Source organism: Copidosoma floridanum, unplaced genomic scaffold, assembly GCF_036245765.1.
Source record: "Copidosoma floridanum isolate Cflo_tuat_1 unplaced genomic scaffold, Cflo_Japanese_pri ptg000006l, whole genome shotgun sequence".
In the NCBI taxonomy this organism is placed as follows: domain Eukaryota; kingdom Metazoa; phylum Arthropoda; class Insecta; order Hymenoptera; family Encyrtidae; genus Copidosoma; species Copidosoma floridanum.
In genome coordinates, this window is record NW_028321883.1 from 24,929,267 (window position 1) to 25,149,296 (window position 220,030).

General features: G+C 43.2%; 14 protein-coding genes across 19 annotated transcripts in view; 6 read left to right on the forward strand and 8 right to left on the reverse strand.

The window, feature by feature from the left end:
- Nucleotides 1–4,460, forward strand: part of LOC106640832 (beta-1,4-glucuronyltransferase 1) — a 9,245-nt gene extending 4,785 nt beyond the window's left edge. The window contains exons 2-4 of the mRNA XM_014354993.2: nt 2,142–3,163; nt 3,234–3,414; nt 4,025–4,460. Coding sequence (XP_014210479.2) covers nt 2,142–3,163; nt 3,234–3,414; nt 4,025–4,231 — 1,410 coding nt within the window. The 3' untranslated portion in view covers nt 4,232–4,460. The remainder of the gene's footprint in view (nt 1–2,141; nt 3,164–3,233; nt 3,415–4,024) is intronic.
- A 17,411-nt stretch (nt 4,461–21,871) lies between these two features.
- LOC106640834 (trypsin-7-like) lies at nt 21,872–24,291 on the forward strand. Its single transcript, XM_089598828.1, has 6 exons — nt 21,872–21,890; nt 23,273–23,358; nt 23,428–23,516; nt 23,592–23,733; nt 23,815–24,069; nt 24,145–24,291. The coding sequence occupies exons 1-6, from the start codon at nt 21,872–21,874 to the stop codon at nt 24,289–24,291; spliced, it is 738 nt and encodes a 245-aa protein (XP_089454954.1).
- A 3,247-nt stretch (nt 24,292–27,538) lies between these two features.
- Nucleotides 27,539–29,402, reverse strand: LOC106640835 (trypsin-4-like). The gene is made up of 6 exons (XM_014354996.2): nt 29,343–29,402; nt 28,587–28,675; nt 28,369–28,513; nt 28,171–28,293; nt 27,926–28,099; nt 27,539–27,685 (listed from the first exon to the last, which is right to left on the reverse strand). The coding sequence occupies exons 1-6, from the start codon at nt 29,400–29,402 to the stop codon at nt 27,539–27,541; spliced, it is 738 nt and encodes a 245-aa protein (XP_014210482.2).
- A 15,782-nt stretch (nt 29,403–45,184) lies between these two features.
- On the forward strand, nt 45,185–87,532 carry LOC106640866 (protein O-mannosyl-transferase TMTC1). Its single transcript, XM_014355044.2, has 15 exons — nt 45,185–45,901; nt 63,189–63,366; nt 70,043–70,116; nt 71,151–71,282; nt 71,374–71,446; nt 72,889–72,992; nt 79,153–79,342; nt 79,488–79,609; nt 80,637–80,801; nt 80,884–80,997; nt 84,703–84,846; nt 85,695–85,894; nt 86,052–86,187; nt 86,313–86,442; nt 86,539–87,532. Exons 1-15 carry the CDS (start codon nt 45,474–45,476, stop codon nt 86,725–86,727), a joined length of 2,379 nt encoding a protein of 792 aa, XP_014210530.2. The 5' UTR covers nt 45,185–45,473; the 3' UTR covers nt 86,728–87,532.
- A 15,734-nt stretch (nt 87,533–103,266) lies between these two features.
- On the reverse strand, nt 103,267–105,827 carry LOC106640837 (heparan-alpha-glucosaminide N-acetyltransferase). Its single transcript, XM_014354997.2, has 11 exons — nt 105,705–105,827; nt 105,472–105,605; nt 105,265–105,383; nt 104,996–105,197; nt 104,642–104,846; nt 104,398–104,565; nt 104,212–104,324; nt 103,963–104,132; nt 103,718–103,892; nt 103,508–103,620; nt 103,267–103,448 (listed from the first exon to the last, which is right to left on the reverse strand). Exons 1-11 carry the CDS (start codon nt 105,825–105,827, stop codon nt 103,267–103,269), a joined length of 1,704 nt encoding a protein of 567 aa, XP_014210483.2.
- A 5,367-nt stretch (nt 105,828–111,194) lies between these two features.
- LOC106640839 (Arylalkylamine N-acetyltransferase-like 3) lies at nt 111,195–112,120 on the forward strand. The gene is made up of 3 exons (XM_014354999.2): nt 111,195–111,290; nt 111,350–111,861; nt 111,937–112,120. The coding sequence occupies exons 1-3, from the start codon at nt 111,195–111,197 to the stop codon at nt 112,118–112,120; spliced, it is 792 nt and encodes a 263-aa protein (XP_014210485.2).
- An 829-nt stretch (nt 112,121–112,949) lies between these two features.
- On the reverse strand, nt 112,950–113,931 carry LOC106640840 (uncharacterized). The gene is made up of 4 exons (XM_014355001.2): nt 113,725–113,931; nt 113,572–113,670; nt 113,165–113,501; nt 112,950–113,056 (listed from the first exon to the last, which is right to left on the reverse strand). The coding sequence occupies exons 1-4, from the start codon at nt 113,929–113,931 to the stop codon at nt 112,950–112,952; spliced, it is 750 nt and encodes a 249-aa protein (XP_014210487.2).
- A 971-nt stretch (nt 113,932–114,902) lies between these two features.
- On the reverse strand, nt 114,903–115,776 carry LOC106640841 (uncharacterized). The gene is made up of 3 exons (XM_014355002.2): nt 115,513–115,776; nt 115,292–115,441; nt 114,903–115,196 (listed from the first exon to the last, which is right to left on the reverse strand). The coding sequence occupies exons 1-3, from the start codon at nt 115,774–115,776 to the stop codon at nt 114,903–114,905; spliced, it is 708 nt and encodes a 235-aa protein (XP_014210488.1).
- A 9,373-nt stretch (nt 115,777–125,149) lies between these two features.
- On the reverse strand, nt 125,150–127,917 carry LOC106640850 (mitochondrial translation elongation factor Tu 1). The gene is made up of 6 exons (XM_014355013.2): nt 127,792–127,917; nt 127,511–127,563; nt 127,226–127,391; nt 126,861–127,168; nt 126,124–126,785; nt 125,150–126,038 (listed from the first exon to the last, which is right to left on the reverse strand). The coding sequence occupies exons 1-6, from the start codon at nt 127,826–127,828 to the stop codon at nt 125,831–125,833; spliced, it is 1,434 nt and encodes a 477-aa protein (XP_014210499.2). The 5' UTR covers nt 127,829–127,917; the 3' UTR covers nt 125,150–125,830.
- mRpL52 (mitochondrial ribosomal protein L52) lies at nt 127,889–128,844 on the forward strand. 2 transcript variants are annotated; one of them, XM_089598556.1, is made up of 3 exons: nt 127,889–127,939; nt 128,148–128,236; nt 128,312–128,844. In XM_089598556.1, the coding sequence occupies exon 3, from the start codon at nt 128,317–128,319 to the stop codon at nt 128,716–128,718; it is 402 nt and encodes a 133-aa protein (XP_089454682.1). In that variant the 5' UTR covers nt 127,889–127,939; nt 128,148–128,236; nt 128,312–128,316; the 3' UTR covers nt 128,719–128,844. The 2 variants fall into 2 exon arrangements, with proteins under 2 accessions (XP_089454682.1, XP_014210505.2); XM_014355019.2 differs by lacking the exon at nt 127,889–127,939 and adding an exon at nt 127,953–128,063.
- A 391-nt stretch (nt 128,845–129,235) lies between these two features.
- LOC106640851 (alpha-tubulin N-acetyltransferase) lies at nt 129,236–134,318 on the forward strand. Of its 2 annotated transcripts, none has more exons than XM_089598344.1 (9): nt 129,236–129,568; nt 129,842–130,045; nt 130,186–130,335; nt 130,430–130,601; nt 130,742–130,883; nt 131,366–131,486; nt 131,749–131,821; nt 132,160–132,209; nt 133,456–134,318. In XM_089598344.1, the coding sequence occupies exons 2-9, from the start codon at nt 129,942–129,944 to the stop codon at nt 133,814–133,816; spliced, it is 1,173 nt and encodes a 390-aa protein (XP_089454470.1). In that variant the 5' UTR covers nt 129,236–129,568; nt 129,842–129,941; the 3' UTR covers nt 133,817–134,318. The 2 variants fall into 2 exon arrangements, with proteins under 2 accessions (XP_089454470.1, XP_089454471.1); XM_089598345.1 differs by having other exon boundaries at nt 129,236–129,544.
- Nucleotides 134,319–134,684: 366 nt separating this feature from the next.
- Arl8 (ADP-ribosylation factor-like protein 8) lies at nt 134,685–137,359 on the reverse strand. Its single transcript, XM_014355003.3, has 3 exons — nt 136,972–137,359; nt 135,936–136,252; nt 134,685–135,856 (listed from the first exon to the last, which is right to left on the reverse strand). The coding sequence occupies exons 1-3, from the start codon at nt 137,092–137,094 to the stop codon at nt 135,736–135,738; spliced, it is 561 nt and encodes a 186-aa protein (XP_014210489.2). The 5' UTR covers nt 137,095–137,359; the 3' UTR covers nt 134,685–135,735.
- A 779-nt stretch (nt 137,360–138,138) lies between these two features.
- On the reverse strand, nt 138,139–174,889 carry LOC106640849 (very long chain fatty acid elongase AAEL008004). 4 transcript variants are annotated; one of them, XM_014355010.3, is made up of 8 exons: nt 174,557–174,889; nt 150,939–151,105; nt 147,969–148,159; nt 146,259–146,342; nt 143,336–143,392; nt 142,943–143,048; nt 141,884–142,186; nt 138,139–141,108 (listed from the first exon to the last, which is right to left on the reverse strand). In XM_014355010.3, the coding sequence occupies exons 2-8, from the start codon at nt 150,994–150,996 to the stop codon at nt 140,864–140,866; spliced, it is 1,044 nt and encodes a 347-aa protein (XP_014210496.1). In that variant the 5' UTR covers nt 150,997–151,105; nt 174,557–174,889; the 3' UTR covers nt 138,139–140,863. The 4 variants fall into 4 exon arrangements, with proteins under 4 accessions (XP_014210496.1, XP_089454643.1, XP_014210495.1 ...); XM_089598517.1 differs by lacking the exon at nt 174,557–174,889 and adding an exon at nt 163,704–164,050 and having other exon boundaries at nt 138,139–141,087; XM_014355009.3 differs by lacking the exon at nt 174,557–174,889 and adding an exon at nt 163,704–164,050.
- A 5,435-nt stretch (nt 174,890–180,324) lies between these two features.
- On the reverse strand, nt 180,325–215,770 carry LOC106640882 (very long chain fatty acid elongase 7). The gene is made up of 6 exons (XM_014355064.3): nt 214,802–215,770; nt 200,069–200,143; nt 195,257–195,447; nt 184,722–184,859; nt 184,203–184,445; nt 180,325–184,120 (listed from the first exon to the last, which is right to left on the reverse strand). The coding sequence occupies exons 2-6, from the start codon at nt 200,127–200,129 to the stop codon at nt 183,701–183,703; spliced, it is 1,053 nt and encodes a 350-aa protein (XP_014210550.2). The 5' UTR covers nt 200,130–200,143; nt 214,802–215,770; the 3' UTR covers nt 180,325–183,700.
- Nucleotides 215,771–220,030: the final 4,260 nt, after the last annotated feature.

Genomic DNA, 220,030 nt, shown 5'->3' on the forward strand with positions numbered 1-220,030 from the left:
TATACATTATTTATTCATTTATTTATTTTTCTTTCTAAATAAAGTAAATTCTTCACGTTGAAATAACTTTTTCATTCGTCACTTTTCACAGTGCAATATTGAAAAAAATTTGCATGCAGCCCATTTTGTATATTAAAATTCATCGTAAAGTTTTTCATGAATCAAACGTACAATTACATTTTCAAACAAATTGACTTTCTTTTTAAAAAAATTGTAATATTCCCCACGATCATTGTTTTTATAAATAGTATTTGTATATTTGTTTTTACAGGGCATAAAATACTAAGCAATAAAATTGAAAAAGCACCCGTGCCCCAAGTCACAGATAGGTATATTAATATACCTTTGTGCTCTGCACGCGATCGATATTGTTAAAATACACGCCGACATTTTCACCCGCTGATGTCTATTTGGGTGATACTCCGCGAATAGTATAGCTAATTAAATCTCCCCAGATTATACTCATCCCCCATTTCAATATGTAACACACGTGTGCGACGTATCGACAACGCAATCCTATTCTCGTCTTCCAGCAACAAAAACTTGCCAGCGTCTCTGACACCCATCCATTACGTCTCCCCACATTTAGACCCATCAGCCGGTGTAACGTAACTAAATTTAATGTCGCTATGCACGTGGACGGGTTACAATGCATTGCAAGGAGCCACGAGCAAGTCACGCACGGCCGCGATGCTCAGACAAATTGTCGGAAGCACGTGTGATCGATCCGAGCCGAGTCAGCGGTTGCACGCGGAGGGCACCCTCTTGTGCCTCCTCCGTAATACATTATAACGCGGATGATCCATCTTGTCTCTCGTGTCATCTTTGTCTGCTATTGCACGGGTACGGCAAAATAAAAAAAAAGCTCTCCCGGAGCTTTCAGCTCGATGCTTTCGTTCGATCGGCCAAATGACGTTACAAGTCGCATCGAGAGCCTCTTATTGTCATTATTATTTATCGTGCTCGAGCGACTCGGTGCAAAGTTGGAGATACCCGTCATACGTATCCACTTGTGTACGCCAGCGTCTGCAAATACACAAAGTATAACGCGAAAAAAAAAAAAAAAAGCTGGATCCATCCATGCACGGAGGGGGTGTATCGTATGCGCACGTGTATAAAAGGTTGTCGATCGGACTTGGGCGCATATCGCGCATCAGCGAGCAAGCGACGTATTTCAAAGAGATTTGTTTAATGGAATATGAGAGAGCCGCGCAGTGGGGGACAAAAAAACGAGCCGAGCACCTACACCCCACCTATACATATATATACATATATATATGTATATACACACTTTTCTCTTTTGGAGCCGTTGTTGCTGCTGCTTTTGCAACGCGCATCCGATATCCATTTTCTATAAAAGTCGGTCAAGGCTTTTCATTCTTTCTTTCTTTTTTTTACTTCCATCTCTGCCTCTTGAAAACAGAGGGAAAACAGAAAGCTCGCATTTTATCGGATTCGTTGATGTGCCGCCTCAAACGAGATACAGCCTCCGTCTCTGCCCCCCTTTCCTCTCTTCCACGAAGCGGGTATACACACACACATATATATATATATATATATATATATATATATATATATATATATATATATGTACACACGCAAGATATGAGCGCCGCGTACAAACGCTGCCGGGGCTCTATTGTTCGCCTGATGAGTCTCCAGGCCGGAGAGGACCTATATATATATGTATACGTGTACACATCGGCTTATTGTCGCCTCAATTAAGCTCTCGCGGTGGCTAAGCCCCCGAGGTTTATGCTCCTTCTTTCCCGCGGTTGATTATACAGGGTTGCTTTTCGAGTAACAAGATGACGAGTGAAAACAAGCAAAGCCTTGCCAAGCACATCGTTGACACAAGCAAGATATGATTGAATAAAATCACTATTGCATTTACCATCACCTATAACCATCACCTATAATCATAAATTATACGCTCCAGAACACGGTAAAAATGTATATTACAGCGTCATAAATGTGTGAACGAGTCGTGTAAATACTTTTTTTTCACCGCAAGGGGTGTTTCTACTCTGCGGTAGGTTTTATTGCCCCGTACTCGCGTGCAATGGTCGATGCACGAGAAACTGCGCACCAGGAGAGAGTCAGGCGAGGGGTGTAAAACATAAAAGGCGCATGTGTTTCAGTTGGGTTGCCGACCCTGGAACCTCAGCCTCGTCAGCGTGATCGTCCTCGGGCTGACGAACATGCTGCTGACCTTCCTGCTCCTCCAATCGGAGAGCTGCGGCCGCTACCGGTTCCTCGTGGCCTCGGCTCCCGAGGACCGCACCCCAGCTGCCATCGGCCGCCCCGTCGCCAAACAGCCATGCCCCGAGGACACCACGAACACGGACGCCACCGGCCAAGAGGGGGAGGAGGACGAGGGGGACACCTACGGGGGAGAGCAGCTGCTGCAAAAGCTCGACGTGCGGCTCGGGCGGTGGGACTCGCGTCGATTGCTCCAAGCGTTCGACGCGGCCCTCGTGGGCACCCAATTCGCCGAGCTGTCGTCGAGGGCGCGCGTCTGCCTGGCCACCCAGAGCTCCCTCGAGAAGCTCGGCTCCCTCGTCCAGGTCGTCCACCAATGGACCGGGCCCCTGAGCGTCGCCCTCTACGCCGCCGGGGACGAGGAGTTTGACCTCCTCCAGCGTTACCTCGCCTACCTGCGCCGATGCTACGAGCCCATCCGCCAACGCGTCAACTTCTCGCTCGCCGTGCCCCGTGGACGGCCCCTTCTTTTGCGCGGCAGTGGGGAACAACGTCAGGGGCCCCAGGACAGCCTCGATTGCCGGAGGCCCGAGGGCACGCTCGCCGAGCTCGTGCGCCGATTGTCGGCCGAGCAGTTGAGCTGGCGCTCGCGCAACCCCTACCCCCAGAACCACATGCGCAACTTGGCGCGCAAGAACTGCCAGAGCGAGTACGTGTTCCTGACGGACGTCGACATTGTGCCGAGCACCAACCTCAGCCGGCAACTCGAGGACTTTTTGGCCCAGCCGGAGCAGTCGCGGTGCGAGAGGTGCGCCTACGTCGTGCCTACCTACGAGCTGGACGCGCGCGTTCGCTTCCCCCAGAACAAGACGGAGCTCGCCAGGTTGGCGCGCAAAGGACTCGCCAGGCCATTTCACCAAAAGGTCTTCATCCACAACCAGTTTGCCACCAATTTCACCAGGTAAGCAATGTGTACACGTGGTGTTGCGCAACAGGCGAATAATTCGTTGGTTGGGCCACGGGGTCTGTAGGTGGATGCTCGATGTCGGTCCGGGCCATGCGAGCCACGAGAACGTGCGCACCGGGAGGGCGTACGTCAGCCACGAGGTGACCAACTTTGAGTTCCTCTACGAGCCGTTTTACGTGGCGAGGGACGTGGCGCCGCCGCACGACGAGCGATTCATGGGCTACGGGTACACGAGAAACACCCAGGTACGAATGATGGCTATGTACCTAATTTTACCAAATGGATAAAAAAAACAAAAAACAAAAAAAAAAAAAACATATAGGGTTGGAGTGTTGAACGGAACACACGTGTATGTAGCCGTACAAAGCGCTAATGGGGACAATTGGACGAGCGAAAATAGACTCGAGGCGTGAAACGAGGGGAAGCATTTACCACGGGGATGGAGGAACGTGTGAATTCGGGGAAACAATGCATAATAATGAGAAGGAGCGCGTACACGGGGAGGGGGGTAATTCTTGCGCGCTGAGAGTATACGACCAACCGAGGGGAGCGCGCATAACGCCCGTGGAACAGCAGCAGAACCGGCATTCTCAAAAGGTATATCTAGGTGTATATATATACGGGCGCGCACCGGAATAGTCATACACAATGGCCCCGCATTCCCCGTTGCTCCGGGCATATCTCAATTTGCGCGCGGCGTTTCGCCAACGAGGCGGCATGTGTGCAATATACGTATATATATGCCATATTGTACGTATAATATACGGATGCTTGTATGAATTAAGCTGCCTCGCAGCGATGTGGTGCATTGTAAGAAGAGACAAGGTGAGTTGAAAGATGTGTAAATGTTTTCAGGTTTACGAGATGTACGTCGCGGGTTACAAGTTCAAGGTGCTCTCGCCGACTTTCACGGTCCACTGGGGCCTGCAGACCCGGAAGAGCCGGCCGGCGTGGCGCGAGCGCCAAAACAGCCTCAACCGCAAGCACTTCGAGGTGTTCAAGAAGGAGGTGTTTGCTCGGTACACCCGCGACCCCCTCAAGATGCTCAAAAGCCACAACTGACCTCGGGTCCCGCGTTTCATAATATTTCCTCGGTTCGCCGACTCGGTCGACGCGTCGCTCGTCTGTTTGCGGATACGCGCGTCGCTCAAAAAACTCGCCCAGTTCGCTCGGGCGCTGCTGATCGAGTACACCCACCATCGGAACTACGGGGCCTCGTTGCCTATAGTCGTTCTTTTTTGCGCCGCTACGGTGCGGCTCATTCTCACGTGATACGCGGCAGATGTACATATATATATTTAATACATAACGACATAAATCGTGCACGTGTAGTGTGGACAGAGTATGGACCTAATTAAATATATATTGTAGGTGCAGGGGTGGAAAGTGCGAGGCCAACGTTAATTATTTGACAATCAGACTATGTGCACGAGGGGAGGATACGGTACAAGTTCTACATACGCGTAGAAACGTATACAAAAATGTTACGTGACTGGCTTTGTAAGCTCACTGTTTTTTTTTTTTTTTTATAATGCTGGAATTGACGTAATTTTTTACAGGTCGTTTACGGTATATGGACACGGTGAGCAAAGTTTCTTCTTTTCTGACATTGTTTAGTCGAGCTTGTAGATTGATGAAAAAAAAAAAACAGTGGATTTTGATTTAGGTGTATAGGTGCCAATCAAGTGTAGTCGTGGAGTGATTTTCTGTAAGTATTTGTACATATTGCGTGGGGCTATACAACGCGTGAAAAGTGTGGTAGGAAAATTAACACGTAACCGAAGTAATCACAAAACTGACTGATGTAATAAAAACTTTGGTCGTTGTGTACACGAATTTTTGTACATTCGACCCATATTTACAGCAGCGGGTGAAATTAAATTAATATACTCGAAAAAATTTGCACGAGGCGTTCATTTCACGATGTAATTATTCATGAATTACTTTAATTGGACGCAGAATGGATATTCATCTCCATAATGTATAATAACCTATGCATTAATTGTAAGAATTTCGTGGACGCGTACGTGATGGCAGAGCGTAGGTACAACGCTCGGGGTAAAGTTAATCATATAGGAGAGAGAGAGATGGGGAGGCATAACGTATATATAAAAAAAAAAAAAAAAAATTGTACAATTCGTGAGACAAATAAAGATAAGATTTGTATAAAGTTGTACATTCAAATATTTTTTCCCACCCATACTTAATATTAAAACACAAAGCAGGCGGTTGTCAAAGCTACGCAACCCACAACGGAACCAGGAGCTGCGCGCACAATAAGTGGACAGGCCGCAGGTGGCGCGCAATTTATATTGCCGGGAGCTAGTTGTCCCTACATGTATATATGTAGGTACGTAAAAGCTATTCCTCCACAGGCAGCAGCTAATAGCACCGGTACCTCCACGTATGTATATGGTACCAGAGGACATGGGCCGTGGTGTGGTACAAGCCACCAGTTTCGACGCGGTTTAATTTCCTCCTGCGTTGCAGCAGATGCGCGGGCCCACGTACAATAGGCTCCTCGTCTCCTTCCGTCCAAACTAAAGCGAGAAGAATAAAGAGAAGAGAAATAGACGGATGGACGGGCAAAGGTGAGGCTGAACGATTGTCCGGCGAAGCAGTGTAGACTATATTTACTGGCAATTGGGTAAGCACGTATACATACTTATACAACGTGACGCGTCATGAAACGTAACGTGCGTGCAACTAACGGAGCTTGCAAGCTCTCCTCCCACTACCCACTCATGTATACATATATTATACAGAGGTACCCTATACACGCGACGCGCCGTCCGACTGAATTATTACATTCCGTTGAGCTCTGTGACTATCTCCCTCTGCCATCTTTTACCTGTCCCCCTCTTTTCTTTCTCCTCCGCTCCGATGTTTCCGAGCTTCGTTAACGCCTCTTCCTCTATTTTGCACGGAATACTCCCACCCCCTTTTTTTCCCTTTTCCTTATCCCTCGGCCGATCCAACGTTCCGTGCTTTTCTCCCACCCTCCATCCACCTCTTTTCCACTGGCCTATATTTTATTTTTTTCTCCTACCTGTCCATCCAACCCCGAAACGTACAAAAATAACAAAATCCCAGCTCTCGCGCCGATATATTCTCGTTTCCAACTCTTCCCGATTCCACGACCCCTCTCCTCCTTGTTATCATATTTTCGCTCGTTCTACCCCCGTATGATCATCCTTTTTTTTTTCCATCCATGTACCTGTACCCAGCTCCAAACGTAAAAATGTGGCATTCAATTGCAACCATATATAGCTTGCAGAAGCGAATCTCATAGGCAACGTCACGAAATTTCCTCCCTATGTACCCGCCACGTGCAGTTAACTTTCTCCTCCCCGATGTACCTGCAACGCGTGGGAGGAAATACTTTTTTTTCCGCGCATATACATATATATATATGTATATATACGTATAGCAATAAAACTTGTCCCGCACGGGACGCTTGTATACGGATATAGAATACGTATGGGGGAGGAAAGCTTCGCTCCTTGTTGTATATTTGCATGGAACGCGTATAGCTGAGAAGTTGCCCCGCTCGAGGATATGGTTCTCGCGTCGAGCAACTTTTGCCTCCGTGACAGAGCCTATGTACGCTGCATAATGCATACACATATAACATAATGTTGTGCGTGTACGAGCTTGCACATGTATATTCATCCATATTATACGGTATATATTATTATTTTCGGTTTTTGCCCTATGTCACGTGATCCTACGGTAAAATTGAGCATAAGCTACATTGTACCCGCTTCGGGTCGTATTAGCCTTTCGTCTCAAATATTTGCTCGGTACTTTCTCGCCGTCGTCTGTGCTGCGTGTGTGTTACACCGGGTACAACTACGTGCGGGTAATCAGAGAACGTGTGTGTACATATACGTAAAGTGCCGGGCAACTTGATTTTTCCGCGACTCGGCGAACTGTAATTACGTGAGAAAAAGCGGGCGGTGTATGTAAAGGGGGTGCAATGACGCGGGACGCGCTCGCGTCAGCTGAATGTTTAACGAGGAGAGCTTTTGCCTCGAATCGCGGTCCGTCGCGTGCATTTTTCACATTCATCGGACATTAGCTACGTATATACACACCCGTGGAGCCAAGCGATTCGGACTATAACGAGAGAGCCCCGTGCATTATGTATATACTCCGCACACCTGTATATTTATATACACGAGCCGTATTGTATACGGAAGTGAAGAGTAAATATACATGTATGTACCGAGCTACCGCTCCGAGGGGTATATATACAGTGGTATTACGGTAGTTGTACGAGGGTGCGTTTATAACGGCAAAGGTGGTGCATGGTGTAGGTACAGCAGGAGAGCAGCTAACTCGATGGATTATGCGGCTAATTTCTAAAGTGCTCGAGAGCGAGGGATGCGCGAGAACGTGCCACGGATTCCGCCTACCCCGTAAACCCCCGTACAACCTTTCCCGTGGCGACCCTAATTTATGCGACCCTCCCATCACCACCCCTTTCGTGCCCCTTCTGTATGCCGCGTCGCTGATGTGCCTTATTACTGATTTTCGCGATGAATTCGCTAATGCCCTTGCACATATATCCACGAAGCGTGACATTTGTTCATTTAACCGAGCGCGCCCAAGAATTTCCAATCGATAGCATGCCTACCTACCTATACCCTCCATCTCCCCAATAAACCCGGCTTTCGTTTCATCATCAATGCAGCCCTTATTGATGTACTTGACACCGCTTGCTCCCTTAAAAAATCCATCATCGCCCCACGTTTATACGCGTGCATGTTGACTCTAATATTAATTCATACGTATTATATATACATGTACCCCCCTCCCCCTGTAATATCCTTCGTAAACGATTCCCGGTGCAAATCGATATCCCGCGTCCTTTTAACCATCTCGTTATCGGCTGGAGTCCGATATTGGCACATTATAACCATAGCAGTGTAGGGGGTGAAAAAACCAATGCCAGCAGAGCTTCCCGCGCAGCAAATAAAAGGCGCGCCAAGCGGAGTGGAAAAACACCGGTGCAAATATTATACGTATATAATATATCGGGGCACCTTGCCAAGAGACAATACATATATATATATACACACGCGCTGGGGGGTGCGGGTAACTTTTGTTGCTCACTCGTACAAGCTGCTCCCACAATATGCCAGTACGAGGTACGTGTGCAGCCTCCCCTTTTAACTTTGTGCCCCCCTCCCCCACCGTCCAACGATAACTTTTCTTTCAGCACTCCCCGGCTCCTTAAATAACACGTGCGCATTTGCGAATCCAACGCTCATGTACAAAAGTTGCACCCACGCGATAAAACCATCGCCGCGTGAATATATGTAAAACACCACCAAGTGGCCCCCCTGGATGCTGTAACCGCCAATTTCACGTACAACCCACGAATATATTGTAATTATAACGCGAGGTAGCGTGAGGGGGGAAAGGGGGTCACGGTTAATTTCGAAAAGCTCCCTCTCGTCTCCGTAATTTTATTACGTCGTATGTTGACATTGTCATATTACGCAGTATACATCGGCGTTTGCGGCGATAAATATCGTGAAAAACATTAATTTCAGTTATAAAGTGCGTATAACGTGAAATTAACGGGGCCGCGTGGCAAAGATCGGCTGGCAGGTGTTTGGCAAATATTTATACGAACAGGTACATGAACACATGAAGTACGGTGTACTTGAACGGCAGAGCTTATATTATATTGTATGAAATACACGAGTGTATATTACATACATTCCGTTGTGCCGTCGAGTGGTACCTCGAAAAAGGACCGAAAGGAGTGCGGCGTACACGCGGGAAACGGGTAATTATCATTACAGCGTGTCAGAAACCATTGGCACACGAAAGATATAGCGTTCAAAATGTAATTAGAGTTCCAAGGCAGGAGGAGCAGAGGGGAGAGGGGGCTGTATCAAAACGACACGATCAAAGTTGGAAAAAAACCACTCTTACTTTCTGACAAGCTCCAACAGAACACCAGGGTCAAGTGTTAAAGGGACAAGAGGGAGCGAGAGAGAAAGAGTGTTTACAGGGGTAAGCGAGGCGGCACAAAATAAAGGAAGGATGGGATTTATGGTCGAGATTTATGACCCGTGATGTCGAGCGCGGCCACCGTATATACGTATAAATATATATATAATCGTGGGGGAGAGTGCGTATGCGCGTAGAATTAAATGGGCCCGAAAGAGGCAGGCGCGCGGAAACGTAAGATAGCTGATGCTGTAATATTATTGCGCGGTTGGACGGGAGTTTTCAAAAATCACGAAGCCAAGGTGCACGTAGATACCAGAAATGGTGGGGGGAGAGGAAAAAGCTTCGAAGGGGGAGGAATTGTCCCTGGAATGTCCCGCTCGAGCACGCGCGAGCCTACGCGAATTCCAAAGCGACGTATACGGGGGCAGGGTCTCCTTGCCGGGTTGGAGTCCCGACAAGCCCTGGCTACCGTCAGACTTTTCGAATAAACTTTTAATACCAAATTCCTCGCGTCGCCGGTCTACGAGAGCGCACGAACGAAGCTGCTCCCTCGGCGCGCCCACGATTTAGGTCTGCCGGCTCACTTTCTTCTTCTTTCACCTCTGGAATTCCAATGGCTCCGCAGCGAATTAAACGGCTATGCGAAATTAACTAGCCCCCGGGTGTTGAGCCGCCACTCCGCCGTACACACGCCATTACTTATACCCTAGCGCCGGGGCACAATGTACGAGGAGATAAGGGGGTAAATCGTAACCGAGTGTCGCGCTTAATCGAGGGAGGACACCACACCCCGCGCTCTTTGGCGGGAAGCAAAGGCCATCGGTCGTAGTACGGCGAGCCGATAAGGCCGGATCGGAAAAATTGGCAATTTCGAGAGTGTAGCGCGAGTTATGTATTGCCGGGGTCCCCAGAGGGGTCAAGAGCCGGCCTTATCGAATTTCCGGTAACCCCCCCCCCTTCCCCCTTCGTTTGGCTTGTTTGCTCGTTCCATCCGTGCGTGTTGTCTATATAATATATAACCGCGGCGCACTCCTCGGTGTTATTCAACTTTCGTAGTTCGGATAAACAATTATCGCGCTGCCCCTCCTGTATACACCCCCTGGTGCATCGGGGCTGCTGATGCCGGAGGTATAACTGCCCGGCAAAACACAAAAACAACAAATAGTAAGCGCACTCGGGGGAAATAGGTCGCGCGTGTGTGTGTGTGTGTTGACGCGTCACGGCAAGTTAAAAATTGACCGACCCCCACCGTACCTTGTACGTGTATAGTAACCATTTGCTAACTCATCCGCTCGTCTACAAGTGCAACGAACAACCTTTCGGTAAATATCGCAGGTATAGTTATACGTTCCGGGGCTGCGCACTGGCTTACGGTAACGAAACCGTACTGGCTATAATCCATCGGAATTGCAGCGCATTTGGGAATTCGTTAGGGGAGAGGGTTGCACTCGGGAGGGAAATCCATCCATCACGAATTCACCGAGAGAGAAACTCGTCGAGGAAATTACTTACCTTTGTGTACTTTATACGTACGTACATATATATATATATGTATGTATGCATCTACCTGCAGAATCCCTTCTCTTTTATTCAGAGTTCACTTGTTTACGCCTCCTTATTTACGAAGCCCCCCGAATCCACGACTCGTTCCCTGCTCTATCTGCATACACGAGGGCTCCTTATTGTTTTTGTACTCTCTGCAGCTACAAATAAATACGCGCGTGTAACATCCTTGCGAGAGTTACACAGAGAGCGTATATAAATACTCATTCGTTTGCTCGCACGGGGAGAGATAACACGCGCAAGAAGGGGTGTATGACAACGTAATGGAAAAGGGGGTAGGGGGTTGCGAGTGAGCTGCATTTTAGAGGGTCATCGGTACTTGGACGTGGGAAGGAAAAGGGAAAAAGTCGGCTGATTGATGATGAAAAAAAAAAAAAAAAAAAAAAGAAAAAAAAAAAAGAAAAAAAAGAAAGAAGAAGAATTTTTCGGAAGAAACAATGAACAAGTGGCTCGAGGAGCAACAGCTTGGAGCTTTACGAGGAGCTGCGGGAAAGAAAGCCGGGCAGGAAAGGAAAAGGAGGAAAGTATGAGAACACGAAAGAAGATGAATGAAGGCTAGTCGAGCTGGCGTGCGAATGAAGTGGCTCGGCTATATATATATATACGCTTGCCTTTACACTCGTTTCCGCACGTGTGTGCTATACATGTATACCTGGACCTTAAGATCAGGAGTACCGAGAGTAGGTATTACCTACCCTAAAGCTCTCCTCCTCCTTCTCCTGCACGTATGTGCCTTGGCTCCCCCCCGGAGAGGACTCGACTCTCAAATGCCAGGAGAGTTTGTCTCGAGCTGTATACGTGCACGCGTACGTGTGTACACAGTCGTGGCGCGATTAAACCAAGCCGCATCCAAGTCTGGTGGGTACAGTCGTGGCCGCCAAATGACCCTGGCAAACTGTACTAGCTCGCCCTCGATGATTCCGCGCTGCGTGTACACGCGCGACCTCTCACCCCAGCGATTTTCCGTGCTTACGTAATGTATCTTTGATTTGCGGGGCCATGATGAAAATTCATTTTTTTTTTTTTCATTTTTCATTTTTCCTCTCCCAAGGATTTTATTTGCATTAAATGACGAGGCTGTATTTCGTTTGGAAGAGATTGATTGGAAAATATAATCGATCGAGCGGAAATTGGCTCTGCAGGGGCTAGTTTTAATATCGGCCAGAGAGATGGATATTTTCGCATAGGACCAAAATAACAAAATTAATGAGGAAGCTCAAGCGATTGGACGTTGAGAGGAGGGAGGGGGGAAGGGAAATCGATGAGGCCCTTCGTAATTACATCTTTGTATTAATTTTGCATTGTTTATTACTGCGACGGCGAAACATATAGTACATTGTGATACTGTTGACGTTCAATAAACATTTTGACATGGAAATGAATGAAAAAAAAAACAAAAAAAAAACAAGAAATTATTTTGCTAAAAAAGTAATTACCAGCTCTTGCCGTTGTAGGCAAAATATCCACCCACCGAACAATTAACGTTATTTGTATGTGCGTGTCGTAGCCGTAGGTACGAGTCGAATCAACGAGGCGTGAGCGAGAGGGACGATTCCGGCTTGAAAAATTAATTAATCCGATTAAGCCGCGCGAACGAATCGGCAAACAAAACGAACATACTCGACGCGAAATTAAATAAGGAAGTGACCATTGCACTTGGAGAGGGGGCAGGGGGGAGGGGTGTCGCAGACGATAGGTATATATATAGGCATCAGGTCACACGCTCGAGTGACCGATGTTGCAGCAGCTGCTGACGCGCGCACGACTGCGCTTTTATAAATTTATGTGTTTGTCGAGCCCTCCTATCCCTTTCCCACACGCCCTACACGTATTACCGGTACACCCAGGGACCTAATTTGCATTTTAATTGGTCGTTAGCGCACGTATAAATATTGCAGCGAAAACTCTCGTTGTCGCGCGCTCTCACTCTCATTCGTCAGCTGGATGCATGATTTCCCGTTGAACAACGCGCGCAACTCGAGAGGGGTGGAGGAAAAAAAAAAAAAAAAGTCACAGGGCGAGGATAATAAAATTGATGCAAAGGGCACACAGCACTTTAGGATGAAAATTATTAAATAAAACCACGTCACGTAAAACTGAGTTAACAATTATTTTTGTCTTAATTTTTATTAATTTTGACGCGAGTGGGAAAACAAAACATGTTAAAAACTGGCAAAATAACGCTTATTTGATTAAGCAACTTTATTGCAGTATATATTTATAAAAAAACAAAAGAAAAAAAAAAAAACGGTATCCAAAACGCAGGCGGTTTCGTCTCGTGCTCCCTAGCGTCGAAAAATATGACGAAACGAAATAAAATTGTAGATCCGAGGGAAGGAAGCGAGCGATATTTTCACGTCGAGTTTATTTTATTTTCCGCGAGTTATGCACACGTGCGGGCAAAAGAGCTGCAGGGCGTTGAGAGAGAGAGAGCTGGTGGCGAGGGGGATGAGAAAAACGAGCCCAGGGCTTTCGCGTCGCAGAGGAGGGCCGCTGCTTTGTCTCTACTAAATCAAAATTGGCCTTCCGCCCCCCCCCCTCTCCCAGCCCCCTTGAAAATGGGGAGTATCAGTCACGCCGGTGTAATATATAGTGCATAATGTGTAAGCCCGTCGGGTTTTCCGTACCGGAGAGAGGGACAGGATGCCGATCATTTGTCACGGCAAATGAAAAGTACGTGAGGAGAGGGAAATTTTACTAATGGACGGCGAATTCAAAGTCATCGCGGCCCCGTCATCTTTTGCCAAGCTGTACATGTAGGCTCTCGTATATTTTTTCCCGGGGTTGCCGGGACAGAGAGAGAGAGAGGGAGAAAATAGGTGCAGGAGCTGTACATAGCGCACACCAAGAGGCTGAATCTTCATGAAAGTTCAGTGACTGGCGGCCGACGACTCTTAGTAATCTTAACTAATGTCACTATCATTCACGAGGGCGCCTCCCCCCTCCCAAGTTTTCCTCTCGTTGGATGCAACTCCTTGCGCTTTTTACACGTTCTTTTTTCTCTCTCTTCGTTGGCCGGCTAGCGCGAGAATGGAGTTGCAAATTGGAAATTTGTTACCAGCTCCTCTTTCGTGTAAGGAGTGGCGACAATGCCAGCAGCGGCGGCCCCGACGCACCTTAATAATGCTTTTAAATTTTCATTAGCTACCGAGAAATGTCTGTCTTCTTGGCAAGAAAGCCAGAGCTCCGGAGATGAGGTGGTCGCAAGGAAGCAGAGTGGGATGGGGGTGGAAAGGAATGGAAAAAGCTCACCATACACATATATACGTGTACATGCATATACACACACAAGCGTATATATACACCTACTCGCGCAAGGGAGCCGAGTCTACTCATCGCGACCTTTTAATCTCGTTTCGCGACATCAATTCAACATTATAGCTTTCTCCCTCTGTATTTTTCTCCCGTTCCCGGCCGAGAGCTCATAATATTAATTTCTTATCTCAGCTTTGCGGAACGCGCTATTCACGCAACAACTTTTCATCATCCGAAATGGCCCCGACAACATACAAAAAGATTGAAACTTTTCGTGGATCTGTTTTTGTTTTTCTTCCTTTCTATTAATCCCAACCCCCAACCACCCCCCGTGTTATGGGAGAGGGACCCTATTAATCTTCCAGTGTTACTTCTCTCTTTGAATTTTTATAACAAAGTTTACCGATGCCTCGGCAAAGTTCTTTTTTCCTCTCGGTATAATGTCAATTTACCCGAGTGTGCACAAACAATGGGCGTTTATGTACCCCTCCCCGAAAAAACTTTTATCCGGCATAAAAAAAATGAACAACGCAAAAAGCCCCCCCCCCCCTGTTTATTCTGATAAAAGTTTCACGAGGATGGAACAATATGATTTAAAGCAAGGAAGGGAGGGAGGGAGGTAGGGAAAAAAATGATATGGTTAGCGAGAAAGTACAAGTTATTCCGTGTATTATACGCAAGTAAAGTAACGTGGGGAGAGGGGCAAATGATAACACGCTAAATAATATCGCATTTCTCGCGCGAAAGTGTACACGATGATACGCAAAGAGAGGGGTAGGTGGGTGGTGGGGAGAAATAAGACAGGCTACGGCAGAGGGGTATTCGTACGTGTGGGCGTGCAATATAATGTAATAACGTAAGCAGAAACCCGCGTGAGGGTACAGTGAACTCGGAGCTGGCGGTGCAGCTTATTAAGGGAAACTTCCGTGCTGGCACACATAAACGCTCAAGCAGCCAACCACGCGCACACATATACATACACATACAATACAAACAAGGGGGGGGGGGAGGGAGACACATAATTGCACACACAGCCTCTGTAATAGCCTCTCGCGCGCTCGAACCCCACAGCTATACCTGTACACTTACACGGCGGTGGGTGGGTGGATCGTCGTCGCGCAATAGGCATATCCCTGCAACGCGCACGAGAGCACCTGCTGCCGATGTGGTTCCGAGCCGCGCACCAAGTACCTACTCATATCCCCGGGTCAAATCACTTCTCTCCTCGGTTGTTACGATGCGTTTCCACACGCCCTCCTCCTCCAGCTTCAACTAATGAACTCCTACTCCCATCCCCCTCCCTCTTTGGCTTTTCTCGCCTGCTCGGGCGTGCTCTTTTATCCACCCGAGGACGCTAACCACTTTCAGGTAGACGCTTGGGTTCTCGTAGGCGCACCCGTAACTCCACGACGTCAGACCTGCACCAGAACAATGTTACCTTGGATGACTGAAAAAAAAAAAAAAAAAAAAAAAAAAAGAGAAAAATCGGCCTTACCGATCAGATTGTTCTTGTAGACGGCCGGCGAGCCCGAGTCCCCGACGCAAGGCCCAAAGCCCGGGGTGAAGGTGCAAAACATGCGCTCCGTCACCGCATTCGAGCCGTAGATGGATTGGCACTCGGCGCGCGGGATCATCTCGACGCTGCTCGCGAGCAGCTTGTCCGACATTGGGCCCAGCAGCTGAAACGCCGAGGATTTATCTATACGGACGATTTTTTCGATACAACGATGAGTAATACCTTGGACGCTCCCCAGCCGGCGATCGTTAAATTCGTGCGTGGCACGTTGCAGCTCTTTGGCAGATTTATCGGTCCGGTGGTCTGGTCGAACGTGATTTTCGTCCTCAGCTGAAGTTGTATGGTGCAGGTTTAGTACGAGGTGATGATACATTTATACAAAAAAGGGAACCAAAATGGAGATGAAAAGCGACCTTTAACAGAGCGACGTCGTAGTCGCGAGTGAGCTCGTCGAAATTCGGGTGAACGAGGACTTGTTCCACCTTGTGGATCGCTCCGTTCTTGTAGTACTCGGATGATCCGACTCTCACGTGGAAATGGTCGACCGAACGACTGAAATAGCTCATATATATATATAAATATATATATTTTTTTTTGCGTGGATGAGTTTATCGGTGGGAAAATTGAATTGAGACTCACGCTTGAGAGCACTGGGCCGAAGTGATGACCCATCGGTCGCTGATGATGCTACCGCAGCAAAAGTGATCGTAATCGTGTCCGAAGAACGTACCGTTGTACTGCAGGGATACCTTTTGAGATTTTATTTTTTTATTTTTTTCTTTTGTTAAAATGTTTTACACTTTTAGACTGTGATGCTCTTTTCTCTTTGATAAACAGAATTGAAAAAAAAAGAAAAGCAACAACAAAGGGAACAGCATCGCTGTCCTCGTTAAAGTGAACATGTACACAAGCGTGTACAAACAGAAAGAGGGGGAGGGGAGCTCGTTAATTTCTTTTGTTTGTGTTGAAAAAAAAAAAATAAAAAAAATTTTGTTTCACAACTCACCATGTAAGGGAACTCCTTGATGTCCACGGGCTCTCCGTTGATGATTTTCCACGTGGACTTTGAGTCGAGCGACGCATCCCCGATTCCGGAACAGCGGCAAATCGTCCACCCACGCGCGAACAACCAAACCAATATCGGCAGCAACATGATGAGTTACCGAGTGCTCTTGTGTGCATGTTTGTCCGAAGAAAAGTTGTTTATATAGGCGAGAGGGGAAAAACCCTTCCAATGCGAAGCGACGCGTTTCACAATGGATTTTCACTGTGAATCATTCGTGCGGTAGTAAACACACGTGTTTTTATTTTTCTCTTCCTGCGCGGTCGCGTCTTATCGATCATGTTATTGTTATTTATGGACTTTTTCTTCTTACAGGTGACGCTGTTTCCTATCACAGTGCGCACTTTCAACAAAAAGCTTCAAATACGAGTTACTCCACCGCAGTCCTCGTTAAAACAAACAAAAAAAAAAAAAAAAAAAAAAAAAAGTGTTAAATATTTTCTGGATACCATAGCTGGTTGTTACCATCGTCTTCAATACAACGTCCATTCGTTTTCGCAGATCTTGCACGGTAAAATAGTTTGCATGAAGTATATAGTCGTAAGGAGGAGGAGGAGGAGGAGGACACTGCAGATAGACGTCTCTGCATTAATGTTTTTATAAACATAACTATAAATATGCAAATGGTGGTGTCCGGTGGTGTCGCTGGCATAAATTATGCATTGAAATATGCCAAGCGCCATAAAACGCATCGATAATGGAGAGATAGAGTACATATAGCGTACAGTGGAGGCGGGAAGCGAGAAGAAACCGAGTGGGAGAGGCATTCGCACTTCTGGCGAGTGGAGCTGCGCTGCTTCTGGCTGGCTCGTGCTTTTTACAAATATTCCGAGAGCCCAGCTATATATACGTATCAACCGGAGGGTGGAGACGAGCCGGGGGGTTGTATATATATTTATATACGTACTAGGGGGGGTGGGTAGGGGGGCAACGGCCCATTAGCATATAAATCCGATGGTCAACTAGGGCGCCACTGCTAAAATAATCATTTGCATAATCAGCGAGGGGCTACGTCCGCGGCGCTGGGACGAACTTTCATGCATTTTTCAGACGATGCCGTTGTATTAATACGTAATCCGGCAAAGCGATCCCACCCACCCGCGCACCTCCTTCTTCCTCTCTCGCGTCAACACGTGAATCCTCGTCAGGGACGATCGTCCCCTCCTCCGATAGAGTATATATACACTTGTACGAGTGGTACGCGAGACGACTGAAAATTCACGCGCGTATAGATTCGGAGGTGATGTCGATGAACCCGATAAGATAACAATCACCGCGGCCGCCGAGCGATGATTTTGTAAAGTTGCGCAGTTTTTCCCCTCCTCCTTGTTTATATCCAACGCCAGCCAGCGATAAGGGTCACATTGTATTATGCGGGAGGGCGGAGGATGAGCGGGGGAAACGGCGTCATGAAATTTCATTCGGTGGAGGCAGCCCGTGCGCTCTAAGCATCGATCAAACGTGTCAGTCGGCCTCTCGTCGTCGGCGTTGCTCAACTTTAGGGAACTCGATCGAGTAATTGGAAAATTATGCTAATTGACGGGCTGCAGCGGAGCACACCCCCCGCGCCGCGAGACAAGCTATATACAGGTGTGTACATATATTATACGACGTGTATGCTTATCGAGGAAAGAGAGCAGCTATATGTATGAATGTGTGGTGGTACGAGTTTACAACGAGTTCATCACCGCTAATCGCTCGCCGTCTTCGTCATCGATGCGCACAATATACATTATACTATATATATACGCGCGTGTATCGGACGGGCCGTTTCGCAATTGAATGCGCAACGTTTTACCTCTGGCATAAATTATATATTATACACTCGTCATTCTCGATAACTCGTGTACGTCTATCATGCTTTTGTACAATAAAATAACCATTTGGGTAAGAATCGATCGTATGTACTAGTGCACTTTTTGCCCCGTAGGCACGGATTTATAAAAATTCGAGTATATAGTTACAGAGTTACAAGAGAAAGGCCGCCGTCAAATATACCTTGCACGTATAGGTACATACAAATTGCAGGTGCAAAGAGTAGGTACACGTAATAGCGATACAGCGCTCGAGTAAGTATCGAGGACAGCACGTTATAGTAAAGCAGAGAGAATTGCCGTTTATAACTATACACGGAAATAAATAGCAGCACATTATAATAATGCGGGTAATAATATAATATACAAATGATAACAGCAACGATATAATTTATTAAAGCCCGTGGCAGCTGCCAGCCAACTGTGCCATAGTCTTTACATGTAAGTATATATATATGGGCACGCCACTGTGCTCTCGGTACTTATATAGCATTACACCGGAGAAGAGCCGAAACGATGGTAATTACAAAGTTTGCAGGGGGTAGGGGGAAGACTGTGCATGCTGTTGCATTCAGGTAGCCTAAGACCCATACTCGTGCTTTGCCGCATACACCTGATGTTGGGGCGCATCAGGAATACATGAAACGGCCAAAGTGTGGCATAGAGCCGGTGCACGTATACCGCGTCCTAATACGAATATATATTTTTTTATATTATAGTGCTCTACGTCCGGCTCCTTTGATAAGGGCACTACTATGGGCACTTAGCACTTGGGAGAGGGACAAGGAAAGGGATGGGAGGGGGGTAGGGGGAAATTAGGCAATTATGCTGCAAGAAGGTCGCCTAAACCCTCCTCGAGGAGCATTGCGTGGTGAAAAAGCACATGTGAAAAATCACAGAGGTACTTGCCCGTATATGTCGCACTGGCCGGGAATCGAACCACGGTCTCCCGCGTGCCAATCCACGATCTAGCCGACATGAGCCACCGCGCGCTCCCATACATATATGTACACCTGTGTGTGTGTGTGTATGTGTGTCTACTATTAACGCGAACGAGGGCTGCAACTCCTCAAACGGAGATTACAACGAATCTCTCTCTATGAGGCAATTGCCAGCCTCTCTCTCTCGGATAATCTCGGCATCCTCCTCCTCCTCTCATCCAGTCCGGGTTAATATGCGCCTAATCTGTCGGCTGGTAGGCGGTGGTAGCTCCAACAGATTGCCGATCCCTCGCATCCTCGATTAATAATCCACGTCGCCAGTTTATTAATTCTCGCGTGCAGTTACGCTGAAGCCGGGGTCTTCCATCAACCCTTACATGTATGTACCTTGTATACGCGCAATCTGATCCTTTCTCCATCTACGTAAATTGTTATGTACCATTGACGTGCAAGACGAATCGATGGAAAATTAAAAAACAGCTTGACGATTTGATGTGACCGGCAAGGGGGTGCAATTTGAGACAAACATAATTATAGGTCAGCCGATCTATCGAAACAAGGTGCGCTCGGGGTAGATCATATGATTAAAAGCTCCCTCTCACTCGGTTCGTTTATCTACACGGGGACTTTCGAACGGTGTATCGATCGTTTGGTTTATTTATTATTCGCTCCAACCGTATACAATACACAATACATAAAGTATGTCACCAGTTCGTCCGCACGAACAGCTCGGATTCATTAATTTCAAATTACCACTTGTGTGCGTGTACCTGTACGCGCTTCAAACGGCTATTATCTACCCGCGCGTGAATAATTTCTCGGAATCATATGTGGATCGTAAATTGCACTGGTAGATTCGTGAAAGAAAAAACGGATGAAGAATACAAAGTCAATTGTTTATTCTGCAATAACCTAGTACTCCATCTGCAGCGTTTGGAATTTTTTTTTTTTTTTTTTTTTTTCGCCCGAGATACTGATGTGCACTTATATCCTAGCTGTGTCACGGGGTATTTAATTCTGTTCTCCTAACGTCCGGTTGACACGGAAAAACATTTAATCAAATGAAAACGCTAGTTAATTATTCCTGGATCCGGTGACCCGGAATAGCGGTGGAGGGTCGATGCGACTAAAAAAAAAAAAAAAAAAAAGAAATGTTGTCGGATATAGTTTGTCGGGTCGATAACTGTATACGTGTCGGTGTACACAATAAACGGAGGCGTAAACGAAAAGTATATCGAAAAGTTATAGGTGTAAGTACGTACATCAATAGAAGGCAAACTACAAAACAATGTTAGGAAGAGTACACGCATATGTGCGTATACACTCATGGATATCGAGCGTACATTTTATGTATTATATGTACAAAGCGTGCACATTTTTATAAATAGACTTTCTTGGAGACTTGCCGTCCGTGTACAAGGGGCCAATTGCTATACACCACGATTGCTCCATACATGTACCACATATAGTATTGTATCTATCCATTGTACAGAGCAGGTGCTGCAAGCTCTACCGATTTAGCGACGAATAATGTAGTAGCTTTGATTTCGATTAATGCGATAGCTCCCGTGGTTTATGAATTTTATAAGTTTATAATCAGAAGGGAGCAAAAGTGATTAGGTTAATTTAATCCAAAGTGCTCGTGCACACCTTTTTTCCGGAAGTCCTTACAAATACAATTTTATGTAATTTTTGTCAATGCATTTTTTGCAAAGCTTTTCAGATTTTTATTTTTTTATTTATTTATTTATTTTTGTTTTTATTAATTTTTTTTTTTTTTAGAAAAAATGTAAATAAATACAAGTATGTTCTATGAATTTTTTGTGAAAATTGATAAATACCTCGTTATTTTTATAAAAACTGCTATTTTTCCGAAATTCAACGTTAAAGTAATTAAAATGTTTGGTAAAAATTTAATTTCGACGTATTAATTATTTTGTGATGTATACGTAAACTAAAAAAAGGAAAGCGTTTTTATTAACAATGTAAAATGCATCGTGGACCAATTTTAACCATTTAATAGACAAAATAAGCATTTTTAGACGTCACGTGGAACATGACAATTCGTAGCAATTAAAAAATATTTTTTTCAATTAGAAAAAATTTTATTTTTACGAGCTGTACATCAGATAATTTGCGTAACGCTTCGTTATCGACCGGAATTTCGAGGCAAAAAAAAAAAAAGTTATAAAACATTTATGTGCACGGCTCGGATTACCCCGCGCTGCAGTTTATGGCTCGGTTCTTCATTAACGCGCATCAAAAAGTATTCACAAGCGCGTATGAAAAAACAAAAAAGGGTATATACAATAAAATACTTGCAGGTGTATATCATTCATATATATAAATACATCGATTCTCCATTTCCATTAGTAATTCACCCTCCTTTTGTCTTTCCGATCGTCCTTCTTCATTAAAGGCTCGTTAATCCACGTATCCGTATACATACCAACTTTGCATGTAGGTATATTATTTTATCCATCCAGGCTTACTTTTTCCCGCGATATTCCAGTTCAACGGCAGATCGATCATACAAAAACCCAATGGAGCGCAGGTATGTAATATAATAAAGTCAATGACATGGGGGTGCACGAGAGATGTAAGTCCACCGCCGGTGGAAATATATATTCGTGCACGGCATGCACGCCCGTGCCATCTTTCATCTCACGGACGCGTGCATGCATGCATCCTCCTCCCCCCCCCGTGTATAAGGGGGTAATTTGGACTCACAGCTCCGAGGGTAATCGATAGTGACGGGGACTATCAGGAATGTCGGCTAATAGTTGGCCTACCCTCACCCCCTCTTTCTCTCCCTTTCGTTCTCGCGTATAGACGGGGCTCTATACACGCGTGGTACACGTGTGCATGTACTACAGCCGGCTTAACACCCCCGCGCGACACTACACTGGAATGGGCGGCCGAGATAACGATGAATTATCTCCGGCCTTGAGTATAGGAGACACCTTTGTCGGGGAAGACCCCTCGCTCGACGCCCCGTTGTGTGTCCGACGCTATTCGGTATATCCGTGGCGTGCGGGTGCATCCCTTCCCTCGTCCGTTGTCTGCGCTTTCGCACAATACATACGCGTACAAAATCATTGCACGCGGGAATCAAAGACCTGAGAATTTCATTGATGGAAAGTATAACTCTGTCCTAAAAAAAGAAAAAGAAAAAAAGCTCGTGTTTTTCATGATGTTAAATTTTCCGTCGATTCTTGCTTATATACTTATAGATGCCTCATTCCGGTGCCGTTTATTTTCCAACGAGCACACTTTCCCCGCATCAATAACGCGTACTCCGATCAATAATTTATTTCCCTCTCCTTCCTGGTTGGCTGAATAAAACAGCAATAATGGACTTTTTTCTATCCCGAGTCAAACGTAACACTCACAGCTCGGACGCAAAACAATCGGTCCCTCAAAACTATAATGCAGCAGCAGTGCCATTCGTCTCAGGCGATAAACGACGATTTAACGACCGGCGTTTCGTCATAGCAGCCGCGCTGCGCCCGCTATTACCGTAATCATCATTATTTTCACGACAATGGCAGTAGTAGAGCTGGTGTATACATGTATACGTATACACTATGAATGGATGAAAAAAAAAAAAAAACTGTCCCAATTTAGCGGGTGCAAACTGCCAAGGTGTATAGCGTATACCTGTATCCGAGGGAAGAGGCAAAAGACAATTGTTCCCCGACAAACAGTCTCCAGTTGGTCCCCCGCGGAAGTGCCGAGATGAATCGTCCCCGTGCCACCGTTTTAATCGGTTTGTTCTTGCTCGCGTCGCACTGCGCCTGCACCAAACGACTTTCGAATTACGGTACGTGTGGGGGTTTTTGCGCCACGCAAAGTACAACTTGGCCCCGACTTTTGGGACGAAGAAACGCGTCCCGGGAGAAAAGAAAGGGGGGAGGGGAGGGAAAACAAACAATCAAAAATCAACACGCTCATCATCATCATCATGATCTTTTGTGATAGGGATAAGAGCGAGCAGCAGCCAACTCGACGACGACGGCAGGGTCGTGGGAGGCTACCGGACGACGATTTACGAGCATCCTTACCAGGTGATTGTGCACAAAGCAATCGTTGCTTCGGAGGACAAACAAATTTAGTTCGTTGGCGCTCTTTTACAGGTCTCGGTGCGGTACGGGGGCAGGCACAGGTGCGGCGGGGCCATCATAGCCGAAGAGTGGCTCGTCACCGCGGCCCACTGCGTCAGATCGTGAGTACAAATACGTATAAACAATATATTGCCATATGCCACAGTAGAGCATAGTAGTAAGGACACTTGCACCAGCGTGCCGGAGGATCGGCTGAGCATAAGGGCGGGCTCGACGACGCTGCGAGGCCGCGAGGGCCAGGCGCGCGGGGTCAAAGAGGTCATCGTCCACGAGGACTACTCGCAAGTTTTTTCGGACTACGACATAGCCCTCGTGCGCGTGAGTAATTTCACGTGAACCATCGTCGGTCTTGTCGTGCAGCTTAACGATCAACCCATGTGTATATACATATGGTTGCAGTTGTCGAGTGCGCTGAAGTTCGGAAGCAAAGTGGGCCCGATCGAGTTGAGCGACGACGATGGGGGCAGGGGTGCGGCCCTGGTAGTCGGTTGGGGCGTCTCGGGCGGCGAGGGCAAGATCAGCAACGTCCTACGGGAAGCCAAGGTGCCCCTGATCAGCAACACCGAGTGCTCGAGCCTCTACAGGGGCAGGCTCATCACCGAGCGGATGCTCTGCGCCGGCTACGTCGGCGAGGGTGGACGGGACGCCTGCCAGGTCGACACCTACACCGTCTCTCTCTTTCTCTGACAAGTGTATGTGACTACGATACTCGTGTGATTTTTGTTTCAGGGGGACAGTGGTGGTCCGCTCGTCCAGGGCGGTACTCTCATCGGTATCGTGTCGTGGGGTATTGGGTGCGCTGGACCCTACCAGCCCGGGGTCTACACGAGGGTAGCTGCCTTCCGGTCCTGGATCGGTGACATCGCGGGCGTCTGATCGACAGCTGCATACACCAATTGTAACGATAACAGTTACGTTCAATAAACAATTATTCCATTTACCGATTTTTGCTTGGATCAACCGTTGCTTCACGCTAATGATAATAAAACGTGTGCAATCGAATGTCACCCGTGGCTTCTATGTTGTTATCTATAAAAGGGCACAAGGGTATATACGTTTGGCCCGCACACACGAGAACAGAGATAGAGCCAGGGGGGGGGAGGGGCATTAACAATAAGCCAAACGGAATGGCGCTAAACTTGTACAGCCGGATGGCTGGCGCCGCTCTTTCGGAGAGCCGAAAGCCATATCGGAGGTACGGCAAGTAGGTGTACATATACCTATGCCAGTGTGTACACGTGTATGGAGGATACAGGGTATATGGAGAGCGGCCGAGCGCGTGCATGCACTGTAATTGGCATTACAGCCATCGGGCACCCCACCCACCGATTGATCGCGTGTACCCCCTGCAGCATCTATACGGAGAAGAGCCATCCGGAATGTTGGGCTAATAGTTCGCCACCTTGTGTATAAGGCGGACAAACACTCTGTTCGCTCGTTCATCCCCCCCTCACCCGCGTATATATATATATACCCTCTCTCTCGTTCTCTGTGGGTATAGAGGTAGTCATACGTGGCTCTAACAATGAGTTATGCCCTGCATGTAGAGCCTCTCGGAATAAGGGGGATCCGGCCAGATTCGCTCGGATCTACTACTCCCTTATCCTCCCTCTGTGGTGCTCGTCCCTCTTACATTCCGGCCCATTCATCATACAGCCTTCCTCCCTTTTTCTCTTCCATTCAAGTGATTTCCCGAGCTCCGAATGCGGGGGCTTCTTGTTGCTTTAATTCCGATATTTGTTTGCATACGCTCTCCTTGTGGACCGTCGTGTTTTTGGTTATCTCGTTCGATTGAAATGACGAAACTCGATCCCTCGACACGTGTATATGGTGAAACTCAAACTCGTATCTTTTGCATTTATTATATTCCCCGATTGTAAAAAAAAAAAAAAAAAAAACGGGAAGTTTCTCAATAAAAATAACGAGTCGTGCCAAACGCCGCGTCGTATTTATTGATATAAAAGGCCCAAAATGGTATTTAAAGCCCACGGTGTTATATGTATCCAGTGGATTCAACTTTAAAGAGGCTTTTCCTCCCGCGCGTACATGTATATCTGATCCGAAAAGGCTCTCTGTTCGCGCTACACCCTCCGATTTTGATCCATTTTAGGCGGTTTAGCCGTATTTGGCTTCCGGCAGTTTGCAGAAAAAAAACCCCTTGGCTTTTAAAACCGAATCGAGAAAGGAGGGAATGAAAAAAAAAAAAAAAAAAAAAAAGAACGCGTGGAAGATCGGGCAATAAAGCCCACTCGTTCGGAAGGATTTTAGTGCGTATGAGGGGAGGGAAAAGAAAAAAAAAAAAAAAAAAAAAGACACAGAGCGCACGGAAAGAGGGCTAGAAAAATACGAGCTATATAGAGCAGAGGTTGCGGTATAAATACACACAACCCGTACGCGTAGCTCACGAAAAGTAAACAAACAAACAACGCAACGTATCGTCCGCCGCTGCGGCTGTATAACTATGCGTGTACCACTTCCCCTGCCACGCGCGGATGGAAATAAATAAAATTGCGGCTGATAATAGCCGCGATTTAACGAGCTTGATGGCCTCAATTCGCGTGCTTCCAGCTATATTTTGAGCATATGCACTTTTCCCGTACAAATATAGGTTTGGGACCATATTGTAACAACCACGTTTACGTAAAGTCCAAATGTTTTTTCCACACGTACCCTCGACCGTCCCATTACCCGTATCCGTCCGTAGTGACAATAATATGAACAAGAACCCGACGACACGAGCTCTGCGATGTTCATCTTTTTGCGTGCCCCGCGCTTAATCGAATTATTATGTCATGTCACGAGCAGAGACTGCTATACCAGGGAGCGTCCTGGGGCAGTTTGGTGGTGTACATATATATATACGTGTATCTGTATAACGGGGTACGTATGGACAAAAAAAAAAAAAAATTCGCGAGCAAGCAGTGAGTGCAAAAAATCGATGGCTCATACAGCTATACATGTACGTGTGTATATGTACCTGCTGGAGCTACTTATATGTATATATACATAACTACGTGCAACATCCATCGCGAGCGGAAACGCGCGTCCATCTCCGGGGGTGGGGCACGTACGCAGCCGCGCAATTTCTCTGGCAGGACCTCGGCAACGTGTATATACACACTCGTTATATAACTGTACACGCGCGCAGAGGGTGGCTCGGTCGCGGCCACAATCTCCGTGAAATTGGAAAATTTCGGACTCTCTCTCTCTCTCTTATTTTTCTTTCCGCCCCTCCCTTTTTTTTTTTACTTTCCGTGCGTTGTTGAGGTCTACCAACTGCGGAAAATAATATTTCCGGCCGAGTTTTCCTCTCCTTTTATATCTCTCCGCTCGGTGAGCCGAGCTTCCCCCTTTTGACGTACATCTGTACCCCGAAAGACACGTACCGGAAGCCGAGCGCGCCCAGTCTTTTTCTGCCCCCGTTATGAGGTACACGTATCTACTGTAATATCGCCACCCCGTGCTGTATTGCAAGCTCTCGCGGTGTGCGACGTCGAGGCGGACACATGCACCGACGAGGCCAATTATTCGCAATCGGAAACAGCCAGCCGAGTTGCCGCTCCCGATAAATCGAACGGCTCGTCCTTGTACATATATATATATACTCCATCAGGGGTATACACGTACACCACGGTATCGTCGATCTCGTCCGTTTGAAAGGCATTTAGCCGCCGGGGGAGGTCCGCATGTATCATATTTATAATATATACACCAACAGGTGCACGACTCGCACCTCTCCCGGCGACTTTCGTGCTAATTTATGCATAAAGCGCGCTGGGGCTGCGCCACTCAAATAAATAGCCAAATTAATGCTTCGAGTCCCCTTGCTCGCCCACCCTCTACCTATATATATATATATATAATGAAAATCAAGCTAGAGACGAATAATTACACACTCGATCGCTGCACGTGTAAATATGTATAGTTATGTAATTAAACCATGTACCGTCAATATAATTTCATCACACCCAGTTTGATCGCGTTTCCACCATCGAGTTTACACAATATACACACAGGATTATTGATCCTTTGACCCTCCCCCCAACGGGCAAAATTAACTTTTCACTTTGGTTTGACTGGTTTTCGTGATTTATTCTTACAAACATTGAAAATCAGTTGAAGCTCAACGTATGGTGTCCAGTATCCAGGGCAGGTAAGCGCTGATCCTCGCGTAAACGGCCGGCCGGCCCTTTGCCGGGTCGCATCCTTCCGTGGACGCGAGTATCCCGAGCAGGACATCGTCCCTTGCCAGCGGGGCTCCAAGGTCACCCTGAAAGAGATAATATACATATATTATACACCTGCAGTGTTACCAGCTCCATCATCATTACAGGCTTGTATCATTAGCCAAACGATCCGGCTCGTTTGGCCCGGTGAAAAATGAAAGAGCCCAAAGCGAGCAGCGATTCCCCGGAGAAATTAAAATTTCAAGGGGCCGCGAGCAGAAAGTTCGAGGTGCAGTAGCTATACGTATATATACACGCGTGTGTGAGTGTGTGATGCAACTCACCTGGCACGTTATTTCCGTGGGTCCGGGGCGCGCGTAGCCGGCACAGAGCATCTTTCCCGGCTCCACTGTGCCGGTGGGCAACGAGTTGACGCACACGCGTTGATTTACGAGGGGCGCCACCGTCGCGCTCAACCGTGATTCGAACCTCCTACCTCCCACCTCTTCTCCGATGTGCTATGGAATAAATAACACACGTTTCGTTACTCGGGTATAATATACCTATACGTATGACGCTGATTCCCCACCTCTGATGCTTGTCTCCTCCAACCACTGACGACCAGCAAACTGCCGTCCTTGAGATGGTAGTCCTCCGAGCTTGGCAGGAATATCGGGAGCACGTTGTCCCATCCTTGCGCCACTTCTCCCGTCTGTAATAACAATTGTCCACTGTGTATATAGTACACCCCGAAGCGAAGGATAAAAGTTGGAGTTTTTTGGTTTACCTTGAGGAGAGCGACGTTGTTGGTGGTCGAGTGGGTGGCGTCAAAGCCCGGGTGGGACACGATCTCGGCGATCGGGAAGAGTCGACCCGTCCGGCTGTCGAGATCGGGGCTTCCCAGCAGAACGGTGAGATTTGCCGCGCTGGTGCTGCAATGTTGGGCACATTTGTAAAATATTGAGTGGAACAACGTCAACAAAGGACTTTGGGTACTGTACGTACTTGCGAACGCAGGAGGCTGCGGTTATTATCCAGGACTGGTGGACGAGGGCGCCGCTGCAGGCGTGCCGGCCAGATCGCCGCACCGACGCCTGTGCACGTGGAACAACAGCCACACAAACACTCAGAGTTAGCTAAACTCGATTTCCCTCGAAATTAAATTCAACGGGAAATAACGATCCGATCGTGTCTCTGGCTCTGTTTTTTTTTTTTTTTTTTTTCAACTCTGCAGTACGAATCCCCCGTTGTATAGGTACCATTGTTGCTTGCGCGTATATATACACAGGCATTGCTCTCTCGCTGTGTTATTTTTTCTTTCTTTCTCCGGCTATATCGTAAACCTTACCAAAGTCAATATCCCCTTTCCCCCCCCCCTCCCTACCCAACCTGCGTGTTCGAGCGCTTTTTGGAAACCTTATGAAAACGATCAACTGTACAATCGTGCCATTCATGTCCATTGAGTTGTGGGTATACATGAGGAAATTCACATAAAATATCCCATTTTTGTCCCCCGTTTTAATAAAAAAAAAAAACATTTTTTGAGGCATATTTTATACATGTGCGTGTGTGATATCCATACGTATAATTTTAACACATAAATCGTTGTATATTTATAAAATGTACATAATGAGCCCTGTTTCAAGAGCGTGCCTCAACAAAATTTTTTTTTATCAAATTGGGAGACAAAAAACGGGATATTTAATCACGGGTACACTTTTCGCGAGGTATTAATGTTTTGTGAAATAAAATTGTACTCACGTGGTAGGTGAAATCGGTGATATTGACGTAGACGCTCGATGCCAGTGGCACTGTGTGCATGGGGGAGGAAAGAAAGAAACGCCGAACTGATTCTTTGTGTTTGAAAAGTGCGATGAGAACAGAGGAAAACTTACGTTCGCAGCAGAGAACGGAGAGCAGAGCGGACACGACGAGGAGGAGCATTTTTATTGTCCTTCGAAGCGAGACTTTAACTTTGCCCTCTCGACACCAGTGTATACCCGGGAGTTGCGCTCAACCGACTAAAGTATTTCACGCCCGTCCAAGCGACCAGTTGGATGATAAGGAATCGAGAGAACGTAGGTGTACACGTAAAGCGCCGATAAAAAGGTAAAAGGTCCCTTTTTCCCGGAAGCGCGTCTCTTTTCCGTCGCTTTATCACTCTTACCGATGTTTGTTCCGTTACGCTCTCCAACTCATCGATAAAGATTTTTCCTCTACTTCAGTTGTTCTCGCAGTGATGGGAGCACTTCAAAGTTACCGTACATTGGACAATGAAAAGCGTCTTTGAAGAAAAAAAAAAAAAAAAAAAGTAAAATCTTTGTTACTTTAAGTTGCGTGGGACGGATGCAAGAGCGCCGATCAATCTTGAATCGTGAAATGTCCCCCCCTCTCAGTGAGACTCGATCAAAATTTCATAGACACGGAAAGCGCAGGGGACCCTATAAATATATATATATATATATACGTGCAGCCGTAATTTCCAAGATACGAGCTCGTAAACGGTTCACCGACTTGTGACTACTCTGCGCAACCAAAGCGAGAGCGTGTCCTTTCGTCACGGCAAACTTTTTTTTTTTTTTTTTTTCGTCAATCTCGCACATATTTCGCACCGATGTAACGGCTGAAAAGAGCCCGAAGCAAAAAGAAAAAAAATTAACGTTACTTCACGCTAACGTGATACGTTGTAAAAGCGCAATCGGTGTCCCTGGCCCAATTGAGCAAGGGAATATTGAAAGAACAAAACGGCACCACGTAACTTTGCACCATTGGTATACATATCCAACGACAATAAAATGTGCTAATCGACGTATAGCCGTTTCATATACTTGTGCAATTCGTGCCTTTTGACATATAAATGGGGAATACCGTCGATGCCGGTCCGACTCGATAAGTTTCCCGCGCGACGACTCCTCCTCCTTTTCGGGGTGGATGGACGAAGAGGAAACCGGGGGATAATATTGATTGTTTAATTAAAATACTTGCTGAATAATGAATCGAGGGACGGGGTGTAAGCTTGGGACGGAGGTTGTTTTTTTTTTTTATTTTTTTTTATATGTTTAATGAACTTTGGGGGAAAGTTTGAGCGGCACGGCACGCCGTGAAGGCGTGTCCTATGCGACAAAGAATGGCAAGGACCGAGAGAGAGAGAGCCGGAGGAATACTTTTACGAGCTTAGCCGATGCGAGAGAGCCCCAGGAATGTTTGATCGATGAGATTTTTTTCTTTTTCCATCCTCGAGCGACCTGTACCCCGGGATTAATTTCACTTTTGTCAACGAAATCCTCGTACATGTATAATTTGTCTTTGGTTTTTGGCAAAGTAAACATTGACGCGCAACTCGAGGGAAGGATATATACAATACCCGTACCCCCGAACGACGACAGCTGTCCGTCCGAAGATTAACATATAAATCAAATCTTCGCCACTGCTCCACGTATATACTATATACACATACTCTTGGCAAGCTCGCGCGTGGTTATAATATATACACGTGTGTGTTTCCAACGCACCTACTCTCCCTGTCACCGGATTCTCCGTCTACCTGTTTATTCGTCTGTCTTGTTCACGCGTCTCGCTGTAGGTATACATGTGCTCTGATTTCCATGACGTCTCATCCAGCTGTGAAATACCGCGTTTCGCGTTTAGTAGACGTTCGTTCGCGGGTATAACGGGACGTCACTCGCTTTTCCCTGCAGATTTGGATCATTGGACGCGCCCACGTATACTTGTATGGATCTTTTTTTTTTTTTTTTTTTTTTTTTTCGTTACCATCACTTTACCAGGGAATCGTGTCGTGAGTTATACCTATGGCATACTTATATATACGTACAAAGAGACGGAAAACGGAGCTATTAGTTAATTTTGCACGACGTCATAAAAGAAAACGACTCTCCCGAAAGTACAGCGATAAAGGGACTGACGGGAAGGGGGTGGTTAGCGTTTACGAAAATTACGAGAGAACGTAGCCAACGAAATTTAAAAATTCGGGCGATATAGCGCGTTAACCGTTTCCAGGAAATCGGACGGTTTAATTTTCCGCGCTCATCCTCCGGCTATTCAATTTTCGGAAATTCAATGCCCTTGTAAAGCAAACACACGTACATACTCACCCAGTGGTCGAGAGCATACGGAGGGGGGGGGGGTGCTCCATAATTTAAATCCCATTTCCGAGTGTTCGTCGCTGACGTAAGTATTATCACCCGCTCTCCTCCTCCCACTCGCCACCTCTCACCCTTTTCTCCGGCTCTTTAATTTTTTCACACGCGCGCACTTGTACGTGTGTGTTTATCCCTTTGTATTTCGTTATCTTTGAGGAAGGGGATGAAATCCCAGACGACGCGACCTGCCTATTTATTATAATCGAGAACAAACGCGCGTCATAAAAAGGAGAATTAAAAGAAGAAGATAATTCAGTGGTCGCTGTGTGGGGTGCGGCATGTCGCGGTCCCCTTTGACAGTCAAAATGGAAGTAATGCCTTTTCACGAGACACCGCACGGTCCCCGAGGCCAACCAAAGTGAAGGGGAGGGGGGGATAATTGAATTTTAAATAATACTTAATTCCACCGAAACTACACAAGACACGTCAGAGATTAAAGGAGCCAGAGACTCGGTAAACCATTTATCCGAATAGGAGGGGGGGGGAGGTGAAAAGGGCTCCTGGGTACGGGAGGGAGGGAGAAAAATGCGGTATAAGCTCTCGAGGAGCAGCCGGCAGATAAAAGCAGCTCTCGCAGATGGCAGCTACTTTGCCGGGTTCCGCCGGTGGCAAGCAAATAATACAAGGGTTGCGCCAAAGCGCCGCGTATAAATACATATATATATATACGTGTATAGAGGGGTGTACCTACTTATATAAGAAGTTCCGCAAGCTTAGCGAGTTGTCGCAGACGCGGCGGGGTACGGAGGAAAAGGACGGAAGGAAGAGAAAAAGAGCGAAAGGGGCAAGGGGGGGTGGCATTATAATACTGGCGCTTAACGGAACAATGGCTCTCGGCAAATGGGGTGGTGGGTTGCGGTTGGCGCCTGGCTGGGTTATTATTAATTGTAATTAAAATTCATTAACTCTGGGGCGCTTTCTGCAGTTTCGCACGCGCACACATGCACCCATTGCACTTGAGTATAAATATACGCGCACGTGTGGCCACCCCCCCCCCCCCAAGGGGCGGCATTGTGCTTCTGTAACGGCGTTACGCTCGTTATTCTCGTTTATAACTTGCCACAAGTGCAACAGCAGCAGCGCGTAAGCTCCGGTGACACGCCAAGGAGTTTGCGCTTTGCATTTTAGTGGGTATATATAACGTGCGCGTCCGCTTGTCATCGGGAAATGCTAAACGATTGGCCCAATCATCGTCGGTGTACGATGTCCGGGAGAATGTAGATTTCCGAGTGGACGAGAGGGTAGTCCAGATGTTGGGTACGGAGAGGAGGAATATTAGACGGTCCGGGACACCAGTGGTACATATATACATACATATATATATATATATATATATATATATATATATATATATATATATACACTCGTATGTATTTAAGCATCACATGGACCTCTATGTACCCGTACACACACACGGCATATCGTATAATGCCCCGGGGCGCGCCGGATCGCGGTACACGCCCGCTGAGCCATAAAGCAAAATGCATAATTGAGCCGCTGAGTGATTACGAAGCCCCACACCGAGGGAGGAGGAACTCCCTGAATAATTTAAATTCCGCTTCGAGATCTAGCAAGAGCCGGCAATGTGGCTCCGCGCGATGCTCCGAGCGCCAGTAGGATAGGTATATATATATATATATGTGTGTATGCCGGCTCTGTCTTGTACCTCCACCCCCCCCCATCCCCCTCGCCCAAACCTCATCTGGGAGACCTCCGGACTACCGCTGGCCCTCCTCTTATCTCCCGTGCTCGTGTACCCACTCGACTCTCTCTCATCCGAGTGCCGGAGGCAGCTTTCCAGCTAGCCGCTCTTCTCTCTCTTTCTCCTGATACGCTCTCTTATATATATATATATATATATACACGCACACGCATATGTTTGGCTAAATCACATTTCCCCAGGTCCTTGTTCGCGTATAACTCTTATACACATTTATAAATATATAGATATATACTATTCATATTATATATACGCCTTTGTCTCGTTTTATTAACGTGGATCTGTTAATGGGTATACCTTGTACGATGAGAGGCAAAAGAAATTAAGTGGCCCCTGCTTTGGACTTTTATTGTGCTCTTAATTATTTTTCAATCCTCCACCAGCTAGAAAAGTATATGTAGGGTTTGAAAGAATGCACGAGTCGCAAAATCCACGTGATGATTGTCAACGATCGTTACCGATTTTTTTTTTTTTTTTTTCTTTTTCCTTGATCAGTGGGATACATTGTACAATAGGTTTTCCAACAACAATTTATACGCCTTGGGGGGGGGACAGCATCATGAATTTGCCATTGACTCGGTGTTCTGGTCGGCGACAGTTGTATACGTGTGATACACCCGTTGTCTAGCATATATATATATTTATACGCAAAGGGACGCCCGAGTGCACCGCTGTTAAGTCCCGCTGAATGTTTGATCGCGGTAAAAATATCGCGGGGAGAGCCCGGCACACATAGTATACGAGAGAACCTCCCGGGGTGTCGACCCGGTACGTATACGTGTACACATATACACGGCTACGTCCTCTCCCGTGAACGATGGAATGATTAAACAATGCGCCTCGTCGTGGTCTTTCACAGGATTCGAGTCTGGCAAAAAAAGGGGCTCGGGCAGCGTGGCTTTGCCGGAGGGGGGGGGGGTGAAAGCAAAAAAAACAAAAAACAAAAGAGGGGAAAACAAAGGGAAAAAAAGCCCGTGTCTCGTGAAGCTCTTCCATATACACACAGCCTCGGAGCGTCGCTGGTCACTTTTGCTGCAGCGGTCTCTTTGAGAACTCGGGGGAAACAAATAAATTCGTTTGACCCTGTCTGCCCACCCGCCACTCTCCCACCACCGTCTGGCGTCTCTATATGTATACACACACACACACCTATTATATCTCTTTCTCTCGAGTTTGCTCTGATTTTTCTTTCTTTTTTTTTTTTTTTTTTTTTTCTGCCAAGTGTATATACACCCGACCGCGAGTGAAATTTTTCCACGAGAAATAAAGCCCGCGCAATTGGATCACGCAATTAATTTACCGCCGCTGTTTTCCCTGACAGAGACACGGGCGCCTTTGTACGTATGTATAAATATTTTCACGCGCCAACTAATACATGTACATACACATATGCATGTATATATATTCGTGTGTTGCGCATGTACGCAATATCACGGCGAAAGTCATAAAAAAGGAGAAAAACAGAGACGAGCCGAGCGCGCGGATGTACTTCCAAGTAGAAATAACACGCGGCTCACGGCACTTCCGGCCAAAGGGTATATAGTATAACAAACCCATATCCACGGGTCGTACACACCGACGAAGCCAACGAGAAACACACATCACGTATACATATATGTATATATGGAGCGTATTAGTCGCTTGAAAATACAGCGTTTCCCGAGATGTATATGTATACCACCAAGTCGTGTATGTATACGTGGGGTGCCTGAATAAACCATGAGCGCGTTCCGGACGCAGCGCGGAAACGACGCCGATGACGGAATCGAAGATGCAGTCCCTTTGATTCAGCCCCTGTGGCTTCCCTCGTGTACGAGGGTTATTGGGGGGAAAGAGAGTCGGCAACCGTCAGTTACATAATACACGGCGTACGTACACACGATTAATGGCACCGCGTCGCTTGACGGCTGTGCACAGGATCTACCTGGTGTGCAAGCACTGCCCTATACACATATTATTATAACGTATACCAATCGTAAAGAAATCAAGAGCAAACGGGCGGTCGAGAGTGTGCCGCTTCGAGCCACGGGGAGGACGGTATTAACGATGAGCAGCGTTGGGCGCGAATGTTCGCGCTACGCTCGCCCGAGAGACTATTATACACGAGAGGGTGGGAGGGTGGCCAGCCGACGACGACGAGAGCTTCAACTCCCAGAGAAGTGATATTAAACATCCGTCAGACCGGAAGGGGATGCCGGAACTACCCCACCCTGTGTGCTGGTTGGTAGGTGGGGGGGAGGAGCCGGTGAATGAAGTTACGAGTGCTTTTCAGGATATTACGTTTGAGTTTGCCGGGTAATATGTATACGGTCGGGGGAAAGGCTTAGCCGGCCGAGTGCCCGTTGGCCTCCTTCCGGACACGTTGCGCGCGTGCAAGCTTCAAATTCGCGACCCCCCCCCCCTTCCCCCCGTGAGTGAAGTTGCTCTCGAGGTGCGTATATATATACATACGCCGTACGTCCCGTGTAAACGCCGTAATCCCCACTACTACTATGGTATTATTGTAGCTCCAGCTGAGCAAATAATAATAAACGCCCTTCTCTTATACGAGGCGTGGAGCTTTTCGCGACGTACGCGTTGTGTATATGTATATACGGTCTGTTGAGCTTTTGCGCAACGAGCGAGTCCCCCGTTGTAGTTGTCGGGTCAAATCAAAGCGGAAGAATGTGGAAACAAAAGCAGATACGTATATCGCTCTGCATGTAGGATCCAAAGCCCGAGTGCGCCGACATTGATTTTTCGCGCGTTCAGCCTCGCAGCGACGCCCCGGGCGCCGTGTCTTCATAAATTACGCATTAAGTTTCTCGATCCTCGGCTGCACACTGCCTATATCCTGTATCACGTATATATATATACATGTGTATGCGCGTCCTATATACCGGAGCTCCGTGTGCCACGAAGTGAACAACCAGTAGGGGGTGCGGGCTCGTAATTTGAAAAGTTTGCGCGTATACGCGACGTGCGTCGCATTATTTATTCAACGCGCGCTTGTCTGTACGTGTACCTACCTACGGCGCGTTTGTGGTGTGCGTGGGGCGTACAGGTATCTGCTGCCGTGACACTATAAAACACGCGTACGATCAGTATGTATACATGAATCGTGTTTTACATATCTATATATATAAGGTACAAGGTGTACATACGGATTGCCGTTGCCCCGCGACAACTGTTCCCCGGTTGTTCACTACTAGCAAGGATTTACTCTGCACGCTATTCTCACCCAATGGCGATCATTGCCCAAACGATTTCTCCGGTGCGTCTCCTCTCGACTGTTACTATATACATTATCATCATCAGTGGTGTTAACTTGTATTTCAAAAATTTAAAAAAGTGCGGCTCGCAAAAAAAAACCGTATAGCACCGATTTCAATTAGCTCGGGGCGTGTTTTAGATTGCACCCTCCGCCCTTGAACCGGCAGCTGCAGCTCGATTTTAAACCTTCGCGCCCTTTGTCCGCGAATTTACTTTGCACTCGCACGCGTGACTAACCGAAAACGGGACGTATCCGCGATAATCGTCTCGAAACAAAAAACAGAGCTCGGCTAACTACGGGGATCCCTGCAGCCGTGATGGCCTACCAACCAAGCTGCGCGCGGCAAAGTTTTTCCTTGCTCCTAATTGAGGCCCGTCAGAATAGATGGAGAGCACGAGGGGGGGGGGGGAAAGAACCAATGAAGGCGAACTGGTGCCTGATTAATTTACTTAATAAAGTTCTGAGAGTGTAGTAGAACACAGAGAGAGAGAGAGAGAAGCCGAGAAAATGGTGCGAGAGGTGGGGAGGGGGGGGATTACGAGCGAGATAAATGTCCCACCGCAGCAGTATAGAAGGGATTGGGAAAAATGAAAAGAAGGTGGGTGGGGAGGCTCGATAATTCATATCGATCGATTCCAGGGAGGCAGCTATTTCTTCGGATTTTCCGGTTTCCCTCCCGCCCCCCCTCCCCTACTACTGCTGTTATATATGCCGAGCTTGCAACGACGACACCGCGGAAGCTACTCTTTGCCCCCCCCCCCCAGCCGGATTCCGCGGCATCAGTGGCCCCTTTAATTATCGTCGATTTCAGCTTAACGATAATTGAAGCGAGCGCGCGACCGATATCGCCCCCCTCGTCAATAATACACAGTCCACAACGACACTGCACCCCCTGATCTTATATATAACCGTTATACTTTTATCCGTCGAATATTTTAAAGAGCATCGCATAGGGCGCGCGATATTATACGGAGCGTAAGTTGCAAAATGGGATGGGAAAAACGCTGTCGTTGCAGCGATCGGTTTTCCACTTAAATACTTATGGGTGGGCCAATTAAGCTGTTCAACTGTTGGGTGAAATTAGCTTGCCCGTCAGCCGAAAGGTGGGTATAATATGCACTTTTTCCATGAAATAAAGACCCGGTTGGCGATTTGCAATTTAATAATGAAATACCGCCACACGAGCGCGTGGCTCCGAGAACTCCTTTTTTCGTTGTAATTTATCTCCCGAATTTTCTTGGCTCTTGACAAAAATGAAACACTGCAACAGCGGCTCCGCGGAAATAGGTATACCCCTTCGTCGGATTTACGGTTATTATTATCCGACCTCTTGGAGCAAAAGGGGGAGATGATTTCCAAGTGCATTCGTTTCTATTAACCGATAGATTTTTTTTTTACTTTTTTCTTAGGGGGTTAAAACACACCCCCGAAAAAACACAGAAAAAAAAAAAAAAAAAAAAAAGGATTTTCAAGCTCCAAGACAGCGCGATACTATTACAGATGAAATATAAAAAGACCGAGTGACAAATCGTCGTAGCCGCGTACCGTACGAGAGACAATTTCGAAGAAGAAAGATCTAATAGCCGGGATGAGGGAAGAGAGAGAGAGAGAGAGAAATATGCACTCGACGAGTTGTCGTGGCGGGTACAAATGTCGGGCTCGAGTTTGATTCGCGGAGCCGCACGCACGTACGTGTGCCGGGTTATAAAGGAACGACTGTTTCTCGTTTGGCTATAAGTATATATTATATGCATGTGACGCTTTCGCGGATTAATCACCCTATACGCTGCACCCAGATACAAATTATCGGGCAAAGCGTGTTATACGTGCTCGGATAGACGTGCAAGCTCGCGTATATAGTATAATGTATATCTTACGTAGTAAAAATGACAGGTGCACGGGTAGGTATAGGACATATCCGAGTGGCAAGTTGCGCGAGGCTGAGTGGAAATTTCCGTGGAGGTGTAGGGGGTGGGAAAAAAATAAGCGAGTTTCGGGTGCAGACGAGAGTAAGTACAGTAGCTGCGGGCTCCTCGCAAGTTTTGAGCCTTTATTGCATTCCGGCAATCACGAGCCACGGCCGGGTGGATGGGGGTGGAGGGCTCGGTTGGGTGGCTGCTGCCGGCGTTTTTGCCGCTTATACACAACTTTTCAAGGATACGGAACATTCGATAATTGCAAAAGTTCCCCGCAATGCCTTAAATTCCGTGGGCACGAGCTCTCTCTCTTGCCTCCGCGAGCCCCCCTCATGAGCTACTGCACCCCTGTATACACAACACCGGATCTTTTGTCATCTCTCTCTCTCTCTCTCTCTCTTGCTGTTTTTTCTTTCTCATTACACCATCTCCCCCCCCTTTGCCGGTCTTTGCTCACGGTTAATGCGTTTCGGTAGCTGTTTGTTACTTTGGAATTCCGTTGTTCGCGCGCTGCCCCTGTTTTTATTACCTTTTGCTGTGTATACACGAGCCGACACTGCTTTCCCCTTTGCAGTGCCGAGCGAAACGTGAGCCCGATCGCCACTCCGTCATTTGCAGATAATTCCCATTTGCCACACGCGCTATTTTTCTCATTTCTTTCTTTCCACTTCTTCTTCTTCTTCTCGTTCTTTACACCTACACACATACATCTATTTTATCCTCGCTCGGAACAATGGCCCATTTTTTCCGCTAGTCGAGGTGGGTACAAAAACACCCCCACAATAGAAACGATTTTGCATTTTTCGTTGAAAATTTTCTCTATGTACCCAAAGTGCCGTTATTGGTGTACGAGGCACGCTGCATACATAGGGTACACGATAGAGTATATACATGTATATATAACCTACTCGGTAAAAGGCATAAGTTGTAAGGCATAAGTTTCGAGCGATTCAAACGGAGAGGTTGCAAAGGGACACGCCGTGACGACTGCTGCAATTGAAAGAAGAAGAAGAAGAAGAGAGGAAGTGAGAAGCGGCAAGTGAAGCTGCGAAAGTTTCACGAGAGAATTCCCGAGATATAGGTCTGGAGACACACATGCCCCACGGTACGTCGTCGCAGGAGGAGGAGGAGGGAATTTCGGACCCTCCAAAGGGGCGCAGCGCGAAAGAGGGTCGCCGAGGATAAGGCTGGCAATATAGTCCCCGATATACGCCGGAGCAACGACTTTGGCTCGAGGAGGGAGACGATGGCTATCGGCCCGAGGGGGGGAGGGGAAAGGCCGTCACGAGCGAATCTATTACCTCAGATAAGTCCAGGTGGCGGAGGGGCCGAGTTTGCCAAATAAACTGGGCCATCGGATAAAGTGCATAAGCGAGCGAGGGACACTGTCCCATTTCCTTCCTTCCTTCCTTCCTTCCCCCGTGCAACACCTCGGCCTTGGTATATATACGTATACCTGCACGTCGAGCCAAACGCAGCGCCGTAGGCACCTTTGGCACCATCTCAACTTTGATCGCCCCAGAGATCCTCCGATACGCTCACCCGTGCATCTGCCAAATTTGTCGATCGTCACTCGTAGGTATATACATTTTCACCTTATTCCACGAATGGGCGAGTGCATCGTGGCACGAAACGCGAAAAATGCAAATTCACACGCAACGGGCACACGAAGAGCAAAAGATACATTATACCCTCTGCAGTTTGGCTTTGGTCGTCGGGGTGTATGGTGTTTCAGCGAAATATATATATATACAGGGTAAGTATATAGCGTTGCGCACACCGCGCCATTCAGCAGGCGCGTTATGACGGATTAATTGCGACGTTGCCGCCGGCAGAGTATACACACGTGTACGTGCATGGAAGCGCACCAACACCACCACCATACATCGAGACACTCGCTCGTACACCTAACTGGTGTATATCTATATGTACACAGCCGAGCACGGGGAGGGCAAGGGGCTCGCGTTCGACGCAGTTATTTATTAATCCCTGGCGTGCGCTGACACCGGCGCGGCCCTCCACTCGCGAGCCACTCGCTGCGTTTTAATTAAATGTAACGTTTATTCCCCCCCCCCCACCACCCCTTTTTGCGTCCCGCATCCACGCAGCGGGCGAATATCGCGCGACCCGCTTTAACCTCTCCCCTCCCTCCCCCTCTGCCTGGCGCCTCTTGTCCTGCAGCGCTGTGGGCTTGAATTATTGCCCGCGGCCACGATATGTCGACACTCGTGTCCGGAAGATTAGATGGGGCAAGTTTGGCCGACGAATTTCCGAGAGAGCCGCGGTCGACATTTTTTTCCCCCCCTTTTTGTCCATTATGTGTGCTCCTTTTCGACGCGACCTGTATACATGTGCATACATAAAAATCGACAATCGAGATTTTTTCTACTCGCGGTAAAAAACAACGGGCACATTTGTTGCTTTTAACTCGAAATGATAAACAATTTGCCGATGATTGAATCGTCGGTGGTTGTAATCATCCAACTCCCAGTGGGTATTTATCGCTTCTGCAAATACCGAAATATTTGTAAATAACAAAAATAATCATCATGACGATGATGATGATCAAACCGTGGCTACTGAACGCCGGTGGCATTAATTCGAGTAAAATTCGAAACGGAGGAGCGGTGAATGGCACGCGGGCGCTGTGTGCACACGGAGCCGGGGAATCAAAGGCGTTTAACGCGGGATTTATATAATGTTTGTTCTTGTGATTTTTTAATTGCCCGTTATTTGGGCGCGCAGTTTGTTACATATGGATGGGGTGGATGATAATTATTTAACTGGGAACAATACGACATACTCTTTTTTCCACCTACACGGTGCAGTTTTAGCGATGGAAGGGAGATTTTATCGAGAGGGATAAAGGGAAAGATATGGGGTAGGGGGAGAAAAAAAAAGTTTGAAACGCGATAAAAGCACGTCAGTCGAGTAAACGAATGGGAGAAGCAGCTGTCGGTTGGCTGGTGTCAATCGTGTGGGACTGCCAGCACCGAGTGTATAACAATCGCGGGAAAATCAGTAAACGTCGGGGCCGGAAAGATAACTCTCGCGCTACGTGTACAAGCAAACGGAGCTTCCTTGCAAAAACGCCGCCCAAGATAAGTTAAGCGAGCGAGTCGGTGGATTCGCCGAGGGAGCGAAACTCGCAGTTACCTATACGTGAATGTTATCTCCGACACAGGCACGCTCCTCCCTCCCTCCTATCCTCCGTGTGTTACATTGCGCCTTAGCGGGAGCACTTGCCACCCTATCAGATGCCGCTGCGCGCCCGGCCCAACTGCTGCCACCCTCAATTTCCTCTCTTTTCCCGGCTTTCCCAGAGCTCTGGCACCTTGCGATTTTCTCCCTCCCCCCCCAACCCTCCAAGACCCGGCTCTTCTATTCAATTAAACACACGGGGTTTATGTGCGTTACACCCCCCACGAATTCCCCGACAACTGCACCTTTTTCTCCCTCTTTCATTTGCTCCTCTTGCAAATACCAGTGTCTTTGGGATGAAAAGTGTGGATTTGCTCGCCCACACCCCCTACCTATACACGTAAGTACAGAAAAGTCAGGGCGCCCGTTGTGGGTTTTCGAGTCCGATGATGTAACGTCCGCGTTAACTCATGCATCCGGGTGGCGGGAAAAAGTGTGCAAGGAATCGCAGAAAGCAAAGTGTTTGCGCCAACTATAAATACCGAGCCGAGGAAAATTGGAAAAGTTTCCGGCCTCCGTTGGCACTTTTTTCCTCCACCCCCTCCCTCGTACTGTTCTGTAACCGGTTGTCGAGTACTATAACGGACATTTGTGATCGGTAAAAACGCAGAGTCGATGTTTCGGGTCATATATACATATACCGGCATGGGGTACATATAGCTTATGTCCCTCTTGACGATGCAAAACGCCGAATGCTCGCGTGCTCGAAAAGAGTCGGTTCTGTATAATGTCTGCCCATCCGCGGCTTTCTGGATTACGCCGCAAATTGCGCTCCAATTTCATTGATTCTCGTGTGTGCGCGCACGGCTCGGTGCAAAGTGCACTCTGCGTCTCTCTCTCTCTCAAGAGCTTTCCGATGCTCCGGTTCTGCGAATATATTTCAGCCCGGCACGCTCGTTAGCGGGGCTTGTAAAATTTCGGTCAGCCGCGCGCTAGACCTTTTTTTTTCCTCCCCCTCTGCTGTTTCGTTTGAGAAGATGCCCCTTTTTTTTCCTCCCAACGATCGTAATCGCCGATCGGGCTTTTCCTCTTTCACGGGGACATTTTCATGCCCTCCCTCAGATGTTTGGAACCGTATAATTTTCCTTTCTCTCCTTCTCACCACGGCTTACACTTTGGGGAAAATAAAAAGAGCCAGTTTGAGTGCCCATTGAAGGGAGCAGCCCCTTTCGAGTCATCCTACTTTTTTTCTTTTTCCATTTTCCTCGGTGATCTAAAAACCACCTGAATTTCAGATTTTTCGACGTAGTGTGTAACACATTGTGTACGGCCACCGGCGTAAAATTCGCAGATTATGCGGAAAAGTGTGTGCAAAAAAGAGAAAAACAAAGGTCCGATTTTTTGCCTCTCTTCTCGGATCGTCATTATTCGAGGGGTCGCCTATGACTATAGGTATACCGGAAGTGTCGGTAATCGTTACCGTCAAGCATCATTGGACTTGCTTTTTTTTTCCCCCTTTTTAAAAAAGTTTTTCCAAGCCCAGTATAATCCAAACGGGGGGGGATTCACCGACAAACCAAAAGAGAGAAGCCCATGTAGGTATATGGCAAAAGCGACAACTGCAATTAGCACCAGCGGTGAAAAAAAAAAAAAAAAAGAGGGAGAGGGTGAAATACCCGGGAGTTGGGCGCCGATCGCGCAAATTCAGCAATTACGCGCAGGAATTCAAAACTCAATGGTTCAGAAGCGCGGCGGGTACAGGCGCGTGTGTTTTCGAGATTTCACGGGCTACTGAAATTTTCCGAGCGCCAACCACCACCACCGGCGGGCAACGGTACGCTGCACATCGACTAAAGCCACCACACTGCGTGCGCCGATTCGTTCGGTTTGATTGAACTTCAATATACGGCTAAGCCTCGCAAGCATTCAGGCACTATCTACGCCAGGAAAAAAAAAAAAAAAAAAAAAAAAAAGAAGGGCTGGGGAAGCGTCGCTCCGTTTTTAATAAAGGGCAACATTTCGCAGTTGGATTTCAGGGCTCGAAACGAAGAGAGGCAAGAACAAACAAACGAGGCGCGCTTTTCTCTCTTTTCGCTTCCTCTCCCCGCTTTTGATAAGTGCACCATGCGTCCACGCGTTTTTTTTTCTCTCTACTCTTCTACTTTCAACAATCGGGGCAATAGTAGCCGATGATTTCGGACCAGATAGCCGGAGGGCGGGGGGGAGGGGGGCAGTTCTATCCCCGGTGGTCGGGCAACGCCTTTTGCTTGTAATTCGGTGAGATCTCACGTGACGTCAAACTCGCGTGTGTTCCGGTATGGTCCCTGCTGACGGGGGGGGGGGTTAGTTTCGCCAAGCGCAACGGTAAGGAGTGTATAGTTATACGTAATAAAGGGGAGCAGAGTCGCGGCTCGCTCTTGACGGAAATTGCGGACGCAGCACGCAAGATACGAACACCAACTTGAAAGAGGATTAGCCCGGCACGGAACAAGCGGCATCGTCTTTTGACAACTACGGGATATACGTGCCCCCTTCTCGTAGAGCTTTTCGCTGACACGCCCGACGTGTAAGCACTTCCCCCTTACTTCGTATAGACAATATATATGCACGTGCGAGTGTATGTGTGTTTGTACCTAATTGGGCCAGTGGTTGTAACGAGCTGGCCTCTCTCGCGGTGAAATTTTTCTATCGTGCATAAAGCAGGTAAACTCAGCGCTCGCGGTTCTTTTGCCCCCTCTTTTGTCACTTTTTCCTCCCTTTCAAAATAGAGCGAGTGAAACGCAATACCTTTTGTTCGAACAAAGTGTCCCAAGAACAAACCGAGATAGGTATAATTTTCCTCCCCGTGGGGTATATAAATTAACCGCGACTTCGGGGGTAGTCGTTGCTAACTAGTTTTTTTTCGACCGGATCGCGGTTCATCGGCGCCCGGGAGGTCGAACAAACGCGCGCAACAGCACCCAATGACAACGAGTACTTATATAAAAAGAGTAAAAGGTACATATATATACGTAATGGAAAAAAGAGGGGGCGCCCAAGGGTATTGGCCATGCTATATGGCTCGTGAAAGTAAACAAACGCTCTACCGTGCATGTATATATATATGTGTGTGTAGCATCGGAATAGAGCTAGGCATACCTGCCTGTAGGCCGCAAGTGGATTTCCGCGGCAGGGGCTACGGAGTACTGAAGAAGCAGCAACAGCCACACAGGGACAGAAAGAGAGGAGGAAGAAGAATAAGAGGATACTGGCACGGGGAGGAAAGGGTACTAGCTGCTGCAGTAGCGGAGGAGAGGGTTGGCTGCCGTTGGGCTGTGCGCGGGCGCGGCCTTGCGGGTCAGAGTGCGCCGTCGGCTATATAGCCGGGCGGGTGCTTACGCGCTTCAGTCTCGCGCTCGTCCCCGCCGTAGCCGGACGCAGCGCCCGTTCTCGCCCCTCTTAGCTATTATTACCGACCTCCTCACCTCCCGTTTTAAATTGCACGGCTCTCGCCCGCTGGAGCACTCGCACGCATTGTAATGTAGGTCGCGACCCGCGCCGCGCCACAGTGTATTTGCGAGCACACGTAGGGAAATAAGGTATTGAGTGAGCGGAGGCGGTGAACATGCGGAAGAGGGGGTGGTCAGTGGAACAGTCCCGAGGCGAGGGGCCCGCCGAGTCCCAGTGTGATCGTTATCAACAGTGGCACCGGGCCTCGGGACGATGAAGCGCCGTCTAGGCGGCCTCCTGGGACCGTCGTCCCACCACCAGCTGCTGCACCATCAGCAGCTCCTGCCCGAGCACCACAATCACCACCACCAACTGCAGCAGCGTAAAAGCAGCTCGCGAGCTAGCTCGAGCAGTAGCAGCAGTTGCGGCAGTGGGAGGCGGTCCCCGGGACCCGAGGGTCATGCCACCGAATCGGCCGGCTGGCGGGTCTACCTGGCCGTGGGCCTGGTCGGCCTCGGGGCTTACCTGAACTCCCTCCACGGTGACTTTGTCCACGACGACGTGCCCGCGATCCTGCGCAACCGGGACGTACTGGCCCAGAGTCCGCTCGGTCAATTGCTCAGGGATGACTTTTGGGGCACTCCCATGCACGACCCCAACAGCCACAAGAGCTACCGGCCCCTCACCACCCTCACCTTTAGGTAAGTATCTTTTTTTTTTTTTTTCCACTTTGGGCAGCGTGATCGTTGCTCGAAACGGGCCCTTGCGTTTACACGCTGCAAACAGTCACGGCGCCGGTAGTTTGATGCATGGAAGGCTCCTTGCCGTTTCTCAAGCAGCTGCAATATCGCATATTGGCTGCCCATCGGGCCGATCTATCATTCCAAGTGTACTCGCTCGAGCTGCCTGACCTCGACGCCCCGACCCACCCCACTCTCCTCCTTCTCTCTCTCGCCGGCGCTTTGTTGTCGTGTCAGCAACTTCCTTACCTCGTGCTCTTCGCCTTGCGCTCTTCTCGCGATTTATTTACGATGCTTGAAATCAGGTTAAATAAACTTTTCCCGAACGACAATGGAATACCGAGAATACGAGGCGCCTTCGTCGCAAATAGATCGAAGAAGCGAGTGCAGATTGCGGGTTTCATTGTATACGCTGTCGTGGGAGCTGTCCCCTTTGGTTTTGTTTCTTTCATGAAAGCGATATCGACTTTTCCATCTGTTTTACATTTTACGAGCACTCATTGGTACATGTACGTTTCAATTTCGGTCCTGCTTTGTTTACCGTTGGCTTTTATTCCAACTGCTTTTTCCTTTTAGTGGGAAACAAAAAAAAAAGCATCATCGTATTTTTATGAAATTGGTATCCGATACGTTGGAAGTTTATAAGCATACAAATGCATTTTGGACACAGTAAGAGCATCAAGGGTGTTTCAATACAAGACCAAAGTAGCATCAATAGCACGTAACAATCACCTACGTACGGGGTTTGCATTGAAATAGGAATTGACATCATTATGGATGTGGATAAATTGCATTATTATTAATCAAGTAGTAAAATACGAGTTTGGTCAGCCGCACGTAACGTACGAGAATATTAACCTGATTTTGTCTTTTGTAACCGCTTAAAATATTGATTGGCACAGAACGAGTTGGTAGTACAAGTGATTGACACGAGACTGAATTATTGAATAACTGGTGCACAAACCGAATAAATAATATATGAAGAAGTAGTACAACAATTTTTCAATCAAACATGGACCTGCAATGAATTATCCTGGTTTTCCAATACTAAAATCGATTTGATATAAATTAAGTAGTACAATGCAAGTTTATTCAGACGTAATTCGTTTTTATATAGGTACGTACGACAACTTTTCAGTAAAACATGAATTTTACTAAGATAATTCAATTTTTTAAATCTCAATCACGTAATTCTGTTAGTGACTTTGAAGAGAATTCCAGATTTTTCAAATTTAAATCTAATAAATACAAAATGAGTGATGTAATGAAAGTTTGATAAAAGTTTTTCGAATTAAATGAGTTATTAAAGTTATTTACTTTATTGTTAATTTTTAAGTTAAACGTTACGCAAAATTGAGCTAGTGAAAAATAAGTTATTAACATTTTTTTATCAAATATAAATGCGCTATTTATTCGAGCATCCAATGTTTAAATATAATTTACGCCAAGACAAGTAGTACAATACGAGTTTGGTCAGACATGCCATACAATATAATTTATTATACGTATTTACAACTGTAACTACGTAAAATATAATTTCTATGATCAGGAAAATAAAGCAGGTAAATAACTAGTAAATAAATTGAACGTGTAAGAAACAAGTAGAAAAGCAACTGTTTGGTCAGACATCAATTAATGGCGAGTATTGATTTATTAGATTAATCAAATTAATTTTAATTTGTTTTCAAAAGCATGAATAAAACTTATTTACCATGGTTCTTAGTATAAATAATTAAATGATAACCTGTTTAATAAATTGAGCTAAAACAAGTGGTACAAAAACTTTTTGGTCAGACACAAATTTTTAACAATATTTGGACTTTTAATATTCAAGTGAAGTTTACGTAAATTAAGTAATATAAAGCAAGTTTAAACAGGCATTTACGCAAACATTTTTATTAAAAAAACAAATTAAAATTTTTATTTGTACATTAAATTATTAATTTATTTGTGAAAAAAAAAAAAAAAATGTTCAAAGCTAGTAGGAAGTTAATTAAACTTTTGATGAAAAAGAAACCGTATCAACACGTTCGAATTCATAATGAATTAGCAAAAAATGCACGGAGCTCGTAAATGAGTAGTATTATACGAGTTTGTTCAGACGCAAGACGATATGTTATCAAGTTGTTAAAGTTTTTCCATCTCACGTAGACCAGTTTAAAATACTTGAAATCTTTTATGATAATAAAACGTTTTTAATCAGAATTAACGATCTCACGTATAGTGTAAATAAAAGTAAAGCGTGGAAAACGAGTAGTAAAAGGGGTTTTCGATCAGCCATGAATGTCGGCGAGGAGCACTCGAGGAGTTTTGCTCAAGTTACTCATTCCGAAAACACCACCGCAACGCAAATTTGATGACATAAGCTACATGTGGGCTACACGTCTCTCGCACTTATTGTTACCGTCGAGGACGCGAACTTGCGAATTTCAGAGACACGCGCGCGCGCACCACTTCAAGTTCAACTTGCCAACGCAACCCGGCAGCTCGTCACGCTCGCGAGTGACATTCACCTACGACCAGTGTCAGCGCCGTGTGCCACCCATGACACGACATTACCAGTGATGGTTTACCATTTACTTATTTTTTTTTGCGTTTGATAATACCCGAAATCATTGAAGGAAACCAGCTTGGGTGAAACACGTTTTATTTGGTCCCCTCGATGCACACACACACGAAACTTAACACCCGTACAAATTGCACTGGGCATGGAAGGCAATAGGTACTCGGGATGAAAAAAGCGGGTCGAGTGCACGCGAAGGAAAATCGAAAGAGAGCGAATAAGAGTGTAAACGCAAAGAAAGCCGTATCGAGCCGATAAAGAGGGAGAGGGAGAAAGAACGGAGGGGTTGTGTCATCGATTTATACGCAATTTCGCGTTGCCCCCGACAACGACACCAAGCATTGTTATTAAGGGGTGCGTATTAAGTCGATGTCGTGCTTCAGACAGGTGAGCCCAAATCGCTTAGCTCCGCGGATGGAAGGGGGAGTAAAGCACGAGGGTGGAAGCCAAGCACTGCACTCTCAGGTCCTTTCGTGACTTGTCTGGCTCAGGTGGGCTGCGACTCGATCTGATTTACCCAGCACGCCAGCCTCTCCGCATTATAATTATCTACGAATCCCTACACGTGCTCGCAACTATTACACACACACACACACACACTCATAATGTAACCCCTCCCTGTACTATATAATACACTATCCCGAGCTCCACGTATTGAAAATAAAATTTCTTATTCGTATAACCTCGAGCCCTTTGTTTTTCCCCTCCACGCGATATAGCTCCAACGCAATTTAACAATTTACATCTTGGGGTGGATTATTTATTTCCTTTGAATCACCGATAAATTAACAATTTTTTTTTCTCGCAATCAAAAGCCATTCAATGACCACGTGGTGCGATATTTTACCTTTTCCGCTCATTATTCGAAGCGCGTAGACCCACCGCGACACACACGATGCACTGATTCAACGCGCGAACCGATTTACGGGGAAATTTATCGGAAGATCGGGAAGCGCGTGGGGTGAAAAAGCGGAGCGATCGTTTTATTCGACAAGTACCCGGCACCGATGTACAGAAAGAATATGTGCGGGTATTTGTCTTGCGGGGAAAGCGAGGAGAGACACCGCCGCCGCACGACAGCCGACAGCGCGACATAACTCAAGGGAGGGTGAGCGTATAGGCCGGAGCGGAGGAGAGAGAAACTCATGCGAACTATCGGGTGGGAGGGGGGTATATATAAGACAGCCTCGGGGCTGGATGCTTGTCCGTGACGCCGTGCAGTGAGAGAGGGAGGGCTCCTTCCCTCGCGTTCGCGTGTGGCGTGTCCTTGTCACATTAATGGCAAAAGCAGACGCCGCGCGGGCTGTGTGCATGTTCTTGCTGTCACTGCTGGCGGGGCTTCCTGCTCGACTGGCTCTCTCTCTCTCTCTCTCTCTCTCTGCGCTCCAACTTATATATAAAAACTATACCGTGCAGGCGTTCCCTTATACACTTGTATGCATGCAATAAAAGTGTACACGGGACCTATACCGAGAGAAGCCAACTCCGTACCTGTGGCCGTGTACCACTTATATACATATACACACGGGGAGAAAAGTGTTTGTACAGGAAAGTCTTTTGCTTTTTTTTTTTTTCTTCTCTAGTGGCAGCAAAGTCGACGGCTCGTCTATAGCTCATCGGGGGGGCTAATTGACGCAAAAAAAACAAAAAAAAAAAAAAAACCTCGAAAGATAGGATTTCTCGGTCGCCTAATTAGATGATGGGCCAGCCGAGGAGGATGGGGTAAAGATAGGTACGCCGCGTTTAATTGGAGATAGTAATTGCGCGGTGCAGCGATGTGTCTACGGGAACATCGAAGGGTGGGACGGGGAACGGGGGGGAAACACAATTGATGGCGAAATTGAAGCGTCTCTCGTTACATTGCATTGTGCTCGCCCGTCACTTACCAACCACCCGCGTACGTGTGTGCATCCATGATACATGTACACATATACCCATCGCATAGAGAGAGATACTCGTCACTGCTATTGCATACATACATACGCATCGTGGCATACAATTGTATGATTGACAACTGGTGCGTATATCCTATTGATTTGGCTCGTGTTTCACTCCGTCCGTAAATTTGTATGATCTATTGTAATAAGGGGCGTCAAAATCAACGCGATAAAAACGAGACTGCACGGAGAAAATGATAATTACGAGGACGCTCGAAATAATTCGAGAGGATCAGCAGAGACGGGGAAGGAGGAGGAGGAGGAGTAGGTCTGGTCGGTTGACTGCTAGGCAGGCGAAAGGTACATGCATAATTGATGAAACCCGAAAAGGGTTGGAGAGTAGAGGGAAGGGAGGATTAAGCTCCCCCTCCCGGAGAATGGCTGTGAAATCAATTTGGAAACAATCGCGGATTAGGTCGAAGGGTGGAGGTTTTGCTGCGCCGCGCCGAGACAGCTGCCTGCGCTTCTTGCTCGATGTAACCAGCAACAACAACATAAACAGCCCATACATCAGACACGCGGCAGAGGGGGTGGGGGGAGTTGTAGTCGCGGGCACAGCCATTATCTAATACCAGCGAGTCACTATCAGTTGCCAAGAGAGCTCCGAGAGAGGCGCATATACTGTACAGAGCCAGCAATTTACCTTTAAAGTGCACCCCTTTCCCCCCCGACCAACCCTGCACCTGTACCAGCGTAATCTGTTTAAACTCCCCGGAACAATGTACGCGGGGGGTAAAGCGAGCGCGCGAACGTTATCTCAGCCTTGCCGCTTCTCCTGCGCTCAGCCGGCCTATACCCCGTATACATATACAGGAGAGAGCGCGCGCGAGCTTAGCCCTTATACCCACCCCCGACGTCTCGGGGGCCAAAACACTCGGATGTTTATCGAGGAGTGTGTGCAAGCCACTTTGGCCAAGCTTCCTCCTCTGGATGTTCTATATGTATATCTATATCTCCGTTTTATCCCACGTAAGCCGGTGCCGATTTGCAGGGCTTAAGGAACCTTTTTTCTCTTTCTTTTGTCGGGAAAAAAAATGATACCTCGGTGTACAGGCTGGTTCCGTTCAAATTGCCAAAGAGAGGGCCCGTGGGGGAGTGGAAAGGGAGCGAGGACGGTTGACCTCGGGTTTGTCGGGGGTGTCTGGCGATCCGTCTTGCGAGAGCAATTGGCTCGAGGAATACCGAAGGGAAGGAAGGAAGGAAACTATAGAGAGAGGAAGGTGTATCGCAGTGTGTATAGGCTCGAGAAACCAATAGGAAGGAAGAGGTGGGTCGAACGATACAGAGGATAGCGAAGAGAAGTAGCTTGGCACGCGAGCGTGTGTACAGCCCATGCAGAGAAGTGGCGGCAACGGAGCAGGTGTGTATATATACATAGGCAACGTGAAGCGGGCGAGCCAAGCCCTGGTAATTGTTTTTGCGCCTCTGCTGGCCAATTATCGGTTTGGCCCCCGCAAGCTTGTACCCCTTATGCCCCCGTCCGTCTATCCGTCCTCCCGTTCCACCCCTTTTACACGTATGCAGCAGGCCGGCAAATGCAATCTGTTGTGCTTCTGCCTCGGCTGCTTACTCACGCTCGAAATCCTCGAGCCCCTCCTCTGCTTTTATTTTCCGAGCGGACCACGCGTATACATTGCAATCTCGCCCGTCCGATTGCCAAAAAGAAAAGATATCGTATGCCCGCGTAAAAGCTAAAAATTATTTGCCAGCTCGCCCGGACACGCGTGTCTGGTGTAGATAGATAGGGCGAAGATAAAAGCTGTGGTCGTTTTTGCGAGGCGGCGTATAAAATTTGCACGTGTTCGTCCGTATGAGCGGGCATATCGACCCGCGGGTGCCGTAATTTTGGTAATTAGCGTATATATAGGGGGGAAAGAGCTACGCGTGTCCGTGTGCGCTGCGATGGATCAACCTAGATATAAAAAATGCACGCTTTCGACGTTCCGGCTTTCTGCCGGTGATTGTGAAAGGGGGGTCGGCTTTAAAAATAACGAGCGTTCGGCTGCTCATTCGCGGCTTTGGGGATGCCCGACAATCCGATGTAGTGTTTGGGCTCCCTCTCTTTCCCCGGTGGACAAGCGACCGTGTCACTGATCTATATACATATATAGCACACTCTGCTGGGCTACCCTCTTTCGGTCCAGTGTGCCTGCCCGCAGCCACCCTCTTTGCGGTATCGGGTAGTGATTCGCGTGTGCGAGCCGATACATTGCTAGCGCTGCCTTTGCAGGCTCACTTCTGCCCAGTACTCCCTGGTGGGGCGCAGAGCAGTAAACTGCAAACACTAGCGCGTAAACACACGTACGTGCGCGTAGAGGATCGTGGTATCGAGAGTTCGGATGCCACCTTGCGTGATCGTGTGCGTGTATTGCTTCTGTGTGTGCCGACGCGAGGCCTTTTACGTAAAAACGTTTTGCCCAAAGCCAAAGTTATTTACTCGCAAACATGCCTGTGGCTTATGATTTTACTGGGTTTTTTTTTTTTTCTTTCTTTTTTCTACGATGTAACGTGTGCATTCGACGCTCTGTTGGTGGTAGAAAAAAAAAAAAAAAATGAAATTGCCACGGAACTGATGGAACTTCTATTTTAATTGACGTTGATTTTTTTTAACAGTTTTGTTGTGCAATGTCCAGTGACGTGAACGAAAAGTACCTTTTTTCGCTGTTTTCGTACTTTTTTAATCCACAAGTTTTTTATTCCGCTTTTTGTCATATTTTCTTGATTGTTAAAACTTTCAACCATGAGCTGACACTGATTTTGTTAAAACTTATAAAAAATTGTGTTTAAGCTTCAAAGTACCAACAAATCTTTTTCTTCTCGGGTGAAATGAAAAAGTCAAAAGAAAATGCTACACGTCGGACGGATCCTCAACTGTTTCCCAGAATTCACTAGTGCGAAAAGTCCATTTGTACAGTCCAATTATTTGTAAAAGCGTAAATTTCTTTCCTTTCTGATGAAACTACTCTTTGATTGCGAACCACACGTACTAAATTGAAGCTCGATCGGCTGAAAACTACAATCACGAGCTTTCAAAATCACCGCGAACACATTTCTTTTTTTTTTTTTTTTTTTTTTTTTTTTTTTTTTTTTTTTCGAACCAAATTTAATGAAACTCGTTAAACTTGAGAAAAAGAAACGAAGCTACAAGGATCATCGCCAAAGTACACCCAAAAGCGTGATAAAAAAGCTCGAGGTTACCCTGGCACTCGACCGAGGCTAATAATTGTCGCGGAAACTCGGGACAATCGCACCCAACCAACGGTAACACCGCCAGAGCCGAGAGTACGTAGGTGTAAATAGCACACGTGTGGGCGAACATCGGCTCCAACACCAACAACAACGGCAACAACAACAACAATGGTACGACGGTGGTGGGAACGAAACTTGTTCAATCGGTCGCGCTGCAATTCTGAACGAGGACGCGAAGGGTGTGCACACGAGGGGCTTCCATCGAGGCTTTACAGCGACAAACAGCACGCGCCGTTATACACATATATATACATACCATAGCGCACTCGGCAAGAGTGCCTGGAAACTCTATACCCTGCAGAGACGCGCATTCGGCACCATGGAACGTCAGCCAAGTTGGAGGGGTGGGGGAGGGTGTGAAATCGAGCTGCAAGCGAGGATTAGCTTCTCTGTCGTTGTTATTGTTGCTTCTACCGTGTGTGCGGCGCGAGTAGGCCTCTCGGCCCCCGTTGCCACCGTCAGTTTGCACTCACTTACCCTAATTAACTGAAAATCACCAGCGTACACGGCGTAGCATCACGTCAGTCTGTCGCCGGAAGCTACGAGCACTCCTTCAGCCACCACTGTATAATACGTAACTTATTGGCTATCGACGAGCAGTGATTTTTCAAAATCTCCCAACAACGGTACATCAGCAAATAACTAAAAATCATAGGTGGAACGAAAGAACAAGGTGTGGGGGTGGGGGGGAAGGTTTGATCTTTCGGTGCTTTGGAAACAACGGGAGGCAGCAGTTGCAGCGATTCAAGTTAACCGCACACGTAAAAGAGCGAGCATTGCGGCCGCGCTCGATTCAGGCTCCCGGCCACGTCCGCCCGAGAGAGTGAAGCAGCAGCTGCGTGCGCTCCGAGCAGTACCTAGATGGACTTGGCCGGTACGTGAGCCACCCCCTGGAATTGCCGAGGGACTCCGTATACGTACGTGTGTGCAGGCCGGGCTCGACTCGCCGAAACTTGTCTCACCCCCCCCGTCCACTCGTTCCTCCGCTCCTCTTGTTTATCCTCGGACACTTTTGTTCCGGCACCCGCGGCTTTGTCGATCCTTACTTTTCACTCTTGACTCACCGCCGGGGTTTAAACTTTTCATCCCCCCCCCCTCTCCCATCACACTTGGGATTCCGCCAACGCGCGCCGCTCTCCAAAAGCATGGTGGGTCACTCCCGACGCGCGAATCACAAAAAAAATTGTACACACGCACGCAGCTTAATGGGGGAAAAATTAAGGCAGCTGCGTGGTCGCAATCAGGCGGAACGGAACTGATTGCGCTTGGGAGGGGTGGCGGCGAGTTCATTAAAAAGTTGTTGCTCGCCATAGCAACGTGGCGCATAATGTAAAATTGCGAGTTTGGTCGGAGGACAGTGGCGCGGCTGAGCGAACGAGGCGTCGGGCCGTTCCAATTTTGAACTCATCTCGCGTCTTTCCCTCGAGTTTTTTTTTCTTTTTTTTTTTTCAGCGCCCGTTTATTCCTCATAGCCGCGGTGTTTCAACTCTCTAGCATCCATTCCCGGGCTCTCTGCTCTTTTGGCCCCATCATAACTCTCTCTCTCTCAGGTTACGTCCACCTACCCGCTGCACTTATTTGTACCTAATTGTTCCCTCTGCCGTCGTTTCCCCTTTTTCGTCGACGGCGGTGGCTCATTCCGCTCCCTTTGTCCTTTCATTTTTTACTTCCGTCGCGGCGAACGATTACGACTGGCCTTTCTTTGCATATTCATTCCCTCCCACCCATTTTTTTTTTTTTTTCATTGTCTCGCGTCAGCCGGAGACGGAGAAAAGAAAGGCCCGAGCAAACTTTTGTCCTCCATTCATAAATCGCTCAATCGTCGGTCGCGCGCACATGTATATATACCACCACCACCCCCCCTCCCCAACCCCTTTCTCCGTTATATACCACGGCAATAATAACTCATCGACCAGCGCCTCGGCTATTAATCCCACCGGCAGAACGAACCACTTACTCCATACGTACACGCGGAGCATGTCCTTTCCCCCCCCCCCTATACCTGCCCCTATCTGTAGATCGACCGGTAATTGGGTCGGTACGCCTTTGCGCGCGTGGAATGCGAAACGACGCTGGACTGTAAATCAAACGCGCGCGCGAACAAAAGGGCAGATTATTGCCGGAGATATGGGAATAAGGGAGGAGAGACGTTATAGAGCTGCCGGAGTATCAAATGCAGTAGGGGAGGATGTATTACGAAGCGCGTGTCGAAGGAAAAAAAAAACGAAGAGCCGGTGTGCGTACGTCAAGTCGGCAGCGTGTCTTCGAGGAGGAGGAGGTAATCGTCATTAGAATGGGGCAGTGGCTCGAGTGACAGGAGGGCAGGACTACTGTGACGAGCGATGAACCCCTTCGCCCATCCTCCCCCGAGATACGGCACGAATTCTACTCTTCCGCCTCGGCGACATTTGCATGCATTAGAGGAAACGTCCCCCTATCTCTGCCGCTGTGTGTGCGCGCTATACCCACCGAGAGGGAGCTCGGGTCAATTTAGGATTGCCAAGTTGCAAAAAGGGACCAGGGAGTCCCGCAAGGCCCATCTTACCAACGGCTCAGCAAAGAGATGAAAAAAAACCCTCTCTATCTCGATTGACCCCGGCGAGAACAACGCGCTCGTTTCTTTTTTTCTTTTTTTCTTTTTTTTCTCTGCTCTTGGGTACGTTTGCATTATATATACCCTGCGCGTAATGTACTCCATTACGTGCGGGACAAAGCGACCTCGGGATTTGATGGCTCGAACTAGTAGGGAGATCCATCCAATTTCGAGAACTGTTTTAAACGAGGGTTTGGGGGGAAGAAGGTCTTTCAATTTTTTTTTCTCTCTCGCTTTAAAATTACATTCAAGTTTTCAGTGTCAAATGAAATGATTTTTTTCTTTTTTTTTTTTTTAATCTAAATTGGCAAAAAAACGAGCTCACGATGAGTATCTCTACGAGTGGATAATACCTACACCTGTATCTGGGAAAAGTGCAATCGGCAAGTCAGAGCGCGGAGGTGGAGGAAAGGTGGAGAAAAGCGCCGGGGGGATGGAAAAGAAAAAGAAAAAAGAAAACACCGAGCAACAGCAGCAGCAGCAGCTCCCTATATCCGGGAGGTAGGCAGGAACAGGCGAATAAAATTTATCGCCGGCCGCGCTTCCTCCCTCTCCATTTTCCCGCGATTTGCGCCTGCAGTCCCACTCTCTCTCTCTCTCTCTCTCTCTCTCTCAACCTGAAAAGCTTAAAAGCGCTCTTTCCTCCTGTGTTTCCACCCCCCCGCCTTCCGCCCTACCCATCAGAAAATTTTTATTTCTGCTCTTCCTATTTGTCTAGCCAGATCGCGATTCCCGGATTAAGCGTTTCTCTGTGTACACCCAACTGCAGGCACTTTCATCCCCCTTTCTTTTTCGCTTTTTCAAGCACGTATACCGTACCCCCATATAATCCTCCCCCCCGCTGCAAATTGCGAATGATAAATAAAGAAATTAACCCCTTGGAAGAGTTGATTCCTTCCTCTCGGCGCGAGATTTCTCTCCCCTTCTCTTAAAAAAAAAAAAAAATCTCTCTCTCGCTTGAATCCGATTTTTGCATCAGTCGCAAATTACCGGGGATTTCAATTGTCCTTTGGCGCTCCGAGTATAATGGTACAGCTATAGTCAGCGGAAATGAAGGTCGGAAGGGGATGAAGAAAGAGGAGAGAGGGTGAGACAGGTGGCAGGGATTATGTCACACCGGAGAGCATATTTGACAGGGGGGATCGGCCCTTCCTAGCAGGCCCTCGGAGACAAATATGGGATAAGGTGCAAGCGAGCGAGAATTTTCTTCCCAGGAAACACGTCCCCCTCCCCCCACTTTTCACGAAGCGAAGTGCGTCTTTCTCGGTACACACACACACACAACAGGGAGCTCGAGGGGGTGACAGAGGAAAGACGCGTATAGTAGCACCGCGTCAAGCAGGCATCGTATTTTCCCGTAACGCGGCTACGAGTGGGGGATGCTGCTGAAATTGCGAGCTTTGTTCGCGTCACGAACCGAACTTCTCTCTCTCTCTCTCTCTCTCTTTGTCGCCATTCTTTTCATACCCTTTTTTCATTCTTCGTACCCTCCTTCCGCGGCATTCTTTTTCCTTTTTTCATTACTCCCGGTAAGACAACAAATCTTCGCGATTTCTTCGCCCTGTCGATTTTTCCTTTATACCCGGCAACAAGAGCTTCGACTCGATATACGAATCTCGTGCGCGTTATCTTTACGCGGATTTCATGTGTAGTGTATACGTATACACCTCGTACGCTCAAAGTGAAGATGTACAGGGAGAAGGGGGAGGGGTGGCAAAAAACGAGAAATTAAACAGCCACGACGAAACGGCACAGCTGTATCCCAACAGTGGATGTCTTATACAACTCTTGTTGGCATTACTCGCACATTATTGTTTGTATGAACGCGTATACGTATGTACAATATTGTTGTTTCCCGCGAATGAAAAGAGCAAATAACCAAGGAAATAAAACACACGTACGTGACAGTGTAGAACCTTGGGGCTGGCCGAAGAGTATATATAAGTTGGAGGGAAGAGAAGTGACCGAGGAAAGTTTTAATCGCTAATTAGAGGCTGAGTGTAGGTATACGTTACGTGCCTGTATCCGTATAACCGGCAGTCTGGAGGTGTCTGCGGTCCCCCCCCCCCACCTTTGCTTTGCACCCGCATAAAAATTATCGTCCGTCGAAAGGGACACTTGGAGGGGCAAGAGAGGCATGTATATACATATATGTACCCTAAGTAAGTAGACAGGAGAGCGACTCGAGGGACTTTTACCACGAGACGGTACGTATATATGTATACATGGACCGGTCTATATACGGGAGAAGAGGGTGGCATAATGTATAAGGAGTCTCCCGGACACGTAGACGCGATGTGTCCGCCCTAATGCCGGCTACGCCTCGGCGCCCCCTTTCTCTCTCTCTTTTCGCTCATCCTAATGACGCCACTTTGTCGGTTTATCACGTGTGCCCCCCGGCATACGCCATCGGCTCTGCCAACTCTCCTTTCGACGCCATATACCCTCCACCTCGTATTACAAATTTCGCAAGAAAATTCCCACCCCCCATCCCCCTCCGGCCCTCCTTCCAACTCTGCGGTACATGCATTCTACAGCACGCACACGTGTACAAGCGCTTACGTATACCTGCCTCCGCCGGAGAGCTTCGCTCGCTCTACTTTCCACCTACTTTTCCGGCTCCTTGAGCCCCTGAAATATTCAAAAAGACCGAAACCTCAATTTTTTTTTCCCCCCTCCCCCCTCCCAGTCATTTCATTTTTGATAATCCCCCCCGAGTGTACACGTGTATACCCTGTATCGTGGAAAAGTCGTTCCGTGACACGCTCTCTCCCCCTCTTTTAAAGTGCCTGCCCTATTTGCGGTCGGAATATCATGTAGGGTCGATCGGGTTGAGAGCGATATTCGGCACGCGGCGAAAGAAGAAACCAACAACCTGTGATTTTCAACGCTCGACGATTTAATGGGAACAACAGCAACGAAACCAATTTCGCGCGTATAGATGCAACGGCACGTGAAAACAGATGCAAAGTACACGTTTCGAATCGAAAGAGCAAAGGGGCGAAAAATCTAAGGGATGGGCACAAAGGGAGGGGCTTATCGTTCGGGCAGCCGGATCTAAGGAAGAGAAAAAAAAAGGGGGGGGGAGACGATGGGGGTCCAAGAGCAAAGACTCGGCAAGTGTCGCCGTGGTATCGGAGCTCTCGTTTTTTCCTCGGCAGTTGTTCCCGAGATTGTAAGGGTGGAGGGAGGTGGGGTGAGATTGCAAGAGGGAAGAGAGCACACACACTGGCCGCTCCGAGCCATTAAACGCATTGTCGTCTCGCGCGCTATCGCGGTCTCTTTTATTCTCCAACTTTGGATCGTTGAGCGCGCCCGTGGGTGTGTGTACGCCCATTCTCCGAAATCTCGAACTTTCCCCCGCGAAATAAGTAGGTACGCGCTTTCGTTTGGGGTGTGTATATGCGCGCATGAGTTATACAGAGGGAGGGGGTGGGCGTGTGTCGCAGTGACGAGCGAACATCGAAAGCGCTCGCGGAAGAGGCAGCGCGAATAATAAAAAAGGCAGCGTCCCTTTTGCGGGTGGCCATCGGGACGGGGTCCGTGCGCGACCCGCCGAGAGGTCTGGGCTGGGAAAATGTTCGGGGGAGACGTGACCGAGAGACGGAAGAATCCGAAAAGCCGGCGGCCAGCTTTCGCGGCGGAACGATCGAGGGGTGACGCCGACAATGACAAGCCCCGCGACTTGAATATGCCGCGCACGCAGCCCACCCCACCGTACCCTTTTACACTCGGCTCTCGCTCGTACACGTGAGCAATACCGAGGTGCTCTTCTTTTTTTTTTATTTATCCTCCCAACGGGGGAATAATCAAGCGGTTCTTGGACGAGATAGCGCAGAAAAACACGGAGATGTAGGAGTCGAAAAAAAAAAAAAAAAAAAAAAAATACACCCCGCAAAGACACCGCGCACATCAGACCTTTCATCCCGATTGCCTGTTGATTCGGAAATGCAGCATCGCGACTCGGGGAACATTTCAATGGAGCACGCAAGCCCTCAAACGCTCTCGTTCCGCTTTTATCTGCACTCACCCGGGGGTGGTATACACACACACGCGCGCGCGCGCGACAGAGACCAAGTTCTCGATTAGGCACGTCGCCGTATTAGACACATCCCTCAGGGGGATGGGGAAAATTTTCTTGTCGAGGCTCCTGATGTATGTATAAATATACATGTACACCGGTGAAATACCAAAGCAGCCACGCCCTGTCCCTCCGACCTGAATTTTCTCTTATACCCCCCTGCGCTTGCTTGTATCGAGGGTGGGAGGGGGGGATGGAATTAAGAGGAGAAGGGCCGCGTTGTCACCTTTGGTAATTGGAAAGATGCCGAGCGCTGGCTAAGTAGGAGGAAGGGGGTAGGACGACTTTAAATGTAAAGAACAGTAAGACGGGCTGGAAGATGAAGAGGAGCTGGCTCGACTCGAAGGGGTGGGAAGGGGGAGGTAGAAGAAGAAGCCGAGCGCCCCCGGATAACGAGCCAACTGCAGGAGGTACCTGCCTATGAGGGAAAAAGGGAGGCTTTGAAGCACTTGCCGCTACTGGGTTGAGCTATGTACGTATATATCTATACCTAGTGGTGGGGGGGGGCAAGGTGGTGGCGGCTCGCGGGGCAGCTCTCCCGGCTCGGCTATGATTTAACGACATCGTCGTTGGGCTTTAATGCCTCGTTACGACGACGAATGGAGCGAGCGCGCCAAGGGGCAGGGGAACCTCTGCCGCCTTAGCGTTATAAGACATGGGCGCTCGAATTACCGGGAAAGTACTTCTTTAGAGGAGATCGGAAGAAGAAGAAGAAGAAGAAGTAGAAAAAAAAAGAGAGAGGGAGAGGCAGATATGACAAGAGCCACTTATACTCCTTTTTCATTACTCGCCTACTTTTTTTAGCTCCTTCCCCCTTGGTTTTAGTTAACGATTCCTCGGTGCATAGCCAGCCTTCTTCAAAGCGATCGTCAATACACGCTCATTTGCGAAATCTACTTTCCCCCCTTTCATTTCGTTACTCATATATTCCGTCGTTCCTTACATGCATTCTCTATTTCCCTCTTTCCGTTTAAGCCGATTTTCAAAATTTACCCTCAAAGGGGCTCTTTTATAATTCCTATCACCGCGATTCACATGTTATATGTAGGAGATAAAGGCTCGCACATCTAATGACGACTCGTTAAAAGTGATACGCCCACAGTTGTGCAAATCCAGCAACGACAACAACATACAGCCCGTGAACTCAGTGTGCATAGGATACACGTACACGAAAAAAGGCAACGAATCGGGAAACAAGCCTTGTCGCTCTTGTTGTTTTTTTTTTTTTTTTTTTTTTTTTTTTTTCAAATGGAAAAAAAAGCTTTCGCTCTCTGCACGACGAAATGTAATCTTCCGTGTAGACAGGCTACGTGCGAATTATCCTTCGTTTCTCGTGTTCGGCGCACAAAACTCGCTGGTGCTGGCGAGTCGACATACAGGTAATATACGTACCTACTGTACGTGTTGACGCTCCTTTTTTTTTTTTTTTTTTTTTTTCCCTCTCGCGCGAAACGTGACGAATGTTTCGACACGCATCCGCTGGCTGCGAGCAACGTTTTTATTCCCCGTGTATACACCACTGGGTGTTGAAATTTAACGAAATTGTGAAAAAAAAAAAAAAAAAAAAAAGAGGAAAAAGAGAAAGAATTTTAAAACAAGAGAGAAAAATCGAGGGCGACGCGCTCGAAAGCCGATCGGCAATTAATGCGACTGTCTATTCCCCCGAGAGGGTGAAAATAAGTAGGTTTTCAACCCGACAGTGTGGTGCGAGACACACAGAACGAAAGTGGGAGTGTATACGTGTATAGTCGGACGCGGAAAGGAGAGAAGGTCTTTTGGTTTCCAGCTCAAAGGAGAACGGGGGGGGGTGGGGTGGAGGGTGGGTCGGATCCTTGACACCTGGAAGCTAGCCAAAGCCAAAGTAGAAAGACGCCAAGGAAGAGATAGAACATCGACCCCTTCTCGGATCGAGTCTCTCTGTGTGCGCGTTGTACAGGGGAAGGGGGTATACGTCGACGGCAGGCCCGACTCTGAAATTATAGCGACGCAGCGTCAGCGTGTTGTGATGTTTGTTTTCCACCCTCTCTCTTTTGGAACTTTTATTGTACATATCGCCTCCCATTGACAAGCGCTTTTCACAGCTATACGGTACAGAGGCTTGGGAGGGGGAGAGCAAATAGGTGCACGAGACAACCGCGGTCGCGCGAACTTATACACAGCGCTAAAGAGCGGAGAAGAAAAGGGAGGAGGAGGAGGGGCTGCTGGCGCGTATAGACGCACTTTTCCAGATCCGATTAAAGCGACTTGGACGGTCTTGAGCCGCTCGATGCGAAAGTTAAGAGCTCGAGGAGAAAGAGCTGGTATACTTATATCTATGGAAAGGCTCCCAAAGTCGTCAACCTTTACTCCGGTGGGGGTAGAGTTGGAATTTGGCGAAAGCTGCTCTCACAGGTACCGCAACGATAACGTCGCCCGGTGTGTTTTTGTTCCCCATCTCGGTGACGCTCCCACGCTCCGACGTTTCTTTACGTAGCTTTTCTCTCCTCTTTCGGAGCTTACGACTCGGCACGACATCGGTCTTGCACGTCTTGTCGCCGGCTATTAGGACTATCAAGGGTGTACTTTTGGAGTTCTTTCGCGGTACCGCTTCACCAGTATACACCAATCTGGATCAATTAGCCCAACGATACACTTTTGGGATGATGGATCGAGACAAGCCCCGCTTTAACAATCACGCGGTATATACTTTTATCCACTTCTCGGTAGAAAAGCGTTTATCACCCCACACACGCGCACACCCTCGCATCTCTTATATACATATACGTGTACGAGGATGTATAACGAAGGAATAAATTTTTTTTTTCTCCCCATGTTTTGTTCCGCAGACTAAATTACTTGGCAGCAGGCCTGAGGCCGTCCTGGTATCACGCGACCAACGTCGCACTGCACGCCGCCGCCTGTATGCTGGTCACCCGAGTCGGTCTCGCCGTGGCCTCGCTCACCCCGGGCTTTGCGGCCCTGGCTGGTCTACTTTTCGCCGCCCACCCGATTCACACCGATGCCGTAAGTATATACAAATGCACCCCTACAACTGTTTTTTTTTTTTTTTTTTTTTTTTTTTTTTATACAATACGCGTATACTTTGCAACTTATGCATGTGTGTTATGTAACAAAGTAGCACGTGATCAGGAACATAAAAAAAAAAAAAAAATATGTGTGTGCTTGCAATTACTTCCCTGTTCCGAGTGTTGTTTCCATTGGCATACTTCTTGAGAGCAAAGCGAACTCTCTCTCCCCTCCGCCCCACACAGCCACCTCATCAATAGAGACCTACTTGCAACGCCGAAAGTTGCCTAGTTAGAGAGAACTGAACCGCATCGGTTGCAAACTTGCAAGCCGTAGCCGTAATTTTACCACGAACGAAGTATACAATAAGCTCTCCCCGTCCGACTGTTGTCCGAAGTTTGCCGGTGTGTGCATATCCAATCCTGCACCAAACCTGTCTATATACGTCATCGTCCGAGCCGTGGTGGAGTTGTACGCGAAGTGTCGAAAACCTCCAGTGCAAGCTCTACGTGTATCTAGGCTATGTATGTGCTTCGGGATAATATTTATGTATACGTGTGTTGGATTGGCAGCTCTTTATCAATTAACGCGGCTGCAACTCCTCGGGAGTGCCTCTCTACTCTACTCCTCCGTCGTTTTAACGGTTGAGAATATTTTTTGCCCACCTTTCTGTTGGGCTCGATAAACCGAGCGACACATCACTCGATTAAACGACGAGGCGAAATCTGGCAGCGGGTCCCACGTACCCATACACTGTAGTTGGTACACGAAATCGTGTATAAGCACCGCAGTCACGTAATTGCTCGTGCTGAAGTAGCAGCACATATATACATATACGTATACCCGTTGGAGCGGAGGCAAGAGCATACCGATGGCTTGTAGTGTGTGTATATATATATATATATATATACACACAGGTATAGGAGGTACGTATATATACGTGCTTATACCACCCTTGTCTGGATCAGTTTGCAGTAGGCGTTTGCCGGTGAAACACAAGCCGAACACACGCAAACACTATGCACGCGAGGGTTATACATGTATATATAGAGGGAATATACCGAAGGAGAGTCCCGCGAAGCGCATCTGTTTACCAGAATTATCAAGTTACCGGGAGGAGCGAGGACCTCCACTGCGGCTACTACTGCATCAGCACTACCCTATACCCTCCTCTTTTCTCGCCTGCGGTATTGCTCAAGACACTGTCTGATTAATCAAGTTTTATCTCATTGTTGCGAGACGAGGGCTGTACCGGGGAAAGCTCGATTCTCTTTGCGTCTCTTCTGTACACCTATACATGTATATATATATTTCCTCGTTTATCTGCAGTGTGGCTCTTTGGGGGGCTATTGCGCTTCTTAAGACACGTAATTTTCCCTTTTTTTACCTTTGCACGGAAAACGGGCTGTATCTTTTTTTCTTTTTTTCTTTTTTATCGCAATTACGGAACTCTTTTTGATACCGAGGGGAAAAAAGGATTTACGTTTACGATGGCCGAAGAAAAGAAAGTACGATTCGTGGTACACCTGCCCGATGTAATTTTCCTTTTTTTTTTATCCTCGAAATGCGTTGCTGATAAGAGAAATATGTAAAAAGTACGAGAGGAGGTGGAGGGAAATCAAAAACGCACACGCTCAGTAGGGGCCACAATCGAGTGAATTACTTAATTATGGGTGCACGTGGGTGTTTAGGTTTTTTATGGCCTCGTCAACGGCAGCCCTCGACTTCCCCTTTTCCCCAATAACCCGACGCTCGTCGACTCTCCGGTGGATGTGCCATTACGCGCTGATAGGATCACCCTTCAAACCGCAGTCGAAACGACTACCAGCTACTGCGCACGGTACCCCCTTCCTTCTGCTGTGACCTTAAAGCAGATATGAAGCTTACGGCGCACATTGCGAGCTTTTGACTCTACTTGCAACTCGTTGACTTCTCCATCTTTTGCCATTGCGTTTGACGTATCGAATTTTGTTTCATACTCTCTAAAGTTGAATCAGTCAAATTTTACTGCGAATCAGTAAAATGTCGTTTACTTATCACAATAAGTAAACGACTTTTCACTTATAATGAGTCAATATCGACACAAAAGTATTACTTTCTCTAAATTGAAGAAAAATGGCACTTTTGACGAATGTACCTACAAGTGTGCTTGAACCGGGGGTAGGATACATTATCCAACATTTTAAATGAGTTTTGACTCTATTCATATTGTTAGGAACAAAAGTTACAGGCGATTCGCGAATTTGAACAGATAATATTTGGTCTCAATGTTATTTTTGGACTATCAGACACTTTCGTGGCCTATTTCATTGTACGTTTTGTTCATGAGCCTTTGTTATACGATTATAGTTACAGAAAAATGAAGCGAAATTTCTAAATTCACGATGCGTGTAGGTTTCAAAATTACACAACGTTTGGTTTTAGCCACAAATAATACATTGTTAAAATAAAAAAGTATACATCCAACAAATGGTCCTTCGTGTCATTCATCATCCATACGCGTATACGTCGCGATGTGCGTTTACAGTTGTCAACCGATAGGTGTACCCTCGTATGACAGATCGAATTCCACGAACGACATCAGGTAGAAAATTCGAGAAGCATCCGTTGCACCAGTACAGAACGTTTGATTCAATCGAGTATAATTAAATCTGCCCGGGTATACCAACAAAGCAAGCAATTGCACCGCCACGCGAGGTGATCCCATTGCTCGTACAACGGATACACCAATGTGTGTGTGTGTGTGTGGCCTGCAACACGCAGTAACCACGTACGTTTACAACGATAATTAATTGCTAGGATCTGTGACCCACTCTTCATATTACCACTTGGTTGCGATAATCAATGGTAGAAACCACACGTATAGTCTACCTACACACTCGCAGTGGCTTAATGAACGGTGTATCCCGCCGCCTTCCTCTCTCATAAATACTCGTTTCGCTAATCCACTCGGCTTGTCGATGAACTCGCACCTTTTGTGTATGTGCGTACACATTGAAAGTGCCCGATTCCATTATCTCGGCTCTTACTCGATACACAAGCTATACGGTTATATTAATTTTTCATCACCTCGTGGGTGCATTTCGACGTTTCTGGGCCAATTGTAAGGATATATATTTTGAAACAGGATGTACCCATACTATTGCATCTTGTAAAATTTTCACATTACTCGAACCGGATGCCACTGCCCGTGCCGAACCTCCTCATAAACCGTATCGGTTTTCAATACTCTCGTTTCGGAAAACTTGATGAATCGACCGAAATACCAATCGTGAATATTAACTTTCGTCCTTTTCATGAGGATTGTTGTTCAAAGTTTGACGTCTAAAAGTAAAACATCACCTTCCAAATAAAGAACGAAAATGTAATAACAAGCGAAAATAAGAGAAATTGTATAAAGACACGATGAAAAAACGACATGTTAAAAGACAATGTAAATGTTGAATGAATAAAGACAGTGTACATACCCATAGTAGGTCAGTACACTATGATGTAAAAAAAAAAAAAATTAAAAAAAAAACTATATTTAAAACGATATTTAGTTCAGGTCGACGGGTAATGCAATATATCGATCTCGCGACTGCATCATCAGGTGTAATATTAACCGGGCACGTCGCGCGTTCGTGTATAAACGAACGGCATAATTCAAAGCAGGTCTAACGAGGATGTGGACACACCAACCCTCCAGAAAAGTAAGTGCTCGTTTTTTTCCAGTCTATTATCACGCTTTTCAGAAAAAAAAAAAAAATAACGCGCTCCAACAATAAACGTCGGCAGTTGATTTAAACCGGCTGTAGGTTAGTAGGTGGGTAGAGGGATATCGTAATAAAACGAGGTGAGTTGGAGCGCAAAAAAAAAAAAAAAAAAAAAAGACGCTCGGTAAAACGACTCGGACGGCGATAAAAGGGGGGGAGAGCACAGGTGTGGCGACCCATTGTAGTCCCGAGATGGGATATATATATATTCGGCCACTAGTTACCGTACGCGCAATCTCTTCCCCGCGTGTTATATAGGCGTGGGATTTCCTACGACCCCGATGCATACGTACAGAGATGACCGTGTGCTCTCCGGAGGGAGGGAGATAGGCGCGCGGCCAAAATGCAGTCTCGCAACTTTTATGTTTTCACGTGCCATTGAGCCCGAGGCTGCCAAATGGATGAATGGCCATCGACGAACGAACGAAAGAACGGGCGTCCGAAAAAAAAAAAAAAAAAAAAACATCGTGTATACCGAGCATTCACCGGCCCGTGTGCCATTGTTGTTGCCGTGTGCCCATATTGCTGTGCACGGGCGAGATGATGGCGTTAACGAGATGCTGATGGCGTTGAGCCGATGCACGAATGTGCGGTGGAAAAGAGGAGGTGGAAGAAAAAAAAAAAAAAAAAAAAATCGATATCTCGCGGGCGCGTCGAGCGGTTATTGTCTCATCTCTGCAACGACGGGGTCACAATGGCCCCCTAATGAAGGGAAAAAAAGGGAAACAAGAGGTCTGATAATTAACGAGCGGCATTTGCACGCGTGATACAAGAAACGGTGAGTAAGAGTAGCACGGCTGGGAGCTTGAATAGCCAATGAGGGAAAAAGATAGAGGAAGAGTGTAAGCGCGATGGGTTTGACGCTCCTGTAATCAATTGAAGGGCTCCAAAGAGGAGGAGGAGATGGTAATGAAGTTAGTCAAAGTATTAAACTGGAGCAAACTAAGGGAGTTTCTGCCAAGGACTGCTCTTACTACCCACGTACTCTGTATACGTATATGGGCGTGTGGTGAGCATCGAGATGCAACCGATAGGACACGTTAATACGTTACAGGGGGGGATCGAAACTTTGGGTCCTAAAGAGATAGACAGCGTCGTGTCGGGCAAACTTGACTGCAGGTTACGATCATCATTTCCAAGTGCGTTGGGAGAGCACCTTACACCTCCTCCTCCACCTCGTTTAGTTTACGTGGCCATATACATCCCGCCTATAAGTCGATGGCTGAGCAACTAACTCATCCCCGAGAGTTGCCTATATCGTGTACAGCTTAATACGGGTTATACAACCGAGTCCAGCCAACTTGATGATTTCGCGAAATTCAAGCGTCATGTATACCCGACCAAATGGGATTATTGGCCGTGTGTACACCTATAGATATATTATACTCGTGGAGCCAAGATAAATCGCTCCGTGTCACGGGCCATGTATACGCGCACCACTTGTGCACGCGGGGAGGTCTTGAATCTGATTTATTGCGTCGATCCTCGTCATTATCTCCCGTTATCTCGAGAATATAACTGGGGATAACCACCCGACATCCGCACGCGCACACGTACGTCTACAAAAGTCCCTTGTCTTTCTCGGCTTGACTTTCCATCTCCCGTGTTTCCGACACTGACGAAGCACGTACTCTTATTTTTGTACATGTATACATACGTATACATATGTATACATGCCCGTTTCCCTTGTTCCGAAGCTTCCTCCTCCCTATCAGTTTTTTCACATTCATTCCCGTTGGAGCGAGCGACATATCACCTGGATTTCAGCTCGAGTGTATCAATTTTCCGCTCGATTGGACGAAACCGACCGTGCCCTACAGTGATTTTCCTCTCCCTCCCTTTTTTTTCCTATAAACGATATCCTTTACTCCCTGAGCCGTGCGAATCAATGAGACACGAACGTCGATTCGCGACGTTTGACGCTTCGTCATCGGCACTTTTTCTTTTCTTTTCATTTTTCGACAACGACAATTGCAAAACGATTGTTTTTTTTTTTTTTTCCTCTTTGATATTTACAGTCGTGCGTTGGTGTGCCGCGAGATATTAATGAGCCATTTTCCCCGGCAGTAAGCGCGTTTAATCATATCGCCTATACACATAAAATTACGTCAGTAATAACAAATTGTCGTTGAGAGTGCTTTTACGAAACAATTGCAACAATTATCGCGCTAACAAACCAATTTCCATAATCATTTTAAGCTCGAGCGTTTGAGCCCCCAAATTTGCATGTATGTACGGTCAAACTCGCTCCTCATCGAGGTTTAACGCGTCGTTCAATTTTTTGGCTCGATCGTTACGCGCACCGTGATTATTGCGTTCGTGGGTTAAAGTACTCGTACAATGTTGTTCTCGTTGCGTGTTTTAATTTCAACCCGTATTTTACAGATTTTTCAGTCCATCGGTTTGCCGGAATCGCACAGATTTATGGAGCCACTTTTACGGAGCAAATGAGAAAAATGTACATTTTTGTACTTTGTTCATTATCCATTATACAAAATAATCCTCTTAAATACAGAATGGAGGTGTAATTTGAAAAAAAATCCCAACGCTTTGACTGTACACGAGCTCGGCCATTAAATGTTGGAGATTAAAAATTTTTACGATCGCTCTTTTGGCGTATTTAATCTTAATAATTAGCATGTAATTGGTGGAAAGTTCAGCAAAGTACTTACCCTCGAGGTACTAAGCCAAAGCTCGTATTTCAAGTCACGCGTCCCCTCATTCGTACATGGCGGAAAAAAAATTGGCAGGATTGTATGTAACGATACAATAAACCATTTAAACTCTCAGCAATTAACCGATAAAAAAAAACTTTTCACCCCCAGACTTTCGTATTTATGAAGCCAATTTCCTCCGTCATAACGCACAGCCCATTGCGCTATAGTTTTATTCACAATTTTTTTTTTTTTATGTTTCAGGTAACCGGAATCGTTGGAAGAGCGGACGTCCTAGCTTGTATTTTTTTCCTACTGTCATTTCTCGCCTATCACGGGTAAGTTCCGTCACGTTGTTTTATTCGACAAGAGAGAAAGGGACAATGAAAATACTAAATGTCCGTATACTATATCATGAGGTTAAAAACACTCAAATATTGCATAATTAACGGGTTAGTTTGATCAAAGCTCCCAAAGTAATAATAGTAATGGCTCTACCAGTAAATCGTCCTCGTCATCGTCGTCGTCGCACGACGTTAATCAACGTGACTATGAAAACGCGGTCGCGTGTACACTTGTACGCACGTATACGTGATGATAATAATAATGTACGCAAATTCAGCAAGTGTATGGATATACATATAATAACTATTACCAATGACACATGTATATGTATATGTATAACTACTTGTATAAAGCACGGATGTTGTTGAAAGCGCCGACGTATATACAAGTGGTTAGTTTTAGCGATGGTGTTTCAATATTTTATGCGGATACATGGTCTCTGGGCCTCCCTATATATATATATATATATATATATATAGGCACATGGGTGGCAAGAGAGAAAAGCGAGGTGGTATAAATTCAGTAACGCGTTTGGCGATTAATTTCAAACGAAGGCGGGCGACACGAATGTTCCATTTGGGAGATTAAAACGATAGATTGAAACGATAGACGAGTGGATTCATCTAGAATCGATTCTCCCCCGTTTCTCCCCCCTTCGTCGTTTTACTTTTCAGAATATCACGGTCCTTGCCTCGGAATAATGATTTAGCACTTAATCGGTCAAATGGAAGGGAACTTTGCTGGGAGCCACTTTAATATAGAAAAAAAAAAAAAAAAAAAAAAAAAAATTTCGTATAGCATCGTCAGTGCCGGCGATTAAATGGACGAGGGGCTAAAAGAGCGCTCGGTTGCCGCTATGCATAACTAAACGCAAGAGCGTGACGGGCCGTAAAGTATACTCGAGCCTCGCGCTGCGACAATTTAATTTCACTTTTTCTTCAATTTCTCCCTTTCTCTAAAAAAAGAAATAACAAATTAAAAAAAAACCATACATCCACGAGGTATCAAAACGTTGCTGTGTTTTCAGTCAACAGACGGCCTACGTGTGGAGCAGCGTGTGCTTCGGGGCCCTTTCTATGCTCGCCAAGGAGACCGGCGTCACCGTACTGCTGCTCAACCTGCTCTACGATCTGTGTCGCTCGTGGCACTCGATAAAGAGGTATAACCATCAACTGTATGCCACGCATGTGTGTGAGCCCCTTTGGTAAATCAATAGTATACTCACACGAGCCTTTCGTCTCCGATAACAGGTCCATTTCCGAGGCAAAGTGGAACGACGAGTCCCGACTCTTTGCGCGACGAGCTGCCACTCTACTGGTCTCGGTAAGTTGTTGGACCCAAGCTGGACCATCACCTCGTACTTACGTCCTTATACGGGTTGAAACCCGAAACCCCCCCTCGAACACGATACATACATACATATACACAGTGCCGTATAGAATTATTGGGAAATTTTTCCACCAGCGCCGGGGTACACGCCCACAGGGCCGTCGCGTGGTTTTCCGGGGCCACATAACTTCTCGGATTTCTTCTCGTCCGGTCGCCCTGAAAAATGTACCTCTCCGCCCACGATCGCGGCGGTGGCTCCTCTCTTACTTGTTTTTCTCCTCGTCCATTCATACGTACCCTCCACACCACCCGTGTCCTCCTCCCGGTGTGTCGAGAGACCTGACGTATACGTGCGGCTGCTCTCGAGCCGTATACGTGTATGTTAATTTATGCAGCGGAGGTTAACCGACAACCCCCTTATCACTGATGTACATATATATGTATATATATATGTACATATTCCAGCCCGAACTTACCCTTAATCTACCGTCATTCGCCTTACGTACGCGGGAGACGTGCTGGAGCGTGTCCTACTTCCTCTCCCCCGAGATATCTGCATGACACGTGTATTTTCAATAAGGTTATTGCGGCTGATGGCCGTAATGGCTACAATATGCGGGACGACGGATCGAGTTGTTGCCCCCCTCCCCCGTGTGCGGCCATTTATTACTATAAATAAAATAACATCACGAGTAATGTGTTGTTTCGCGGTGAAATGCCAGGAATATGAGGGGGGAAAATATAAAAAAGGAAAAATGACAATGGAATGTACCGAATAAAAGATTCGGGGGGAGCTGGTTAGTCCACATATTTACCGAAATTGAATTTTCCTTCCCCATCGGCCGCGAGTCCACGGTATTACCGCCATTATGTACGGGCTCTCTCGACACCCCCCCATTTCCCGGCGAAAAATCCCTTTCCGATCGATTCCCCGTCCTTTTCTTTTTATCAACTATGGTATTTTTTACGGCACAACCTTCCCCCCCCCCCCCGACTCTGGTTGGATTCCTCGGAGCCGTCCTTACCCTGATCCTCCCTCGTTTTATTTCGTGATACCGGCCAATACGTATATACACACATCCTGGCTGTCTTTGCATTTTATCGAGTTTGACCGAGACCTGCTCCATCGGGCGCCCAGAAACGTGTAAGCGCTTACGCACGAGTTCTTTTTTTTTTTTTCTCGTCCGCTTTTGTCTCCTATCGCGCACACCTACGCCCAGATTTATATTGTTCGGGGATTTACCTTGTATATATCCACATACACAGTGTAGAGAGCGTAGTCGGGATATCCAAGACTGGATTTATCCTTGCTGGGGTTTCGATTAAAGCGACATGTGTGTATGCATATATATGTATACCTGGTGGTGTACGAGCAAATTCCAATGTAAAAGCTACACGGATGCCGAGCTAAAATTGTTTTTCATGTCTTCTTTCAGCTGGGCGTTCTCCTGGTCGCGAGGCTGGCCCTGCTCCACGGGGCGCTCCCGAAATTCTCGCCGCAGGACAACCCGGCAGCCTTCCACCCCTGCTTCCACGTCAGGTGAGCACACGCACCTCCATTGCGGGAGCACTGGTTGTTTTTTTCTTCCCCCACCCCCGTTCCACGAAACTTTGCCCTTTGCACCCGAAAATGAATATACCGAGGGAGGGGGGGAAAACTTTGCCACCGCGTGTGCACCCTCGACCACATAAATTTCCACCCCCTCCGCGTTTCTTCGAAGGTTCCCGGATTTCGCGGATAACTTCCCTTGTTTCGACTACCCGTGCAGCCGAGCTGTGGCGCGATGATAAAAAAAAAATATACACCGCGAGGTGGAGGAGATTAAAATGGTACCCAACCAAACGCGAGCGTATCTATGGGAAAGTAGGGGGGCAAAGTGTCGATATTCCACAGTCGGATTTTCGCGCCGGCACCCGGGCGGAATATTTCATGAGACGTGTATAATTCTTGAGGAGCCTTCGCTCGAGACCACCCCCCCCCCTAATGCACGTGGGTGGGAGGGAGGGCGATACACAGAAATGGGAAAAATCCGTCGAGGCTCTTCTCGCTCCTTACACTCCATGCAAATGTGTACACGCGCGTGTTCCGCAAAGCGCTTTTATGCACCAAAGTGCACTCGCCGAATCGCAATCCCTCTTCGATGCAACTCGACGGAATTTTCCCTCCTCTCCCGCCTGTCTGTCTGTCTCGCTTTTTTCATTTTTACGCAGGTATATAAATACGCTCGCTCATGATTTTTTGTTTTTTGTTTCTGATAACGCCGAAACGTGTTATTTAGTCTTTTTTCCCCAACCTTCCCCCCTCACGTACACTTTTGTGTATGTGCTACTGTCGGGTATCGAAAATTGAAAGGTAAATACATAGTGTCGAGAGTTTCCGTTGTTCTCCATCCAAACTCGGCTAATGAAATAGCACACGTGTCGGGGAGAGCTGGCGTTGTATCGATAGCCAGCCGTCGAGTCTCTCGTTGATGAATCAATAATGCGCGTTTCCTCGCTATGTACACATATATACGTGTACGTGGAATTGGAAATGGAGCGTGAAATGCCAAATGGCGATGGTGGTACAACTGTAAAACGAAACAAAACCAACGACTCTCCCTGAAAGGCTGCGGAAGAGGAGGAGTAAAAGAAAATATGTACGTATACAAGAGACGAGGCAAAGTATACGCACTCGGGGGTGCCTGTTTTTATTCGCGAGGAGAAACGTATCTATACAAGGGCAAGTTTTTACCATACGCGAGGAGCTCCACCCGAGGCGGTGGTTCGATTCGCGGGTCGCACGCGTAATATAACGCACCACCCGCGGCTCGTGTGTATATAGGCCCGTACGGGTAAAGAGAACGGGTGGGTTTATACCGTCTTCCTCCGGACCATTACCGTAAAACCATCCAGAAGTACATGCGTGCACACCATCCACCGCGAGAAGACGCGTGCTCTTTTACTGCCTCTCTCTCGCTTCCGTACGTATGTGTATCTGTATAGTTCTGCTATATGTATATGCTCGGCTCTCCGAGCCAACTCGACATATTTTTCGCGCGAGCAACCGCGTTTTATTGCCACCGGCGTCTCCACCTCCTCGTTTTTTTTTTTTTTCTCTCCCCCGTGTGTTATTCTTGTATTTACAGGCGCGTCCACCCTCGTAGTAGCTGATTCTCCCGTGTGACCCACATACATACATGCGCGTATGCACATCCACCCTTTACCACGGAAATCATGGAGCAGGGGAGGGATGAAGAAAAAAAAAAAAAAAAAAAAAAAAAATAGAATTCTTGAAATATACATCGTGCCGCATACAGTCCGGTGATACGGCAGCCACTCGAGCGAGGGTAATTGCGAATGTATATCATCCGGTCGACTGGTGCTGGAAAAAAGGGAGACGGGGGCAAAGGGGTTGGGAACGAGCAAGTATATATAGATAACAGATAACAAGGAAACAGGAGAAGAAGAAGAAGAAGAAGTAGTCGAGAGGAGAGGAGGCAAAGTAGCTGAAGATCGGGGCTGGTACAACAGCCGGTATAAAAGCGGTAAAAGCAATATGGCCGGCGGCGCCCGTGCACTTAATGCACTTTAATAAAAGGTCTTTGAGTCGGCGTTAACGCCGGCAACGGCGGCTGCCCCCCCAAGTGCCTGCGAGCGAAGATGTACAGCCGATGCCCCGCGTGTATATATATACACGGCACACCTCACTCTTGCCATTATCTGGCTCTTAACGCTTCGCAGTTTACGTGCTCGTTCGTATAACTCGAGCCTACACCTATCCACGTACACACGGTCTCTCGTTATCTCTCGGCCGAGCATTAATTCAACCGCTATCGGCTAAGCCACGGCTGTCACCTTAGCTCCGCGGCAACCCAATACCCCCAACCCTCCTCCCGAGAACTGTATATATATATACCGTAGGCCTCGACTTAGGGATTCACGCCCCGTTCTCGAGTTTCTCCCGAAGATGAGTTTACGAACGGACTCTGGAGGAGGAGAGCAAAAAGAAACAGCAAATAAAAATTTTTACGACTCCACCGGCGGGTGCTCGCTTCGGCTCCGGTAACTACCACTGTTGTTACACGCTTGACGTAATTTTTTTGCCCGCCCGTATATCAGCTCGGACAATGTGGAACGAAATGAAATATATAGGTTACGCAAAAAAGAAATGAGTATAACGTAAAGGGCTGCACTGTAGTGGTGGGTGTGTATGTGTGTACGTTACAACGCTCAGGGGAAGGGCTCTCGTGGGGGTATGTGTATGAAAAAGTCCGGGTTAAGATGCCGGGAGCATTTTTTCCATTCCCTCGTCTCTTTCCCCTAGTTTCCGCTACATCATTTTCTCTCTTGACGCGCGCGGTTGTGTGTGTGTGTGTGTGTATGGAGTTTAGAGCTCGCAAACATAAGCCGGCGTGCCTCTTCTGTTTTCTCCCGACCCTCCTTTCTTCTCCTGTACTTCTTGGCAAGAGAGTCTTACAGCGTATCAAGAGTATACTCTACACGTATATACGTGCGTCCCCGGCTCTCGGGGCATGTAAGAGCCTGCTAATTGGGTGCTCGTACATGCAGCTGCGTCGCCGGCGCGGAAGTAGGCCGCCGTGTCGCAACAAAGCTCGAGCTCAGCCCCCGCAACGCGAGTGCATATCATTTATACCCCGTACGGTGGGAATTTGCATCGCGATGGACACCCGCTGCAGTAAAACATATCAATGCAGTTTGTCGTGTGCTCGTTTAAATGTGTACAGTCTCTCCGCCCTCGCCCACGGTTGCCAGGGCGACTCGGTCGTCCAGTGGGGCAGGTTCAATCAGCCGAGCGCCCTCGAGCTCTAGACTCCCCGGCTTTTGTACGCCCCTAATTACCCGGGCTCTTTGTTATACCCCGGTGTCTAATTCCCACTCCCCCCGTGCTCGAGATTTTCGAAATCCGCTTCCGACAGTCCGGCTGTCGCGCCGCGTCACCTGTCACCCCCTCGCACGCGGCAAAGTTTTTCTCGCGCGCGTTTAATTCCCACTTTTTCGAAAAACTGTCTCCCCCTTCCCCAGCGAGCGCGTCAAAGTGTTTTGCTTTTCCGAACTTTTAAAAGCGCGAGCGTGGAACTCTTTCCACCGCCCCCCCCCTACACGCGTTATACGCGAGCGTCCGGGGGGAATTTATTCGGAGGAGGGGGAGGGAGGGAAAGTTTTTGCCTCCGAGTCGGGTATACGTCGGGCGCGCAATAACCACCGCCGTGTATTCCTACAAACGCGGTCTCGGTTTAGCGCGGCAAGCGCCGTTACGGGAGTTTTAATTTCCACGAAACGCCGGGAAAAAGCAAACTTTACCCTCCTTCCCCGTGTGTCTCCGTGTGTGTGTGTGTGTGTATATATACAACAACGTCTTTTATTTGTGTCAAAACGGCCCTTTTGGCGCTCGAAGTAAAAAGATCTCTCGTCGCGTCCGATCAAACGCCGACTCGTACTACTGAAAAGGGCTGTCGGGCTGTGGAAGAGGGTTCGAGGCCAGCGCAGTGTGTCATCTGATGATAAAACGGCTCGAGGGTAATAGGTCACATGATTCTCTACTGAGAAAACCTTGTGGATTCATTTTTATCGGTTTGCTCCCCCCCGCCTCAGTTCGCGGACTCGGCTACTTTGAATACCGCTGTTGGGGGGGTGGGGAGAGTCAAGTAATGCGAGTAGGTATACATGCTCGGTCCATTTTGTTGTAGAGAGCGCGTATACGTATATACATAGGTAGTAGCGATCGGGGAGTCAATCGAGCCGAGGTAGACGGGTCTGATAGGATCGGAGGGGGGCCAAAGGAGCCGGTGGAGCGCGAGGAGGAGTCGCTCGTGAAAAATTGCTTTTACACTCGGATGTAGAGATCAAAGAAGAAGAAGAAGAAGAAGAAGAGGCTCAAGTCGAACTCGAGCGATTATGCAAATGCGGAGTACTCGCCTTTGCGCGGGAAAAGATAGCGATACGAGTGTTGGATGTGTGCTCCACCGAGTGTGTATTATGTGGGGCTCTCGTACGTTTACAAGTAGATACCAACCGTATGTATATAGGCACTATGATGATTGTTACACCGTGCGGCAGGAGGAGTAGGTTTGGGGGGGAGGGGGGTAGTTCGGGCTGTGGATTAATTCCCGCTGAGTATCGCTCGTAATGCTATCAATCAGCGGGATAGAAGGCCGGGAGAGCTAAACGGGGCCAAAGTTTCGAGAGCCGATGAGCTGGGTGTTACTACGTCGGCTCCGCCAAGAGAGATGGGATGTATATAAAGGCGCCCTCCACCCCCTCCTCGGTGCTTCGTAAGCACCAGACTCCCGACGCATCTTTCCCAGACTATGGATGCTAGAGACTACGGTGGCTCTTGAAAACTATACGTATATATACACACCCACTCCCTTCCTCCCTCCCTCTCTCTCTCTCTCGAAGACGTATCAATTACACTTGAAAGATTACCCGAGCTCTACGCGGCACGCAAATCCTCGGCCTTGGCGTTGACCTCCAGGTGTATCGCGTTACGTCGTTATGATTTCCCGATTGATGTAGAGTGGCTGACTCGATTGAATGTATAGTTGTCTCCTCCCCTGACGTCTGGATTGAAAGAGCTTTTGGTATCTGTATAATATGGGTGTGTAACGATGATGATGACTCGTTGACAAATGCTCGGCACGTTCCCGTCGGCGGTCCTACCGGCTCTCCCAATTCGGGAAGAAAAATTGTACCCCCCGAGGTGCGATTAATCACGTTGGCGAAACAAGCGGGGCAAGAAAAATTATTCTATAAAAACGAGCACGGCGAGGGTGGGGGAGGCGTCGAAGAAAAAGGGTTCGGATGTAGGGATGGAGAATATTATACGCACGACGGAGAGCGAGTGTGTGCGAGGTAGGGGCAGGAAAATGGCCGAGCGTACGTGTTTTTGCGTGCCCCTCGGACTTTTCATTTTTTTTTTTTTTTTTTTTTTCCAAGCCCTGAAATGCACCGCTCTGTTGCTTTGTTTTCCTCCTTCATTTCTCCCGGTCCAACTTCCAATTACGGCAATCCGCGCTCAATTTAAAAATCACGCTTCAATTGAGCATTGCCAACATTAGCCCCGTAGCGCGCGAGCCGGGGCAAACTCGCCCCGGAAAGTCGAACAATGGACCCGCCGGCACGGAAATTTTCCATTCGGGCGAGTAGATTCCGTCAGTATAAATATTAACTCCGACCGGGGCCACCCCCACCCCACCCATAGGTGAGTACCCACGTGTATATTATATACGTACGAGTGTGCAAAAAAGCGCAAGACCAAAGAGGAAGGGAAGAAACATACAGACCCACCCGAAAACGAGGGAGAGTGACAGGGACAAAAGAACCAAAGGGAAACGACTTTTGCGCCGTTGGGGGTTGTTTATTTGTATTATGTCGAAGAACAAAAATGCACCCCATACTTGTGTAGCCGAGTGCGTGCTCACGAGCGGCTTTTCGCCCGCGCGCGATAATCAGGAGGGGCGGTTTGAATGCGCTGCAACTAATTATCCCGGCGTGCAGGTATATGAGCTCTCTGTGTGCGCCTTTGACGGAAAGTTTTTGTGTTCCAACGAACAAAACGAAAGTCGCGCTAAAACAGCGTCGAACGCAATCTCGGGGCCCACACGTTGAAGCGAGGCTCTCTATATATAGTACGTATGCAGAAGAAAAAGGAAAAAATTCATCAACGGAGGGGGCGTTGCGCGTTGTCCTCGTTGCAGGTTGCTGACGTTCTGTTACCTGGCGGCGTTGAACTTTTGGCTGGTCCTGTGTCCGGCGAGCCTTTCGCACGACTGGCAGATGGGCTCGGTGCCGCTGGTCACCTCCCTCGCGGACACTCGAAACTTGGCAACGTGCCTTTTCTTCGGTGGCTGCCTCGTCCTCACCTACCGGGCCTTTGCCGACTTTGAGGTACTTCATCACTTGCAAACCCTTTACTCTCTCTCTCTCTCTTTCTCTCTAGTACTTTGTACTTGCACCCTGTATACATACAACTCTGCCGTATAACCAAGTGTCGCACTTTTCTGTGTTTGGTCGCTGTGTGTGTATACTCCAGCAACAGAGGCACCCACCACTGGTTCTCGGCTGGATGTTTCTGGTCCTGCCCTTCCTGCCCGCGTCGAATCTCTTCATCACCGTGGGCTTCGTCGTTGCCGAGCGTGTGCTCTACATTCCCAGGTAAGCGTCTCTCGGACGAATTTTTTTTCATTTTTCTTTACACACGCGTGACACTGGATGTTGAATCTCGATGTTTTTCACGGCAAAAACCAAGGAATCCCTTTCAAGAACAAAAATCCCCCAACGCGTCTGTCGATGATCTCGAAAAAAAAATCGTCGTTTCTCGCGAGTGTGTGCTCCGGGAGTAAGTTGTGGATCCACTTAAAGTACAACTCGTTTGAATTATAAATTTTACTCCGTTGTACCTGCAGTGCAAATGTTCGAGAATGCGATGAAAGTACGAACGCGGCGCGCCAAAAGCTTGTGAAATTGTGTTTTCTGTTTAATTGACGTTCCACAAACTTTTGTTAACTAAATAAGTACACCGTCTCCCCCTTCGTTTGTGCATATTTTTTGCTACGATGCAAATTGACGGAAAAAAATTGTCTTGCAACAGCAGCCAACTTTTTCAATCGCGCTTGTTTTCATACAGTTGGTCAACGAGACGCGAATTAATGCTTACCATTTCATTTTTTTTTTTTTAATAATAAATTGGTGCACTTTACTGAAACTTTGACAAAGTAATCCACTCGCGGTGCTCAACCAACACTCCTCTTGCGGACAACGCGCCCCTCATTTATTAACCAAACATCATAATTACAACAACGCAACGGAATATTTATTTTTAATTAGTTGTACTCGAATTCTTCATCATAATTGTTGAATAATAAAAGCGCTTTTTTTTCCACGTAAATTTTACCCTCAACTCGCAAAGCGAAAAAAAAAAAAAAACTCAAGTACACGTACAATGCAGTTTCTATGGCTTTTAGAGAGTTGAACTTTTTTGCAGCAAATTTGTTTATCAACTCTACCTTGCGTGTAATGACGTGAACGTAAAAGTATACCATATACGAGATTGTTTAAAGTATAATAAAACCTTGTGCTCTGGTAATAAATGTATTTAACATCAGTCGTGCCTTTTTGCGTGCAATATGGTGGTATTTTTTTTTTTTTAATTTTAAAACCCAAACTTGACGTGCCATTGCAGCATCGGCTGGACGCTCCTCGTGGCCTACGGAGCCCAAATCATCTGGACGACAGTGCCGCGCCGGAGAACGCTACTAACGACCTGCGCCACCCTACTGATACTACTGAGCTGCTGTCGCACTGTTCTGAGAAATCGCGACTGGACGTCGAGGGAGTCGCTACTCCGGTACTTGAAAAAAAACTAATTCTCGATTAATTGTAATAGGTGCACACACACGATATGACCAATACTCACTGTGATCTAACAGGGCGGGTCTCCGAGCACTGCCCGACAACGCAAAGATGCACTACAACTTTGCAAATTTCCTCCGCGACACGTCGCAGCCCAACCGAGCAGTTCTTCACTACCAGGTGGCCCTGTGGTGAGTCCAATTGATTTTATACCCACATTATATGCGCATCGAAAATTAAGCATATATATATATATATACCCACGTGAGCCGTGCACGCGGGGCACTGTTGGGAAAACAAAAGCTGACCCGGTGCATCACACACGGAACAGCTCAAGGGGGAGAAGTGTGTGTGTGTGTGGAGAGGCCGGCCGCGCGGGATTACGCGGTCGGCAGGTACCGGAGAGTCCAGGCTGCATTAATTAACCGCGAGAGATAAAGTACGGGCTGCCTATTAAACCCCGGCCCCGTCGCGAATAATGAAGGTGGGGGGAGGGGTAGTCGTTTTTCTTACATCATGGCCCCACGGGCAACCCCCCCTCCCCTTCTTCTTGTTGGCTCGAGTGGGTGTGCAGGTCTCGAGAGTCCCAGCGCATCATCTCACGAGAGGGGGATGCTCAAAGTGCAGGTGTATAATATATAGGGCTGCGTGTGTCGTCGGTGATGCCGGGGCCGATTAAGCCTCGAGTCTGCTCCGCGCACTCGTCGATTATCAAACGCGGCGCGGCTCATCGGAGCTTTTGACATCAGCTTTTTTTTTTTCCTCCCCATACTCGTCATCCCCCTCTCCTATATGCATCGGCTTAACGCGCATACCTGCCGCGCGTATTTGTGTTTGCCCGCGTAATCCGTGCCCCATAAACCCATGCGACGTGGATTATTTGCCGTTTCACCGGATTATATATATATATATATATATATATATATATATATATATATATATATATATACGCACATCACACCCAGGGATATATACGTCTGCTGTTTTATATATACGTATACATCACGTATGGCACACACAAAGCGTGTATTTCATACCCCCCGTACGGATAATTCATACAAAAGTGAAGCATGGCTTGTATAATATAATACGTCGGATGTCGATAAAACGATACGGCAATCGCGCACATACACGTATATACACGTATACATGTATATATTATACGTATCGAGGTATAAGATGTCGCGCTTGCAAAAGCTCTCCCTCGCTATACATCGTGTACGGATACATATGTATGTATAGGTGGGCTCTTCGAAATGCGATGTACGCAGATATAGGGGCATAAAAGTTTTATACACTGGCTTTCTCCGCCCGTGCACGAGATCTTCTGTTATTCAGGTATATAACATACATACAGGCACAATGTGTATACGTATACAAGCTCGTGCATGCCAAAAGATGCCACTCTGCCGACCTCTGTATATACGTTACGTGTATATGTATATGTATACGTATATTTACGATGATACGTTATTTCACGGCATAAGCGTGCACGTATATAATGGTATGTATGGTGTGTATATAATATATACCCGGGCGTTTCTGTGTGCTTGCGCTTTACGACACGCCGCGCGCTTTTAACATTACTCAGGCGCAAGCTCCGGCATTAAATGAATGTAAGTATACCTATGAATACGTTGTACCCTATGTACACATACGCACTCATATATTATATAGCTTTGGTGTGTTTGTGTGTGCCGGATGACGCAGTATACCCAACCACGTGTATGTGTATAATATATATGCCTTTCCCCGGTAGTGCTGATGCAGCCAGCGGTTGTGCATTATTATTATTATAGATACCCGATGTGTCATACGTATCGTTTGTCCTTGGTCCTCTAAATCAGGGTACTCGCGTGATGAAAACGGATTGGAATGTCGCGCATCCTTGCGCCAAGAGGAAGAAGCAAATAAAGAGACTGTTTACGTTTGCCCCCCCCCCCGGGGCATGGAGAGCTTTTTTCCTTTATCTCGATGATAACTCCCCATCGGCGAGGCGGGCCCGCGGCTTTGACACCCCGGCAGGAAGGGGAAACTATAAAATGACGGAGCCAATGGAACCCGGGCCCCTTCGTACACAGAAAACTTGCCCTCGTAAAGCTGCTCGGGAGTAAATCACGCCCACCCCGTTTCTTTCTCTCTTCCCCGCGGACTTTATGATCCGTGCAATTAATGCGCGCGAGCGGACAAAGCGCTCCGGTGCGGTGCACCGGCTACCTTACGCGACCTCTTTGCCCGACCGACCTGACACTTCTTTTTTTCTTCTTTTTTTTTTTTTTTTTTCCTCCCCCCATGCACATCGGTGTAATCGATCCGCGCATCGCGATGGCTTGCGTTTGGAGAGGAAAAAAGAAAAAAAAATACAACTCGACTTGTTGACGATTCATTCGAACGTGGCTCAAACACGCGCGTGCGCCCTTGTTTTGTTTCGCTCATCGACTCTTGGTGCACCGGCTCCCTATCAAATTGTATTTATCTTGGAAGCAATTTTTAACTCGAGAAAATTTCACCGAGCAAAGAAGAGAGGGCTTACAAGGTGGGGGGGGAAAGGTAAAGAAAGAAGGAGACTCTTTCGCATAAAACTCTCCCCCCCTATCAAGTTAAAAGTAAATCAATCAGGCCCAGCAGCCGGGCGAACTTATTTAAACTTTTCGCGAAACGGGCACGTCCTTGCTCCTGCCTTGCTATGCACAGCATCCCAGAGACTCGAGGTAGTTCCGAACTGCCTCTGGCATCGGGGCCGGGGGGGGTGGGGTATGCCTATAGCTTCAACTTTTGCTGGCGTTGCCGCTACCCACCATGTATACGTATATGTATATATATATATATTTGCACCCCCGTGCCGGGTTGTACGGGTGCGCTAAAAAATTTTCTCTTACATCAAGTTTATACGAAAAAAAAAAAAAAAAAAAAAAAAAAAAAAAAAAAAAAAAAAAAAATGAAAGTTGCTGCCCTCTCTTTTCTTCCGCCATAATCTTTGTTTCTCGATACTTGCCGGTCATTATATACGTATAGGCTGTGTAAAACTTGTACGAACCCGCGAGCGAGTCTTTGCTGCCCCTGTGGATCAATATCGACCACGAAGTACCTTGGATGTATATAAAAAATAAAAAAAGATACAAAGTCGTCACATCACAGGCAGGGTACATCATCCGCGTAGTAGCCCCAAGTAAAAAAAAAAAGGGTCAATCGGTGATGCGATTAGCTGGTGGGGGGTGGAGCACGCGATGTTATTATACACGTATATGACACGGTAGGTACCTGATCTCTTGGAAGCAATGGATACACGATGGGCCGGCAGTGGTCGAGCTGGTCATCTATACGTCCTCGACGTTGACGAGAGCGTCTAATCGACTACAGCAGCTATCGGACACGTCACTGCCCGTAATCCCTGTACTCTTCGTGGGTACCTGTATACGTATGTATGTGTGTATACACACACACGAGAGAGAGAGAGAAAGATGGGACGGACAAGGTGGTTTGCGGGAGTCGTCCGCACGTGTGGCCTCTCCTTCACCCCTTCCGAGCCACTGGCGCGTTTACGGAGATTAGATGCATATCTCTCCCTGGCTCTGCCTTTTGACGCTGGTATACCCGCGGACCTCCTCTCGGCTTGTTTGCCTTGCGCCATCAAACCTCAGCTGGAAGATTAATTTAATTGTTACGCACGATGTGTGGGTGCTTTAGGAGCTCGGCGGACAGCCACGTGTAAAACACAAAATTACACTACTTGGTCGCTTACTCATCCCTGTACACATAAAAACCTTGATTGCAGCGTTTCAATTATATAATTTTGTTTATATATCCAGCAACGTGCAAGTGTTGTATGTATATTATTAACCTGCATCAACAATGATGATTGTGTTTTTTTTTTGTTTTGCGACGTACTGTTTCAGGCTTTGGCCAACGTACGCGAGCGCGCACAACAATCTGGGCACGCTGACAGCTGGCGAGGAGGAGGCGGAGAAGCACTTTTTAGCCGCGATCCAGGCGCAACCGGGCCACGTTAATGCCCACTACAACCTCGGCCAATTGTACAGGTTAGTCGATTGTCCTTTTTTTTTTTTTTTCATATATTTCAAACATTGTTTTATACTATACAGTTACTCGTTTAGGACGTAGAATATACGTATACTTGTATGTACAACAAATTACAAATGTAAACACATACCCTTCTTTTTTTTTAATTTTGCATCCAAGTGTGAACAATGTGTATTGATTAACAAGATGATCTTTTCATAGTTTGCCTCTCTGAATCCCACACTTTGTGTAAGTACACCCCCCGAATCGTATTGAAATTCTTGTAAAATCGGGCATCCCTTGATTTTTTTATAAATTTTAAAACAAAGAATTCAATCGAAGCCAAAGATCATTTGCGTCGTTTGAAGTACACCCTGGTCAAAAATAGTTATGATTTTGGGGGACAGTGAGGCCACGGATAAGAAGGAACAAATGGCATTAATGATTAATTTCCTCTGAATTTTAAGCTATATATACCCCCCCCCCAAACAGCTTTACCTCGTACGGCACGCAACACAGCAACGGTAGGTATACGTACGGAGCCCGGCCCTCCGACCCCCTTTATCTCCCACTCGAGCTGTCCGGCACTCGAGATTGCCGTACAGTTCAATTTATGTGTCGCTGGCTTAGCTGCGCCACGGCCGTCGCTTGCCACCCGGGATTTATGACTCCCCGCTCGGCCGGGCTGACCCGTGGTATCGGCTTTTTTCATAATATCCATCGAACCGCTAATCCGACCCCACTCTCCCCTTCTGTTTTTTGATACCCCTCTCTCTTATCCTGCCGCGCCAGCAGATTCTCTTTTACATTTTTCCTTCTTCGTCGAATAATCCAATTCATCGTCGCGTGGGCTTTGTCCTCGTTTCAGAAAAACTAATCGCACGGAGGAGTGCCTGCGGATGCTGCAAAAATGCGTCTCCCTCGATCCCGCCTATACCCCGGCTTACCTCGTGCTCGCGAGGATGGCCAGTGGCTCGACTACCGGGGCCCTCCTGAGACACGTCGTTCGCTTGCAGCCCAAGAGCCCGGACTATCTCGCCGAGTACGCCGCCTGGCTGCACCAAAATGGTATGACATTTTTCTTCTTTTTTTTCCCCCCCCCCTCTCGCTCGCATAAATATATTTATTCGTTGGACGGACAATGCGATCGGTGGCCACGCATGTACATGTATAGGTACGTGTGTACGACGGAGGGATGAAAAAAAAAAAACAAAACTTATTTCAGGAAAGTGGCTGGCCGCGCTGAAATATTACCTCAAGGGAGTCGCCCTGTCCCCGGTGCACAGAGCCTCGCTTCTGGGCACGGCGAGAATCTTGAGATCTCGGGGACAGTGGTCAAGAGTTCACCAGCTAATAACGAGGTGAGCTCTCGCGACGTGCCGACATTTGTCTCTCTTTCTTTTTTTTTCTTTTCCCCCACCATATATTATGTATCCCTGTAGGTACTTTTACGTAAAAAAAAAAAAAAAAAAAAAAAAAATTACAGGTGGCACATTATGCTGAGGATACGGAGGGGTGGCCTTATATACCGTGGAGACCTGTACTTTCGATCTTGGCAGCTGGAGCGCGAGTCGCGCCACATGACCTACCACCACCAGCACAACCAGTGTCTACTGGTGAGTGCCCCCTCCCCAAGGAATCGCAGTGGTGAAAAGAGTACCTATAGATTTTTTTGTTTTTGTTTTTTTGTTCGCATGTCATCGGTCGCGCAGGAGAGCGAGTGCGAGGGTGGCCCGAGGCCCCGGGTGGCCAGCGTCTCCGTGCAGCTGGAGCAGGACGGCATCAACCAGTCGGCCCGGTGCAACGAGCGCGGTTGCGCCAGGACGAGAAAGACCGACAGGGCCGCCAAGGCTGGGGGCGTCTCCACGCTCCTGGTCCGCAACCTCCTCGAGACCCTCTAGCCCCACCGGAACTGTACCTACTGTCGAGCTCCTGGGCTCGGTGCACTGTAAAATATACCCACACTCACGCGCATACTTTTAAAAACATATGTTACATAAATTATGGTAATATATGGTGTAAATACGTATACGTATATATTTTTTCTCGTGCTGAATTTTTTTACGCGCCGTACGCGAAAGCGTACACGAGCTCACGGAGAAGGGATAACTATACGATTTACTACGGAATATGTATCGCATGTATATTAAATACCTTATGCGTATGCAATTGATTAATTTACATAAGGATATATATATATACGTGTGCGGTCTGTAACGCGTGTACGAGGATGCGGGTGATTCGGACGGATTTTACATACTAATCGCAAGATTCGTTGGATGAAAGAGGAATGGGGATAATTTCGTATATATATATAACGATAATGATGAATAATCAAAAAATATTGTATACTCGAAGTTTATTTTTTTCACACGAGGTACGTAGACGCGGTACGCGTAATATTATATTATATACATGATACATCAACTACACAGTCATTGAAACCTTTGCAGCGCTATAGAAAAAATAAAAAAGTTAAAAATACGTAGTGAAAAAAAAGAGGAAAGTTGTTGGGCTACGTATAGCTTTGAGTAAATGAAATTTCATATAAATTAAATACAGAGGTGTATATATAACATAATAAGGTACAACGTAACTTGACGATTTTCGAGTTAACGTGATTCGCGCCATCGAAGATTCGACAGAGTTGTTATCATTATCGCGACGAGTGATTCGTGCCAATTTCGTATAACTAAAGAAGAAAGAATGAGAGTGTGCTTGCCGGCGTTGTCGTGATTTATCTAAATTATAATCGCCATGGCGTGAAAAAAAAAAAAAAAAACCGTATGCGCGTAATTGTATGAATAATTGGACGAAAAAAAATAAAATATATATATTCTCAACGAGCTTCAACCAACGCCGCGTCGTTTTTGCATCGTTAATTCCTTCACGTATGAAGCATGTCGTTTTCATCTCTCTTGTATGTATGTTATCTTCGTTATCGAAAAAAAAAAACAAGGACGTCGTTGGATTTTAATCAGAGACCAATAAGACATTGTAAATATACGCACTAAATAAGCCAGCAATGGAATTAATATTATATTGTATACGCGTTGTTTCGCCGTCACGTACATATATATGCATATATGTAAACATGACGTTGGTCGATAATGTTTTTCTTTGGTTTCGAGCTTAAAATGTAAAACAGCCAAAGATGCCGAGGCGAAGGAGAAAAAAAAAAAAAAAAAACAATTATTGTACTCGTCGAGACGTCGAAAAACCTCAATCTTACAACTATTCAAAGATAGAGAGAGAGAGAAAACTCAATGATTTTGAATAATAAATATTTTAAAACATTATGAGAAACAACACGCCTGCGTACCCTTTTATTTTCACCCTTTCCCTATATTTACATTCTCCGTCATCAATTACCAGTTATATCGTACAACTTCCGAAGCATCAAAAGTCACGTTGTTCGCCTCCATTCGAAAGTCCGAACAATGGAGAGAAAGAGAGGGGAAAAGAAAAATCCTCCAACGTACCACCATACAAGTGGCCCGACGCGGGTAAGCATTGCGTAATTTTGAGTTAATTGCCGCCGCAGCTCGCCATCCGTCATTCAAACGGCATACACGCAAATACGCACGGGGGTGCATTGTTGGGATGCTTTGAATTCCAGCGGACTCGAGCCAAGAGAGGAGAAGGGGGTGGGCTCTTTACCCCCGCGCCTTGTACACGTACTCGCGGAAAGATGAAGAAAAATGAAGTGCAGGGGGGGGGGTGGGAAAGAATTCCAAAGTCGGCTCCTCCACCGCTACATTATGTACAGCGTCCAGCTTCTTTTGCTCGCTTACTTTTTACCCCCACCCCTTCCCAGGAACTAACTATAATTGCCTCGGTAGGTCCTGCTTCCTCTTGCTCTGCTTAATATCTCGAGGGCCCGGGCGAAACTTTTTCCCCGAGAAAACTCTCTCTCTCGGCTCGTGTCAGAAAATATCTTGAGCTAAACAGTCCTACTCTTTGGTCCGTTAAAGGCAGGTACAACTTTTCCCCGGCATACCTGCGCGTCGCTGATTATACGTTATACGTGTCTGGGCGAACGGAGAAAAAAGATACTCCATTGAGATGAAACGAGGGGGGGGGGGTGAGTTGTAAAACCGAAGAAAAGACGCAGCCACGCGAAATGGAAAGGAAGTTGTGATCCGGCATATTTTATACCAAGTGGGACGAGGGGGGAGGTAAAGTGCAGCGCAGCTCCGGGTAAGTATTTTGATTTACGTCAAGACGAGCAGGGCAGATCGGTATGGCCTGATGGCATGGATCCACACAACCGATCCCCGGATATCTATATATAGACGGCATTAATATGGAGCCGTATGGGGCTCAGCTCCGATATGCTGCACTCCTCTTTTCTCTCGTTTGCACGCGCGAGAGGGCGAATCGTCAATTTTCACTCTACCGTGTATCCGCACGCGCGTATATTATATCGATGGGCCAACTTTTGCAATAAAAAAACTTGTCCCGTTGTTACTATTCGCGCGCGGGCAGAGGGGGGTCGGGGAGGAGACGGGCGCTATTGTTGGGGACAATAATTTAGTTGGGCGCGACGCAGGGGGTGGGGGGAGAGGGGGAACAACGGCACCGGCGAACGAGCGAATAATAATAAGGGAGAGGAGGAGGAGAGCAAAGCCAGCGACGCGCGTCCGATCCGATCGGACGTTAATGCCTTCCAATGACACATGGACGCCGTTCTGTGACCGCACGCACACCGAAGAAACCATATATATGTATACACGGACAGAGGGGCCTGCCTCGGGGGCCATTATTTACCGGCCGGCCCAACGACACCGGCGAGTATAGGTTATGCGGTAGATATATATGTACGGACCGTGAGAAATCATCACTTTGGTGTATGAAGCAATAAAAAAAAAAAAAAAAAAAAAAACCAAAAAAACCAAAAAAAAATGGCACAAGTTACGTACCTGTACGGATGAATGGAAAAAAAGTTGTTTTTTTTTAAATCCTTTTCGGTATAGGTGCATCCACTTTGTCGTTTCACCTCGGCATAGGGGAATATACACAAACGAGGGTGGCAGGGAGGGGGAGGGGAACGAAGAGCCGCTGATAATGGATGCGCGTACACGAGAGTACCTACGTGCGAGCGGCCTATACACTTGAGGTCTGCACCCGAGACTCGTTCATTAATCAGTCTGGGCACGGCCGTGCGGAGAACGGGGTAAACTACCCCCTGCTGCAACCCATACGCGTCCTGTTGGTTTATATATACGTATCACGGCTTCATTCGGTCGGACGCCTACTCTTTGCTCCTCGATGCACGTATATACATATACGTGACCTCTAATTTTCGTTGATTTCGCAAACTAACTTTTGTGTGTGTATGTTGATTGGATGTGGGGGGAGGGTGGTTCAAACGAGCGCGCGAAAGCGTGAAATATCAGGGGTAAAAGTGAATCATCGTAATGATAGTAATAATAATAATAATAATGGGAATCAGAGAAAAGATTCATTCGCTTCAGGCGCTTCGAACGATTAAACTTTTCCTCCCCTCGTGTACATGTATATGCAGTAGCCGTTGGAGCGAAAGCATCTCGTGCTTCGTGGGAAGGAAAAAAAAAAAAAAAAAAATAGAGATACCGGTATGGGTAAAAACCGTTGGACCACGAGCAAGTAAAAATGAAGGGAAAAGGAAAGTTACCGCGTCAGGGAGGTGGGGCTGAAAATCGTGTCGAGTTTAATGAATCTGAATATTTTACGCGAGAAAAGTTGGCTGGTTTTGCGGAGATCAGCAGTGTAGCAACGACGATGACTAACTTTCCAAAGATGTGCGAAAGAGAGAAGGCTATATATGTATGTGTATAAGCAATGACGAGCCGCGGAGAGAGAGAGAGAGAGAGGGGCAATCCTGCAAACCCCCCCCTTGTCAATTATTCAGGGCTGCTCTTTCGCGTCTCCGTGTGGCCGTGGACACGAAAAAGCCAATCTGGAGAGGTCGGGCGCAAGTTTTTGCAAAATTAAGGAGAATCGGAAAACAAGTGTGTTTGCCGTGTACACGGCGCTTACAAAATTAAGCGCTCCTTGACACCAAAGTTTCGGCCCACCCAAGTATATATATATACATATATATCTGTGTGCACGAGAGAGAGAGAGGGGAGAAGAAAAGCCTCGAGTTGGTCTGGCAGTGTGCCACACATATGCCCACACAGAACGTGCATAATGAAGCTGCACGAGAGATATGACCCGAAAACCAACGCGAACCCTTTGTTTTTTTTTTTTTTTTTTTTTTTTTTTTCCATCTCCCTATGTGAAAACAAAGCCTATAGGCACGGTGCTGAAAGTATCCCCCCCCCTTTGACACCTATATGTAACCACGGACGGGACCATCATCATTACTGTAATACCGCGCGGTTCGAGATTTTCGGCGAAACCGATAGCTGTGTAGACATAGGTTTGTGCACCGCTGGCAAATGAATAATTCAGTACACGGGATCAACCACGAGAGTTTGCGTCTTTCTTCTAGCTTCGAGTCGTGCATTGGGATGTATAATCGTTATCGCACGGAAAAACTTTTGGTTGTGGAAAAGCATCCAGATGCCCCGGACAATCGGGGGAATCTTCAACTTTGTAGTTGTTTAACACCAACAACGAGGGAGAGACGTTGTCCGGAGAAAAAGGGCGGCTCGGCCGATGTGCGTGCACTTGACGCGAAAGCGTTCAAAGCTCCAGCCGCAAACGCGGGGCTCTGGTGATGCATGTAGCTGTGATTTTCAAGAGAGAGAGAGAAAGGCCAAATCGATTTTAACGAGCTGGTGCGAAGGTATACGGCTGAGCCGTTTGCGTCGAGCGGCTTGCGGCTTTCGCGGTCGCCCTCGAGGAAACCTCTCGCTTTGCCACCCCGTCGCATACGTATTGATGACGATAATATTGCGGCCAAATTAACACCCCAACCGCGTGACTTAATATGTGTATATGCCACATCAGGGAGATATGCGTGTGGTTAGGCGCGACGAGTTGGTTCGTTTGAATCGCTGTGCGATTGCATGAATGAATGGATGGGCTCTGATTGAGGGAGAAACTTTACCCCTTACCTTTTTTTTTTTTTTTTTTTTTTTTTTTTTTTTTGTCTCCCAATGGTTCGACTCGACGTCTTTCGTGATTGGAGTTTTTGAATGGCGCGTCGTTAACCCTGGCTGGGAGAAAAGTGCCGGGAAAGGGAGGGAGAAGAAAAATACAAGATATACTTGTTATCCATCACGTTGGGGTGGGGTAAAGTTGAGCACGCGTGGAGGCTGTCGAGGAAACGGCGCGAGGAAATTATACTGTCTGCGTGTAAATATAAATTGGGGATGGGGAGCGCGGAGGGGGATAGTGGCGACAAAACCGGGGGTGTTCCCGAAATACATGTAAATGAGGTTTACGTATTCCGGTAATGCGCGAAGTACACACCAGCAGACACGGCGACGAGGAGCTACCCCCGGCGACTACTGCATTGCTCGGTGCAGCCACTGCCGAGCGAGCGAGTATTCTAATTATGCAAAGAAGTGCAAAGACTCTCCTCTCCACTCCTCCGCGATGCTAATGCTGACGAGCGCCGAGGGGTGATTCTCCTTCGTTTTTCTCGCGCCACGCGAACAAGGATTTCTGTTACGGTTTATTTTCGTTTCACCCCTCAACCATGGGATCTATACTGGTATATTTAATTTGTACATACATACAAATAAAGGCGTTCCATATACACGCGCAAGCTTTTATACGTTTCGTATCGTAAATTGCTTGGCAAACCATATTTGCAATGATGATGATGATGACGAGGAAAATTCACTAATATATTATAATGTGCGCGTAACCGGCCAAATGGAACTGGAAATATTGAAAGCTTTTAAACGCGATAAAAGTCGTATTTACAAAGAGAGAGAGAGAGAGAGTACAGTGGTAGCAGGGAGTAGAACCGAGAGCGATAAAATTAATCCATAACCGATCGAAGCGCCCGAGTCGGCTATCGCGATGATAATTTGCTTTGCCGCGTGGATGACGCAGCGAGTGAGGTAAAAAGAGAGAAAACAAGCTGAAAAAAGAAAATTGTTTGTTGAGGATGTAGTTGTGCGTACACGTGTACAAAAGTATACGCGGGGGGCGCACGGGGTACGATGGCAATCCTCGAGCGTTAAGTATTTCATTATACGCTTCGTGCGCGCCGTATACGTACATTATACGCACAATTCGCGAAAAATCTAAGAGAAAGAAAAATAAATCAGAGCTCGAGGGTTTACTCTCCGTACACAAAGTTGGAACAATATCTGCATAGAGGCAGCTCGGCGAGTGAAACAAAAGATACAAAGAGATAGAGAGGGTGGGGTTGGGCGGGGGGGGGGGGGTGAACGGATTAAAAAGGGGCAAAAGAAGATGGGATAGGTATAATGTGCATGCATACTTGTATACCGGCTGTACAAATAGTACGTATACATTTCGTGTGCGTATATATTGTAGCAAAAGAGGCGCAAGCTCCGCGCTCTGTGCTCGCGGGAGTGTGTGTGTGTGTGTTAATGCAAGGGAAACATAATTCTCTCTCTCTCTCTCCGCGTTTCAGATAGGTATAAATATACACAGATAGATGAGGGATGGTGGCAGAGAGAGAGAGAGAGAGGAGCCAGTAGAAGGTTCAATAATGCATGGACGCAGAGCGAATATTTACCGTCGGGCAAACTCGTCAGGCGGCCCTCCTCCTCCGCTCTCTCGGCTCAGCCCCTTTCGCCTCCCGCGTTCGAGGCAAAGAACGGGACTAACGCGTCTACCTATTCATTTTCACCTTCGCCATATATACCCCATTGATGATGGAGCCTATATGCATGTGGTGCTGATCACCCAGGATCGAGTATATGTTTGTATATATGGCCTCCAATTGGTTTAAACCTCTGTACTTTGGGGTAACTGGGCTCCTTTCGTCTTTACTACATCTTTTCTGCTTCCTTTGTTTGTATGTACGTAGGTATTTACCTATACCAATAATACGATTCATTTTACTCGTTTGCTCCGATGTATAATGTATTGGCCAGGGGCATGTCATGCAGCGCCACCCTTGATCATGTCTTATTTCGCGTATTTATCTCTCTTTTTACCGTCTGCTTCTGAGGGTGTGCTCTGAATCGAAAACTAACGAGGCTTCATTTTACAACCGTTCTTGGCACCACATGGTTCATTTTTTTACATTAGTGTAACTGCAATTTCATAATATTGATACTAGGTATTTATGCATACGTGATGATAACATCTGTACATTTGACGAAATGCTGTTATTCTTTTCTTCATTAAGCAAAAATAACAGTCATTTGGTACCCCAGGTTTCCTGTTTTCGCCACTACGCACGCTGGCGTCGACTCATCTATCCCCTCCCTTCACTTGCACCTGGCCAATACGCCCTGACGGCTATTGAATGACAAGGGGGAAAATAAAAAATTCGCGTTATCGGAATCCAAGCGAGCAAACAAGCGATTTCGCGCGAAATTCAATCTCATTCTTCCTCTCCGTGACGTATACACAATGTAAGAGAGAGAGAGAGAGAGAGAAAGGTGTGCGTGGGGGGTAACCAGAGATAGCAGGAGGAAGAGGTACACGGGTAAGCAGCAAGCTCTACTAAACGAGGACACCCACGCATATACCTTACATATACACGCGCGCGTATTAGGTGAGCAAAGTAATATAGTAGCGCGTGCCTCACCGCACATGTATATATATGAGGGGAGCACTAGGGAAAGAGAGAGGGAGAGTAATCAGATTTTGCCGTAAGATTTCGGCAAACATGTCGCTGCGTTTGCCAAACACTCGACCCTCACCGCCATCTCTCCCTCCCTCCCTCCTTCTATTTCTCACAACTCAGCGATTTCCCATTTTGTAATATACACACGCGTACACATTTTACATTTATATTAGGTACCTGCGTGTAAATTCATTCGCAAAACCGTTACACGAGAGTTGATGCAAGTAAATGAAAAACAAAACAAAAACAAAAAAATCATCTCAAGCACAAGTATAAGATATATATACAAATATATGGACTCGCTTTCAATTGACGGATGATTCTGTAAATAATAAAAAATAATCCATTGTCATTGCTCGTACGAGGGGTGTAAAAACTCATGCGTGTGCATACAATAGCCAATAGATCGGTTTGGTGGTGGCATCAGGGCTCGTTATATCCAAATGAATTGGCGCCTCCATAACGGCGGGCACACGTGTACACACGTAGGTATATACCTATACAACGTAAGTAAAGGGTGTATATACGTATACATACGTGTAGTTTCCATCGGCTCTTGTAGCTCTGATTTAATGAGCACTGCTTCCGCTGCCGGCTGCAGCCAAGCATTTAAGCTCGATATCTACATCTGTGTACCTACGTTACACACGTGTACAGCCCACAGGCGCACCATGCACTCACACACATAGGCCGCTATCGTCCTGGGGGCTTTTCTTGCCCTCCTCCCCTGCCAGCCCATGAGTACCTATATATGGTGCCACCCCTCCCCCGAGCGAGCACTAATAGCCAAAGCTCGGAGAGCCGTGTCGCGATAATCGAGAGGATCTTCGAGGAGGGGCCGATAAATAATTTAGCCGAGAGCCAGACCGGCTTCTCTGCTCTTGACGTAGGTATATATGTATGTATTTATGTAGGTGTCCTTCGAGCAAAGCATCCAACCAATCGAACGAGTCAAGGGGGCCCCTCTGGCTCACGGCTTATATGTATATTAGGGAAGGACCATGATATATATATATGTATATAGCTGAGCACGGCTAACTGTCGATGTATATGTATATATGTACCTATACGCTTGCGTGTGTCTCCACGCTGTCCGTCCGGCTTCTGTGTGCCTACCGCGGTACTTTTGTCAGAATTATGCATGACGAACAAAGAGAGATGGAGAGAGAGTCCCAATGTCAAAAGTTAGTACAACCCACATGTTGACATCTCGGATTTTTTGGCAATAAAATCACAAGTACAACGTACAAGATTATCGTATGCTACTACTCTTTTACAACATTATGCACTCGTAATTCCAAATTAATCTTAATTACAAACTCCCACGCGTTTTTCTCTCGTTTACCGATTCATCAATTCGCCGGATGATCGGTTGATGGAGGTATTATACATACATGTTATTTTCGGGTTGCCTCCCAGATGTATCGCATATACATTGGGGGTATATTTTTACAGACCCGATAGATGCATGTGGAAGACACACCGAGTGCATCACTTTAAGGGGTAGTAATCCTTATAGGTGTAAAAAGGATCCGTTGAAATGCTACGTGGTACTCGAAATCGGAACGTTCACGCAAGGGACGAAAAAAATACCGGAGAGGGAGCACGTATATGCAGGGTGTACGTACGGACCGAAAAGATATGCACGTATGTGTATATGGACAAATAGAGAGAGAGAGAGGGGGGGGGGACAATATGCACCGAATGCTCGGATCGATTAATCACGTCATCAATAATGCAGAAACGGCAACGGTGGTGGTGGGTCGGAGGCGCCGGCCCGCGTATGCATACACGGCATTAGCCGGCAGAGAGAGAGAGAGAGCTTGTTTAATCTTTCGAGCGCCGGGCGCGCTGTTGTATATACCTACTTACACCCTCGGCTCTATTCTCCAGCTTCCCGCCAAACCACCCCCACACCCTGGCCATTCCACTACTCCCCCTGTAGTTTGAAAGCCGCACCACTGTACGTGTGTATATACTTTACCTTGGTCTTTGTATATCTACATGTGCCTATATACGGTAGGCCCACCGGTTCTTTATGTTTCAATTGTACAAGGGGCAAAAAATCCGTGCGGAGCCAGACCTCCCCCATTGAGCTACGGAGCTAAAAAACGAGCCTATACACGTCTCGCGGGAGGGATGCCGAAAACCACCCTAATGGATTATAGGCTCTTGCGGCACTTTTTTCAACTTTGCCCCCGTATTGTTTTACTCTGCGTTGAGCTTATACTAATTGTTATTTTTTTATAGCAAATGGGTGTATCGTTCGCCTCTCTATTCGAATACGTATATATATATATATGATATTTCACTCGTAACTTTTTGCGAGTAAAATCCAAAGTGACTTGACGCACGACTCTCGGGTGTTGCTTTTTTTTTTTTTCGATCTACTGCACCATGCGAGTAGCAGCTGCCGGTGTATTATATGTGTATGCACCGGGTCGTACATGCATATGCCACGGGAAAAGGGCTCGAGATAGGGGAGGAGGGAGTCCGGGTGTATAGGTAAAAAGCTGAGGTCGTTAATCTTGGTAGAGTAGGTAGGAAGGATGGTTATAGTATCGGTATAGGATGGCGTGTTATATATATATATATATACACGAACACCCACGCGGCTACAGGGGGAGGGGAGGGTGGGAGATACTATATAGAGGAAAGTTTAAAATTGATCACTCGTGATGCGCGCAAGCGAGCGAGAGGAGATATTTTGAAAGTTCCTTCGACTCGGAGCTATATAATCCGCTGTTGGCTCGACTCTCTCTCTCTCCCGCCTTGAGTGGAGAGCATCATCCCGAAGGTGTATACGTACAAGGGGGAGGGATGCTAATGCTGCTACTCTCTCTCTCTGTTGGCGCGAGGGATTATAGGAGTAGCGCATTACTGGCTCGCGTCTCGCTGTTGCAGGTCACGCAGGAAGAGGAGGAGGCAAGAAGCGCAAGGTGGTCCACACGGCGTGTTATATATTTATTGGATAGAACGGAGATTTACTGGGGTGCGCGAGACCACCGATACCTCGGCGACGCTATACCATCCACCCTCCCTCTCTCTTTCGCGTGTACAACGTACCACTTCTCGCGCTCTACCTGCACTCTCGATAAAATCAACTAATGGACTAATTACTCGATCGCTCTCTCTCCCGCTCCGCGAAGCTCCTATACTTATTGTATTTCCATTAGACATCAGCCTCCCCCCCCCCCGTTTATTATCATCACCGATGACCAACATTTGCACCCCTTCGCTTTTTCTTTTTTTTTTTTTGCTGCTACTCGTATACCGATTATGATTGATGATCCAGGGCTGTATGGTGATGTGGTGATGCGCAGTAACGCGGAGTATACAGCAATTTGCACGATCGGCGGAGGATTGGGTTATTGGTGTGTGACCTCGGTATTACTTGGATCTAAGGTCCGAAGGTATGCGCAACGAATGTAACATTTGCTGGTAAATACATGGGTGTTTAATAAACCATAAGAGGGGGGGGGGGTTGTGGGAGAAATAAATGAAAGGTGAAAAATGAAAGAAGCCCCGTGCGTGCCTCTTCCGAAGAGAAAGAGAAAAGGGTGGGTTGGGGGGGGGTGAAAAAAAAGAAAAAAAGTTACCGAGGAAGCTCGAAAAGCAGAGCGAGGAAAGACTCTGTTTATGTTTTAGAAATAAAATAAAAGATTGACGGCGGATACGCGGAGAGCGCGGCCGAGCCGAGGGAAACTTGTCTGCGAAGGAAGGAAAAAAAAAAAATAAAATAAAAGAGAGTAAGCGAATAGCAAATGGAAGAGCGCGGCCGAGGGGATGGGGAGGAGGGCTGTACCGAGAATTCAATGGAAGAATATTGGAAGTTTCAGATGAAGCTATACACCCGAGCGCTGGCTGGCTGCTTTATATACCCTCTTTCTTGGGCATACCTGTATATGTATAATATGTATACAAACGCAGAAACTTCCCGGACAAGGTGTGTGTGTAGCACGCAGGTATATAGGCCCCTTTTGATTTTTTTTCGTCTATGATTAGACGAGGGGCCGAACGCATAATTCATCAAACCCGTTGGGCCCCTCGGCATATACACGTAATCCTTGTCAAACGAATGGCAAAGGAGGAGGAGGGTGAGTAATTATATTCTACAGCTACACAAAGTTTGGCAAAGAGTTGGTTATATAATATATACACGTATGGGCTTGTGCGTAGGTTGACACTGTCGGTGCCCCAACTGCTGCAAACTAATAATGAAATTCATGTGCACGCGCTGCAGGAATATAATACCACCACCACTACTATTACTGCACGCGTGTCTATACGTGCACAAAGTATATGGGAAGTTGGCTTGATCATCGCACGTGCGCGGCTGTTGATCAGCTGCTTATGTAGAACGCGGAGGGAATGATGTACCCCACCCACTCCCAACCCCTACCCTATATAGGTACTCACGATGATGCTGATGGGCCATTTTAGCCAATCCGAATAACAGCGAGCTCCTCCGAATCTATCCTCCAAACTTTGACTTTTGCTGAACCGAGTGATAACTTTGACCCTATCCGAGAGTTCTCCAACAACTGCGGACGCAACGTGCACACACGAGTGCACAGAAGAGATATACATGGATTTTCAATACCAGCTCGTCTCGTTCCTCTCGTATTTACAAGCTGTCCGATCGACTGTCTCTCGTTGAACAAGAAGCTCTTGGGCAATATTTTTTTTTTTTTTTTTTTTTTCAATAAGTATACATACAGATAAATGAGGCGTGTATATAAAACAGGGGGTAAACAAGATGGTGTGAAGAAAAAAAAGGGAGGGAGGGTAACGCAGTTTGTCTGTGTACGTAAAGTTAATACCAGTAGTAAATCAGGTAAAATGTGTATACACGCAAACGTGTAGCGATGTTATATATAGGTGCAGCGGCGGGTCTACATCGGAGAAGCGCGGGGCTGATAACTTTTCCGTCTGCTTAAAAAGGGCAGCGGGTAAAGCGAGCGCGAGAACGGCTGAGCGACGAGGAGAGTAATCGAAAGGCATTACTCTCGGGAAATATACTTTTGCCCGGCTCCCCTTGGAGATAGAGAGAGGGGAGGGGGCTACCTATACCAAACCGGTATGTATATATATACATATGGCTGGGGGTAGGTAGAGTATTGCATCGCCGTGTCGAGCCGTTCGGGAAAGTGAGGGAATCACGTCGACAAGAGAAGAGCGGCTACATTCATTACCGGCCCTCGAGGCTATACGGATCAATCTCATTTTCTTTTCATCTTAGCTGCTACCCGTATATATATATATATACATGCGTATATACTTACTTACGTATAAAGTATGCGCTTTGCCGTTTTTGTGCCATTTCCTTATTCCATCCTCCCCCCCCCCCCACTCTCTTTTGCGCACATAATATAGAGAAGAAGAAAAAAGAGGAAAAGTGTTTTATTTCTGTTTTTAAGGACATTCCTCCGTTGAACCGATAAAGCACCGATTTTCCCGTTCGACGGCACACCACTCGAAAACTCCGCACCTCCTCCGCTTACTGTGAGACACGTATGTATAGGTACGAAGCAACGAAAGAGCTGTAATAAAATACAAAAACAACGGACAAAAAGTGGCTCTCTCTCTCTGCGCGTCAGGGTATACGATTTTTCACTTAGGCGCGACTTTACCCCCCAAAGGGATCTTTGGATCCATAAACTTTCCGAGATCTTCGGCCCTGATATCTCTCATATATACCGTCTCTTACGTGTCGGTTCTTCGGCACTTACGCGCTCACTGCAGATAAGAAATTTTCCCGAGCCCCGATCTTGCCTCGAAAGAATACATTTTAACCCAACTCCCACACACGCGGTAGGGGTATAAAAATCGCAAAGTCCTCTTATCTCGGAGAGCCGCGCGATGGAGCCAAAGCTCCCTCCGCGCGTCCCATAAGCTCCATAAAACAAAGTTGCGCGCCATACCCGATACACACACACACCCACGAGCCATCGATGCGCCAGTGCTTTTCTCTCCCCCCGGTGGGCGAGAGCCGGTCGCACACCGATATGTCGGCGAATCAACTTCCAGACGTGCCTCCGTCATAGGCAATGGGTGCTTTACCCCCGCGATCTGCATCATCGTACGAGCTTAAGCGGCTGAGGTGAGAAATCGAGCCTTACCAGGTATAGCAAATGGTTAATCAAAACGTATGTGCATATATTATATGCACCCCCATCCCGGGGCTTTTATGCATATATACATCTGTACGGAGAGAGGGGCGATAAAACAAAACGAGAGGAGAAAAATTTATTACGGCGACGTTGCTTCGCGAGGAGCGGGTTGTATATGTACGGGCGCGTGAGAACGCCGGCCCCGAAGGCCCATAAATCCCCGCGGCTGCAGGCCGGCCATTTGAATATGCGCCCTCTTTTTCCCTCCCGCCTGTACACCCTATATACACATACCCGTCCTCTTTGTCGCTTTTACTCCGGAGCTTCCGTATATAGGCCGCTGGAGAAGACGCGACCTACACGGGAATACGGAGGGGGGGTAGGGGTATGTGTGGGAGATGGATGGGCTTTCTGGCCTTAAAGTACACTTACTCCCTCCAAAGGTGCTCTTAGCCCCCGCAGCGTTATAATTAACATGGGATCGTGATGATGATGCCACGGCTGCCCAGATATAAATTACCATTAACGTAATTTACGGGCTCCGAGAGCCGCGGGAGAGCCACGTATATATATATGTATATATGTAATATACGCGTGTAGGTATTACACACCTATCCGATGATGCTCGCACCTGCTGTGCTTCATCGTGCATGTAAATAGACACACGCGTGATGATGTATTTCGCGCGGGGGCTTTGGCAAGCTTTGGCCACGGCGAAATGTCTTACCGTCACTTGGCTGCATCTACTTTTCTTTCTCTTTCCTCGTGTATACGAAAAAGCAAGGGACGAGCGTGTGAGACTGTACGAGTGTACATCACCAATAATGTACGGACTCCTCTTTTGGTGTAGGATTCTGTGATTACAGCGAGCAACGACTATACAGTTGTAGTTGGGAAAGTTGGACGAGCCGCGGCAAGAAGCAATTCGCGGGACCGTGAGAGCAATCGTCGGCAACACACCCACACACGCGGTGCAAGAGTATAAGGTACATATACCATAGACGTTCCGATCAAGAAGGAGGAGGAGAAGGAGCTAGAGTATACACCTATGTACAATGTGATACCGAATAACGCGTAGGTGATGGATTAGCGAGCAGCTCGTTGGGTAAACCTCGTGATGTAAACGCACCGTGGCGGTGTATATGTATACGTTTATTTTATTGAGGCAAAAAAAAAAAAAAAAAAACACAAAAAACACAAAAAACCACACCAGAGATCCTCGTGCTTATTTACCCTCTTCTTCTCTGTCCTATACGAGTCGGTGCCGAGCGACGCGTTGAATTTTCATGGCCCGATCGCCGTAGTTGTCGCCTAGTTCGTTCGCGCGCCTCTCCAGCTGGTGTAACTCGCGCTTCTCTTCTCTCCCTCGGCCGGGGGGCGTACACGCACACACACATGTATATACCTACGGCTACTTATTCGTGAATAATTCATCGGTCCTTCGCTACATAGACGCGCGCCCATATATACACCTTACCGGCAAACTCGACTGTGGCGGTAAGCCCGGACTCTCTCCCTTACTCCTCTCTCGGACGGATGAGCTTACCCCCCTTTGCTGCTCGCTGATACTCGTCGAGTCCGTCATTTGACCACAACGACTTATTATATAAGGACAAACGAATGGGATGGAGTGATTGATAAGTATACGGAGCTTGCTCGAATTTTCTAGTTTCCACTCGAAGCTGCTGAATTACCCCTGGACCGTAACAGCAAAGGGAGTGCAGCCAAAAGGACCGCGTGTTTTTTGCCGGGAAAGGAGCTCGCGTAAGCTTCGGAAAGTAAGTCGTTTGAAAAGCATTTGGAGCCATCACAGGAGCGAGAGAGCGCACAGTGTAGTTGGCGCGAGGAGAACTTTGGCGCAAACTCAAGGGGGGGGGGTCTAAAGTTTAAGTCTCCGCGCGTGTCCCTGCTCGTCTGCGCCGCCTCGTTGCCAACGCGTCGCTGGGAGGCCGAATAATTGGGGTCCTAATTAGCGCGACAGAGAGAGAGAAAGAGGGGCTGGCTTGATATGTTTACGCAAGGGGGTGGCCTCACGGAGACGTTACTTACTCGCGCCAAAGTAGCACCAGTAGCCGAGAGAGAGTTAGGGTTAGCCGGACCGGGTTGAGCCTTTTGTCCGGGGCTTAAGCGATAACTCGATTAAAAAGCAGAACCGAACAACGGCATTTAATTAACGAAAGTGCTCGCCCGAGAGTTTCGCCCCCTACCCCATCTCTCTCAGTGACGGGTACATGTACATATAGATATGTAAAGCTTCGAGCGCACTTTTGAACCTCCTCCTCCTCCTCCTCCTGTTGACGGGCCTCTGTGTATAATATACACGTATACACAACCGCTGCCACAGGGTGTGTACATTTTGGCTCGTTTGCCGGTAAAAAAATATCAGCAGTAATAACAGCCCTTCGTCCCATACTTCTTTTCCTCCTATTGCGTTGTTTTTTCCTCTCAAAGTTTACCTAGACCGAAAACCCTCCCCGACTATACTCTTCAACCATACAACCGTATATATTATATACCAATACACGTATTTGCCTTTATTCCAAAAACCGTTGATTTTTTTTTTTCTTTTTTTACACAACGTATATGTATATATATATGGACGGTGGTTGAAGCACTCAAAGCCTGACGTATATTTTCTTCCGGTGCAGCACGTAAGCCACCAGAGTCCAGAGTCCCACGCACCAGATCGACTCGGTGAGCAGTAGCGCGTGGCTGTTCATGCGCCCGATTTTCCAGTGAAAGGGAAACATCGACCAAAGCACCTGATGGCCCGTGTACATCACGAGGGCGTTCATACCTGTTGGGTAACAAGTGAACATTCTGGTATACATTGTAACTCGTTATGGTTTAACCAACCTGGTATCCTGAAGGGGCCACCTTGCCACGCGCCGGTCACGTCGATCGACAGGTAAAACACCGACAGGAGTCCCAAGTTGAAGCACGTCGTTATCATCACGAACGACAGCGACCTGCACGTACAGTATACGACCACACAAATATGTTGTTGTAGTCCATGTTCCAATATAATTTAAAAAAAAAAAAAAAAAAAAAAAAAAAAAAACGTACCACAGGTTCTTGTTTATGGGAATGGCACCGGTGTAGTGCAACGCCCCGGCGACGAGGCCGTAGACGACAGCCCACGAGAGCCACCTCAACAGCCGACCCTTCCAGGCGCGGTGTGTCTTGAGTATCTGCCCGGCATGCATGCCCAGGAACACTTGGAATATCGACGGTAGACAACCTGCGTGGACATGACAATAATACACAATATATTTATACAGGCAAAGACTTGGGTGATATATAATACGTACCTACGACGCCTTCGGGATCAAAGGCTCCGGATGCGTAAACGCCGCTGGCCGTGGGATGCCGGTAAACGTGTCGCTCGCCCAGTAGGATTCTGTCGAGGTAGCCCGTCGCGCCGCCCGTGCAGTTCCAATATTTGCCGTCCGCGTGGAGTCCCCCGGGGCCAAAGTAGCCACTGGCAAATATTTTTCAAAAATTTTACTCCCTCCCCTTCCAAAATCTCGTTATTATTTTGTAGGTAAGTATATGTATACTTTGGACAATCCGGGACGGGCAGCCGCAGTACAATCAGACAGTGCGCCGCGAGGACGAGGAAAGCTACCACCCACTCGGGCAGCATCACCATCACGTCTGCCAATGATGACCCCTACGGAGCGAAAACAAATGGGTCGATAATCCTTCATGTGTGTATATTTGTCGATCATTATCATTAATCGTACCTTCCATTTGGTCGCGGTGTTTGGCCGGAACGCGAGCGTGTGAACGGTAGCCGCGACCAGGTAGGCGACGCTGAACCTCTGCAAGACGCCAAACACTCGAATGTCCTCCAGTTGGGTGTTGGCCAGTGTGTTGAGCGAGACGCCGATGAAAAACAAGTAAAAACTGCGCTGAGGAGAGTTACGAAAGGTAAAAAAATAAGGTTGAATTTGCGTCTAACAGCGATGGGAGTACATTTATATATACCTTGAGGATAGCCCAGGAAAGTGCGAGCTTTGAAGTCCCGCGGGACAGGGCCGAGGAGGCGGACAGTGGAATGCAAACGCCCATGATCCACATGAAACAGGGAAAGACGAGATCCCCGACGTACAAGCCGTCCCAGGTCGCGTGCTCGAGATGGCGATAGCCCCCGGCCCCGTTGTTTACGAATATCATCAGCAGGATACTCGCGCTGCGCCACACAACCGTTAATATATCGTATAATATCACGTGTTGCAGCCGCAGAGTTGGTTCGTAAATTAATTAAACTCCCCGAAAGCTCATCCAAGGTTTCATTTACGTTATTCCCTCCAATTAAGCTGATTATACGTGTGTATTTACCCTCTCACGGCATCAAGGGAGCGCACTCTTTTATCAGCTGTCCCGTCGGTCGCCTTGCCTCCTCCCCCGTCCGTCTCGTCTTTGTTGTCTCTTCCTTCCGTTCCCCGATGACGAGCAGAGTCCCGTCGTCGCCTCCTCAGGGTCTTCCAAGCCGACAAGCTCCACAGGAGGATTATCACGAGCACCAACGCCATTATCAGCGCTGTGGATCCGTCATATTTTTTGTACAGGTGTGCCAAAACCGCAAGTTATAGCGTTTGAGTACTCACGAGTGTAGGGGTTCCCTGCTTTCTCGAGTACCGTGAAATCGCAGGTCGCGTTTGGGCGCACCGCGAGCTCGTACCTTCCGTACTCGCCGATCTCCGGGCTGATCTGGCAATAGGTGCCACTGCGGAGGAACGGCCAATCGATCGATTAGCTTAGAAAGATCGTTTCAACTATACATATATAGGTGTTGATTTTTGGCGGGTACTAACTTATTGATTGACGCGGATATGTAAGGTTCGCCTTGGGTAGTTTTGACGATTTGCCACGATTGCGATGTCGCGGTGTCGACTTTGGCGTTCACCGACCGCGACAACGGTAAATCGGCGCCTCTGGTGTAAGGGCACTGTGAACGTTGTCACGAAAACATAGAAATTGTTTGTTTAAACTATAATATGTCGTTCGATGACATTTGGTATAAACGTGTGTTTATATATATACGCACTTGGTGGCAGTCGGATGATAAGGTGTACAGCCAGAGATCGGTAACATCGGCGTGATTGGTCAAGCTCACGCAGGCCTCGTCGAGATCGAGCGATTGATAAGTGCACTCTTGGACTAGTTCCATCTTGCGCGTTGCCTTTGTTTCTTTTTTTTTTTTTTTGTTTTTTTGTTTTCGAGGTCACGGCCGAATCGCGAATTTCACTTTTGGGACGTACTTTCACTCATTTGCGCGCACGGCAACGTAACGATGAAATACTGATGAAAATGTTGTTTTATCGATACTTTAATGCACGAACAAACAAGATGATAAACAAAAAAAAAAAAAGAATGTTTTTCGATTCCCCGATTGAATCTGTATACCCAACGATTTCGTACCAAAAAACAAAAACAACAGCAGCAGGTGCGCGCATGTAAATACACACACTCACGAGAAGATCCGATCTAACTGATGACGGCGAGGAGGAAGAAGAGCGCGCGATAAACCGAGTCGTCGTAGCGATGTTACTCCCCACCGTTCGCCGCGTATACACTTTCACCGCGTGTTAAGCATATCAAGTATATAATATAGCGAAGCAACGGCATACATTTGAAAACTGGATATGTATTTATGGATTGATTTGCATGTACGTCAAATGGTGTATATAAATGCGCGCGCGAAATATAAAATCAGGAATATACGTGTAGTTGAAACCTTTGCATGTAGAGGGAAAAAAAAAAGGAGAAAGAAGGAGAAGAAGAAAATGAAATAGCAACAGAAGTAGGTGCATATGCACGAGCTGTATATATATATATTGCACACGCCAGAGAGTGGAACGAAATCAAGAAATGCACTTCTTCTTCTTCTTCTTCTGGGGGCATCGATTTGTTTGCTTTGCAGTGTGTAGGTATATAAGGTATATCTACACCGCGAGAAGTGCGAGCCTTTCTTCCTCCTCCTCCGTCTTGTTTTCCCAACTATATACGCCATCTCTCTCCCGATACTCACTTTGTCCCCGCCTGATCTCTCCGTCTGTCTCGATCCTGCGTACCTATATATATATATATATATGTGCTGCCATCGCTACCCTTTTCTTTTGTCCTTTTACCGTTTCGCGCCTCGATTCTCGAGTGCAATTCAAGCATTCCTGCGGCACCTATGTACAGAGCACCCCCCGAGTTCGACTCTGCTTATACGTATAGGTACACCTACATTGAGTTGTAAAAATAAAAAAATTTTTAAAAATAAAAAGTAGGCGTCGCGTGCGCATTCGCCTACTTTTATCATCTCCCCCCAACAAGCAGCTCTTCTGTACGTATAATATATTGATATCTATACGTATACTCTTTCGAGAGAAGATAAGCCGTATTTAATTGGACACAAGTGGGAAACACGTGAAAGGGGAACTATGTCATCAATTTCATGTACATATGATACGCGATGAATTATCATCGTTCGTCATCATCGTTGCAACGATCAAGTATCAATGTTAACAAGTCATCAGTCTTGTCGCCACATTTAGACGGTATAGTTGATATATTCATAAGCGTTGGTATATAATGTTATACATATAGAGGTACATCTCGCGTATACCTTGTCGGCGTATAACACGTCTCTCGCACTCTTGAGTTGCCCTTACACAAATAGGGATGGATACACGCAGAGAAGTAAGTTACGTCAAATTCTGTATACGTGAGTGCATATGTACAGAGAGGCGCTTCGTACATAACATCCTCGGCTCATCCCACCCCCCGGAGGAATTCCTATTCAATTTAAAGTGACATTCCGTACCCGTACCCCCCCCCCCGTACAACACGCGTAGACAGTCCGACAGCCGGTTGGCCTATAGAGCTGCACACGCAAGCAAAACGCGTCAGCCAACAACACCCCACTCACGCTGTCTCCAATAAATCATAAGCACCTCTGACGACTGCATGTTGTATGATCATTAATATTTTTTATTTTTTCACTCAACTATTGAAAAAACAATGCTTTGTCTTTCTTGCGCATTGCATGCATAACAGACAGTACATATTATGGTTTTGCAATAATTTGTTCCACATAAGGTAACAATCAGTGAATTCACCGACGCAGCCTATGGTACAGCGGCCCGTGGTGGTGGTCCCCGTGTCGGTGTGCCAGCCGATGGCCGTCCCTGCTGGCGTGGTCCTGGTGCTCCCGGCTGTGCGCGTCCTCGGCCTCCTCGGCCACCTGGGACCTGCTCTCGAGCTCCTCGTGCCCCGCGTCGCCGTAACCCCGGCGCCCTTGGACCGCGTTCTCGTGCCCCGACTCGTGACTCCCGGCTTTGGCGTGGCCACCCTCCTCGGCCGCGTGCTCCTTCCTCCCCGAGCCGTAGCGCTCGTACTGCCCCCCGGCGTCCGCCTCGTCGTAAAACTCGCTGTTCTTCTTGTACTCGTCCTTGTGGTACACCTGTATGAGTTACGCACACATTATTTGGAGAACGATATCCTTCCGTATATGAGCGGGGTAGGGGTATATATTATATACCTTGTGGTAGCCCGTGGTGCGCTCCCCCTTGCGATGGAAGGAGCCGTCCGAGTGGCTGGCGGCGTCCCTGGCTGCCTCCTCCTCCTCGTGGGCCCCGTGTTCCGCCTCCTCGTGCTCGTGCCCGGCTGCGTGGGCGGCCTCCTCCTCGTGGTGGGCTTCCTCGCTGCCCGAGTCGTGTTTCTTCGCCTCGGCGGCCTCGTAGCCGTGGCTCTGGGCGTAGCCTTGCCGGTCGCGCTCGCCGCTCGCCGAGTCGCGCTCGAGTTCCTGTTGCGAGCCCGACTCCTCCTCGGACGAAGCCTCGAGCAGCCCCTGGGGGTGGCCTATGGGGGCAGGTTGGGCGGCGTAGAGGTTGTAGTACGGGGCGAGCGGTGGCGGCTGCTGGTGCTGCGCCAGGTGGAGGGGCGCGCGCTCGTGGACCGGGTAGGCGTCCTCGAGGTGACTGCTGTAGTAGACGTAGGAGACCGGTGCCTGTTGCGTGTGCTGGTGTTGCGAGTGCACCACGTGGTAGCCGGTGCTCGAGCTCAGTCGAAGCAACAACAGTAGCGCCGCCACTGTTGCGGGGTACGACTGGATCGCCATTGTAATTTTTTTTTTTTTTTTTTTTTCAGTACGTTGTTACACTGGAAATATGAGTGGGCTGTTGATTAGGAGTACGTTTATCTGACCAACTGGGCGAAGAACAATTTTTGTTTTTCTTTTTTTTTTTACTTACGCGGTGCGGATGTAACTTTTAAAGGTTGGTTTTCAAATGTTCCCCCACGTGCCTGTGAAAATTCGAAATTGTCGTTGTTTTTTCTTTTACTTAACAAAATTCAGAATTTGGAATCTTTTACTTTTCAAACCTATATATATATACGGGCTACAACATTACAAATCGATTTGGTTAATCGTTCGAACACTCGTCGTCGCTTGTACGAAAGACACTCTTAAACTTACAACTTGGCACTGGCGCAGGCAAACGTACGTGTGTATGTTTTAGTTGAAAAATAAACTTGAGCACAACAACGGAGCAGAATAAACGCAAATAAAATACGTAGGCGCACTGTACTCGTCCTCGCGTCCCTCTCGGTTTTATACGATTTACTCCCAAGGACTAATTATCGGCTTGCACCAAAAGCATACATATATATGTATACACGCCCAACTTGTGTGCACGTATATATATACACCCTTCACGCTCGACGTGGGTTATAATACAAGTGCGGTTTTTCATCGACGCCCCCCCCCCCTCCCATCTCAACCACATCGAATTTTCGCAAATGCTAATTTAAGCGCGTGTACCAATCAACTCGCGCATTGTTGTATTTACATTTCAACCTCTCTCTCTCTCTCGGTGCGATGATTATAAATGTACATGGAGGAAATTCTCGCAATATCTCCGTTTCAATGCCGAGCACACGAAATCAGGTGAAGGGGTTTTTTACCCGTGCGTAAGGAAAAAAAAAAAAAAAAAAAAAACTAGCCCCCCACAATAATCTCTAACGAGGGTTGCTTGTTGCCCGTTACGGGTGTACACGCTCCCATAAAGCAGCGTATTGTCGAAGAAGGAAAAAAAAGGGGGGGAACCGATCTACTCTCCTTTATCGCAGCGACAGATAGAGATCGATGTATATATACGGGGCGTTATAAATCACGGCGGCTACGTATGATCCACTCCCGTATATAATAGAAACGTTGAGTGGGTGGGGGGGGGGGTCTCCTGCACACACCGTCGCTGTAAGATTGATACACACGCGGCGATATAGCACCCGACCGCGGCACTACGTGCAACCGTAACGGTTTCGTTACTCCATCCCCCACCTCCGTGTACAGCCGTCCTTGAGATATATAGGGATACACACGTTTCGATTCATACTGCAGATATATATATATGTATGTATGTATTGCAGGTAGCGATTTCCTCTATATAGAGGCCATGGAATTTTTCGGCTCGCGAGCTCAGTTGATTGCCCGAGCCACTTTCGCTCGTTGTTGCCCGACGTTGCAACTGAATAATATCACCCTTTTGCGAAGAAAAAAAAAAAAAAAAAAAAAAAGGGATGCGAGTATCATTGTCGAAGATGGGTCGCTGGTGGTGGCTGTTGGTAGTAGCAGTGTGCTCGTGCGCCGTGGGGGTGCAAGGATTGGCTCCGAGAAAGCTGGTCCCTCGTCATCGCGATGCCGACGATTTCAGATTTGCACGTTCGGACGACTACTACGCTGGCGCGGCTCTCGGGAGGGAGTTTGCAAACAACTCGGAGGAGCCGGCGATGGGGGGGGGGGGACAGGAGGAAAGAAGAGAAAACAACGGCAAAAAGTTTCTTCTTCGAGCCGGAAGCGGAAGTGCTGCCGGAGCATTACGAAGGAGTGAAGGTCCCCGGAGTCGACCATATGGAAATGACAGATAAGTTCGCGAGAAGATAAGTTGCAGTGCCATGATCCACCACCTCCTTCTAGCAACTGCATCAGCCTCGGTCCAGTATACATGATATATACCGGGTGACGAAAAAATTACAGCTGCAAGAGAGAGAAAACCCTCCATCCGAAATCAATTGGACCCCTCGCAACTCTTACCATCGCCACACACGTTTATTTACCGCTTTATTATGGATCCTCGGGGAGGATGTTTGAGAAACTTTATTGCATGGATTGTTGAAAACTCGATTGCCCCATTGTAAAATGATTGCACTGTCACAATGCCGTATACTGTTTAAATAACATACCCAACATAAGACTGACGAAATGAACACGTAATATTGTATAAGCATATGTTGTACTTTTATTTAATATGGCATCAATCCTTGTAAAATGAGGTGATTGTATAGGGATGTACCGATACGAATGACCCTGTATGTATATTATGTATGTATATACGTAAACAAACATGTGAGGTTGTAACGTCAAAAGTTTGGATATACCGGTACCCTCGGCCCACAAGTATCGAGCAAAATCCACCAGTTAGACTTTGATGGAAATAAAGGAGGGAAGTAGAAACAAAAAAAAAACAAAAAAAATCACCCAAGCAACATGCAACTCGCCATAGCTCGACTAGGAACTCCCAGGAGTCTCGTTTCGAGGACGTGGCATAACCTGACCCGCAGCATGACCTGTCAGCCGAACAAGGTAAGCGTTACACACGCACAACACGCGGAGAGACCAACCGAATGATAAAAATCCACTAGGGCCCCAGTTACGAGCTAAAGCTGGCGCTGCCCAGGGACTACTCCCGCGTGATTGAGTTCATGGGGGCGACTTACATGGAGAACGAGCCGATCCTCGTGAACACCGGACTAGCCGGCGATTGCGCCGCACAGCCTATCTTGTTGCGCTCGATGCACGACCACGTGAGCGCGGGCATGACCCTTATGGCGGAGGACCGCCGCGGCTGCCTCGTTGCTGCGGTCATCAACCGAAACACCCGGCAAGCCGAGCTCAAGCCCCCCGGCTATTACACCCAAACCTCGGGCTGCGAGCTCCCACCCAAGGTCGCCGAGTTGTTCGACTTTTACGAGTACCTCGGTCGTGCCCCGGACCTTTGGGCCACCTACTGCGTCGACGACATATTCGAGTGCACCCACTTGGCCGTGCACCCCGACCACCAGGGCAAAGGGCTGGCCCGGCGCATGGTCGCCGAGAGCTGGATCCTCGGCCGGGACCTCGCTTTCCGGCTCTTTCGCATCGACTGCAGCAGCAGGTACATATTTTATTCGTATAACTCCCCCCCCCCACCCCCCAGTGATGATGATTATACGTGTGTGTATATGTATAGGTACACAGCTATGGTAGCCGAGAGCTTTGGCTGGAAGTGCGTGTACAGTCTGCCGTATCGGCGTTACTTCGCCAACGGGGAGTTTTTCTTCAAGTGCATACAAGAGCCCCACACCGAGATCAGGACTTACGTCGACGAGCTCGACTATTGCGACGGCTACTACCCCCCCAAGCGTCGCGGCTAAAGAGTGACGCGAAAACACATATCTATATATACAGAGATCTCGAAAAGAAAAGGAGGAGGAGGAGCATCTCTCGCTCGGCTGGTGCTGCGCTGCAGTTTGCTCCCTCGCAATTGCGGCGGCGGTATATATAGCCATGTGTTTGCGGAACGTACGGCAAACTCACCCCGGGAGCGCCGCTCCCTCTCGGCCGTTGGGCCCGTATACGTACCGGCTCGTCGGTCCATACGTGGCCCCCTCCATAGCCTGGCTGTGTGTTAGGACCTTTGTTCCTTTCAGGGCCGTGGTAATTGCACGATTGCTTTGGCTGTGTGTATTTATATGGCCGGATCTTTAATTGCGACTTTGATTTGTACAATTTATGGGGGGGGGGGAAAGAAATGCGTGCGTTTAAAGGGTTTTTTCGGCTAAAATATGTACCGTGTAAAAGTACCTTTTAATATAGTTCAGTGGGTCGAGTAAATTTAACGTTACGCTTCGAGTGCACTGTTTTTTGCAAAAATAACGAAATAACGAATAAAAGGGGTGATAAGGTGTATGAGGACTCAAACAAAGTCAAACTATTTGAAGGATAATTTTTTTTTTTTTTTTTTTTTATTCGCCATTTACAAGTGCAATATACGATGCACGCGCGATTGTTTACTCTTTTGTACAAATACATATACTATTTTGTTACGTGTACCGCACACATGTCGTATTTTTTACATTTGCTCGTACGAGCGCACGATTTTTTTTTTTTTTTTTTTTTACATTGTAAGATTAAATTATACAGTATGTATATAGATGATGTATAATATGTAGTAATGCTCGTTTTTCAAAGGAGAAAAATCAGCTAGTGGCCCTTGTGACTCCAGTGCTTGTGGTCCTCGTGTCCGCCCTTCTTCCCGTAACTATGATGGTGATGATGATGATCCTTGTGCCCCCCCTCCTCTTTGTGACCTATTTGTATTTAACGAAAAGATGTTTTTTTTTTTTTTTGAACTCCTCTTGCTTCTTTTCAAGGTGACGTTTATGTGTATGTATATATATTTGTATATAATATCGTACCTTTGTGGTCGTGATGATGGTGTCCCTTCTTGTAGTGGCCCTTTTTGCCCTTCTCACCCTCGTGGTGGCCCTTGTGGTGGTGGCCCTTTTTAAAGTGTCCGCCCTTCTTGTGCTTGTGCTCGTGCTCGTGTCCCCCGTGTTTCTCGTGGTGCCCGTGGTCGTGGTGCTCGTCGTAAAACTCCTTGTCCTTCTTGAACTCGTCGAGCTTGTGTATCTCGTGGTGGCCCTTGGTACTGTGGCCCTTCCCAAAGTGGCCCTTCTCGTGGAACTTGTGCCCCTTCTCGCCCTTCTCGCCCTTGTGGTGCTCGTGGTGGTACCCATCGTCGTGATGATGGTGCTAACAACACGCGACATTACACCCTCACCTCCGATACACCCTATTGTACTGATTATTGGTTTTAAATTACCTTTTTGTGCCCGCTGTCCTCGTCGTAGTGGTGCTCGTGTCCCTCCTTGTCGTGGTGGCCCTTTTCGCCCTTGTGGTGCTCGTGATGCGACTTGTAGCCCTACGTAAACAATATACGATCAATCGTTGGCCCGGACCAAGCGAGTGGTGGTACCTTGTGCTCCTTATCGCCGTGCTCGCCGTGCTTTTCCTCGTGCGACTCCCCGCCGTGGCCCTCCTCGTGGTGGTGGTGCGAAGCCGCCGGCTCGAGATCACGTACCGGACCTACAACGAAGCGCGCCTCCGAGGGTGAACTCGCCGATCCCAGTAGCAGCACCAGTAGGGCCAGTAGCCCCGGCAACAAGACTCCGCGACTCCTCATGGCTGTGTGATCGGTGCAGCTGATGAGTGTCCCACGGCCGAGAAACTTGTGCCCGGCCCGGGTTTGCGCGCGCCCGGTTATATGGCTCGTCGCGAGCGTTACTTTTGCGGTGTGTCTTTTTTTTTTTCTTCTATTTCTTTTTTTTTTTTCTTCCACCACCAGTGCGGCAAGACAATCGCTTACGAAATATATGCCCACTTGTCGCGCTTCGACATTCCTGGCGCCGATCTCCACGCTCAACTGGAGCCCGAACGCGGCGTTTCGTTGCGTCATCCATCTGCCGCTGTTGGAAGCGATTTCTCTGCTTTTTTTTTTGGGGGGGGGGTCTTTGTTTGTTGTGTTTTTTTTTTCCGCGATCGGTTAGCATCTCGCCCGATTTTTCGCGCTATTGGCGCTTTTTTTTTTTTTTTTTTTCTTTCCGTCTCGCAACGCGTGCGCTTACGGTGAGGCAAAAACAGAAATTCGGCAGAGAAATTTTACCGGCACCTATGGCAATCGCGTCCTCGGAAGTGCGATTTTCACCTATACAGCGCCCTACGCGTGAGCTTTTTTTTTTTTTTTTTTTTTTTTTTTTCGTAGCTTGTTGCAAATCGGTGGGACAATGTGAGTGTCGAGACTAATCTGTTGTCATCGCTGTATCTCTCTTTACGTCGATACTTGTAATTTTTTTTTTTTTTTTCCTTTTTCGATTAGATTGCATTATTTTATTTTTTTTTCTTTTCTTATCTTCCATCAATACAAAAGTTGAGCTTCATACGGTAGTGGATGTTTTTAGGGGGGGGGGATAAAGGGCATGTAAGGTGGGATGGGGCGAGTTGAAGAGAAAAAAGAAAAAATCTGATTGCGTGTATTGTTATTATTAAAACGAGCCTTTATGAAAGTAAATTGTAATGAATCGTAGCAAGACGAGCATACAGAGTAGTACATGGTATGATAATCGTTATGATTGGTGGGGTACGTAGGATGGTTGTTCAGCCCTTCTTGTGGTGGTGCTTCTTGCCGGCGTGGTGGTGCTTTTTGCTCGAGTGTCCCTCGTGATGGTGATGGTGGGACTCGTGGCCGTGTTTCCCGTGGTGGCCGTGATGGTCGTGGTCGAGGTGGCCCTTGGACGAGTGTCCCTTTTTTCCCTTGTGCTCGTGGTGTTTGCCGCTGTGGTGGTGGCCCCCCTTTTTGTGCTCGGCTTCGTGATGCCCGTGGTGGCCGTGGTGGTGCCCGTGCTTCTCGTGCTCACCCCCCTTGTGGTAATCGTCGTAGAACTTGTGCTCCTTCCAACGAAAAACAAAATCACACGAGTTAGGCCACGTGCGCATACAAAATGTATAAACATAATATTATATACATGAAAAAACAAACGAAACACCTTGTGAAACTCATCCTTGTGGAGTTTGTGGTGATAACCGCTTGTCTTGTGGCCCTTTTTATGGCCCTTTTTCTCCCCAAACTTGCCACCCTTGTGCCCGTGCTCGTGCTCGTGGTGCTCGCCATGCTTCTCGTCTTCGTCGTGGTGGGCCTGAACGAAAACAGCAACGCGTCAGCTATAAGGTACACCCGGTCCAATGGACCACGCGGCATGTAACTCACTTTTTTGTGGCCGTGGTGGTCCTCGTGGTGTCCCGAGTGGTGTCCCTCGTCGTGCTCACCGTGCTCTGACTCGTGGTGGTGGTGCTTGCTGCTGTGTCCCTTGTCGCCCTTCTCGCCGCCCTCCTCGTGGTGGTGGTGGTGTTTTTCGCTGCCGCCTTCCTCCTTGTGGTGCTTGGCCGTGGCCAGGGTGCAGGCAAACGCCAGCAGGAGCAACACCAGGAGCAGCAATCGCCGCGTCAGCGGAGCTCGAGTCGCGCTGGCCATCCTCGTTCGGTCGAGTGACAAGCTCGGACCTCGTCGGCTTTTATAATACCTGGCCGCGCGGTGTTTTGTTGTAAGTACACGTGGGCGCAGCTATACTTCTCACCGACCGCATCTTTTTGCCGTTGCCCGCCGGAGAAAGTTCAAATTTCACGCAGCGCCCCGCCATGCTGCTATTGGCATTTTAACGCCGCGGCTTTTGCTCGACACCGACAACTATACATGTACTGTAACGAGCACCAGCTGCCGAGTGGAGGAAAAGTCGTTGATGCCATACACGTTTGTTTATTTTCTTTTTTGTTTACTTTTTTTTCCATTTTTTTTTTTTTTTATTTTTTATAAAAATTATAATCAAAAGTAAGTTTATTTACTCATGTTACGTTGGATTTTTCTTCGTTCCGAGGAGGACATTTTCACCAGTAGAGTGGAGATTACGTGGGACCTACATGCGGTTCGTCCCGTTGATGACAAAAAAAAAAAAAAAAACATGATTTTTAATACCATCAAAAACGAGGTGAGTACATAAATATACGAGACACCACATCACGTACATATACCTACATTTAAGAGGGGGAAAAGGAAAAATGATACCGTGATTCCCGAAATAATTGAAAACTAAATCCCTCCGATGTAAAGTTAAATGACGTGGCGTGCGATTCGCTCGTCCCGAGCAGGACAGGGCCACGAGATTTTTCCGCGGATGGAATATCAAAAGAGAGTTTGTCCAACATAGGGTCGACCGAGACGACACGCTGTCCTCGGCTAACCCATCAAGTTCCATTGTACGAGTACATATCGCGGGACGCCAAGTGGAAGAGGTAAAAATGCAGTCGGACACGGCCTACTGTATACAGGTATATTACGACGTGTATGCCTCCGCTGTACGCGTCTATATATATATACACACCTACGTGCGGAACAATGGATATCCCTCTTTTTTTTTTTTTTTCTCTCTCTGTGCCCCTGTACATTCCTCCACTCGGTCGCGTTCGTATAATTGTGACGGGGGTCCCGCCAGCCACTTTTCCCATTCATGGAATTAAGAACAAAGAACCGCTGCTGTGCCCTGCCGCTGCTCATTATATGTACTAGACGGATGATAATGGGCGCAGCAGGGGGCTCGGAAAATTCGAGGAGGGCCGCGAGAGTAGCGGTAAAGAAAGAAAAAAAGGGGGTGGAAAAAGAAAAGTGTGCATAGGTTCGGATCCGCGTAACGAGCTCTCACATTGGCCCCTCTCTCTCTCTCTCTGTGTCCCCCTTTTTGTTTTGTTTTCATCTTTACTGTTTGTGTTTTTATATTTATCCTCGCGCAGGCGCTTTGTCAGCAGTTTTCGATCTACTTACAACCGCGATCCCCCATCATGGCAACTCGTAAGCATCCACCCAAACGTCTCGACATACCGCACGTAAGGCTCATCAACAGCTACACCCTCGCGCGCCCGCAACAACAAAGCACACTTATACACACACATACATGCCCGCGCGTCATCGCCGTCATATCATTCGCATATTCCCGAGGGGTATATATTATACATGGAACGAGGAGCTGCATTAGCGCATATACGTATATACATGTATGTATGTACAAGGGTCGCGTGCACTTGAGCTCGCGCTTGTACTTGGTTACACGCCGGTAGTCAACCAAGCAGCGCTAATTAAAATCAATATTTGTACCCTCCCCCGCAGCTACGACAGGTAAGGCCACTCGAGCCGCAAAATCCTATATAGGCACCAGGGCTGCAGAGTGTGTGTCCCACCCCCGATGAATCGAGCCAAATATAAAGCTTCTTTGGGCACAGTAATAAACGCCGATTGTTTTTTTTTTTTTTTTTTAAATTTTATTTGATACGCTTGTATGGAGACGTTTACCCTTTACACAAAGGTATACCTAATGTACCTGGGCGCGTGATTAATATTTATAAAAGAGCCCTTGAGCCGGGCATCAGTCAGGCTGGTCACGTAACCTTGGGGTAGCTGTATATGTGTATACAGCGAGCCTAACGACGTTACTCGACAGCTCACTTACATTCCATTCACGGCGCGCGCGCGCATCAGCCGCTGTAACGGCCCCGGGCGAGGGAGTCTAGGGACGCCCCTCCTCTAATCAGCAAAGGGAGCAAAGCCAGAGAGAATAAAAAGGGTGGAAAAAAAAAAAAAAAAAAAAAAAAGCGCGCTCAGTAAGGTGAGGTTCGGAGACGCTGCAGGTGTATACTATAACTTATATACATACATCAGCAAAGGGACGGGGACGTATAGGGCGAATCGCTCCCCGACTTGAGTCAATCAAGGCTGTCTGACTGGTATAAGTAATGCACCTCTCTGGCACCGGCTGCTCACCCTCCCCCGAGCTCTTCATTTGGGAATTCCGCGGAGACGCGCACACCCGCTCTCTCTCTGGATTTCGTGCATCAGATGTGGCTTCATTGTGAATATTGCGACCGCGTGTATATACCGATGCACACGTGTACGTTAAACATTATATGCGCGACGTTGACGAAATTTAATCAAGTGGATACGGTTGTTATGGGCGCCCACGCATGTATACCATGTATATATATATACGTAGATTGTACATGGCATTTATCAGATAAAGCTAACTTTCCTAATTAACACGTACTCGTACTGCAAACGGTACAGGTATGGCTCTCGACTAAAATGGTATACTATGCACTACTATGTACAGCTGAGAGAGGAGGAAGAAAAAAAAAAAAAATCCTCGGGAGTTGAGACAGCGGCAAAGTGACGATTAAGCGCGTATAATTAGGTACGCATAAAGCGCAATTAGCGCTCAGGATCTGGGTATAATATTTTATCACTTGGGGGGTGGGTGCACGCGCGAGAGTGTTCGCGTGAAACTTTCCCCTTTGTACAAATGATCGCAACAACTGTAGACGATTTCGGCCGGTTAACGGAGATTTATGCACACGTACTTGGGTGCATGTGCATATGCGTGATTTTTCGCGGCTCGTTATAGTACATTATATATACCGGTGAGTTTGATACTAATCGGCGGATCGATCGCCCGGACGTACAAGTATATAATATATTGTGTGCTTTGTACCCGTACGTTTGCGAGGGCGAGGTACAGGGAACCTGTACATCATGCTATGCTGATCGGGGGAAGGGGTATAACAACTAGTAATGGGTGGAGAAATGTTGTACACGTACAACAGGCGGCACGTAATGCGAATAAGAGTAAATGACGAGAGCTAATAAGTATATAGGAAAAGATAAGCCGTGTTGTACCTTATACTCGTGCATTTAACTGGGTTCGCAGAGATGAATTAAGTAACTGGTATATGTGATTAGCAAGCCGGCAGGGGGTTGTTTTACCTGTCGCGTGACTAAAATTCTTTTTTTTCCTTTTCATCGTACGTCCTTACGTGTGCGGGGGATCGCGCGTATAAGCTGTACGTAAACGTATATAGCTCTGACAAATTTTACCGGCTATACGATCGCGTGTGCAGGTGCAATGGGCTTGTGTATAATACGTACGTACTGTGTAATGCATATACCTACATAACTATACGTATATTGGTGTTATTGCCGACAGTTAGCCGGTACATATCATCCGCCTCTGGAACATTACCTCTGCAATGTATGCATATACTGCACATGTATACAGGTTTATATATAGCCTTACACGATTTGCTCCTTTTTTCTTGCACGTGTACGTACGTATACACGTAGGGAGATGCCATCGTATCGACATTTTCTTTTCTTTTTTTTTTTATGCTCGCCCTCAGTCCGGCTTGGCTCCTCCACCCTTTTTTATATATACCTTCGCGTAATAGTACACGGTCTGCCCATCATTATCCTCGAACACATAAACAAATAAACGCACTACACATGCGACGTCGCGACTCTATTTACCCAATATTTTTATCCGCTATACATTAAAAATTTAGTCGTGCAGGGAAAAAACTCCTCTGAAAGATTTTCGTTTACTTGCATTATTATGCGAATCCCTTGAAATGACAAATATTTTGTTCTATTTTCTTTTGCGCAAACGGTTTGTATGAATGAATATACAATTGTGTTAAAATTAACAAATGTACGATATAAATATCAACAACCGATTTATTGACGTCGTGAATCATTACACATTTACAGTACATGTATTTGCGTATGCGTATACAAAAAAAACTATACACTTGTATGTATGATTGATGAGTGAAATGCAAAGAAACGAAAGAATGACGAACAGACGGGAGAGAGAGGGAGGGAGAGAAGAGAAGGTACACTTATAGACTAGAACATTGAAGAAGATAAAAATGGGTGATAAGTACAGGGAGAAAATGAAGGATCGTGTTTTTTGTGTATTCTCAATAAAATCAGTAGTAGGAGCCATCCGGGCCTTCGCCGGAAAATCCCTCGTAGGACCCGAGGTCGCTCGCGCCACCTCCTCCCGACTCAAAGAAGGACTCGCCCGACCCGGAGTAGCTCGAGCCACCGCCGTCCTCCTCGTCACCCCCGTCCAGGCTCTCCGCGCTACCGTCGTCCACGTAGTGAGACTCGACAATGGTACCTATACTCGTGACAAGACGTGACATTTTATAAAAAAAAAAAAAAAACAACAATATTATCCGCATCGTCGGAGCGACGCAAGAACAAAGCACGTAAGACACGAACCAGCGCCCTCGTGGTCCCCGACGCGTTTGCCGATCCGAGGCTTGGTGGGCGCCGAGTAAGCCTCGTGCTCCTCGAAGCCGTACTTGTCGCCGATCTTCTTGTGGAAGGAGTCCCGGCTCTTGTAGCCGTGCCCCGCCTTGCCGAAGCTCTTCTTCAGGAAGCCCTTCTCACCGTCCGCGTCGCTCCCAAACGTCTGGTAACGGCCACCCGCGTCCTCCTTCCCTGCGGCATTTACACATGATTATAATGCATATACGTATATATACATGTAAGTATAGATAGTCCTCGGTGTTTCGAGACAAGTGTATGTAAATATATACCAACCGGATACGCTGCTCGTCCGCTTCTTCTCGAACTTTTGCTGCTGCGGCTGTACCTTGGTGTCCCCGGTCGCCAGGAGGTCGCTCACCTCGGAGGCGATTCCCCCCCGGGGCTCGACCGGTCTGGCCGAGCTGCAATTCACTGCGGCCAACAACACCACCAACACCAACGTCGGTCCCATCTTCGCGGCCATCCTCCGGTGCTCTCTATACCTATGCGTCCTTGCTCACACTCGCGGAGAGGACTCTCTCTCTCTCTCTGTATGATGTACAATGTGACCCGGAGCGCGTCCGTTTTGTTCACTGCGGCATAATCATCCCGCGGTGGAATGAGGAAGCCGGCCGGTGGGACCTTTTATTTTATAGCCGACCCCGCCGCACTTTTATTTTCCTCCGTCCCAATATACATATATATACGTAGCGAAATTTTATACATATATTCTTGTAAATAACAATTGTTGGGCGTACAGTTTTATGGCGGCGTGTCGTAAGTTCGGCACTTTACCGGTTTCGTTGTTATTGCGCCGGTCTATAAGGTACACTTTTTAACTTGTGACTGGTGCGTCAAACGCGTTGCAACAGCCGAGCTGTATATAATAGGCTATTCGCGATACTTATACTTGTGCGCGGATAATTTCTCGGTATAATCCCTTAAAATCGAGCGTTCGACCGTGTATACAGGTATATATACACATTGTTTAACGTATAGGTACACGTAGGATCGGATAATTCTGTGTAAGCTGTTGGGCAATCGTGTAAGTATATACATTGGGTCAGGCGAGCACTGGATACGTTAAATAGCGGCCAAAAATGTCGAGGGATCGGTTGTTATCTCGGTAATGTATATATAAGTACTGCGTATTATTATACGTAGTGTGTCATAGGATTCGCTGTATATTATATTAGCTCGGGATGACGGATCGAAAGGACGATCTGGTGGTAAACCGCAAGTGACCGATATAATGTATGTATTTCATGGGTGTGGGGTGTATTGGTTTATAATTCAAATGCCAATAGCGTCAGCGTGTATATAAAAAGGTTATTCGGTTTTTTCCGCGTGAAAAGATAAAATAGTAGCAACTATTGCTCGTATACACCACATCTGTGTGTACCTTTCGATCTCATTACTTTTCCGAGAATCGGATTGAAGTGCCGGGAAAAGATGGCGAGTTGTCGGCAAACGTCCGTAGTAATATGCTGAAAAGTGGTGGAGGAAGGAAAAAAAAAAAAAAGGACTTTCGTAAGGAGGAAATAATGTCGTCAGCCGGCTGGTTGCGGCAGCGGCCGAGTAGTCGAGCGTGTCGTGACGAGAAATAGTATTAGAAAAAAAAAAGGAAAAGAATTGAAAAAAATGTTAGTTTGCTCGACTGCGCTCTTGGTGTCGATGATTCAATAAATCCGATCGTAAGTCTATGTACATATTTATACGTTGGTTGGTCTCTTTCCCGCGTTTTCACTTTCGGCCGAATCGTTGCTTTGCGGGAATGCCTTGTGTTTTTGCGAGATGAAAAAAAAATAGCGTGATCGGTTCACACGACGAAGCATCGTTTGTTTTTGGTATTCATACGGTATGATACAAAAATGGAAAAAACCGGTATTTTTTTTTGCATTTTACTGCACTTTTTCGGAGATGTAATAATCATCCTATTGGTCTCTGGTGCTAAACATTTTAAAATACAATTTATTTTCACGGGTACAAGAAACTCTACGAAAAATCGTCTGTCATTTGTAGTACCTACTGAAAATGTCATAAGCGTTTTACAATAGGATATCACGTAAATTAAACAATCTTAGTTACCCTGGAAAGTCAATGTGTTACTTTTTATTTGAGACCATTAGAAAATTTTTTAAAACAAATTGTCCATCGTAAAAAACAAAATTTTATTTCCATTGTAATCAGCTTTTTTTTAACCAGGTGTTGGTGAGAAAACAGTGCACAACAAGAACTTTCACTTTCAAATGAGACTTGCTGAGCCGAGAAAGACTATTTAGATCAAAACATGACACGTCAGGGATACATAAGTATATCAATAGAGTCGGTTATTTAACTAATTCTCAACTCTTACTCCTAGTAGTTTAGGCGCCAGGTAGGGTCCCGTGGCCTTTTCAATTAGAACGGACCCACCAAAGTTTTTTTAATGTATTTTTGCCTGCTGAACACGATTATCGATGGTGGGTCGCGATCCGGATGGACAATTTTTTTCTATCAACAAATTTTATAAACAAATATAAATTATTCATTTTTTTGGAAAAAAAAATTTTTTTCCTATTTTTTAGCTCATTTTGAACAAAAAAGTTCATTTACACCATATGCCTAAACCCAATACTTTTCCCGTAAAAAATTCGACAACTTTCAAAAAATGCGTTTTTTGCTATTTTCAATAGCTTGCTACTTAAAGCCCGATTAATATTTTTCAACTCAACACCTCTCAAATTGTGAGCCAAACATAGTATTTGAAGAATACGTAAAGACCAATTGATTTCATTTGGTTGTTCTTATCCAGCGAGCTTGACGGTCTGTGCCTTTTTAATGTGACCGTACGGCCTCGGCGCAATACAATATATTCTGGCATTAAATGTTTGTTATCTGGACAGCCATACATAGATTGTTTTTTATGTATTTTCGCCTGCTAAACATGATTATTGATGGTGGGTCGTAATATCGAAGTTGATCAATGTTTTTTTATTAACAAATTTTATAAACAAATTGCAAAAATGTAATTTTTTCTAAAAATAATATTTTTTTTGCTTTTATATATTTTAAACAAAAAGTTTAGTATAATGTATAATGTACATCTGTTAAGCCCATACTATTTCCGCAAAAAAACGTGAACTGTAAAAAGAAAGATCTACCTCCGACCTCTAATTCTATCAATTTGCACATTTTAAGAGCATATTCCGTTGTATATTATCAAATTAAATGTTTGAATGTTGATGTTAAACAATTAGATCCGAAAGAGTTTGGTTACATAGAGTGTGACGATCTCCTTATGCCACGAAAAATTGAAACTTTAATTCCACCTTACGAAGAATTATTACAACCTTGTTCTTGTAAAGTATGCAGTAGAAAAATCTGCTTATGTGTTGCAGAACAAATACCGTGCTGCACTTTTTGTAATTGTAAAAAAGAAAACACATGTAAAAATAAGTACAGTGGAAAATAAAATAACAAAAATTGTGGTAACTTCGTAAGATATGTATGTATATATGTACAAGATGCAGTATACTATAAAATAGATTCTAAACAAAGAAATGTATCGTACCTTAATAAACTACGTATCATCACATTATTATACTTTGGGGTAGTCCTGTTATATTTTCTTAAATTTTATTTTGCACACATTGATAAGATCAAAAATTTTTGATTACTGGTGTATGCTAATTTGTTGACAACAAGAAACTGACTACATAGCTATATATATACTACCGTAAGCCCCTATATAAACTGGAGAATTAAAAACTTTTTAGTAAAAAAATATAATAAAAGCAAAAAAAACATTATTTTTAGAAAAAATTACATTTTTGCAATTTGTTTATAAAATTTGTTAATAAAAAAACATTGATCAACTTCGATATTACGACCCACCATCAATAATCATGTTTAGCAGGCGAAAATACATAAAAAACAATCTATGTATGGCTGTCCAGATAACAAACATTTAATGCCAGAATATATTGTATTGCGCCGAGGCCGTACGGTCACATTAAAAAGGCACAGACCGTCAAGCTCGCTGGATAAGAACAACCAAATGAAATCAATTGGTCTTTACGTATTCTTCAAATACTATGTTTGGCTCACAATTTGAGAGGTGTTGAGTTGAAAAATATTAATTGGGCTTTAAGTAGCAAGCTATTGAAAATAGCAAAAAACGCATTTTTTGAAAGTTGTCGAATTTTTTACGGGAAAAGTATTGGGTTTAGGCATATGGTGTAAATGAACTTTTTTATTCAAAATGAGCTAAAGAATAGGAAAAAATTTTTTTTTCCAAAAAAATGAATAATTTATATTTGTTTATAAAATTTGTTGATAAAAAAAAATTGTCCATCCGGATCGCGACCCACCATCGATAATCGTGTTCAGCAGGCAAAAATACATTAAAAAAACTTTGGTGGGTCCGTTCTAATTGAAAAGGCCACGGGACCCTACCTGGCGCCTAAACTATAGCTATCAGAAAAATTGCATATATTATAATACATTGAGCGATTGGACCAATCAACTAAAACACGCACTCGAAAAAGCAGTAATTGGGCATAACTTACAACATTTTCTCGTCTAGAGCAGCTACTTTTGGATCATGTATTTACTATGGACCTTAACTGAGACTCTTTTAACAATTTATAGTATGGCATGCCTATATATACTGGATAAATTTCTGCAATTGATTGTATGATACTGTCCGGATTCAACAAATAATGAACAGAAATTTATTTTCTACTGTTTAATTTTATTGTTATCAATGATTCGCTGAACAATATTTCATTTGTTAAAAATAGTTTGAAATTTTTTTTATCGTTTTGAACGTTTAATGATAATAATAATGAAACAGTAAATGTTTGCCACGATAAATCAATAGCCTACACGGCTTATACTCTCTTTTATCGATGCCTGAGCTGCCCTGCATTCGAATCCAGCAATAAAAATGTTGAAAACAAATAAAATTGTATCTGATTGAATTCGAGTTTAGGACTACGAAAATTACTCAGTTTGTTTCTAATCCGTCGCATCTTTGCATGCTGTGAGAAAGAAAGATAACACTTAATACAACCTTAGCTAATTAAAAATGAAAGATTTTGGATTACACTTTTTTGTACAATGAAAAAAAAACTTAAAATACATAAAGTATTCAAAATTTATTGTATGCAAAACTATATTTATACTCACTCACTTACTTAAATAATTACGCAACTCAAGTTTAAAAAATTCCAGCAATTTGCAATACAATTTCAGCTTCTATGTACGATATCAATGTCTAATAAACATAGTTCATAATTTTTTTTTTTTTTTGACATTTTTAAAGTATAACAAATAAAGCTGATTTCAATTTTTAATAATATCTACAGTACGGGTGTAAGATTATTTTGTTACGAAATACATTCATTAACGTTTACTTTTTTGCACCTTTTTGCAATTCTTGTTTCCTTTGTATTTTTCTTATAGCTTTTTTCCCTTCTATTACAACAAGCTTCTCATCTTCGGTTAACGCTGGTAAAAGGTCAGTAACAACGCCGGTGCCAACGGTAACACCACCATCTCTGAGTGTAAAACGCTGACCCTTTTCACACACCATTGATTTGAAAAGCTTCAAGTCTAATCTAAAAAAAAAAAAAACGTAATTATTAAATCAAGCTACGAAAAAATTGACTTGAATAATAAATAAAAAATGAACGTCAAAATTACTTTGCATCTTCGCCTGGCATAGCCAAATTTTTTCCTGGAACAGAGACCTGTGCTGGACAATCCCACGTTCTGCTGAATACTAGAAGCTGCATCATCTCGGTTACTGGCTTTTTTCGGCCACCTTCTTCTGGAGTCAAAACGTAAACTTGAGCCTGAATGTGATCATAAGCTTTGACTGTACCTGGCTTGGCCATGACCATGCCTCTTCTGACATCTTCCCTCTTGAGACCTCTGACAAGAGCACCCAGCTGATCTCCCGCTTCCGCATATTCAAGAGTTTTGTGGAACATTTCTACACCCGTGACGGTGCTCTTCAATTGTTTGTTGTAGCCTGAAAACTCGACCTCAGTTCCCTTCTTCAATTTTCCACGTTCTAATCTGCCACTGACGACTGTTCCTCTACCCGGAATAGAGTATACACCCTCAACTGGTAACAAAAACGGTTTGTCAAGATCTCTCATTGGCACTGGTACGTGGCTATCTACAGCTTCCAATAACTGAATTACTGCATCCCTTCCTATTTCAGGATTTTTTCCTTCGAGAGCGCAGAGAGCACTTCCTTTGATAACTGGAACCTTTTCTCCATCAAATCCCATTCCAGTCATAACCTCTCTTATCTCCATCTCCACAAGTTCAACCAAATCAGCATCAGCAGTGTCCACCTAATAGTTTTATCGTCAACAATAATAAGCTCTAGAAATTTGTTCAAAAAAGAGTGTAAGAATCAAGAAATTTACCTTATTGATGAATACAACAATGTGTTCAATGCCAATCTGTTTTGCCAGGATCAAATGCTCTTTTGTCTGAGGCATGGTGCCATCAGTAGCAGCGACAACCAAGATAGCACCATCCATTTGAGCTGTACCAGTAATCATGTTTTTTATGTAATCTGCGTGACCTGGACAGTCTGTGTGACCATAATGCCTCTTTTCTGTCTCGTACTCAATGTGTGCCACGTTTATCGTGATACCTCGAGCTTTTTCTTCTGGGGCATTATCAATTTCGTTGTAATTCTTTGCCTTTGCCAATTCTTTTTCTGACAAAACTGTGGATACCAAAAAGTATTATTAATCGTACACTTTCGTTAAAAATGTACTCTTACCTTTTGTGATAGCTGCAGTGAGAGTAGTTTTTCCATGATCGACATGGCCAATCGTTCCTACGTTCAAATGAGGCTTGTCTCTTGCAAATACAACTTTTTCAGCGTAAAACCGCTGTCCTGTGATTCTTGGCAAGTAGATCCTGTTGCACAATTGATTGCATTTTTGCTGTAAAAACAACATAATCATTCATTACTTTAATTACTGGATAAGTTGTTACACACATAAAAGGCAGTAACCACACAAAACAAGATACAAAACAAACACAAACAGGGATGAAAACTTACGAATTTAGCGAGTTGTTTGACAACGCTGATGTGTCGGACACTCTGCCTTAGAGCTAAAAATAAAAATTCAACTTTAAAATCGAGAATTTAAGTCTGATGAAACAAGTAATTATTGCGTCGACGTATCCCCCCCGGTCCCCATGAGGTTCACTATCCAACAAAAATAAACAAAATAGGCAGCAGCAAGCTTGTATAATCATGTTGTATCACTAGAAAGGAGAATCTAAGGGTAGTTTTGATACGCTTTATATCATGAATTACATAAAGTAAACAAATTTTACCAGGATACAAAACCGTTCTAGCGCAAACCAAAGCCATGATTTCTAACCACACTTATTGACTATTATGATTTTTTTAGGCTTCTCTCCTACTGCACGAACGGAGAGATTCGTTCGGCGGCTTGCGAATGGCTATATATATAGGTAATTGGTAGGTATTTGGTATACGCGTTAGTGTTACCTAACACAACCTAAAAATAAAAACAATACATTTTTCTCCGAGTTAATAAAAAAAAAGTTACTTTTACTGTATGATTTTTAACTTTATGTCAATGGTGTGAATTATTCTAGTTGTAGACATTGCTTGCTTACTCGTTTGTGTCACTTTTTTTTCAACTCTTGCCTTGTTTTGTTTACAGTACCAAGTCATTGTTGGAGCAACAAGAACATCTTATTGGTAATTCCATGCTTGTCACAAAGTTTAATTTGTTTAAATTGCCTTAGAAAAGTGAGTATAACAGTATCATTAGACATCCCAGTAATTTTATAAAATTTGTATTAATGTACAAATCCTATGTTTCAGAAATTATGACAGCTATGTTGCAGTCGGTTTTAAGGATTACTCGGTTAAACACTCAACAGTCAATTCGTCAAAAATACTTTGACGTCAAATGGAGAGAAAACAGAAATTTGCCTCGGAATCCCAATTCCTTTGGTCCATTGACAAATCTACCAGATTACTCGTTTAAGGATGGAAGGCCAGTTCCTTACGGTACTAATCAAAAGCGTCGAATTGACGAGCAACGAGAACATTTAATAAAAATAAAAAAGTTAGTTGGTGAAGTTGACCGTGCTGTTGAGAGGCACAAGTGTTTGCAAGAAAAAATTCAACAAGAAAAACAACAAATCATTGATGGTAAATTGAAAGAGAAAGGAAAAAAAATTTTAGCAGCTGGCACTGAAGTTGACGTTCAAGTCAATAAATCATAATTTAAAGACATGAAGTTTTGGGTACTACTTTATCACAAGCTTTCTATACACCAAATTTGTTTCAAATCCATGTATATATGTATTTTCTTAATTAAATCGTAAATAGTTATCTCAATGTGTAGTATATTTTATAATAACGACTCCCAAAAAAACTATACTAAAATAATGTGTATTTAAAAAGAAATTTAATTGCTTTGTTGAATAAAATATTGATTAGAAAAGTCGAAACAATACAAAACGTAATGTGCCAGTAGGTACAATTTTTGGAGTAAAAGAAAACCACGACCCCCTTTTACGCATCAGTTTCCACGCATTTCCATCCAGGTTTTTTTATTATGGATTTATGGAAAGGAAAGGCGAAGGCGAGATACACTTTGAAGATAAAACTTATCTACATCTAAGTATAGTGTACTATAGGAGCTCTAGTATAGCAGCTGATGAGGCCTGTAGGGGTGGGCTGTGGCTGCCAAAGAAGGAGTTTATTGATGACAAGCAGCTACCTACATTGTTATAGTTGACTGAGTAAGCGTCTATAGAAACATCTAGGTACATTTAATTAACAATTATGTACTGCGAGTAGCAGCAAATAATAAAATAAACCACACAAACGTGAGCACAACAGCTATATATAAAGTCGGTGGATCGGTGCTTCACGCGTTGGGTAGCAGAAGGCAATTAAAAGGCAGAAAGCAGAAAGCAGAACGCGTAAAAAAAAAAAAAAAAAAAAAAATTAAAATGTTAAGTTTGACGTTTACTACGTGAACGCGCTGTACACTCTGTAAGGCGACATTGAATTGAGTGTACACGTCTAACAGTGCTTATTTAGGTACCTGATTTTATTAAGGCCAAGGTGTGTCTTTATTCATCAATAACGTCAGCGTGTTTCGTTTTTTCCTTAGAATCCTCATTTCTAACCTGCTTTTCACATTCATTATTTTTTTTTATACACCCATTTTGTCACCTTCAATTCTTTCAAATTTCACACGCACGTTTTATTCCAAATTTTAGTAACACTATCAAAAATTTTTTGTAAAGCCTTATCAAGTATCGTTCGATCTAAATTTCAATCGCATTAAAACGGATTAATAATTAAAAATTTTGTGTTCTCACCTTTTCCTTCAAGTTAATGGATTTTAGTTAATTTGAAACACTTGGTTACTTATTGCATTTCGTGACACGACTTTGGCTAGTTTGGCTTGACCCGCATCTGTCACACAAGAACCATGGATTTCCGTTTCAATATAAACAATCTTTTACCAAAAAGGATAAATAAGATTACGCATACTCTCATACCTGAAGGATTTAGAGGTGATCGACGTGAGTATAAGTAAGTTGAAATCCTTCAAACGTTATATACTATCTACTTTCTGATAAAAACATCAGGCAATCAAATACATAATATAACTAATTTTATTTCGTAAAATTTTTCTTATGCTTACCTTTGTAATTTTAAAATTATCTTTTAAGCGAATGCCAAAGGTTATTGACAAGAATTTTAGATGACATGGGCGAAGCTTCTGCCAAAGCTCAGGGTCTGAATAGAGTTATTACTAGTGCAATCAAACTTCGTGATACAGATCATATTATTTATCTGATGGTAGACAACCAGGGAAACAAGTAAATTTTTTACATTTTCAAACACAATTTTCAAAGTGCTATGTGGCGCATTTAAAGTTTTTTTTTTTTTATTTTTTTTTTTTTTTTATTGCAGTGGCCTGGGTAGTATTCTTGGTCTTTTGAAGACTGGTGCTAAAACCTTGTTTATGTTTGACGAAAATGGTTACCATTACCAGGTGAAGCCTCGATGTATTCTAGATTTTTATATTCACGAATCCCAGCAGCGCAAAGGGTTGGGGAAGGGCCTCTATGAGTTTATGCTTGCAGTTAGTATACAAAATATTACGTCATGTGCATTTTATTTATTATCTCTATAAATACCATTATAGAGTCTATTTGTTGTGAAGCAAGTTGTCACAGATGTATTGGTGACAGTTAAAATAATTATCATCCATTGGTTTTTTAGGAAGAAAATTTAAGACCAATAAAGTTGGCCATAGATCGCCCTTCGGACAAGTTCTTGGCATTTTTGAAAAAGTATTATGGGTTAACAGAAATAATTCCCCAGAATAATAAATTTGTTGTATTTAAGGGATTTTTCGATGATGGTAAGACTTACTGAAAATTTATTTAATGTAATGTGTAAATTGCTCGTTTACAAAATCATTAATTCTGTGCTTAACCACTGTTACATGTCTCATGTTTTTCAAAAAAGTTTTAACTTTTATCAAATGAATAACAACAATGTATACTTTGCAATAATCACGACAACACTTTCTTAATGGATCATTGTTCATATAATTTTTATAAACGTTCAAACTAAATATGTATCAAAACACTGATACATTATAGTTATTCCCCCAACATTTAGCACATTTTACAACGTGAAATTTGAGCATTTGAATACTCATATGATTACAAATAAAATTTGTCAAATTCATTATTGTTTGCAAATACATTGAACATTTTTTAACGTGTACAATCAATTATTGATTATTTGTTGTTGGTTTCATTTCGAAAACTTTTTTTTATACTGCGTCAACAAAGTACAAGCAACTAACTGTTTATCGTCAATATTTAAAATTTTCAGAAATCCAGGATTCTCAAACTAATAGATATTCAAGTTCATTTTCACAAATACAAAAACCGAGTGAAAACAAAGCGTTGTCAAATAATAATAACAATGATGTACATTCCATAAAAAGTATAAGGTAGCCATTGATTAAGTAATATTTTACTTGTAGTAATTGGATGGTAGACTAATACTTTTTGATGCATGATGTGTATAAAATAATAATCAAGTTAATAAGTCATGCAATTTTAATAACTCATTTTCTTGTGTCAAATGATTTATCATTGCTTAATTTTTTTAATATTAACATGTACCATCCATTAATAAGTATCACTTATTTTATACGATTAAGCTTTAAATGAAAGTCACTGAAAAACAAAATATTTTTACATGTGACTCAGTGTAACCGGAACACCTGTACGTAGCGCTTACGGACGGTATGCTGCATCACGCCCACCTTGCTCTATGGCTAATGTAAGTTATTTCTATAACTGAAAAAATATACTTTCATAATAGGTGTGCAAAGTTCAACTTCTCGAACCTGAACATAAATACAAATACTAGCACTAGGTGCAAAATAGTCACGGGCATTTGTAAAGTATTGCAGTAATAAGCAAAAATTCGATTTTGGAATTTTTTTACACTAACTGTTGAAAAATATTATATGGCACTTGTGTGTCCGATGATACATATTACTATTAAATTTTAAAGTATATTTAATCAGTACGATTTAGGAAAAAAAATGCATACATACGTGAATTAGTAAATAAGGGTATTATTACTTCGTTTAATTGCTAATAAATTATTGACAGATAATACATAACACTTCTGCAACAATTGAACAAGCAGCAGAGAGTCCCAGGTACGTTACATGATTGTACATTTAACGACACACATTTCAAATATAATATATACCAGCTTTATCAACGTTTAAAAAAAATCTCTCACAATGTGATGAATATTTTCACGCTATGAATTAAAGCACTCTATAACTTATAAGCATCGGACTGTACGCAAATTGTATTTTTGTTTTGTCATTATTACCTTCTTAATTTTCAAATAAATGTTTTTATGATTATTTTGTAAGTTCTCCACGTTGTATAAAATATCCTGTCTTAAGCGTGTATGCTATTAGTTGATTAATTAGTCTGTTATTATCATTTGCATGTATTGTAGATTGTTCATGTCTTTTTATTTTTCTTTTTAGGTTTAATAGAATGTGAACCGCTTTTTTAAGTTACATTTTATCAAGCACCTTAATCATTACAAAAATTGTAGAAAGCATTTCATTCACTTCATCTAACAGCAAATGAATGTGTTATTATAAATGGCAAGGAAAAAGTATCTTTAGTAGTAAAGTATATCGTAAATATCACTTTAGAAGGGTAAAAGATGTTTATTCTTAGCGATGAATACGAAATAAAAATGACTTTTTAATTTATTAATGTTAAATATTGCAAAACTGTGATTTACAAAAAAATACTATTTATGAAATAACGAATGTATTATTTATTTATACACGTTTTTATATTTTTCTTGTATTATTTTAAAATGATATTAAAAATTAATATATTGTACTAATTTTTTTTAATGTTAATTACTCAGCATTTTGACGATGTTTGAGAAAAAAAATTTTTTAACAACAAAATATTTTAAGTTAAAAGGACTTTTGGTTTTAAAAGTTCTAATGAGAAAACTTATATTTATACAAAAACTAAATGTACATAATAATTGAAAACATATTTATTTTATCTCGATAGGAGTAATTGCAGTTTGACAATAGTTTATTGACTGACTAAGTTATATGATATTTGATTACTTTTGTACTTACATATACATATATTTATTTATATTTTTAATCGCACCTTATGTAGATGTTTAATGTTGATCTATTAAATTGTATTGCGCTTTATGTTTATTGTTTTATTTAATAAAACCTGTTACTTCTTGTATTGCATTTTATAATTTGTACGTGTAATGTTCAACGTCAAACAGCATTTAGTGAAATTTATATGTAAAAAAACTATGAAATTCATTATGAATTATTGTGATGGATAGAGCAAATGCTTTTCACTCCAAACTCAAGGCTTCTCAAACATTTTTTGTAGATCAATTTTAAGACGCCGAGAAGTCATAGAGCGTCCTGATAGTTTGAACATTAAAAAAGAAGAGGAGTACGAAAAAGAAAGCATCCACGAGAATATAGATGACATTAGCGTAAATGGAGGTGTACCCGTCGAAGCTATTCCACCTGTTTCTTTGGATACTCAGCCCGTGGAGGCATTCGATCCAATAGATAAAATGACTGTACTATCATTGGATAGCATTGATAAAAATCAACACGAAGAAGCTAATGAAGATGCATGTAGTATTATTACTTCCGCATGTTCCCAAGATGAAGTTATTGAAAATCATCAGTCAACTGTTGGTCATCTTGATCTAAAATTTTACCACTCCCCTTTATGGTAAACTTTGAAAAATAATATAATTTTCACTGTTCACTAATAATCTTTGACTGTTTTTATTTATAAAGGAAATATATGTAATGCTTTGGCAACACGAATAGTTCTCACAGTCGTTTTCAATATATAAATCTAGTAAATCAATCTTGAATGTAGTAATTTAATAATTTATCACACGCACTTTTAATGCCATCAATGTAATGAAAAATTTTGTAATACTCATGCTTGGTTGAAAAATAAATAACTACTGCCTATTTGTCTCAAAAAGTATGATAAAATAACGTTTCGAGTTTTTCTATGCAATATTTTAACTGACGTAATTTTTGAAAGAACAATCATTTATGTATTTCATTTTTTAATACAAAAAAAAAAAAACACTACGTATAGTCAGATATATCACCCATCATTTAAACAAGCACAGCAACTACTTAGACATATTTATCAAACAATTTGTAAGCGAATGAAAAAAGAACATTAGATCATTCATGAACAATATTGTAAGCATACAACGTTTGTAGGTACAGTTAATTAAACATTAACTTATACCAAGCAAAGAGTAAAATAAAGACTTTCAATCCAAAAAAAAATTTTTTTATTCCACCTACATACACTTAATAAACTTGGTTTCTTGTAATGTATAGATCGGACAATTAGTGCATCAGGATAGCGATCATAAAACTAAATTGACAGATATTTAACACAATTTTTTATATGATTGATTTCTCTTTATTATACTGAGTTAAAAATAAAGAAAAAAATTAATGCAGTTTAGAAATCATGCAAATAAATTACCATTATATATAAAAATACAGTGTACCTACGAATTTTCGTGGTACAAGTTTTTAATAGGGCTAGAAGAAATAAAATAAAAACAGTATCAAAAATCCTTAATAATTTAATTAAAATCGATATTCTTTACTTATAATAATTACTGATAAACATGTGATTAAAAATTAAAAATGCATTTAATAAAAACAACCGCATAATATTTCATTGCTCCATTTTGAAAAATGGGCTACACAGGTTTTGATGTGTTTCATACATTATAAATATAAACACAACATGATTGTATAACTGCCGATCCTAATATCGTAAATTAAAATTTTTTTTTTACAGCGATTTCCTAATTTATGTAAAGACATCCAGCTGCTTTAATCAAATATAGTTCTGCTGGATCCCGAAAACATATCATAAGCCTTTTAGTACCGTTACTTCAATGTATAAAAAGAATTATTTGGCATCAATTTAATCAACAATAGTGTACTAACTTACAAAATATAAAGTAACTTAATTATAAAAAAGGTTCTCTTACATAGTATCGTGTTTAAATATTACATGAACAAAGATTTACAAAAAAATGTGGTTGCTAAATTTGAAGTATCGGTAGAAAAAGGGTTGTGACATTCTCACAAACAATATTGAATGATCAGAACACTAATCCTTGTTAAAAGTTCATTTTGGTATTTGCAAATATAATTCCAGTCGTATATTTAACAAGTTTTTATATTCTTCAGTTCTTGTCACATTCTTTTGTTTTCGTCTTTAAAAAAAAATTTTAGTGATACACTAGTTTAAATATACTTATAAACAAAAAATTATCACCTCAGTGCTACGTTTTATGTGCCCTTTACTCGTAGGTAGCACTAAAAGTATATGTAAGCTGAATTAGTAAGTTTTTATATTTATTCTGTAATTGCATTCTTTTTAAAAATCACACCAATTTATTCCTGTTGGGCTGAAGCATTTAGGAGTAAGGAATTGTCTACTTTAATGACTTGATTCCTAAATGGAATCATATAAGAATGTATTTATCTCTTTTCTGTCCTCCTGTTTCTGTCAAAAATCATTAATAACGACTTTGTTATAGATTCTTAGTCCTTTGCAAACAATCGGTTTTTAAGACATAATGGATACCGAAGATTATTATTAGCGAACGCCGCTTTTTGAATGTGCTATGAGCCACTGCAACGTTATATCAATATTGTCCTTTTCTTTACAAGAAATGCTATAACAACAGATCTCGCGATCTTGAATTGCCGACAAGTTCCTACAAAAAAAATGCATGGATGAGTATCCTTACAAAGTAGTAAGCATTTTTGTAGTAAGAATACGGTGACTGAACTTACATTCTTTCTATCAGACCATTTTCATCATATGCATGAGGCAAATCCCTTTTATTTCCTAGGACCAAAACTGGTATGCCAGCCAGTTGAGGTTTATCCAACAGATTGTGCAGTTCATTACGGCTTGCCTCAATCTTTTCTGGATCTGCTGCATCAACCATATATACAATTGCATTAACACCTCTGCAGTAACGCTCCCACATTGATCTAAATCTTGGTTGGCCACCAATATCCCAAACTTTGATCGTTACATTTCCTTTGGTTATTTTACGCATATTAAATCCAACTGTTGGAATCATGTCTTCGCTAAACTGTCCAGACTGTAATAATTTACAATCATTTTAAGAAACTATAGATTCTAATAAATCTGTTCAAATATTTGTTGATTATTGATAATGTGATAGTTGCTTTATTTGTTCTGGAATAAAAATGATTTATGAAATAAAAAGTGTGAAGCGGATGCACTAAAATAACCGACGCAAGCAGTTTGAATAAAAATATTATTGATTCTCAGATATATATTTAATATTTTGAATTTACGACTTTTGCTAATCAAAAGCATTCTAAAGAAGTATGGCAAATCATAAAAACAAACAGCTACTAGCAAAGTTAATACAATTGTTTTATATGAGCAAATAAGGAGCTGACATTATTAAATTTTTGTTTAGCAGTAATAAATTGTACACGATATTCAGCTGTTCCAAGAACAAACATCATCTTCCATTCACTAATCTAAATGAACAAAGAAAAAGGCTATTTGATGATTCACAGATAATCAGTCCAAGAAACCTTGAAGTTATCGTTAAAAGGCATATGTAATGCAATAAAACATCCAAAAGTTCTAAAGGGTCAGCAACAACTGCATGATTTCGAATAGCGAAAAAAAAAAAAAAAGTAAGTACAGCAAAGTAGACCAGGGTGAGGAGGGGCAGTTGACGAATAACCTAAAAGCTAATTTTCATCCCTAAGAGGCAAATGTCAATCGAGGCGATTCCTCGAGCTGTGAGGTGTATGAGACACACTTTTTGGATATAATTACCGCGATGACGTTGACAAATGTAGTCTTGCCGCTGTACTGAAGTCCGACGAGAGTCAGTTCCATCTCCTCCTTCCAGAAGAGCGACTTGAACCAGTCGAGGATCCGGTTGATGAGGGCCAGCATCTCGAATCCTTGAGTAAAACACTTGCAGCACTAACAACAATAATAACAACACACAGCAGACTCCTTCCCTGGACGACGACGTCGACGTCGACTCCCAAAATATATATCTCTCGATCCCTGAACTCTATACACCCTCTGTTGTGGTCGTCGTCTTGGTGTCAATGCGACGATTCGATTCTCCTCTTCCTCTTCGGCTTTGCTCTCTGCTTCTGGAATTTCTTTTTTCTCTACTTCTATATACTTTACAAGTATAAGTATATAGGGGTACCCCCTACCCCGTTGACAATGCGTAAAGACGTGTGGTGTGACTGGTGAACCAGTGACGGCGTGACGCGCTCGTGATGACGTACTGTAGGATTATGTAGGTATATAATGTATATAGTCAGTTTTGTCTGTTGGTATATTTGTATAATATATACGATACGCCCACGCATGATTCAAGTGTGTGTGCAGGGTTGCATATTGCGTAGCGCCGCAGCGGGGGCGACTTAAATAAGAGGATGATGGAGTTGATTTAAAATTTATAAGTATTTGCGGTTGTAATTGTTAACGCAGCACTTGAAACAATATTTATAATGCCACGTAAACATGACAAAATCTCTTTGTGTATACTATAGATGACAGATATTGTCTACTTATCCACCGTATCATTTTTGTTTCGGCACGAGTTACACGAACAAGGATATATCGTATTCGTCCCTTCGCTGTTTCTTTCCTCATTTATATTCTAAGGATTAACATTTAATTAGAACGCACAGTAAACTTAAAACTTAATGAGAGAATCAAAATATCGCGGACTACAGTTATCTCGAGACACGCGTTATTTTACGACGTATTTACGTGTAGGGTTGGGTATCAAAAGTTTAGGACGCCTTACATTAAAAGCAACTCGTAACTAATGAAATTTATTCTTATGCTTAACTTATTAGACTTGTTCAAACACGCCTTTAAAAATCTTGATTTGTTACAAATTATTATTTTTAATTTTACTTTTATTGCTTGGTCAAAGCTGGTATGACATTAAATAATTAAAATTCATTATTTTTACATTTTTCCTCCAAAAATTTTTATTGCAAGAAAATTGTTTACACCTATAAATTTTATCTTTGTGCAAAGTGTATCGACTTAGACATTTATAAAAAAATAAAAATAATTAAAGTACCCATTTATTATAATCTTTGATTTTACCAGTTGACAAAAATATACAAAAAAAATATTCCGAATGTTTCATAATATAATTTCCCCTACAAATAGCACACCTATTCCAGCGAATCAACGTTTATCCCCCGTAAACGGAGGAAAAAGACTTGAAAACATTGGTAATTGTTTACATCCTTCGTTTGTTTCATTTTCAGGCACATATTTTAAATAATTCATTTTTTTTTTATTATTTTACTTTATATATTTGTAGTACAAAACTAACCTATCTATGTACAAAATATTAATTCGACATAGGGCAAAACAACGGTTAATTTTAATTTAGTACTAGATGACTTTACAAAAATTTGAGAGCCAAGAACGAACAGTGTTTATAAACATTAATATAATATGGTAAAAAATAACGTTTGAAGGTAATGTTTCACATGAGTATATGATTGCCGTTGCCGCCCTACTGCTCAAAAAAACGTCGAGCCGAGTCGTTTTTTTTTTTTTTTTTTTAACAACAAATATCATTATTCAACTTATATACAGAAAATTATAAATTAGTAGATAGTACTTAAGCTTTTACGCAGGGTGTGGCATCTTCTGCTGTTAGACAATAATTTTTCAGTAATTTATCGATTTTTTTTTTCTTTTTTCGAAGCAATGAAATCTCGACAAAGTGAACAATTTCATGATGATATGTTTTTTGTGTTTTGAGCCATTTCGTATTTCATTTTCTTTATTCGATGCTTGGTTTCACAGCCGAACATTGTTTGAATTTGTGCTTCGATTTACATAACGTGTCGTAAGCGTATTTCTTTACGAAGGAACAATCTTCGTTGGATATTTTCTCTTTTGTAAAAAAACGCTTGTGCACATAACCCGTGACTTGATGAATCAAAAATCACTTTTAATATCAATTAAAAGGAAAACATTCCGAGCTTGCAACAGAGTAGAGACGTGTAGACACCACTACGCGAACGATATACTAATTTGATATCGCTGACAAATAAAGAGGCGCTTGAAGAAGATTGAATTTTCGAGAAGGGAACTTTTCTTTAGCATTGAAAATTCGCAATAATTATAAAAATATCACGGATTAGCGACGATTACCCCATTTTTTTGTCATTTACTTTCTAACTATATCTCACAAGAGCATCGCGTTAGGGACAACAGTACTAGCCCTTATTATAACGCGAGTACAACTTTACCTATAAAAAAGAACCACTTATGTTTGTACATATTTTATATATATATATGTATATATTTCACAGGACAAGCATTAATCGAAATCGCTATTTCATCCCTTTCTTCCACTTATTTACAATATTCATTAATTTCTAATGAACGACGAACATCGCAACGCATGTCCTCGGCGGAAGTCTCGTGGTATAGAAAAATGCAAAAGTTTCTTCGCTAAAACTAGTGGAATGAAAGAGATAATATATTGATTAGCACTTTTTGTATTGCTCTTGAATAAATATAATGACTGAAAAAAATGTGAAAAAAGACAAGAAAAAAAAAAATTACGTTTAAACTTTGAAACTTTTGATTTTTATGCTGTAATTATTTGTTTTTAGAAAAATTTATACAATCTACGTTTGACTGCAGTAAGTATCGAGTTTATTCGTCCGAATAAGAAGATGTAGAAGAGAGCCTTTTTTCATGCGAAAATTACTAAATTCCTTTTGCTAACTACAACCACCTCAATCTGCTGATGCAGTTAATAAAAATTCATAGTGTGCGTTGAAATTGAAAAAAGTCTATTATTTTACACAATGGTGCTATACGATAATGCTCACTTTTACACAGCTTTCGAGAATAAACAGATGCTCGCCTCGTTATATTTACACCATGATTTTCGTCAACAACAAATCTTTTTCTAAAAATTTCGCCGATTCCTTTGTGCTTTCGTACTTATCACAAGTTTGTAAAAAGCTTTTTTTTTTTTTTTTTCGTAACCTACGACCATAGGGGAAAATATTGACGCAATCGCTGTCGATCGAAAAAGAAAGAAAGAAAAAAAAAGCTTCAAATTTCAACCGTGCAAACAACGATCCATTGTATATCCTTGTGATCAACAACAAAAGTAATCTATTTATAAAACAATCGATGCATCAATAACATTGCCGGTCGTCCCGAGTCTTCGAGGAAATCGGCGGACCAGCCTCCAACAAAAAAGGCACGGCACAAACAACTATATATGTAGACCTGATCTTCGGCCCATTCGCACTACCTATTATTTTTTGCACTGTCCTCCATAGATTTTTATTATGTGTGTACGCGCGCATCAACGTTTCATCCCTCCACCCCACCGTTTCGCCAGCAGAGGACACTCGCGTGCACCCTCCTCGTCCCTCTTTCGACCCAAAGGGCCCAGTATTCCCTTCGAGGAAAAGAAAAAAAAAAAAAAAAGAGGTAAAAAGAAAAACGAAGAGCGCGCCTCGCCGGACTTGCGGAGATACCGGTGACCCAGCACAACTGCGTCACCCAATGCCTCCCGTTTTTAAAAAATATAACTTCTCGATTGCACGTATAGTGATAATAATAATGATAATAATAATAATCATATAATTTTCCAGGTCTTTCAAACGCCGAGTCTCGCTCATGACGGAGTGTCCGTTCATTAGTCGCTCGCCGCAACCGCCGCCACGGCTGCAGCCTTCCTCAGGTGGAGCTCGGACGCGGCGATGCTCTCACCCTTGACGTAGTAGTCGGCAGCCTCGCGCCGCTTCACGCATCCGTTCGGCACTGCCTCGGTGCTGCCGTTCACCACCTTTCCGTTGGCCAAGACGCCGTTGCTGCAGCTGGACGCGGCCGCCGCCTTGGCCGCGAGGGCTGCCTTTTCCGCTGCCACTTTGGCTGCCAAAGCTGCGGGACAGAGGACAAAATTGGTTACACCATGGGAACACCCGGGGTGAAGGGATACGTCGACGCGGCTCGAGCGCTCGGCTTATTCTTGCTCAATTTCAACTAATGCCGTTCTGCAGGATATTTTGCAAACCATACACTACGTATACCAATCGACCGGCTCGGTTACGTAAAACTGGATCTTTTCAGAGTATAGGCTACAGCTCGCGCCGGAGTTCGAACGACCACGTGAACGAATTTCTAAATTAAACTTTACTCATTCTTATATTACAATGCTGATAAATAGTTTGGTATTTAATGAATGGCAGCTTCATAACTTATTGTAGAATACTTTTACGTTGCTACTTAATATATGTTACACGCACTTCACGCGACCTTCATTACTTCAACTATTTTCATTATCACTTATGATTATTTAATAGGCATGCAACACTCCTAAAAAAATTTTTTGTTTTCATTTCATCGCTTATTTTTTCGTCTTAGCAAACCGATAATAAATCTTATCTGTTCGGCCGTTATGTTACTACCAATTATGTATCAAAAGATAATTTATGACACTTTTACTTTTTTAAAACTTAGGCATCGTGTATGTTATGTTAATATGTTCTAATAATCACACAACAATCAAAGAAGCCACATTCACGTGACAATCAGTATTTAGCGATAGGAAATAAGTAATGAAACGAAAAGCTTCCATCGCGTGCACTTTCGTCGAAAAATTTCAGTCCCGCATGAATACGGTAATGGTTGAAAAAATTAGCAAACAAAGGCTTACCAGACGCCCTCTTGGTTTTTTGCGCGTAGCTCTGCTGGTAGAACTCGTTGAAGAGGAAGAAGAACATGACGGCGTGCATGCCGATCCACCAGACGAAGGCCTTCGGGTAATTGCAATCGATGAAGAGGAGCTGGAACGCGTGGATCATGATGGCGATGAACTGGGTCATCTGGAAGGCCGTCAGGTACTTTTTCCACCAGAGGTACGGCTGGACTTTCGGTCCAAAGGCAGACAACAGGTAGTACGTGTACATGACCACGTGGACGAAGGTGTTGAGTAGCCCGAAGAAGGTCGAGTGGCCGCCTATTGATAAAAATTTTTTTTTTTCTTTTTATTTCATTTTTTAAAATCTTTTCACGTACAAATTACAAGCATGAAGAATATACCCGATATATTGACGAGATTAAGCCTACACGATCATTACAATATACAACTCGGAGAAAAAAAATTACTACTTCATAAACACTAGTTTGAGATATAGCGCTTATCATTTTTTTTTCGAATCTTTGTGGGTGTCGAACGCGTGTATTTAAACGCGATACACCAAGTTATGAAAACTCTTTTTGAGGCACATAGAAATTTTAAATGCCTAATTGGTTCAATTATCTAAAGATATCGCCTACTTTCTAAATATTGCTCCACACCACGTTTTGCCTCAAAAATAACACGAGCATATCAATTACACGACTGGCACCTATTAGACTCGTTATCGTATAATGTATGCTTGTAGCGATAATATCGGAGTGCTTTTAACAGAGACTATTGGTATGTCATTACGATTCGATGTACGGATATTTATAGAAATAAGGTAAGTTTTGTTATTTTGCCGAAAAACATGGATCGATCAATGAATCTTTATTCGCACTTGAAACAGTTAAAAAAATATTTTTTGTACTCAATCAACGGAAATACATACGGTGGATAGAAAAAAAATTACTATTTTCATGCTAGCGTCGTACGCTATTTACTTTCGCAGTAAAATTCGCACGAGGCGTTTAATTGGTGGTTGAAGGAAGAATTGTCGGAGGAGGAGAGATTCAAGATTTTTTTTTTTCTTACCGGGTGTGAACTTGACGCCGAACCAGACGGACATCGGCATACAGCCGTGATGAATGACGTGAAGCGTGGACACGTGATCGTTCTTTTTTCGCAGCACGAAGAATATCTGAAAACACCAGACAACTTTTTTTTATTTATCGATCCAAAAATACTAGGCTATAAGATCAACATAGCTTTTCAATGGCACTGCATCATCGTTATTTTTCTGCTTTATAGGGAAAATAATGTTGTTTGTTGACGATTTGAATGATCCATCTTTTTTTTAAGCGTAAACTCGGTTGAAATTTATTCATGATGGAAAAAAAAAGAGTTGTAAAGAATTCTCCGAAACAGAAAATACGAGCGAGTGAAAAAAAATTAAGTACAATGTAATAAAAATAAATATATGCTCACCGTATCCATGAACTCCGTGAATTTAGAGAAGTAGTACCACCAGCTCACGCGAACCATCTGCAGTCCGTGAGATGAACAAAAAATCGTTTAGTACGAATGAAATTTATGTGACAAAAAAAAGTGCAATATCAGCATTCATGTGACAAAAATTTTTTTTTTTTACAAACAAGTTTTTCGCAATTTCGTTATGAATACGGTTAATTGTTGGTTTTGCATTTGAGTTGAGTGCCAATGAGCGATGGTAAATCAGCTCGTCTGACAAGTCGTACACGTGAATTTTTTTTATTACTATTATTTTTTTTTTTTTATTGTTCTCATACGATTTGACTGACTTGTTTTTTTTCTGTTTCAAGTTTTTACCTTTGCCAAATAGTTTATACATTCATTTATTTTAATTCTGTAATTTCCTTATAGTTATGTTTTTTCCTTACCGAACAGTTTTATGGCATGAACATAAAAAAAAAAAAATTAAAATTTTGACAGCAGATATAAATTTTTTTTTTTTTCAATTAGAAACCAAAACAGGAAGAACCGCAGTTCACACTTTGTTTTTTTTTTTAAATTGCATAAATTGCCCAATAAATATACATTGGTACATGTACCTGATAAAGATACGCTAATCAAAAAGACAAAAATCTTTTTTTCATAATTTTTTCCCATAATCATTAAATTCAAAATAGCACATGTAATGTATACAGCTCTATTGATATGCCACGCGTATCAATGTACGTGCAATATCTGGTAACAGAGTTATAAAATACAGACCGAAATCAGTTACCGTGACCTTTTTTCAATAGTCGTCTGTAAGTAATTATATTAACACGGATGTGAGAAATAATTCATTGGGTTGACAAGTCATTTCTACAGCGCTTCTGTTTTATGTTGTTAATTCAGTTAAACGCAATCGATGTATTGGTGCGATACTGTCCTTCGACATGTGTCAATATATGCGTGTATGTTGTGGTGTATCAGGGATACTGACAAATTTTGTGGGTAAATAAATTTGAGACGTTTGTTAATTCGCTAAAATCATCCAGGTATACATGTAAACTTTGAATATGGTCTCTATATGTATTCAATAATTAAATTAATGAATTAGTTTAAATTATTGAGATTTCATGCTATTTTATCCCGTATTAGATATCCTACAAAAATCTTTGAAAAAATACTGTAGTTATAACTAAATGGTTAATAGAATTTTTTTTTTTTTTTTTTTTTTTGGAAATTCATGTAGCCATGCGACATACTTAGACGATATATTAAAACCGTTTCCTCTTACCATTCAACGAAAATTCGACTCTTTAATAAACTACTCGCGCTAGACATTTAAACTACGCGCGCCGAACTTTTAGAATATTCATAAAAAAAAATTAAAAAATAACCGGCTCAAAAAAGTGCGTGACAGAACAGCCGCTTGAAACTCTTGTAGTCGCGTACACGCGGTTTCAGTAGCGAATTCACCGGTAAGTATATGACATGTGTACTACTAGGTCGCGCCAAAATCGGCTGCTACTACTACTTTTACAAGAATCTTAAATGTTATGTCATCGATTGGCGCAACGCCCGCACGTGCTTGGCGTGTACTATATATACAAGTATATGTATACATCGGAACTCTATAGTGATCTGGATCGATGCAATATCGTTTAAGTTGAACTCTTTTTTCTTCTCCCCCCCCCCCTTATCTCTCTCGATTCAACCTGTTCTTCGCTAGTTTATTCACAATTCATCTATAGATCGGATCTACTACTTAATCACCGCAGCAATCGATGTCCCAACGCAATTTTTTTCATATTTGGGTATTAAACGTATGAAGTAAACATCAAGATACTCGAATCCATCATTCGGTCGAAATTTTAACGCGCGGACGTAGACGTGCTAAAGGAGAGTACTGTCCATTGACAAAGATATCACTGCACGATCGAGTGACTTTTCACCCCAAACCTGTACCTATGATGTATCATACGCTTACAAACGTGTCTCATGTAATTAGAAGTAGGTCAACATGCAGTAGCACAAGCTAAATAACACGAATGTGAGTTCCTAATTAATTGGCCTTTAGGTCTACCATGTATACTAGTATCGGCAACATTGCCGTTCGTATATATCCAAGTCAAACTGCAACTTTCGAAATTCATCAAATTTTGTACAAGTGGATAATAGAAGCCGATCGAATCATTGTACCATAACGTCAAATTTGATGATAATCAATAGTTCGCCTTAATATTTTATTTTCTGCTCAAAGACATTTCATCGTACGACTCTTGATGTATATATTAGTTGCTCGTAATGCCCTGAATCTTTCATATACACTCACGTGTTGCCAGTGGACAATGTGATAATGTGCAAATTATATTATAATGTGAAACACTGTATTGATGGTATATAAGTACACACATGCGTGTACGTTCGTAACGTACATGTAAAAAAGCTTGAAAGAGGAAAAATCCACGAGGCTTTCTAGTCACGAATATATATATATATATATATATATATATATATATATATATATATATATATATATATATATATATATATATACACATATATATATATATTATGTATATTACAAAGCTATAGAAAATATTGTTATTCGCTCAATATTTTATGAGACACTGATACGGAGTACTGCAAAGTTTTATCGTGTATTTATTAACCACAAGAACCAACTGTTGGACAAAGTTGTGTCGAATAGGGTATTAAGAACCATTACGTACGAACAAGGTAATTATTTCGTCAATTGTAGAAAAAAAAAAAAAAAATGATTCTACGTATTGACCGGGGAAAAAACGTGGTAAGGAACATTTTTCAATATTGCGTAACAACGATAATTTATCATCACTCGTTTGTTCTCTCTCTCTCATATTTTCATGATGAAATTGCGAGATGAGTTATTAATAAATTAACTACAAGCAATACCTACCCGTAATACTTGGGGCCGATCGCTGTAGTCTACAGGTTGACACCTCAAAGAGTATTCCCCCGTCAGCCATCCGGACATTCCTATCTGCAACCACAATAGCCCAAAGGCCATCGAACTATCATTAGAAATTATTTTCAATATTCTTATAACTATTATTATTATTATTATAATGGTATTATTATTATTATTATTATTAATATTATTATAGTTGTATTGCTATTTTCGTGGTGTAGAGCTGGATAGTAATAAAAAGCATTGAGCTCGTGCTACATGGCTTGTTTGTTGCAGCTTGCAATCTCCACCACAGCAATGAAACACGAGGATACCGCCCACCGCGTTTATTCCATTCATTTGTGATCTGTTGTTGTATCATTTACATTTTGCTTATTATTACTACCACTATTCTATTGATCAATTATGATGATACACACACCTTCGATGTAAAACAGCAGCTCATGTTTTTTCATCGCCAATTTAAACTGCTTTAAAGTAATTTATATTTATATTAAACGGGTAAAAAAAAAAAATTTCGTCTATACATTGTGTATGTTTAATGAGAAAAATTATACACTTCCTCCAAGCAAGCACTCGTTCTTCCAAAAATATTTCTCCACTCGTACCTATACAGCAGACTTTGTTCTCCAAATATTTTCATTTGAAGTTTTGCAATGCGTTTCTTTTTTATCGTAGATGCTATATACACGAGATCTAAAAATGGCAATCGGAAGCGTACACTGTACGTGTTGAGATTACAAAACTCCAGAGGTGATTATCTTACCATGTACAGGAGGCGCTCTTCGAGACCAAAACGTTATCAAAGAAAAAAAAGTGACTGTACAGCCATACGTTTTCGATGACATATAGTTCGTAAAACTGCCTTTTTTTTCATTTGTCTTATTCAAAAAATACGCTCGATCGATCGAATTTTTTTTATTTTTCCTTAGCAATGTGTAAGTACGAAAGCCAAACAAAAGTGAACTCGCATCCGATTGAATAAGTACCCTCTTGAGTTCATCGGTACGATCGGAACAATGCACATTTATGCAGCTCCCGATTGGAATATCTAAGGTCCCGAGCCCCGACACCTCGAGGTCATCGAAATTATTTCTGGCGGGCAAATTGTAAATTTTCGTACTGTACTTTCGCTTCCAAGGTTGCTGTTTTCGACGTGCGCTTTTATAAACACGATTCCGTCATTCAATGCAAATGATACTAAATTTACTTTTGACGACGAATAACAACGAAAGTTCGAATCATCAAACAGCAGGACTGGGGCAACGCGCGCAAAAAATGGTTGTTAACCCAAGAGCTGCCGTCCAAACTTTGCGATCACGCAAATATTGTTAATGCAAAATTTCTCGCGGGAGCAGACGTCAGAATCGTCCTTTTTGACACTTGGAAGAGAAAACTAAAACATCTTGAGAGTACTTGAAAAATTCGTTCTCCCGATTAAGTACTTATTTTTTTTATTTCCATCCATCGATTTCCAAAAATATATTTTACACTTATTAAAACTGTTTGCACATAATAATAACAATAACAACAATAATGATAATGATAATAATAATAATAATAAATTGTGTAAAAGTGCTTGCTTTTCCTCAACCTTCTGCACACTTAGCTAACAAAAAAATACATTAGAGCTGAAAAAAGTGAGCGCATGATCGGTTCTTCCATCACCACTAAAAAAAAGGCAATAATAACACTCACCTCGTGAAAAAGCCACGCCGAAAAGAGGACTTGGAGTGAATTGTAGACTATGAGAACATTCTTGAACTGAAAGGGTTTCCTGTTCTCCATGAGCCTGGGCCCGAGGACCTTGACGCCGTACACGTAGCTCAGACAGATAAAGAGCGTTGGAAAGGGCGAGCTCATCAGCAGCCAGTCTGTCGTTCGCTTGTCTGCAACGGGACACAAAAACAAAGTCACACCTTTTTTTAATTTTTTTTTTTTTTTCCAACACTTTTATATTATACTCTTGGATGTATTTACATGGTTGTATAGTTTCTAAAAATACCCATCGGGCTAAAGAGCATGGATTAAAAAAAACGCAATATATCTGGCCAAAAGAAAGGTGCCGTTACTACACGTGCGCTCATCCGATTTCCTCGTGCTGACGCTATCCCGAGAGAATAAAAAAAAAAAAAAACAAAAAAAAAAAACCATGTACACCACATCAGGCGTTGTTTAAATGCCAAATTTTTGTCGTCTAGTGTGTACATATAATATACAGACGATACGGAGGAAAGGTGGCAGTGCGCGTACTTTTCGGAAGGGAGGCCGCCGACGACGCGACAAGCAACTCGCAGACAATCGGCATCAAATTGAAATTTCAAATTTCAAGTGCACCGCACCGTAAAAACGACAAGTCACCGCTTCAATTCTGATGGGAGCCGAGAGCTCGAAAAAGAAAAAAATAATAAATAAAAAAATAAGCAAATCCAGCGTCCGGTTTCAGTGGCGTCATTCAAACCACCTCTGTCCGTACATATATACCTGCGGTGGAAATTCCCGGGCTACAGTGATCCTCCGTATAAATGTGCACTCTGTTACACTCGCACATCACCTCTCGAGAGTCATCGGGGTACATCGACTCACGTCACGGGTAGACATGTGTTAAAACGACATCAAGGGCGCGGATTGTTTTCTCCGGAGGTGAAAGGGAATCCGAGACAAGCGCGCAGGGACGAAGACTCCTATCTTATATTATACTCTCGCGGGGGGTTTCATTGGGTCGACGTACATTATTTATTGTACCTGCACCAGTGGGTTTTCGAGATATTCAGGCACAATTTGCTTTGTTTTTTTTTTTTTTTTTTTTTCATGTAGCAAAGTATAAGAGAGAAAGTTGAACAAAAACGATGTTACACGCTGAAGGGAAATGAAGAGGCTCTTTCATTATTTGCGGAAACCGAAAGGCCACATTAATTTATACTGTTGGGGGGGAGGAAAAAAAAGAAAACCGGCATTCGGGGAATCGGTGAAAATGAGGGAAAAACAAAAAGCTATCGTACGTAACCATGATACCCAATGAACGACATGTTAGGCCAGTTCCCGGCAGTAAATAAAGTTTCCAGGTAGCGGGTGGATGGATATGCTCATCGGTTGTTTGTTCTACCGCAAAAAAAAAGCGCCGGACAAAGGAGACGAAACCGAGAGTCGAGTTTGGCGAGGACCTTGCCCTCCGTGCTCGTATATACCGGTCGGTCAACTTTGCGCGAAAAAGAGGAGTTGACACTATCACTCGGGGGAAGCCCCCCCCCGCGGGCCTGTGATTAAGTTTCTTGGAAATTTTGACCACTGTTCCGGAAAGTTGGCGCAGCATCGTCACCGTCCAGCGGCGATTATTGACTCTTCTTTGTCACGGCTGGCTACGTGCGAATACGAAATCACGGGGGTCTACGACACGCGATGATGCGAATGTTTACATGGAAATTGCTCGTCGTGTGTTTAACGCCTTTGTTTGTTTTTTTTTTTTTTTTTTTTTTTTTTATATATCTTGGACCTTAATATCTCGCAAACGCCTAGAGTGTCAAGATGTGCTCCTATAATGACGTTTTAAAGAATCGTCGAGATGCAAACGCAGAGACGCGCTATATTATTTTGTGCAATAAAACGCAAGGCGTATACAATATGAGGCCGAAACTTTGGTGAGCGTGTAACTTTCGTTGCAAGTGTCGCGACATCCATTGAACACACGCAACTCGGTATAACACCGTGCCAAGCAAGTATACAATACAATATACACACATATCGCGATGCTCGTGCTAACGTCCTTGATCAAGAACTTGTGCTGCATATCAATGCGATGCCGTCGTCACTCCATACGTTCGCATACGTTGTGCATTAACTGGATGCGGGGATATAATATGCAAATAATATGGGTCCTCGAAAAAGGAGATCCAGCTAAATCGCGTCATCCGCGGTTTTTCGTGTTCACGTGCTTATACACGCGTATAAGACTGTGATGTATATCATCGGAAAATTAAAAAGTCGTCGCGTATGCGCGGGTGACATCAGCCAATTTACGCGAACGCAGAGATAAATGTACACAAAATTCACACGCGAGAAGGGAGGGAGAAAAGCCGCAAAGTCACTTTGGCAAACAAGCGATGAGCCGTACGTCAGTTACTTAGCTACTACCAGAACGTATATATATATATATATATATATATATACAAGGTGTATCATATTGGGATGTTAATCGCGGGAAAAAGCTGCAAAGGTATGGAAATGAGAAATCTCAATTCTGGAAGGTTTACGCATGATGAGGTGCAGTAACGAACAAAACGATCAGAGAGAGGGGGGGGGGGCGAGTGACGCAAACCTGGGATATAGGAGACTTAGCTTTTGGCGCAAGTTAAGTATAGAAGGACGATTCCGAGCCTACGTATATTATGTACAATGCGTATATATAGGTGCACAGGATGTTTGTTTAAACGCACTTGAGTATGCTAAATAGGTAAGCGCGAAACCACTGCATGAATGTGATGTATATTTTTTATAACGTAGTTTTTATTTGCACTGCGTCGAATGCTGTGGGTTCTAATTTCGTTGACGGTACTTTCTGTATGGGACCTATCGTCGCAAAATCGAATAAAAATCGGCAGATCGGTCACCTTGGGGTCCCAAAAATCGTCATCCATGAAATAGGGATTATTTTCAAAACAATAAACTCACCTGCGTGTCTGTCGAGCATCTCGTGTAACCGATCCACGTAGTGCATGACGATGGACATTTTGTCGAGGGACGAGCCTTCCGGCCGGGGTCTGCGCAGGTGTGCGGCTCAGCCGAGACTTCCACCGAAGCCTGTGTATTATTTCAGACGCCCGGAAACGCAACTCTTCCTGAAACAAAAATCATATACATGCATTGAATTGACTTCACCAATAACCCTTTACGATTTATATATATGGCATCGCCAAATATATACATATTTATATTGTTTAAAATTTTAAACACATGCACGCACGTTTTCTTTCATCGCGCCATTGTATTATTCCTCTTATGTCCGATCGCTAACGAGAGATGTAGGTATACGCGTTGCATACGTATGCATATACCATCAAAATACACGAAAATTCTGTACAGATTTCTAATTTCTCCTAAAAGTAGACAAAAGAATCGTTAAATATATACCGATATATTGGCACGCACGACACAACATTGCACACCATAACAAACGATCCGCGAAATTCTTTTATCTCTCCACCACAGGTGTACAATTAATGTATCTCTGAAAAATGCGCGCATACGCAAGCGAACGATACGTGATCGGGGGCGTATGTATTACTTAACCAGAGAGTAGGTATATTATATATAGCTACTCTTCTCCGCGTAATGTGTTTTGCAGGAGGAGCCGACCGTACAGCGCCGATTGCCGATCCTCCGATTTGAGGTTCGGAGACTCGGGAAATCGAGGTCGCCAAGTGTGTTATTGTATACTTACGTCCAGGGCACACACACACATTTATATATATACGATCGTTCGGTGAGACGCGCACCGAAAACTTCATCGAAATCGAAAGTCGCTACCTATTGTATGTACCGTATACCGATGTATGGTGTACAGGACTCGGCTTTCGACCGGCCGGTCGTCCACTCGACGAGACCCGACATTGACATCGAAAATCACCTGTGCGCGCGTTACGGAATCGAGGCTGAAGTACATGTGTGTGCCGATGTACGTGTGAGGTTTATGTTTATGGGCACATAAACCACCTCGCGCCGGTAACGGTCGGTTGGATAACCATCGGGCTACCGCGTAGGTATTTTTTTTTTTTTTTTTTTTTTTTTTTTTTTTTCACTTTTAGCTCTCCACAGTTTCGTCTGGTCTCTTTTTTCTTCGATTGATGCGCCTCGAAGAGCTTGCGAAGGGGGGTTGCTTTCAAATGATACTATCGCATAGTCATTCAATTGAAGCTTTTACTAACGAAAACATTGATACGAGAATCGATTGAACAATGTATCTACTTTGTAAGAGATGGATAGCTCATTAACAAAAAAAATTAGTGTTAATTAGGCAGAAGGAGTACACGCATACCATCTAGATAATAATGTAAAAGAAAAATGTCCTAACAAGGTACGCAACTCCTTTGAAGAGGCGAATGCATGCCTACCACTGGGACCTGAGACGTGTGATAAACTTTTTCCGTGCATGTGAACCGACCTCAATACGACGAATTACGCTTTTGAAACGTGCGAACAAACCTTTTTTTTTATCTAATCTTCACATATGATCAAGTATAGTCACCTACCTGTAGTTTCGTTAAAATTGAAAGTTGGATAAACTCCTATTTATCACTTATATTATACATTAAAAAAAAAAAAAAAAAAAAAAAAAAAACACGTACAAGGGAGTACAGCTAACATTTATAAATGTTGCGGGGGAGTCCAGCACGTGTCCTGCATATGTATATACAGTAAATCAAGAGTTCGGTATATTTCAATCGATCACAATTTTCAAAACTTTTAACTACTTGTCACATCAGCTGATCGCAACTGACTATTTGCCGCTGCCATTGTTACTGTATACACACATGTGCAGGTAAGAAAAAAAAAAAAAAAAAAAAAAAAAAAAAAAAACTCTCCAAGGCCAATTAAAATCCATAGACGCCGATGTCACATCTGCAGTGCCGTTGTTTCAGTGTTGACATGTCGGCGCTTTTGCTCTCGATATAGATACGCTCTCGTACTCGGTTGATTTTTATGAGAAATTTTTAGATCAATCGTTGGGTGTGGAAATAAAAAGAGGAGGAGTCCAGGTCCCATGGCGAATATCCGAGATGCAACAATAGCATGGGGTTTTTTCAACTTCGAGCGCCGATTCGTCGAATCATCCGTGTACACTCTGACGAGGGCGTCGATTGTGTGCTCCGCCGCATCCCTCCTCTGTATATATACATCAGCTCTTTTATGCAACAGCATCCGTCTGCCGGTAGCTCCTCGTCGGCGTCACCAGTCACGCGAGCAATTACGCAAGGGAGCAATAAAACACGAGAGAACGGGAGCAAAATAAAAAAAGACTCCCGAAGAAACAAACCCATACATGTGTCATTTGGATCATTTACTTGCTGTAATAATTCATTTCTATACATGCGCTTCCATCGTACTTTGGTTTATCTTTAAAATTGTGTCGTTATGATAATTTGCTCTTGTCTCGTATATATACGCGGCATAGATGAATTTTTTTTTACCCTCAATCACTTGAAATACATGCAACGGTTTGAAAAATCGTTTTTTTTTTTTTTTGTTTTTTTTCGGTGTATCTCGATCGACAAAGTGTGTCCCACAAAGTGTTTCGTCACGCTCGGTTGTTTGAATGTGCATTACTTGGAGTTACGAGCAAGTGCGCGAGACAATCGTCCGTATCTATCTCTTTCCATTAATTGATGCGATCCATCTATATTAGCGAGATATCAGTATTCCCTCAGTTAGGTGTTGATAAAATAAATTAAAAAAAAAAAAAAAAAAAAACTATCTAACTTGAGACAAACTCTTGTACGAGCTTGAGAAGCTTAATTAACAAAAGTGCGAAGGGTTTTTTACGAGTATAATGATAAGCTAGGTGCTACTTGGCATATCAAGCAAAGGATACAGGATGTAGAAAAATACATGCGTGATAATTTTGATGATTAAAATTGGCTATATATGCGATGGGTTCGACAAGTAGATAGGTACATTGACAAGGTCGCAAAACGATCTCTGCGCTTGGATATCTAGTCACACGGGAGCGTATAGCACCAGAACAAGTGATTCTTTTCGACTCTTCCGGCTTGACGTTAAGTAACGGAGGCCAGAGGGAAATGAGAGATCTGTCGCTGTACCGATCGGAGAGCTATAACTCACGTTACAGCGAAAGGATAAATAAAGCTATAAAAGAATCATTTCGCCGATCGACTCGAACATTCACCTACGGGTGATACAAGAATTTACCGATTTTATGTGTGAACGTATCAAACTGTGATTTGTAAAAAAAAAAAAAAAAAAAAAAAATCCTACACACCTACGATTTACAATTGAGTGTATAATTTATACATTACACAAGTTTCGCGGCGCCGCACGTATATATAAGTACTTGCAGCTCTGTGTGTTTGATTAACTTGGAAGGAAAAAAAAAAAGGAAAAAATCGCCATCACACACGATAAATAACGTAAACAGCGAATCGGAGCCGCAACTCTTTTTTTTAACCTTCGCCGTTGCGCGCGATACCTATACATATATACACGGCATTGTTGCAAAACGCACACACGTGAGTGTATATGTTACATACGACCATCGAAAGAATGTAATGCACGCGCCGCGCATATACGTTGTACACATATAACACATGTAGGCATGTTCGCACGTATATATATATATATTGCAAAAACACCGGCTGGTACCATCAAGGCCTGTATATAGCAAACGGTGTCAGCTGAGTTTCACCGAAATTATATAATCAGCAAGTATAGTTGAAAGAAAGAAAGAAAAATAACACGATGAAAGAAGACGCGCTCGCGCGAGAGAGACGGTATATTATAGAGAGCGCCAAGTGTGAATCAGACTGTGCCGAAGCCATCAAGCATAATTCGAGGCATAATTTGAGATCTTCGGCTGTAACGAGGCGCTCGATCACCGTATACAAGTATATTGTAAATGACTAAAAGAGGCGCCGGTGGCGGACAAATAAATGTTAGAAGAGTCACATACACACACACACACACACTCGTTAACTTTATTTTGACTTATCCAATAAACTCTACATGACTCGCGGAAGATGCAAGCAAAAGTATATACAATATTATACTGTACATCACTACCGATTTTTTCATATCGGTATGTTTTATTGCGAGTACGTTTGCAATGACATAAACAAAATCTATGTATAGTTTTTTATTTTTCAGATCCCTACGTGAGAGAGTTCGGGGCCCAAAAGAGGAAGTTTCGTCCCCCCCACACCTTGAATAACGCGAAACAAGCCGGGAGCCAAATACATCGTGATATAGTATAGTTTTAACAAGTCCTCGGTCACGCGAAGTCGATTCGCTCGAGGCGCCAATTCCGCGCTGGACGATCGTCCCTGTACGTATGCCTACTCTTCACGATCATCGATTTGCGCGTATACCTACAAGAGAAGAAAAAAATAATCCTTATATGCTCCTGGCAATGTGGGGACACGTAATTTGGGACGAGCTAATCAACGGGGCGCGTTGCCTCACAGCGTATTTATTACGTTTTGTTATGCAAGGTTGTACGTACCGTTTGACGAATGAGTGTGGGATGTGTTTGGACAGGTAAGTTATAAAAATTGAGGATCCTGAAGTGTGTATAAGCACGCGCCACGGCTTTGTTTGCCCACAATCGACTCGAGACTCTTTCGGCATCCGGGGGAGAAAAAAAATATTCGACAAAGCTTTACTGTTTTTCCTCTCCTGATGCGGGAGATGGGAGAAATGTATCAGCGCGAGTCGAGTGTCCCGAGCAGCAGGTACGATGCTTGAGGGACTGCGTGTACCTATACGACGAAAAAGTCTTGATTTAGTTGTTGACAATGTGTGTTTTTTTTTTTTTTTTTTTTTTTTTACCCAAGTATAAAATTACCACCGTCGCCATGCAGTGAGGGAGGAAAGTACTATCTGCCATTTGAGCGTTACGTAAACATCGAAGGTAATTTTTAAATTGTACATACAGAGCATCATCTAACGTTCCACTACAATGTTTGTCCAAAATGCAATTCGGAATCAAACAAGTTGAGCTACACCACGTGGAATATGCTGCAGTGGATTTTTTACATAAAGTGTACATCATTTCAGACAGAGAGAGATAAGCCCAACAAATGTTGAAATGAATAACTAGGCCCCAAGCGGTGAACCATCTTTTTGACATTTCCTCCGAGTATAATTGCTGTCTTTTAGCCTCGCGTTTGAGTGATTACTTGTTCCTTACGACGCGTGCAGGTAGTTTGTTTGTACAGTCGACAGGGTGGATTGAAAATTTTTTACCCAACCAATGCAGATGAATCGAGGAAGCTCAATGATATATTCAAAAGGAGAAAAAGCACGCGCGCAGAAGGCGTCGAGGCGATCGATTAGCCGGGTACGAAAGGGGCATATATATATAAATATACCGGGGACGTGACTCGTTTTTCAAATATCTACTGCTTGAAACGTCCATGCGCGAGTTGTCCTCTAATGGGACTTGGTGATGGCGGTGTATCGGCAACGCGATTTCAAAACAATATACACACATACTCGCGTGTATAGGATAGACAGCGCACGCACCTATAGGATGTATATATATACATGTACACATGGCTTATGTAATTAGGAGATAGCGTAATCTTAATGCATCATCGCGCGAATCGGAGTTTTAACGGATGATAAACAGAGCCCGCGGGGAAGAATATGGGACATCACTTTCGTATTAGCCGCGAGAGAAACATTTCTTGTGGTCTTTCTCTCCATTCGTACGACAAAGCGAATCGTTTTTCAATTACATTAGTTACGTGGTAAGTGGTTGAGACAACATCACTGCATATACTTTGGCGAGTGAATTTATCGTCACGCCCTGCGAGAATCTCGTCCTGGCATTTATATACCATAAGTATACAGCAACGTCCATGGGGAGATGAAGAAATAAAGGTATAGACTCTCCAGAGTATAAGTACAAACGAGGAATTTACGCAGGTATACCCACATATAGCTCTCGACAAAGGTCAAGTCTCATATTATCTCCTTTGAGATGTTTCTTCATCGTCGAACGAGTAAAATGCAGGTGTCAATCATCTGGTCAAACAATACACATAGGCGCAGCTTCTTAAGGACCAAAAGACGCGCGTAAGTAGGCAAGTGTCATTTCTCTCTCTCTCTCTTGCGTGGGTATCGTGTACTCGTATAAATATGATCCAACTCAGTTGAAAAATAATGACGATGATATACGGTAACAACCGATAAATCGTCTTTTTTATACCTTTATAGGTGATGTATAGCGCGTGGTGGCGATCGAGTGTGTTTGTGGACCCGCCCGTGTACGTATTGCGATTCGCGCGGAGGACTCGCAGTTCAAACATTGCATCAGTTTCGCATTATTTACAAACGACATAATGAGAGTCACAGTTCGGATAGGACATATATATATATAAAAAGAAAAGATGAAATCACATCGCGTAATGCACGCTGACGACTACTCTGTGCATTGTTGTCCATGCATTCCTGGCGCGTTGCGTCTCTTCTCCAGGTGTGGATATATAATATATACTATTGGTTTTTTTTTTTTTTCACTCTGGACCAACAATAACAACCAGGAGTATATACCTAATACTTAGCGTCAGGAGAGAGACTTTCAATCGGTTCTCATCGCCGCCGCGGTGAGCGAAAGTAAATGTGCTGCAGGTGGCTTTTAGAGAATCCAGTCACGGGAAAGATCGACAAGGAGCTATATGGATTAATCAGCGTCTCTCTTTGCAGGGCTTCCGTTTTGAGGTTTCGGCTGGCGGTTGTTGTCGAAATTTGATACTTTCAATGACGCCGGCTGTACCAATCGCACGGTGTGCTACTGCTTTTATTGATTTTGTTTTTAAAGCAAAAGCGTTTCACGAAGAGACGCTTGCACAATATAATATAGGCGATTTCGTGTATTTTAGTTTTCAGAGAAAAAAACAATGTATATAGCCTCTATAGTCATTGGCTTCGAGGATCTTAAAATGTGCTCGAATGTATGTCACACAAATTCATTTTTCCAAAGAGCTTGAACCATCGATTGCCCCCCACCCCCTGAAAACGTACTTGAAATTTACGCGTTTTCCTCGAAGAATTCATTTTACGGTTTCATACGCGAGTATTTACTTTAAAAGGCCCATTATTTATGATTATACCATAATTTTGCATCGTATGGGTATACATTTGTGCAATTCAATTGTCCGCGTGTCTATTGGAATTCCCAACACCAACAGCACAGAGCAAGTGAAAAGCCATTGGGAAAAGTGTGATTCACCCATGGTATGTGTCCCCGTTGCGTCACTGACATGGAATCACTCGCGACGAATGGTATATTTTCCAGTCATATGAATGATTGCTTCTAATGTATACCTATGCGTTGAGATTGAGGTATTTCAAAAGTGGATCGATCACAATGGGATCCCCGAAAAAAACACGATTGACGACCTGGCAAAGAAAAAACAGAAAAAAGCTGGCCGGTTCATTTGTTATTAATCCTTTCCCAGCGAATCTCGCCAAAAGGATCCGACGTGTGGAAGACGGGGTAGCCGCTGCCAACTGGCAAGCGGTGCACATATATATGTGCGCGCCGGCCGACCTAGACCCAGATAAGCGGGAAAGGCGAACGCTCGAGCTGATGCTCGTTGCGCAACGCACTAGGTATCTATCTCGGTGCATTGTATACACATGTATAGGTGCATGCTTGCCGTACGTAATGTATATAGCGGTTGTGAGTGACTCCAAGCTCGAGTACACTTGGATCAACACCCCTTTTTGATTGGTGATTTCTTTTTTTTTTCTTTCACAAGCATCGTTGGGATTTGTGGACAATTTTCACGCGAGACCAGATGAATGGATAGCATGCATGCTTCATTAGCGTTCATTTCAAGTGTTTTTTCATCCACATGTCGATTGATAGGACTCGGGAGAAAAATCTAATAGATCCCACTCGTAAACAACTTATTGTCGTATCGATGAAAACAGAGAAATATTGTTAGCTCAATCGGGAAAAATTGAGATTAGTGTTGATTACAACTGTAGGTCTTAAAAGAACAAGAAGAAAAAGAAGAAGGTAAGTGATTAATCGTACGATTTTCATCAAAGAAGGGTAAAAACGTTTATGTTGAAAGAAAGCCAAAAGTAAAAAAGAATAAAACGTAAAACTTGGTAAAAAAGAGAGACAGAAAAATCAATTTCGCGTAATAAACGCATCACGTGCAAGTATGGCTCTGGCACACTTTTTCTCGATGCGTAAAAGTAAAGGCGACTAGACGGCGAATTGCAAACATTCGCCTCCTCCTCCTCTTTGCGATCGAGTCACGAGCTGTGTATGTTGTATAGGTGCGACTCTCTGGCTCTTTGATCGCGAGGTCACTGGGCGCGACAAAAGAAAAAGTCAATTGCGGATAATGCCCACTTGACACGGGTGTGCAGGACTACAGACTAGGGCTACTTTGCAGATCTTCCAAGTGGTTTTCTTTTACCAAAACGGCGCGTGCTTTGCTACGATAGAAAAGAGCTTGATCAATGCACCGTACGGTTTTTTTCAAATTTAAAAATAAGGAAGTACAGCCTTAACTTCCTGGACATGTATTTTTACCAAAAGTATTTCATCAACGTCTGCTTCGGTATAGAATGGCTCCATTAAAGATAATGAGAAAATCTCGCAGAACGGCTCGGATGCATTATTCATAACTTGGAAATAATGCGACACGCATCTATGTGTGCGATGGCTTATCAATCGATGTGACGTAACGCAGCAAATCAGTGGGTACATAGGAAAGATTACCAAATCGGTCGTTCCGCGCGACGCATCGTGTGGGTAGTTTTACATAATTTTTCAAGCCACACGCAAAAAAGAAAAAAAAAAAAAAAAAGATACAGCCGAGAGATCCGGAAAGAAAAAACCCACTCTGTATTCTCATTTTTTTATTGGCCGATGAATTCCGAGGATTTGCCATGCAAAGGAGCAACTAGTTTGCAAGAGTAATTTTTTCTTTTTTTCTTTTACGTTCCTTTTAAATAATTCTTATGCGCTACTCGTTTTTGTCTTTGTTCAAAGAGAACATTAATTTGCAAGCTTGTTTGCTCGTTTCGTCTGCTCACACGAATCGGTAATCATCGAGCGAGAGAGCGATAATGAGTTTTGAAAATTTTGAGGATACGTCGCCTGACGTCAACAACGTTTTTCAATCGATTTTGCGGAATTCGTGGGGTGACAAGGTGTGGATGAGATTCTTCTCGTGAGAAATTCCGCGTGTACGTCGACGTGACGTGACAAAATGCGCGTGAAAAACGGGGGGACGAAAAAAAAGATCTTAGAACGGAAGAATGCACTCGTGCGCGTTTCTGCGTATCTATGAGGTTGACGCAGTGATAAAAGAATCTCAAGATTTCCTCGAGATTTTACGTGATAATTTTTTTTTTTTTTTTTTTCGAACATAAAGGATTTCTGGTTGGGCTAAAAAAAATATCAACTTCGGTGTACTTGGACTCGGGCGTGCATAAATCTTTCATGTAAATGTACTTTTTTTGCATCTAAAGCACGTTTCGTTGAAGCCAATACCTGTTTTTCATTAATTTCGCGTACTGGTCAATTCACGAACCCTCGAAATTTAGCACAAAAATTACTGCCTCTATACCCCGTAAACATGTCCAATTTTGCGTTCTTTAAAATTTTTATGACAAAATAGACAGTAAAATTTTGAGTGCTTTTGCATCACAGTGACTTTTAACTTTATGGTATAAAAAAAAAAAAAAAAAAATGGTCACCATCAGCACAGTAGTAAATCGTTGTTGCATGACGTGTGACGTTTAAGCTTTTGAAATAGTAATTTTTATCTCGGACATTGTACGAGTTTTTGGAAAAGTTGTAAACATCCGTGGTTCGTTTGCTTCCCTTTTCGGAATACAAATAAAGTGCTCGGGCACGGGTTTCCATCGGCTGTACTCGATAAATCGTCAAACGCGCGGAGATAAAGTGAAAGACCGACTACGACGACAACAATAATTCACGCGAGAAAACCAGGCGTGCCTGGTGTACACGAGTTCTGAATGTAAAATCCGGCGCACAAACGATTTTTCCACTGAATCACAACAAAGCTCTTTAGAACGAACCGAACGCGCATCACCTGCACGATTAGCACACCGGATCGACTATACAGACGTGGAATTGAAATTCCCGGGTTTACCATATTCCGCGAGTAGATGGATTTTTTTTTCTCCTTGCCCGTTTTCTACTCTTTTATATCAAGTAGCGATGCGCATCCGCGAATGCAAATGACCAACAGGACCTTGGGCGCGTTGTCGACGCTGATATCATAGCACAGATAAGTTGTGGCGATTGGCTGTTCTAAGCCAGAAAGTGGAAAATCGAAAAATCGGTATGGCTACACGGTGACAAAAAATTGGTCTTCGACCCTAATGAATCAATAGTTTTTATCAGTGCATTTATGTACAGGACAAAATTAATATACGGGTATACAAGTAACTATATAGTTGCACGTGCTCGACCTCGCTACTGCACTTTTTGTCCGTTGTTTTACGGTTTTTATCGATTGATTTTTTTAAGCGTTTTTTACGCACCATTTTGGCATGTCACAAGGGTTTTTTTGCTCGCATCTATGAGAAAAAAAAAAAAAAAAAAATTTCAACATATCTTTTTGTCAAAGATAACTAGTGACTTGTGTGTACTCTTCAAACGTGTCCAATTAACACGCACGAGCTCAGATAAAACGTCGAGCGAGTATTTAATAAGCATAATAACTGTATTATCATCGCCGATAAGAGAGTTGTTAGAATTTTCGATGTGTGTGCTTATACACATGCGCGACACCGAAACCAATAAGGTGCACCTAAATAATGTACCAATACCATTGGAAGCGACACTTTTACGAGCAGTGTTCTGACACGTCGGATACCGAAAACAAATAACTCATCGTGTATAACATTGCAGTCGTATTAGGAAAAAAAGGTCGAAATCCTTCACTCGGAAAATTATGAGTGCATATAAAGTGATTTCAAGAAAATTACACATTTTAAAAATTTGAAAGTAATTAAAATCATTTTAACGATTTTGAAACTTAAATTAATTTTTTTTTTTTTTCTTTAAAAAATTGAGGATAAAGGACAGCAAAGTAGACGGATTTTCCTACTTAAAAAAAAATATTTCTTGAAAAAATTAAAAAACTTTTGAATGACCGTGTGTTACATCGGATTTCAAGGCAAGATAAGAATAATTTGTTTTATAGCAATGAAAAAAAAGACCAGTTCCAAAGACGCAAAGGAAAAAAACTTGATTTTAATTATTTCCAGAGCTTTTATATATACTTATCGAATGATTATTTACTTGTGGAGTCGCTCATACTAGTTGGTACATACTAGTACGTACCAATACACGTTGCACAGAAAGACTCGGCGATCAGCTGCTCCCAGCTAAAGAGCCACTGTCGGTAGCGAGTTGTGCAATAACTTTGGCTCCTTACGTGCCTAGAAAATCGTATTGTGCCTAAGCAATCGAAGGCAAGTCAACTCGTAGAGTTTCACAAAAAAAAAAAAAAATGAAAATAAAAAAAATAAACACGAACAAAACTACATTTGACGGTGTGAAGAATTGTGCGTTACGCACTTTTTGTACAATTTGTTGAATTTCCCTTGTAACCCCACAAAGCTTTCGTGGTATCGGTCAGCCACCACATGGTTTTCCGATGACATTTCGAAATGTGCATTCCCTCAACGATAAGTATAGAAAAAAACTTTTGACACAACTTTTTTTTAAAACTAGTAGGCTACTTTAAATAATAAATTGAATAGCCCCAGCCCTACTGTCGGCGAGACATCGTGATTTAAAGTATAAATGCAGTATTTTTGTTTGCTTAAGCGAGAAGAAAACATGGTATGGATAAATTTAATTTTAAGGCATTTACATTTAACTTTTCCCATGACCTTCTATTATTTATAATGTAAAATTGCTTTATCAAGGATAGTTTTATTTTGAAAAAAAAGTTTTCCACTAGTGGCAACTTTTGAAGTTGGCTGCACTTGAGATGTTGCGGCAAGTTGTAAGAGTACCCGAGCAGGTGATACATAGACGTGGGTGCAGCGGCAACGACACCACCATCATCTCCAGCTACCTACAACGTTACTAGCACTCGCGACTATATCCCCACTATATGTATACGCTTGTATACGCCAGTGCTCAAGTTTGCGATGCCACGGGCACTCCTTTCGAGAAATTTCCTCTATACTTTGCACCCGAAACGAAACAACGAATATACGTATTCTTCTGATGGTACTTTTTTCTCATGGTAAGTACAACTATATTATAAATTTGTATACCTAACGATTTAATGTCGATGATGTTTCATAAGACAAACTGGACTGACAAAGAGTTAATTGAACACCCAGTCCAAAAAAGTTGGCGTTCGAACGACGATCGAAATGCTATTAGGCAACAGCAATTGTCGCGACGAGCAGAGCGCGAGAAGGTTGCACTGTTTTCTGACATTTGTATGCGACAGGCGTCAAGGCGTTTTCACGCTTTGGGAGGGTAAAAAAAACAACACAAAAACAATGACGGTAACAGGTTATAGCCAGTGGGGTTTTCTCGAGTGAAAGAGAAAAATCGACCTTCGCACCGTGCCATTTGCGAATTAGATTGATTTTCCTGACTCTGGCTGGAGATCACGTGCTTTGCGCGCGCGATTCGCGTACCGATCACTCGACTACGTAGATATTAATGGTCCTTACCGATTTCTCGTGCGCGTCGTAGTGCGACAAAGTTGTGCCCAAAGAGCGCCCAGCTGGAAAAAAAAAAAAAAATGTCTCAACGAGCGAGTCCACGATGGCACTGCGTATCCGTTGGGTGGTACATGTACACACGAATAAACGTCACTCGCGCTGCCGCTCTTCCGGAGCCGTGCCGGCACGTACGAATCAACTATCAGCAGGTAGAGCCGGTGCGGAAACTCGCGCGCTTCCTCCCGGAGTAAGCCGGGGATTATCTCCCGAGACTATAGGAGAGGAAGACTTTGGCGGGGGTGGTGCCTCGGAGGCTACCCGTGACGAATCGATGCAGTGGCGACGAACGAACCTGCCGGCGGCTCTCCTCTGGCGGGACTGTCGGGAGCGCGCGACGTGCATTGCTTTTAACCAACTCGCCATGTTGCCGTCCACCACCTCCGTCCGTCCGCTCGCCTCCTTCCTTTTCTCTCGGTACGTAGGTACGTCGTTTTCATCCATCTGATGTGTGGACACTTGCGATCTCCGCTTTTTGCCGAACGCACCCCTCGTGTCCTCCCCCCCCCCCATCTTGTTTACAACCGAGGAATCGACTTGGGGGACATGAGATGAGATCGGTGGTTTTCGCTGAAATACGGGTGCCGATTTTTCTTGGGAAACCAAAAGGATCATTATTTTAGGATAGTTATAAAGCTCGAGGTTCGACGGAAATTTTCACTGTCACTTTTTTTACTGGATGTAGTTTTCTGGGAAAAGTTTTGGGCAAGTACTTGAACAACGAAATCATAAAAACATAATGCGATCTCCAGTGGTTTTTTTTTTGTTTTGTTTTTAAGCATCTTTCATAGAGATACAAGAAATTTGTCAGTGACCTCAAGGTGTACGCGAAATGTTTTGGCTACGTATGTATGGAGTTTAAAATTTTTGATGGCAAAATCAGATAATCTTTGCGAATCGAAAAAATGAAAAATCAGCGCCGATTCGTGCGGGGTCTAATCAACCCAAGGTATCCGGACAGTCAAGTGTTAATGGCACCTGTACCTAGTGCGAAGCTGGCGACTTTTACGATCTTCTATTTATACTACATTTCCGAGCTCGCCTCTGGGGGATACACAAACTTCGATTGCAACATACGTTTATGATCTAGGTACTACTTTATAATTTTTTTTTTTTTTTTTTTTTAAACATCTATTTTGAAATAAAGTTGTAAAGTGCGATGCATCACCAAAGGACGTCTTTAGAATTAATCTTTGATAAAAATCTCCGAAAAAATGTGTACGAAAAAGTTGATGGACCAAATAAACATACGCTTATTCATCGCATCGATGACGAACGGCCCAACGCCAGACGAAAACTCTCTGACGTCTACACCTATGCATATTTCTAAAATTGCTATCATAAGCAGAAAAAAATACAACGCATCTCGTTGTATAGATAATTAGAAAAAAAAGCGAGAATCCAAATGCGCGCACGTCCGTGATAGCAATCGATGTCAGGACAACACCCGAAAGAGTGCGTCACCCGGGAGTGTCATCAATTTTTGCAGCTTCGTTTTTAACGACCCGAAAGACAAAAAACCACAACAGCGCGGAGAACTAAGCTAGGTTTTTGCAATTTTTTTCCCAGAATTCACGGTCAATGCCACAGTTGGGCAGGCAGGTTTGTTTGTGGATTAATTTTTTGCTGGCCGACTACTGCGAACAATTGTACCAATCGCTTCGATATTCGTACAGGTATATGCTTCCAAGTGGCGAAATACCATTGAATCAAATTGTGGTATTGTGTTATGATCATCGCTGGGTAAAATAGCGGGCTTATAATTTATTCGTTTGAAACAGAGACTTGTCCTTGTTTTCTCGGTCCAATGAAACACGAGCGAGCGATAAAGAACCGAACCGATCGATAATCTGTAACTTACGGTGAACTGTAAGGTGCAACAAAACACTATATCACCGAGTTTGTTAAGTTTTTTCAAAGCTACAAATTTTTCACGGTACGTAGACGAGTTTTTGCGATGGAAAAAGAAAAGAAGAAAAATTTCGGGACCAAAAAGCATCGAAGGATGAAACGATTATTTTTTTTCTAGACTTGCATTAAGCCGAACGGGGCGATCTAAGAGCGCAAGAAATAGTAGTTTTGTTTTCATCGAAAAGGATACAAAAGTAGTATCTATCCATCATAATCGTACTGCACTGGCTTGGTATTGTAAACAGGACACTTGGATGCGCCAAATAAATGCCTACACTTGTGTCTGGTCCCCTGGAACTGCTCATCGATGGTACAAACAAAAGTGCAAATATTATTCAAATCCATCGAGTTCAAGTTACTTACAGCAGCTCGAATTGTATCACGTACGAATAACACTTACAGCTGCAAACAGTCTTAAAAAAAAACCATGAATGCACGAACGGGCACGGATAATCACGCGAACGTAAAGTTATTGCTTAATATCGTACGGCTAAACAATTCGGGTGTTACATAATTTTCTCGGAGAGAACTTTTATAACACACATCCGCTCGAATTTATCTTATTCGAAAAGTGAGAATGCAGACTGCAATGAAAATCAAAGTTCGAGAGTAATGTTTGTCAAAAGAGCTCGCGAGCGTTGACATCACTCTCCTTTTCAAGAGGGAAAGACATACGTATCCTTGAATTTTAAAGAGAAAATAATACAGAAACAGCAGCCTGGTTGTTATTAAAAATGGCAGTGGTGCAAAAAACACGCATATATATATATATACGATATTTTACGGGCTTATACCCCCCAATAAGAGAGTCGTTGAAAACATCCACTCAGTGCAACAGCACTAATAGCAAACGCCCACGGAAACAAAGGACAATTTGTTATTGGGCAAGACTCGCGTAGCATTCTCCCGTCAAACAAGGGTAAAAAGTACATCTTGCGAAATTTAGAGGCTATTAGTGTAAGTATTAAAATTGAATGCAAATTGTGCCACTGCCCTGGTAAACAATAAAAAACAACAATAGCAGTAAGTAGCACATCTATTGCAGATAATAGATATGGGCATTAGTGTCCTGGTATTTCGATATTCCTAAATTTTCTACAGCAAGAGACTTGATATGTTGCGAGCCATTTCGTGCAATCGAGTATAACAATCATCGCCATTATTTGGGTATTGCAAGTATGTAAAAGAATGTTTGAACAATCAGACACGGTCGGATCGATTTTCGTAGGAAACATAATCGTTTGAAATACATCGCATACGAGTGGGGACACTTGTAATGATTTTAGGTATTTTGTCAACTCGTTTGAAACACCTGTATGTATACGTAATACGCAATTTGATCGCATATTATGTCGCGATCGGTGATAATGAATTACTGCCATTTTATTACCACTTTTTTGATTAAGTTTGGGTACGCGTATGTGTCATACGTACATATAATTTATATACTTGATTCGGGCAAACTGTCTCTTCAATCGCGGCGATCGTTCACCTTATACGATTACATCTTACTTGAAATTAAACGGACAGATGAGATCTACAGACTGATCTGCACGCGTGCCAATAATACCTGCCGGCTCAGTAACCATCGACGCGCATTACATGTGCGATAATCGCGTAAAAATCGTTTACCGATTTTTACCGATATCAGGTAGCTATATTACAAAGTGATGCTTGAAAATTTTGCAAAAGGGTGTGGCTTGAACAATGTCATGTGCTAAACTGTAAATCCCACGATGTGCGATTGCTCGAAGGTCGCAAGTTTTATGTCCACGTATATAAGTAAGCAAGAAAGAGCAAAGATCGTCAGAAGAGTGGGAGAAGGAGGAGGACAGGCGCACGTTTGCTAAGCAAGGATTTTTGGCCAACAGCCAAAATTGTCGGTGCTTCACGGACGAACAGTACCGTGTAAATGGATGCGCCTACACGCCATATTATACACGTTGTTCATATTCACTTGTTATTTCCTCTCTTTCCTTTGCTGTTAATTTACACGGACATCATATGACGTTTCAACCGATGCTGTGTTGTAAAATTCATGCCGAGATCTGTCTTTTGTGTCACCTATTCGTTTAAATAATTTCATATTTTTACAACTTTTGTGGTTCATGTACTATAAATTGTAATTCAAAGAGTAAAAAGCAATTATACCTAAAATCACTCAATTGAAAATGGTAGACATTGATACAGAGCCAAAATTTAATTGTGATGAAAAATATCTGCGATGAATCAGCAAAAAACTATATCTACTCGGATTCAACAGAAACATGCACTTATAGCAGAGGGTTTATTGTCATTGTGGTCTATTAAATTCCTTTATTTTCTGCATCAAAGCGCGCAGTGGGTAACCACGCGTATGAATAATTCATGCACAAAATCAGCAACTACTTGTCGAGCTTATCGTTACCTTTTTTTCCTAAATCCAGCAATAGTATTAGTAGGTAACACGAGGGTGTCTTTTTCTAAAAAATAAAAATAATACACCAGTACTACTGTACCAGAACATATTGTTTTCTGTATAGCAAGTTTACGAGTTTATTAGAACTATTACATCATGCTAAGAAAAATCGACAGTATCGTCAACCTCAATGATGTCGAAAAAGTAATGGTAATACCGATTTTTGCGCTCGATCCCCCCCCCCCTTTCGTGCAAGTAAAAACAAACGCAAAAAAGAGCCAGTGTACTTAGTTGTAGAGTAGCTTTCGCATGGTCAAAGCGACTGGTCAGAAAAAGAGAGAGGTGAATAATCCATACACCGCGCGCATGCAAGGCAGTCTAGGCAACGAGACAGTATACGTGTAAAATTGCGGGGGACGACTCATTATGTCGGAGGGGCGTAGGGGAGGACATTTCGCGAAACTACAGCACACGACAGCTGTTACAATGTATACTTATAATATAATATATATATATAACTACTCACTGCTGTGGTGCCGTCACGTTTATATCTAGATATACCTATCCGGTCTGTATACATATATATCTAGTGCATATAGTATACATACGAGACGAATGCAGAAACTGAATCATCGACCAAAATTTTTTTAAATCATTTTATCCGTTACTTTATACCGATCGCGTACGCATGTGTACCTGTATACCAGCGAATATCTTTAGATGCTTCCCGAAGACTCCAAAACGAGTTTCTATTTTTCTCTTTTGAAGCGCGAAGCGAAGAGGGAATTTTGCGAGGAAAAAAAAAAAAAAAAAAGAAAAGAAAATAACGATTTTCAGCTCGAATTCTTTTGTTTGCGGTAAAACCGACTGGTTCTCCGCTAAAAATATCGGCGCTCGGGCACGCGGAATTATTTCTCGGACGTTCGCCCGAGTAATCAGGTTCTTCTACGACACAAGGTATTGTTTTTCGAGAGAACTCTGCGCCACTGCCGTTCCTTTTTTTTTTAGTACGCCTCTTGTTTGGACGAATTAATTTGGAGGAAAGTAATGTTTTAATAAACCCAAAGTGAGCTTGGACGGTGCTCTAACTAACTTTAAAAGCAGCAAATCAACCCCTGTAAAAAAAAAACAGCGAGCGAAAAGACCTATTCATTTTTTCACGAACTCACTTCACGTCCTGCTGGCCTTTTTGCACTAACCACCCGGGGTCTGATCAAGATTGTTTTTTACTACTGATGCGAGCGAGACTGCAAGAATCAAAGAGTTTAGGTTTGTTCCCACCAGTTCCGTAATATGGTCACGTCACGGAGGTCACAGCTATCACAGGAACCAACGCACCAATAGTTAATTAATAAAAATGCCGAGCACATGCCGTGCAAGTCGTGTAATTTATTCCGATGATAATTAAAATGATAGGACGAAAAAGTTTACTATTACTCTTGTTATTTATTGTACGCAATCTAATGTCTGTATCACATATGCAACATGTTTAATAATACAATGAATATGCCAAGCTGATCATTGTAACCATCAATCAATACCAATAACAAAAAATATATTAAATATTTCATTGACATAATAATAAAATGAATGACGTATTTTTGTTGGTTAACTATTTTTAAGTTAATTAGTAAGCTATTGTATGCCAACCATGATGAAAGGAGATGTGATACGTATACTTGTGTGCGATGTAATTGATCAGGCAAGTAAATTATTGGAACAAACGCCCGGCTACCGCTTGCAACCGGCCTAATTGATATCAACTTACAATCACACAATGTACCAAATATCGTATTTCGAAAAGTACAGCTATTTCGTATGAATTCGTCACTCAAAGCATTGAAACACACCTCGTATACGTATACAGAACCAAGCTAAATCGCCCCAGGACAGTATTATTATTATTATTATTATTATTCCTCTCCCGTATAATTTGCCACACGATCGCAATTGTTTCTACACACCGCGTCGTGTCGTTATTACTTACAAAGCCATAGTTGATTGCAACTTTGTTCGCACAACGTGACGTTAAACAGTTGTTATTTTTCCACTACACGATAGGTCGGGAAAAATCGAGATGCACCATAGACGAGCGTGTTAAAATATGTCTTTGCAGGAGACATTTCTCGTTACCGTTAAACCGCAAATTGCGCTCCTCGTGAACTCTCTCTGTCTACTTGGGACAATCACTTGCACGTATGGACGCAAGCAAAAGAGAGTATTGAGCAAAGTAAAGTGAAATAGCAATAAAATTGTTTTATTGCAACAACGAACCCAACACGTCACATTCTCCTTCCTCCAACATTCCATCACTTGTAGGATTACCTCTCTTTACGATACTCCTCCTGCGAGACCTTACACATGGAGCATATTATATACAAGTGAAATGCTGATGCATATACATACAGTAAGTTACAATACACAAACGGCGAATGTGGCACTGCACGTCAAGTCGAGAGATCGAAAAAAATCGGTTGGAGGAGCGTGAGCATTACGATGTTACGGCATAATTATACTCCATACTATATGTGGAGAGAAAAAGAATAACAGAGTGGTGTGTTGGAGTATTGCATAATACACCGGATCGAGCCGTAGTTTATATATGCAAACCCATGCACACCAATTAACATGCACCCGCAAGAATGCCATGACGAGGCATTGACTTACCGGGGATTCGCCATCATTGTAATATTATACGCGAACATCGGTGAGATTTTTTTTTTTGGGGGGGGGATGGTTAGATATTGGTTAAAAATTATGCTTTTCTGAGATAAAATTTTCATTAATATTTTTTGAAAATTGCGTAAATTGTACATACCAGAGGCACCCAGATGGAGGAAAATTCGATTATTGTAATGTAATTCATCTTTTTGAAAATTTATTAGAGAAGTGTAATTTTGTCCCTCGAAAATTTACATATTTATTACAAATCCATAGTAATACATTTAAATCAATGATTCGCTTTTTTGGATTTACCATACCTCTTAAAAAAATCAAGTAATTGAAGATAATGTGGTAATATCACTAATTGTGTTCTCAAAATCCAAAGTGTCAAAACACTTGTAGTACACAAAATATCAGTAAGGGATTGAAAGTATAGAGTTTTAAACATAAATAATTCAGAGTTTATTCTCTAACTTGTGTCTCTAATATATAAGTTTAAAGGTACGATTAAATCAATACAGAAATGATATTTTTTACGTATTTGTTCCGAAATAAGCCATGTGAAGATCATATGACACTATGTTGTCAGTGTACATATAAAAACAAAAAAAGAAAGGAACAATTGTTCTTTCTACAGTTGTGATGAATTAAGGTTGCAATTTTTTCTAACCCATGTTTACAAACATTACAAAGTCATGATTTATAATTTGATTTTCAACTACCAATTAACTTATCTTCAACAACGATATCATGCTGTAAAATAATAACGAAATAAAAAACGTACAGTTGACGCCACACTCACCTTTTCAACTTAAAAATCAGCTGTGCGTTAACTTTGTATTAAGTAACATAACGGGTACAAGTTTGTAAACAATACAACTCGTATAATTTTTCTTGTATTTTTAGTATATCCTCATTATTTGACGGAAAAAGATGATGTACATATACCCATAAACTTCTGTTTTATTCGTAGCACACAGGGAAAAAGTGAACGTTAGATCTAAAGCACTACAACGTTGGGTCTCCACGGAATTAGAACGGAAATCTGTGCTACACAAGTATATGTGGCATTAACGAGTTAAAAATTCAAATACCTCGAGCAAGACGTAACATTTATAGATAGTTGTCAAGTCCGTGCAGAATTGCGTATATCTATACCTACACCGTGTACGCACTGAACTCGATTCATAACGTTTCGCGTGTAGAAAATTTAAACTCGAGCGAAAAAGATGTGACCAAATTAATGCAGTTTCCAACTCTAATTGTATAAGGATAGTATTTTCTTTAACTTGAAAATTTAAAAACTGTAATTCCAAAGTGGCAAAGAAATACATGAATAAACTAAAACGAGCATAGAGGCGCTTAATCTTCATTATAATATTGAAGACAATAAGCATCTCAAGTGATTTGATTCCAAAGACAGAGAAAGTAGGGACACCCCCACTTGCTCGGAACTCGCCTCATTGTGCCGGTGCGGTCAATTATTCAAATTAAATTTATTTTCTCGCCAAAGCGAGGACTCGCTCGTTTCCGAGTACTCCAAACTTTGTCCAATCATTGAGTTGACATTAAAAATTGCTCCGTGCGACTGGCGCGTCCTTCGCTTGAATTGCAAAGTCAGTGAGTCTAAAGGAGTCGTTATATCGGGAAAAAAAACATCAAAGCCCCGTTTGATCAACACGATTTTCGCACCCCATTATCGAGAGCGATTTCCTCTGCAATGGCTTTGCGTATGTACGTGGTTAATATTCGATCGTAAAATCCGCGCGCACCTGACGTGGTATACGGCTATAAAAGTCCTATTCGAGGCAGTATAAAGTTCAGTTACGTTGGTCGGCTCATAAAACTCGCCCCGTCGAGACTCTTTCGATTTGAAAATCAGACGGCTTTTTGTTTGCTTATTAACGAAAACATTCAGCCGGCGTTAATTGGATTAACTCACGCGCGACTCTCATTGATTCGAAAAACGATTTCGCGCCTCCCCCCAACCGCCGGAGGCTCTCATGCCGATCCGGGTGTGTCATGTACCGTACGATTCCGTAAAATCTCAATGGCTGTACTTCCGCGCTAGTGTCAAAAGAATAAAAAAAAAAACGATCGGTCACGCGTCTTTCAATTTGAGAAATATGTATTTTTCTCGCCATGAGCGCGTGGATCGACGGCCTTGAACACACGCGCGTCAAAACTCATGAGCCCCCGATGTTCTGCACCTTATCATTATCGGCAAAACACTGTGATTATACACCGTGACTCTGGCAAGGTAACTACGGCGCGCATACATCATCGTCGCCGTCGCCACTATTTATCATAACTCCCTCTACTTTTCCATTTTACGTATATATATATACACGGCATCATTCGATAAGATAAAAGAGATATACGAGTCTAATTAATTAAGCTTCTACCTTCGAGAGATGTAACATACGTATAAGTAATACAGTTGCGCGTGCCAGGGAGACATATATATATAACTAGCTGACAGGGCCCTTTTATGTATAATACCTACTTGTGGGCGAATATCTGCAAACATTTTTTCGGATTACTTGTAAAAATTGCTGCCCTCGCTTTTAGTACGAGGTGTACTCGAGAGCGAGCAATGAGTATACAACACACGCTCACCACCAACCTATATACATACATTACTCTCCCCGTTATCGTCCTTATCGTATCGTCAACGTCGTTATCGCCTGTCTGTGTATATATGCTAGACATTATACACATGGTACAAGTATCTTCGTTTTTTTCATTCTTTCTCACGAGTCCCGATCTTGAACAACTCGACTTTTCCTTTCTACTCTCATACATGTACTTGTGCCCACTTATACGCACAATTCAAATCTATCGACGCCGTAAAAGGTATACTCATACATACACTTCAGGTATAAGTATATAATTATATTGCTCGTTGAGACGAAGCAAAGATTCGACAATTACGTACAAGTGCTCGTGATGGGTTTCGTTTTTAGTTTTTGGAGTATAGGTAAGTAAGTGAGCGTAGCAGCGCACACGGGGCTAGGATTTATTTTAAAATAAATATGAATCATCCCGTGTCATCACCATTACGCGTATGGAATCCAACGACCCCCCCCCCCACTGGGCGCAAGTTTTTTCCAGAGGGGGAAAGAGAGACACTTGAAATAGACGCACTCAAAAGCCCTCGATCTAACGCGTTCACTTATCATAATATTATATAGAGAGCGTCTTATGAGACCTACGGGGTTTATTTATATTTATACAGCTACCGAAGAGTTCTCGAGGTAAGTGTTTTAAATAGAAGGAGAGGCTGCATCGAGTGAGAAGAAAGTGTAATAATTCAACAGGCGGAAGTTCAGTCCGGGATGAGCTTTATACCCCTAACGCTGAATGAGCAGTGACGTAATTAATCCGGCGCAAGGTCAACACTCGCCTCGATCCGCAAGGATATTTACAAATGGGTGTGTGTGTGTGTGCTACAACAATCAATTATTAAAACTGTCAAGTATAACGAAAATCTGTCAGAATCCTTCATGGGGTGTATGGGTGTCTGTCTACTATATTCGCAACCTTTTTACAGATGATTAAAATATGGAACCATTTGTCCCTAAAAATGGAGCAGCATAACTCGACTTGTGCGATAAGAGTACAGAAACAGACGCCAGTTGGCAATGTATATTGTATACTTAGCCGCAGCTTTTTCTAGGTTATACAACACCGTGTGCACATTCATTACACACACACTGTCTGTCCAGTCTCCCCCTCCCCTTCTAACCCTTTCTCCCACCACTTGGCCGCCGAAGCTCCAAAAAAGCTCGGCCCCTTTTGTAATTTACATGCACTACTAGACGTGTATTACCTATATTCACCTGTTGCTCGAATTGTCGGGTACTTTTCTCACTTGAATAACGATGTCGTCGTCTTCGGGAGCACCTCCAAACCGGCGTAGGTGAAGAAAAAAAAAAAAAAAAAAAAAGTTAAGCAATCACATGTATTGCGTATACATATTTATATCGCACGCACGCACACTGTGTCCGAAAAATACTACACACTTTGGCGATGACTTAACGCGACTGGAGCCTCGACAACCCCCCCGAGGCCATTAAAATCAAAAAACTTGTGAGAAAAAAAAAACAATAAAAGTACATGGGTGCAGCTGATGGATAATACACGACGGTGTCAGATGGTTGGCTGTGTGTGCCGGTTAGTTGTGCGCCTGCCGACAGTGCATGCAGCCGACGAAAACGACGTCGATGGGACGAGGTAAGCGGCGAAGGAGGAGGAAACGACGCGCGCGCGCGCCAGACGCACACGAACCCTGTGTACATGGGCCAATTCACAAAAAATGCCATGGAAACAAATGCTTTTCAGATCATTTTGAAAACCATTTTTTTTTCCTCTTGATATTAACAGAAAACCCGGTTAAAAGTGCCATACCCATGATGCGTTTCTTTGTTTTAGTTTCAATTTTATCGGTGCGTGGAGCCAAAACTTTAATTTTTGTTTTACTTCAACAATACGCTGTTTAAAATTTGTCGATGTAAAATGCCTTTCCTTGTACTTTTGTATACTTAATTGTAGTAATTACGCGACGTTTCAATCTTTTCCATAAACTTTTGACGCAGTTACACTGTACGCGAAACATATTTTTATACTTGTGTACGTAGGGTGAAAGGTTCAACTCTTGGATACTTGAATGGGACCATTTTCAATTCTGAAGTGTATAGTAACAGTTTCGTTGCAAATATACGGAGTTCGTCTCAGTAAACCAAGCTTAACTTCAAATTCTCATTTGCGGCTTTAGAATTTAAGATGATGCTAAAATGGTAATCAACGTACTGCTAAATTAAAAAAAAATGGCCATAGAATTCGGTCGAAAGTTTTACAACTTGTAGGTACCTCGTATAATTATTATGAAACATTATGAATACTAAGTCCATTGAACACCTCAAATTTTTTTTTCTTTTTTCGTAAAATTTACCATATAGGCAATAAGTACAGACGAGTAATACACTTAAACCATACGCCATGCGTGTACACAGAGAGAGAATTATTATTACGTGTGAGGTGTATTGTTGTGTGTATATATGTATATGTGTATCGCACCGAGTATTAGTTGCACGTGCCCTGAGACCTGAGACCGACCGCTGCCGGTGCCGCAACGACGCCCGCGACTAAATAAATATATTATGCGCGTATCCTACCGACCGAGGGCAATACACTATTGCCGCGCCCATCGCTTCGCGGGGGGAGATAGAGTAAAATTACTTACTTACAACGCTCTTAAGTAGTGCCTTTTGCAAAATTTTTTACTGCTACGCACCACGATTCGTTTGTGAGATAGAAAAATTCGTTATACGTTTTTGTGGAACAATTCTAAGCTCGACTGGATACAAATATAATCAAACTTGTGGACTTGCAGACTGATGAAAAGCACGATTTTTGAGGAGGATCCAGGGGATATATAAAAAAAAAAATTTGTTACAAGAGTTCGCGAAATAATACTGTGCAATTTAACGAGTACATTTAATTGGTGTATAACTTTTGACGTGAAGCAAACTTTATCGTTTTGACCACGATTTTTGTTCGTTTTTTTACAAATAAGTTTAATATTTAGTATCAATCGCAGATAAAATGTACTAATTTATAAAGAGTTTAAAAATTCTGAATTAAACGAGCTTTTAATCATTGAAAAATATGTTTACCAAGAATCATACGACTGTTTGCTCAACTTGTTTTTTCGAATGATTGTACTATAGGTATCTAGTAGAAATGAGTATTAATTTTGCTAACGATAAATTGGGCTTATGATAAATGAAGTGTAAAACTATACGAGTCAGAAATATATTTTATGCTCTTGATGACAAGTCAACGATATATTATCTTTAAGATAAAGAGCAAAATCAATGTAAAAATGTCACGACGTTGTGTCCCCCCGAGCTGTATAATAATACTGCTTACTTTACTTGCCCGAGCAATGCTGACGATCCACTTGATTATTCTGCCAAAGTATACTTATGTGTGTAATGGAGCGTTGAGGAATACATACACGTTTATAATGCAAAATTTGGTAAAGACGAAAATACAAGTGACGTTACCAAAGTGGGTCACGGCGAGTGTTTGGCGTCTGTATAAACTAAGGCTTGATGTACCAAGATATACACGTTGTAAGCCGATTTGATATACACATATGCAGGGTAAAATAGGAAAATTAGGTGGTTTTCGTTTTTAAATTCTATACTTTGCTAGGTGTAGGTCGCGTAATAAAATATTATTTAAAAATTAAATGGAGTATTAAACTTGTATCGCAAGAATATGGTTCGGATGAACATTTAAAGCATGACAGTACACGTTGAAGATACGTGATCCAAGAAATTGTGATTGTTTTTTCATTTTAAATCTTACGTGACATGACTTTTTACGAGGATCATAAAATTGTCTTACTAAACGTTTACGGAAAAATTTATGTTTTTCGGAAGATAAGGAATCGATGGCTCAATTGATGAAATTTTTTATATAGATTGCATATCTTGGCGATAAAAGTGACTATCAAAAAGAAAAATAACAATATTACAATATAGTTATTATCTATACTTCAAACCTTACTCCTCTTTCAACAGGTGATTTGCAACCAACAACAACACTATCCTAAGAGTAAATTATATAGTTTTAAACGTAAATAAAAACAAACAAACTCACTTTTTTGTTAAACCCACGTCACGTCTTGCTCTGCAATACTTAACAATGATTGTATACAATTATAACAATATCGTACTGTCAAGCACAAGCCTGCAGATGCCACCTACGCACACGCGTCACAAGATCCGTTTTGGCGGGACTAACCAATAAACGCGACATCTGCCGGTATACGCGCATTTTAAAAAACTGCCACTCCCTGATTTATCAACTGTTGAACTTTTTACCGATTATATTGAAAAAATTGAATTTTATAATTCTAAAAGTCAAAGAAAATTAGATTTCATTTCAACATTTTTCGGCCTAAGGGTGTGTACCGAGCAACACTATTTTTTCCTATACCGAGTCACCAAAAACGCTACGAGGTAAGTATAGGTACATAATTATCATTGTACTTATACTTTTAGAAAATCGTATGTTGGAAAGTTTACACATCGTAACCGGAAGATCCATTTCTTATCTATACTTGTCTGATTATTTTTTACTAAAAGCATTTCTATAATTTATTACTTAATTTTTCAAGAATTTCCGCTCAGGAATACCAATACCGTCAATGTTTAGTTAAACTAAATGATGATGTCTCATGCAGAATTGTAGTTCGAGGTAAGAATAAAATAACTTAAAAAAGTAAATGTATTCTATACATGCAGAAAAAAAACTCAACGTGTACTAATATACGATGCGTCGAAATGATTGAGTGAAATCGATCATTGATTAAATAAATTATCCGGATGAATTTCGGATGAATTCACTCGAGGCAATTTAATCGCGTATCATCGAATAACGTTTTCATTGACTTAAAAAGTAAATCAATTATCTACAATATATATCAGTTTCAATATCTTATTGAATTCTTATACATATTACTTATCATCTCAATACATTCATACAGCCGACCTTAATCATCTTCGTCGATCTGCTCGGCAGCCTCAAGAAGCCCTGGTATGTCCAAGATTCCACACTGAAACTTGCAGGCACTCATTTCTCATCCAATCCACTCTCCTTCTAAATTCGCTGGGCATTACAGTTTTCGACATGAGGTTAAAAAATATATTTCAAACATTTCTTTTTAATAAATTGTTTGATTCTGATTCCCAAGATTGGAACCGTGAACAAGGCATTATCCCACGACTCTAAAAACATTTTAAAATTATTTTTAATAAAAACAAATTTATACAATCTTACAATACTGTTAAAATAAGTCTAATTAATTACGTTAAATTTATTTATTGTCAAATTACACGATTATTACAATTACCAATTTTATTAATTATTTTGTCAATTCTAATTATATATATATTGCGAACTATTACTTTTGTCAAATTCACTGTATTCTTAATCCATTGTTATTAATTATGTTGATTAATTGTTATGTATCCTATTATTCTATTAATTATCTGTAAATTATTTGAGAACCATACGTGGTTATACCACAAGGTTTGAATAAAGAATTAATCTAATCTAATCTAATATTTTCGAATAAATAAAAAAAAAAATGTGACATCAATGTGTACACTACGACATTATCGCTGTATAAATTCGCAACGTGATCAAAAACAAGTGCTATTATTGCTTTTATTAATATCTTATGATTGAAAAAAACATACGAGTCGTAAACTATTTCCAACTCTCATGTGATCCACACAACAATGCCCAGCAATTCCCACGTCACGTGTACCATGTACAACAAATTTTCAAAGATAAATCCATGCATATACCTGTATGCACGTAGAAGCGATCAGACGACACTCGGATTTTGTAAGTCGATAATATACGTGCACGTTAAAACAAATGTACAAAAAAAATTTGACTGGTACCGAACCGTAGACGCGCTGCAACTAATCGCTGCGCTCCTTTGTGCACGACTCCCGAGAGATATGTTTGAATGATAAAAATTTTCGACAACGGATAACAATCAACACCTCCAGTCTAACCTTCAGGCGAAGAAAGCCGTGCAAGAATCATATAGGTACTTATCCTATCCGTATATAAGCTCGCATTGTTTCTTTTATGTATATTTGTTCACCCAATGTCCGTCAAATGTACTAAGTATATATACCTACGCGATCGAGAGAGAAAGTTTATATCTAATGGTCCATCTCTTGTAGCGGACAGATGGCAAGTACCGTACATTTATGGGTACATTGTAATACCAGCTCTGCGTATTGTGAGGCCACAGAGTTTGTTCTCATCACAGTTGTACTGTACGTTAAAGTACGTTTAAAAAAAAAACGATGAACTACTTAGTTGCGATGCCGCCGGGGCCATTCAAAGGGCCATTTCTTTTGATCGAACTGTTTTTTTTTTTTTTTTTTTTTTTTTTTTTTCGTTAATTAACTAGCGAATGCATAAAAATTGGTACGGCTCACGATTAACGCGTTTCACGTTCACTTAGTCCAAGGTGCACTTTAAGTTTCCAAAAAAAAAAAAAAAACTTCGTGCTCTTGACGTTTGACCAGATGTAAAAAGAGATGCGCTGAACTTTGCGAGCCGAAAACAAGGGGAAAAATGCACGCGCACTGTTTTTGCTTTTTTTTTCAAGAGTTTTACAGGAAAACCTCCGCGATGGCTACATGCCATGCACTTTAGGCCGCGTGTGTCTTTTAACGCAACGCTTTTTGCATGCGAGTGACTGACGCTTCGCGAGTGCTTCCCCCCCCCCCCCCCAAGTTGAAAAACTTTACCGAGAATGGCGTGTAAGTAGCTTTTGAATTGAGAAAAATTTAACGCTAAAATCCGTAGGGTGAAAATTCAGAAAAAATTATTCGATTCTTGGCGAATAAATGGAAATTGGGCGCAGGATGATGCGTATGAAAGCTCACTTCTTCGAGATCGAGACTGCTCGTGTTTTTTTTTTTTTTTTTTTTTTACTATCATTCAAAATTTTGTGTATAGATGGGTGCACTTTGAGTCAAATGAATACAAGGCTGCTAGAATTTTTTTTTTTTATTAATTTGTAAAAAAAGGTTGTTACATAGCATACGTATTATTTTCAACAATAAATAAATAAGAATTAAACAGAAAAAAGAAAGAGGGCATGGTTGACGATTAGCGAAAGAAGCAGATGCCTGGCTGAGAGACTCGTAGAATGAAGATTTCGCGTTATTTCGTCACAATATTGCGGGTAAATCCATGTGTGTATCAAAGTTTTCGTCACTACAACGTTTAGGGTTGTTTTTTTTTTTTTTTTTATTTTTTTTTTTTTTTTATTTTTTCAAGAGCGTTCGGTGAGAGTTTTCAGGAGGAATCAGTCATAGAAGTATGGGGATTGCAAAAAAATAATGAACGCTTCAGTCGACAGCTGCAATGTTGTACATCGTGTGACAAAACATTTTATTGAAACCCGACGCCTCAAAGTATCGTCAAAAACAATTTTCTGCGTACTTTCATATCGTATTTGTGGTTTAAACGGTGTACAATTAGTGAAAACATCAATAATCATGTATTAAACTTCATAGATTTTAAAATTAATACAAATTATCCGTAAAATTTTAAAATCTTCAACGCATATTTCGAGTCGACGTTAATTTGTCAACAAACGCCTTTCTATACATGGTGATTTTTGAAAAATGACTTCCAATGAACATTTCCAAGAACATATTATCAACAAATCACCGTAAAGTGTATTTACCTACTATTAATATTTGTTTTTTTTTCTCGTATCTTTGTTATCTTATGCACAAGTTGCACATACTCTTATATTTATAGATATCTTGTTTTGCATTAATTTTTTTTTTTTTTACTTTATGTAACTAGCGGTAACAGATTTTATAATGAGTGTCCACAACGACGTAAACGAAAAAAATCTTTATTCTTTGTCGTTAAGGTAATTGTCATCTCATCACATTTCTCTTTGTTGTGTTTACAGTTTATTGGAATGTGACAATATGAAAATTGCCACCACGACTCTTACGCTTATATATTTATACGACGTTGATCGACGATGATTTTCGTTTAGGAAATAAAATTTCATATACAATGACTCTCAGTATAAAGTTTTTTTTTCTTTAGCACGAGGAAGTTTAAAACAAATAAAATTGCAATGAAACATTTTTTAAAACAATCGACTTTTAGTTATTTATACACATAGTTCAATAAATGCTAGTCTTGATTGCTTTAAAACATCACTATTGTATTCAACAATTATTTATCGCGTACTCGTTTTTTTTGTCACAACTTTCGCGATGCATTTTGTTTTAAACAGATAAATATGTCATTAGCCACCAATAAAAACAGCTACTTTTGCAAGCAGCGTTTTTTTTAAACACTAATTATTGTACAAAATTGTAAAAAGTTGCACTTCACTACAAGCGCACCGTTTAAAAAATAATAATAAAAAGAAAAGTAGCTTAAAAATCACTTTTTTCATTTTTTGTTCACTTTGCATAATACAGACAAATTTTCAAAAGTCACACAAATCCAAGCAAAAAGCTACGTAGTCGACCCGATATTACTTACGTGGAAAAAAAAACAGTTCGAAAAATAAAAGAATTAAAATAATGAGAGAGCACTCACGTTTTTTTTTTTTTTATAAATTCTATTTTCTAGGACGACACCAAAGCTTACAGATTTTCTTTACTTCTTCAATTATCATTAAATTTACCTTATCATGTACCATCTGTATCTTTATGTTTATCGATGAACACATCCAGACCAAGCAGTAGATCAATCTTTCTTGCTTGAACCAACGCACATGCACAATGAGGCATTCGCGTTCCCTCAAGCATTTTTTTTTTTTTTTTTGTTCAATTTGTTCTATTTTCGCTCAACAAGCAGAGGATTAATGAACACACGTACTTACGACGAGAATATTTTCTTTGTATTTACGCACACGTAATATTTATCATAGCTAGCTCACGAAACTGGATGCGCACTCGGACAGGCACTCGCTGTTACAAAAACTTACTCGATGAAACAAATAACGATTAATCACTTTCCTATTGTTAAATAATGTACAGCACTTGAGATGTCAAGGTGCGGCTGATATTGCACACTTATTCAAAGTTTAATTTGTTGTCTCAACAGCTGATAACAATCCTTACATAACGTACTAAACTTTGAAAGGTGTAACCAACTCTTTTCATTTAAAACCTATAAATTTATATTATGATTAGAAGTTTAGTTTTTTTTTCGTCTAGTAACAATCACAAAAAAATATAAAATCGTACTTTTGAAAAGTAGTACCAATAATTTTGTGCTTTTTAAAAGACTTGTCGATTAATAATCAACCACGTATCATTAACTTACAACTTATAAGTATAGAAAAGAAATTGCATCTTAATCTAAAGATTAACGAAATTTCTTAAAACACAAATACTTTTTTTTTTTTTTTTTTTTTTTTTTTTTTTTTCGTTTAACACGCAGTACTTAAAAACTGTACAAATACAACGTTTTATAATTTACATGTCAACTTGTAAGTATTATCAGAATGACCTCGTTCAGTTTATAAAAAGTTTTAACCACCCTTATGTTAATTTAAAAATTTGTTTTCCATCTCAACGTCACTTCTATTTTAGTTAAAATAACGTTGATATCTCTATAGTTTGCCCAACAAATGTATCATTTTATCAATATATACATCTCAAGTTATGGGCAAAAGCACGCAATGAAATAAATAAAAGAAAAAAATATATATATTCTGCGGACGCATCTCCACGAATCCAGTAAGCTAACCAGCCGCACTCTCGACACCATAGCTTCGATCAACGATCATCACCAAATACTCGCTGATGTCTCCCGCATATAGTTAAAATGTCCCTCGCTATGTTATCCCCAAAACAATCATTCATTGTCGATAGATAAATATTTCGCAGTACAAACTATGCTTGATTACTTCTAGTTGCCAGAAATTGTCCGGCACAACGAGGAAACGCACGAACCAATTTGTCCTATACATATGCGTACTCGAAAACGACGACGACGACGACGACGATGACGACGTGAAAATGCATTCGGCGAAGTAACAACACCAATAAATAAACAAGACGATTCTCTTCGCGCACAGGCGTCTCTTGACACAGCACTCCAACGCGTTGGAATCACAAAAGAGAAAAAAAAAAAAAAAAAAAAAACTCACGACGGTAACAACGATACATCATACGGTACAACGACGCAAGAAGGAGTGATGCAAAAAGGATAAACAAGCCCCAAACGAGTCCTGGTGCACTTAATGCCTATGGGCACTACCCCTGTCGTCGACAGTGTCTCGATGCTGCTGCTGAGGCCGAGCACCCGCGACGTTAGAGGCCCTCCGTCGCCTGTTGTTGCCGCGTCGCCTCGTCGTAGCGAGCGCCGCCGACCCCGTGGATTAGGCGAGCTTCTTCTCGCTCGCGTTGTTGTTCGCCACGTAACCATTGTTCGTGCCGCTGCTGTAGCAACTGTTGTACTCCTTGGTGTAGATCGTCGCGTACGACGAGACGCCGTTCTGCCTGAGCTGTTTCACCGTCCCGTTGTTGCCGACCATCGTCGTCGTCGTCGCGCACTCGTCCTCCAAGACGGGCATGCACGCGCCGTTGTTGTTGTTGTTGTTTGTGTTGTTTTTACTACTGTTGGTGCGCGCGTGGCGCTTCTCCCCGCCGTCGCCCGTGTACTTGGCTTTGTAGAAGTCGGAGAAGAGCCCGAGGAACAGCAGACCGTGCAAGCCGATCCATATCATGAAGCTCCGCGGGTAGTCGCACTCGGTGAACAGCAGCTGGAACTGGTGGCTCATTATCATCACGAACTGAACCTGCGAGACGGAGAGACGTTTTTTTTTAAATTTTTTTATTTCATCACACTTGAGATGCTTGTATAGGGAAACAGTGACAAACCATTTGGAAGGTGGTGAGGTACTTTTTCCACCATATGTACTTTTGGTACTCGGGGCCCATGGCTGCGATCATGTAGTAAAAGTACATGATTATGTGGACGAAGGTGTTGAGCAGAGCGAAGAAGGTCGAGTGGCCGCCCGGGGCGAACTTTAGGCCCATCCAGACCGAGAAGGGCATTATACCGTGATGGATCACGTGGAGCGTCGAGACGTGCTGGTTCTTCTTGCGCAGGATGAAGAACAGCTACGGGAAACAGAGACATATTTTTTTACTTTTTTTTTTTTTTTTTCATTAAATTTGTAAAGGCGTGACTACTCGCTGTAGGTATATTATTAACTTTGAGACTTTGATCAATGATCGCAAGGGATGCTACAGGCAGGCGAGGGTGGAGGGAAATAATTGAGAGAGGAAGAAAAATGATGCTGTTTCGCCGAGTCATCGGAACCCTTGACGATTGAAATTTTTTTTTTTTTTTTTTTTTTTTTTCTTTTCGCACAACAATGGTGCAACTTGACTTACGGTGTCAAAGAACTCGGTGAACTTGCTGAAGTAGTACCACCAACAGGTCGCGGCCATGCGGATGGCCTGGGAGTTGTTCGAGTAGTCGACCGGCTGACATCGGAAGCTGTAGCCTCTCGCCCAGCCGCTCATCAAGTACTGAAAACATTACAAGAGCATTTGGTTGCGTGTTAATTTATTGCTATGTGGTTGGCTTAATTGTTAAAAATCTTTTTAGTTGTGAGTGAAAAAAAAAAAAAAAAAAAAATTGATGTATCATATAAACATGTAAACTAATGTAAAAGTATGTGCATCGTTGAGATATAAATTGGGTGTTTTTCCCGCTCTCTTTTCCCTGATTTTAATTTTGCTGGTCTCCGCAAAAATTCACAACAACAGTTAACGTTTATCAAAGTGGATTGGAACGGAAGATTGTACTGTTCGAGATCCGTACGCGTGCGGCTTTGAAATTCTTTACGTGAAATTAAGAATTAGGTAGAAACGTGATTAATATTTCCGATAGTCGCTTTTTAATGGAAAAAGTATAATAAGCTGTTGTGAATATTTCAAGACTTTTAATTCTAGATTTCGCTTTTACTCTTTGTCTTTTGTGTATAAATAAAAAATACAATGACGAAAGTTTTGAAGATTATAAAAAATTTGCAATTAATCGGCCTGCTTTGGACTGTAAGGTACTTTGTGTACAAGACTGTATGATCTGATTGACGTTTCATAAAAAAAAAAAAAACTCTTTTGAAGTAACCAAAAAAAATTCATGATCTACCTTCCATAGTTCAAACTAGTGAAAATCAATGCGTTGATATAGACAAATTGGAAAAAAAAATATATATATATTTACCCCTATATAGTTTTTTCCTATACTTCATATACTTAAATAAACTTGTATGGACACACGATAATTTAATTTAATTTATTACATGTACTTCGAAAGAGAATCTCGTAAAATACACGAGTACATAGTGGCAGAGCCCGAGGAGAAATGCCCTAGTGATGTATATAATGAGCGAGTTAAATTTCGTACCCATTGGCCAATTGGCTTTAATGACCCAACTACTTAAGATTGAAAAGGACCGGATCCACTTCCAAGCGAGCAGATCTGGAAATATCAGGTTTTCTCGATCATTCGCTCCGTCATGTATGCAAAAGTACACATACATACATATGCACGCGCATAACTCTGTACTTCTTTTTCTCCTTTCGAAAAGCATGAAAAAAAAAAAAAATTACTCTCGAAGAATCAACAAAGTCTACGCACGAGTCATCCGTGAGATATCTTTATATGAAGAAAAAAAAACACCCCGTTCGCGCCATTCGGTAGCGCAAAATCGCAACGCGCAAAGTTGCGAGACATTGAAATGCAAATCCCCGTGGCCGTCAAGCTCTCAATAAACACAGTGGACACAGCACCCGCGCGCTCAAGTACAGATACAATCGGATCTTTGAGCGAGTGGCATTTTTCTAGAAACACGCGCAATTAGCTTCGCGACACTTGATCCTTCGCACACATCCTCCGGCGAGTCGGCAAATTTGAATTTGAAATTGTCGCGCTCGAGGTGCAAAGTAACGAGTACAAACACCCGTCCCTCGTTCAATTCAATACGATTCGCTAATTTCATCCAAGTATATATATATATATTATACGCGCCTTTCCTGAATGCCGGCTTTGTCGCGAGCCCGCATTTTCCTCGTAAGTTGCGTGTAAAAAGCACACTTCCCACGGGCACTCGCGTCGATCGGCGCCACCGCTGGCCCGACGACAAAAACCTCTCGAGGCCTCGCTCAGCCTAAAAAACATTTCCGCGGCTGCACCTTTGCACATATATATATTTACACATAGGGTATAACGCGCACGTATACAATCCAACAAAGGACAAAGAGGAAGCTGCAAGGACACCTCCGGTTCAGCAGCGTCCCCACCAAGGGCTGTTCTGGAAATGCTCCAGGATAACTACACCGCGCGGTTAAGTATGAAGCTCCAAGGTGTTGGCAATGGAGAGGATATCTATACAAAATATACTCCTAGCTCTCTCGGTGCTGGAAAACCTGGTGTACTCTCCCTGAACCTGTCGTTGGAAAGGCGCGACTTATATATACTCTCTGGGGCACATACCAGGCGTTATCCTTTTCTGGCCAGTCTTATCCGAGCGACTGCGCTCTTATCGAGAATCGATATATTTTTACACCACTTGCATTATATATACTCTGAGAGCGACGCGTGTTAGCTGCAACGCGTCGATGGTTGGATGAAAACAAAAAAAAAGAAAAGAAAAGAAAAAGGTAATTGAGATTTGAGTCGAAGAAAGAGCTGAAAATTTGTTTTCTTCTTCGGCATTGTATTGGCAATCCTTTCATTTTATACGCAACATAAACACGTTACAGCTGATTTATGAGGATATTGCGAAACGATTAACGAATCGTTGACAAATAGATAATCCTCCCAGCAATCCTGATGTATGTAAAAATATAATTTGTTACCCGTAAATTTACTCATCGTGTGAATAAATAAAATAACAGTCCCGACACCACATAAGTAAGGAAAAAAAATAGCAATCTAACTATTTATCATTGATACTCGAGCCCTTGTGCGATACTCTGTGAATTGGAAAAGAGAGACACATCAAACGTACCTATAGATCGGTATACGGAGAGAGTGCGGGTGGATCGAAGGCTTCGCGTGGAGAAACGAGTTTAAAGGGAGTTTAATCCAGCTGGCGATGATTGAACTCTGCGATTAGATTATTACCTTTCCGTACGTATATATAGACTCGTAGCGCGTGTATATACATACACATATACAGGCTTGTACATCTGGTGATGAATGTCTATCGTTGGAACTAAAGTATACTATTATGCACATGAGGAAACCATCGACCGATCGTCACTTTGACAATTGCTCGTTTTTTTACGCAATACCAAGTACGTGATTCACAAATTTTACAGTCGTAATGAACGTGTCATAGTTTGAGAGAAAAAAAAAAAAAAAAACACAACTAGTCACGAGCATCGCTTCAGTTTTATTGATTACAAATAAACCTCCTTTGTCTATACAGTACACCTACGCGTACACTTACGCCACTAGGCAGTCGGAGGAACGTTTTGTTTTGTTTTTTTTTTTTACACCGATGCGCTGCTGGGCCGTATAAAACGAGAAACAGTGCCAGTAAAAGCAGCCCCTGCGCCCCCCACATGTATACATGCATCCACCTAATTAACGATTTGATGTTGTACACGGATAATGCACATGCAAGGGGGGGGGTGGAAGGGACAACGGTATATAGCCAGCCCAACTTCCTGATGTATATGTATGGTTACACGAGTAATTCCACTAAAAATGTGTCGTTCCGTGCTTGTTGTACAAATCGAGTGCTGGATACTGGTTGAAAATTAAAAGTAATTACCAGTTTGAACATTTTTACGTGCAATTCGAGCTTACGCTCTTTACGTTTCTTCCAACGTTGTTCCATTCGAACATCCATTTATGGCATAAGCCTGAGTTTTATATAGTTTTTCCATACAAATATTTATTCAATGAGTCACAATTGAAAAACGGCCCAAGTAACGCGTGTGTCAATCAACTACAACTTAACGATATATATATATATATATATATATATATATATATATATATATATATATATATATATATATATTTTTCATGTAATGACTCATATATATACGATCCCTTTCCTCCCCCCGTAGGTATACCTGCGAGGGTAAAATCGACCGAAAGGTGTAATTTGCCGAAGGGCTTATACTTACGTCGATACACCTACAACTACATAATATATACACGGAGGTACACTATACAGTAGCCACACACGCGTCGTCTTCACCCACCCCCGCAAAATGGCCTTTTTCTCTGTACACAACATACGTACAGGTACAAAACAAGTACGTGTCGTGTGGCACGCGAGCTTCGACAAAGGATCATTATCCCTTCGCGACGAGCTACACCCTTATACCCTCCCATACAAAATTATTCAACAATTGGCTTACTCCCAAGTACATATACACGTGCATTGGCAGAGCTCGACGTCATCCGAACTCGGATTACTTATCGCGCTGATGAGCTGCAAGTAACGCCAATACACCGCCGATGCGTCAGTCCAGTGAGTGTTTGCTCTCTCGCAGAGGTGTGTTTTGCAAATAACAATGACGACGACGATGCGCTGCTCGCGGAGTAGTATGTACACTCGACTCGCGCGCACATATTATATCATACGCGATTCCTGTAACACCTGATGCACACACTCGGACATTTTGCAAAAAAAAAAAAAAAAAGAAAGAAAAAGAAAAAAAAAAAACATGCACACGTTTAAAAATAACCGTTGCTTCATTTTCTCGATAAGCTCGGGCTTGTGTTCTCGCGTAGTAAGTATATGAATGCTTTACCGCGCTTACGCGCTCTTGTTCGCCTACTCTTTTTTTTTTTTCTCCAGTCGACGACAAGCGTTTAGCTACCGCATGTTTTACGAATATGGCAAAAAAAAACGAGGTATAATTATCCCACCCATCAACTCATCGCCAATTTTGACCAGAGAGAGATCGATTTATCATTCGATGGTAGGCTCGCGCGATATTTATTTAATTTTTCCCGTATATACTCGCGAGTGGTAGACGCTTGTAACGTGCACCCATAGGAGTATCAAGTGTTTTCTCCTGTCGAGAAATCAGAGCTCGTTTAGTAACCTTTTGTTTTCATTATCATATTAATGATTGTTATGAACCAACCGCCGGTGGTGTTTTCTTTTATTACGTTACATAAAGTATTTTGCAAGCAAAAAGGAAGCCGTCGTGTTGGGTTTGGGTCAGGGGTGCCTTCTGTTATGATTTGCCAGCCGCGCTTTGCTACGTATATTGTAAAATTTGCATTTATTGCAATACGATTTCAATATCACCGGCACGTGGCACGTGTGTGTGTGTATTTGTGTGTGTGTGTGTACATACGCAAGCTGGCAGGTAGGCTGAATAATAGTTGCGCGTGTGTGTGCGAGTCCGCTGCAACGTATGGTAAATGTATACGTGTATACACAAGCGAGACAAAAATTTCTCCACGCGCGCTTACACACATATTTGTTGGTTGAACTTGTGCAACCTTGCACGCAATGCGAATATTTTTTTTTTGTTCATTATTATTGTTATGTTCTTATAATTATGAAAGAGGATTTTACCGTTCAAAACACGAGTGAGCAAATGATGTTTCGATTGATAACCGAGTAAAGGGAGAAAAACATGCGAGAGAAATACCTGGGTATGTGTACACAATTGTTTTGTCTAAATTCAAGGAGCTTACATTTTTTTCTTATGACTTACAAGTGCCTATGTATTATATGAGAAAAAAAAAAAAAAAAAAAAAAAAGTTTCAATCGCCATACGCGGGGAACATCATACATTATACAGTCATCGCATAAAATTGTAGTAAACGACCTTCCGCTAGGCTATAACGGAGTATCAATGCTTTATATATACCTACATCAAGTCCCAACAGAAATAGAAAGTAGTTAATAATATTGTGCCGGATCGAGTTTACAAATGTATTAGGTATATATAAGAAAAAAAAATATACGTATCTCTCTCTTACTGTTACAGTTAAATAATAACTTGTATACGTATAGAATGCAATAATTAACGTCATTTTATTATTACTGGTTTTCCACTCCCAACTTCATTCGGGTGTATTACAACCACAAAAAGGATATCGGAGGTACTGCACAAAGAGATAATATTATATATCGTTAATGGTATTCCGGCAAGGCGTTATAGTTCTCAGCGTAGACACACTGTGCGGGTACAAAACGTTGAACAATAACGCACCCCGAGTCGGCAAACCGCAAATGTAAAATTAACATTTTCACCTATATATGCCTGCACGTATACAAACTACACACTATACCGCAACTCTGTGCAACGGCAAACATTTGAACCTCTCCTATTCTCGTTTAGCACTCGCTTCCGAATCGATCGTGTCCCATATATATACGAATTTAATTTAAATTAAATGAAACGAGATGGATAAGGGATGTACACGTATAGGGAGTCGATGGTGGGTGTCGCGTGGATGACGTCTTCCTCCGACGTGGATATACACTGTAGCTTTAGCTGAACGTAACGATGCCACGCTGCCTCCGGCTGATACCCAAGGCTCGACACCTCGTCACGTATAGGTTCGATAAGTACATTGATTGAGTTTCCGAAACTTTTGCGACCCGACTGGCTGTTTTCTCGTGCACCACTCGGTTGACTTATCGGTGCGCGGAATCTGTGATAATAATAATGGTTGTTATCGTTACTACATCATCGTCGCGCCGGCTCTTTTTTGTTTTTTTAATCGTGTCGTGGAGCCTATATAGAACTTGGTTCCCGAGAGATCCAGATCGATTCTGTTTATCCAAGCTTTTGTGTTTTGCCGACTAACGCGCAATCGATCGTACACCTATACTGTAAAGCCGGTGTCGATACGAGCTCTATACGTGTAAGGATACCGGGATCGGTTTGACCCTTGGCGAAATTTTTTTCGTTTATGAACTTTGGTAAAATTTCAACTGCACTATGGCTGTTGAAATGAAACATTTTTGCATAGCTAGGACTAATTGGCGTTTGAAGCGCATTCCATGTGTACGTTAACGACATAAGTAAGAAACAATTACACCCCACGACAATTAGCCGAAGCGACGTGGCCTTGTGTGTTGTCTTTGGTGCAGATACATGAACGATACGTCTCGAAGCTGGTTGGTGTACTTATATGAATTTTTTTTCTTCCCCTTAACGTTTAACACACCTCGGGTGGTGAAGAAAGGGTTGGGTCTTCGAGCTCTTTATACTTTCACTCGTGGTGTTTATACAAATTTACACCTTATTCTCGCCAAGAAGTGCAAGGTTTCTTCGCGCTTTAAAATTAATGGTGCGAAAGGCGCTCCGCCATCAAAAAAAAAAAAAAAAAATACTAGAAGGTACTTTAATATTGTGTCTTGTTAAAAAATGTTCATTTATCTCACACTTTTGATTAGTTTACGGGAATTGAATGAAATGAAGAAATCCCGCAAACCTAAAAACATAATACAAATGCACCACGTTTCCTTTTTCCTATATACACGTATATGAACAAACTACGAATCATTGTCATCGTCAAAATTTAGCGACATTTTATAAGAGAAAAAAAAAAAGCAAAAAACCTGAATGAAACGTCCAGCAGCTCATTTACTCAAGTCCATTTGCATCGTATACGAAACGAGAGTACAAAATCTTCATTGAAAAAAAGAGTCAGATCGTCGGGTGGGAAAGCTCGTCCGGCAAAAAGAAAGAGCCCACGATCGATGAAAGTGGGTCCATTCCTGTTTACTTGACCGTCAAATCCTCGGCGAGTTTCCTTCGACGCTGTGACGCCTAAAGGGATTAAAAAAAACAGGAGCCACGAAAAAAGGGTCTGTCAAAGTTGCCCTCGAAACTAAATGTATGGATCGCGATGTACTACAAACTGCTGGTAACGTATATAAGTAAGAAAGAGAGCCGACGGTCTGGAATATAATTAACCGTATGTAGGTACCTATGTACGCCACCGAAATACTAATCGTGCACCGAATGCGCGTCGGCATTCCGCTAAATACCAGCTGTCCGCGTACGGGCCTGTAACTATATGGGTCGATACACGCTCTCGCACGTATATATATTTATTGGGTCAGTGAAAATTAAACGTTTACCAGTGATGATAGCTTTTTTTTTTTTATTTTTTTCTTGCTCACACACTAAAACATACATATGTGCGTCTGGTTCGCGTGTCTGGACCGTATGATGTAACGCGTGTGAAAAAATAAAAAAATGTTTTTTCTCTCCACTCCCTCGACGTCGAGAGAAGCACGAAAATAGGCCAGACGAACGATTTAACTTGTTTTTCGCTCGGCCGACCGCCGCGGGTATAGGCAGGTAGGTATTTCCCTCTTTTAACGCGCTCGTTATGTAAGTTACGCGTGCGTTTGCTCCGCGCGCGGGGATGATGCAAAAACGAGTTATCGATTACACTGTTTAATTCATCGATTCCAGGAGTCGGCGTGTTTCATATGCACAACGACCCATTCATTCGCTTGCGCGTGTCCTGTATATACGTTACCATTCCTGGTCTAGTATACATTACACGCGTATATATAGGGACAATAGCGTGCGTCTCGCTCAACCGTATCACCAATGTACAGTATAAGAAACAATTACCTTATATACTCTAGGTACCTTACATGTATGTATAATATACGTATGGCGATCGATTGTACTTTATTTGCGCTTCGATTGTAGAGAAGGTATACGTGATAATTTATGAGTAGGGAATCGACCAGATTTATATATCGAGCTTGTACTTGCGTGAAAAAACAAAAGAAAAGACCGAGAACGCAGGTATATGGTGTATATATATCAAAGAAGGAAGAAAAATGCAAAACCTGAGTGCGTTGTTTCTTGGACGTATAGGTATGTGTATAAGTATATACGTTGCGAGAAGAGGCTACTGTGCGGGTTCATTGTTCACTTTCTTCTCGCCGCCACTGAATGCGTGCCATACATTGGAAGGAAAAAAAACAACGCTCAAGGTAAATTTGATGACACGATTTGTGGTTGGTATGTTCTATTATTTTTTTATTTTTTTTTTTTTTCATCGTCATCGTCCTCGTCACGGTCTCGATTAGGTAATGTACGAGCAATTTTTCTTTTGTCAATAGTACAAATGCGAGTCACCGTACGAGTGTAACAATCGAGAGTCTCTTTTGTATGTAAGAGCACAAGGGATAAGTTACACCAATGTGCCCGCAGAGACTCGATCTTTATTTTTTACAACATTTTACTACATCACGTTAAATTTGTATGTAGCGGTAAATCCGAGGGATCTTGCGGTATACGATCTCGGGACTTTTTTGCGAATCGCGCGAAAACACGCAGATTTCATTATCATGTAAATTAGGCGATTCTCGATATATTTCTTGTGAAGAATGAAGCTTTTTATTTTATACACAGCGCGTCGGAAGCAGCTTTCACATGAATATTTCATTCATTATTATTTTCAAGGGAACCGTAATTAAAAAGAAAAAAAAAAAAAAAAATTTGCACACATATATGCACACACGCGACATAGGTACTCGTGCCTCTACTCAACCATTACGGTAATGATGTCTTTTGAAGGGCCACCCTGTAAGGGCGTGCGTTTGGCTTGGCTTAAATGCAGCTTTGCGTCGAGAGCAAATACTTAGCGACGAGCAAACTCATCAAGACAAAGTACCCATACACTCTATCTGCGAAAAACATTACAAACATTGGGTAATATTAATTATGGTTTCGTTTTTTTTTTTTTTTTTTAAATTAAAAATATAAAAAATTGTCAATGTACATGTCGGATTTATCCAATTGAAATTAGCGTTTCATCTACACGCGCTTACTCATCGCACCATCAGCGTAACTGAGCCGTTTATTCGAGGTTCGCGTGTCTTACATTCTCACGCACGTCCACTGTCTGTATTACGGAAATATGTTTTTTTTTTCCCTCCATACACAAATTACGGTATTCGCATCATCAAAATATAAGAAAAAAAAAAAAAATTCACGCAAGAGACCCGCGCTGTCATTACTATGGAAAAAAAAACCGAGTGTGCGTGCCGGTTAGCAAGCGTTAGAGGAGGAGCAATTATTCACGATTAATCATCTCAAGAGAGTCAGCGGGGCGCCATAAAATCGTGTACTTTTTTCGACGAGACAAGGACGGTGTGGGTGGACATAGGAAAGTAGAATGCATGACAAGGGGAAAAAAAGTCGCGGTTTTTTTCTTTCTTCCAAGTCGGACTGAATGTATAATACTTGTGTACGAACGGAAAATATTTTTGGATGACCATTTTTTTTTTTACCACCTGTCCCCATAACATTACATGTACTTACAATACTCGTTGGTCGACGTACGTCAAGAGTACGATAATTAGTTAACGATGAAAATTTTGTTAAAACTCATGATTTGTTGCAATTTTACAAAATTAGTTGAGCGGTGACTGATTTCAACACGACTGACGCATCGAAACTGTAAAAATCGTGTATTGCGACACGTTTGGAGATCGGGTCGGCAGTTCCCTTGCGTCAAAGTACCAACGGCAAAAAAAAAACAAACATATTTATCAATTTACATAAATACAATTTAATGTAATAGACGCGCACGGGGATCTTGGAGTCATTAATTTATATGACATTTGTACACGTATGTCAATTAATTCCCGCGGTGATGTATGTATATATACAATATATGATGTAGGAGCACCCACCGTCGAGGTGTGCATGGCTGGAAAGAAACTTTCACATCCGCGTCACAAAAATAACCGATCGAAAAAACCGGCCTCGCTCTCGCGCGCAAGCGGCGATCGGAATTTATTAATTAGCATCGCGCGGTGTGGCCCAACAACGAATCAAACCCCGGCTTAGAAAACAAGCCCGTTTGGAAATCCAAAGGTTTTCGTCAGTATACGACTTTTGGATGATTTGTATTTATTTTTTGTTGTTTTTCGACAATAGCGCCTTACCTCGTAAAATATCCACGTGGAGAAGACGGTCTGCGCGAGGTTGTAGAATATGAGGATGCGCCTGAGGTTGAAGGGCTTCCTGTTCTCCATTATCCTCGGGCCGAGCACCTTGCTGAAGTAGGCGTAGGACAGGCAGATGAAGACCGTCGGGAAGGGCGAGCTCATCATCGCCCACTCGCGCACCCTCGGATCTGCAATCACACAATTTTTCTCAAAATCTTCTTTTGATGGTTGTCGGGAAGTTTCGCACGTTTTATGTATAGATTATAGCTCTATGGATTCAATGATGTGGTTTAAAAAAATTGCACCAATGCCACGTAAAAATTACACAACAGCGGACTCATCGCATTAACTATATTTCACGTAACACTCCAAAAAAAAAAAAAAAGACTTTTACCAAATAAATTTATTCTTTATTGCACACAATGGGTACCATATATTATATGTGCTCTTGAGTTAGTATATCGCCACTCTCTTTTACAACTAATTCGAATTTAAAGAGCGTAGCCGATAAAAAAAAAAAAAAAAAAAAAAAGAAAACTCGTACGATACACAAAAATGGCCCAATAAACAATAATTTATCGCACCTCGCACAATGTCTTAATTGCACCGAGCGGCCACATAATACTCCCATATCCTGTCTGCAGATACGTGGGCGCAGGGCACTGCTATCGCCGGCCTCTGTTATCGAGTCGCTGTATTGTGTAACTGGAGCGCTCGGCTTTTTTTTTTCTCCTCCATGCGTCGAGGAACTATTACGATACTTTTCACCGGCGTGACTGCAATTTATTCTCGCTCGAACGAAAAAAAAAAGTTTTCTTTTTACAGACTCTGGTAACAAAAGAACCTGACGTGTCGGTCATTATCCCGCGTGACGGGACTTTTTTTTCTTCATGTATATGCAGGTGGTTTTGCGTGAAATAAATTTTTTGGACGCGCATTGTGGTATTGTGGGTCAGTTCGAAATAAAAAAAAAAAAAAACTTGCGCATCAATCTCCCCCCAAGCTTCTGTTGAATATTAATTTGATGTTCCTTTCGACGGACGAGTCAATTAGCGGTATCCAGATGAATCCAATCAAACGTACCGATACGTTTTGACTGGGCGCCGAGAGCGATTACGAGGGTCAACGATCGTTGGGGTAGGAAATGAAAAAAAAAAAAAAAAAAAGAGAGAGAGCATTAAAATTTATGATCTCTCGAGCGCGGGTGGGAGGATAAGGTGGCTCGAAATATTTTAATCGCGATTAATTGCAGGATGAATAAAAGATGGGCCTCTCTCGGCGCGACGAGCAGCGCCATTTCCATATCTGAATTAGCATTGAAAACACGCGGAAATATATCCTTTTGGGGTACACACCGCATTTTTCGTACACCAGCGGACTCGATGGACCACCGTCGCCTTACCCATAATTTCGCCTACCCCAAATACTTTTGGAAAAAAATTAAAAATTGGGGATCCGACTCTCTCTACTGCTTATAAAAAAAAAAAAAAAAAACTGCCAACGTCAACTCGCAAATTCTCAAGCAGCCCTCCCACGTACCGTGTACACAGAAGAGCCAAACCTGTATATATATTGTATACGTGTCCACACAAAGTGAGTACAGCACCGAAAAGTCTATACGAACGTGCCGCCCATACGCGAGAAAGCTCCTTCTCTCGGGTGATGTATACGTACACGGACCAAAGGCAAGGGTGTCACGAGCCTCTTCCCTCCGTTATCGCCGGCTCAGCAGCTAACTCTCACCGCGACTTGAAGAAGAAAAAAAAAAGGGTCAACGCGCCGGGCGAGCTTTTCTCTCCTTCCCCGGGGAGAGCTTAAACGAGCCACTTTTCTTCCCTTCCTCGCGAGTTAAACTTGCTATAAAGCTCGAGCTTGAGGGTTGGAGGGGGGGGGGGTGTAGAAAAAGAGAGAATAGGCGTGAAGGGGAGTAGGCTCTCGTGTGTCGGACTTGACGCGGCAGCCAACTGGAAATTATTACGTAAGCGCGGCTAAGCGTGTGTCGCGATGCTCACAACACTTTCCCTCTATATACACGTAGGTGATGGCATTATCGCACGGCATTGTTGTTTTGCACTCGTTTAACCCTCATGCAGGGTACTTAATACACGCGCTTGCGCCGCACACAAACGCACCTCCATCCAGGTATACGAAGGACGTTACTTGCGCGTCGGTTGTTATACCTCTATACATGTTGATGCCACATATACATATATATGTACATATATGGGTAAGTTGGCGCGCATAATGCATCATCATCATCGTGCGCGTATCATGTATAGAGAGCTATTATACCGGGAGACCTTAATTCGCGCGCCGGTGCATCGGACGAGAAGCGCTAGGATAAAGGACAAGTGCATCTTTACCGTGTAAGGGCGTATATACGCGTTTTTAATCATCATCATCGTCTCTTTTCAATTGATATTTGAAAAAAATTAAAAACTGTCATATAATGTTATCGCAAACGGTTACAAGTTACATTGCCATGAAAATAAGTGACATTATGTGCTTGAAAATGAAAAAAAATTGCAAATAATTAGAGTAACGAGACGCGCTCGCTTAGTAGTTGTATACGTGCTCGTATAGTTTCAGGTAATGGGAGCGTGTGGCAGTATAAAAGCCCGGGCGAAGAGAAGACCGGAAGCGCAATAAAAAAAAAAAAAAAAAAGAGAAAAAGTCCGCAAGGAATCCGGATGAACCGAGAGCGCGGTCTATTAGCATGGTAATAAAAGTGCCTAATAGTGCGGGGCGCGTGGATTTGTCGGGGTTTTCCTTGGAGATTCGCGTCGGAGGCGGAGAAAACAATTTATTTTGCTTCGAAAGTAAACCGATGCTCCTCTTGATTAGCCTTAACTTTTCCCGGTGCTATGTGGGTGACGATCAGGGACGTACATATTTTACATAATAGCCGGCAAGAGGGAGGGTGTGTCACGCAGAGATTCGATCAATTGAGCTCGTGGTGGTGCAAGTTGTCGTCTATACCGCCACTTTGGAACTTTGTTCTCTCAAGGTATTCGGAAGGATAAGCATATCCCTCTTTTTTTTTTTTTTCATCGCGTTACTGTCGCACCGTTTTATCCTCTTTCATCCCTCATTATTACAGCGTTGTTTCCTCTACACATTTATATTCGAGACACCGATACCCCGATACCGTTTTACACAAGAGAAAAAAAATTTACCATATACACCATGCAAAATGATCGGAAGCATTTTTATAATCTTTATAAAATCTATAGTTGTTAAATCAAATAGCATGCGGGGCACCTGACCCAATATACGCGTACTTATGAGCAAAAAAGAGAAACAAGGAGGAGCACCCGCAAGGTCAGTCACAGCCACACACACCCTCCTGAGCAACAGCTCGATGAAGGAGAAAATAAAAAAGAGGCTTGTAAGTGATCGGTAAATGCGCGCACGGTAAACCTAACTGCGGAGGAGACACGCGAAAGAGGAAAGCGATGGGCGGTGAGCAAACAAAAGAAATAAGAGAGAAGAATACAAGTGTTAATACGCGCTTAATACTATGTCGCAACGATGTATAGTATCGGACCGGCTGCGCGGCACCTTGTGCGAAACAATACACGAGTGCGAGCTATACTTTTACACGCCGTGCATGTGAAACGATGCGCGTTGGTGTGTATCCCCCCGAAATTATTTCCGCTTGTCCCATCGGAACTGTTGCAGGGGGTGGCACATTCTGGACGAATTGGTCATTGCTTGTTTTTTTTTTCGTCTTTAATCGGCAAAAGAGAGGAGCGAGCGAGCGAGAAACCGGCCCATATTACTCCCAACTCCAGCGTATATAATATACAGTATGGGAGCAGCTATGTACAGTGGCAGTAGATGTATACATAACAGTCAAGTCGAGCGGCAAATTACTTTTCTCAATTTGAGAGCTTGCGCCCAACGGCCAACTGGGCCATGTTTCCTGCTCTCGCTCTTTCCGATGCTGTGCAGTTTTTTTTCCCCCTCTTCTGACTTTATTCGCTTAATTGAGTTGACAAATATTGCGCGCTCGATGCGATACTATACGTGTCCCATTGATTGGCGTATTGTAGCGAGTTTTGGCACCGCGCCAAAGTGGACTCTTTGAACGATAGTACATAGGTATTACACTTATATATATATATATTTTTCTACAAATGATGTTTTGACGTTACAAAAAAACGAAAAGGGAGATAACAAGCTTCAAAAGTGACGCTGTTGTTAGGGTAAAAGCACGTCTCATATACAGAAGACGTGTACGTTTCGTATGGGATAAAACAAAAAGTGAAAGAGTCTCCTAGCCGTATCAATAATAATCGCAGATGGATACTGCATAAGGAGAGAGAGAGAGGAGGTATTGCGCAAAAATAAACACACACGAGAGCACGCACGGCAAACGGAATGAATTTATGTAAGATCATTGGGGAGAAAAAAAAAATATTATCAGTGTCAGTAAAACAACCACTCTCGCAAAGTCTCGGATGGAGAAATCCCGAAGGATGGTTGTTATAGCGTATACATCCAAAAGTCGCGGAGCATTATAGAACGCGACGACGCTGAGTATATGTCGCATGTCGATGTAGGCCAGCTATATAATCCATTGTGTCGCGCGCGTTCACCTTTCGCGTGTGATGGGTGTAACAAATTGGGCATATTTTTTTATTTCGCGTGTATATTTATATATACGGAACTTACCGAGTTTTCTTTCATAAATTTATTCACACGAGACAATAATTGTATATTGTAGAGGGTCAGTGGTGATTTTTTCGGTATCGTTATTTTGTACACATACAAGTTACCAGATACAGGAGACGTAGTAGGACTTACCGGACTTGTTGTCCATCATGTCCCTGTAGCCGGTAACCAGCGTCGCTACTATGCTCGTCATGCTGGCTTATATATCTGAAACAAAAAAGATAAAAGCGTAGATGTAAGTAGTTATATCAACTGCTACAAATAAAATTTTGGCTATAAACAATGAATTTCTGCATGAATGAAATAACGAAACGTCTGTAATACAAGTTTAGGAGAAAAATGCGTTTTTTTTATCGCTCGAGTTTTGAGTTAGGTGTTTTGTTTTCTCTTTCCCTCCCAACCGAGCACTAGTACTCGCGAGTCAAAACGCGATATGATAAGAGGAAAAAAAAAGGCTTCGTTGAGCAACGCGAAATCCGAAAGTTGCGTCTTTGCTAATTGTTTACGTAAACCTTGTGCGTTTTGCCCTGCAGACGATATTACGTGAACAATGTGTGTGCGTGTGTACAGCCACACCATAAATGATGATGTAGAAAGTTGTTGAGTTCTTCTCTCTTCGTAATATATTTATTGTACAATTTACTTTTAATTTTAATTTTTTTTCTATTCTTTTCCCGCTACCGCGACAAAAACAAGTACACTGTATACGCGCGTACGTTTAAAAATAGCTTTCGCGAGCCTCGAACAGGGTACGACCGCGCGAGGAGTAGGAGGTACATTTGAGACTCAGTTCTAAAAAAGAATATGCCCAAGCACGCTCGTTTTTCCGAATATCCGAAAAACCTCGCGAAAAAACTGTGGTACAATCGTTATTTGTAAAAAATGGAGTTTGTCAAAAACATAATGGATAAAGTGTCAAAAATATAGACGTCAAAAAGTATGGATATATTATATTTCATCGTTGGTCGTTATTGTCCAGGTGTGGACGAAACTAAATCTAAATAAAGGTAACAAAGGAACAAATTCACAGGTATTGTCTGTAAAAATCACGCGTAGATCGTCCATATAAGAGTTAATATATTTAGTTTGAGGTTCGTATACTTGATATGACTGGGGTTTTGGGTTTTTCTTTCAATTTTCCAACCATCAGCCAAGCGATGCATGCAAACCTTACATTTTCACGAGCGCTAGTCGTTGATCACGAGAGTGACGTGCACACAAAAACGCTCTTTCCGTCCAACTCTTTTTGCCCCCGATGCTTACAATATCCAACCAAGCGAGAAATAAAAATAGCTTCGGAAGAGTACACTCATGGTTGCGATCAGAAAAATTTCTCGCTAGACGAGCTTGATTTCATCTTGCAGCGATGGTGGATATCGCAGCACTTGGGCGCAATAACTTGTATCCAATTTTATGAGCACAATATATTAATACACCCTCACACCAGCCGTGTCTATGGATCATCTTAAAAAAAAAAAAAAAAAAAAAAAAAAAAAAAAAAAAAAAAAAAAAAAAAAAAAAAAAAAAAAAAAAAAACGGTGGGTATAATAAAAGTAGCAAAAACAGCGGCCTGACAAGTGCCCCTATGATATATATATATAAGGTTCGGGAGGGGTTCCGAGGAGGATCCAGTATAGAAGCGCAATCGGAGTTTTGGCAGGGAGCGAGACGTCGCTGCAGAGGCTTAATTAACGCCTCGGAGGAAATGTTTTCCCTGCGTTATATACGCGAGACAACCTTTGTAATATATTGGCTCTTTTATAATTGGGGAAGATGAAGAAGACGAAGAATAGAGAGAGAGAGAGAGATCGGATCGCGTTGGGGGGGGGGCTTTCTTGGCAGTGATTTCTTGTTCGTAATCGGAATTTATTTCCCTACTCATCTTGCAGATTATAGAGTCGCTCTTTGAGACGTGATGTCATCATTATTTGTCATAGCAGAGAAATTTCATGGATGCGCGCAGTTTTAATCTTCGGATTGCGCGTTGATTCGACTGAAAGCTCGTTTCGCGCATCTACATGTATAAAAAGCTCGGGTATGACATTCTTGACGAATCGTCGGAAATTGTCTTCCTCCGTTACCATGTACTGTCAACTACCCCGCTAATTGACACAAAGGTTTTTTTTTTTTTTTTTTTCAACCGTAAGTACTTGGAAGGTTTCTCTCGGTGTTATATATACGTATAAGTACACATCGAATATAAAACTCCAGCCTGTGGATAAATAAATTAATCTGAACCTAAATCTATAATTAGAAAGATAAAAGATACAGGTGGTGGGGTTGAGGGAGGGTATATATATGTGGAGTATCTCGAGGCAGTACCTATATATATACATACACGCACTTTTCGCTGCCGTGAAGTTGTATCGTTAATTGCGAAACGAAAAATATCAGCCCGAGCATGTGAAAATTTCATTTATTTATTTTTTGTTAACATTGTTATGGTGCCAAATCAATGAAAAAAATTATAGGCCAACCGTATATGTATACGTACCGATTTAATAATTACGGATGAAGCGCAAGAGGGAGAGGTGACGAGAAAAAGAGCAAGAGCAGAGGGGAGCGAAATGAAATAAAAGCACAGCTATACACCAAAGGGGGGGAGGGTTGATACCGTTCCACAATGGCTCGAAGGAATTAAGCAATTAATTTTTCACAAAAAGCAGTGCGGCACGACGAGGTTTAGTTCGAGGAGCGAGGGAGAGCCGCGATGGGGTCTCTTTGTGTGTGCAGCGCACACTCTATATGCGGGGCAGGTGGGGCAGAAAGGTCCCTCGGGGGGTGCCCCGAACAAATCCTCATATACATCCGGAATCCCCTGCCTCGTTTTACTCTTTCATCGTAATTCAAGTTACAAAAGCCAGAAAATTTTGGTGCGGACGCTGTGGAGCGCTTTAGCTCTCGACTCTTGCGCCGATGCTCTCTGGGATATACAGTTGGTCGTTGTTGTCGTTGCTCTGGATAGCTCGAGATTATTGGATTTCCGGGGAGTTTGCTGCTTCTTCTTTGGGATCGGCTGTGGGTTTTTGCTTTTTTTCTTTTCATTTTTATTTTGTAGGTATATATTGAACTGACTTTTTTGTGTACGTGTGTGAGGGTTTGCGTCATCGCAATGGTGCTCTTATACGGTGCTCATGATGGATTTTGTCTGTGCGATCTGCTTTGAGACGCCATAAACTTGGTGTGTACCGTACATTGTACGACTGGGTCAAAGCACGGTGTAGTTGCTGCAACATTTGTTTCAAATCCTTTATCGACTTAGTGGACAAAGCATGTCTTGCGAAACGAAAAATATACGATTTCTTAGTAAATTGGGACAATAAAACTGTGGTTGAGACGTAGCTTTTGACCAAATCATTTTTTCTGACGAAATTTTTATATGAATAACACTACTCATAAATTGTGGATCATAATAATAATGATATTTATCAACAGTTCGATTTTTTTCTATAAGCTTTTTAAATGTTAATTATTGAAGAAACTAAAGATTTTGTTACGAAAGAAAACAAAAGGCTAAAACGAGATGCCTGTGTCAAGCGTTAAGAACGAAATCGTCGGGCAGTAAGGAGCGCCATCAGAAACAAAAAAAAAAGCGAACATCAATCCAGCGTGTGTCTATCATGCACAGCATATAAAATATAGATATCGCGTGCGCATTTCTCCATCGACGAAGAGAGTCCAACGAGGATCACTTTCCGGAGGCTGTATATACACCGGGTGCCTCCGTATTCCTCGTCAGCTTTCCCCGTCTGCAACGGCACACACCGAGACATCATCGCTATATAAAGGAGGAGATGCTCCGAGAAAGTTTTACTCTTATCCGCGATTACGTCAAAGGTATGCGTACGAGACATATATACACGCTTAAAGAGAAGAGTAAACTGTTACGCGGCCTTCGCTTCCCCCTCCATTTTTTTATTACCATCCGACTCCCCTTTCCTTTATTTATTTTTTTTTTTTTTCTCCTTAACGTAGCAGCCACGCGCGTCTATTTTGGAAGAGGATTCGGATTGTGTGTGGGTACAGTATGAAGAATCCGGAGTCGGAATCTAGACCTCCAAGGGTGTTACGCGATAAGAAAGACAAAAGAGGCTTTTCTCTCTTTTCGAGAACTACTACACCGTGGAAAGCCGATAATTCGTTATCGATCCGAGAGAGAGGAGAGAGAGAAAAGAGTTCTGATTACCAGATGGTATGTATATCTGGATTGGAAATTATTATTGCCATTCCGCGAAAGTAAAAATTGCACAAGATACAAAAAGTTTTGTTCGCGTGCCATTGGCGAAGAGAAAAGCATTTTGTGAAAAAAAAAGCAACTTATTTTATAATTAATTAAAAGTAACGAAAAGAGACGATGATTGAAAGAGGCTGAAAAAAAAGATGGGAAGTGTGACAACAACAACATTTTCACGAGAAAATCGTGTTACGAACGACCCGAGAGAGCTTTCGGGTGCGGGAGTACAGCGAACGGAGAGATGATTACGCGCGACTATTCTAAATTTGCTCTTCCGTTCTTCGTACAGTACACAAGTATACTGAAATTTTAACCGCAAACGAGGGCCGATGCTCCAGCATTTTGGATGAAATGTATAAATATAAAAAAATATTCTATGGCAAGTTTTATTTCGGGTACAAGCTAACTGTTAAAAAATGCCGGGAACCAGTTCCAACGAGTTTGGTCACAAGCAATGTTGGGCGACTGCTTTTGAAATTAATTGAACTACAAAAGTGTTTGCTGCTGCGTCCCTCCCTTGTCGGGGAGGGTGTTTTTCATTAGAATAATACAGCATCTTCCTTTTTTTGTGTACAGTGAGGGTTCATACAATTTATACGAGCTTTTGGTAATTTTTGTTTTTAAATTTTGGTTCTACGTATGATTTTTATCCTGTGCAGAACGAGCAGTGAATTAATTAGCTTTTTCACATTTTCTACGCGCCTGCACGCTCTTGCGAGCCATTATGCTTCGAGACAAAAAAGCAGCCTATCCCTGTGCATCATTAAATATACCAACACACGGTTAACAAAAGGAAAAAAAAAAAAAAAAGAGAAAAACAGGGTGGGAGACCTCGTTCCCCTCGAAAAGATAACCCATTTTCACGATCGCAGTTCTCTGCTGAATCAGTTTTTCTCTCTTGCTTGCATTGCAACGCAGTAGCATCAGCAGCAGCAGAGCACAATGCACACTGCACAACATATACACCTACACACAAGGTGTCTCAGTTGAGCTGACGAGAAGAGAATGAAAAAAAAGGGGGATGGGTAAAAGCGAGGAAAAAATTGCCAACTGAGAGGTGAGGAGCACAACGTGGACCTAAAAAACAGTTACACGCTAACGTGTACGAAAAAATAAGCTCTCGCTCCTCTTCTTGCCTTTTTTTTAAAAAAAAAGAACCACAAAAGCTACCACTCGAGGTTTAAGAAGATGGGAGCGAAGGAAGAGAGGTCGAGGCCTTCTTGCGCCCTAAGAGAGATATTGTGGACTGTTTTTCTCCAATACTCCTCGTTGCGGTTCTTTCACGCAAATATACCTACGCAGATAGCAATTTTTAAGCTGGGATGAAATGAAGTGAAACGTCATTTTTATTCTTTCAATATTCCGAGAAAATTTTCGTCGCACGGATGTAAGTATAGTTTTTCCGGGGTTTCCAATATTTTTTTAAAGCATTTTTTACACACATATACTCGTCGGAGCAGCCGAGAGCTCGGAAAACGGGGTCAGATACGTGTGAAATTTACTTTTCTTCTTCTCTGATTCTCGCGAGAAATTTCTTTCTTTTTTTCTTACATTTTTCCAGCTACCAAAAGCGTATATATATATACCTTTGTAGTGAACTTTTGTCATTTCGATCTTGCGAAATGACTTTCTTGAAGCTTTTTGCGATGTACCATATGACAGAGCCGAGCATAAGATATACAGAAATACGTTACAACCAAATCCAATCGTAATTCTCTCACCCACTGGATGAGGGTAGACGTATAGAAAACCATTTACGAAAGTAGATAAAGAGAGGAAAAACACCTACACATCACCCCTTGATTGTTATTATCTATAATTTGTCCGTGTAGGCAGAGCAACAAGCTCGAATGCAACACTCCCAAGAAACGTAATGTATAATACAATCATCATCGAACCAAAAACGAAGACGAATTCAACATAATGACCTTCGGAAAGTCCATTACTTGCCGTAAATACGAAACAAACATCGTTAGCGCGCTCCGTATCAGCCGAGTGTGTACCGCGTGTTAACGATAATTGCAAAGCTGCGCACAGGTAAGTACAGCAGAGCCTCCAATAAAATATTATGTGCACTTATGGGAAGAACACACTGTACAGGTGAAAGATAGAGGGGGAAAAACAATTTAGCGCGCGCGCCTTCTCGCGTCCCGAAAAGTAAAAGGAAACAGCTGATGAGGAAGGATCTCGTGCTACCTATACTTATATACTGCTCTCAAACTTTTATAGTGATCTTGTGTTTGTCGATACAAACGCGGAAAAATACACTTATGACGCGGTCGCTTCAAATAGTTAATTTCCCAGCTCCATGGACTACTCGCTCATGCGAGCTTGTTTTTCTTTTTCAGGATGATGCATCTCCATGCACAATTTTATTATATTTTCTCGACATAGCGTGTATTGTCTTTTTTTTTTTTTTTTTTTTTTTGTCATTATCCCTAAACGTTACGACGCGTAAAGTGTGTGACGAGACTAATAATTTTTCAAAAAAAATTGTAAAACATTCCAACATGTGTACAATTTTGCAATGTAAACTCGCCGATTGGGCAACAATATCTCAAGCTTATTAACGGTATAGAGGGAAATTACATGATAACGGCAACTGTAATTAATGGCCATGTATGTACATATATATTATCTCATCTCGGCCTAAATCTATACGTACACGTTATATATTGTCCTCGGTACGAATTCGCTGTGTTGTTGCAACATGACTTGTAGGTACACCCACGGGCGTCAAATTCGACCGAAACCTTGTGTTGTATACAGTAGAAAAAAAAAGGGGGGGGATTCCCACTTATAACATATCTCCATACACAATAGAGGTAAACCTGTAGCAGTTGAAATAAATAATGAGCACACGTAAAGTCCCGATGTATCCGGACGAAAAGCAGAATGAAGAACATTACTATATACGACGAATTTCGTGCCCGCAAAGTTCCTCCTCGCGTTTCGTTAAAATATTCAAATCAGCCACCCCTGCACCACCATCGACTCGAGCCCCAAGTATATGTATACCTATGTATGATTACGCCTATACGGGCAATGTACTCCAAAGGCTCGCGAATCGGGCGCCCTTCCAAATTAAGTAGCAGTTGCCACGACAAGGGTCTTACATGTTATATACATATTCCCGAGCTACGTATAGGTGATTCAGCTATAAAATGTATTTTTTAACGCGATAAGAGACACACACACAGAAAATAATTTTCTCTCGCTTCATTGGAAATTTAAGGTCGGCGTTGAATTATTCTTTTAGCGAGAATACCTTATACCCGCGAAGTAACGGTAAAAGACATTCCGACGAGTGGGGGAGCAAAAAAAAAGGAAATGGATAAATAAATGAACGGAGCACAATAAAATTGGAAGAAGATGACACCTCCGAGCGAGAGCCCGTGTACCCTATATATATATATATATAAAAAAAAAAAAGAAAGAAAAAGAGCCAGAAGGAGTCGAGGCCATTATTCTCCGGTCCCGTCGTATCGCAAAAGCGCCGATCCATCGGAAAAGTGCTCGGTCGGGGAGGGGGCAGACAGACAATTAAAACGCGAAAAGAGCCTCCTGATGCACGTCAACGAGCCTCCCTCTGCCCTTAAACATCATCTACCCCCGTATATGCAAGAAGAGAGTAGCAAGTACATACATGATATACATGTAGAACTGCTTGGGCGCCGGCCGATCGATTTTCCGCCCTCTCGCTCCCACTGTCCTGTATATATATGTATACATGTACGTACGCTCCGTGCCAGTTTTGCGCCCTCGAGGTGTTACTAACCTCATCCGGCGGCGCACGCACCTCTCTTGCCCATATCTGTTGTATATATATATATATATATATATGTCTCTCTTTTGCAGGAGATAATTAATTTGCAGGGAGAGGCCTCTCCGAAAGAGATCAGGGGGACCGTGGCCTCATCCCAGCTTTGTTGCACCTATATATATATACGGCAAGTGAGCTTCCCATGATTAAATCCATACTAATAAAAGCAAAAGTTCCGTGACTTTGTGACAACTTTCTTGATTGTACATCATTTGTACGAACGACTAGCCTACTTCGTTCGCTCAAGCATATAAAATATATTACGTGTAGAAAAGGGTCAGCCGTGATATCTTATACGTACGTGTGAATGCTCATCAAAATTCTGCGAGGGGGTGGTAATGTATACTCGTACATATTGTGTGGCCCATCCGCGTTGATCCAGCGTACGGCAGAGATAATATTTATATACTTCGGGAAATGTAAAAGTTGTCCCTTTTTTTATACGTATATATACGCCTTTTACCCTCCTCACACTCGTAACGTCACAGAAATCCATTACTCTCAGCCGAGAGAGATTATTTCCCGTCGACTATTATCCATATATTTATGTATGCAAAAGGGGAATTATAAGTAACCACATGCAAGGGAGAGTGTGGTACGGTAAAAATAAAAGCTACTGCCTCTCAAATTGACTGAATGACGTATGGATCGAAATTTCATCGGGGGATACACTTAACAGGCGCTCTGGATACCTAGTACCTATATACATAGGCTCGTAGGGGGTGGGATGGAATTTGCGTGTGAACAATTCTACAAAAAAAAAAAAAAAAAAAAAAAAAAAATCTTCAGTTAAAAACCCTCGAAAATGTTTTAGCAAATTGAGTTAAAAACGATATTTTTTTGTTTGTTTCTTTATTCAAAAAGTTAAAGCTTTTCCAGTTTATTTGGATTTTTCCTCTCAAGTTTTTTTTGCCGCCATGCCAAAAAAATGAGCTTTCGACGCAGACAATACTTTTAACGCGAGTGCGTACATCAAACTGAAGCAAATAATAGTATGTTTCTGGGTAAGCGATTGTAGTAATTTAATTTCAGCAAATTTATTGCTGCCGAGATACTGTTTTTTTCCACAAATTCTGACAGAAAAGAATGGAGCATGACGATGGGCAGTTTATGTTCCAGTGGCTTCATTTTGTTATACTTATCCATTAACATCTCGTGGAGGATGGCAATTACCAGCTCAATGGACGTATCATTGTTTCGCGTCAGAAAAAGAAAAAAAATTGTCCAATTAACTCGAGTGGTTTTGACTTGCGTGAAAAAGTTCAACGTGAGACTATGTAAAAATGAAAACTGGCAATTACCTAACTTTTCTTCCCTAACTAGCCATCGTTACAACCACGACAAAGACGAGTTTATAGGTTTCATAAGGATCGTTCAATATCTCTGGCGAAACAAGCCAAAGGAGCTTTCGATGCTTCGCTATTTTTTCTCTCTTTTCCCAGTCCGAAATTCAAACGTCCGCTCCGAAGGATCGCGAAAGCTTTTGCATTCTCCGGGTCCCTTGTATTCATTTGTACGTCCGCCGAAAGAGCTTTTCCCAAACTCTTTTGTTGAAATTCAATGGAAAAAAAAAATATACATTTCTTTCTCAGATTTACAACGATTTTTCAATTAAAACAAAAAAAAAATACATCGTTTCCTTCGAACAAACGATGAAACTTTAAATAATATTAATAACAGTATAAATCCTTGGAAATAGTTCCACTGGTTTACGAACTTACGGCACAGCTTTCTTCTCTCGAAGATGCGATGACATCAAGTCTTATCCGACGGATCGACGCAATGTGCAAGAGTGACGCAACAGCGCGCGAATGTACACAAAAAAGCGGCAGTCATTCGAATAAAAACACGCGTCTTTAATGAACTTGCGAAAATATATTGTTTCATCGATTCCGCACTTCTTCTCACGCTGTACACGCAAATTTTTAGAATACATTTTTCGTAAATTATTCGCGAATTCCGATCGATATACCTTAGCCTATTGAGAATTAAAAAAAAAATACAATGCACGTTTATCGTATTCGTCTGCTTCCGGAAGCGACGTCGCTTTCTGTATATATGTGGGCTCCGCGCGAAATAAGAACCCATTCCGACGCCAACGCGAGTCTCTCTCCTTCGTCTTGCATTCCCGCACGTTTTTCAGGCGTGGCTACATGTATAATATACGCCAGTGATTTATTGCTACGAGACGCCGATTCGACTTTGAACTCTCTTTTTTTTTTTTTTTACATATATAGGTACACTTACGGTATATATGTGCAAACCCGATTATTTGCATTTGAATTGGATCTGTGTGTTATTTAATGGATCACGATTTCGTAAAAAAAAAAAAAAAAAAAAAAAAATCAAGCAACGAAATGACGAGCAGGGCAAAACGTTCGTCTACTTGATTTCTAATTTGACAGTCAAATTCACGCGTATAAATGTACATGTGTGTTGTATTTTAATGTATAAGCTCGTTTTCGACATTTGTACCTGCAATCTATACCGAGGATTTATGGTTTGTAATCGATTACTTTATACGTATGTATTTCGTCACGGTGCCAAAGTGTGTCAACCAAATTTATATAACTGTGACGAATGAAGATGAAAAAAAAGGAAGAGAAAACACGTTTCGTGCGCGTTTTTTTTACGTTTGTGGGTGTGCATCATCAGAATTTGTGGGCCGATCTTGTTTGATTCACAATCAGATATCGTCGAACGAGGAGCGCGTATTTATTCCCCCATATATATTATTACACTCACTTGACGGTGCCTCTCGAAAATTGGACAATAATGAAAGGCCATCGCAGAACATCAAAACGTGAAAGACACCGCTCGTCCTCCACCGGATAGAAAAAAAAAAAAAAAAAGAAAAAAAAAAAAAAAAAAAAACGTTTCATACATATTTAGGCGACAACAACGATAAAGCGTTAAAAGAACGAGATGTGCCTGTCGAAGACGACGGAGAAAGTGTCGCGCCGATGTAAGCGGAAGCTGAGCGCGCGCAAGAGTATCGACTAGTTCGGTATATAGGTGTATATACATAGAGAGAGAGAGAGAGAAGTCATACGTAATGGACCAGCCAAGTGGTGGGCAGATGCTTACATTACAGATACATCAGCTCTTGCTGCAACGATGCTTCATATATTTATGTATTGTTGTTTAGTGTATTGTCCTCGGTTGCTCAGCCCGCGTTGGATCTTCTTCTCTACCTCTCTATATATACATTGTCGCGATCTTTAATCTCTCGTTTGGCTACCCATATAAAGGTGCTTTTCAAAAATTCCCATCCATGTATATAAATATACTCGTTGCGTAATTCATTGCTATTATCATAATCGTTTATTTTCTCTTCTCGGCGAAAAAAATTACGTAAAATTCTAATGAGCTGTAATGCATACGTTCGACCGCACATTGGGGATTTGACGTGAAAATCATTACCCCCACCGCCGCGTTTGCAAAGAAACGTCTCCCGATTAAGTATAATGATAATGTTTAACCGAACAATATGATTTTCAATTTCCACTTTAACGAGGACAAGTAAAGTGCTCTCGGGAAGAAACAAAGTTATTTACAACGACACGACTATACCTACGATGTTCTACGGCTATGGCTAATATATATATACACATATACATCAAGTTAAGCAAAAAGTAACTTTTTCTAAACAGTAAGTATTAGCGCGAAAGTAAGTTGTAAGTGAAAGAGGTGACTGTGTTGCAGCTACAACCTGCAATTTTACACCCTACTCCGAACGAGAGGTACCAAGTTTAGTGTTAAGCACGTAAGTATAAACTATGTACAAGCGTGACCACAAGAAAAAAAAAAAAAAAAAATGTCATACATGTGTGTGTAACATATGCATCGGAGCATCTGTTTATTGGTATAAATGTATACCTGAACTTTCCACTAAAATAACTGGCAAACTATAAAAGCACGGATCAGATTAAAAGTATACAATCACACACGTGAATATAAGCAATATAGTGACAGCCTGCATGATTAGTTATTTAAGCCCAACAAATTAATTGTTACACCTTGATGTAATTTGTGATTCAAGTCAGGCTCTCGGTGCTTATCATCATTACTATAGGCACTATGGGATTGTTTATCTGGAAACAAAGCTGCTCGAACTTATCGATTCATAGAATGTATTATTATAGTTGGTATATATGGAAGAAGTTGTGACTCGGAAACAAATAAGACCTAAGACGGGGAAAAAAAAACGTTTCCATCTTCAAATGAAATATTCAAAGTGCACGTATAGAGCAGTGGTGGCACATAATATAACCCTATGTACGTATGATACGTACATAATAAGCACGGGCATAAAAATAAAACACGTGTTTCCATGCGCCGTATATATCGAGGTATATATTATACCCACCACGCGGTTGAAACATTCATGCGAGATTGCAAATTTTATCGGGCACACCGCGCGGCAAATAATCCTCCGTGAAATGCAAATACTATCACGAACCCGCACATTTTTATTTTTTCATGCGGACACCTTTACATGTATATATACATACATGCAAACTTATGACGGAGAATTTAATGATTCACACCAGGTGGGAGTGTATGTAAGATAACGACACATGGGTAACAAATACCTAAGCGAGTTTATTTTAGTTCTTCTCCCCCCCCCCAGGTGTTGTTGTACATTACGTACCGATAGGTATGTGAATAATTTTTTCGGAAAAGCGCGAGATTTTTCCAAACGAAGAGCCGTTTTGACAGCCCGAGTGGTGAATAATGCGCACACTGTCTCGCGAGGCACTGGCAGGGATCCAGCGAAATTTGTTGGTTTCGAGCCGGATGCAATGATACATGCCTTCGAGAGCATCACTATAACGCACACGCGTGGTATTCTTTTTTTTTTTTTTTTTTTTCAAAACCCGCCCGCATCGAGATTCCGGGAGGCTGTGTGTGTGTTGTACCTCTCGGTTACATCTGGGACTCGATGAGTTTGTTGAATGATATTGTACACGTATCAAGATTAATATTGGAATCTCAAGCGAGTTGAATCATCGAGTGACGAGTTTTGCGAATCCTCGGCTATATTAGTGGTTTTTCCTCGGTGTCAGTCTGTTGGAAATTATAGCTTGGATTCACCAGAGTTCATCCGATTGAACCGCGTGGGTCCAACAAAGCTCGCTGTACAATAATATTACACCTTTAGCTTCCAGAGCAACTGCGCACCCAAACGTGTACATTCGACAATAAGAAAAAAAAAAAAGAAAAAAAAAAAAGTGTTGATTTGATTTTTTTTTGTGGCTGGAAAGATGAGGGGAGTATTAGGTAAAGGAATGAAAGGTATACCAAAGTATGGCGAGGGAGGAAGAGATAAAGAGGGAGAGAGAAAAAGCAAAAAAAAAAAAAAGGCGAACAGCGCGCGCGTGTCGAGGCGCCGCTCCAAAGCTCGAGCGAGCGGCTATCGATCCTCTCTCGAGCTGCTCGTTGCGTGCCTGTCTTCTCTCTTGGGTGATGCTCTATCGTATATATATGTATATATATATGTACGTATTGGCTCCTCTTTTCTGCTGTTCGACTCCCCTCGCGCGCGCCAGTATTTGATGTAGCGGCTTTCTAACCTCAAACCGCTTAAACTTTGTGTTATACATATTATACCTATACAAATGCGTGGGCAGATATATATATTACACGTTGCTTTCTCAGCTGCTCTCTGGCTCGTGTTAATATTTTTTTACGTTCAATTCAAATTTTTTTTTTTTCATCATAACGAGCTTTAAAAAAGCAACGCGTCGAATCTTTTAATTATTTTTTAAAGCATTAGTACATTTATTAGAATAAAAAAAAAAAATAAATAAATTCAACTAATAATTATGTATTTCAATGTCAAGCGATAGGAACTACAACGAATGTGGTGGAAAAACACGCTCGCATGATTACATTATGTTCAATAGCGATGAATCATTTAATCGTTATTCAATCGCCAAAGTGAGGATTATTTTATATTTTTATATCCATCATTATTTTGAGAACAAATAAATAAAACACAAATTTCAAGGCAATGTTGGCTGTACAAAGTCAAACAGAAGCGCTACACAAAAGCACAGCTGGCACCAACAGTTCAAAAACCGGGCCACACGAAAAATGCGAATCGAAAAGAGTCCTTATCCGCCTCGTACTTTGTAGCCAGCGCAACAGAGATAGTTTTAGCACTCAATTTAGCCCCTTGAGCGACAATTTTCAGTTATGAACATTAAAATTCTACTCTTGCGCGCAGAGTCGATCGTTCCACCTTATATACCTTTACCACGCTACATTGTAAATATACTATTGGAGTCCATAATGTCCATATATCAAATTCGTTGTAAGTAGGTATTATATATGTATGTATATATACCGCCGTCAACAGAGAGCAGAAGAGAACATCAAGTATTCACATAGGTAGAGGCGTCTGCTACTACAATGTATATTGTACATATATACATATAAATATGGCAAGAAAAAAAGGATGTTATGTTTTAATTTTTAATGTACACAAAAGTAAATATGAGGGGAGCATTAACGCCAGGAGCCAGGACGAGTTAGCTGTTCCCTAACCTAACTGGTTAATCGATAAAACAAGAGGTAATATTTATGTAATAAATAATAATGCACTTGTAGTACATAATATGCGTAGCCCACTTTGAAAAGGAGGGTAAAGGTCAGCGGCCTCGATACGAGAGCCTTCGTAACCCAATATATAGGTCGTAGGTACACAGGTAGCTCCAGAGAGAAGAGAGAGAAGCGTCGCTCCCTCGGGAGGAGTGAGAGAAAAAGACAGCAAAGCTTATATACTACATCACATCACACCCACCTGCTCCGTGCCGTAAGGGGTTCCGCTCGTCCCAGCCACCACCACCACCTCCTGCTCCTTCCGGTCTCCCTCAGCTCCTCTTCCTCTTCTTCTTCCTTGACGTCGTCGTCGTCGTCTTGGTCTTCGTTTTCGGTTGCGTGTCACCTGTACGATGGCATGTACGTATAATACAGTTGTACGTAATTGTCCGGGCCCTCGACGCGATCACGCAAAATACAGCCTCTGATAGCCACCTGCCGTTTTTATCAAGTGCGCGACTCCTTCGTTAATTTGTTGTTAATGCCTCTGTTTCGCGTAATTCAGCATGTATATTTTCACTCGGAGGTGCCGGGTGGTCGTCGTCTGCTATAGGCTCACTCTCTCGGGCTCGTCCTTGTCTCGATATAGTTATACGTAACACGCATCACACTCTCCGATGATGGAAACCGGCTCCGCCCGAAACTTATTCGTAAAAATGCCGGTGGTCTTTCATGTGCAGCCCGTATAATGTGGTTGCTGTGCTCCGTTAACGATTTACACGAGCTACGCAACAATCCAATGTCACCCGTCTGTTTTTTCTTTGGAGTACAACATCGGTCGGATTCTCGCGCTTATAAACTTTCAAAATCTCGGGTGTTGTAACCCTTGTTTTAATTCCGCACTCGAAGCACAAGCAGTAAGTATATTTGTTTTTTTTTTTTTTTTTTTTTTTTTCCTTTTGTCGCCGGTTCGGAGGACAAACAATAACAAATGAGTCCACCGAGCACTTCAACAACGAAACCAACTGAAACGAATGCTATAAAAATACGACTCGTGAGTGCGCGAGTTACAAAAGCCAACGAGGGAGAGAGAGCCGAAATATACCAGCCAAGCGGTTCTCCGAGGATCGGAGCAGCTGCAGGGCGGAATTTTTATTTGCTGAAAAAAAAGCAACGACGTCGCTCTCGATGGCGGTACTGCCACGTGGTCACGCTCGACTGCCCGACTGCCCGACGACGTGCCTACTGATCGCGGTCTCCGCCTTTTAGCGCTGCGATTTTAGCGGCGGCTCCCTCCCTCTGCCTCTCTGTGCGCGCGCGTCTTCGTAAGGCTCTATGGTGGTGGTGGAGGATGCGTCATGTATAGTGGGCTGTGATTTACAAAAATCGAACACGAACGCGTGTGATAATCGAAAAAATTTTTTTTTCTTAAGTATTTTCCAATTTAGTTTTGCATTTTTAACGAAACGTTAGAGTTGATTGAGAAAACTAAACGGCGCATATATGTGTATTCATTTTCCCAACCTCGACCCCAACTTGGTTGATGACAAATGCATTAGGTTGACCGCTAAAATTTGCCTTGCATTCAGTATTTTCGACTTTCAAGATCACCTTTCGTTGTGTAATTACCTCCACTGCTGTAAATCGCACTCAAAGCTTTCGGGAGAACTTGCACCGATTTTGTTTATTCGTGGACAAGTACCAGCATTGGAATGCTATAGTGTTATCGATTGATTGACCTCTGGTCTTCTTGGAAAGGATAGTCGATCCATCATCTTTTTCGAGGCACACGATCGTTACGTTTCAAAAGTGCCTTAATTAAAAAACCAAAAAAAAAACAACAATCTTTGTCGAATTACAACAGAGCCGGACTCTGGCTTTTGTAGACTGAGCGCAATCACCGATGCATATTATTTTCTCATCCAAGGTCACAGGCGAAAATAATAGCAGTGCCTTTTCTTTTCCCTTGGGATTACTTGGCGGGTCGAAAAAAACGTGTCCGCTAAAGGCATTTTTTGAGCTGCTGTCATCGCCGCCCGCACCGATTGAATACTCACGATCCATCACATACTTTTTTCATTCGAATGTTTTATACGTTTACCAGAACTCGCACACCATTAATAACAAAAAAAAACGAAGCAATTTGAGGGTTTTTTTCCGCGTTCTCGAAAATGTTTACTGTCCAACCCTAACTTTTATTGAGTGCAATTCTCACCTGATAAATTTTAAATGGCACCAGAACATTGATACATGTGGGCCATTACATCTTTTACTGGGGAAGTACGACCGTTTTCTTTGTCCACGAAAAAAAGGGATTTTACCCAAAGTATCGGTAGTAAAGTTGCCTCTTATCTCCAAGGGTCCAATGATCTATTCATGTGCAAACCCGCCCCGTTTACCCATGGGCCCTAAAAGTATTATCGTCCTTTCGAAAATCATACCACAAAGTGATGATAACAAAATGTTTACAACCCCCGTGAATCAGCATAAACCTCAATATACCTGTCCTCTTCGACATCGGCCCCACCAATGGAATATTCATCGATAGCCGAGCTCACTTTCCGAGAGATTAAATAATTGAATCAGTGTATAAAACTTTGGTAAATCCTACACGTGTCTTACAATGTTTCATAAGAAAACCCCCACGAAAAGTAACGATGTAACGTCATCAGAGCTTGCACTATAAATGAAAATGAAAAAATTGGTATAAACCACTCGGCACAACTCTTAGCCTCGTCTCCTGTGGCACAGCTGTGCGAATTTCCTCTAGTCGATCAATCCTCCCCCTAACTATATATATACGCGCCCTATAGGCGCAAGTTACGTTGTGTGAACGTCCGTACCAACCACCCACGTAAACCATGTATATACGTATACGATTTACCCAGATAATATTATGGAAGCGTCGGAGCCATAGTGCGCACGCGTGTATACCTGGACGAGCCCTCTCCAGAGCAGAGAGTATTCGCAGGGGAGAAGAAGGACCATTGTATACAAGGAGGGTGTTGTGTATTATACGAGTTGGGCTGATAAATATACCCCAGGGTTTGCCAGATATATATATATGTTTTTTCACTTGGAGGTGATGTTTTTGAAGCTATTGAGATGCACCCATATATACATGGAAATAAATGTTTCACCATCAGTTGTGTCGATGCAACGTGTTATCTGCCTTTATTTTTCATGACTATAGGTGTGCCGATCGTGCCCCGAAGACGCTCCAGCTGGAATCGTTTCCGCGAAAACCTAGCGAGGACACACAATTCATTTTTTTTTTCCTTCCCAATTTCGGCCGAAAGGTAAATTACTCATGTAAGTGGGCCACGCACGAATTTCGATTCGTGGCACGGTGTGGACATTTTTTTTTTTTTTCGGCTCTCGATATTACAAAGGAACGTACGGATGGTTCATAAAATTTTCTGCAAAAAAAAAAAAAAACTAGGGTAATAGTAAAGGAGTAGAATACAAATGCAAAATGGGTATAAATCGATGATTTGGGGGGGAAGTTCATCACACGGGAAGGAAGAGGCAAGTGGCAATGATTAACTTTGATTAAATGTAGGGATTTTTCGCAGAAACAATGGCTCGCCGCACTCTCGACTGCAGCATACGAGAATAACTTTCGCGAGGAGTAGCTGGGATATGGAAAAGTTCCGTCGTAGGAGCCGTGGAGATTTTATACCGCAGCTGTAGAGCTAAAAGGGTTGGGATGTGTTTTCTTGTTGGTATACACATCGTGTATGCGAGATGATGGTTTTTGAGAATCGATGAAGACCTGTTTTTTTTTTTTTTTTTTTTAATTTTAAAGAAAAAATTTTACCTTGAAAAATACAAAAGACGTACAACAATAGAATGGATTTCCGGCTTCGGGACGTGAAAAAAAAGCAGCTTGAATGGTCGAAGCTAATGAAACGGCCAACTCGAACAGCTAATCCGCGGACTGTGCGATGTGGTATATACCTACTTAGCGTGCAAATTGGGCGGTCGTTATATATTTTTTGCTAGCAATGTTGTCAGCGTTATTCAAAGTTAATCACACACATGGTATATACGTGCAGATTTACATAGAGAACGGTGTGCATAAATCTATGTGGTTTTTTTTTTTTTTTTTTTTTTTTTTGAGCTCATTTTCGCCCTCACTTTTGCCAACTGACCCAAAGCCTGTACAAACCTTTTCGGTTTCAACGAGAGGTATGCGCGCGTGTGTCTTAATTTTACTTCCGACCCCGTTTTCTTCGCGCAAACATCGCGAGGAAGCGAAATATTAACAACAACACACGCGCTTACTCGAAACGGCAAAGGAAGCTTTTGTAAATAAAGCCATTTTTTTTTTTTTTTTTTTTTTTTTTTTTCAACAAGCGCATTGCTCACTTTTTTGTCTTTGCAAACATCCTTCGATGTCTCGAAATGAGGTATCGGTCGGTTATACGCGATCCGTACATTATACAGAGTAACGACTCCGATTCGCGTACGAGTATCAGCTCACGCGGAATTCGATGTATACGTATCCCGAATTGGTCGCTGAGTGAAGTGAGCTATACATAATATATACATGTAGGTGTGCCATACCGTGGCTAATATCAGCTAATATACATACGTCATGTGCGTATAATATGATATTCACAGATGGACGAAAGAGTGAAATCGCTCGATTGTACGGATTATTGCGTCAGGCGGTATATGGGTATAATATGTGTATACACGTGTTACGTGAATTATATCACACGCTGTTACTCCAAACTGATTGGAATATAATATATATGTATACAACGCATGTGCTCTCCAACTTCCCTTTCATTAGGTGTATACACACGTTGGATACATTTATAATTACATCCACCCAATGGCCTACTTGGCTCTTGTCCGTTACCCTCCCGCTTGTATCGGCACTAGAGCGTATGCATATATAAGAGGCGAAAATTCCATGGATTTTCCAGAACTTACTTGCTTACATGTAGACCGATTTTTCTCTCTCGCATTAAAGGCTTACACGTGGCACACTCTGTGACCGATGCAAATGGCCAATTTGTAGTTTGCCAGCAGCGTGTATAGCCAAAATTCTTGTTTTTTCTGTTTCAAAGTTGAATCACTGCAGACACATCGTTATACGTTACGCTGCTGATGCGAGTGGCAAATTTTTTTGGGCAGACACTTTGAGTCGAGAGAAAAAAAAAAATTCTTTGTCTCTTATGTATTTTTTACTACAGCTGCATCACCTTAAATATCGATTTTTTGATGAAAATTAGAATTACATTGTATTGTACAAGGCTTCGTAACCTGTAACGTCCCATGCGTATAGTAAACTGTGGAAAAAAAACTAACGATTACAAACAACGAGAACAGAAAAAAAAAAAAAAAAATCTCACGTAAACTTTGATGAAAAAGTAAGTTGTAGGTGTACAATTGCAAATTGATAGATACGCCTGGAGAAGTTTCTCCGGTGGAAACCCTATAACGCAGCTGACCGACGGGTGAAATCGGATAAAACCCT

Coding starts and splice junctions, on each gene's coding strand:
- LOC106640834 (XM_089598828.1), top strand. Junction 23,359..23,427: donor TTTACGAGCATCCTTACCAG/GTGATTGTGCAC, acceptor GCTCTTTTACAG/GTCTCGGTGCGGTACGGGGG. Junction 23,517..23,591: donor GCGGCCCACTGCGTCAGATC/GTGAGTACAAAT, acceptor CACTTGCACCAG/CGTGCCGGAGGATCGGCTGA.
- LOC106640835 (XM_014354996.2), bottom strand. CDS start 29,402: ATGCACACAGTGCCACTGGCATCGAGCGTCTACGTCAATATCACCGAT. Junction 28,676..29,342: donor TCACCGATTTCACCTACCAC/GTGAGTACAATT, acceptor CCACGTGCACAG/GCGTCGGTGCGGCGATCTGG. Junction 27,686..27,925: donor CCACGGAAATAACGTGCCAG/GTGAGTTGCATC, acceptor TATCTCTTTCAG/GGTGACCTTGGAGCCCCGCT.
- LOC106640866 (XM_014355044.2), top strand. CDS start 45,474: ATGAAGCGCCGTCTAGGCGGCCTCCTGGGACCGTCGTCCCACCACCAG. Junction 84,847..85,694: donor AACCTCGGCCAATTGTACAG/GTTAGTCGATTG, acceptor TCCTCGTTTCAG/AAAAACTAATCGCACGGAGG. Junction 85,895..86,051: donor CGCCTGGCTGCACCAAAATG/GTATGACATTTT, acceptor AACTTATTTCAG/GAAAGTGGCTGGCCGCGCTG.
- LOC106640837 (XM_014354997.2), bottom strand. CDS start 105,827: ATGGAACTAGTCCAAGAGTGCACTTATCAATCGCTCGATCTCGACGAG. Junction 105,384..105,471: donor ATATCCGCGTCAATCAATAA/GTTAGTACCCGC, acceptor GTTCCTCCGCAG/TGGCACCTATTGCCAGATCA. Junction 104,847..104,995: donor TCCCTTGATGCCGTGAGAGG/GTAAATACACAC, acceptor TGTGTGGCGCAG/CGCGAGTATCCTGCTGATGA.
- LOC106640839 (XM_014354999.2), top strand. CDS start 111,195: ATGCAACTCGCCATAGCTCGACTAGGAACTCCCAGGAGTCTCGTTTCG. Junction 111,291..111,349: donor TGACCTGTCAGCCGAACAAG/GTAAGCGTTACA, acceptor AAAATCCACTAG/GGCCCCAGTTACGAGCTAAA. Junction 111,862..111,936: donor CGCATCGACTGCAGCAGCAG/GTACATATTTTA, acceptor GTATATGTATAG/GTACACAGCTATGGTAGCCG.
- LOC106640840 (XM_014355001.2), bottom strand. CDS start 113,931: ATGAGGAGTCGCGGAGTCTTGTTGCCGGGGCTACTGGCCCTACTGGTG. Junction 113,502..113,571: donor AGGACAGCGGGCACAAAAAG/GTAATTTAAAAC, acceptor GCGTGTTGTTAG/CACCATCATCACGACGATGG. Junction 113,057..113,164: donor CCATCATCACGACCACAAAG/GTACGATATTAT, acceptor AAATACAAATAG/GTCACAAAGAGGAGGGGGGG.
- LOC106640841 (XM_014355002.2), bottom strand. CDS start 115,776: ATGGCCAGCGCGACTCGAGCTCCGCTGACGCGGCGATTGCTGCTCCTG. Junction 115,442..115,512: donor ACCACCACGGCCACAAAAAA/GTGAGTTACATG, acceptor GTTTTCGTTCAG/GCCCACCACGACGAAGACGA. Junction 115,197..115,291: donor ACAAGGATGAGTTTCACAAG/GTGTTTCGTTTG, acceptor TTTCGTTGGAAG/GAGCACAAGTTCTACGACGA.
- LOC106640850 (XM_014355013.2), bottom strand. CDS start 127,828: ATGGCTTTGGTTTGCGCTAGAACGGTTTTGTATCCTG. Junction 127,392..127,510: donor TCAAACAACTCGCTAAATTC/GTAAGTTTTCAT, acceptor TTGTTTTTACAG/CAAAAATGCAATCAATTGTG. Junction 126,786..126,860: donor TTGTTGTATTCATCAATAAG/GTAAATTTCTTG, acceptor TAAAACTATTAG/GTGGACACTGCTGATGCTGA.
- mRpL52 (XM_089598556.1), top strand. CDS start 128,317: ATGACAGCTATGTTGCAGTCGGTTTTAAGGATTACTCGGTTAAACACT.
- LOC106640851 (XM_089598344.1), top strand. CDS start 129,942: ATGGATTTCCGTTTCAATATAAACAATCTTTTACCAAAAAGGATAAAT. Junction 130,046..130,185: donor GGTGATCGACGTGAGTATAA/GTAAGTTGAAAT, acceptor TTATCTTTTAAG/CGAATGCCAAAGGTTATTGA. Junction 130,602..130,741: donor TCTATGAGTTTATGCTTGCA/GTTAGTATACAA, acceptor TTGGTTTTTTAG/GAAGAAAATTTAAGACCAAT.
- Arl8 (XM_014355003.3), bottom strand. CDS start 137,094: ATGCTGGCCCTCATCAACCGGATCCTCGACTGGTTCAAGTCGCTCTTC. Junction 136,253..136,971: donor CATTTGTCAACGTCATCGCG/GTAATTATATCC, acceptor AAATTATTACAG/TCTGGACAGTTTAGCGAAGA. Junction 135,857..135,935: donor AATGGTCTGATAGAAAGAAT/GTAAGTTCAGTC, acceptor TTTTTTTTGTAG/GAACTTGTCGGCAATTCAAG.
- LOC106640849 (XM_014355010.3), bottom strand. CDS start 150,996: ATGTCCATCGTCATGCACTACGTGGATCGGTTACACGAGATGCTCGAC. Junction 148,160..150,938: donor GATGCTCGACAGACACGCAG/GTGAGTTTATTG, acceptor GTCCCGTTGCAG/ACAAGCGAACGACAGACTGG. Junction 143,393..146,258: donor ATCGGCCCCAAGTATTACGG/GTAGGTATTGCT, acceptor CACGGACTGCAG/ATGGTTCGCGTGAGCTGGTG.
- LOC106640882 (XM_014355064.3), bottom strand. CDS start 200,129: ATGACGAGCATAGTAGCGACGCTGGTTACCGGCTACAGGGACATGATG. Junction 184,860..195,256: donor CCACGTGGATATTTTACGAG/GTAAGGCGCTAT, acceptor TAATGTTTTCAG/TACTTGATGAGCGGCTGGGC. Junction 184,446..184,721: donor TCACCGAGTTCTTTGACACC/GTAAGTCAAGTT, acceptor TGTTTCCCGTAG/CTGTTCTTCATCCTGCGCAA.